This window comes from Daphnia magna, linkage group LG7, assembly GCF_020631705.1.
Source record: "Daphnia magna isolate NIES linkage group LG7, ASM2063170v1.1, whole genome shotgun sequence".
NCBI classification, from domain to species: Eukaryota; Metazoa; Arthropoda; class Branchiopoda; order Diplostraca; family Daphniidae; genus Daphnia; species Daphnia magna.
In genome coordinates this window covers 3,060,329-3,348,050 of record NC_059188.1, presented here as the reverse complement: position 1 = coordinate 3,348,050, position 287,722 = coordinate 3,060,329, and the positions used below count along the sequence as shown (strand labels likewise).

At 40.2% G+C, this 287,722-nt stretch overlaps 16 protein-coding genes, 8 long non-coding RNA genes and 14 pseudogenes across 41 annotated transcripts; 14 read left to right on the top strand and 24 right to left on the bottom strand.

Moving 5' to 3' along the window:
• Nucleotides 1–79: 79 nt before the first annotated feature.
• On the bottom strand, nucleotides 80–5,796 carry LOC116927000 (annotated as a pseudogene).
• Nucleotides 5,797–10,364: 4,568 nt separating this feature from the next.
• Nucleotides 10,365–10,774, top strand: LOC116935262 (annotated as a pseudogene).
• Nucleotides 10,775–18,100: 7,326 nt separating this feature from the next.
• LOC116927327 lies at nucleotides 18,101–18,810 on the bottom strand (annotated as a pseudogene).
• Nucleotides 18,811–21,817: 3,007 nt separating this feature from the next.
• LOC123474212 (zinc finger protein ZIC 2-like) lies at nucleotides 21,818–22,283 on the bottom strand. Its single transcript, XM_045176136.1, has one exon. It carries the CDS (start codon nucleotides 22,247–22,249, stop codon nucleotides 21,818–21,820), a length of 432 nt encoding a protein of 143 aa, XP_045032071.1. The 5' UTR covers nucleotides 22,250–22,283.
• A 4,026-nt stretch (nucleotides 22,284–26,309) lies between these two features.
• Nucleotides 26,310–28,251, top strand: LOC116919357 (annotated as a pseudogene).
• Nucleotides 28,252–30,459: 2,208 nt separating this feature from the next.
• Nucleotides 30,460–33,007, bottom strand: LOC123474260. The gene is made up of 2 exons (XR_006648864.1): nucleotides 32,812–33,007; nucleotides 30,460–30,778 (listed from the first exon to the last, which is right to left on the bottom strand). It is a non-coding gene; the product is annotated as an uncharacterized LOC123474260 (long non-coding RNA).
• Nucleotides 33,008–33,580: 573 nt separating this feature from the next.
• LOC116926690 lies at nucleotides 33,581–35,443 on the top strand. 4 transcript variants are annotated; one of them, XR_004396219.2, is made up of 8 exons: nucleotides 33,581–33,772; nucleotides 33,842–34,032; nucleotides 34,098–34,194; nucleotides 34,255–34,611; nucleotides 34,668–34,785; nucleotides 34,856–34,900; nucleotides 34,979–35,148; nucleotides 35,224–35,443. XR_004396219.2 is itself a non-coding variant. In XM_045177406.1 (6 exons), the coding sequence occupies exons 1-4, from the start codon at nucleotides 33,728–33,730 to the stop codon at nucleotides 34,600–34,602; spliced, it is 681 nt and encodes a 226-aa protein (XP_045033341.1). In that variant the 5' UTR covers nucleotides 33,581–33,727; the 3' UTR covers nucleotides 34,603–34,611; nucleotides 34,668–34,785; nucleotides 34,856–35,148. The 4 variants fall into 4 exon arrangements, 1 of the variants encoding a protein (XP_045033341.1); XR_004396220.2 differs by having other exon boundaries at nucleotides 34,856–34,924; nucleotides 35,007–35,148; XR_004396218.2 differs by having other exon boundaries at nucleotides 34,856–34,947; nucleotides 35,041–35,148.
• Nucleotides 35,444–45,264: 9,821 nt separating this feature from the next.
• LOC123474210 lies at nucleotides 45,265–47,271 on the bottom strand (annotated as a pseudogene).
• A 3,961-nt stretch (nucleotides 47,272–51,232) lies between these two features.
• Nucleotides 51,233–53,071, bottom strand: LOC123474267 (annotated as a pseudogene).
• An 8,055-nt stretch (nucleotides 53,072–61,126) lies between these two features.
• LOC123474209 (glutamic acid-rich protein-like) lies at nucleotides 61,127–62,264 on the top strand. The gene is made up of 4 exons (XM_045176135.1): nucleotides 61,127–61,136; nucleotides 61,231–61,338; nucleotides 61,439–61,564; nucleotides 61,666–62,264. Exons 1-4 carry the CDS (start codon nucleotides 61,127–61,129, stop codon nucleotides 62,262–62,264), a joined length of 843 nt encoding a protein of 280 aa, XP_045032070.1.
• A 138-nt stretch (nucleotides 62,265–62,402) lies between these two features.
• LOC123474410 lies at nucleotides 62,403–63,068 on the bottom strand. The gene is made up of 2 exons (XR_006649220.1): nucleotides 62,916–63,068; nucleotides 62,403–62,725 (listed from the first exon to the last, which is right to left on the bottom strand). It is a non-coding gene; the product is annotated as an uncharacterized LOC123474410 (long non-coding RNA).
• A 15,338-nt stretch (nucleotides 63,069–78,406) lies between these two features.
• On the top strand, nucleotides 78,407–79,242 carry LOC123474134 (lysoplasmalogenase-like protein TMEM86A). The gene is made up of 3 exons (XM_045175986.1): nucleotides 78,407–78,607; nucleotides 78,723–78,838; nucleotides 78,941–79,242. The coding sequence occupies exons 1-3, from the start codon at nucleotides 78,505–78,507 to the stop codon at nucleotides 79,064–79,066; spliced, it is 345 nt and encodes a 114-aa protein (XP_045031921.1). The 5' UTR covers nucleotides 78,407–78,504; the 3' UTR covers nucleotides 79,067–79,242.
• A 17-nt stretch (nucleotides 79,243–79,259) lies between these two features.
• On the top strand, nucleotides 79,260–80,138 carry LOC123474135. Its single transcript, XR_006648772.1, has 2 exons — nucleotides 79,260–79,442; nucleotides 79,511–80,138. It is a non-coding gene; the product is annotated as an uncharacterized LOC123474135 (long non-coding RNA).
• A 360-nt stretch (nucleotides 80,139–80,498) lies between these two features.
• LOC123474208 lies at nucleotides 80,499–82,644 on the top strand (annotated as a pseudogene).
• Nucleotides 82,645–82,810: 166 nt separating this feature from the next.
• Nucleotides 82,811–84,143, top strand: LOC123474676 (annotated as a pseudogene).
• Nucleotides 84,144–84,380: 237 nt separating this feature from the next.
• LOC116927800 lies at nucleotides 84,381–84,882 on the bottom strand. 3 transcript variants are annotated; one of them, XR_006648837.1, is made up of 4 exons: nucleotides 84,843–84,882; nucleotides 84,635–84,737; nucleotides 84,460–84,568; nucleotides 84,381–84,412 (listed from the first exon to the last, which is right to left on the bottom strand). It is a non-coding gene; the product is annotated as an uncharacterized LOC116927800 (long non-coding RNA). The 3 variants fall into 3 exon arrangements; XR_006648838.1 differs by having other exon boundaries at nucleotides 84,381–84,399; XR_006648836.1 differs by having other exon boundaries at nucleotides 84,383–84,568.
• Nucleotides 84,883–103,998: 19,116 nt separating this feature from the next.
• On the top strand, nucleotides 103,999–104,440 carry LOC123474411. The gene is made up of 3 exons (XR_006649222.1): nucleotides 103,999–104,045; nucleotides 104,110–104,199; nucleotides 104,267–104,440. It is a non-coding gene; the product is annotated as an uncharacterized LOC123474411 (long non-coding RNA).
• Nucleotides 104,441–128,221: 23,781 nt separating this feature from the next.
• Nucleotides 128,222–129,608, bottom strand: LOC123474349 (annotated as a pseudogene).
• A 1,971-nt stretch (nucleotides 129,609–131,579) lies between these two features.
• LOC123474243 lies at nucleotides 131,580–133,390 on the bottom strand. The gene is made up of 3 exons (XM_045176176.1): nucleotides 132,282–133,390; nucleotides 132,033–132,203; nucleotides 131,580–131,957 (listed from the first exon to the last, which is right to left on the bottom strand). Exons 1-3 carry the CDS (start codon nucleotides 133,084–133,086, stop codon nucleotides 131,605–131,607), a joined length of 1,329 nt encoding a protein of 442 aa, XP_045032111.1. The 5' UTR covers nucleotides 133,087–133,390; the 3' UTR covers nucleotides 131,580–131,604.
• A 125-nt stretch (nucleotides 133,391–133,515) lies between these two features.
• LOC123474244 lies at nucleotides 133,516–134,292 on the bottom strand. The gene has a single exon (XM_045176177.1). The coding sequence runs from the start codon at nucleotides 134,290–134,292 to the stop codon at nucleotides 133,591–133,593; it is 702 nt and encodes a 233-aa protein (XP_045032112.1). The 3' UTR covers nucleotides 133,516–133,590.
• Nucleotides 134,293–135,032: 740 nt separating this feature from the next.
• Nucleotides 135,033–137,091, bottom strand: LOC123474245. Of its 7 annotated transcripts, none has more exons than XR_006648852.1 (7): nucleotides 136,959–137,071; nucleotides 136,743–136,896; nucleotides 136,593–136,684; nucleotides 136,321–136,523; nucleotides 135,751–136,258; nucleotides 135,324–135,685; nucleotides 135,033–135,211 (listed from the first exon to the last, which is right to left on the bottom strand). It is a non-coding gene; the product is annotated as an uncharacterized LOC123474245 (long non-coding RNA). The 7 variants fall into 7 exon arrangements; XR_006648851.1 differs by having other exon boundaries at nucleotides 135,324–135,881; nucleotides 136,106–136,258; XR_006648849.1 differs by having other exon boundaries at nucleotides 135,324–135,770; nucleotides 136,106–136,258.
• Nucleotides 137,092–138,404: 1,313 nt separating this feature from the next.
• On the top strand, nucleotides 138,405–194,307 carry LOC123474206 (annotated as a pseudogene).
• On the bottom strand, nucleotides 138,571–140,303 carry LOC123474132. Its single transcript, XM_045175984.1, has 4 exons — nucleotides 140,046–140,303; nucleotides 139,546–139,936; nucleotides 139,205–139,453; nucleotides 138,571–139,136 (listed from the first exon to the last, which is right to left on the bottom strand). The coding sequence occupies exons 2-4, from the start codon at nucleotides 139,835–139,837 to the stop codon at nucleotides 138,988–138,990; spliced, it is 690 nt and encodes a 229-aa protein (XP_045031919.1). The 5' UTR covers nucleotides 139,838–139,936; nucleotides 140,046–140,303; the 3' UTR covers nucleotides 138,571–138,987.
• Nucleotides 140,546–143,898, top strand: LOC116917666. Of its 3 annotated transcripts, XR_006648771.1 has the most exons (6): nucleotides 140,546–140,969; nucleotides 141,061–141,154; nucleotides 141,226–141,608; nucleotides 141,681–141,896; nucleotides 142,040–142,250; nucleotides 142,325–143,898. XR_006648771.1 is itself a non-coding variant. In XM_045175982.1 (5 exons), the coding sequence occupies exons 4-5, from the start codon at nucleotides 141,765–141,767 to the stop codon at nucleotides 143,114–143,116; spliced, it is 1,209 nt and encodes a 402-aa protein (XP_045031917.1). In that variant the 5' UTR covers nucleotides 140,546–140,969; nucleotides 141,061–141,154; nucleotides 141,226–141,608; nucleotides 141,689–141,764; the 3' UTR covers nucleotides 143,117–143,898. The 3 variants fall into 3 exon arrangements, 2 of the variants coding, with proteins under 2 accessions (XP_045031917.1, XP_045031916.1); XM_045175982.1 differs by having other exon boundaries at nucleotides 141,689–141,896; nucleotides 142,040–143,898; XM_045175981.1 differs by having other exon boundaries at nucleotides 142,040–143,898.
• Nucleotides 149,556–150,772, top strand: LOC123474131 (leucine-rich repeat and immunoglobulin-like domain containing-NOGO receptor-interacting protein 4). Its single transcript, XM_045175983.1, is given in 2 exon segments — nucleotides 149,556–150,409; nucleotides 150,412–150,772. Coding segments are annotated over 2 exon segments (981 nt in total). The 5' UTR covers nucleotides 149,556–149,779; the 3' UTR covers nucleotides 150,763–150,772.
• LOC123474133 lies at nucleotides 190,048–191,000 on the bottom strand. The gene is made up of 3 exons (XM_045175985.1): nucleotides 190,796–191,000; nucleotides 190,556–190,736; nucleotides 190,048–190,498 (listed from the first exon to the last, which is right to left on the bottom strand). Exons 1-3 carry the CDS (start codon nucleotides 190,958–190,960, stop codon nucleotides 190,230–190,232), a joined length of 615 nt encoding a protein of 204 aa, XP_045031920.1. The 5' UTR covers nucleotides 190,961–191,000; the 3' UTR covers nucleotides 190,048–190,229.
• Nucleotides 194,308–195,635: 1,328 nt separating the features above from the next.
• LOC123474205 lies at nucleotides 195,636–197,007 on the bottom strand (annotated as a pseudogene).
• A 1,640-nt stretch (nucleotides 197,008–198,647) lies between these two features.
• On the bottom strand, nucleotides 198,648–200,321 carry LOC123474203 (annotated as a pseudogene).
• A 1,763-nt stretch (nucleotides 200,322–202,084) lies between these two features.
• On the bottom strand, nucleotides 202,085–203,190 carry LOC123474196 (annotated as a pseudogene).
• A 9,674-nt stretch (nucleotides 203,191–212,864) lies between these two features.
• Nucleotides 212,865–214,752, bottom strand: LOC123474382 (annotated as a pseudogene).
• A 2,402-nt stretch (nucleotides 214,753–217,154) lies between these two features.
• LOC123474202 lies at nucleotides 217,155–218,339 on the bottom strand. Its single transcript, XM_045176133.1, has one exon. It carries the CDS (start codon nucleotides 218,337–218,339, stop codon nucleotides 217,155–217,157), a length of 1,185 nt encoding a protein of 394 aa, XP_045032068.1.
• Nucleotides 218,340–236,584: 18,245 nt separating this feature from the next.
• Nucleotides 236,585–237,172, bottom strand: LOC116936091. The gene has a single exon (XM_045176132.1). The coding sequence runs from the start codon at nucleotides 237,170–237,172 to the stop codon at nucleotides 236,585–236,587; it is 588 nt and encodes a 195-aa protein (XP_045032067.1).
• A 2,106-nt stretch (nucleotides 237,173–239,278) lies between these two features.
• LOC116926694 lies at nucleotides 239,279–239,604 on the bottom strand. The gene is made up of 2 exons (XR_004396221.2): nucleotides 239,559–239,604; nucleotides 239,279–239,491 (listed from the first exon to the last, which is right to left on the bottom strand). It is a non-coding gene; the product is annotated as an uncharacterized LOC116926694 (long non-coding RNA).
• A 3,815-nt stretch (nucleotides 239,605–243,419) lies between these two features.
• LOC123474379 lies at nucleotides 243,420–245,019 on the bottom strand. Its single transcript, XM_045176461.1, has 3 exons — nucleotides 244,702–245,019; nucleotides 244,173–244,617; nucleotides 243,420–244,083 (listed from the first exon to the last, which is right to left on the bottom strand). Exons 2-3 carry the CDS (start codon nucleotides 244,528–244,530, stop codon nucleotides 243,686–243,688), a joined length of 756 nt encoding a protein of 251 aa, XP_045032396.1. The 5' UTR covers nucleotides 244,531–244,617; nucleotides 244,702–245,019; the 3' UTR covers nucleotides 243,420–243,685.
• A 2,184-nt stretch (nucleotides 245,020–247,203) lies between these two features.
• LOC116926779 (LIM/homeobox protein Lhx3) lies at nucleotides 247,204–258,779 on the top strand. 2 transcript variants are annotated; one of them, XM_045176245.1, is made up of 7 exons: nucleotides 247,204–247,874; nucleotides 252,366–252,540; nucleotides 253,142–253,341; nucleotides 253,407–253,474; nucleotides 253,550–253,650; nucleotides 254,456–254,634; nucleotides 258,054–258,779. In XM_045176245.1, exons 1-7 carry the CDS (start codon nucleotides 247,769–247,771, stop codon nucleotides 258,311–258,313), a joined length of 1,089 nt encoding a protein of 362 aa, XP_045032180.1. In that variant the 5' UTR covers nucleotides 247,204–247,768; the 3' UTR covers nucleotides 258,314–258,779. The 2 variants fall into 2 exon arrangements, with proteins under 2 accessions (XP_045032180.1, XP_032789601.1); XM_032933710.2 differs by having other exon boundaries at nucleotides 247,208–247,874; nucleotides 253,139–253,341.
• A 2,525-nt stretch (nucleotides 258,780–261,304) lies between these two features.
• Nucleotides 261,305–264,647, bottom strand: LOC123474201. Its single transcript, XM_045176131.1, has 11 exons — nucleotides 264,539–264,647; nucleotides 264,269–264,472; nucleotides 264,067–264,201; nucleotides 263,796–263,991; nucleotides 263,513–263,728; nucleotides 263,327–263,455; nucleotides 263,035–263,263; nucleotides 262,764–262,963; nucleotides 262,611–262,677; nucleotides 261,437–261,472; nucleotides 261,305–261,372 (listed from the first exon to the last, which is right to left on the bottom strand). Exons 2-11 carry the CDS (start codon nucleotides 264,418–264,420, stop codon nucleotides 261,305–261,307), a joined length of 1,428 nt encoding a protein of 475 aa, XP_045032066.1. The 5' UTR covers nucleotides 264,421–264,472; nucleotides 264,539–264,647.
• Nucleotides 264,648–266,944: 2,297 nt separating this feature from the next.
• Nucleotides 266,945–269,197, bottom strand: LOC123474688. Of its 4 annotated transcripts, none has more exons than XM_045177128.1 (7): nucleotides 269,050–269,197; nucleotides 268,736–268,976; nucleotides 268,339–268,674; nucleotides 267,910–268,272; nucleotides 267,753–267,838; nucleotides 267,436–267,684; nucleotides 266,945–267,168 (listed from the first exon to the last, which is right to left on the bottom strand). In XM_045177128.1, the coding sequence occupies exons 3-7, from the start codon at nucleotides 268,409–268,411 to the stop codon at nucleotides 267,067–267,069; spliced, it is 873 nt and encodes a 290-aa protein (XP_045033063.1). In that variant the 5' UTR covers nucleotides 268,412–268,674; nucleotides 268,736–268,976; nucleotides 269,050–269,197; the 3' UTR covers nucleotides 266,945–267,066. The 4 variants fall into 4 exon arrangements, with proteins under 4 accessions (XP_045033063.1, XP_045033061.1, XP_045033064.1 ...); XM_045177126.1 differs by having other exon boundaries at nucleotides 267,910–268,275; nucleotides 269,050–269,196; XM_045177129.1 differs by having other exon boundaries at nucleotides 267,499–267,684; nucleotides 267,910–268,275; nucleotides 269,050–269,196.
• A 55-nt stretch (nucleotides 269,198–269,252) lies between these two features.
• LOC123474689 lies at nucleotides 269,253–271,247 on the top strand. Its single transcript, XR_006649615.1, has 3 exons — nucleotides 269,253–269,474; nucleotides 269,547–270,968; nucleotides 271,028–271,247. It is a non-coding gene; the product is annotated as an uncharacterized LOC123474689 (long non-coding RNA).
• The last annotated feature ends 16,475 nt before the right edge of the window (nucleotides 271,248–287,722 follow it).

Here is a 287,722-nt window from a genome sequence, read left to right as displayed (position 1 = left end):
TGTCCGGATGGCCGGTAGTTCACAGGTGGAAACGGGACCCGACCGCGCGGGAAGTGTTGCACGCCGTCATCAAATTTTTTTAAAACTCAGCGTCACAATGCGGTTTCGATCCGACAACGGGCCCCAATTTGACGCTGGCGTTTTCCGGGCCGCGATGGAACAATGAGGAGTCGCTGTCAGCAATTCCACACCAAACTGCAGCCAAAGTAACGGCCATGCTGAAGCGGCGGTCAAGGCCGTCAAAGAGCTGGTTGAAAAAATGTCCCCTTCCGGAGACTTGGACACCGAGGAGTTCCAGCAGGGACTCCTGGAATACAGAAATACCACCCGTGAGAATGGCCTTTCGCCCACAAAAATGGTATTTGGACACCAGTTCCGTTCAATTGTCCCGGCGCATCGTTTGGCGTATGCGACGTGTTGGAAGTCTATCATGGATGCGAGGGATCGCCAGGCAGCCACAACCACCGATTCCAAGATGCGGTACGATCTTCACTCGCACAGCCTTGCCCCTTTACCAATCGGCACAAATGTACGCGTGCAGGACCCTATTTCGAAGCTGTGGAGCCACGTAGGAGTCGTCGTGGCAATCAGGCGTTATCACGCATATCGCGTCAAATTCGCGAGTGGTAGCGTGCTGTGGCAAAACCGGTGATTCCTGCGTCGCCTAGTTGAAGCCGACAGAGGCAACAGCTGTGACGGTGGAGCCCTGGATCGGGCGGTCGACAACGGAATCGACGGGCAAGGTGACGCGTCTCAGGCCACGGAAGAGTTGGACACGGATGGAACCAACGCTCGCGTTGACAACGGCAATACCGTGCTTCGCGCCCATCACCCAGCCCCGTGACGTAGCAGGCGTAGTCGGAAGCCGAGGATAATTGTCTCCATGGAAGCCGCGAACATATCTCTGTATGCGTGTAAACTCTCGTATTCATTACAGCTTGCTTGTGTTTCTTGTTTCTTCGTGTAAAAGCTGTCACGACCTAGTGTGGTTGCGGTTTTTTGTGTTATTGCGTGACAGCTTGGGAGGAGTTACCGTGTTATTGTGTGTTTACGTTTATGACCGCGATATGTCGCGTGGCTCAGACTGTACGAAGCAGCGGGCCGAAATGAGGGAGTCTCCCTTCGGTTCAGCAAGAGTTTGGAAGCTAAGTGCTCGTCTCGCTGAATGCAATTAGTTAATCTCGTGATTAGCTACCCAGACTCAACAATCTAACAGTAATCAATTACAATTCCTACGGAACCAAACGAAAAAATTTACTTTCTTTTTGATGTCCCACACATAATGAAATGTATTCGGAATCACATATTCAAACACAAATATGTAGAGGTAAATAGTTTTACATAACGTTTGAAAGAAACACTATATAACGATTTCAACGTTTTCTTAAGCATTACAGTATCAAGGAGAACATGTTCAGTTGGAGCATTTCAAGAAACTGTATAATACTGAAGAGATGAGAATGAAACTGTATAATACTGAAGAGATGAGAACCATTCCCTCAGGAATGGTTCCAAAATTGTCATGTACACATTTTTCCAAATACATGGCAAAAAATTATATTTAGATTTCAATTCAACTTGAATCATTTAAAGACACTAAGCCAACGGTTATAATGGTCAGACTGTTGAATAATGCATTTGATGTCATGAATGGACGAAGTAGAAATGAATAAGTTGACAAACCAAACTTGCCCGAGAAAAGAAAGGTAGCCGTATGATTGTTTTCTCTTCAGGAAACCTTTGTAATTGAATTTTTTTTTCAAAAGAGCTTTGCAGCAACTTAAGATGCAATAGATATGACGTTTACCTTTTCCACTGAAATAGATATTACATCATTTGGTTGCCACCTATTTCGGCACTTTTTTTCGGCACTTTGATTTCTTCGTATTTGGCACCCCATGCAAACCACACGTACTCTTACATTAAAAAAACGGTCGGTTTCGGCACCAATTTTGTGCCAATCCTCAACATCGTTGGTGGTTCGAACCTGAAAAAGATTAAAAGTGCTATTTTTATATTTATAATTTATCGTTTAAAGTTATATTGATTGTTATTATTATTATTATTATATTATATTGATTGTCAGAATAGTTATTTTTATATTTATAATTAAGCGTTTAAAGTTATATTGATTGTTTAATACCTCTTGCATGAAGATTGACCAAAGTTTAGGAGGCCAAAGCAAGCTGTCGATCCAAGTGTTTTCCATGTAATCACACAGCTTTCGTATCATTTTCCGCTGCTCCCGGTTTTCAATTCCACAGCAACACGATCTTCAATTTGCAAAGACAGTTGAAATTTTTCCATGCGGTAGGAGGTGCAGAGACATCAATTTCTTGCAAAAAATTCTAGTTTTTAGTTTATAGCTATACTTGTAGTTATATATATATTTAAAAACTCACTTGCAAATCCCCCGAATTAGCGTGTCTCTACGGTTACGGTTTGCTCTTGTCAAACCTATCACATAATTAAAATATATTTTATTTACACTTGTTATTTATTAATTGTTTTTTGATTATTCAGTAATTTAACCTAATGATTTAACGTGTCGAAAAATACACTGGGTCCAATGGAACCCACTTACAAATATTCGGACACCAATACCAAACTCTTTTTCGATGGCCAACCATACTGCCTTCTCAAAATCAACCACAGATTCTTTCAGGTCGAACCTGTAACAATAAAGTAAGGAGTAACACAAGGAAGTGTTAGTTTAACAACTGTAAATAATTTCACGTGGTCAATGACCACGTTATGTGATCCCGCTGGTATTCAGTACAACCGGACGTATGACGTCAGAGTTTCCCCCATATATAGTCATCGTGTAATCTTGTATCGCTTGTATCGTCTTACTCTTGTTGCCCCCGAATACAACGTAGTGTTACAATAATTTTCACCTGTTTTCGATAGTAACAGTTTTAATGTGTTCCAGAAAACGTATGTAATCCTTTTGTGTTCTGCTGGACATGAGACAAAGATTAATGGCACCATTTTCAATCGTCCACATCTGCATGAATGGTTTCTTGACGATGCTAAACGTATCATCCATGTACCATCTTTTTTAAGTTTTCAACAGCCGTGCCTGTTTGATTGTATAACAAACTTTGTGTCGGCACATGATGCTACCTGTAATTTTATTGTTTGATAGATTATTTAAATTGTTAAAATAGCTGCAGTTATTGTTTATAGTTATTTATTATTATATTATATGTTTCTTATTTCAATATATTATGTTCTTACTTCTTCCGGTCACCATGTCATGAAAGGTAAGTCCATCCGGAATTCCATCGTCTTCAAATGAAAAATCGAGCGTTTTGGGGTTGACCGGACGTGTCTTAGCTCTAGCGAAATTTTAGTCTGTAACAAAGGTATAATAGCTAATCTTTGAAAACAGTACAAAATACCTGGCCATGTTGACTGATTTGTAAACTTGTTTTCTATTCACAAGTTTCATGCGTCTGTTTGAGGCAAAATGCGCTGCGCTGATTGGGTCAGTAATGGCCTTTGCTGATTTCCCCTTACATTTCAAGACCTCACGCTTATCGTCCCTGTAAATAACTTGGGATTCATAAACATTTGCTTGTTTGGGATAGGAGGCAATTTGATGTCCTCGCTGGATGATTTTAATGCCTGCAAAGTAAATATAAAGGTAAATATCAAGGCAAATAAACAAAATTTATTAGTAGGTAGTTACCTGATTGCAAAATTGAGCATTTACAAGGATTGAGCTTTTGCCGATGGTTACACCGGTAAAGAATACCATCGCTCAATACCTTCCTGACCAAAAGTTGTATCCATGTTTTCGGTCAACAAGGATACTACTTAACCTAGATTAGTACAATACCATGTTAGAACCATTATTAAAGTAAAACATCGGAGCTTTACTTACTTCTTTCCGCCTTGTAAACAAGTTTCCACCACTTACGTGTAAGACGGTGGCGTTAACGTTGACGAGATGAGCACCCAGTGATCAAAATAGATCAACTGTCTCTTCACCCAACGAAAGATCACTCTTCGTTACATCTTCTTCTGATACATCATCTCAAGGACTTCTACATAGAGATTGGCTCTCGGCGGAACGGTGGTGTGCCCGACGACGTCCTGGAGAAAGCGTGTCTGACGGTGAACGGCAACGCCGACGGCTTCGTCTATCGAGAGTCACGTCGCCTTCACTTTGTTCACTTTCCCCTTCACTCTCCCTATTTACTCCACTTTCTTCTTCACTTTCATGTTCACTTTCTTCCCTAATTTCTGCACTTCCTTCTTCACACTTCTCCCTATTGTGTTTACTCTCCTCCCTATTTTCTTCATTTTCTTCTTCATTTTCTTCTTCACTCTTAGCTCTATTTTCTTCACTATCCGCCGTATCTTCACTCTCTTCTTCATTTTCTTCTTCACTCTTATCCCTATTTTCTTCACTCTCCTACCCATTTTTTTACTCTTTGCCATATTTTCTTCACGTCTTGTCTGTCTTGTCATTCTTGTCATCCTCAGTGGATCGCCGCACCACCGAGGATAGGGAAGTCGATGAGCGGAGGCAAACAACTTAAGACGGCCTACGGCTCGCAAGAGCCGTAGTTGAGAGGCTGAAGTGCGAGACAGTTATATTGGAACTGCCTGAGTACTTTTCCATATATATGGAGACACCTGTTGAGGGTGAAAGAAACGACGTTAGGGTTGAGCTCATTGGGGCGCAGCCTGCAGAGCTCATCCCGCCAGAGTAAAGGTTCAGTTCCCGTAGGGTTTTCAGGAAGGTTACCGATCGATAACCGGTAGGGAACATCATCAGCAACTGTTGCCCTCTATTCCAGGATTGGACGCTCGAAGAAATCAGACAACGGTGTAGTAGTTATCGGCCGCAGCCCGATAAAGGTGACAGCTGTGGTTCCTGAATCGTGCTACGGCACTAGTCAAAAGGTTAACCGAGCGAAGGTCATAATTCATAACAGTCTGGCAGGCTCACCCCCGTAAGTCCCGACTGATCATCTGCGCCAGCAGTTAACTGGCCCTACGGGAAATAAATCCTAAAATTGGTCCTTCGAACCGGAGAAACCAGTGTTAAAAAATTCGTCAAAATCCGAAAAAAGTTAGGACTCCGAAACGCCGAAACGACGCCGAAAAATAATATTTTTCAGCTGGGACTTCGAAATTTTGCAATTTCTCCGTTGAGGACTTAGAAAAAAGTCACCACAATTAACATTTTTTCTTTTCTTGGTATTTCTGCTTGCAGTGTAAGACAATAACCGTTCCCCCAAGCGGTATACCGCTCGTTTGAACGGGCGCTTGAAGGGAACAACCTCCACTCTCTTTGGGTCGGGCTTGATCGCGTTGTCCCGAGAGAGGTCTTTCTGCCCCTCGGGCTTAGGGAACCATTCCCATGCGCAACCTCAGCACCATCCAAACCCAGGATCTCGCCTCCAGCCCGGTTCGCCCCATATGCTAGACCGGCAGAGCAGGATCTAAAGTTTCTCAACGACAAGGAGAGGGTGGAACTTGAGGCCGTTCAGCGGGTGAAAGAGAAGCACGCCCTTGCGATTGTTATTGCCCAGCGCAAGGAGAAGAACGTGGCGTTGACTGCCCTGTACTTGCAGCAAACCTGCCTGCTTCGGCGGGAAAAAGAAGCGTTAGAGCAGAGAGAGGAGGAGCTCGCCAAGTTGTCAGCCGCCAGGAGACTTGCGGCCAAGGCACCGGAGCCTTACGTCCCCTCGCAAATTGTCACACCGGCGGTACTACAAATTCAGCCGCTTCCGGAGGTTGTGCCTCAACCGGACCGTTCACTCCGGCTCCCGAAGCCATCTTGGTGACCCCGGTACGCTCGTCAAAATCATCCAAATCCAGAAGCAGCAGAAAACACTCACGGAAAGAGACGCCCGGGGAAACACCCCGTTCAAGCAAAGGTAGCCGAAACAAGACTATCCCGTCAGGGAAACGAACATCCGAGAGGCTAGCCAAACAATTCCGCAAGCACGGGATATCCACGTCGGACGACGAATACGTGGTGTTAAAATCCCCGCAGAGCCCTTATTTCACCTGAAAAGACCCTGAAATGTTGTTACGTTTAAGAAACTATCGTGTCATAAGTGATTAAATTTTTCGGTAAAAAAAAAATAATAATAATGAGCATGGAACCTAGAGCTAGAATTACGCGAGACGGCCGAGAGGCAGGACGCTGTGATATCAGCGCTCGAAGGAAAGGCAAAGACTCTAGAAGTGGAGGTGCTCAGAATCAGTTTGCTTTTCCCGCAGGTAGAGGCCCAGATAAATCAAAGACATTCGGTGGTAGAAAACAACTTCAAGGAATGGACAAAGAGAATACGAGACGAGATGGATGCCCGAGAAAGAGTCATTATTGGGTCACTCCAGCAAGACGACTCGCTGACAAAGCAAGTCATACTCGAGTCCACCAAAGCGATGAAAAAAATCAAGGAAGATCTCCTTATTGAGCTGAGGCAGACTCGACAGACAGAGCAAAGGGAGACCACCGGAACCATGGGAAACTCCATGGAGGAAGGAGCAACGGCGAGAAGCCGAACCTCCAGCAGCACGTCGGCGGCAACCACCTCTTGTGAGACAAGAGATGAGTTGACGGCCGAACGATATACCCTGTTGACTAAATTAATGGGTGCTGCTCTTGTGGTGAAGTCGTCACGAGACAAAGGGGAGCGACGAGTGAATACACTCAAAGCTCAGACCAGACACGAAAGAATAGAGGAGATCACTCGGAAGCTAGCGGAGATCTCGACGGCAGAAGAGAGAGTGAGCGACCACGAGCAGCTAGATATAGCGCTGGGAGAAATGGTGGTGTTGGATCAGTTGGCGGAATCTCAAAAACGAGATTCTGCGCCGACGACTACGACGCTCGTCAATTGCCTAGCGTTGCCTCTTCCGGTGTTTAATGGAGAAATAGCAGCGTGGGGAAGTTGGAAGGCGGCTTGGTCAACTAAGAACACTCGGTTGAGCAATACTTCAGTTCTACCGCAGTGGTAGAAACTTCACGATGGGCTCACAAATACCGTTGCGGCGTTAGTCAGCCTCGGAGTGTACACTAAGACGAATGAAGGTGGGACGATGAGGAACGTACGTTCTCAAAGATATTGAAGGCCCTGAAAAGGGAGATAAGACACAAAGAAGAGGATGAAGTGTTGTCGACGAGTTGTAGCGGGAAGCCCGTGCCAGAGTCGGCAGCTACGACATCGAACAACGGAAACAGAAGCATGTTGTGCTTCTTTTTCCAAAAACCCCACTTGCACCACATCTGCAATCAAAGGTCGTCGGCTCGAAGAAGGGCGACATGCGAGAAAGACGGCCGTTGCCTAGCCCGGTCGAACCGAACGGAACACTGCATCTCGCGGATTCCGTGCCGACACAGCGGGAATACAGAACATTGTCCCTCCGTATGCGTGGCGAAACCACGGGCGGGGGAATATACGACCACTTTCGCAAGAAACAGAGGATTCTCCCCTCAAAGACCTTCAAAGGTGGTGACGATAGACACCAGCACGTTGACGATTTCCACTAGATCGAAAACGGGAGTGTTGCCAACGTTCATGGCGTACCTCAAGGGGAACACCGGTGACAAAATAACCATAGTCGGTCTGATTGACTCTGGAAGCGAGAGAACGTTTGTCCATCAGGACACGGTGACCAGAGTAGGAGCAGAGAAAGTAAGGGCGGAATACCTGGCGGTCAACGGGTTTGGCGACCAGAATAAAGCGGGCAAAAACCACGCGATATTCAGTCTCAAACTAACGGGACTAAACAAGGACGCCCGAGAGATAAAGATCAAAGCAATTGCGAGGAAGTTCTTAGCAAATGCGAAAAAGGTCACCCCGACAGATTTCTCAAAGATCTTACTAAGCGAGGGGAAAGATCTAGCCGGTTACCGCTACATAACCGGACAGCAAGGCAACCAGTTTGACATTATCGTTGGCTGTGATTTCATCTGGTCGATAATGCAGCACAAGACTGTCCCAGGCGCCAATGGGTTGGTCGCATGTGCGAGCAAAGTCGGCTGGCTGATATTCTGTACGATAAGTGAAAACGGCAAGACGGAAGAGCAAGTGCTGTCAGCGACAGTGGACACTCAGAGACCGATGGCGGACTTCAAAGAATTTTGGAGTCTGGATCATATGGGGATAACCCCACAAGAAAGATCAGAGCCCGCATTCTTGGAAGCGTATCAGGAGACGATTCAGTGAACCGAGGACGGGAGATCCCTGGTGTTGTTCCCCATCAAAATCGGCCATCGTAAAATCGAATCCAACCAGAATATAGCGATGATACAGCTGCAGGGACTACTGGGCTAGACACTGCTGGAAGATAAGTTGAAATATAACGAGATATTTCAACAATATATCAGAGACGGGTTCATCGAAGAAGCAGACCGAGGATTCGACGGTACCTGCACTTACCTGCCTCACCATCCGGTGATCAAAGTGGGTGCAGAGACGACGAAAATACGGTCGGTGTTCGATGGATCAGCCCACTTGAAAGAAAGAACGAGCATCAATGATGCGCTGGAGACAGGGGCGAATCTGAACCCAGAAGTCTTGGCGGTCTCGTTGCGATTCGGACAAAATCGGATAGCCTGGACAGCCGACATTACTCAGGCGTTTCTCCAAGTGGAGATCCACCAGAAGCACGGGAAACCGATCCGGTTCATCTGGATAGATGACCCTAGAAAAACAGAGCCCAGGTGGATTGAATACCGATGGAAGAGATTACCGTTCGGGCTGTCATGCAGCCCGTTCGTTCTCAAAGCCATCATACCCAAGCACCTGAAAGGGTTCAAAAGAAATACCCCGAGACCGTGAGACAATTACAACAGCAGTTGTACGTCGACGACTGGTTTAAGGGAGGGACCACTGTTGAGGAAGCGGAGAAACGCATTCGCGAAGCGTTTCGTTTTTCCGCGTATGTTTTCCCTTTGCCTCGCATATTAACGGTGGTGCAATGGTTAGCCGGTTAGCCGGTGATGCGAAAGGTCTGTGCTTCGAATCTCGATAAAGTCTAGATGAATATTTCAGAAAAATTGATTGAAAATTGAAAAATACAAAAGCATCAAATACTGCAATATCATGCTGCTCTACATGTTTCACTACATAAGTCAATGTCTTGGCTAATGGATAGCGAATCGCAATACGTAGTAAATATTTTTGTCGACATGTTAGCAAGTCTTAAAAAGTGTCTGGTCTCGATGGAAGTTGAGGATCATTGGTGGGGTAGATACTAATGGTTCACGAACGCGAGCAGGAACGTGATGAGTCATGACGGGAAAAGGGAAGAAGACACAGATGAACCTAAGCTACAAAATGAGTATATTGTCACATTCTTAAAGTGTACCTCAACTTCTTTGTTGATGACTCACAGTTAAGGGGACGGGGGACTGCGCGTGCCAAAAGCTCCCGGGGGAGATGGGGAGTGGGAAAGGGGTGTTATGTTAAATACATTAAGATTATAACTTGATGACATCATGGATTACGCGGATTATGACTGGACTTACAGAGTCTAAGTTCAACTATAATCCTTCTTCTGTTTTTCGCCGAGCAAATCATAAGCTGAAAAGATCGAATGATGATCTCCTTTTGGGATGCCGAGCGAATCCGAAAGCTTTCTTTCTCTTAGGTCTAAGGCTATGAGTTCATATATAAGGCAACAATTTAGGTTTGAGCATTAATATTTCGCAATGGCTACATTTCACCGAGGGGTCGGCAGCTCTAAAAAGTAAGGTTTTTGGCGGTAAAAAAGCTAAAGAAAACGAGAAAATGTTACTGGGTGTTTTGAGGAAACAAAGAGAAAATAAAAGGTAGAAAAAGCAGAAATGGGTGTTGCAATAGGAAAATAAGCGGGAATTTAGGAAAAAGAAGAAAGAAAAGGGAATAAAAGAGGCAGAAAAGGGGAAAAAACCTGAATCTACAGGATACTTTCTGCCCAATTCACCCAGATTGGTGGGGTTGGAAAGACCGTCGAGATTGACGAATCCTTGTTCGGAAAATAACGTAAGCATAATCAAATTTTAATTAACGTTTTTTTTACACATTAACTAACTCGTGCATTTTAATTTTTACATGCAGGCAAATATCGACGCTGGAACTACAAAAAAGGCGAGTGGGTGTTTGACGGTGTGGAACGCGGGACGAATCGCTGCTTCCTGGTGATAGTGCCCGACCGGAAACGAAAAACGTTGCTTGCCATCATCAAGCAATACATCGCGCCTGGCACAACTATTATTTCGGACGAATGGAGGGCATAAAAGTGTCTTGGGTAATTAAACCTTTCTTTCAATTATTTGTCGTATCGTATAGTTTATACCTATATTAACGCTATCGCGGAATCATCTCTTCACGTGTTTTGCCCTCTCCATGATGAAGCGAATGTTATCGGCCCAAGAGGACTCTGATACGTGCGTTGCCTTCATGAAAATAGCTAACGCGTGCGTCGCCGACGGGAACGTCCTTCCCGGAAACTACAGCAACTGGATTCCTCAACCCGAACAGGACTCGGCCATTTCCACCACCTTCGAGGAAGACCCAGAAGACAGCGACGGGAATGACGAACCGATCGAGGATGAGACCGGCGCTGACATCACCGACCTTGATTCCGACGACAACGATGATGACCAGCCGTCATCAGGTCCTACCTCTTCACTGACGATCAACCCACCGTCACCTTTACCGAACTCTACGTCCCAGAGGCCAACCACCCTCCTGTTGAACCCTCCCACCCCAAACGCCAAAGAAGAATTCCCAGTCATCTCCAAGATTATCAGCTTTAATTGACTTATTGATGTTATTGTTCTTATTTCATTTCATTTGGTTTTTATTGTTCTTGTTCGATTTCGTCTGTATTGTTCTTTTTACTTTTTTTGTTTCATTATTACCTTTTTTGGTTTACTGTTTTTTGTATTGTTTTTAATAAATTTGTTGACCTCCTTTTTTAACAGTTAGCCATCACGAAGAAGTCGAGGAACTTTTTAAAAATGTTACATTATACTCATTTGGAAGCTCTGGGTCGTTTCTATCTTCTCCCCTTGTCCTCTCCGCAGTCATCACGATCTTGTCGCGGTCGTGAAGATTTACCACCGATCTTCAACTTCCCTCAACTACGGAATATTTTTAACAATTTAAATTTTTCAAAAACTTAGATTTCCTAAACGACTTGATCGAGATTCGAGCCTCGGATTTTCTCCATCACCGGCTAACCGGCTAACCATTACACCACCGTTAACCTGCGAGGCAAAGGGAAAACATGGGGCCGTATGGTGTGGCTCAGGTAAACCCCCCTTTACTGTCCCCTCTCCCATGGGTACGCGCAATCCCCCCCGCCCGACCCCTCTTCTAGCCAGCTTGGGCAGCGCGTCAGTTCCGTAAAACTCGAAACTTTGTACGCGTTTTACGGGCACTCCCGCTCATTTGCACACCCTAAACCCTATATTAAAAATGATCAGCGTAAAAATATCTTCAACCCTGTATTAATCGTTTTTGTGAAAACTTGTCTTGCTAGGTAAGTGCCGGAAATTTAATCAGGACTGCGTAGAGCTGAGACAACACTTAAGATCACAGATAAATAGCGTTGTAATCTAACATTTTCACAATTTATATATTTTTTTGCATCATTCGAAATGCCGGTGGCTCAAATGATCATCAAACCATATACTTTTTCATGCAACTTTACCGTCTCTTTTGCATCTATTTTCCTACAAAGGATGCTGTTACCAGCGGCCACGTCGATCAAAGAGAGCAACTTCAATCGCTGGTATCTTACAAAGAATATCTCTTGGAAAAGTGTAAGACTGAAAGGAAAATCGCCTCGTTTCTCCGTAGCACTATGTCAAGTAGAATTTTTGAAAAGTTTATTGATCAAGACCCTAAAAATGAGATGGAGCTAACAGCAGATCAACAAATTTTTAATTTGGAAAATCCATGTTTCCTCACTGAAGAAGAACTGTTATTAAAGGAAAAAGAACTTTCATCTGAAGAGGAATAGATCTTAGGAAGGGATTGTTGATGGTCAAAACTTAGAAACACATGGTGTACAATCTGTGTCGTTATGTCCTTTACTCTCGGAAGAATCTGCTAAAATGTCGAGATTGCAAAAATATCCTTGAGACATCATTTTAACTGTTACCGAATGGTTTTTACGAAGCTGTTGCCACAAATCGTAAAGATCTTGGTTGTTAAAAATATTGCACCAAAGAAATGTTCAATTTGCCTGTAATTGTTGAACATGTCTACGAAGAGAGTATATTTTGGAAAAGGATTACTTAGATTTAAGTATTTTACAAATAATTAGCACTTTTGTAAATATTTCATTATCGCGAGGTTAAATATCCTTGACTGGTTTGAATGGAGAAACTGGGTTGTTTAGTGAAAGAAAAACAATTCAACATTCAAGTTTGCTACACAATAAATTGCAGTAAACTTGTTTGAAAATTAGTTTGGAGTACCTCATCGTAAGGAAACATTTGGAAACAAAAAAAAATGGGCGAGAACATACAATCAGCAATGTAAATCTAAGTCGTTACGAAAACAAGCCAAAGTAGTGTTTCAGTTGTTTTGTAATGTAATGCAAAAATGGCATTTACTAAAATAATTCAGCTCGTACAAAGAAATGTACGCATCAACATCTAAATAAACAGCAATTTTCCTTTAACTAGTTTATTCATTACCTTAAGACAACACAGTTGATTTGTTTCATTTTTAGGCGCCCAGTTGCACAACAGTTCACTTGTCTTAATCTAATTGTAAAAATTGTTCTTTTTCGTTACATGGTTACCAAAAATTTTTTAAATTTGTTGCCCCACATCGGTTTATATATTCGCAAGAACTGTCACAAAACTGTATCCGTCCACAAAAGTGCGTAAACGAAAGACATAATTTTTTAAAAATAACTGTACGGAAGCGTGGCAAATACAAAAGCAACTTAACTGTTTTAACGATAGTCAAACATACAAAAAAAAACACCAAAGTAATAAAATTTCAAGTTTTAAGAGTAATTAATGAAAAATAAACCTTTCTACAACCTCCTCCTACAATTAACACCACTTATAAACCTGAAATCGAAGAAACATGGGGGAAGCCCAGTGGAACTACCTTCAGCTTATTATACCATGGCAATTTCAATATATCCCTTCATGGTGAACCTTATGAAAAAGTAAAGCTGCGAGAACTTTCACAATGCCTTGCTATTTTATCACCTTTTTAGCGTAATTATGAAACCGAATAAAATAATAAAAAATCTGTTTCGTGTTGGAAAGTGCTATCTTTTAGTTTAGAAGAGTAATCTATTTTTAAAAAATAGATTACTCTTCTAAATTGCTAAACAGCAAGACAGGATAACAAGTTTGGTATTACGTAAAATTAAAAACTATTTCGTATGTGAAAACTAATGGATTGAAGCTAAAAACTACAAATGGTCTTCCTCCGTGAGTACTAAGTAATTTGCCATTTTTTTGTTTGCTTTGTTATATAATCTTTTTAAACTTTGAAACTAAGCTAGCAAAAAAAATATATAAACTATTTAATGTCTGTACAATATTAATAAATGTGTGTATACTTAAGATGATACTGCGTCTTTGGGATCTATCTATGTTGACAAGTCTCTTGAAAACATTTGTTGCACTACCAATCTTTGGGAATTCCAGCATGAGAAATTCCCAGCATGATGGATTCAGTTTTTCTTCATTCTTAAATATATTGTTGACAACCACTCCGTAATTGCTTAGCAATTTCCACTTTTCAAATTTCAGTCTCCGTGATGGGTGAAGATGAACCGACGAAGAACCACAGACTACGAAGTAAAGACCGTGATGGGCTACATAAGGCTGACAGGCAGTAGAGGTGGACATGCTTGGTCCTACCGATGGAAGCGCGCGGAACGTTCTAGCACGATATAATAGGAAAGGTACACTCTCGCGCTATCCCAGTCTCTTGGAAGAAACGGCGGGTGTTCAGTAAAGGGTCCCAACATTCCCCGCCAGGTTCGCTAGTATAGGAGGCCCCTCGCCTCTCGGGGGTATAGTAAAAATTGGGGTTTTTCGTTCGTTATCTATAAAATTACCGATCAATGTGTCCAGAAATTGATTTCATTTAAGCTTAATTTAATTCCCTATCCTGAAATACCTAATTCATCTAGATTAGGCAATTATTTATATGTTAAATTTGTGATTGAAATTCAAAATTCTTTGAAATTTGCGCCTTTCGCAACATTGCCTATTTCATTATATTAAACACGTTTGCCTTCTCTCTAGTGCAGCAACTTTTACACCTTTGTTAAAAATGGATATATTTAATAAATATTGACGAATTCTATTTATAATGAATTCTGCACTAGAATTTTTTATAATAAAGTTGCGCCGAGTGTTTCCCAGCCATCGGCCACTAGCCGTCGGCGTCTCAGAGACGGTAATAACACCGATGTTGTTCCCTATCCAACTGAGGGAGTTTTCATGGAAGGGTTTCATAAAAAACTCGTTGGATTTATCGTTAAAGATATGCAACCCATTCAAATAGTTGAGAATGGAGGTATGTGGTGACATCTATGTTGATGCTATTCAAAGTTTTTGACTATCTCTTTCTCACTCTTTGCAGGCTTTAAAGATATGATGTATTACCTTGATCCTCGGGTTACACTGCCGTCAAGAACAACCAAAGCGAACACTTTGATTCCCCGGGAATTCAAAAGTGCTAAAGCTGCTTTGTTTTTGGAACTCCAATCTGTCACTTATGTGTCTTTGACAACAGATTGTTGGCCATCTCGGCGAATGGAACCGTTGATGACAGTTACTGTCCATTCAATCGTGAATGGACAGTTAGAATCACGCGTTTTGGTAACCTGCCCCACGATCGGTTCGCATACAGCGAATAACCTGAGTAGTAAGCTGGAAACGATTGCATCTGAATGGGGTATCACCGAAAAAGTAGTTTGTGTCATTACTGACAATGCGTCGAACATTGTAGCGGCTATTAACTTGCTGACACTACAAACAACTGTTAACGACAGAAGTCGTCAGGGTTTAATGTAATTTTAATTTGCGTTTTGTCTTTATGTGTCTGTGTCTGTGAGTGTGTGTGTGTGTGTGCGATCGTGCCATTGCCGAGGGGCAGACAAGTCTGAGCTTGTCTGACCTTGGCTGAACTAATATCCCTTGGTTTTGCTAATAGGTTACCTTCCCTTACATGTCCGCCACCTCATTCACCCCCTTTCACACCGAAAGCTAATTTTCGCATTAGCACCCTTCTTTTGTTTTTTTCTGCCGTAGTCGAAGACGGAGGGAGAAGCAGCAATGAGGTCAGTCTTATTCGTTTTCGTCGTGGTGGAGAGTCACAACCTGTCGCTCCCTATTTCGTGTTGTAACCTCGTGTTCGTGCCTAATACATCACAGCGTGGCCTTTTGCAACTCAGTTAACCACATTCCGACTTCGTTTATTTCGGTAGTTAACAATAACACCCTTGTACATGCCACTATAAAACAGTGCAGGGATCTTGTGACTTACTTTCATTCTAGCCATACGGCAGTTGAAGTCCTCAATTAGCATTGCATGTACAATGGTGGACTTAGTGGAATGCAACTGCAGCAAGAGGTGGTGATAAGATGGAATAGCCAATATCTAATGCTCAAGAGCATAATGGATCTTAAATTACAAATTTGTGCAACTATTGGCGAGCTGGATAGATGTCTCTTTCAAAGCTGAGCAGTGGGATCTAATGGAGGGAATTGTCAAAGTGCTTAGCCTATGTGAGCAAGTAAGCACAGAACTTTCTTCACAAAGATACCCTTCCTTATCAAAGGTAAAATCTGTATCAAGAGTGATTGTAACTTCGTCGTAAATATTTATACAAATTTTCTTTGACTTAAGCTATTTCCGCTTATTAGCCTCATGCTTGAGGGTTTCACGAATGTCTTTGACGACAACCCAGTCAGGTATGAGGGGCTATTGATTTTCAGAAATCGGCTTATGAGGAACATCTAGCACCGGTTTCATCATTTGGAGCATACCAATCCGGACTTCAGAGCCCCTAAAAGGCCCTTTTTTTCATTGGCAGCTTTTACCGACCCGAGGTATTATTCCGTTTAAAAACTCGATTATCCTTCTTACCTTTTTATATTGACAGATTTAAAAGCATGTACCATATGGACGTTTCCCGTGTAGAAAAACAATTGAAAAATCTTTTGTATGGTAGTTCTCATGGGGAGGGAGATAACCCGTCCACTTCATCTACCATTAACCCAAGATCTTTATGGGCTGCCCATGGCCATCGAGTTGAGCGCATAAACGAAACAAGCAGTCGGCCAAGCAGCAACTCAAGAGCCAATGCAATTAATCTCATTCGAGAATACACGTTGTATCCTAGGATTGCCAAACATGAGAATTCTCTTCAGTGGTAGAAGTCAAAATCTGACCATTGCCTACTAAAGCACTTCTTACCATTAATCGAAAAAATCCGTTGTATACCAGCTACATCAGTTCCTTCAGAGCAAGATTTTCTCATGCGTCAGACCTTATTTCTGCCAAGCGAAGTCGTCTTAGTGGGAGTACGGTAGAAATGCTCCTCTTCCTCAACAGATACAATTCTCTGAACCATTAACTCTATGGTCTTTCATTACTATTTCGTTTAACACAGTTGAACGAATTGTACCCATTAGGTTTTTTCACTCATGAGGAATTTTCCACTCATGAGGAATGCATTCCTCTTCTTGGCAAAGAGGTTGAGGAATGTGGTAAATAAAAAATAAAAAATCTCCTACTTGATTCAACCCCACCCATTCGTCACACCCAGCACACCCTACCATTCACCCCTCTTGGTTTACCCTCAATCCTCGATGTCTTGTTTTGCCATCTCCTGGTAATTCCTCTTCTTTAACACTGTTTTTAAAGCAATCCAAAATTGCGAAGCATTTAAGACCTGGATTCGAGCCTGTGACTTGTGACCGGTGCAAGTGTCGGACGCCTTAACCACATTGCCATGGGACGTTGCATTTTTAGATTTGACGAACTTGATTATATTGATTACTACTGACGACAAAAGTCTTAGTTTTCGAATCCCGACAACTAGCAAATGATAATTTAACGGGTTAACATTTAATCAGTTTTCTCAACATTGAAACTTTCTTCGAAACTCAATGCCATTTTTAGTTTGCGTTCTTTCAAAAACAGTGTAGGCAAACAACATATAAATGTCAAATTGTCTATCAATTAGCGCGCTAGGATGGTGGTTTCAAGTTTTATGGTTCAAATCCAACACCTCATCCAAGATTTTTGTTTTTCAAAAACCTAAAATATCGTATCGGTTACGCCAATGCGTTGAACTGTTTTCTACATAAAATCAATGTTTCTTTTTTAGTTTCCATTTTATTAGTACTGAACCGTGCCAATGCTATATTTTTCGTAAAAAGTGGTCCAGCTAACAGCGCGCAAGGTTGACAACACTTAATGTCAGTGTTCAAATCTGGATTCAGTAAATACATACCAAAAGCAATTTATTTAATATTAAAAAAATATCGTAGAGGTTCCAGAAAAAACATCGATAAGTAACGATATATCGGTATCATGATGTAAAATGAAAATATCGATAATCGACATCACTATTAATGAACCAATGTTTCACTACCGGCTTTTTCAGGTGTAATTTTAATTTTATTACTTATATTTATGTATATTATTATTTTGGTCCCTTTTCTAGTTCCTGTGAATTATTTAAATTTTTTATTCTAACCTAGCCCTAATAAAATGTTTCAGTTGGTACTTTCCACTTGAGTCGCTGCATTCGATACGCTATTTTTCTCTGACAGCTAAAAGTTTGATGCAAAAGGAGACATTTTTTACTTTTTTAACACACATTTTCGTTCACAGGAAGTTAGAAAAAGCAAAAGTAGGTAAAACAAAAAGGGATTTTTTTTTCGTTTTGAAAAACATGGAAATGAATGTCCCTAAAAAAAAAAGATCCAGCGCCTCAAGTAGAAACTGTTAGGTTCTGTTTCGGTGGGATATGCCACCGTAATTGTATTGATTAGCCGACAGGTCAGGAAAACAACCTCGTCAAGAGGGACCGTAAATCAGACTGCCTCGCCGGCCACTCTCCTCGGTCAGGGTTCGAACCGACACGCCATCTATCGTTAAGGCTGGAGCACTCAAAGATGGCTGCGTACACAACAACCCTTCCCAAGCTGTTATTTCACCTTAAGGTAGGAATAATAGCTTACCCAAATCAAAAGAATCCAGCCCCGACGGAACACAAAGACAGAACATAAGAACATGAATGAATACATAAGCCCCGCGACAAGAAGAAACACCACCGCTCCTACAGAAGCTGGTTGTGCATCTAGGACAAGGATATATGCGAATACACAGAAAATATTATGTTGAGATCCGCTTCAGACATCGAACATGACTGTACGTGGACGCGCTCCCCCCTACGCAAAGGCGGCGGGGCGGTGTTGATTGCTCTTCCGGGAGGAGGATGTGATGAGGCCGGGCTTCCATCGGCCGGTACGTTGTCGTCGCTCCAGATGTCCTCGATGTCGCTGCCCGCTTCCTGGCCGATGACATCTTCGATGGGTCTAGTTGCAGCCACCATTGGTCGTAGCAGCCGACGATTGCGCCACAAGACACTGCCATTGGCGAATTTGACGCGATAGCTCCGGTAGCGCCCGATGCCGACGACAACACCAACTCTGTCCCATAATTTCGATTTCGGGTCGCGGATGCGGACATCAGTACCGATGAAAAGAGGAGCGAGTGGGCGAGCGTTCTCGTCGTACCGGAACTTTACGGATGCGTCGATGGCCGCCCACAGCTCCTGCGCCTCCATCACAGTCTGCCAACGCGTTGCGTAAGACGTGCGGTGAGCTGGGATGATCGACCGTAAAGAATGACGAAAAACCATTTCAGCTGGTGACGAGCCGTTCTCCCTGGTTGTGTTTCGGAATTCCAGTATGCCCTTGGCAAAGTCGTCAGATGTCACTCCGGATGGTAAGATTTTGGCCAGGACATCCTTCATTGCGGCCACGGCCGCCTCCGCGTGGCCGTTACTTTGCGGGTAGTGGGGCGTGGAATTCCCCCACGCGACGCCCCATTGACGTAACTTGGCCTGGAGTCTGTGCGCCTCAAATTGAGGGCCGTTATCTGAACGCATCCGGACCGGAACTCCGAAGTCGACGAAATTTTTGATGACCGCCTGGGTGACTTCGCGAGCGGACGGATCGTGGGGCCACTGATGGACCACTGGCCATCCGGAGAGGCGGTCTACGTTCACCAAGACATGTAAAGGGCCTAATGGAAAAAGGTAAGCCGACACATCTTCAAATACTCTTGTTGGCAGAGGGTCGCGCATTAGGGGCTCTTTCTGCTGACGCGGGAGTCGCTCCTGACAGTTCTAGCAGCTCTCCACCAGGAGATTAATGTCATTGGAAATGCCCGGCCAGAACACCGTCTGACGCGCTCGTCGTTTCATCCGCACAATGCCCGGTGTAGTTTATGTAGGCGTAGTATGCGGCGTGCAGTTTCAGCAAAAATTCGCGACGGGCCGATTTTGGGACGACGATACGCCGGCCAAATAACACCAGTCCGTCGTCCACCGATAAATCTTCGCGTATCTTCCAAAACTGGCGAACGCCCGAGGCCGTCTGGTGACGCGGAACTGTGAATCCATCTATAATGGCCGCGATGAGCTCGGCATAGTTGGCGTCGGATGCAGCTGCCACTCTCAGATCGTCCAGCATTGGGTCCGGAAAATGGGGAAGCTCCTCCGCCGCATCAGAATCCGCCACATCATCGTCTGTTCGATGCATCGCACTGACATGGTGAGTGACGAGGCGCCGCGCAAATGATTGAATTTCAGTACTCGCGACTTACGTCGGATCGTTCACGGGAGCTCGGGAAAGAGCGTCTGGAATCGCGTGATGGCGCCCTTTACGCCATGTCGTTGTGAAGATGAAGGGTGAGAGGCGCTCTTTCAGGCGCTGAAGCTTCGGATTCTCCACTGCATCCAGCGTGTATTTATCCAATATCGTGACGAGAGCCTGGTGATCGACGACGAGCTGGAATATGGGTAGCCCCAGGAGGTACAGACGGAACTTCCGCATCGCCCATTCCACCGCTGTCAGCTCAAGCTCCACTATAGCATAACGGGATTCGGTATCCGTACACCATCGGGAATTAGCGTTTACAAGCTTCCATGTAGAGCCCTGAAGCTGAAGGAGGACGTAGCCCATTCCATCCTTACGAGACGCGTTCACCTGTAGCGACGCTTCCAACAAGGGATCGAAATGTGCGAGGACCGGCGGCGCAACAAGAGCTTTTTTGACGGCTGAAAACGCGCTGTCGTGATCAGTCGTCCACACGAAAGTCGTTCTAGTACTGAGGAGAGGCGGCAAGGGGGCCTTCGCCGCCGCGACGTCCGTGGAGAACCCGGTGATCTGCTCCACTAACCCCATAAAGGAGCGGAGCTCTGTGATATTAGTCGGTTGTGGAAAGTCGGAGATGGCTTTGAGCTTGTCCGGGTCGGCCGAGATGCCACCTTGTTGAATTTGGAATCCAACCCATTGGATCTGGCTGCGGGCAAACTTAAATTTCTTGAGCCTAAAGGTGATCCCAGCGCTCCTGGCCGCTGACAGCACAGCACAAACTTCGGCCACGTGCTCCGGAAAGGAGCTGTCGAAACGAAGTAGGTCATCGACCACATGGACGGTATCGTTGACGTCTTGAAACGCCCGGTCGGCACGACGGTTGTATTCGTCACTGGAACTACAAAGGCCCATCGACGCCCGCAGGAACTTGTATATGCCCCACGGCGTCATGATTATGGTTAGGTGTTGCGATGACGGGTGGAGGGGAATCTGAAAATATCCATTTGCTGCATAAAAAGTTGTAAAAAACTGGGCGTCCCCGGAGATCTCGGCGACCGCATCGCGCGGCGTGCGAGTGGGATGCGTCGGTCTACGCACGTGTCTGTTCAACCTGGTATGGTCTACACAAAGTCGCAATGAGTTGTCTGCTTTGCGGGTGACGACTAGTGGCGCGGCCCAATCGGACGCTTCCGTCACAGGAATTATGATGCCTTTAGTTTCATATTCGTCGAGCAAGCGCTTAACCTCCAGACGATCGGCAAAGGGGATGGGTCGATCTCCGTTGACATAAAACGGCTCGGCGTCGTTCTTCAGCTCGATGATCATCTCGGGCCTCTCCATACAATTTAGCGATCCCGATTGAACGAAGACCGCCGTGAACTCCTTGACGATGTCACCTTCGATGCGCTGGATGTCTTCTGCCGTGGGCACCAGTGGAACTGGACGACGAACGACACCGTTGGCGGATTACTTAATGATTTCTCGTTCGCTTTTGCCGACTCCTCACTTCGACATATGTTGATGGCCTGTTGGGATGTCGGGAACGGACTCAGGGCCAGAAATTTCCTTTTGGTGTCAGTGTCCCAAATTCTCGCCATGACACGGGTTGTCATACGCGTGTCCAAGCATGTTGCACACAAATCATCCGCCTCAGCCAAGTTCCGAAGACGGATGTAGAAATCGTCAAACGTTTCCGTCGCACTCTGCTCACACTCTTCGAACGCGACTCTGTCTAGCGCGATGTTTCGCTTCGAACGTATGTATGTGCTGATGCGATCGAGTACATCCATTGGAGATAATGCAGACGTCGGTAGAATACCCAGAGCCACTTCCACGATCTGCTGCATCGCCGGATCGAGAACCATCCTGAAACCGGCCGTCTGCTCGGCCACCGGATATGCGGCCAATTGGTTTAGCTGGCAAAAATCGCCCCAGCGATTTCTCCACGTGCGTAGCTGTGGAAGAGAGATGTCAACATGTAGTTTCTCCAAGCCTGATGGGTTCGATCCGGCGCCGCTGCGTGACACCACCGCCAGCGCCACCACCACTGCCACCGCCTCCAGCGCTACCGCTACCTCCACCACCACCAGCGCCACCACCACTGCCCCCACCTCCAGTGCCACTGCTACTGCCGCTGCCACTAGCGCCACCGCCGAGTAATGTCTGAAGCTGCTGGGCAATGCCGGCCAACTGAGACGTCATCTGGATTTGACCTTGCTCGATTGCGTCAAGACGGCCCGCTGCCGCTGTAGCTGCCGCTGTGACGGCCACTGCCGCGTCCAATGCGTCCGACACCGTTGACATGGCGATGTGCCTTGGAAGCTGAACTGCCCCCGGCAGTGTAGATTTCGACCCCGAGCGAGACGATGACCGTAAGTTATAGTGATGACCGGAGCGTGACATAAACTAACAACACTGTACGTTGAATCTACGGTCGCGTGAAACTAGACAACACCGCCACTATAAACACACAATAAACACGGCCCGTGTTGGGACAACCGGCCGCCGATGATATAGAGAAACTCACAAGCCGGCCAACGCCATCCACGCAAAAAATGCCGTGGATGAAAGCAATCAGTCACACGCACAAAAGTACCGTCGATAAATAAGCCACACACACGAACGAAAAGTACGTGGTAGACCAGAAGCAGACACACTTCCCACAATATAAACTCGGAACAGTACGAACGAAGGAAGCCAAGATGGCTACCGACGAGGGCCTTGCCGTGGTACGAGAACCAAGGACGCAAGATGGCCGCCACCACACCGCGTGTGGGAGACAAAGGGCCCGTCCGAAACTGAACTTGAACTTCCCCTCGCAGCGTTCACAATTCCGAATAGTTTTACGCAAATACCTCTAAACGATGAGGACGATAGGCAAGTCCAACTGCGCCATGTTAGGTTCTGTTTCGGCGGGATATGCACCGTAATTGTATTGATGAGCCGACAGGTCAGAAAAACAACCTCGTCAAGTAAATCAGACTGCCTCGCCGGCCACTCTCCTCGGTCAGGGTTCGAACCGACACGCCATCTATCGTTAAGGACGGAGCACTCAAAGATGGCTGCGTACACAACAGAAACAAGGTCGGATCAATCCGCCCCGTGGAATAAATCCGCCGTTTGAATGTAATCAAGGGGTTGGATTTCATCCAATGATTCGTTTCGATCAACGATTCAATCCGCAGGTTGGGCTCAATGAACAGGTTGGATTCCATCCACGGGTTGGATGAAACCCACCGGTTAGTTTTGTCCTGCGGTACCATCCATATAGTTTCTGGTCGGAACAGGTAACTGTCCGCTGTCCCACAGCATCTGTCGGTCAACGGTGGCACCGTTTTCCCAACTACAGGCAGTTTTCAACACGTCAACATTCGGATCAGAAAGTACCTTTTTATTTCAAGTTTTAACCTATTATTGTTACTGCTAACTTTCTCTATCGCAATAAATAGGGAGATTGTGCTACGTCTGTAGTAAGCCGGGCCACACTAAAAAAGATTGTACAATACGGGTTCTTCCAGTCTGCTATTTTTGCAATGAAAAAGGGCACATTTACACCAATTGCCTTCAACGGAAAACCTAGGTGGATTCATCTGCTGGACTCGATGAATTCAAGCGTCTGTGCTCCATCCGTAAGTTGAAATATTTTAGAATGCTTTCTTATCTTACAATACAAATTTTGTGAACAATTTGTTTTGTCCGCAGGAATCCTAGAAAACAATGGAGTCAATCTCACTCCTTCCAGCAAGGAGTTTAGGGACTTCAAAACTTTTGTAGCCACGGCATTCAGAAGTATGTGTAACAGTGTGGTGCTGTTTGAATCACACCGCCTTCCATCCCGGATCATTCCCTCGACATTCAAGTACTGTTGAAGGAGATGGCCCACCCGCATTCACAAAAGTACGTGCAACATTGCGAGGGTAGGTTGCTTTTATAATTCTTCATAAATATGAAGGTAATCATTTTAATATGTTTTCAAACACTTTTGGCCAGGTTTCTTCCTGATTAGGGACAAAAAAGGTTCAGCATGTTCCTACAAAAACTTCGTCAACAAATGCTTTGATTAAAAAAACTGGCCATTTGGACTTTCATGGGCCAACAGTTTTTTGGGACCAAATGTTTCATATGTTCAGGGAAGTTCTCCTGGAAAAAGGAAAAAAAGGGTTTTCCTTCGTACGTCTTCGACAAAGACTTTTCGCTTTTTCGAAAGAAAACCACTTTATACTGGTAAGTAATATTGCTGTAATTCATTTTAATCACTTAATGTTTCCATTGCGTCCTTTTAATGTCTAGGCATCTAACACCGCTGAACAAAACTTTTCTACCGTTTCTCAAAGAAGAATTCCGTGATGTGCACAACCCGGACAACATGATGCCTGTCATCAGTACATGCCAATTACTATTGGGCCACGCTATGAGCTTCACCAGCTGGCACACCGAAAATTTTAATTTGCCGTACATCAATTATCATCACAGCGGGTAACCGAAGTACTGAGTGGTGTAAGTTTTCTTTTTCTATCTCGTTTTAAACCCGAGATATCAGATCCCCGGACCGGCGTTTTAACCATTCAGTCGTATTCACTCAAATCAGACAAAACGGCATTAATTTGTTGTTTGGATCAATTGTCGGGGTATAGGTAATCTCGTTTAAAACGTTTTGAATCAAAAGATAGAAGCCGTATTATCGTTTTAAAAAGTGTTGGATGAAATGCTTTGGTCCATTTTCCCAATTAAAAAGATTTATGATTTGGATAACCTAACGTATATCCATGTTATTTGATTTGGATCAAACGTCGGGGTGTTTAAATGCTCTTGGATCAAGTGTCGGGTGTTTAAATTTAATTTGGATCAAGCGTCTATTCATGTCATTTGATTTTGATCAAATGTTGATTTCTGTAAATGAATTTGGATCAAGTGTAGCGCTACAGCAATGAATTATGAATTTTGAAAAGCATGATTCATTTATTTATAATAACAACTCACCCTAAATTATTTTTGAAAATGAAAAATGAAGGGATCTAGCATTGGCTGAATGGGGCCGGCCGAGGGGTGGAGACGTTTTGGATCATGTGTCGTGTTCTTTGGATCAAATAGAAAAAACAGTTTGCATCATTTGCCTATTGAATCATTTCTCGCCATCTCGGTTCCAGCCGGGTTCTGATTGGCTGCGAATTGCGCAGAATATTTGAGTGTAGAAAGGTCGATTTTCCCATTTCTAGTTATTTTTTATCTGATTCGCCGTATCGAATTACGTGCAATAGGCTTGTTTCCAAAACTGTAGGTATCTTTGTTAATTTTATATATATTTTTGTTTGATCAAAATTCAAATTTCGGTCTTATAAATCGGGCTGTAATTGGTTGGTGAATTTAGGGACCCTCCTGTGTCACGAGTTTTCGTTTTTTGGTTAAAATTTTCCTACAGTTCGATTCTCCATGTAAAACTATATTGTTTAAGGTGTTTTTTGTTATGAAAGGTTGGTTAGTTAACTTTTATTTTGTGTTTGTTTAGAAATAGCTCGTTTGTCATTTGGTTTATTAGCATTTTAAGGATTGCCGGAGGAATAGGACCCAGACAAATAGGACCCGGAGAAAAAGGAACCTTCCCATGTCGCCAAGAGACGGAAGGATGACCATATCATTGAGAATGAACTACCATCACTCTCTTCTCCTCGCACTACACCGCTTTGTTTACTTTCTCCTATCAATATTGCTTGCCAATATTTGCTTTCAATATTGCTTATCAATATTTGCGGCCAACCCCGCATTGCTGATCCACCAATCCTGATTTCTCCCACAGATCTTCCAACTATATCTTCCAACTATCTGCAGGCGAGAAAACGAGAGTGATGGAATCTGGCATGAACCTCCCGTGGAACCCTGTGAATCAATACTGGAGGTATGGATGAATTCTAATTGTTAACTTTGTAATTTGTCTCTTCATAAAAAAACATTTTCTTTTTTTAGGAATCTTCTTTCGAGGAGCCAACTATGCCAAACTACAAGATTCACTAGGAAGGTTCCAACAAGGGCAAAGTGAAATTGACCAATGATTTAGGTACATAATTTTTATTTTACTTTTTTTTTTATTTTTTAATTAATTTAAATTGTTATTTAATAGGTTATTGCTTTACCAAGAAAAAAGTAAGCGGAAAACTTTTTACTTGGCGCTGTAGTTCGCGCTCAGCTAAAGACCCATGCAAAGCTACAGTGACAGAAAATTTTCAGCACCCAAGATTAATTTGAACATTACAACCAGCAAGACTTCAAGGAAAAACCACACACCACATTGGGAGTAACCCACATACATGATCCCGATCACGGAAACCAACGGAGGGTAAGTTAAAATGATTCAATGTTCAAATTATTGAAAAATGTCATTAAAAATTCATTGTATTAGGTTTCTATCTACAAAAAAGCCAGATCAGCATGTTTTGTGGAAAAATTTTAAGCACCTGGCCGAATCGTAATGAAAGAAATAAAGAAAGAAACTGATATTGCAGGGAAGGTTATGCCTGATATCGATAACGCCACTAGGCGCCTGAGGTATTACACTTATGATTTACATTACTTTTTAACAAGTTAACTAAACTTTTTAAATAAAAGATACCAAAGATCAAAACTCTTACCACATAATCCAAGGAAGGATGAGCCATTTTTTTATATTCAAGAGGAGTTTTTCACACCAGGTTTCTTCCAAGGAGCAGTCTATGCTGGACTAGCCAACCAGCGAACACGCCACCTACTATATTTTACACCAGTCATGAAGAGACAGCTAGAGGATTGTAAGACGTGGTTCATTGACGCTACCTTTCACCTCATGGAGGATCCTATGAAACAGGTACTATATAAATTATATTATCTTGCATTCCACAATGATTCTAATATAGATTTTTACCTAGCTTTTCTTCATCAATGGGTTCATCAAGAACGATAAAAGCGATTCGAAGCAGGTGCCACTACTAATCTGCTGCATGACAAGAAGACGTGCGGTAGACTACATTGCTGTATTCGAGAAGCTAAAGGTATTAAAAATCACAAAATTTCGATTTAACATGAACTATATTTTACATCGTAAAATTCCGGGAAATTATTCCATTTCCGAGAGTACAAAAGATCGTCACCGACTTCGAACGGGCCATTTTTGTTGCTGTAAGAAAACTTTTTGGCCATTGGATCCACCAGGGATGCAATTTCCATTGGTGTCAAGCTATCTTGAAGAAGATTCGCGACCTAAAGCTTTCTTCTGCGTACAACAAAAAAGAGCCCAATCCAATTCGGGATTTTGTATTTCGTCTTCTTTGCCTTGCGTATCTTCCTGGTAATATTTATTAATTTCGTTAATTATTTGTTAGAAAATGTACAGTGCCGGTCTAGTTATAGAACCGGCCTCTGCGCGGTTCTATAACTGAATGGTTCTATAACCAAGCACCCGATCTTAGTGCCACCTATCGTCGGTTCTTTCATCCCTCAAACTTCGACAGTCTTAGAATAACTTTACCGCCTATTATTATTAGTTGGGTCATTGAACTTATGTACAGCATTGCATAAAAAGATTAAACCAATTACAGTAATATTTTTTTGCATGTTTTAAAAGGCAAAATCCATTCATTCCCACCATAGAAAATCCATATAGTTCATAATACGGGCAACGGTGGCGCTGAAAAACGGCAAAGACGTTCGGAAAACAAGGCGTTCGGACGTTCGGAAAACACGGCCGGTACCATAGCTATGCGGTTCTATAACTGGACCGGCACTGTATTTAACTTTTAAATTTTTTTTTAGCTGAGAAAATACCTTCCGTATTTGACGGTTTGCGGGACTCAGCACCCCAGGAACTGGCAAGGTTGCTGGAATAAATGGACAATAATTGGATTCGTGGTCGGTTTTGGACTCCGGAAAACTGGTCTAGTTTCAACCTGCTTCTGCGAACAAACAATGATTGTGAAGGGTTACACAATGAGTGGAATAAGGTAAAAATATTAATAATATTACACTCAATTGTAGTATTAATTAATATCTACTTTGTACTTCAATGTTGTAGTTGGCAGGTGGCCCTAATCTACCCTTTTACAAGATGACCATGGTACTGGAGCAACTCTGCGATGACGTCACATTGACACAAAAGTTACTTTCCCACAAGAAGATTAAGGTGCATCGGAAGAAGGAAACCAGCACGAAGAACTCAATCTTATTTACGCTCTGGTCTCGCTATCAAGCTACTGAGGTATTTATAGCTATTTATATTATGAAACTTAAATATAATTAAACATTGCTGTCTTTTTCAGTTATCCAGAAACCAGCTTATAGAAGAAATTGTCCTGGAGTTACGAAGTTCTTTCCCCTCTGTAGTTTCTAACCCCCCAATGAACATCAACGGTGGTAATATTGATGCATACGACATGTCTTAAGATGATAGTGATGATATTAATTGGTTTTTGTATAGAGTGTGTATTTATTTGACAATGTTTTTTTACAGACAATTTTTAAATTAATATTACGTTATTCATTTGACAATGTTTTTTTACAGACTCATTTTTGTTATGTTACTAAATTTTGCTATTTTAATGTTGTGTAATGTTGCGTAATGTTTTGTTATGTTATTTTATTGTTTCAATTGACAATGTTTTTTTACAGACGATTTTTTTTAATATTTCGTTTTTCATTTGACAATGACAAACATTCAATTTACAATTTTTTTTATCCAATTATCTAATTAATTTTTTAATTTTTCTTTTTAAATGGTGTGTAATGTAATTACCCTTTTTTGCTAATAATATTAATTTACTCTTAACTTTACTTTGTACTTGTTTAATCATATTAACAAACTCATAAAAAAATCACATTTAAAATAAACACGTAAAAACTTATACTATGAAATATATGATATGTTAGGCCAGATGCTCGCCTCTCGAATATGGGTTAAACTGACGGGATTAGGTAAAAAGGTGGACTTAAGGAAGGATTTTGTGAGGGGTGTTGGGGCCTTCGGCCACCCGTCGGGCCTTTGACCACGCACGGGAAGACGAACATCTGGCGTTACCATTAAATACTCACCCCAAGTGCCGAGGAAGATGAAGTATGTGTTGATAGATGTTTCGTGTTAACCGCATCCGTCTATCGTTATATTCATCTTCAAGCATGGTAGGTATCATTGCACACAACGGCTTGGATCACAAATTCTGATATTGGCCATTAATAAACCACAAGCTGAGGAAAATAAATTAGACAGTGTATTTGGCAATCGCTTTATAAAATCAATAAGCCATTACCTGTGGATGATTCTTCAGTTCGAATTGCGTAGCACCTCGTTACGCAACCGATATGTTTTAAGGCGATATTTCCGGGATCCAGTCGATCAAAGAACTTTGAAATGCAATCATCGGTCGTAATTACCGTTGGCCGAATGCTGTTATTCCTTACGTCATTTCTGCACCCTTCAGTAAGCTTTCATTCCCATCAAGTTCATAAAACCCTGTTCGTAAAACCAAATATTTAGCTTTGGAGGAACGCAGTGTCATAGCCAGGGCTCTTATGGAATACCACAACAAAACATGCATCCGGTTTCTTCCTACATCCATCCAGCCAGATTACATTGTCTTGATTGTATTGTCAAAAGGCAACAATAATGGAACCTATAAGGCTTAAAACTCTTAAAAGTTTGCACAGAATTCAAGCAACTTGTTCGATTACTTGGCGTGGCTGCTGCTCAATTGGGATTTGTCTGTTTAACAATTGGGCAAAATAAAAATAACTGGTCTCCTGAGTTGGGAGAAAAATAAATCAAGCTGCCATGGATCCAAGATTGTTCACAACATCATAGATAAATGCCTATAAAATTAAAATACTAAATTTGGTTTGATTTTCATGCCTGACTTGTCGATAACTTGACTTAAATTTTATATATACCTGTCCTTGGATTCTTTTAGGGAAAAAATAACGACATGACACACATGATTATAGAACGTCACTGATAAAAATGGGCGTCTACCGGGCGTTATCATTAATGACTGCCTATGTTTTCACTCCAGCGTTAGCAACCTTATTTTTTTTCTTATAATTAACTGAATTACTTTAATACCCGCGAAACCTTTATATAACGAAACCCTTCCTATTCAATATGATAAATTAATTTCTAAATGTATTATTCCATATATAGATCAATATTAAGATGTCTAAGACTAATGAACAACAACCACCAGAGCAAATTAAAAGGCTGACAACTTTTTTACAGGTAGGTATTGGAATTAAAATTTATTTTATATAAAAGTACATTTTTATTGTGTATTCAGGGTGACTTCATTTTACCGTGTATCCCAATAGAGACTTCTACGCCTATGGATACAAGACCCAATGAAATAAAGGATGAAAAAGCGATGGAACAAAATGATTCCAGTCAATCATCAGACATTAGTCAATTCAGCTAGTCTGATGTTAGCCCCCCAACCGGGTGGGATAACACAGATCAGCAAATGAAAACCATTGAAATCAGCTCGACAGTTGATGTTAGTTCAACTATAGACCTGAATTAGTTGGATATTCTTTGATACACATGATTAAACCGAGATCACAAATGTTACAGAACATTAATCAATTTTTCATGAAATGAGCCATATAAACCACTTCAAATACAATGTATTAATGCAACAAAATAAGAAATTGGAGTTAAAACAAAAAATTTTTGACTGTTTCAATGCTAACTTGGCATCAGCTTACTCAAAGGAGTAGTACAAAAAGTGAGGTCAAATTTGCCGCTCACTATCGTCTGTGTGATGCAGCACAAAGGAAATACATTTTTTAAAAAATAATCGAGAAGATCGATTTCCCCGATCGATTGATCAAATTAAAAAAACCGATCGATTTGGATTCTTCGATCCCAAATTGGGGTAGGATCGAGATCGAGATCATCGATCGCAATTTCGTGATGGAACGGCAGTTCTGAATACAAGCCAATAAATAAAAATAAATTCAATTAAACTATATAAGATATTTACTCTAAACCAATTACAATATCCAAATAGAAGAATTAAGAATGAATTTTTGAATTTTTTTAAGGGTAAGTTCCCTACACTATAATGACAACTGCGCAGATATGAAGCAGCAACATAAATGAATATGAAATACAGTCTACTAAATGAAATACCACAGTATTGTACGGTCAAAAATAATATTTAATATTTAATGATTTATTAATTACTTTACTTGCGACATGATGTTTAATAAAAAATTTTATAAATCTTATAAAATATATAAATACATTTCATAGCTATTAATATTATTTACATCAATGAACATTACTTTATTATAAAGTATGTTAGTTGATAGTAGAGTAAATTGATTGTAAAGTAAATTCAAAACACAAGGAGAACTAAACTAAAATAAAATGAGTAGGGGGGGGGGGGCTAGTTGGTACAATTTTTTAAATTTCTTCTCTGGTTTCTTTAATTTTTCATATTTTGACACCCCCAAAATTGTAAAAGAAAGCTCAGATAACCAGCTTTCTCGTGCTATTTTTTAATTTGATCTACGTTGAAGAATTTATATCGAAATCAACGTTCAAAAAGCTAAAAAAATTGCCTACATGCCCCACTAACGGGGTAAGTTGGCAGTGGTAGTGGGGTAAGTTGGCCCCATGTATTTCAAATACGGATTTCAGTGAAATGTTGATGTTGTAAACAAACTAGAATAAAATTAAAATAAACAAAAATCCCATAGTTATTTTAGAGTGGGAAACTCAGAAATAAGTTGTGATAACTTACATAAAGATTAAATAGCCTTAAATGCAAAAAATAAAAAATAATGTACATAATTCAGGCAAACATTTCACAGGTGAACATCGTATAAAGTGAAACACCTAAAATGTGCCAAATTTTGGCCTCTAATGCATACCACTGTTCACCATAAGTCATATCTAGCAAAAATTCGACTTACAATTCCCTGACATTTGGACAGGCCATGTACTATACATATGCATGTATAATGCCTATGCCGACATGCCCCATCTTGCAATGTATCAACTTGCCCCCCAACCCGGGGTTTATTCAAATACAAATTTTTATTAATCCTTTATAATTGATTAAAACAAATCCATTGTTACAGTTCAATAGAGGACACAATTTTCTATAAAACTAATATTTTTTAAAAATTATATGCATACCAAGAAAAGATAAAATTGATGAATACCAAGCACGCAACTATTGTGGATTTGGACGAAAAAATTTCGTTATTTTCTATTTCCTAAACTATTTGGGATAAATTTATAAAAGTTTGCACAAATGTGCGTACAATAAACATCTTTGACTATGAATTATTTCAATAAAACCTCTTTCACACAATTCTTCTAAATTAGGAATTGCAAACTTGCCCTCCTGCCAACTAGCCCCACTCTCCCCTACAATCGAAAAGCAAAAATTGATGTCAGAATTAAAGAAAACTCTATTGGAAAAAGTAATCGACTTACAAAAAAACAGTTTCAGATAACTGTACAAAAAAAATTATACAAGGTATTATTAATTCAATGTTTACGTAAACCAATTTTTGAAAAAATTTTACTCGCTTTCAGGAAGATAGCATAAAATAAAAAAATAATTTAAGGAATCAGAAATAAATAGGGTAGATAGGTTTAGTATACAGTTTAAATATTTAAAATTAACTTAATCAATAATATGCAATAATAAAAACAAGTAGAACTCTTAAAACTTGAACAAAAAGAATCAGGTAATAAATATTTATAACTATTACATATTTCTAATAATATATTATTTACATTTATATTTAATTTATATTTACAGAAATAAAATACATGAAATCCGAACAATTAAAAACACATCTTGATGAAAACCAAAACATTGACAATCAAGAAGTGAACCATACATCAAGTATGGATATTGAGATGAATGATAATTCATCTGAGATAACTATTAAAAACTATGAATTACCGGTAATAAAACTTTGGATAAAATCTATCTTACCCGACCAAAGTTACTTTATTTTTACTTTACTTGTACTGAATTCAGAGACACAAATACAAATAGAACGGTAATATAAATAGAACGGTTCATCTGCATCTACTGGTTGACAGAATAACAATGTTGCGAAACATAGTAAGGCAATGTTGCCGTCTTCAAATGGCAATATGTATTAAATGGTGTTTATAATCAGCAAAAAATTTCTGTAAAATAGTGTTGGGTAGCTCGGGTGGTATAGCCCTGTATTGCTGAGTATGATATATGGTTCAAATCTAGGAAAAATACCATAATTTTATTTAATTATATATGTGGAGTTTATGTGTAATATGACTGTTTATGTGAAGTAAAGTTACTTTACACCTTACTAATCATCAATTATTATGCTTAAAAACTAAAGTTTAGGAAAAAGTTTAGTATAAGTTTAGTAAAGATTAGTAGTAGTATTTCTATATCTTGTCTGACAAACATGTAGAACATGTAGTAAAGTAATACTTCACTAATTTTATTTAGGGAAAGCCAACCAGACCAACAATAAAAACTTTGAAAAATATACTTCGATCAGGTTTGAACCCAATACCTCAGTATTACTGATATACGATTATCGATAAGGTATCTAATTATTCCCATCTACTGGCGAAAAATAATACTGCGTATGTTCAGAACTGATACTGGGTGGTTTAAGCGGACAAGTTTTATTTTGAGACTACAGATACCAAACAGGGAGCTGGAAAAAGCGAATATTAATATTTGTTTTTGTAACAATATCAGGGAGGCCCTCGATGAAGAGTACGTTTATTCAGAATGGCTACCAGGTAAACCAGGAAAGGATAAGTAAGAACCTGCTAATCTCTTTTTTGATGAACATCTTTTGGATACCTGGTACGAAATTCAAAGCAATACTCCTGGAACATCACAAGAAATGTTTCTGAGAAGTCTTTCTCAAATGTCTACTCAAAATGGCCGGGTAATCTTAAATTTAACTGAACTGATTTAGCAAACAATAACCTTAATATATGATGTTTTTTTTTGTAAGCCTTGTAAGCCAAGTTACATCAATCCAATTCTGTTTTCTAAAGCCTATGACGAGAATAATCTAATGCGATATCGCATTCAAAATGAAGTACTTCTCTATAAACCTGATATTTGTTGGGCGTGTGGAGAACACCCAATTGCTCTTCACGTCGATGGAAATTTAAAGTGCTATCGTTGTATTACAGCTAAAGGGTACTTTTTGATGATAATATTTCTGTTAAGGTTTTCGCAAATAAATCTATTCGTTAACAAACCAGATTTGAAACCGATCCTCTCTTTCAAGATATCATGATAGCATCTGATAAAGACGTTAAGGAATTTTTAGATCTCATTAAAAATGTCATTCCGCCGCAGGTATATATTATTCGTTTGGATATACTGTTGAAACATTCCTTTAAGTTCTCTGAATCCTAGTCAAAAAATAAAGAAAACTGCGGCGCAGCAGTTTACCAGGCTGCTAAAACAACATCTTCATCAATGAAAGGTCTGGATGAAACTGGTTTGCTCATTATGAGCTGCCGTCACGGGTGGGTATGGAGGGAGCTAAATTTGTTCATGGGTGAAACATACCGCTATGTACTGTACTTACATGAGTACGCTAAGGACAAGAATGTCCGTTTCTTTTGTTCCGATGTCGTATGTCAGTACTGGATTTTCCTTTTGAAAGTCACTCAGACTGAAGAACTAAGAGAAAGATTTGAAGGTCTTATTACTTTGACCATAGACTTTCTCTCGCGATGGCACGGGAAAACACACGCGTGATTTTACCAAGTAATAAACTTGATATATTTATTACTACCATACTTTATTAAGCAGCTTTGTTTTAGCTACTACACCTTGGATCTTACAAAAAAGGAGCTGGTGCTACTAGTGGTGAAAGTCAAGAACAAAACAATGCACACACCAGTCGCTTTGTAACAACAACCAAACACATGAGTGCATCTCGTGAGTTTTCTGCTGTTTCGAAAACAATATGGACGTCACGTTATTTATTTATTTTTTTATTTATTTAAAGGAAGAATAGATACTTTTAGCGCTAGTTTTATCAAAGAAAACTGGGGTAAGATCCCTCGTATGGTCAAAGGTATCCTTAAAACGTATCACACGGTAAATTTCTTTCTGATTTCTTTTCATGTAGAAATTTGTGTATTACACTGCCATTATAGGTGACACTTAAAGAGAGTGTTAATCAAATTATAGGCTAGGGTAAGTGTAAAATGGTACCGCAAACAAACATCCAAGCTGATGGATGCGCGACTTGAAAAGGTTAATCTTCTGTGTGAAAAAGGCGCTTCTCTAATTGAAGAGGTGATTGTAGAACTACTTGTTACTGATTGCACTTTGTTACACTTGATTATTTTTTTGTTTCATGAATTATTATAGCAAAAAGTCACGCTGGTTGACTATAACCAGAAATTAGAGCACCTTAGAGTAGAAGGAAACAAGAATGGAAAAGCGGAAGAAGAATGGAAGAAATGGAAAAGCTTATTACTCTTGTATGGTTACAGCACTGATATACTGTAACAATATTGTCACGTGGTCAATGACCACGTTATGTGATCCGGTTAGTATGCAATGCTACCGGACGTGTGACGTCAGTGTTTCCCCCATATATAGTCCCCCGTGGTCGTGTACCGCGAGAGCAGTCTTAGTCTTGTGAACCGTCAATACAATATACTGTTACATGGTGGAGATGCAGAACCTCTGGTAAGTCTCTTTTGTGGTTGTGTTTCTGTTCGATTCTGTGCTGTGGAGGCGGTGGCTGTCAGGGACCCCTGAGAGTCGACGACCCAACTGGTCTTAGCACCTTAAATTGTAGGGGTACGGGGTCACGGCTCCGACCGTAGGGCAATCGGGGGAAGCATAACGAAGGAGAGACGCCGGGGGGAAAACGGTGAAAAGGGCTAAGGCGGGGCAGATGGGTACATTGAGGGAACGTGGATAGCGGAAACCGTGAGCCGAAGTGGTCGGCAAGAATCGGGGCAGTGAACCGTGAGCCGAAGAGTTCGGCAAGAAGCGGAGAAGTGACCGTAAGACCGAAGGATTCGGCAAGAATCGGGGCAGTGAAAGAAAGAGTAAGCCGAAGGGTAAAGCAGTGAACCGTGAGCCGAAGTTTTCGGCAAGAAGCGGAGAAGTGAACCGTGAGCTGAAATTGTTGACAAAAAGCGGAGAAGTGAACCGGGAGCCGAAGAGTTCAGCAAGAAGCAAGCGGTGCGAGGATTGCGGGAAGTAGATGATAGGAGAAGAGGACGTAAGGAGCGGGGAGAGAGTCCGAGATTCTCGGGGACGGTTTGTGGCACGGGGTAGTTGGGGGATACCCTGAGATCGGGAGTGCATCCCAGGGGCGGGCGAGGACACGCAGTCGACCGTTGAGGGAAAGCGGAACGGAAGAGCGAGGAGAAATAGAGGACGGGGCTAACGAACCCCAACAGGAGCAGCGACCGGCATCCGTTCGGCAGGAGTATCATCTCACATTCAGTGAGGAGGAAACTGAGCGGTGGGAGGACGCCGAAGAGGAAGAAGGATTTGGAGAACACGGAGAAGAGCAGCCAGAGTGGGATTTCACGGATTTGAGAAGAAGATCATCGAATATCAGTAGCTACATCCCGGGATTCAGAGCAGCTCAACAGCAAGTGGGCGCAAGGCACGCGATGGCCGCACAGATAAAATTCCAATCCCCACCCACCTTCGGGGGAAGGACGGGGAAGACGTCGTGCAGTGGATGCATCGATGCGAAAGAATCGGGAGATATAATCGATGGGGAGATGAAGAACTTCGTGACCACGTGGAGCTGTCGCTGTCCGGGGCAGCGCAGAAGTAGTACTCATACAAAGAGGCCGCGGGACAACTAGCAGCCGAATGGGAGGATGTTGCAGGACCGCCAATTGTACCAGGAGTTAAAACACAGCTGTTGGAGCAATTCAAGCCAGTCAATCAGAATCGATTCAATGAAGCGAAACTAAGAGAACGCCAACAAGGAATCGAGGAATCCACGATCGAGTATTTTTACGACATCCTGGATTTATGCCGCAGAGTAGACCCGAATATGACCGAAGCTACGAAATTGGCGCACCTATGGAGAGGACTCAAGCCAAGTTTACTAGAGAATCTCTGGAGTTTGAAACCCAACTCGTGTGACGAATTCCTTCAAGAAATTAAGCGGTATCAGGAAATGACGTCCCGAGCAAGACACGAGGAATGGGCGATGGGCGTGGTAGGAAAACAAACACCAACGACGGGAAGTGAGAGAATGGATCGAATAGAAAAATTGTTAGAGGGACTAATGGGAGCCGTTGCATCAAGGAACGCATCAGGGGCAGCTGCACAGCAAGGAGAAAGAGCGGAGAGTCAACAGTATCGGTCGGATAACCGATCGATACTGAAATGAACTTCGGATGGGAAACCTATCTGCAGCAGATGTAAGACGGAGGGGCACATCGGGAGAGAGTGTCCAACAAGAGCAAACGGTCAGGGAGGCCTGAGGGGTCGGACGCAGGACGGAAAGGTCGTGTGCTACGGGTGTGAAGGGATAGGACACATACGTCGCGACTGCCCGAGCTCCCAGCGAGAAGGGGGGGCACCAGAACAAAAACAGCATCAGCAGGTGCGATTCGCTGGAGAGGGTAAGCAAGTAGTAGTAAGCTTGGTCTAGTAGAACAGAGCATGGAGACCCGGAGGTGCTAGCATGGCCAATTCTGAAGATCGACATCCAGAGGATGGTAGTACTGGATGTGTTGTGCTGGAGAAAACGGGTGGCTGCCGTGACAGACACAGGGGCGGTAGTGTCCGTGTGTTCGCCCAAATTAGTGAGAGAACTAGGGATAACAGTGACACCATGGCGCGCAAATCGTCTAGTATCAGTTGACGGCAAGGAGATTCAACCGGGAAGAGCCTCAAGGCTGTCAGTATCGGATGGGAGGATGACCGTCGAGGGGCAGGCTTTGGATCTGGACGGCGACATCGACTTACTTCTGGGGAAGGACATGTTGGAAAAACTTGGAACGCGGATGAGGAATGGGGCGCTACCGGAGATTCTTCATTGGAGACATTGCCCTCCGAGCACTGGTGGAGGAGATGATGGAGGAAGCACCGAAACTAGTAGTCCAGAAAGGATGCTGGGTCACACCCCGATCGATGAAAGTGGTCGCAAATCAACCACTAGATTTGAAAGGGTTTGGTGAAAGTGCACTGGTGGAACCTACCCAAGCATTGCAGAGGACGAAAAGGGTGTCGACGGGAAAGGTACTGGTTAGCGGCATGGGAACAATCGGACAGATGGAGATAACCAACATGCCCTTCGAAATCCATCCCGACGCTTGCGAATACGGGATCGAAGCGGCCTTAGTACAGAAGGGGGAGACAGGGGAGAGGCCAGTTGCCTTTGCCAGCAGGCTATTATCCCGAACAGAGCGGAATTATTCCATTACGGAGAAGGAGTGCTTAGCCCTGGTTTGGGCGGTGAAGAAATTCCACAGCTACATCTGGGTGACAAAGGTGATAGTGGTGACGGACCACCACGCCCTTTGTCGGTTAACAACAAAGAAGGATTTGGTGGGCAGATTGGCACGGTGGGCATTGTCCATACAGAACTATCAGCCCGACAGTGTGTATAAAAGTGGGCGGTTCCATGAGTACGCTGATGCACTATCTCGGTATCCGATGGATGGGATAGAAGACAATGACGACGAAGAGGACCTGCTACCGGTATACACGACAGAATGGGAGGAGGAGCGTCGTTGGACGAGGGAGATGCAAGGGGCAGTCCCGGGATGGGTGGAGGTACGCAGGCAACTGGAAAGGAGCACAGCCGTGGCCTACAAAAATTTCGTGCTGATTAATGGACTACTGCATCGCCGAACCTTGGGTAAACAAGGAATGAGGTTGCGTCTATGCGTACCCCCGGATCAATGGTTGGAGATTTTAGACGCGTACCATGGCGATCGTTGGGCTGCGCACTTAGGAGTGAAGAGGACGCTAGGGCGGATAGAGGAAAGATACTACTGGCCACGCTTACGACAGCAGGTACTAAACTACGTGCGGGCATGTCCTCCGTGTCAGGCAAGAAAAAACCCGCCAGTAGAACCTCAGGGACACATGGAAATCATCCGCGTGGAGAGACCTTTTCGAAAAAGTTGGGATGGACATATTGGGGCCTTTTCCCGTGTCGGTGGGGGCAAGAAGAATATCATCGTTGCGGTGGATTATCTCACCAAGTGGGCAGAGACGAGGGCCGTTCAAACTGCGACGGCCCGAGACGCGGCTGAGTTCTTCGTCGAGGAGATTGTCTTACGGCATGGGACGCCGGAGGGTGTGGTTACCGACTGTGGAAAGTGTTTCGTCGCGGAGTTCACGAAGGAAGTCATGCGTCTAATGGAGGTGGACCATAGAACGACAACTCCTTATCATCCCCAGGCAAAGGGCCTGGTAGAAAGACTAAACCACACGCTTGGGGACATGCTATCGATGTATATAAACAGCACACACACTAACTGGGACGACATTCTGCCCTATATTAAATTCGCGTACAACTCTAGTGTTCAGGAATCGACCGGAAAGACACCTATTTACCTTCTCTAAGGCAGAGAAGCGCGGTTGCCGGCGGATGTAGTGATGGGAGTACGCGCGACGCCTCTTGCAGAGGATCCTGATGCACTGGCCCGGAATTTGGAAGCCGCGAGAAAGATTGTGAAAGAACGATTGGTACAGGTACAAGAACGACAGAAGCGGTACTATGACGCGACTCGAAGAGCTACACCGGAATTCAGCCCAGGGGAAAAACTACTGGTGTTCGGAAGGTGGGGAGAGCCGAAAAGTTACTTCACCGGTGGCTGGGACCTTTCGTGGTGGAACACAGGGCGTCGGCATTAAATTACGAAGTAAAGAGACCAAGTGGTCGACAGATAGAACTGGTGCACGTGGTGAAAATGAAAAAATTCTTCAGAGGGGCCGAATGGACAGTGGTAGCAAAGAAAGTACGGAAGCAGAACCGAGAAGAATAAAGCCGCAATGCAGCAACCTAATTGCCGGGGGAAAGGACATCCGTGACCGAGATGCCGAAACTAGAGAGACTATACCCCGGGACGAGGAGGTGCAAGAAGCTCGAAATGAAAGGATTGACGATCAGGTGCGTCGATCGACACGAGCCCGGATGCCACCGGTACGATACGGACAAATGCCGCAGGTGGCAGTGGGGGCTCTTCTCCTTCTGCTAGGACTACTGGGACCGCTGATGGGGGTACAACCCAGTCAAGGACATTCCCAAGAGGCTTTTGTGAGGGATGGAGTAATATTCCAATTACAAGGGGAGGTCTTCTTTAGTGACTCGGAGTGGGTAGTAGTGACCGATGTCTCGTTCGGACCCATAGAAAACGCCCTGAACAAACTGCACCTTTGGTTCACCGACTCGGCCAAGAAGAAAGAATTGCAGGCGGAGGAAACAAAATGGAGTGCACGGTTACGGGCGCACAGGGTGGAAAGGGCGACGGATGGGTTGGAGCTATTGGGACTTGTTCGTGAACGGTACGACACGCTGCGGGAGGCGGTGGCAGGAGGGCCCAGGAGGGCCAAGAGAGGTATTATCGACGTCGGCGGTACCGCACTGCACTGGCTGTTCGGGGTGGTGACAAGTCAAGATCTAGAAGGACTTAATGGACAGCTGCAGGCCTTGGGAGGAGAAACGTCAGGGATAGTGAGTGCGGTGGCTCATCAAGCAACGTTAGTGAATGAAACATTACGAGAACTCGGGGAACATGTACTGGCCATGCAGCAGCTGGAAAGAGCGCACCAATCACTGGAGAAGGAATTCAACAAATGGAGACAGAATGTGGTGAGTGCCGTGAACGCCCTAGAAAGTCAAGTGATTATGACGGCGAGGATGGACGAAGCCTTTCGAGCTGCTCAGAGAGTTCTAGACTGGGCCAGCATGACATTGTAGGACATCGGCATTGGTCTCGCCCTGTTGGCAACTGGCAACTTACCCCCGGAACTTTTCCCACCTACTCAACTGTGATCGGTTCTTAAAGAAATTCGAGCTTCTTTGGTGATGAGTTGGGCACTAACACCTGCTTTGCAGAATGGTGATCTGTGGAGGGCATACCAGGAAGCCCGGGTCGTCGTAGCGGCCACAACAAACGGGCTTCGGCTATTCATTCATCTGCCAATAATTGAGATTACTAAGACATTTGACTTATATCGAACATTTGTGTTGCCAGTGTTTAGTGCTGCAGGTAACGTTGGTCTTCATTACGCACCCATTCCCGCATTTCTGGCGGTAGGGCGGGATCGGCAAACATTTATTGAACTGACGGAAGCTTAGGTTCGCAAGCTTAGGTTCGAGGGATTCTTCGAGAGCAGAGCTGCCGTTGGTCGGCATTGTCGAAATCCAGCACGGTTGCTCCATTCAAACTGATGAGTGGATTTTGCAGGCCAGTAGGCAACACTCGTTATCATCCACTAGGAAGGGGAACGACTTTGTGCCACGTCTAAAAGGGGTAAACTGGGCTGTAGCTACAGACGCCCAACAACAAGGAAGCATGACGAGCGGGAAATCTACGAACTCATCGCTGTAGGCTTCATTAGAAGCGTCCTTGAAACGGATCGGCGGCAGTCTGACGAACGCAGCTAGTTTTGGTAAAACTATCCGTGCTTTGGAAGTAGACGACTCGGAGAGGGAAAAACGAGCGGCGGAACATCATACATATCCATTCAAGCTATGGGGTGTGGGAGCAGCGTTGCTTATGGCCAGTGTGGCTGTGTGCAGCATCCAGTGGTGCCGAGTGAGAAAAGGAGACGTTAATATGGCCGACCTTCGGGAACGCCTACGGGTGGTGGAGGAGTTCGTCGAGGAAGAAGCTAAGAAGCGACGTGCGCGGCGGTAGAGTACCATGCATTGCCTTACGGAAATAGACAACCGTATGGCAGCGCATGAAGAGGCTTGCTTGACGACACTGCGCGAGCTGGAGTCGTCCATTGAGCATCTGGCATGAGGATGATGTTTTTTTTTTGGGGGTGTCATGTGGCCTGTATTGTTACTAACGCTCACGTGCAGTGGAGACGTTGTAACAGAAAAGATGTGGAATGGAGGATGAAAAATAATGAAGATGAAAAATATGACTTGAGGGAAAACGCACGGCTTTATTCTTTGTTGAAAAAAGGGAGAACAAAGAGAGAGAGAGAAAATTGGGAACTTAAAATTTAGACTGGATTACGGGGGAGGTAAACGAGAGATCCTCGTTCACGACCGCTACGGTACAATAACTGAAAAACACACACTGAACAAAGGGGGCAAGGGCCACTTCCAACATAAACACAAACCGAAGGCCCTTGCCACCTACAATCCTGCCCGTGAGGGCACGACTTAAGTGACAGCGGGCCCACCTGTCCACAGGTACTAAAATAAACACAAAAAAGAAACAACAAAACAAAAAAAAAAACAACAAAGCTCGCCACGTTTAGAATCCACGGCTACGTTTATGCAGGGATGATTCCCTGATACACCCGCCTTGGTGCGCAGAGAATTTGGTGGTGGTCGTTGGTCCCGCACATGGCATAGAAGCGCGGGTGGGGACAATCGGCCAACTTCAAATGACCAGCGACGGACAGCGGGAGAAAACAGTCAAAACATCGGTGATGTGCGAACAGTAGCTCCATCCGCTCCCGGTTAGTCAGCAGCATGAAGCCATCACACTCCCTGATCTTGCGGCCGCAGGACACCATGCCCGGCTGATTGAGGTGGGTCCTCAGGAAGCACACGATCGTCGGGGTGTGACGGGGCGCGACTAACTGTGGGGCATTCGGCTGGACTTCGGCTGCTTTCTTCTTTTCCTTTAACAGGGATCCAACAAAACTGTTAAGGCTGGTTTCCCGTTCGGACATGAAGTGGACGTGCACGTTCTTTATGTCCTTGGAGTTTTCTTCGAGTTTCTGGTCGAGTTGAACGATGGCCTTTTGGTGGGCCAAAACCACGTCGATAGCCACCGTTCGGGTCCTCAATAGGTCTTGTCGACAAAGATTAAGATTGGCCGCACACTCCTCTTCACGTTCACGAGAAATTTTTAACTTTTCTTTGACGGATGAGACGGATGGGCACAGATTTTCAGCCATAGTGAACGTCGACGGCGAGATATAATTCCCGTGTAGCACACACCAAAGTCAAAGGGTAAACTGTCGCCTGCTGTTCGTAAGGGACTAAACAGTTTCCCTAAGCGGTCAAGGGTTAAACAGTAGGCGACCTAATTTTGCCTTTGCCCTTTGAACTAAGTATAGGTGGCGTTGCCATCGGAAATTTTACAATGCGGTTTTGGGGTTCACACTTTTTACATTGTTACATATGACTATATAAACCAGTTTTACATTTTACATTTTGACATTAGGCATTTTACAATTTTACAATTTATACCCCTTTTTTTTTACTTTCATACAAGGATTGACTATTTACATTACATTTTGCTCTAACGATCTTGATTTTAACTCAGATGACCCAATTTTTTCACTTTCTACGTAAACGTCCTGCTCTTTGGCCGTAGCCATAACACAGAGCTTAGTCACTGGACGAATACAGGGGTTTTTGTGGTTGCTGATTTGCACTTTTACCACTCGTACAACGTTATCAGAGTCACTGGGGAGAACCTCTATCACTTTTCCCAACGGCCACTGTCCACGTAGAGTATTCGGCTCAATGACGAGTACTAGGTCTCCGACGGTAACGTTTGGCCGATTTTCCGACCATTTTCTCCTTTCCGTCAGGTGTGGAACGTATTCACGAAGCCATCTGTTCCAAAAATGTTGTATGATGACCTGGCTTTGAAGGAATTGTTTTGCTGTGACGTCCATGTTCTCAGCATCTCCAAACTTAAGCGGCACGTAGGGACGGGCTCCTCCATGAAGAAAGTGATTCGGCGTTAACGGGTCGGGATCTTCTGGATCCATGCTGAGGTGGGTTAGTGGCCGAGCGTTCAAAAGGGCTGCTACTTCTGCGATCACCGTTCTTAGGACCCGATCGGTGACTAAACGATTCCCGACGCTGACCTTCATGGCTCGCTTATACGATTGCACGAGCCTTTCCCAAACTCCACCGAAATTGGGTCCGTGAGGAGGAGAGAAATGCCACTCTATTTGTTAGCATGCCATCTTCGACTGCAACTCCTGGTGTTGTTTGACTAACTCCGTTAGAGCTTGTCGGAGTTCTTGTTCCCCAGCTACGAGATTAGTTCCGTTGTCACTGTAAACAACATTCGGCTTTCCACGTAAACTCACGAACCGAGTGAAACATAGCATGAATTCTTCGAGACTGAGGCCGTCGGAGACTTCTAGGTGAATGGCTCTAGTTGTTAGGCACGTAAACAGGCATACCCAACGTTTCTCGTGTGTACATCCTCTTCCACCGACTCGTACCGTTAGAGGGCCGAAGTAATCGATTCCCGTATATGCGAAAGGGGGAAGATAGGGAGTAAGCCTGTGAACTGGTAACGATGCTGTAATAGTTTACACGCGCGTGGAGCGTGCAAACTATCACATGAATTTAAAAGTAAATAAAATCTTTTGCTTTACCGCATTGTATTTAGGCTGGCACAGGTCGGGACAGATCGGTACAACTGGCGAGAGAGAGAAGAGAAGACTGAAGGGGCAAGCTAAATCTAGTCCTATTTATTAGGTCTTGAGGAAGCATTTTTTCCTTGGTTGGCGTGGGTCGTGGTAGCGTCCTTTTTAACGGTCAACTTGACCTTCCTCTTTGTTCGAGAACAAGGGGGCTTTTTCCCGCAACGGTCAACTCCCCGTATTGCTTGGGGCGCCAGAGGGGTGACTTTTTAGAAAGTCGAAGACATCGTTTCTCTGTTGTCAGAGATCTCGATTCTTTACATCACCCCCCTCCTCTTTTGTTGCGTCCCGCAACAATCAGTCCCAGCTTCTGTATTTTAATTTCATCGAATGATGTGTGAATCCTACGCTGATGACACGGGTACGACGTTTCAGTTTCCTGGATTAGACTTCGTCTATTTGTCGTGCTCCCGAGTTGAACCATTCAGCCGGCATATCCTTCGTGAGTATTATTACAGTCATTTTTTGTTTTTGTTTTTGGGGGATGCGTATACTTTTGATCTCTTTTACATTCTCCCTTGTAACTTCCTTTGCTGACCCGTTTCTACTTAGGAGACGAAAAAATGAAACATGGTTTGAAAAGTGGACAATCCGACACCAGAAAATTATGCTATTGAGTCTAGAAGAGGGTTTTAAGGAAAGTACACAAATTGGAGCATATTGATTATAGGTACACAGCGGCGAAATTACACAAATTGGAGCATATTGATTATAGGTACACAGCGGCGAAATTACTCAAATTGGAGCATATTGATTATAGGTACACAGCGGCGAAATTATAAGGGAAAAGGAAAGGTACTAGTGATAAAAAACGACACTATGGCAATTTTATTCTACTCTTCGTGGCTGTCTACGTGGTAAGAAGGCCTCGCCTTCCTGAGTCGTGTGTGGCGGTCGTGGTTGGCGCGGTCGCGTACGGCGTGGTGGAACTGCTGCCGATGCGGATGCGGTGGATTGGGATGGGTTGGTCACTGCTGTTGGTTGTACGTCGATGGACATGGGTAGATCTGCAGCGGTGATGGCCAATGGAGGCTTTTTGAAACAAGTCATTTGGAGGATTTTGGAAAGGGGGGGGGAAAGCCTTGAGTAGTAGCGAACCGATTCCGCAAAATCTCACGGCCAATACTGACAACGCGCCAAATCCCGAGACTGCTCCGAAATTCTTTACCCATCCACCGATCTTAGCGACGAAATCAATGTTCGGTGCGTCGCCGTGATGAATGAGTACGTTTGATGTCAGTAATTGACGTGAGTTATCTTCTGCGTAATGTTCATGAATAGAAGCCAAGATGTCGGCCATCACCGACGCGTGACTCAACGGCCCGTTTTGCATCGCGGGATTCATTTGCAAAAATTTTGTAGAGAATTATAAGCTTCATACGTCGCCAATCCGACCAGGCGTCTGCCGTTTGTTGGAACTGTTGAGATTACCGGAACCCACCCACCATCCGCGTAGATGTGAGTTTTCCCATTAAAGTTGACGTAGTTAGGTTCGGGCCAATAACATGGGTGATATGGAACAAGTTGCCATCCGTTATGGGCTATTGTGAAGTTCATAAAACGGGGCTGATTTCCACATTTCGTCCGCTCGGCCCCGAGGGATACATTAAAAGGTGCGCAACGTGCAACCTCAACCTGCGCTCCATACACCGTTAATCTTGAACAACTAGGCAGTTAGAGTTGGGTAGCCGCGTACCACCCATCGTTCTTAGCACTCAAGAGGATACTATTGCGTGTTGCTTTTCGGTTCTCGCATTGGAGGCGTCTAATTTCATTCGCCAGCCGATTTACTTGGTCTAGTGCCAGATCCCTGGTATATTGATGATGAGCAGCCTGCTTGATCTCTGCTGCTAATGACGCAGGAATCTTACGCTCTGTGGTATTTTGGGAATCGATGCTGTCGTAAGACCCGTTTGAGTGTACTTCGACTAACAATGGAGTGGCTAGTGGTTCTGTAGCGTTTGTAAAACCCGAGGCATATGAGGTATACAGTTCCGGCGTTGGTATGTTAATGACAATCAGAATTTTTTCCATTCCATTTATGCTGAACAAGGCGGATTTGCCACACCGTTCTAATTCCTTTGTAACATTAACGAGGTAGTCTGTTTGGCTGATCCGATCCTGTAAGCGCCGCATTTTTGGATCGTGAGTCTTGTACAACAGGCCGTCGTTTACCGATTCGCCTGCTAGTTTGAGATCACATGGGTTTTTTCTTTGTACGCGTCTTCCCAAATAAGCGTTTGAAGGTTTCTGGTCACGGATCCGTTATAGGGGAATTCGATTGTACCGACGGGGGAGTTGATAGTGCAATTGTCGCACTCACTTTCCAGTGCGACCTCCGCGATTTTACAATGGAATGTGACGGCCCAACGTTTTGTCATCCAAACCGGCTGTAACGAGGGTATCACGTCATAGGTGTACTTGTGACTGCCTTTCGCGTACATTGTCTCGTTTTTGCATTTCCTTAGATCCCGCATTTCTTCACAGTCGGAAGTGGATACTGGGACGGCCCATTTACTTTCAGTAATGTAATGCCAACCGAAGAAGTCGGTAAAGATAGATCGAGTGACCGCCCACATGCGACAAACGTGTCCTGGGAATCGTTTAACTTCTGGTAAATGGGAGTACAGGGTGTACGTAACATTTTTTGGGGGGCAGGATCTTCCGATCCAAGGAGGCAGTCTTCATCGTCGAAGGCGATGAACCCATCCTTTCGCTCGTTACTACAGTCACATACAGTGGTCATGATGGCCCCTGTCGTGTGTAGGCTGGCGAGGAGAACTAACACGAAATAACTAGAGAAGAAGACAAATTGAGTCTGATATACCGAACTAACATGTTGAATGGGCAAACAACCACAAAAAAAAATTTTTACGGAACAAGACGAGTATACAACGGTAGAGGAAGATGGGAGTGGGGCTGGGTGTTTATCGCTAATCTAATAGGAAGTCTCGGAACCTGTCCGGAGGACGAGTAGCTCTTTTTGGGCGTACAATTGTGTTACTTCCTTCCAGGGGTGCTGGAGGTACTCTAAGGGGGGTTAGCGGAGGGGGAGGTTTGACCAGTCAACTCGACTTGGCTCATGACCCAGATTTGGTTCGATCTGGTATCCGTTGGGTTCTTTTGTAGCCGCCTGGTTCAAGTGGATGAGAGGGTTGAAATCAATTAAGTGGGCGTCTCTGACGTCATTCTGCGCGACAGCGTCCAATTCAATCAGTTTCCTGTCACCTTCGTGATCCGGGGTATTGACTTCATCTCTTGCTTCTACGTCGGCAAGATCCTCTTCGTTGTCGGAGTCCTCTTCTCTTAGCCTGGTGGCTCTTAGCTTAGACTCTCGTAAATCGTCGAAATTGACGCATTCCTCATCTCTCCAAATCATGCACTCTGTCAACGCCTTCAGGCGGTTGACGTGCGTAAGCTGGATACCATTTCCATTGTACGTACGGATTTCCACCGTATGGTTAGGGAAGACTTTTGAAACTCGAAAGGGGCCTTGATATCGAGGGTTTAATTTTTTGCTCGTTCCTAATTGAGTGACCCTTACGTCCAGGAGGACGCGATCACCTACTTGAAAGTTCTCTTCCTTGGCTCTCTTATCATACTGGATCTTTTGCTGCCTTCTAGCTTCCAATAGGTTTTCTCTGGCTAGCGCAAAACCTTCTCTTAGCCGTTGCATCGTTTGGCTTTTGTAATCACGAGGGGTGATTAACTCCGGTTCCGGTCTTAAAAACCTGTCGACAACCATGTTTGGGTCCCTCGCTGTAATTAAAAAATACGGACTCTCCATCGTGGAAGAGTGTACTGAGTTTCTATATGCCGAGGCCATTGGGCCGAGGACTTCTTCCCATTGCTCGAAGTCGTTAGCAATATATTTTCGCACCATGTCCACCACTGTTTTATTAAAGCGTTCTGTCATCCCATTCGATTGAGGATGATACGCCGTCGTTGTCTTATGTTTAGTCCTGAGCTCTTGACATAAACTGTTGAATAATTGAGATGTGAAATTCGTCCCCCTATCTGTTATGATAATTTTTGGGGGCCCATGATATAAAACGATTTTGTCCATCAGCGCCCGGCAGGTCGTTTCTGCTGTTTGATCGGGCAAGGCTACGACCTCGGTCCATTTAGAGAAAGCATCAGTCATGACGAGTACATATTTATTTCCTTTAGAGGATTCGGGTTTAATCGGCCCTAGAAAATCCATGCCGATAACTTCGAATGGAGCCGTCGCGATCTCTAACGGGTGTAAGAACGCTCTCGTTACTACCCGTCTTTGTAACGCACAAGCTTCGCATGACTTACAATAATCCTTAATATCACGCAACATGTGGGGCCAATAGTATTTATCCCGTATCCGGAGATACGTTCGTAAAAAGGCGAGGTGCCCTGCTAATAGCGAAGCGTGATATTCTTTAATAATACTTTTCCTCAATGAATACGGCACGACCGTTTGCTCTTGAATGAATTGCCTCCTTTTTTCGATGGTGGGAGAAAATCCCTCCTCAAAACCCCTTGTTTAATGTGGAACAGTTCGATCTCCTTTATCCAGTCTGGGTTTTCCAATTCGTCTTGTTCGGACAATGTACCTTCGTTGAGATAACGAATGATTTTTGAACAAGTTTCATCTTTTCGTTGCTCCTCGATAATATTGTCAGTGAAATCCGTTCGTTCCTCGGCAGTTACAACACGAATACGAGAGAAGAAGTCTGCGTTTGCGTGCTCCTTTCCTGGTTTGTGAGTAATTTTATACTTGACTGCCGACAATTCAATCGCCCATCTACCTAGTCTGCTTTTCTCATCCTTATGGGTTTCCAACCACTGGAGTGGTCTATGATCGCTAATGATTTCAAATTTGTCGTCCTGTAAATAGTGACGGTATCTTTTGATTCCATAAACGATGGCTAAAGCTTCGCGCTCTATAGCTGAGTAGTTCCGTTCCGCCGAATTCAAGTGTCTACTCGAATACGCAATCACGACTTCCTTCCCATCCTGAATTTGACTGAGCACCGCGCCGATTCCATAGTTACTAGCGTCGGTGAAAATAAGGAACTCTTTATCGAAATCAGGGAAGGCGACGACAGGTGGCGTAATGAGACATTCGCGCAACGTTTCGAAAGCCTTTTGTTCGGCCTCTCCCCATGTGAAGGTGGCATCCCCAGCATTCTGTTCTCTTACAATTTTCTTAACTTTCTTGTTGTTATTATCCCTGTCCTTTTTCTTTTTAGTCAATTCTATTAACGGATGCGCGATATCCGCGAAATTTTTGATAAAACGCCGATAGTAGGATGCGAGCCCTAAGAACGATTGAATTTCTACAATGGTTGTCGGCCTTTTATAATTTTTCAACAGTGTAATTTTCTCTGGGTCCGGGGCGATTCCATTGGCTGAAATCACATGCCCTAGATATTGCACTGATTCACACATGAATTTGCATTTTGAGAGGCCGAGTTTTAAATCGGCTTCTTTTAAAAGGTTGAAGATGCGTCCTAAATTTACTAAATGTTCTTCTTTCGATTTTGAGAAGACTATAATGTCATCGAGATAAACTAAACATATTTTCCCGATAACGGAACGTAAAACATAATTCATTAACCGTTGAAATGTGCCAGGTGCATTAGTCAACCCGAACGACAACCTATTCCATTCGTACAGATTGTTATCCACTATGAACGCTGTCTTTTCTTTGGAGCTGTCGTCCATTTCTATCTGCCAATAGCCTGAAGCTAAATCTAAGGTAGTGAAATACTTTTGCCCGTGGAGTAAGTCTAGAACATCGTCTATTCTAGGTAAAGGAAAGGAATCTTTTTTTGTTATACCATTGAGTTTCCTATAATCCATACAGAGTCGGATTCCTCCGTTTTTCTTTTTACTAATACTACGGGGGCCGCCCATGGAGATACGGACGGCCTTATTATCTTGTTAACTAATAATTCCTGCAAAATACTGTCAAGCTCTGGTTTTACGTTTTGGTGTATCCGATAGGGGCGTAATCTAATGGGTCCTTGTCCTTCCGTATTAATGTGATGCTTTACTAGCCCCGTTTTCCCTAATTCTCCTGTAGTGGAGGCAAATATTGATTTTCTATCGATTAAAAAATTTGTAATGCTGGTTCTGTCTACTCCTGACATATCAGGTGGCAAATTGTTGGCAAAATCTACAGCACTGGACGACAGCTCGCGCTCAGCACAATAATTGATATTATCTTTTTCTATCCGGCAAAATCCTAACGTTCCAATTATTTCATACCTTGGCAGGGAGATGGGTTTATTCGTTTCATTAATTAACGCTATTGTAAAAACGGCCTCCTCACTACTCTTACTGATGAAAGGATCAACTCGTAATCCGCTGTTCTGTCCCGGTCCTCTGTGAAAAAAAAACGCAAGATTGGGAGGTAGCTTAGCCCCATTCCCTTCCGATTCAACGACAGTGGCACTAAAGGGCTTGATCGTGATCTTCTCTCTTGCTACGATGGTGGGCGAGGAGTCCGGTTTCAAGGTTTGTTTGACTCGGTAAATTCTCCTTTCGCTACCATCAATGATGAACTTGTGCTCGTACAGTGCATCTAAACCTAAGATACACTCCTCGCTGATGCTATCAACGACGATAAAATCCTGCAGAAGATTATCGCCTAAAACTTGAACTTGTAGGGTCACTAGCCCTCTTGTAACTAGTCTGGTGTTCTCTACACCGTATAAATCGACCGGAACGTCAGCAGTAAACTTCATTACACCTTCCTTCAATCTGTTAAAAACTTCTGTCTTAATTAAACTTCTACCCGCCCCAGTATCTAAAAGGCCCTTGAATTTCTCATTTCCAACTTGGATGGGAAGCCGTGGGATTTTATTTTTTCTGGTTTCTATTACTTGATTAATAATCTGTCGGGGTTTAGGACAAGGCCCACCGTTTTGCCCCACGTTACAATTGGTGGCTTCTAGTTTTCCTGATTCCAGGGGTTGAGCTGACCAGGATTCTGAGCTGGCGACGCATATCGGGCGTCGGAACGAATTGGTGCGGATGGGCAATCACGCGCGATGTGCCCACCTTGATGGCATTTGAAGCAGGTTGGCCCGTTTGGTCCCCATCCACACTTGTCAGTGTTGTGAGTTGTTGGGTTCCTGCCGTTATTTGCGCAATAAGCACAATACCGCTCTCCTCTGTGAGGGGGTCCATTAACCGGATTATTGTGATTATCCTTGTAAAATGGTGGTGGATTACGATGTACTGGCGGTTGATGCGGAGCCCGAGTACTATTGTCTGTAACCAGGCCACTGTGATTTTGTTGATACTGTCTCATTGGTTGAGCCTGGGGGATCGCTTGGCTCATACCGGCGACCTGGAGCTGCAGATTTCTCATCATTTTCTCTGAGTCTCTGGACTGTTTCATCATATCACTATAACTCTTATTACTAGCCTTCAAAAGGTTTTTTCAATTCCTCTATTTCCTGTTTGCTTTCTGCTAATTGTGCGTTATGGCCCGTGGCGACGGCATTGATTGACTCGTGACTCTTATCTGTAAGTTGGGTGGCTCTCATTTTCTGCGAAAGCTGCTCAATGACTGATTTTAGTTCCGAGATCTCGTTTTTTGTTTCCCTCAATTCCTGGGCATTAGCATTTGCCGAAACGGCGTTGACAAATTCGACGCTCCGTTTCTCTAGTTTGGCTTCGTTTAAGATAGCTGCACATTTCTCTGTTGCTTTTACCAGGTCATTTAAGTTCCTATAGTCTTTAAAACTCATTCTTTCGCGTAGGTTGGACTTTAACCCTCCCAGAAAGCCATCCATTAACATAGTCTCTCTTAATTTGAGGACATCTGCATCAATTGTCTTTCCTACTTCCGTTGGGTAGGCAAACGAGTAAAGCTTCTGTAACCGGCAAGCATAGTCCCTGATAGATTCCCCAGAATTACGGATGAAATTTTTAAACTCTGTAAAGTACATTTTTCTGTTATCCCCTCCGTGGAAGCGTTCATGGAGATTCTGTTTAACCTTAACGAATGATTTTGCTTCCCTTGGATAGTTTAGCTGGAAGGTTGTAATACAGTCCCCTGCAGACCCAAAAAGCTTTGAGCCTAAAAGTTTTATTTTTCTCCCTTCTTCAAAATCAGCAGTGTCGACTACCCTTTCAAAATGTTGTATCCAGTCCTCAAATTTGGTTGACCCCATTCCATTGAAAGCGGGTACCTGAGCTAATAACGCTATCGTTTGTTGTTGCTGGTTCTGCAATAACTTTTGACTATTGTAATAGCTCTGGTTCGTAGCAGTGGAGCAGTTGGCCTCTTTTCCGCGCGGAACTCGCTCGCGCCACAAGCTGTTTTTGTCAATGCCAAGGCGGCTTTCGCTCCTGCTGCGGCTTCTTCTCTTGACGCCCCTGTCTCCCGCAGACATTTGTACAAAGTCTCATATGGGTTTGGATGCGCCATCGTTGGTCTAGGTGGGTTCGTGTCGATCGTTTGCTGAGAAGGGGTCAATTTGAAATTTACGCTTTTGTACGGTGTGAACTTTGTTTCTATTTGTTTTGACGAGGATGGTTGGGGTTTTTCGAAGGGGGAAAGGGTCGTCTGCGTTCCCACCAATCGGGTTGAAGGGGAGATCGTCTGTGTTCCTACTTGATTAGTAGGAGCTAGTTTCTCTGTCGTTTGTTGTGATTGGTCTGTATAAAAATTCTGATGTCTGCTAATAGGCGTCGAAGAATATTTAAGGGGTGGGAGTGACTGGTCGTCGGCCGGCGTTTCTACTTTCTCTTTCCCTCTTAAATCTTCCTCGACACGTTCTCTGGTGCGTTCTAGGTCTTGCTCGACTTCTAAATCGTTATGAGACTTCACGCTGCTGAAATCGTCGTTCTCATCTGCTGACTCGGGATCGCTTTCGAGTTTGAGATAGATGTCGTTAATCAGAGTGGACTCGACAGGTTTAATCGTTTCTGGTACAAGGGGCTGGAAAGCTTTGTTTCGATTACGTTCACTGACTCGGGTCGGCGGCTGGCCCTTTACTCGGATGTTGTGATTTTTCCGCACCGTTAGACCCGGACCCGACTGCTCAGGTGCCTCTTCGGTGCGAAGTTCGACGTCTTCCACGTCAGCGTTTAATTCGGGATAAAGGCGAGTATGGGTTTTTGGTGTCCTAGGTAGGGATTTGCTGACGGCGTGGGCCCTATCGTCTTGACGCTGACTGAACGTTTCCCCGATCAAGTTTCGGATTGGATTGGACGGGCTATGTGAACCTTTTCCTTTACTAAAAAATGCTGCACGGGCTTCTTCGAACGAGAAATTTCCGGGCAGAGGTTTAGGCTCGACAAGGTAGTCGTTCTCGTCTTCGTAATAGTCGTCGTCTGAGTAACAGTCGTCGTCAACGGCGGGCTGGCGTCGTTCCGCTGATTTCGGAGAGAAAGTGGTCAAGATAGACTTCCCGAGTGTGTTGAAAAAGCTAGGCTTGCCTAATTTTGCTTTAGGGGCTACTGGCGTTGCGTGGGCCATTCGTTGGCGAGTGGTTTTCTGCGGTCGGGACGGTGCACGCATTCGATCCAGATGGTGCCAATTGTATCACCCCAAAAAATATCGTAAAGGGGGAAAAAATAATTACCGTGATACTGAACAAGGTTGTAAAACTGTGAGGGTGACGATAGGTAAGAAGGTAATGAAACTGTGCACTAACAATTGGCGGGGCCCGCTGATTTGGGGAGAAAATTCAATTGGGCTTTCCCAGTGGTTTCAAAAATAGAAACCGGCTTGTCTGACTTCGGTTTAAAGTTACTGACGCTGCATTGGCATTTTTTCTGAGGGGTTTCCTGAGGTCGTAAATCGCATCCCGTAAAAATAGAATGGTGGTGATGATGCTTGCAAGAAGAAGAAAAACATATGGGTGGAGGAAAAATCAGTTAACGTAAGGCGGAATCAAACTCGACTTAACAATTGGCAGAGCCAGCTGTTTTGGGAGAGCAATTAAAATTGACCATCTCAGTGAGTTGAAAAAAGGAATTCCCGGCTTGTCTAATTTCACCTTAGAATTACTGGCTTTGCATTGGTTATTCGTTGACGAGGGGTTTCCGGTGGTCGTAAAGCGCATCACCGAAAAAAAGGAAATGGCGGCGATGCCTTGCAGGGAGAGAAAAAATGGATGGAGAGAAAAAACAGTTAACGTAAGGAGGAAATCAAATTCGACCTAACAATTGGCAGAGCCAGCTGTTTTGGGAGAACAAATTAAAATAGACCTTCTCGGTGAGTTGAAAAAAAAATAATTCCCGGCTTGTCTGATTTCGCCTTAGAATTACTGGCTTTGCATTGGTCATTCGTTGACGAGGGGTTTTCGTTGGTCGTAAAGCGCATCACCGAAAAAAAAGGAAATGGCGGCGATGCCTTGCAGAGAGAGAAAAAATGGATGGGGAGAAAAAACAGTTAACGTAAGGAGGAAATCAAATTCGACCTAACAATTGGCAGAGCCAGCTGTTTTGGGAGAACAAAAAAATAGACCTTCTCGGTGAGTTGAAAAAAAAAGAATTCCCGGCTTATCTGATTTCGCCTTAGAATTACTGGCTTTGCATTGGTCATTCGTTGACGAGGGGTTTTTGTTGGTCGTAAAGCGCATCACCGAGGAAAAAAAATGGCGGCGATGCTTTGCAGAGGGAGAAAAGAAAAAATGGATGGGGAGAAAAAATGGCAGAGTTGGCTGAAGACCAACAAAACTGCTATCTGAGTTATACAAAAAATGGCAGAGTTAGCTGAAGACCAACAGAACTGCTATACAGGTTATACAAAAAATAGCAGAGTTAGCTGAAGACCAACAGAACTGCTATACAGGTTATACAAAAAATGGCAGAGTTAGCTGAAGACCAACAGAACTGCTATACAGGTTATATAAAAAATGGCAGAGTTAGCTGAAGACCAACAGAACTGCTATACAGGTTATACAAAAAATGGCATGCAAGTTCGATAATCACTGCCACCAATGTAATAGTTTACACGCGCGTGGAGCGTGCAAACTATCACATGAATTTAAAAGTAAATAAAATCTTTTGCTTTACCGCATTGTATTTAGGCTGGCACAGGTCGGGACAGATCGGTACAACTGGCGAGAGAGAGAAGAGAAGACTGAAGGGGCAAGCTAAATCTAGTCCTATTTATTAGGTCTTGAGGAAGCATTTTTTCCTTGGTTGGCGTGGGTCGTGGTAGCGTCCTTTTTAACGGTCAACTTGACCTTCCTCTTTGTTCGAGAACAAGGGGGCTTTTTCCCGCAACGGTCAACTCCCCGTATTGCTTGGGGCGCCAGAGGGGTGACTTTTTAGAAAGTCGAAGACATCGTTTCTCTGTTGTCAGAGATCTCGATTTTTTACAATGCCATGAGTGGCGGAATGGGTTTCGATGATCTCCGCTTGCAAGGCTAGCAGGTGTTGACAACCGATTCGATGACGTTACGTCCAGAGATTATCCAGTAACGTGAACGTAAATCCGCCAATAATCTTTCAGATTTAATGTGGAGATTCCGTGTGTGATGATCCCATACAATCCGCTGCGTCTGGAGTTGATCGGCTGGAAGCAGGATGGGATGCTTTGTGGAATAATGAACTGGAGCCTGAAGTATACGTCAACCTACACGTAGCTGACCTGTTTCATCCAGGAAAGGGCTAAACGTGCATAGTTTTGACTTCAGAGGCAACTCCAGGCTCTTTTTCAAGGCGTAGATTTCTTCTGCAAATGCCAGTCCTTGGGTACGTTTGACACAAAGCGTGAGGGCCGTCACCATTTCTTCGGCCGTCAACTCCCCCATGGTTGGATTGTAAATTCCCATCTTAGCTCTGGCGTTGGTCGCGAACCTTCTGCACCAAGCGATAACTCTTTGGATCTTGAGTAAGCTGGAATACCTCTTTACACAGTCATCAATCGGGTGATTTTCGTCTTCCGTTTTGACTGTGAAGTCTCGAATTACGTTAACGTCTCTTTCTTCCGGCTCTGCGATCTCTTCCCAAATATCCCACTCCGACGGATCGAGTTTCAGGAACGATGGACCCTCGTGGAATTTCACCAACTCGTCGACGTTCTTCGGGTCAATGCCACGACTACACAGGTCCGCTGGATTGTTAATTCCGGAAACTTGACGCAATTGTCTTCGATTTGTGTTCCGGAGGATTCTGCCAATCCGATTGTTCACGAAGGTTTCAAATCGGCAAGTGCGAGAATGGATCCAACGTAAGACGGTTTGAGAGTCGGTATGGAAGGTAACTTCACGTAAATCGATTTCGAGCTACCGACAGATTACTAGGGCGATATTTAGGCCTTCTACAGCAGTCTGCAACTCTAATCTTGGGATCGTGAGTCCTTTTACTGGTGTTACGTGGGTTTTAGCCATGACGAAGGATACGTTGATCGACTGGTCTTCGAAGATGAAACGGAAGTACGCCACAGCTCCAAATCCTTTTGTGCTTGCATCCGTAAATACATGCAGGTGCTGCTGCGTCCAACGTCCACGTTGATGCCGGAAACATCTTGGTACTGTTAACAACTCCAGGTTATCCAGATGCTCGTACCAGTAGTAAAAGCGTTGGCCTAATTCCTCGGGGATAGGGTCATCCCAGCCGATCCTTTTCTCGTACGTCCATATATCTTGCAGAAGTGACTTCATTAAGAAAACAACAGGAGCGACGAGTCCCAACGGGTCGTAGACACTGGAGACTATACTGAGGAAATTCCTTTTGGTGAGAACGTCATGGCTTGGCTGCTTCCGTATCTTGAACGTCAGCATATCCGTTTCTCCGTTCCACATCACTCCAAGTGTTCGCTCGATGGGCAACTTCTCCAAATCAAGGTCCAGTGTTGGTGAAGCCAAACCGAACTCACGTAGAGCCGATATAACCTTCCTTGATGAGGACGTCCACTTCGTTAGATTGAAACCGCCTAGTTGTAAGAGTTTCTTCATCTGGCGGGCCCGTTTTACTGCCCCGTCTTCGGAATCAAAGGAATCGAGGTAGTTGTCAACGTAAAAGTTTCTTGGAACGCTCTCTGCTGCCTCCGGATACTGGTCGCGATGATCGTCTGCAGTCCGATTTAGGGCGAAAATACAGGTCGTTGGGGATGACGTTAACGGTGCTTGATTACTGCCAGGCGTTCGATAGGCAAACCGATAGGCCACCTGGTCTTCTACTGCGACCTTCACTTGGTGAAACATCCTCTCGATATCTGCGCCAACTGGTACCAGGTTCCTTCGGAAGCGTAGTAGGACACCGAGTAGGCTAACGAGAAGATTGGGTCCACGTAACAGGTTCTGGTTGATCGACGTTCCCCCATACTCGGCGGCTCCGTCGAATACAACTCGAACTTTGGTCGTAGAGCTGGATGGGCTTATGACGCCGTGGTGCGGTAAATACCATGTTCTACTTGACTCCTTCCGCAACTCTTCGGTCGTGAGGAGTCTGGCGTGATCAAGGCCGATGTACTCCTTAACAACTGCATCATACTTCTGGGCGAAGTCTACATCTCGTTGAAATCGCCTCTCCAGAGAATAAAGTCTCTTCAATGCAGTTGCCCGATTGTCCGGAAGGTTTACATTGTCGGTTTTCCACATAAGGCCGACTTGATACCGGTTACCAACATTCTTTACTGTTGACTCGAGGATACGTTGCCCACGTAGATCGTCTTCGGAGAGAACAGGCTGCTCCATGTCTACGTCTTTCGTCTCCAGCTGCCAGAATTTCTTGACTAACTCGTTGAGGTCTTCGGGACGTTCCTCGTCTACTATATGGGCGATGAACGGACGCCCATCTTGTGGCGGGCCCGTTTGACCACCCAGGCACCAACCAAACGGTGTTTTGAAGGCGATAGTCCCAATTGTTCCAGCCGGCGGCTTGACGGAATCTACGTGATCGTGGGCTTCTGCTACGTCAATTCCAATTAATACTCCAACGTCTTCGGGTTGTATGTTCGGGACATCAAGACCGCGTAGGTGTGTCCAGGACTCCATTTGACGAGGGTTTATTGGAGGATTTGGCGTCACCTTCAAATTGTCGACGGAGTAGGCGTGTTTAACTTCAAACCGGCTTGTTCCGTCAACGGACGAGAGGGAGAAATCCACAACGGCAGCTTGGACGTTTGATGTGGCTCCATCATAAGAGACAACGTTGATGCGTTTATGCTGACCAACGAGTCCCAACCTTCTTACTATATCTCTCCTGATCAGAGTGGTGTCACTTCCAGTATCCAGGAATCCGAAAGTGTCGACCCACCTTGTACCGACGCTAATACGAACGGGTACAATCTTGAAACGTACACGTCGCTTTACCGGTTCCTTCTGGGTTAGTGTCCCGAGGAATGCAGTCGATGTAGACGCTGATGGAGACGTTGGATCCGATAGTTTCCTCAGTGGGATGAACTCAGACCCGTGAAGCAAGGGATGGTGTCTTGATCCAGTGCATCGACCCATGGTACATTTGATGTCCCTGGGACACTCCTTGCGTTCATGTTTGCCGGTTAGGCATAGTAGACACCTCCCGGACTTAAATACGACTTCAGCCCTTTTCGTGGGCGTGGAAGACATAAACAGGCTACAGCTGGCCAAGTTGTGAGCCCTGCCGTTACAAGCTAGGCACCTCCATTGGTCAGTCTTTTCGATCGCTTTCTCCTCCGTCTTCAGTTGTTTTCCCTTGGGAGCAGCCTCTGGAGGTGACGACGCCGTTGATTTAGAGCCCTCTTCTGTCGAAACGTGTCCAATGGTCGACGTGTAAGCAGCGTTCTGTTTCTTGACAGGCTTCTTCTCATCAAACCGTACTTTGAACGTCGACGTAGGCAAGGACTCAAAGACGTTTTATCCATGTTGCTTGCTCATGGATTTTACGGTTACCCAGTCGTCCAGGTCCAGAACGTTAAGCTCTGCACCGGTTCTCTTTCGTTTTTCATTCCACTTCTCTTTAAGGTACGTCGTCAGCTTTGCTTCCATGGCCATCAGAGTAGTACGGCTATGTAGCTCATGGGCATATCTTGATTGTGAGAGCGCCACCACTGCTCCATGCAACCGGTTTGCAAAAGTCTTGAGGCTCGCCGCATCTTGGCTCCTCAAAGGTGGAATCTGCAGCAGGTCGTCGAGGTACGTTTGATCCATGACTTCGGTGCGGCCGTAAACTGCATCGAGTCGTTCCCACACCACGGAGTACATAGCCTCATCGGCGAGGCACTCGCCGATCTCATTCCGGACCTCCTTCGACAGCAGCTCTTCAACATGAACAGTAGGGCAGGAGAACCGTTGTATTCTTGTTCGTATAAGGCTCGAAATTTAGCCTTAAACCGGGCGTAGTTCTTCGGATTTCCATCAAACGGCTGGATCGTGAAGGTCGGAGTACGTGGACGACTACAGCAGCCGCCATGAGGATGGTTGGAAGGGCCAGCGGCAGGTGGAGGTTCAGGGGTCGTGTCCGAAGACGTATCGTCCCCAGGGGGTGGGCATGGATTGCAGGTTGAAGGCATGATGGGCAAGGGTCTTTGGGTAGGATCCTGTGCAGAGGTACCGGCTGGAACGTAACGATTGGACAAGTCTCTACGGTGCATTACTGTGGCCTCAATTGACTTTAAGGACGCCCGAGCAGGGATGTCTTGTGTAGCAGCGAATGGCTGTGATCGTTTTGGAAGGCGTTTCTCTTGGTCCAGAACTTGCTCTTGTATCGTTCTCAGATGGATCTTGTTGACTACCATCGTCGTTTTTAGACCTTCAATCTGAGCATTTAGGTCCAAGTTAACCTCTTTGATCTTCTGATCCATTTCACGTAGACTCTGACGTGAATCTTTCACCAAGTTGGTGTTAGCGGCGATTTCTGATGACGTTTTTTCCGCGCTGTCAATGAGTTTGCTCAAGTGCTCACCCATGCCTTTCAGCGCCTTGCTTAACGTTTCCGTAGCCGACGTGGTGCTCGCTTCCATCTGGATTCTTGCACGCTCCATCTTGACTTCCAGTTCCAATATCTGTTTCTGGATGCACAGATCACGCTGGCTGGGTTGACCAAGGGAAACATTTGAAGCTGAACGGGTAGACCTCTTCTGTGATAGCGTGGTGCTAACTGTGACGTCAGAAGTTGTCGTACCAATAGAGCTGTCTGACTGACGTGACGACGTGGCATACCTAATGGCGAAGTTGAGGATTTCCACGTGGTCGGTGTCAAATTGTACCTCCCATTTTTCACATGCTTGACGTTGTGGATCCGTAATATCGGGCAAGCTCTCCATATACGTGTGGTGAAGATCTTTGACGTCTTCGTAGATACGAATCAATTCGTCTCGCCATGCTGCAACTTGCAACTTCTTGAGTCTGATGGCTCCCAACTTGTGATCTGCCACTGCTTTTCTGAGCTGATTTGTTAACTTCGTGTGGGTCGCCTTTCTTCTCTCACGTTTCTGCTTGAGATCGTTGTCTGGGAGGAGGGGGCCTTCATTCTTCATTGCTTCTGGCTTCATTTCATCTTCTATAGAGATATTGCCGCCCGACTCAATACTCTCGGCTTTTGCTACGGCTTCACTCATGACGTAGAAACGTTCAAAGACAAGGAAGTAGTCACACGTAAACGGATGTCGATGATTCACGTAGATACAGCGACGATAAAGTCAGATACGTAAAGGCGTGGTAGACATCAAAAAGCGTGGTAAAAACATCAAGCAATATTCAGCCGACGTCAATCGTCTCAAACAAGAAAAGCTGTATAAAAATCACGAACAAGACTTAAGATGTATTTATGTAAAATTGGTTCGATTTACCGAGCGCTGTAAAAGTAATCAAAATTTTTCGCTTACTTAAGTCATTTTATTAATTATTTCGTTCCTACTCATAGGTAACAACTCAGTTCCAGTTAACACTCCGTTTCAGGAAGCTATAAACAATCTTGAAGGATTATTCTTAGAAATACAAGTCCTTAAACGTAAAGTCTCAAAAGATGCTGGTAAGATTCCATTTTTTAAAATTTATGTTAAATAAGTCAAAAAATAAGTTTCTTGAATTGATAACGCATATTTGATTCGTTTCTGTGTTTTTTTTTCTAGAGAGGTCAAAACAGCGTAAACGACTTCAAAAAAGAATACGAACTGTCAAAGATAAGGCTCGCAAGTTGATGAGCAAAATCAAGGAACAGTACAAACTGGACATCTCCGAAGAACAATTCGATAGCGGTAAAATAAGAAAAATCCATCCTTTAAAAAGTAATCACTAGCTAAAAGGTTATCCGAAATTCAATTATTATAGTTTGGTTTCATTCACCTTTTATTTATAGTTCCATATCACGAAGATCAACAGCTTTGTGAAGCATGGATGCTAACCTGCCGTTGTGAAGAGGAGGTTATTATATCCCCTAATGAGTTGAAGCAATTTTTCGCAACTCTAAATCAACTTCTTCTCGATTTACAAGACAAACTGAAGAATCAAACTGGACGCATTATAGAAATTACTTCAAAAATCGAAGAAGGGTGTGCTGCTAGCTCCCTACTAGATGAGAAAGAAATACTGTCTGGGTCAAACTTTCTTATTGAAAGCGAAATCTATAACCTTAGTTGTATCGAATCGACGGGTTTGGATTTGCTTAGAAATGATTTGTTGAAGGCAAAGGAGGGGGTGGATGATGAGGAACTACTTGAACATTTGATCCTGTCAGAGGATTTTTCCGGAACCATCCCAAACGCGGATAAGGATTTAGACGAAGAAGATGCAGATGAAGATGAAGACGATGATTATGACTATGAAGATTTCGAAACCGATGAATCTGGCAGTGAAGACGTTGGAATAAATTCCAAATCAAAATCCCCGGATAATGAAGATCACAGAGCAGAGGAATTGTTTTTGGGGAATTTAGATGATGAAGACTGTGGTATTTAGGGCAAGAAAATAAAGTGCATTCATCTCGTTCAGTTCTTACAATAATAAATCAGTGAACAACTGTTATGGTTTCAATTTTGTCTATTTTTTAACAAGTAATCCAACCTTGGTTGTTTCTTAAAATGAAAACTGCTTTTATTAAGTGAAAAAGTTATATATTTTGATTTATCGAGTCAACAATATTTTCTTGAGGAATGGGTAAAAATATGTAAGACTATCGTACTACTTCAGAACTGTACCTTTGAGGAAGGAAATCTGCTTTTATAAGATACATATCTTGTAACTTACAAGAGTTGTTTAGAAAGATAAGAACCATTCTTCAAGACCGTATAATCTAGCTTGAACTGCCATGCAGGAGAAAAGTGTCTGTCGAATGACCATGAGGTGTGCTGACTTGAGCGAAGATGGATGAGAATGGAATAGTCTGGTCTCTTAGCTGTAGGATTATAACTTTCCAATGCCTAATGATTATAAGAAAATACATATATATAACATCTGCTTCTGTTATGTTAATATTTTCAATGATGACTGGATTTATTGACCTGACTATAAAAGCAGGTTTCAATCAGTCTCAGCAGATTTAAAATTAGCAAAATTTAAAAGTTATCTAATACATTAGAGAATTAAATATTCCTGACCTTGTATAATTACCTGTTACTTTGTATTCTTCATAATAGTTAACGTTGAACTTACGGTATGCTACAAATCATTCTCAAAATGAAAATGAAAACAGCAGCAAATCACATACACTCCAAAAAATATGTCTTTATTGTTATGGTACGTCAAGTAGGATTTCCCATCTAGCCATAAACACAGTACGAAAATAAATTAGAATGAAAGTATCCCTAAACACACCCAAAAATTCTCGGAGAGGAGGGAAAATCATCGGCTTAACACGAGCCGAAGTCCGGCTGAGTGTCGACTACCATCCGTATGGGAGTACGAGTGTTTTACTTCACAGGAAGGCGAAAAAACTTTATCGCAGTTTTCTACCCCAGGCACATTTTTACGCGCATAATTTCATTTTTATATTTTTTGAGAGATAATTACACGCCAATTCATTTTCTGAACACAGAATTTCTCTATCTTTAATCGATCACATGCAATTAATTTCGCAAGATTTTACCACCCGGTACGAACTCATGCGCTAAACAGCCCCGACTGTGGGCCCAATGCCACCGCCATCGTTGAATGAAAGCTGTTGGGGACGGAATTTTTTTTTCAGTTTTTTCTTGATAATTATAACTTTAAACATGTTAAGATACAAAAATACGAAGACCAAAACTCGCTAAGAAGAACGGTTTTCAATATATGACGTATTTGTGGGATTTTTTTTTTGTACGGCACTTGCCATTAAAGACCGGCGGGGGGAATGGGGCTTCGTCCCGACTACATGAGTCTCGACGACCGTACTAGCTTATGCACTAATTTACCAGTGTTTATGATATCTTAATGGAAAATTATGTAGATTTATATAAAAATAGACGAGTCAGGATATAGCGTTCAAAAACAATGCAATCAAAGAGAAATATTGGACAAATCTTTTTTATTGTATTCAAATAAACACGTACGTGACCAGCGAGAATTTCAATTTCAAAACAATACAATTGTGACGCTACAGAAAAGTGTGAGGCATGGCCAAGATCGTCTTGACTTAATTGAGCACCAAAATATTTGAAACGCAAGAGTACAGTTTAGTGAAACCCATCAACGAGTGCCATTTTACCCTCCAAACAAATGTGTTTTATTATAAATTATACATGGGAAGTTTAATCAATTCAGAACCGACAGAACATGAGCTTTCTTTTGATGACATGAGACTTGGTCTTCTGGCTTCTGTGTGGGCAGGACACATCTACTCTTATGGCAACTGAAGGAATAATTATGCTCATTGGAGTACATCACGATACCATCTGATGTAAATAGAAATGATACAAATACATTAGTACTTTGAAGTCTGAATGATGAGTCACAATTAAAAACCTATTTAGTTGCACCATTCACAGAGATTCCAGTTATTTTCCTGACTAGGACGTTGTAAAAATGAAATGCTATTCGCAACACGCGCTTCAGCTGCAGGATCAGTATACCGAAAGAATTTTACCTGAGAAGTAAAAAGAAACAAAGAGAAATTAAATTATTAAGTTGATCACAAAATAAAACTGCTTTTATATTGTTCCCAAATAAGTGAGGGCAGTAAAGGGTCACACCATCAAATTTCTTTGCAATTTCCAATGCCTACTTTGTCTCGTGTTCTGGTTTAGCAGCTGGAAGCGAATAGACTTTGAGTCTACAGCTTGGTCAAAGCAAACTTTATATTCATTGATCCCTTTGCCACAAAAATGTATACTCTGACTTAATTTGCAGTCATGTCAATTCTAAACAGAAGAAAGAGATCAGCAAAATCAGCACGAAAGGATTTCTGAAAAGTTTACTTGCCTGCTGCCTGCTTCTCCCATGTTCACAACTGGTGGTATTCTCCTTGTGCATCAATACAAGAGCAATCAATAATGTTTAACTATTTGAGCCTTCCCTTGTTGAATTGAATGGGGCTGAGCCATATGTCTTGGCATGCACCTTTCTCTTTGCTGGGACAATCTGTTAAATATATTAAAAACAAAATTTACTATGGTTAACATGACTATGAACTTAGAATGAAAATGCATTGATATACCTGGTTGTTTCTTCTATGAACAGCCTAGCTAGCCAGCCTCTTAGTCTCATAGGGAAAAATGAAATCTCGTCGAACACAGCAGTCACAATCACAGTTCAACTCGAACAGTTCCGATAAAGTAGTAAAAAATTCTGGGTTGACTTAAAGAGATTTTGGAACACAACATTAGTAAACACGGAAAACATACATTCACATTTCGCCCATTGTCACCAGCGAAACATACACTTAAGTCAGTATCCGTACGTCAGTACGATTACCTTTACAAGTTCTTGTTCTTGATTTAATTGTCAGTAGATGGCAATGACAGGAATCTGAGTTGCAGACATTTTTCCCCTTTATGGGTAGATGGCAAGAATTTTTTTAATTTTTAGCACAATTTTTTTGCACAATTGGGTAACAGCAAGCGGGTCTTCCTGCAAAGGGAAGACTTTATTAATTATAAAATTATAATTAATAAAGTAACTTAATTATTGGCATTATTAACTTCTTCGGTCACTGTGGGTGGGAGATCAGATAGGTATACATATTTTTGGGACCATTCAGCAACAAGAAGAAACACCATTCAAAGACAAAATATTTTCCCGCCCAAGTGTAAGCCTTAGTTAAAGGTTGGTAGGATCTTTTCGAAACACCCGAATTTCCATTTTTTTTGCGCCGTTCGTTCTGTTCCCTCTCCCCGTCCTCTTGCCACTTTCGCCGACGTTCCGGACGTGCTTGATGGTGAATGATGAGACGACGGCTGAACAACTGTTGAATGTGGAGACGAAGAGCCTGATGGTATTGTAATCATCGGCGGTTGCACAACTGTTGAATGCGGAGACGGAGAGCTGGATGGCATCGTCGTCATCGACGTCTGTACAACTGTTGAATGTGGAGAGGGAGGGCTTGATGACGTCGCACGTGTGGTTGCATTATGAGTCTCGCTGAACAGTTGTTTGAAGCTCTGCAATATGTCACGAAGTCATCTGCGAACTCTAGGTTACCACATAATCTGGACGATTCAGGGAAATCAGAAATCATAATCAGGCATAGTAACGGACTCAGGACTGAGCCTTGTGGAACGCTGACTTTTTGGGAGGTAGTCTCTGAGATTTCAACGTCGATTCTCACTTTCATTATTCTGTTCTTTAAAAAGTTTTTTATCCATTTTAAGGTTTTCCCCTTCACTTCCAGTTTAGCCATCTTGAATAAAATCGCCTCGTGCCATGTCGAGTCATACACATTGCAGAGATCTAGGAAGATGGCGTACGTATTTAATTTTTTGTTGAAGCCTTCTTTGATTTTAGCTTCCAATGTCATAATTTGGTCTATAGTAGATCTTCCCTCTCTGAATCCTGCTTGGCTGTTTGGGAGCAGGTAGTTTGTCTCTAGGAACCAAGCTATTCTTTTGGCTAGTATTTTTCCATAAGTTTGCTTCCGCATGAAGTAAGGGCTAAAGGTCGATATGAGTATGGATTACCCGGCTCTTTATTTCGTTTTCAAGATAGGACATATGATGGATGTTTTCCATTCGGGAGGGATAAAAGAATTGTTAAGTGATAGGTTAAATAGACGCAGTAGTTGATTTATGTTTTCCCCATTAAGATGTTGGAGCATGCTGTTGTGCACGAGGTCTTCACCCATCGTTGATTGTCTCAATTGGCTTATGGCTGTCACTAGTTCTTCGCGTGTAATAGTTTCATCCAGAGTGCTGCCTGCGTTTACTGCAATTCTTATTTTTTATTTCATTTCTTTTTCCATTTTTTTTTTTGGTCTTGGCTGAGGGCTGGTTTGGTGTTTACTAAATACTTCAAGAAGAATTTGGGTCTTTTTCTTAGGTTCTGTGATTCGTGTACCACATGGAAGAGTGATCTGGTTGGATTCCAGGGATTAATTTGTTAAACTTCTCATTGCGTTGATGAAATTCCATGCATCTTTAGGGTTTATTATGTCTACATTTTTATGCTTTGTGTCCCATGCGTTTTTTTCCGCTTCCCTTATAGTTTTTTTCTTTAATGCCATCGCTCTATTGTAAGCTGTTCTGTTTTCTGGTGTTGGTCATTCAGTATATTCCTTCCAGGCTCTTCAATATTCAGCTATTTTCTTCGAGCAATCTTCATTTCCCCATGGTTTGTTTATGTTTTTTGTACATCTTTTTTCATTATTAAGATTAAAAATGTCTTTCTATGATTCAAGGACGGACTTGTGGAAGATGCTGAATGCTAATTTTGGTTTTCCGGATTCAATGTACTTCTTTTCCGCAAGTTTCCTGGTTATGGACTCATTCCATTTTGGCCATTCTTTTTCTTTAAATTTCCATTTTAGTTGTATTTTTTGTTTTATTATCTTCTCCTTCGTTAGAAGTCTAAAGACTATCGGCAGATGGTCACTCCCCAGATATGGGCCGAGTTTGATTGATGAACAAAGAGCTAGCTGTGTTGACATTATGGTGAGGTCCAAGGTTGATTTTTTCATAGTTACTGAATAAATTCTTGTTGGGAGGTTTTTAGGGGTGAGTAGCGTAAAATTGTCCGAATTTGTAAGAAAATTACTTATTTCTCTTCCGATTTTATTAGATAGATGCGTGAACCACCGAGGGCTATGGCCATTAAAATCACCTCCTATTATGCAAGGATTTGTTCTTCCAGGGAGATGATACAGAAGGTTCAGGATTGATTCATTACCATCAGGACAGTATATTGAGTAGATATGAATTTTAGTTTTTGTTGAGATTGTTACAGAAACGTCCACTATCTTACTCTTTAGGAATTGTTTTACAGGTATCCTTGCCATTTGAAGATCCTTTTTGACAAGAAGAGCAACACCACCTTTTCCTATTTCACGATTCAAGAAGCCATTTTTGTAGTTGGAGAATGTTGGTACATAGTTGTCGGTCCACCAAGTTTCGGATAGAAGGACTACATCAGGTTGGGTCTGGTTAAGGTATGTTTTGAATTCATTTTTAAAATCTTTATTCAGTCCTCTGGCATTGAATTGTATACATTTTAGTGTGTTATTCATTGGGTTCGGCTTCATGTTGGCTGATCCAGGCTCCTGCTAGCACTTCATGATCCTCAACATCCATGCTGTACCCCGAAAGTGAAGAAAGGGGAGAGGCAGATGGTCGGTATCCATTTTACCCCTTGCTCTTTGGCCATAGCTAAAACACAGAGCTTTGTCACAGGGCGTATAAACGGGCTTTTGTGGTTCACAAGCTTCACTTTAACCAATCTAACGACATTGTCAACGGCACTGGGCATTATTTCTATCACTTTGCCTAATGGCCACTGCACACGTAAGGTATTTGATTCAATAAAAAGCACTATATCCCCCACAGTAGCATTTGGCCGATTTTCGGCCCACTTTCTTCTTTCACTCAGATGAGGAACGTATTCACGTTGCCATCGATTCCAAAAATGTTGAATGATGGCCTGGCTTTGCAGAAATTGCTTTGCGGTTACGTCTACGTTTTCTTCATCTGATAACTTTAGCGGTGTATAAGGACGTGCCCCACCGTGTAGAAAGTGATTCGGTGTTAGGGGATCAGGATCGTCAGGATACATGCTGAGATGAGTCAGTTGTCTTGAATTGAGCAAGGCGGCTACCTCGGCAACGACGGTTCTTAGGACACGATCAGTGACGAGGCGAGTCCCAACACTGATTTTCATCGCACGTTTGCACGATTGAACCAATCTTTCCCATACTCCCCCGAAATGGGGCCCATACATAGGAGGAAAATGCCATTCAATCTGCTGACAGGACATTATCGTCTGGAGTTCTTCCAGAGCCTGGCGAAGTTCTTGCTCGGCTGTAACAAGGTTTGTTCCGTTGTAGCTGTAAATTACATCTGGTTTTCCACGTATACTGACGAACCGGGTGAAGCAACGCAAGAATTCTTCCAGACTGAGTCCATCTGAAGTTTTTAGATGAACAGCCCTGGTTGTTAGACACATGAAAAGACAGATCCATCGCTTTTCATGCCTTACACCTCTTCCACCAACACGTACAGTAAGAGGACCGAAGTAATCGATCCCCGTGAAGGCAAAAGCAGGGCGATACGGGGTAAGCCGATGTACTGGAAGCAATGCCATAAAGGGCGGCATTGGCTTCGACGATCGGCGTTTACAAGGCCAGCAATTATTAACGACTGATTTGATGACTTTCCGACCAGAAAGTATCCAGTAACGTGAACGTATACTTGCTAACAACGTCTCAGCTTTCACATGCAAATTTTTCACGTGATGATCCCACACTATCCGTTGAGTCAACCACTGATCTCCTGGTAGCAGAATGGGATGTTTTGCTTAGTAGTCTACCGGGGCGTGGTGGATACGTCCACCTACCCGTAACTGTCCGACGTCATCTAAAAATGGCTTGAAAGGACGAAGTTTAGACGTCAGCGGTAGTTCCAGGTTTTTTCTTAAGGCATAGATTTCTTCATTGAAAGCTAACACTTGAGCACGTTTGACGCTAATCACTAACGACGTTGACATTTATAACGCCGTTAACTCCCCAACTGTCAGTTGGTCCCCACGTTTTCTGGATTGTGTATTTCTCACGAATCTCAAACACCAGGCTAGATTTCTCTGAATTCTAAGCAAACTCGAACAGTTTTTTACGCACTGGTCTACGGGATGGATCTCATCTTCTGTTTTTACTGCCAAGATGCGAATCACATTCACGTCACTCTCTTTCGGCTCAGCAATGTCAACCCAATTGTTCCGTTCAGATGGATCGAGTTGCAAGAACTGCGGTCCTTGATGAAACTGGAACAACTCGTTTACGTTCTGTGGGTCAATACCACGACTGCACAGGTCAGCTGGATTTTCGACTCCAGCTACATGACGCCACTGCCGAAGATTGGTGTTTCTGACGATTTTGCCAACACGATTGTTCACGAAAACTTCAAATTTGCACGTTCGTGAGTATATCCAACGTAACACTGTTGTGTTACTGTTGTGCGCACTTAAGTGTTTGCCTTGAGATTTCAGACGCTTCATCGAGGTTCCTGGCTTTTTTATTGATAGTTTGTCGAGCAGCATCGAAAACTTTTCATCTAATTGGTTTGAGAGTTTATTAGCGTTAAACTGTCTGACTTTTTCTAATGAGGAAACTTTCTGTTCTATTTGAGGAAGTTTGGCGACATTGTATTCAATTTTCTGGATTGCTTCTTCTGTTGCTCTTTGTTTTTGTTCCAAAGCAGATATTCTTTTTTTTTTTCAGTGCTTAAATTTCGGCATTGAATTCACCAGTTTTGGTTTCAGGGGCTGCGTCATTGTGTGCTGCTTGGTGCTGCGGCTTGGTGGCTCTCTGCGTCGTTTCTCCATTGTTGGTGAGTATTTTGACTCAGTTTGGTTTCTGCCTCTGTGAATGAGATTTTCTGGTTCATTGCAATCTCGATAATTGCTTCTTTTCTTTTCCACAGTGGGCAAACTGAATCTGTCGAGCAGTGCTCATAGCTGGTACAGTTGATACAGAATTTAGGATGTTTGCAGGCCTCAGTTTGCTCATGTTCCTTATGGCATCTTGGATAAACTGCCTTAAGCATGTATACTCGTTAGGAGTGGTTGAGCCTCCAACATTTCTTACATTGAAGAGGACGGGGGATGTATTGTTTGATTGGGTAGCTCCAAACAGAGATCAAGAGGCTTCGGGGGATGGAGGTTGATGGAAAGGTAATTATGATTTTCGTTCTGTTGCTTGCCTTTGATGGGATACTTGTGTAGTTTACAGCTCCTGCGTCTTTCATTAAAGCATCCAGTTCAAAGGATTCATGGAGTTCAATCGGGATGCCATGAACCAATCCTTTGTTGAGCCATTCGGCTTCCACGCTGTTTACAGATACCTCGTGTTCCAGGATGAAGGTTGTTGACAGGATTTTTTGCATTGTCCCACATAACACAATGCAGTCCGTCGGATGTCCGACAGATGTCGGGATCGGATGTTAAGTCCATCTTTTTTATATCCTCCGGACAGCCCGATATCCGATTTGGATGTCCTATTGATGTAATTTTTTTTGGTTTTTACCGCCATCAACAGTGCCGTCGGATATTCTAAGGATGTCCGAACGGCTTTCATTTGGCTATAAATATGACATGTATGGGACCTCTAATGTTGAAAAAACATTATGCTACATCAGAGTTTGAACTCGGGTCTCCCGCACCACAGTCGAATATTATTCCTCCTCGCCAATCTTTAGATTTAATACATATAATTTTCGAACAATCCTATCGAATTGTTGTAAAACACTTCAGTTTTTTTCGATAACAAATCACATACAGTATTTTTAAGAAGTCAAGATGATGTCGAACTTAGGTTAAATCAGAAGTGTATAACTTGCAATTAAACAATTTATGCTAAGTATTTTTTGAATTTTAAACTTCAGCATGATTTATTAAGTTTAAAGTAGTTTTTTATTATTTGAAATTAAAATCCTATCTACTTTATTTTTATTTTATTTTTGTTTGTAAGTTGCTCGTCTCTTTTAGCCGAAGAATTTCGTTTGCTGCCAGAAATTCGTCTGCTACAAGGGGATGAACAACAAACCATTCACAAACAATAGCTAAATAAAAATAAACCAGATAGAACTAGGGCTAGAAAAAAAATTGGGAGATGAAAAAATGAATAGGGTACCCTCTGCTAGGAAGAAAAGGGGGAAAATCTTAATTATATTTATGAAAACGTATTTTTTTACATGAAGAAGTTGGTTTCTCCATAAGACGCTGCAGCCGCAGCAGACCAACTTGGACACAAATGAGATTTTCGCATTTGTGGAGAACGTGCAACGTAGGATGTTTTACTGCTCTATTAGTTCCAATCGAGTTAACCGCCCCGCACCGATAAAGTGCATTCGGGGTTGAATTGAGGTGCCACTTTTTCAACCGGGCCGGTGCGGAGAAAAATTTGAGGTTAACCCATTGCCCCGACGCAATATTAAAAAATGCCGTTCTTTCGGTTTCAGAGTAAAAATCGGGGCAAGCGGGTAGAACGAGATATTATCGTGGTTGTTATCGGATCGATCGGGTGAAACAGTCAATCGATAATATTTTTGCGTTGATGAATCGATTGATTGCAATCCAAATGATTGCAAACCCCAATTGAATTCGGGAGAAGAATTTTCCACCCTGAGCCACGCCTCGATGGCCCGAAATGAGAAACACGATTTGCAAAAAAGCGCCCCGATTGGCTCGAGGCCGATCCTTAAATGAAACAATTGAAAATCTTCTTGGCTGTTGGTAGGAGGTCCATAGAATATAATTTTCGCACATCCATTGCACTTCCAAGGTGACTAGCCGACGGACATCCCTGGAACTACCCATTGAGTACATGGATATCTAAGGGATGTTCGGCCATGATTCGGACATCCGACGGCAGAAATGTGCTAGATGGGGTATGATGGGGATTGAGCAATGATATCTAAGTGTGTGTTTGTTGGTGGTTGCAGTGCTATCAGCAATTATGGGAATGAAATATACGAGGATGAAGTAGTTTGACAGTTTTATTGAATTATTAAGCTGATGGTAGGGGAGACTGGAGTAAGCCGGGACGGTTTTCGTTTTCCCCCTATATCTCCCAAACTAATCATTAAATTAATTTATTTTTTGGTTTTTATGTATTCCATAAGGTAATGTACCCCCCATATTTTTTATATAATTTAATAATAGACCATTTTCCCATATAAGACCTTTAAAGTTTTCTTAGATTCGTAGGAGGAGCCTATTTTGAGGGGTAAGTGAGGACACTAGGGTGGGTGGTGAGGGACGTCCTCCGTTTTCGCCTTAAAATTCATTAAAGATATTTGTAAAAATTGAAATAGCGTCCCACTGCATAGACTCTATAAGTTAATAAATGTTTCAATTTGATTATTGTGTTAATAAAATTTTTTTCTTATATGATAAAAAACCCTTATTACAAGATAGGTGGGGGTTGGGCTTATTGTAATCGATTAATATGCTGAATAATCGATTGCTTGAGATCATTGTAAGGAACAGTAATGGCGTCATGAGCTCGGTGATTATTGATGGGCTTGAAGGCCAAACCCGCCCATTAATGTCCCATTTTAGTCAAAAACAGCTGTCCCGATTTCCCGATAAAGACTATTTTTTTAAAACGTTAATATTATCTACAGTAATTGATCGAAAATTTTAATTTTTGTTTTTAACAATCAAGAAATGATTAAGCTTCATTTCCATATTAAATTTACATGCCATTTGCGATTATTTTTTTCTAGAAACATTAAATGGCGGAGAAAAAATTAACTAAAAAACAACCGTTTTTTATGCCAACTAGACCAAATTTCATGCCAAAGTAGATTGATTGTATCTAAATAACATACTAAAAAAATTTATAATTTTATTAAAATCTTCTATTTTTCCCCCTACTGTCCCTCTTGACCCGGTGTCCCGGCATACTCCAGTCTCCCCTACAACAGTGAACAATGGGTGAGTTTGAATACACTTACTTCCACGTGATCAGGATTCTCTGAGAGGTGCTGCTGTAAGTCCACTGATAATCGTTTCTACACCAATTATTTATTTATTTAGTTAGTTAGTTAGTTAGTTTTTTTGTTTATTTTCAACTGGTTAGTTCTTGAGCGGATTTGAATGTGCGGATTTAACATGAGATTAACTTGTAACTTCCAAAAAAGCGTTTGAATACGTGTGTATCACTAGGTGTTTCAATCGGAAAAATTTGCTATCCAGTAAAATATAGTGTTGCAGACGACGATAATTTTAGATTTTTGTCTGCAATTGTATCAATACTTCCAAATAACAATAAATCTTTGTTATGCTGCTTGTAATTTAAAGATTATTGGCGCAGTGGTATAATACAAGTCTAGTAATTCTCAGTTACTAGGTTCAAACCTAAGGGCAGTTTATATCTCAAAGTTTTTTTTGGGAAAACCTTGCTTAAATGTTTGTTGACGGGATTTTAGAAATCGGTTGCACAACAGACCTTTATTTTTTGAATTATAATGTTTCTTCTTGTAATTTTAATTGGTAATTATTTTAATTTAAAAAGAATTTGTAATTGCGGAGGCAACCCTGATATCAATAGTAAACAAATTTGCTATCCAGCCAGATATAGTATTGCAGACAATGATAATTTTAGATTTTTTGTCTGCAATTTGTATCGATACTAACCAACAATAGTGAATTATTCTCAACTTACGTAATAGTTACTAACTTGAATGGCATAGTGGTATAAGACGATGCTCATGATGATAAGTATCCATGTTCGATCCAGATAACCAACTTAATTTTTTTTAAAGCAAATTAGTATATGAAAATGATGATTTGGCAGTCGTAATCGTTTATAATTTCATGGTTTTACATTTACTATTTTCTATTTCCTATCGAAGTTTAAAACACAGATGGTAGAACTTGAATGCAACAGTTGTATTTTCTTCAATACACAGCATAAAAACAAAGGAACAATAACAATGAACACATAATTTAATGATGCACCATATATTTCTGATAACAAAATAAAACTATAAACGTAAATATAAATATAAAATGATATACATAAAACTAACTTTGCAACATACTGTTTAGCCTTAAGTAAAGCCGAAGATGATCAGTTCAGATTTGTATTGTGCTATTTATATCGATATTCGGTAACAAAAGATTTGTTCTTTGCATAGCAATTTAAAATACCGATTAAAAACCGCTGTGGATGAAGACGGCATTCGCATGTAAAAGGTTCGGAGTTCAAATCCACCTATACGTAAAAACTTTATTTTTAATTTTGTTTTGCACGATTTTTTTACAATACGTCATCTGTTGGATATCGGTAAAACTACTTGGAAAGTATCTATACAACGATATATCTAAAAATATCGACTATCTAACATTTATCAAAAAATATCGATAAATCGTTAAAAAGTTTAGATAGTCGCCAACACTATCGCCAACACTACTTCGAGCAATGCCGAGCGGTTGGTTTAGAGTAGTGGCTCTTCTACGACATAGAAGATTTTTTCTGTCACGAGCCGATAATCTCGTACCGCTTTCTTGGGGGCTCCAATCTCGTACCGATGATCTCGTACCGGTACGAGATAGATGGTACGAGATAAAAATGGTACGAGATAGGGGTAGACCGTGATAAGCTTGAAAAATTTTATTTCAAATGCAAAAAAAGGTAATCTAGTGCAAAATCTTAAATTCCATTTGATTAACTGTGTTGGAAATCGTTTACAATGACGACGTAAATTCATTCATGAATTTATAAATAGTGTAGTGGGAATTTTTTATAGTTTCTATATTTCAATCTTCTGAGACGATTTCATTTACCTTTTTTACAAGGTGTTTTTCACACGCATAGGGATAGTAAATGGCTGAGTGAGTGGATAGTTCTGTTAAAATTAAATTTTAGTCACGTCATTAGTTTTAAATTTTATGTAGTAATTATTACTGTCAATTCGATGTTTTCAATTGTTAAATCTGATTCATCATCAGATAATTCGTTATTTATAGTTAAATCTTCTTCGTTGTTTATGAATTCCTCATTGTTGTTGATTTCCTGTCGAAACACATTTTCCTTTGGAAATTTTTTCATCTCTTCTATGTCTGTTAATTATGTATGTATAATCATTTATTGTTAATGTTTCAAAATGTTTGTCGTAGAAATGTTGATTGCCTATTTCTGGGTTATTTATTGTTAACTTCAGCTCTCCGTTCTCATTTTCCAATTTTTCTATTTGTTGGTTCTTGATGTGAATTTAGTGTTAATTATATATATATATTTTAAATTTTAAGTCGAATTACTTTATTTACCTTATTTAATTCTAAATCCTCAAATAGTTTTTTTGTATTTTTCACTAGCAATCTGATATCGAGTAAAAATTTGTTACATTTTTTAATACGCAGATTTTTAATATATATTGAACTTGTTATTTTTGTTTTCTTCTGTTAATCTTGCTAAATTTGTTTGAAGTTTTAAAATTATGGAAACTAAACATGATTTCGATTCACTTAGAAGTTTTTTTTTCTTGAGCTTTAATGAATAAATTTGTAAGCGTACTTACAACATCTATATTCACTGAAGAATATTTGAAAAGTAAGTATTTATTATAACTTAATCTTTATGTATAATTATTAATAACAATAGTTCTATAGCTCATAAAAAGTCATCAAAAGGAGGAAAGCCAGGATTCATTCCACGAGCTGTGATGGAACAAAAACATCTAGAAAAAATCTAAAGAGTAAATAAAGTACAATACACGATATTTTTAATTAATTAAATAACAAAACCCTTTACCTTAAAATTCACAGAATCCATTGTTAAAGCTTGGAAAAACTGAAATTGAGCCACACCTGAACTCATATGTAAGCTAGCAATGAAATGTATCTGCCAATTTTTGAACAACAAGCGTAGACTACTACTTAATATGTAAATAAAACACCAAATTGTTAAAAAATACAATATATTCAAGAACTAGTACTGCATTTCTTTATCATAAAAAAACCGTAGAATAAAAAATTTAATTGACAATAAAATAAATGCATATTAACACAATATTATTCAATAATAAAATAAAATATGTGACAACATCGACTATTTACAATTTCAATATACATATATTGTATATTAATTCACCTGTAAAGATGTCAAAAAAAGTTCACTGGTCTACAAAATTAAAACTTCATCTTTGTGATATATCAACATAAATTTAAAAATTTAAAAGTGAACTTACCGTAGCGAATAAAATGCCAACAGTTGTACAAGAAAAAACCAATGAACTAGAAAAGGTAAAAAAGATTTATATAAACAAATTCACCTACCTATAATTTTTCTATTCTTTTCCCCAAAAATCACAATAGCGTTAGATAAACCAATGTAAAAAACCGCTGCCTTTGACATAAGAGAATCTTTTGATAAATTATCAATTCTCACTGATGTATCGATATATAATTTCAAATTTTATTTCAATAAATAAATTAATAAGATACACTTAGGAATTAATTGAAAGAACAATAATTTCATCAGCAAACTATGAATTAGCAAAAGAACCATCAACACCACAATATTTTTCAACACCGACAAATGAAGTAACCAATTATATGTATACAAATATTAAAACATAACCTACAAATGTTTAATTAGGAAAAAGAATCTACGTTTTTGCAGAAACACCAAAACTATTTATTTCAACATTTGAAAAATTGAATACTCCAATTTCAAATCCAAATGTTCTCCCACTACATGGCAGTAATTCATTACAATAAAGTTAAATACATTAATTTATTTTCATATATTTTTGAACGTTTTACTTGTGAAATTTCTATAGTTGTTCCCCCAGAATGTAATTTTGCAGCATAATTCATAAATAATTTAAATCCATCCTTTCCTTTCCATTTACTTCTTAACATAATTCCACAGCTGAAACTAGCTCACCGAAACGTGAGCTTAGCTCAAGCTCACGTACGCTCAAGCTCATTTCAAAGTTTTTTAAAGTAATCGTCTAACGGAGAAAGCATAATACATCTGACAACAAGGGACGACGCCACACCACAAGGTTGCGGTGTGGCTATGTCACTTGTCCACAACGGTGTCCGTGTCCGTGTACTGGAACAACAGGTCGAACGGTTGCTGGCATCGCTGTTGTTTTCACGACAGGTGGATTAGAAGTAATCGGTTTTGGACGACCGCTTGAATAATCGCAATCAACCCACACCAAAGCTGGTTGATTTCCCTTTTTCGTCTTCTCAGTTTCACTCTTTACTAAACATTTGCCTGGCCCTCTCTTCTCGAATTACCCTTCAATCTTTAAAGGTTTCTGTGTAGTCGTAGGTCGTTTAGTTGTACTGATCATAATTAGATCACCGTTACTATAAACGCAATCAACCCATTCGCATTTTTTGTTTGCTAATTACTTGGATGAGTTAATAATGCTTTTATTGGCTTCAGTTTTAAATATAGTATGAGAATGCTTCGTGAAAAAAAAGAACAGACAAATGGCATGTCGGTTGACGTTCACACAAAGTCGTTTTCGTTTAAAGTTGTACTCGATCACCCCGAGGATGGCCTTTGTAACCAACCTTGCAATTATCTCAGGGTTTTTCTATCGTATCGATTACAGCATGACTATTGTTTGTTTTTGGCCAAACTTGATTCGATTGCTTCATAACAATGTCAAAGTGACAAATTCCTCAATTTTTTATTTTGGTGACGTTATCTATAGTTAAAGAGCGTCGGACCAAAATTAGTCCCGTTCTTCAAGACGCTGGCCATCTATTTCGTCGTTTTCATTCCGGAGGACAATCCATCCCTCTTCGCCATGTTCCTTAAATGTTTACCGATTCTAAGTCTCTTACTCTTCGTGCCAATGCACGGCATGAGTTTCGGCTATGAGGGAGTTATTTTCGCCAACAATTGTTTTTTTTTCCTCATCTCGGTGCAGATGTACCCGACCACTGTCCTCAAGGCTGTTTGTTCACCTTGGATAGAAAAACTAGATTAGCACTACTTTTTTTTTTTAAATAAAAAATCAGGTACACATTTTCCCGACGCATTTTGATCGGCCTGATTTTCTCCTGCATCGGTGACTGTTTACTCGTTTGGCGTGAATTTTTCCTTCACGGAATGGTAGCGTTCGGTATCGGTCACATGTTTTTCATCTCAGCTTTCGGATTCAAACCGCTCAACATCCCGCTAAGCATTCCGATGTACATCGCATCAATGCTCAGTACTTTTAAATTTCTTAAAAAAAGGGAGAAAAAATGATTAGATATTCATGAAGAAGTCATTTCACGGAAATAACAAATAGCGTGAGTGATAACAGCTGTATCGTTTTCAATCAGGTCTGTCTATGTGGCTGCCGCAACAAGCACTGATTTACAAAATGACTGTCCCTATTTACACGGCACTGCTCGTGACAATGGCTTGGAGGGCCACAGCCCGTGTCCACTTCTTTGAGGTAATGACAACGGATGCTCCGGGATCGATAAAGCGGACGGAATAGGAAGGGCGTCGGCTTTCAAATTTTGTTAATAATCGATTTTTTTTGTTTACCTGTTAGGAGCTGTGGACTTGGACGAAACTTTGCTCTTGCGTCGGTGGTTTATTCTTCGTCATTTCGGACGCAATCATCGGTTTACATATGTATTATTCGCCCATTCCATGTCCTTGTCGGACGTGTTCATAATCAGATCACGGTGAGATGATTATAACGTTCAAAGTAGACTTGAAATATGCCGAGGTGTTGAAATGAAAATTCTGCAGACAAAAGAAAGAATGAGAAATTGCTTCCCAATGACTTGTGGCACCACACCTCAAGAGGAAACCGACAGACGAGCTGATTTCTAACAAAGCCAAAAGTGAAATTAGCACAATTTTTATTTTTGGATGACTTGGGTTTGATAGAAATTGAAGTTAGAACCGCCAGTACTAGCGGTTACACAGTATGTGCCCACTTATGAAAAGGAATGGAATGAGTTCCACGTCGGACTATATAACACCGTCACTGTGAATTCATCACTATCAGTCAGTTGTCCAGCAACATCATCTACAACAACATGCAGGTACTATTCCACTTTTGCGTTAAAATTTCCTTAACCCGGACTAAAATGAATTACATTATCTGTTACAGGTCTTTATCATTGTTGCTTTCATGGCCGTGGTTTCATGCCAAACTCCCTATTACCAGCAAACCTACAATCCCTACCCGGAATACAAGCCGGAATACAAGCCGGAATACAAATGTTGGCAACTCCGAACGTCACACAAGCTACACAACTCTCGGAATGAAACAGAAACGGCCCTCTAACTTCTTAAAGGCTTTGAGAAGCGACTCTTTCAAACTCGAGTTCGTGAAACTCCTTTCTATTGGATTCGGCGATGCGTCTTTGTCAACGATTCTTGGATCAAAACATCTATATGTAACAGAAGGCAATTCGTGCTTTTCCTTTAAATCCTGTGAAGGTGCAATAGTGCGAGCAGAAGAATTTGATATGGGTCGCGCCTATTGCACCGTTGAGTCCACGGCGCTCTAGTGTCAAATAGTGCTATTGCACCGTGGAGTCCACGGCGCTCTAGTGTCAAATAGTGCTATTGCGCCGTGGATCCACGCGTCTCTACTCTCTGTGTCAAAACATGCTATTACCCCGTTGAATCCGGGGAGGCCCTCCATCCATAGGGCTGTATGACAACTGAACATCTAAATGTCCCAATAATGGTTACATTTTGCAGAAATAAAAAAGCACGAGTAATTTAACAGTCGAGATAGTTTTATTGAAATACAAATGTCCAGGGAATGGAGCAAGGAATGGGAGCGGTCTATGTTCATGATTTGGAAAACAAATATAATAAAAAACAATGAACGGAAAAAAGGTCCATTGCGCGACGGTTACTCATTTTGCCCCTTTGACGGCGGCTTCCATCCAAGAAGTGAGGAAGTCGGATGACTCTCTTATGCTCGTTTGCGGTTACGCTGTTACCGTGTCTCCAGAGGATTGGAAAGGAAGATCTGTCGCATGCCCTATTGAAGTGAGGAGAACCAATGAAATGAGGAGCAAAAAATGGAAAAAAAACAAAAAAACTGGCAAGATCTTCAGTAGAGTTTTCTTTCTTGCCCAAGAATGTCGATCCTTGATTCTCTTACCGAAGCCACGACTTTTGATAGCCATGCTGATATCGTTATATTTATCGAGCGGCTTTTTCAGGAAGGAATTGTGTATTTGCGGCGCGGGGATACGAAGTCGGTTAAATCTTACAACAACGATCCTAGGAATAAAGTGATAATAGACGAAGAAGTAGAGTTTAAAAGCGTGCAGTAAATATGTCCTCATTTTGGAACACACAACTCTCGTGCCAAAAAGGGCCGAAGACTCAATCAACATGTGATGCCCAATTATTGTCCTGTGCAAATTCGATTTTCGTACAATCCGGATGAGTCAGTGAAGAAGTTTAAGATCACAAAGCTGGAGCTCTTCACCATACTCACCCTGTTTCTGAGGCACACCTGCACACATACGCCAGAAAGAAGTAAGTTAAATGTGATCGCATATTCACTTCTTAAACTAACCCAACACGTTCATGCAGGCACATGACTACAGAGGCTTTCGATTTCGCAAAAAGTGCGCTGGTCGCTGGTGGTCAACCGACCAAAGTTCGAAAACTGCTGCTCGATAGATTTGGATCACATCTTATTAGCAAAGACATCATCAACCTTAAGCAGACATTGACTGGTAAGCCTATTGTTTAAAAAATGTTATTTGATGGATCAATTAACGTAGTTGTCGAATCTTACAGGGAAGTCGGATGACGACTGGAAAGATGTCGTAGAGATTCTTTCAAATCTGAAAAATGACGAGAATAACGTCATTAAAGTTCTTCATGATTCCGACGAAGAAGTGGCAGCTATATTTGTCCAGCTAGGCAAGCAGCGCAGACTATACAACAAATATGGAGCAGTGCTGGAGTTAGATGGAACTTACAACACTAACAAAAGTGGGTTTGCGCTGTACCATCTAATGATCGAAGACAACAACGGCGTTAGTCAGCCGGTGGCCATGTTCTTTAGCCGGGATGAGACTACTGAGGCGATTACGGAATGCCTTAAAATATTTTCAGATGTAAGTTTTGTTACAATAAAATATAAAATAATACTAAATCTTTCATTACCACAGAACAACGAAGTGGCCATCACTAAAGTAACATTTACTGACAAAGATTGCGCAGAGATCGCCGCCCTGGGAAAAACATTCACGAAAGCTGTCCATCTTCTTTGCCAGTTCCATGCGTTGAAGGCCGTGGACTTCCATCTTACAAGAACGAAGAACGGAGAAATTGAAAGAGAAAAGCACCATGAGATACGCCAAAATTTCCGTGCTGCAATGTACGCAGAAACTCCGGATGCATACGATAAAGCTAAAGCGTACCTAATTGGACCTGGTAAAGAGATAGTTTACTTTCACATATTTGTTTACACGTTAAAAATATTTTTCTTACTTACTTGATGAAGGATTGGGAAGCCTTGGTGAATATTTTGCCGATAATTGGTTTAATATCGAGGATAAGTGGACCAATTTGGGACGAAGAAATTTACCAACCTTTGGAAATAACACGACGAATCGTATTGAACGGTAAAAATATCAGTTACTTGCATCAATAAGGTTAAAATAATATTATTTTAAAATTCCTAGATTTCATCATACCATCAAGGACGTGCTGCAGAAGACAGAGAGATTATCTGAAGTTATCTAGACCCTGGTTAACGTGACTTTACTTCGTTTAAGTGACAGGGAGCTGAAACAAAAGATACGTGAGGTTCGATTTTCAACACAGTCGAAGCCTGAACTCATCCGAAAATTGGCTGAATCCATTTCTCCTTTCGCGTGGAATCTGTTGGAAAACGAAATCAAGATAATGAGGAAAAACTATCATTTCATCCTAGACAATGTAAGTCAGATTACATTTAATTAATCATGAAGGTACTATAAAATGAAACACGTTTTACTTCTCTAGGATTATTTGACGTACACCATAACGTCAAGGAATACTAATTACAAGTTGAAAAAAGACTTGTCCAGTTGCAGCTGTCACTTTTATTCAGCATTTGGACTCCCGTGTCGCCACATCATATATTTCCATTTCAAGGACAATCTCGAAATTCCGTCCGGATCTTATGCAGAACACTGGAGGAATGAGTGCTTGGAGGTAACTATAGAAGTCAATGAACCAAATATTGTTTATATTAATAATAACGTTCTGATGGTATTATAATGAGGCAGTAGTTTCCGCCAATGTGTCGTCACCTACCGGAATCCACAAGAAGAAAAAAGCCAGATTACCACGAACTGAGAGGGACCAGTACAACCTCACTACCAATCTCTTCCGCAAATTGGCCGAAACAATTAGTTCCATGACCATACCCGATTTTCAGGAGAAGATGAGACTGTTTCACGACATACATGCCCTGATCAAGGCCGATAAACCAATCCAGTTGGTCCAATCCAGTCAAGAGGATACAAAGGAAGAAGGTAGTGCTGATCTTCATGATTAACCTCCCACTACTGATGCGAGTACTGATTTATCTGAAACAAATGCAAAGGTAACACTTTACTGTTAAATGTGATTTATTTACATGATTTTGTATTAAAATACTTGTAGATCTCGTCTTGGGCAGCCCTTCACCTGCCGGTTGCGCCAAGAAAACGGGGCAGGCCAAAGGAAAACAAGGGCTACTTCAACTCCTACCACAAGCAGGCCAAAAAAAAGAGGCTGGAAAGCAACGACTTGGACAATCGATTGGAAGAAGAAGCTTCAATCCTTAACGAGGAAGCCGAGGCCATTGCAAGAGAGCAAGACAAATGCAATATGGGGGTTCTCATCCCTTCTTCACCCGCTGATAATCCGCCTGCCGACGAAAGTTGCGAAGTAGTATCTTCCGCTTCTGGTTCACCCAACAATGATTTGTCTGACGACGAAATGTGCATAGTGGATGCAGCTACAATTGATGATCTGTCTGTCGAGGTAACAAATTTAAATAGGAAAGTTTTTAAAATTCATGTTACTAATTTTCTCGTTACCTATTGATAGCTTCTACCAGCTGATAGTACTGGCAAAACACGTAGAAACCGTATCAAAGAGCCACATCTCTTCTTGGATAAAGCCCAGGTAATAACAAAGAACAACTACCTAAATACGGGCGACATCAACATTGCCCAAGTAATCCTGAAAAAACTTCATCCAACGATCGGAGGGTTGTATTGCTCCACAATGGGAGCGGCACTAGAGTTTCCTCCCGCGCAGGGCGACCGATGGCTGCAGATAATCCACAACGGGTCAAACCATTGGGTGTGTGTCGCAAAAGGTTTTACACAACCTAACCATGTCCTGGTGTACGACAGTATGCCGAGCAAGCCATGGAAAAATGACCACATCCTGAGCTGCATGTCGAGTCTCCTTTGCACGCCTGATGAGAAAATGACATACATTATTAAATCTTGTCAGCGCCAAAGTAACGGATTTGATTGCGGAGTCTTCTCCATTGCTTTTGCCACCAGTTTGGTAAATGGAGAAGACCCCGCAACCAGACTTTACGACCCAAAGAAGTTACGTGCACACCTGATAAACTGTATGGCTTCGGGAACACTAACGCCGTTCCCATCAGATCCAATCCGGCCCAAGAGGTCGAAGGAGATTGTAGAAGAAGAACAAGTATTTTGCACTTGTCGCCGAACAGGGTGGGAGGGAAAGGGGTTGGTTCTCATCGGATGTGACACAGAGGATTGTGAAGGATAGTACCACACAACATGCATCAAGGATTGCCCCAAAAATTTTGATGATCATTGGTTTTGTGATAACTGTAAAAAAGAAAAAATCGATTAATACATTTCTATACCCAATTAGAAACCTAGTCGTGCACTTACACTGAAGCATGGTTCACTGTGGATGGAATGCTTTCATTTTGGTATGTGTATGTTGCCTGGCTTTCTGTCGTTACCATCCACGTTGGAGAAAAATAACTAGCAGCATCTGTTTAGCATAACTATGTTGAATTAGATATTTACTATTATTTATTAGATAAATACTTACTTGTTTTTGGGGACAGTAGACGGCTTGTCGCAACATTATCATAAGGAGTACTGACTTGACAGCGTGCTGGAGTGACTAAAAGCTACCACCTCTTCAGTCTTCACAAGATCTGTGAAATTGAAGTAAGAGTGTTGCATTACAGGGATAGACCCATGTTTATCAATGGTATATTTACTTGAATTTGTGCTGCAGTGGTTCATTGGAACCACATTTTCGTTATCCTGTCATCCTGTGTAGTATGTGGAACCTTCATGAAGCCATGGCCTCCACCACGAGACCTCAATCAAACAATAACTTTTCTATTTAAAATTGTAATTAAATCTTTACATAGAATCATTTTTCAGAGAATAAAACGTTTATCAGAAATGAAAATTTCAACTCACCATAACGACTCGGGACTACACTAGCGCTAACTGGTATCCACGGCGCAATAGCACTATTTGACAGTAGAGCGCCGTGGATCCACGGCGCAATAGCCCTTTTTGACACTAGAGCGCCGTGGACTCCACGGTGCAATAGATTTTACCTTTGATATGCGATGTGCGCACGAAGAGGCGGATACAAGGGTACCATTTTTTAAATATTACCTTAGTGAACTCAGGATTGATTTTGAATTTTTTAGATGATTGCGCATGTAGCATCAATTCCATCACCAGCTACTGTTGTCATCCGATCCGCCGACACAGATGTTTTTATAATTGGACAGTCCAACATCTCAAAAATAAACCCAAGTACAAAGCTTTACTTGGAGGTCGGACATGCTAGCAAAAATTCTATTAAATTCATCGACCTATCATTTATTTCCCAAAAAATTGGCCGGGAATAGGCAAGATCACTAGCTGGATTCCACAGTTTTACAGGATGTGACCAAATACCATGTTTTGCCGGCAAGGGTAAAATAGCCCCTCTCAAGATTCTTAAAAGCAACACTGCTTATCAAAAGGCATTTGCCTCGCTTGGTTCCATGGAAACCGTTTCGGAAGAAATTATTGGGGAAATCGAAAAGTTCACCTGCCAACTGTATGGCATAAAAAAATACAGACAAAATGATAGCCGCAGAAGTCAACAATGCGCGGTATCAAATATTTTGCGCAAAATATGATTCGCCCAACGAAAGAAAAGTTAACATACAAGTGAAGTGTGCCGCCATCTAAATCCGCATTTGTTCAACAAGTGAAAGGGGCAAATTGTCTGTGTTCGATTTGGAACAACGCTTATTCTTTCCAGACAACAATGTTTCCCCCAGAACGAAATGGGTGGAACCTTAATCAAGATGAGTCCGGTGATAACTATCTCACCCTAAACTGGTTTGATGGGGAAATGCTTCCAAAGAAACTTGAAGATGTCCAGCAAAATGAATCACCAAACGAAGGGGAAGGAGAGTACGAGGAAATAGAAGAAATGGATAACGAAAGCGAAGAAGAAGAAACCGTCGCCGAAGAAGCTGCGGAAGATGAAGACTCAGCTGCCGATGATTAGTTTTATGTTTATTGTTTTAATAATGCAACCTTTTAAGGCTTTAATAATGCGAATTTTTCTTAAATTTGATCAAGAAAATCAATACAGAATTGAATGTTCCTCTCTTCCATTTGAAATTTTTTAAAATTAGCGCCATATTTACGGCGTTGCCGCATTACAAAAAATAAACCTGGGAGTGTAAATGTCAGTTTTTCATCACGTCTGATGAATAGAAAACGGCCGATGTCACCGTCTGGTCTTTCGTCTAAATTATAAGCTCACTTAGAGCTATTTTTTGAAAAAAAATTACATTTCTTAAATGAAATGTGAAATTTCACAATAAAGTGAAACTTTGAGTGCGTCTGATTTGTTGAAAACGGCCGATTCGAACGTCTGGCGACCTGACGTTAAAATCAGCGTATTTTTGTTTAATTTACCCTGTAAAAATTTTCCCTCTTAAATATTTTGTGGTTTTGGCCAAATCACGCCGACTTCGGGAGTGAATAACTACCAAATCCGGCCGGTCTGAGTCGACAGACGCGCCATCTCGTGGTTCTCCCACCCTCCTAACCCAAACCTGATAGTCAAACCTTTTCTTAAAAGGTTTGTGTTAATTGTGACACGGGCTCCCTGACTATTAATTTTAATCCGTATCGCTCACGCTACTACGATTAGACCAAATTACGTTGTCTCTATTTCCATTTTTGTTTCCCTTATTGTCCTCATATTCTTGTCCCCTTGTAATTAAGTGAAGTCCCCTTATATTTTATGGCCTAGCCTATTAATACACAGTCGTCATTGTGGGTAAACGCCTTTGAGTTCCATGTTAATATAAATTTGTTTTAATCCGTAAAGTCGTCCATCAGATAGGGAGGATGCATTAGACAAGTAAAATGAAAAATATGGCAAATACTATCCAGTTTTATTTTTTCTATTGGCTCGGCTACATCTCTCCATTAAAAATGCCTAAGATGTGCAAAGAAAATCTACCAGAAAATTTTAGTCCCTCCGGGGTCTTATGCCGAAGGGGTCTAAAGTCTACGGTACCTTTCTAGAAATCTTTATGATCTTCTTTTCAACTCAAAAGACGAACTCTAATGTATTCAAATCCGAGTCATTGTATGAAATGTGAAAGCGAAATACAATGTTTCAAAATGAATTTTGATGTGATGCAATCTATTTTAGCAAATCCTTGACGATGAATAAAAGCTTCGTTTTGATTTCCACCACCGTGTTGCGTGATAAGAGGGTTTATTACGTCGCGATCGTTTGATCCCAATATCATCGTCATTCAATGGCTGATTCCGACAAAAACCTATGTTATATTAAAGATTGCCAGCTATTATTATGCTGTAAAACAAAATCATTGCTTTGCTAAAAGGTTAATCTAAAACACTATTTTAACAAATATACCTAGAAGCTCTACTTGGAGTTAGCCGGAGTTCAACATGTAGACAATAAAATCTTTTTTTTCCAAACCCCTGAAGTAAGTTTTATCGTACTTCGGGTTGCCTTGTATGCTCGACTGAAGCGCAACTGAAATAGGAAAACATACTGATATCGCTTCTCCTCAACAATTAGCGTGTATAGTCAAACCTCTTTTGGTGTTTCCTGTTCCAAACACTAGCATCTCAATCTGAATAAACACAAAACATGTTTATTACAATGTTGCTGATGAAAAATTCACTGGGTTTGAGAAAGCTTTTTACCAGGTTGTTCCTGACATTCTTCAAAATGTTTAAAGTCGTCTACTGTTTTCAAGGGAAGGGAGACGTGGTTTTTAAAAGCAGGAAGACGGCTCTCCTCAGTGTTGTTGTTAAAGTGGCTTGCCATATGTTTTCGGATAAAGAAAAGCTTTCGTAGGTCACGCATATATGCCTTTACGTCTGCCACTTCTCTGGCCATTGCTCGCAAGTAGCGATTTTGATCTATAGTAATGAACAGATTTTAAAAGTTTAGATTTAAACTATTTAAGTTTCATACTTGATAGCATTCTGATGACATATTTTTCAAAATATGCGCGTTAATGACGTAAACTAAACAAAATAAAATAATTCAAATTGAAAAAAATTTGAATATTGTTGTGACCGAATATTTTCAGTTACCAGTTGGTGCTTTCGGGATTGTGAGCTGATGAATCTCTTGAAATGTTGATTGTAAGGCCGTACCCTCGTTTGAGAAGGAGTTAGGCGAGCATGAATTTGAATATATTGTCATGACTAGATTGAAACTAAATTAGATAAATAATTTGTTACACGGATGTAGCATTTTAAAATATCACAGGCACACTTACTGGGAAACCTTGTTAAGGGTCCAACCCTAATAGATTCAGTCGCTTCACTATCCTCCAGCACGCTGTCTCTGTCCGAATCACTAGAAAGCAAGTGCCAATCACAATTTTAAGTCTGCTGTGATGACTGAGTGCTGGGTTGTTCAACACTTGTACTTTTTTGTTGTTGAATCCTTTTTTAACCTTCAGATCTTCGATTCCTACCACATCTGCTCAAAAAAGCCTCGACAGACCCAATAAAGGAAGCTTCATCATTGCTTTCAAAAGTTTTTTTCGAATAAATCTAAAAAAAATTATAAATTAGTTGAGCAGTAAAATGTTTGTCTACACAGATGACTTACTGTGATTTGACAGAATAGTACAGACATGGCGCTGCCACGACATTTTGAGAAACGAAAATTTTTTAGCTTCTTAACGCACATTTTTAAATTGCAAAGCACATTTTTCTTTATGAAACTTAGTACTTGGGATAACTTTATATTCCATGGTTTCACCTTCAAATGAAACAACTAAGAAGGTGGTCATTAAAAACACCCTTTTTCACTGAATTCAGTTGCGAATTCTGCTCTACTCAAAAACCGCTGACAGGGTGAGAGAAGGGGAGTTTCGGTTTAACCATATTGTTTAAGGCAACTGAATTCCTGATGTGGGTAACCCGTTGCTTAAACTGATTGTTAAAATATGTAAGCTCATGCAGTTTTACAACGACAATTTGTTGTATAGCCCCTATTGCTAAATTGATTTACTGGAATACTGTTAGTCTCAATACATCCATATTTGGCAATATGATATAAGGTACAATAAATCATGGTCTTAGATTTAAGTTTTTTCATTAAAATTGTAGGATTTTTGTTTGTTATGTTTTTCAGATCACCAAGTTTTGATTCATTTAGCTTGCTGCTACTGTTTACACCCACCTGATCAGTTGATGCTTGTCCGGCTATCATTGATACATCAAACAATTTGTTTGTTTTTTCGTGGATATCCTTTTTTATATTTCGATTTTTTTGATTTAGAAACATAAGAGTGTAACAGAAATTACAGATAGACGAAATAGAAGGAAAAATCAGGAAAAGATTTCATACTTGAATTTCATGTATGGTAATGAAACAACGGACGAATCGTCAGTAACATATATTCAAATAGACAGACTTCTCAACCAAACGGTTATTAAAGCCGGTATTTTATCTGAACCTCGAACTCATAAATCTCCAACGTTAGAGGTAATTACACAAAATTACACATCAGAGAACTTGTAGATTGTGAAGGTAAGACTAAACCAATTTTAATTACCATTTAATTCTTAAATGGGGAAACAGTACCTTGTTCTGTTTTACATTTTTTTGGTGATGAGTATTCTAATGAAACACAACGAGCCAGGTATTGAAACCCCTACAACACAGGAATCTAACGGCAAGAACCAGTTCTGAATAATGATTTAGCTAGGGAACAATCACTTACAAAGCTGGCTACGTGGAAAATCGAAGAGCTCGTAAGGTGTCTTTATGATGTCTTTAAGACATTTAAACCGAACGAATTTGGAAAAACTTTACAAATAATTTTCCTGACTGAAATTATATGGCTTCAAGATGTCCGATCAATATTAGAAGGACATTCAGAAGACGCCTTAAGAATATCTCTAAAACATCCAAACGACACCTTAGGTTATTCTCAAAATTCCCTGAAAAACCTGCCCCTTATTTGGCTTGTATATGCATCTTATAGACACCTTAAAAATTTCCTTAGGACGTTAAAAGATAATCCTGAAGACACCCATAGAATATCTTTAGAATCAGCTTTTACCAGCTTTTACCGTTCAGAGAACTATAAAGGGAAATATGTGACTTATATTGCAAACAGGCCACTCATCAGTGAGTTGGCTGATTTTTAATTTTTTTACATGTCTTTTACCGTTTGGCAGGGAATAAAAAAACAGCTGTACGTAGCGCCGTAAGAGGTCGTATAAATATAGGAGAAAAACTTCAGGGTGTATATACGTTTGGCTGGGTACTGTAATGCATAGTCAAACTTGTCGATTAAATAATTCAGATTGTTCGAGTTATTATATATGGCAGTTCAAATATGCTTGCTCTGGTTTTGATATTTAGCTGCCTTCTTGGCAACCTTTTCTACTAAGTGGAATTCCCAATACTTCATGTTAGTGATCCTAATTCGAGTTTTTGATATTGCACCTGAACTAAATGGAAAACGGAACTCAACAAAAAACATGGAAAACTGAAGCCATTTGAAATAAAAATCATCAGATAGTTGATTACAGAGATATTATTTTCTCGAGATTTTATGCGTGTCTGTCAAAACTTTAAACATATAGGCTTAAAAAATTTGAAGAAATCCCATCCAGCTACAATACTAACTTTATCAAACTTTTATTGCAAAAACCAGAAAGATGTTATAAATACGTTCTTGCCAAATTTTATTTGAAGAAATGGAACAACGTTATTCAAGTTGTTCTTTAATTTATCATTAATATTTTTTTACACAGACCGCGTGGCGTTCTTTAAAGATTTTATAGATAGATATTTAGAGATAGAGAAAAAAAGATATATCCGCCGGAAAAATCCATCACGACATAAGAAATCCGCACAAAAAACAAATTTTCTAATACTTATGGAAAGTCGTGTACAGCCTCAGTGAAGGCTTTTACAGTTCTGATTTCTTTTAACGAATACATCTTCAACGAGTGTATTTGTAAAAAAAAAAAATTAAATCTAGCCCCAGTATTTACCTTGCAAATCAGCGAGGTATTTACACGGAGGCTTACGAGTATTCGCGCACTTTCGAACACTTGTGGTGGGTACTGTATATATACATAAATTAGGAAATAAATTTTCAATTACCTTTTTTCTAACAACTTCAGGTGGCTCCCAATCTGTGTCTACCATCTGTTTCCAGCAAAATTGTATACGTGATGGTATACGACTTGAACCACTAGTGGATCTAATTGAATCTGTGTTGGAAGTAAGGAATAATAAATTTGTAACGGAATTTTTTGTAAACATTTTTTTTCCCTTTTTACAGCAAACCTTTTTTGAAACACTGACACAGGCAGAAGATAAAATAGTGAGTGAAGGATCTAACAAAGGCAAAGTAAAATTAATCATTAGGTTAGATAATCCAATAAAATACTATTCATACCAACTGATAACTAACATCTTATATCTTACAAGGTTATTACTAGACTAGGCAACGCGCTAGCAGAAAATGCTTTACTTGGCGTTGATTATCTCGGCGGCTTCAAGACCCCTGCAAAACAAGAATCACTCAACAAACTCTATCTGGTCGAGATTACTTGTTCGACTACAATCAAGAAGACTTTGAGAAAAACCAACACAATGCAGCAAGTGAAATTCATTACAATCATCCACTAGACTACGGGCTACGGGAATCACGAAGGGCCAATAAAACATTAAACTCTTCATATTTCTTCTTAAGATTCCAATTTTCAAGAATGCAAAAAGGAAGCACTAAAAGGAAAATTCAAGCCAACTAAAGGAATTATCTTCTTTGAAATCAACAAGAACAAGGAGATTACAGTGAGATATATGACGGATATTGAATTAGCTACTAGGTGGTTAATAAAATCCATTCTTTCTATATTTAAAAAAACTATTCAATTAATCAAAATTTCATTTTCTTACTGTAGATCAAAATCCTTACCGCCTACCCCTAGGATACATGAGCCATTTGTCGATATCCACGCGGCATTCTTCCCTGTGGATTTCTACTAAGGAGCTGTATTTGCTGGCTATGGAACAAGTGAGGCCCGCCATTCGCTGATCTGTTGTTCTTTGCTCCCGTTGTAAAGAGGCAGTAGAGGGCTTCAAGACCTGGTTCCCGGACGCCACATTTCACTTCGTCAGAGATCCTTTCAAACAGGTTGAATAGTAATACGTCTTTTAACATGCAAGAGCTAATAATTTTTTTACCTAGTTACTTTCCATAAATTGTATTATCAAGAACGACAAAGGAGATTTTAAGTAGTTGCCTGCTTATGTTCTGCTGCATGACCCAAAGAAGGGCCATAGACTACATTGTTGTGTTCCAGAAACTAAAGGTATCATAAAAGCATTACAATACATTTATGAATATCTGCAACATAATTATCTTTATAATTATTTAGGAAACCATGTCTCTTCCCCGAGTTCAAAGAATAGTTGCAGACTTTTGCAATTTTTGTTGCAGTCCGGAAAGATTTTGCTAATTTGTATCCATTTGGGAAAACATTTTCATTGGTGCTCTGTAGTAAAGAAAAAGTTCCACGACTTGAACCTGTTTGCTGAGTACAATAAAAAGGTTCCAAATACTGTTCGTGACTTGATTTCGACTGCTATGTCTCCCCTCTCTTCTGTTACGAAAGGTCAACTAAATATTGTATTACTTGTTGAATTGACCGCTATTATGCGCGGACATGTGTTAAGCGCAAATTTTATTCCCTACCTTAACCTGTTTAGCTCCTTCCTGGACCTCCCCTGTCCTCTCTGCACTCGTATAAAAATCGCATCCCTGCAGTTTTGGCGCCAGTTGCCATTGGAGAGTTTTCAGAGTCAGGGCTACGACCAGAGTAACCTTTACTTTTGGAAGTTGGATCTGACGAAGAAAAGCTGTTTAACACGTGCCATCGAGACGATTCAACTTTAATTTGAGCACGGAAAAGAGGTAAATTCTTACCATTTATGTGGTAAGAATATACTACATGGTACACATACCACTTGTGTAGATGTGTTTGATTATTGACACGCTCGTATCATAGGTTAGTTTACTTTCTACTAATTGACACGTTAGTGTCATTAGTCTATCTTGTGAGTTGTTTATTGACACAATAGTGTCATAAGCGATGTTGTTTTTGGTAAATTGACACGTTTGGTGCCATTAACCAAATTTTTGTGTTTTAGTTTATTGACACGTTAGTGTCATAAGCTAATTTCCGTTTAATTAATTGACTCGTTGAATCATTTGTCTGTTTTTGTGCTTTGTTTATTGACACGTAGGTGTCATAAACTAATTTGTTTTTGATTAATTGACTCGTTTAGAATCATTAATCTATTTTTGTGCTTTAGTTAATAGATACGTTAGCGTCATAAGGTAATTTGTGTTTGACTAGTTAACTCGTTAGTGTCATTAATCAATTTTCATTGATCCTGCGTACGATTAATTCACATCTAAGTGTCATTTATTAATTTTGATTGGTTTTGTGTATGATTAATTGACACATTTGTTGCCATCATCTAACCTGTTTTTCTTTTTGATCTCTGCAAATAATGGTAAGCCATCCCGAAGTAGGAGGGAAGGACAAAAATAAAATTAACTGACAGACACACAGAAGACAAAAGAGACGTCGCAATTGTTATAATTACGAAGAGGAAAGAAAAATGCATGAAGCAGCAGCAGTCGCCGCATTGATTTCATCAATGCAAGATATTCGTGAAAAGGCTCCAGTTTTCATGTTTGCTGATCTCCCGCTTTGTCCCGTCGTAGCTGTTGGCCCGTTCATCACCCACAATCCACCAGTATCTGCTAAACCACACGGAATTCCAGATAGTCAGAGAAGAGGTTGCGAAAACTTCCAGCAGTATACTAGTATACCTATATTTTAGATAGAAACTTATAATTAGCATAGAAAGATTCGTCTTAATTAGACGAATTTAACCATACCTAGTTTATGGGGGTGCAATAGGGTGTTTCATTTTTCACTTTTTTAAATATTTAATGCCACCTTTTAGTGTGGGTCGATAAATGCAATTTTCAAAAGTATATCAAGAGCTGAGGTCACTAGGACAATATTTGACCCTCCCACCTTCCAAAAAACCTTTAAAAAATCATTTTTTTATTTAAAATTTTTTATCAGCAATCTCAAAAATTATTTTTCTTTTACCCCATGGTATTATTATTAACCACACTGTTCTTTATCCGTCTACAAAGTTTCATAAATTTCTTTTCAAAATTAACCCTCCCATCATAAGAAAATTTGTCAGTGAACTAGACCTTTTAAATTTTATTGTTGTATTTCATCGTTCCTTTAGCCATAAGGTTAGCACCTATATCTGTTATTTGTTCAATACTGTTTTTTTAAGGTTTGGACACGGTTTCTATAGTATTCGATGACCTGGAATAAATATTGCTGCTATTTTTCATCTTTTGACATGTCCTTAAAATTAGTCACTAACTTAACACCTCTTTCTGCACAATCGTTGATGATTTCCATTGAGAGTATCTGTTTTTCAACGTTTTGATACCCAATCATTTTATCCCGATAAATGACTGGAGAACGCATGCAATCAAGTTTTTCATCGCGAACTTGAAGCAAATCAAATAAGAGCCAACTTCTTGAGCCAATACATGATAGCAACTGTTCCGAGAAGTCAACTTCATTTGATGGATCTATTCGCGGGAAAATTGGTTTTTGTGGAAGGAACCGCTGTGGTTAGGGCATCGAAAACAGTTTCTTAACCATTTCTTGTCTTAATGTCACCGGAAGTTCCTTGTCAAATATAGCAAAAACCACGGCCTCTTCGGTAAGGTACCATAGATGGTTTGAAACTGACTTGATCGCAACCACAGAAGCTTCCGCATCTTCTTTTGCATAAATGTTCATATCTGTTAAATACTTGAGATCCCTTGACGGAGCGATTGAAGAAATTCTAGATCTCAAAAACGCTCGACTGTGAAAAACTGCTATGAACGTCGACATTCTTTTCACCTTATTGGCTTCATCGTCGGTCATATTAAAACGTTGAGACATGAGCTGCATTTTAAAGAAGTAAATAGAGTATGCCATAAACCTTGCATGTTGGTGTGCAACTAATTTTAAAAGATTTTTTTTTATTTACCTAAATTTCTCATTATTCTGCTAGTATTTACCTGATTTTCTGAATTTAAATGGGTAAACAGTGCCACCAAGGAATAAAACGGTCAACTCAAGAAGCTCTCTATAGTCTTCGCGGGAAAATGTTTCATTTTATAAGTGGTTTTCACCCCATATGACAACCTCATTAGCGATTTCTTGCAGTTCAGGACAGACATTACAGTCAAATAGTTCTAAATCCTAAAATTATTTATTTTAAATTACATTAAGCGATTAATAAAAATGTTGATAGCTTCTGACCTCTGGGCATTGATTTAAGTCAGGCCAATCAGTTTGAAACCTAACAAATAATGACTCGGAAGGACAGTGGACAGTGCAGCGACGTGTTTTACATGAAGTTCATACATGTAGTGCCGACAAGCTAACCACAGTACCGCACGATCCAATGTAAACTCTATTGATGTTGCGCACCCTTTCCATCGGCCAGTATTGCTGGCAGTTGTGTCAAAGACCATACCGACTACGTTATCGGTAACTTCCCACTCATCCAATAGTTTTATAACGGCATTATGCTGGGACATTCCAGTGGAATCTTTAATGACAGGAATACCAAGAAGCTTAGGATGTTCTAGAGTTAGTTTGCCACTGATTAAAATTGCTACTCGTTCGTCTTTTTTGCCAGTTAGATACCTTAAAATCATAGACACTTACATTTAAACCATTAAAATTGGATTTGTGATCATTATACCTTATTAACTTCGAATCCCAATGAATGAGAAGGAAAGATGGTTTCACAAATTTTTCTCTTATCTGGTTTAAAATCTCTTCGCGATTTTGTCTTCTGTGTCGACTAACGGTTGCAACGGATAGTAAAACGTCGTTCAAATTTCCTCCACCTTTTTTTGTAAATGCTGCTTGAACAGCCAAATCATCACGTATACTGAGATTCCTGCTATCAGCCACTTATCTGGTAGCTTTTGTAAGATTTTTTCTGTATATTTCAATAGTTATAGAGTCAGGCCGAGGAGTAGAACGTGTCGTATAAATGTAGTATATGTCACTATTATCATAATCTGGAACATCGATTTCTTCTTCTGACAAATCACTTAATGTCGTTGATGATCTTGTCGTGTAAGATTTCCATCTCTGATTTCTTTTACGGTCTCGTGTTCTTTTCTTTCCATCGATGGCACCCATGGCTCCAATTTGTGGGAATTTTCGTTGGCCACAAAAGAAGTTGTAATCTTCTTCCCAAAAGCTTTCACGAGAAGCAATCATGAGTTCTTTAACATTTGGTGGCGATAAATCACACAAAGTATTCATATTTGTAACAAATTCCGACTTCTTCTTTTGGGAATTAGGGTTGTTTCGCTTAGACACACAAATGGCTTTCACTTTGGACCATTCTTTGTGAATACGCATCAACTGTTCAATACACTTATGATCGGGTTTGATGGGAATTGACGCTCTTTCCCATATTTGTTTAAGTTCAGAGAGAACCACCTTGAACATATCCTTTGTCGATGTGTTGACCTCAGTACGGACAAAATACAAATATCGCCTCATGACAGCTTTTTTAAATGGAAGTTTAACCCCTATAGCCAGGCTAGAGTTATTAATCGAAGCAAGCAACCAATCATTTGATTGCCTCATTTCCCTACTTTCCATTTGTGATTATAATAACTGTAGGAACCAAGAGTAGTTATACAATATATGAAATTGAAACCAAACACCGCAAATATGATGAAGCGTGCGGCGTGTGCCACGCCGTGTGCCACGCCGTGTGCCAACTGACGCTGTCGCGAATAAAACGCGGGATTACACAGCAGAATATAAAAAGTGGATAGATGCCAAATTTATTTAATGTGGTGGGATTATTGGTGGGTTAATTTTAAAAAGAAATTAATGAAACTTGGTAGACGGATAAAGAACAGTGTGGTTAAGAATGATGATGATGATGTGTGGAAGAAAAATAATCTTTGAGATTACTGATAAAAATTTTTAAATAAAAAATTAATAATTTTTTATAGGTTTTTTGGAGGGTGGGAGGGTCAAATATTGTCCTAGTGACCTCAGCTCTTGGGATACTTTTTAAATTGCATTTATCAACCCACACTAAAAGGTGGCATTAAATATTTAAAAAAGTGAAAAATGAAACACCCTAGGGTGCAAATCATGTCTTGAGATAGTAAATCCACTTTGAAAATATTTATTTACCGTAGCTTCCCCACGCGTCAGGCGGGGAAATACCCTCGTACACCACGCCAATTTCCCCCTTTCTCCCCTGGGGCGTAGGGGAAATTTTACCTAAAAATTTAAAATATTCCGAGTTCTAGATGTGGATCTCTGGATTTGAACACGGATCGTCCGCGTCACACACTGCACGCTCGAAAAGAGAGACAAGGAAGAGAAAGAGTTAGAAGAAAGAAATGGGTTCAACACGATAAAATAAAATACCTGTTGCCCATTCGCAAAGAGATAGAAGAAAGCATTGCAAAGAAGGAAGAAAGACGAGAAAACTAGAGGTGCGAATGACTGAAAATCTCAGAGGCGTCGAAAAAAAGGCAGGAAGAGTAGTAGGAAATAGAAAGGTTGCGTATGGAAATCAATTTCGTTTAATTACATTATTTTATCAAGGACACCAGTTTTAATGCCTGCCAATAAGTTAATACAAAGAAAGTTTGTTTTCATAATCGACACGTCTTGTGTCTCAATAGATCAGTTTTCAGTGTATAAATGGACTAATTTGGTGTCTTACAATCCATTTCTAGGACACAAACGACACACCTTGTGCACTAACAGATCAGTTTCAGTGTATTATCAAGGCGTTTAGGGTCTCTATGTACAGCTGAGTTCCATAATCGACACATCTTGTGTCTTGAAAGACCAGTACCAGGGCGTATTCGACACATCTGGTGTCTGAATACCAACATCGGTTCATAATCGACACGTTTTGTGTCTTGCAGTAAGGCATTGTGACCTAACCCACATAACAATTTAATGCAGTAACTCATCCTTAATCTGTTTTACTAGGACGTGCAGTACTGGACCGCCAAAGGACGTTAAAAGGACGCGCTTAAGCCACGGTCCTTTTAAAAAATAAGTCACGCCCCTTAGCAGACGTCTTATTTTGATCTTTTTCTTTAAAAGCCACGTTGCCACAGTTAACAGTGAAGCGTTGGGTTTCAACTTTGTAAGAATTACGTACACCACATCAAATAATAACTTAGAATTTTTTTTTTTCAATACGTAGTTATTGGTTAAGAAGAAGAAGCTCAGTCTATGATGCGGGAGTCCAATGATCAAAAATTATAACAATTATGTTTCCCTTCTGGTATTTTGGTCAAAGAGCGCAAAGTATCGATTTATTAAATGCCAAATTTTTATTAAAAAAATTCATTTCTTAATTATGGAAGCTTGAATAATGCTTGAAGCTTGAAAATTATTTCACTGTATAATTTTTCAGTCTAAAAATACCTATAACATGAAGGAATGTTGCGCATATGGTAGACTACTTGACTATTATGTGGGGTACCCGTGTTCGAATTCGATGGCAGAATAATGGTTTTAGCATTTTTTTATAGAGCAAAAAGTCGTCCAAGTGAACGCCAAAATGAGAGCTTTGGTGACCATAAAAATCCGTGTATTAGAGCAGTTTTTGCCGGTCATCAATTAAAATCATCTTTAAGTCGTCATTGTATGATTTCAGGACAAAATAAGGAAATCCTAATATTGCCGTTAAAATGAATAAATATCCTTTAAAAGACGTTAGTGTGCTGTGTGGGAATCGACTTGTTTAGTGTCTTGAGGCCAAGTTTCGGTCAAAACCAACATAAATCGAAAGTCTGGCAACTGATTTTCCATGCAATCCATGGCCTACTTAAGATACGGCCACCAAGCACAGATTCCTCCCTTAGTTCAAAGGAAATTGGTTCTCCCAGCCTGTATCTAGAAGGCATCGTATACCGATCATCTATCTTTTTCAAGGAAAATTCATTTTCTGTTTTCCGTAATTCCATCCCCCTTTTTCCGCACTTTGTTTTTGACGTTGGGACCGTTTAATTGCGGTCATTGTGGAACAGAGCATGGCATGGGTTGATTTAGTTATTCTGTAATAGCGATTTACGTTTACGTAATCTAAAGAAATTTTTTATGAGGCGGAAGTGTTTTGTAAAATATTGTGGAAGCAAAAGTTATGGGGATATTCAAAGCAATGTTACTTTCCATTTGTTCCCAAAAGATGAAAATATTATTTAAAAATTCAAACTGCTTAGCAATAGAATTGAAACAGCGTTCTCTAACGTGGAAGACATAAAAATCACGAAGAGTAGTTATATATGTAATGAACATTTCGAACCGGGTTATTTTTGTCCTAGGAAAGATAATGGTTATCAAGATTATAGACGTTTAAAGAGAGATGAAGTACCAACTATATTCATAAATAAGGTATGCTATATCAACTAATTTTACGAGATGCTGTCATTCAATATTCTGACTTCTTTAATTTACAATTCATAGGTACCAACGCTTTCACAACAACATGGATGTCAACGTGTTTTACATATTCCCCAAAGAAAATTATAAACCAATAAGAAACCAATTAATTTCCGAATAGCAATTCCACACACTGTTTTAAATACCAATTCACTAATTAGTAGAAAAATTAAAAATACGTCTGTAAGAGAAGAAAGTAAAGTTTCCACTCACTCATCTGTGGTATATTTTGATGAGCAATGTTACTTAATTTCATTATTACTAATGGTTCTTAGTTCTTATGTTAGCTAAATATTAAATTTGATAAAATTAGTAATATTATTATGGCTTATTGGATACGTTTCCGTCGGCGACGCGGGAGATCCGCGTTCTAGACTTGGATGATATAACTATTTGCAAAATTATCTCGCTCATGAAAATGGTGTAATTGTTTATGAATTAAATAATCATTTAACATATTTAAATACTTTTTTAAAAATTTAAAATGTAATAAATCTCATCAAAGATTTATTTAATTATATTCATAAGCTAGATTTGCTCTGAAACGAAGGTAAGCAAATAAGCTTTGTACGCGGATCTCCTGCGTCGCCGATGGAAACGTATCCAATAAGCCACTAACAATTTATTAATGGACAGCTAGCATACTGATAAAAATAATTTTGGGTTTCCATATGCTACCCGATTACCCGACCCGATAATGACAATAACGAGTAATTGAAAGACTCTATTTTGTATTGCAAAAATTATTCTACTTAGCCGGGGGGTAGGGGTGTCTACCGATAATACAGTCTACACCTTTTTCCAGACATTTAATACCTAGTGCAAAAAAAAGTGTCTGGGCTGACATTACCCAAACCCCCTTATGATGATTTGGCGCCAAAACCGCCCTACCCCTCCTTAAAAAGGTAAACTATTAATATTTTCTACCCACAGATGGCTTTTTCAAAATAAAATAAATCGTTGTTCACCTTTTTGTACAGGATACTGTACATCCATTTTGCGCACATACGAGAGCGGAAGGAGAATGCCCAGTGTGAAAAAAGATACAGTAGCGGTCCAAATAGTGAGAGATTCGCTTAATAAAAAATCTTTCGAAGTAGGAAACTACCCAATACAGCAACTTTTGCTTTAATTGACATTTTTTACAACACGTGGTAACAAATATTCCAATCTAACTGATAAAGAAATTACGTAATAAAATTTCATTGCGTAATATTGGGATTTTAGATTTAAGGTAATTTTTAAATAGTATCAGTATATATTTAACTGCTGTATAATGTTATTGTTAATTTTTCCAAATATATATCAAATAATTTTCACACATCAATTGATATCTTAGTTTCCCCGACGGATATCAATTAGCAGAAACGGTGGATCCTCTCCCAGAATGCCCCCCACCAGGGTGCCAGACTAGGAGAAAATCTCCACTTGATGTTTAGCCCTGCTAACGTGTTGTAGACCTTCTCAATTTTATAGGCTGATCTTAAGTATTTCGCCGCTTTTGTGAATGTCCCCGCTTTGTCGGAATACATTGTTTTAGGAAAGTCTCTTCTCGAAAAGAACCTTCGCAAGGCGTATATGAACGTTGTAAGTCCCTGATATGTGGTGACTTCTAAGTGCACAGCTCTAGTGACTGCGCATGGGAACAGGCAAACGTATTCTTTCGCATTTACGTTTGTCCCGATCTCTACAGGAAACAGACAGGCAAAATCTACTCCTGTCACCGTGAACGGGTCTGAGATTTGTAGTCTGTTGATTGGTATAGGTGCGGGAAACTCGTTAAATGCGTGACATTTTATGCACCACGTAAGTTGTTTTTTTATTGTCTGTCTTAATCTGGGAATCCAAAACGACCTACTTAGGTGTACCATGACGGTATTGGCTCCGGTGTGATTAAGTCTTTCATGCGTCTGCTCTATCAGTAGCTGGGTAACGTGGTGATCGGACGGCAGCAAGATTACTGCGTCTCTACCGTTGTGGTTTAACCAATTCTTATGTCACCCTACACATCTTAACAGCTGTGATAGCTTGGTTTATCTTGATTTTTATTATTTATTCGAAAGTATCATTTTTTATAATTTATTATTATTATTTATTTCATCGTGATTATAAACAATAATCCTGAAATGGTGTTATATTGCGGCAATTTTTTATTTGACGGCTTAATTCCAGAAGCCGTCATTATTTGACGGCTTATTACATCGTAACAATGGTTGATCAACCATTGGGCAGAACAGCGCCGCTGGTCCCTACAAGCTAAAAAAAAGGGGAGCAAAATGGATGGCAGCCCACGGGTTAACTTGTACCATACACTATACAACAATACAAAAAAATATGCCATCCTGTTTACTAACAGGATGGCCCTAATTGTCTAGGACTTACTGTCTTCTGGAAAGAACATTTTCCCCCGTTTGAAAAATGAATACAGGGAAGACGTCCTCATGTTGCGAATGAGGATGTTTCAATTTGCAAAGCAGGTTTTTTGCTGTGTGAGGAGCCGTTTGCATGTAATCCGGTGTCAGAAAACCGCCAACAAAGACGCCATTCACCTCATCAATGGCGGCTTTATACTGATCCAAAAACGTATTCCAACGAAACTGTAAAAAATTTGAATGCAAACAAAAAATTTACGAAAGTGTCGATATCATCATACAGGGCATCTCTGTCACAACTATACCGTTTGCAGACATGGCAGTTGCACGAGTGGGAGACCCTGTTTACCACGAAGAAAACGTAACGAGTGGCAAATCGTTCAGTCATTGGTATTCATGATCTGCAATTTCACGGGACGTAGCGACTGTAGTAGAGATTTCAGTGTCTTTTTGGCGCTCATCAAATGTCGTAGTTCTATCCTATTAAAATAGTAAAGAAGAAGTAACTTAAAAAGCAATGAAGGACAATACAGTTCTAAATTTTAACGACATTTCCCGGCGCTCGAAGAAAATCCGATTCCATCGGACAAGCATTGTCCAGGAAATTAAAGGTAAGGAGCCCAGAGCCCACTCCTTAGAAACACTGGAAAAAGCATTCGTGTCACCAATCGTAGCCCAAGGCAAAGCGAGAAGCAAAAAGAACTACATTAGGATGTAGATTAAGCGAAACGTTCACTTAAACAGAAAGGCTGGCCCTTTAACCACAGAAGATATTCTAACAATATTTTCTTATTACAGGAAAATAATAGCTCCATTTCCAACTGAACTTTGAATGCCTCAAAAAGTAGGATGCATTTCTTCTGCCAATTACCAAACCATTTTGTTTAAACGAAAGGTTTTCGAGGACTGTATACGAAATCTTACTATAGGAAGTTGAACTAGACAATGTCATAATGGATTCGGACCTCATTTCGTTTTGCATCGTGAATTTCGTTTTCTTTGGTCTTTTTTCTTCGAGTAGCCTAGGCTATTTGAGCTTTTTGTTTCTTCCTTCTTTTCTTCATTCTTCAACAGCAACACTTTCATCCATCAGGGATCATCCATTGGTGCCAGTCAAAGGAAGAATTTCTTTTGATCAGAAAAGTATGTTGCAATTCAAAAATACCTGTTGAGCCAAGGATTTAAGTATAGTTGTGAAACCAGGTTGGCCATAGTAACGATCGTCGGGAGGATAGTACGTGCCACCGTACACTGGTTTCAACTCAGGGGTCATCCACACACATTCGAAAGCATGCTATTGTCTTTGTTTAAGAGGGAAGGCTCACCGTATCACATGTGAAGGAGAAAAAGGGCAAAAGATTAATCATTTTACAAATAATTATTTACGTACTAGGAAAAAGCTACAGTGCCCCATGTATCACCCTGATTACAGAGATGCAAACACAGGATTGATCCCATGCTCGCCAAATGTATCACCTTTGGTGACACAAATGCAAACACAGAATCAACCCCATGCTCGCCCCCCCCCCCCAGAATACAAAGATGCAAACACAGGATTGATCCCATGCTCGCCAAATGTATCACCTTTGGTGACACAAATGCAAACACAGAATCAACCCCATACTCGTTCCCCCCCCCACCAGAATACAAATATGCAAACACGGGTTAAAAAACGAAAACACGAGTAGAAATTACAATAAACAGAAAGTGACTCTTACCTATCGAAATGGCTACGGACGCTTCTGCAAACTGAAAACGCTAAAACGGCCGAAGAAAGAGTCACAGGAGTTAGGACGCGTAAGTGGTGCGTTGCCAGAATGTTTATTATACTATTAATGGTTTTTATCGGTTTATTTTAAAAATAATAAATTATTATGAATATTAGGGCTTTTTAAAAATTAGGAAACATGTTTATTTTGTGAGATAAATATTATTTATATTCTTTTCGTATTTTTAAAATTATTACTTAAAAAATATTTTACATATGGCAACGTTCGTTTAAAACACAGGCTACACAAAACACAAGCGACACAAGCTGGGCCAAGATAAAATGCAAGAAATGATCAAGTGTTGAGGTGGTTCACCCCTGAACACCCTAACGATGATCAAGGGTGTTGTCTTGTGCTACAAACCTCGACAGCCAGAACAGGTTCCAGTGTTTCCTGAGTACCTTAAAGCAACGAATGTGGCTGACGATTGAACATTTTCAATAGGAAATCATCGCGTTCGTTGTGACAAACACGAATCCTTTGTCGATCCATCAATGTTTGAAGAAAATACTGGTCTCCTACGCCATGCCGAGGGTACACTAAATTATCTTCTGACAACAATCACGTCTATTGATAACTGATCGAAAGTGTTGACGTTAAGGTTGTCGTCGTTGGTGAGACTCCTCTACTAGTCAACGGCAAGATCGATCGACAACTCTTACTCAGAGACTACGCCAAGAATTTCAAAAGTAATCTGAAATTACTGAGAACTGAGTCAATCTGACTGAGAACGGGCAATCGGATCTTCTATTGACTCAGCGATTGTCCTTTTTTTTTAAGCTCTTAAAAAACAAAAATGTGTTTCATTTCAGATTTTTTCATTGTCTTGAACTAGATCAAATAGGAAATTAACGTAGTTTGTGTGTGGCCCAGTTTTAAAGGGGGAAAAAATGGACAACGTGTCTAGTTTATCTGGACGATATTGTAGTGTGCTCTCGGTCGTTGGACGAACACGTGCAAGGGCTGCGCGGGGTACTGGGACGTCTGAGAGGGGCAAATCTAAAAGTGAAGGTGGAAAAATGTACGTTCGCCCAGCCACAACTACGGGCATTGGGACATATTGTGGATAAAAATTGGGTTTCACCGGATCCGAAGCAAGTGCAAGCAGTGAGAGACTTCCCGCACCCTCCGGTGGATGGTTCCAGAGCGTCGAAAGTGAAGAACATAAGGGCGTTTCTAGGCATGTGTTCGTACTATAGAAGATTCATCGACGGATTCGCGAAAATCGCCAGACCGCTACACGATCTTGTGGGCGAAAAAAAACATTTACCTGGGGAGCGGAGGCCATGGAAAGCTTCGAGGCTCTAAAGAACGCGCTAATGGGAGCTGCGCAGTTGGCGTACCCGGATAACACAAAACCCTTCGAAATCCATCCCGACGCTTGCGAATACGGGATCGAAGCGGCCTTAGTACAGAAGGGGGAGACAGGGGAGAGGCCAGTTGCCTTTGCCAGCAGGCTATTATCCCGAACAAAGCGGAATTATTCCATTACGGAGAAGGAGTGCTTAGCCCTGGTTTGGGCGGTGAAGAAATTCCACAGCTACATCTGGGGGACAAAGGTGAAAGTGGTGACGGACCACCACGCCCTTTGTTGGTTAACAACAAAGAAGGATTTGGCGGGCAGATTGGCACGGTGGGCATTGTCCATACAGAACTATCAGCCCGAAATTGTGTATAAAAGTGGGTGGCTCCATGAGGACGCTGATGCACTATCTCGGTATCCGATGGATGGGATAGAAGACAACGACGACGAAGAGGAACTGCTACCGGTATACACGACAGCATGGGAGGAGGAGCGTCATTGGACGAGGGAGATGCAAGGGGCAGTCCCGGGATGGGTGGAAGTACGCAGGCAACTGGAAAGGAGCACAGCTGTAGCCTACAAAAATTTCGTGCTGATTAATGGACTACTGCATTGCCGAACCTTGGGTAAACAAGGAATGAGGTTGCGTCTATGGGTACCCCCGGATCAACGGTTGGAGATTTTAGACGCGTACCATGGCGATCGTTGGGCTGCGCACTTAGGAGTGAAGAGGACGCTAGGGTGGATAGAGGAAAGATACTACTGGCCACGCTTACGACAGCAGGTACTAAACTACGTGCGGGCATGTCCACAGTGTCAGGCAAGAAAAAACCCGCCAGTAGAACCTCAGGGACACATGGAAATCATCCGCGTGGAGAGACCTTTTCGAAAAAGTAGGGATGGACATATTGGGGCCTTTTTCCGTGTCGGTGGGGGGCAAGAAGAATATCATCGTTGCGGTGGATTATCTCACCAAGTGGGCAGAGACGAGGGCCGTTCCAAACTTATTTCGGCCCGAGACGCGGCTGAGTTCTTCTTTCGAGGAAATTGTCTTACGGCATGGGGCGCCGGGGGGTGTGGTTACCGACTGTGGAAAGTGTTTCGTCGCGGAGTTCACGAAGGAAGTCATGCGTCTAATGGAGGTGGACCATAGAACAACAACTGCTTATCATCCCCAGGCAAAGGGCCTGGTAGAAAGACTAAACCACACGCTGGGGGACATGCTATCGATGTATATAAACAACACACCTACTAACTGGGACGACATTCTGCCCTATATTACATTCGCGTACAACTCTAGTGTTCAGGAATCGACCGGAAAGACCCCTTTTTACCTTCTCTACGGCAGAGAAGCGCGGTTGCCGGCGGATGTAGTGATGGGAGTACGCGCGACGCCTCTTGCAGAGGATCCTGATGCAATGGCCCGGAATTTGGAAGCCGCGAGAAAGATTGTGAAAAAACGATTGGTACAGGTACAAGAACGACATAAGCGGTACTATGATGCGACTCGAAGAGCTACACCGGAATTCAGCCCAGGGGAAGAACTACTGGTGTACAAGCCGTTCCGGAAGGTGGGGAGAGCCGAAAAGTTACTTCACCGGTGGCTGGGACCTTTCGTGGTGGTACACCGGGCGTCGGCATTAAATTACGAAGTAAAGAGACCAAGTGGTCGACAGACAGAACTGGTGCACGCGGTGAAAATAAAAAAGTTCATCAGAGGTGCCGAATGGACAGTGGTAGACAGAGAAAGTACGGAAGCAGAATCGAGAAGAATAAAGCCGCAATGCAGCAACCTAATTGCCGGGGGAAAGGACATCCGTGACCGAGATGCCGAAACTAGAGAGACTATACCCCGGGACGAGGAGGTGCAAGAAGCTTGAAATGAAAGGATTGACGATCAGGTGCGTCGATCGACACGAGCCCGGATGCCACCGGTACGATACGGACAAATGCCGCAGGCGGCAGTGGGGGCTCTTCTCCTTCTGCTAGGACTACTGGGACCGCTGATGGGGGTACAACCCAGTCAAGGACATTCCCAAGAGACTTTTGTGAGGGATGGAGTAATATTCCAATTACAAGGGGAGGTCTTCTTTAGTGACTCGGAGTGGGTAGTAGTGACCGATGTCTAGTTCGGACCAATAGAAAACGCCCTGAACAAACTGCACCTTTGGTTCACTGACTCGGCCAAGAAGAAAGAATCGCAGGCGGAGGAAACAAAATGGAGTGCACGGTTACGGGCGCAGATGGTGGAAAGGGCGACGGACGGGTTGGAGCTATTGGGACTTGTACGTGAACGGTACGACACGCTGCGGGAGGCGGTGGCAGGAGGGCCCAGGAGGGCCAAGAGAGGTATTATCGACGTCGGCGGTACCACACTGCACTGGCTGTTTGGGGTGCCGACAAGTCAAGATCTAGAAGGACTTAATGGACAGCTGCAGGCCTTGGGAGGAGAAACGTCGGGGATAGTGAGTGTGGTGGCTCATCAAGCAACGTTAGTGAATGAGACATTACGAGAACTCGGGGAACATGTACTGGCCATGCAGCAGCTGGACAGAGCGCACCAATCACTGGAGAAGGAATTCAACAAATGGAGACAGAATGTGGTGAGTGCCCTGAACGCCCTAGAAAGTCAAGTGATTATGACGGCGAGGATGGACGAAGCCTTTCGAGCTGCTCAGAGAGTTCTAGACTGGGCCAGCATGACATTGGAGGACATCGGCATTGGTCTTGCCCTGTTGGCAACCGGCAACTTACCCCCGGAACTTTTCCCACCTACTCAACTGCGATCGGTTCTTAAAGAAATTTGAGCTTCTTTGGCGATGGGTTGGGCACTAACACCTGCTTTGCAGAATGGTGACTTGTGGAGGGCATACCAGGAAGCCCGGGTCGTCGTAGCGGCCACAACAAACGGGCTTCGGCTATTCATTCATCTGCCAATAACTGAGATTACTAAGACATTTGAGTTAGATCGAACATTTGTGTTGCCAGTGTTTAGTGCTGCAGGTAACGTGGGTCTTCATTACGTACCCATTCCCGCATTTCTGGCGGTAGGGCGGGATCGGCAAACATTTATTGAACTGACGGAAGCCGAGGTTCGCTCTTGCCAGGGAAGGGCGAGCTCGGTATGCCCGCCCAGTAAAGCTATCTACCGGAAAAATTTTAAGCAGACTTGTGTGATGGCGCTGTTCCTGCAGGACACTGACAAAAAGAAAACGGAGTGCGATCATGTTGTAGTAGAATGGAGAGGACCTGAAGCCATTTACCTGGGCCACCGGAGATGGGCAGTATAAATGAATAATCCACGCTCTCTGGTAATGGAGTGTCCCCAACAGACAATTTCGAGAGATTCTTCGAGAGCAGAGCTGCCGTTGGTCGGCATTGTCGAAATCCAGCACGGTTGCTCCATTCAAACTGATGAGTGGATTTTGCAGTGGAAAAATAACAGCTTTTTTGGATATAAAATTTTTTGTATTATATCAGCACAGAGGTATAGTACACGATTCCAAAAGAATTTTGTAATAAAACTAACTACAACTTAATTAAATATATTATTTTTCAATTCCCTCCTATAGGGCCCGAGAGGACAAATACCGCAGGTCGGAATTCAGCCTTGGCAACTCAGCATCCGATCTTGGTCTATGGATGTAATTTTTGGTTTTGACCGCCCTCAACAGCGCCGTCGGACATTTAAAGGATATCCGAACGGGCTTTCATTTGGCTATAAATATGACATGTATTAGACCTATAATCTTGAAAAAATATTAGGCTATATCAGGATTCGAACTCGGGTCTCCCGCACCACAGTCGAATATTATTCGATAATAATTATTCGATAAGAAAAAAAAAATGCTTAAAGCGACCTTTATTTTTTAAAGAGCCGTTTGTATTTGAGGCATCGCGGACACTTAAGTCGCGCGGCACCCAGATTGCCCACGACAAGATTGCCGCCTCCCACCTCGCACCATGGCAAAAACTTGAAATCTTCCGTAGCCACCTTCTTCCCTCCCTTTCCCATCACCTCGCTTCGGGTCGGGTCCTGAAAGACTGTCTTACCCAACTGGACACTGAGTGTAGGAAGTTTCTAGGCCTTATTTGCAACCTTCCCAATCACGCAACGGTCCCGTTTTTCTACGCGGACCGGCGGGTTGGGGGCCTAGGAACATGCCGCCTCACTGATGATGCCGATATCTGGACCATCGCCAGGGCGGCTCAGCTCCTCACTTGTAGAGACCCTACAGTGAGGAACATATGTCGAGAGCAGCTCCATGATAAGTGTATAAATTGAACGAGTGAGAGACGATTTTGTCAGTCTCTGGGTTCCTGCCTTCTTGAGCTGTGAGACTCTACATGACCTAGACGACGTCCTCGAACGTTCCACAGCTGACTGGCTCCCTAAAGCACAAATTTTACAAGACCCTAGCCCAGAACAACCCCGAGGAAACCCTGACAAAAGAAAAAGAAACCAAAACCGGCAGATGCAGAAGGCCCGGTGACATATAAAGCAAAAGGCCTACGAGGCGAGAAAGATTCAGCGGCTCTTCAACATTTACCCAAGAAGAGCCGTTCGAGAGGTGCTCGAAGACCGTTCACCCTCCTACGATGGTACTGTACAAGCTGCGGAGGAATATCTCAAGAGGACTTACAACCGATTGAGACCATCTCCGCAGCAGTGCCAAAGTGCGGGGAACTCTACGACACCTGCGACTGGTCCCAACCTTCAGAGAACCAGATGAACTTCTTTAATCGTGCGCCAACCCAACAAGAGCTTGAAGCTAAGCTTCGCCGGGCTACCAACATATCACCAGGGGTTGATGGCCTAGAATACCGTCATCTTAGAGCCATCGACCCCAACTGCATTCTGCTGAAAACAGTTTGTAATATGGTTTGGAAGCTAGGGATTCCTATTTGTTGGAAAATATCGCGAACAGTCAACCGAGCAAAAGGGTTTCCTCCCGGGGGTCCATGGTATTCAGGAACATACACAGCTCTTACAGACGGTTGTCGAGGAACAAAGACCAAACGTAAGCACATGTCTATAGCATGGCTGGACATGTGCAACGCGTTTGGATCTGTGCCTCACGCCGTTCTGAATGAGCTGTTCACATCACTTCCAATACCAGAGGACCTCCGGCGCATCCTGGTGGATATATATTCGGGAAATCGGATGGATTTTGCCGTTGGGAAAGAATCAATCCGCATTTTCCCGACAGCAGGTGTTCGCCAGGGTGATGCTCTTAGCTACCCTATTTTTAACCTGGCTTCCGAGCCCCTCGTCAGGGCCGGAAAGTCCAATATTAACCCCGGATTTTTATTATTTGGCTCGCTCGTGAAAACCACGGCATATGCTGACGACATTGCCGTGGTTACAAATTCTCCCTTCGAGCTCCAAAACATTTTAAACGTTTTTACCCTCACCGCAAACACCTTGGGGCTGCAATTGAATGCCGGGATGTGTGCTTGCCTGGTCTTCGACAAAGGCAAGCCGTCTGACGCCCAGTGCCGAATTGGTGATCAATTAATTCGGTGCTTGGGTCCAGACGACCAAGAAACATATCTTGGTACACCGATCGGAGGAAAATTGCGGTTCCGACCACCAACTGACCTTATCCCTAACCTCGACAAGATTGCCGCCTCCCACCTCGCACCATGGCAAAAACTTGAAATCTTCCGTAGCCACCTTCTTCCCTCCCTTTCACATCACCTCGCTTCGGGTCGGGTCCTGAAAGACTGCCTTACCCAACTGGACACTGAGTACAGGAAGTTTCTAGGCCTTATTAGCAACCTTCCCAATCACGCAAAAGTCCCGTTTTTCTACGTGGACCAGCGGGTTGGGGGCCTAGGAACATGCCGCCTCACTGATGATGCCGATATCTTGACCATCGCTAGGGCTGCTCAGCTCCTCACTTGTAGAGACCCTACAGTGAGGAACATATGCCGAGAGCAGCTCCATGACACCATCCGGCGAGGGTTCAGAAACGAGCATCCAGGAGTGTTGCCAGTTGGGGAATATCTTTCGGGATCCGTGGATGGGGGTCTCTACAGACTGAGGTACGCGGAGGCAGGGTCCAATCTTTGGACTCTTGCCCACCAAGCTGCCAAACGACTAGGAGTGCGGATTGATGTATCCGGCGACGAAAATCCAAGAATTGTCGCCGATGAAGTCTCCGTAAACCAAGTCAAGGCAGTCCGCGGACTTCGGAAAGTAGCTCGGCAGCGCTATACCAGGGACCTAATTTCTGACAAGAGCCACCAGGGAGTAGTTGCCACTGGCCTCTTCCTGGAAGACAAGTTGAAAGACATGGCTCGCCTGTTATCCTGCCGTACGCCCCTCTCCTTCCGAGACTGGAGATATCTTCACAGGGCCCGGCTCGACATCCTTCCTCTTCGGGGGCACTCGTGGTTCTTCTCACAGGAGCAAGATACAAGTTGCCGCCGATGCGGAAAGGAAAACGAGACCGGGTTTCCTTTCCGATTGGCAGCGATCCAGGGATCAATGGATATGGTGTGTGCCCATTTCCATCATGGTGCACCAAACCCCGAAGCTGAGGATATCCCGCCTCGTCCCGTAGAAACTCCCTATCCAGTAGAATAGTAGACTCTTTCCCATTTATTTTATTTATGTAATTTTATTAATATTTTAAAATGCACCTACCCCATACATGTTTATTCCCCTTCCGGAAACCCCTCAATAAACTAAACCACTGTGCCAATCTATAGATGTATTATGTATCATTTTCGAACAATACAATCGAATTGTTGTAAAACACCTGAGCTTTTTCGATATCAAATCACATACAGGATTTTTAAGAAGTCAAGATGATGTCGAACTTAGGTTAAACCAGAAGTGCATAAATTGAAATTAAACAATTTATGCTTAATATTTTCTGAATTTTAAACTTCAGCATGATTTATTAAGTTTAAAGTAGTTTTTTATTATTTGAAATTAAAATCCTATCATAAGTATACTTGCTTTGAATATTATTAGATGCCGAATAATATTTATTTTCTGTGAGTTAATTTCCAATGGCTTGGTTCCCGTAAGCTAAACGGAAAGCCTGTGCAAACAAACTCACGACTTACATATATTTTATTCATTTTTTGTAATAAATTTAAAAATAAACCATCTGGCAAATAGATAATTACTCCTTTATTTTTTCAATTTTTCGTATTAAATGCTGGACTTAAAATAAAAATACGTTCAAGGGAAAAATTTGAACACGGTTAAGTTTTCCCCTTTTGGAATTAATAATGAAACTTAGTGATCGGCCCCAATTAGTTCTAATCGAGTTAACCGCCCCGCACCGATAAAGTGCATTCGGGGTTGAATTTAGGGGACACTTTTTCAACCAGGGCGGTGCGGGGAAAAATTTTAGGTTAACTCGTTGCCCCGAAGCAATAAAAAAAAATGCCGTTCTTTTGGTTTCAGAGTAAAAATCGGGGCAAGCGGGTAGAACGAGCTATTATCGGGGTTGTTATCGGATAGATCGGGTGAAACAGTCAATCGATAATGTTTTTTGCATTGATGAATCGATTGATTGCAATCCAATTGATTGCAAACCCTAATTGAGTTCGGGGAGAAGAATTTTCCACTCTGAGCCACGCCTCGATGGCCCGAAATGAGAAACCCGATTCGCAAAAAAGCGCCCCGATTGGCTCGAGGCCGATCCTTAAATGAAACAATTGAAAATCTTCTTGGCTGTTGGTAGGAGGTCCGTAGAATATAATTTTCGCACATCCATTGCATTTCCAAGGACATCCCTGGAACTACACATTGAGTACATAGATATATAACGGATGTTCGGCCATGATTCGGACATCCGACGGCAGAAATGTGCTATATGGGACTAGATGAGAAATAAATACTGTCTGGGTCAAACTTTCTTATTCAAAGCGAAATCTATAACCTTAGTTGTATCGCATCGACGGGTTTGGATTTGCTTAGAAATGATTTGTTGAAGGCAAAGGAGGGGATGGATGATGAGGAACTACTTGAACATTCGATCCTGTCAGAGGATTTTTCCGGAACCATCCCAAACGCGGATGAAGATTTCGACGAAGAAGATGCAGATGAAGATGAGGACGATGATTATGACTATGAAGATTTCGAAACCGATGAGTCTGGCAGTGAAGACGTTGGAATAAATCCCAAATCAAATGCCCCGGATAATGAAAATCACAGAGCAGAGGAATTGTTTTGGGAGATGATTTAGATGATGAAGACTGTGTTATTTAGGGCAAGAAAATAAAGTGCATTCATCTCGTTCAGTTCTTACAATAATAAATCAGTGAACAATTCTTATGGTTTCAATTTTGTCTATTTTTTAACAAGTAATCCAACCTTGGTTGTCTCTTAACTGAAAACTGCTTTTATTAAGTGAAAAAATTATATATTTTGATTTATCGAGTCAACAATATTTTCTTGAGGAATGGATAAAAATATGTAAGACTATCGTACTACCTCAGAACTGTACCTTTGAGGAAGGAAATCTGCTTGTATAAGATGCATATCTTGTAACTTACAAGAGTTGTTTAGAAAGATAAGAACCATTCTTCAAGACCGTATAATCTAGCTTGAACTGCCATGCAGGAGAAAAGTGTCTGTCGAATGACCATGAAGTGTGCTGACTTGAGCGAAGATGGATGAGCATGGAATAGTCTGGTCTCTTAGCTGTAGGATTATATATTTCCAATGCCTAATGATTATAAGAAAATACATATATATTACATCTGCTTCTGTTATGTTAATATTTTCAATGTTGACTGGCTTTATTGACCTGACTATAAAAGCAGGTTTCAATCAGTCTCAGCAGATTTAAAATTAGCAAAATTTAAAAGTTATCTAATACATTAGAGAATTAAATATTCCTGACCTTGTATAATTACCTGTTACTTTGTATTCTTCATAATAGTTAACGTTGAACTTACGGTATGCTACAAATCATTCTCAAAATGAAAATGAAAACAGCAACAAATCACATACACTCCAAAAAATATGTCTTTTTTGTTATGGTACGTCAAGTAGGATTTCCTATCTAGCCATAAACACAGTACGAAAAAAAATTAGAATGAAAGTATCCCTAAACACACCCAAAAGTTCTGGGAGAGGTGGGAAAATCATCGGCCTAACACGAGCCGAAGTCCGGCTGAGTGTCGACTACCATCCGTATGGGAGTACGAGTGTTTTACTTCACAGGAAGGCGAACAAACTTTATCGCAGTTTTCTGCCCCAGGCACATTTTTTACGCGCATAATTAAATTTTTATATTTTTTGAGAGATAATTACACGCCAATTCATTTTCTGAACACAGAATTTCTCTATCTTTAATCGATCACATGCAATTAATTTCGCAAGATTTTACCACCCGGTACGAACTCATGCGCTAAACAGCCCCGACTGTGGGCCCACGACCGCCGCCATCGTTGAATGAAAGCCGTTTGGGATGGAATTTTTTTTCAGTTTTTTCTTGATAATTATAACTTTAAACATGTTTAGATACAAAAATACGAAGACCAAAACTCGCTAAGAAGAACGATTTTCAAGATATGACGTAATTTTGGGATTTTTTTTTGTACGGCACTTGCCATTAAAGACCGGCGGGGGGAATGGGGCTTCGTCCCGACTTCATGAGTCTCGACGACCGTACTAGCTTATGCACTAATTTACCAGTGTTTATGATATCTTAATGGATAATTATGTAGATTTATATAAAAATAGACGAGTCAGGATATAGCGTTCAAAAGCAATGCAATCAAAGAGAAATATTAGATAAATCTTTTTTATTGTATTCAAATAAACACGTACGTGACCAGCGAGAATTTCAATTCAAAACAATACAATTGTGACGCTACACAAAAGTGTGAGGCATGGCCAAGATCGTCTTGACTTAATTGAGCACCAAAATATTTGAAACGCTAGAGTACAGCTTAGTGAAACCCATCAACGAGTGCCATTTTATCCTCCAAACAAATGTGTTTTATTATAAATTATACATGGGAAGTTTAATCAATTCAGAACCGACAGAACATGAGCTTTCTTTTGATGACATGAGACTTGGTCTTCTGGCTTCTGTGTGGGCAGGACACATCTACTCTTATGGCAACTGAAGGAATAATTATGCTCATTGGAGTACATCACGATACCATCTGATGTAAATAGAAATGATACAAATACATTAGTACTTTGAAGTCTGAATGATTAGTCACAATTAAAAACCTATTTAGTGTCACCATTCCCAAGATTCCAGTTATTTTCCTGACTAGGACGTTGTAAAAATGAAATGCTATTCGCAACACGCGCTTCAGCTGCAGGATCAGTATACTGAAACAATTTTACCTGAGAAGTAAAAAGAAACAAAGAGAAATTAAATTCTTAAGTTGATCAAAAAATAAAACTGATGTTATATTGTTCCCAAATTAGTGAGGGCAGTAAAGGGGCACACCATCAAATGTCTTTGCAATGCCTACTTTGTCTCGTGTTCTGGTTTAGCATCTGGAAGCGAATAGACTTTGAGTCTACAGCTTGGTCAAAGTAAACTTCATATTCATTGATCCCTTTGCCACAAAAAATGTATACTCTGACTTAATTTGCAGTCATGTCAATTCTAAACATAAGAAAGAGATCAGCAAAATCAGCACGAAAGGATTTCTGAAAAGTTTACTTGCCTACTGCCTGCTTCTCCCATGTTCACAACTGGTGGTATTCTCCTTGTGCATCATTACAAGAGCAATCAATAATGTTTAACTATTTGAGCCTTCCCTTGTTGAATTGAATGGGGCTGAGCCATATGTCTTGGCATGCACCTTTCTCTTTGCTGGGACAATCTGTTAAATTTATTAAAAACAAAATTTACTATGGTTAACATGACTATGAACTTAGAATGAAAATGCATTGATATACCTGGTTGTTTTTTCTATGAACAGCCTAGTTAGCCAGCCTCTTAGTCTCATAGGGAAAAATGAAATTTCGTCGAACACAGCAGTCACAATCACAGTTCAACTCGAACAGTTCCGATAAAGTAGTAAAAAATTCTGGGTTGACTTAAAGAGATTTTGGAACACAACATTAGTAAACACGGAAAACATACATTCACATTTCGCCCATTGTCACCAGCGAAACATACACTTAAGTCAGTATCCGTACGTCAGTACGATTACCTTTACAAGTTCTTGTTCTTGATTTAACTGTCAGTAGATGGCAATGACAGGAATCTGAGTTGCAGACATTTTTTCCCTTTATGGGTAGATGGCAAGAATTTTTTTAATTTTTAGCACAATTTTTTAGCACAATTGGGTAACAGCAAGCGGGTCTTCCTGCAAAGGGATGACTTCGGTTACTGTGGGTGGGAGATCAGATAGGTATACATATTTTTGGGACCATTCAGCAAAGACAAAATATTTCCTCGCCCAAGTGTAAGCCATAGTTAAAGGTTGGAGGGATCTTTTCGAAACACCCGAATTTCCATTTTTTTGCGCCGTTCGTTTTGTTCCCCCTCCCGTCCTCTTGCCACTTTCGCCGACGTTCCGGACGTGCTTGATGGTGAATGATGAGACGACGGCTGAACAACTGTTGAATGTGGAGACGAAGAGCCTGATGGTATTGTAGTCATCGGTGGTTGCACAACTGTTGAATGCGGAGACGGAGAGCTGGATGGCATCGTCGTCATCGACGTCTGTACAACTGTTGAATGTGGAGAGGGAGGGCTTGATGACGTCGCACGTGTGGTTGCATTATGAGTCTCGCTGAACAGTTGTTTGAAGCTCTGCAATATGTAACGAATTCATCTGCGAACTCTAGATTACCACATAATCTGGATGATTTAGGGAAATCAGACATCATAATCAGGCATAGTAACGGACTCCCTCAGGACTGAGCCTTGTGGAACGCTGACTTTTTGGGAGGTAGTCTCTGAGATTTCAACGTCGATTCTCACTTTCATTGTTCTGTTCTTTAAAAAGTTTTTTATCCATTTTAAGGTTTTCCCCTTCACTTCCAGTCTAGCCATCTTGAATAAAATCGCCTCGTGCCATGTCGAGTCATACACATTGCAGAGATCTAGGAAGATGGCGTACGTATTTAATTTTTTGTTGAAGCCTTCTTTGATTTTAGCTTCCAATGTCATAATTTAGTCTATAGTAGATCTTGCCTCTCTGAATCCTGCTTGGCTGTTTGGGAGCAGGTAGTTTGTCTCTAGGAACCAAGCTATTCTTTTGGCTAGTATTTTTCCATAAGTTTGCTTCCGCATGAAGTAAGGGCTAAAGGTCGATATGAGTCTGGATTACCCGGCTCTTTATTTCGTTTTCAAGATAGGACATATGATGGATGTTTTCCATTCGGGAGGGATAAAAGAATGGTTAAGTGATAGGTTAAATAGACGCAGTAGTTGATTTATGTTTTCCCCATTAAGATGTTGGAGCATGTTGTTGTGCACGAGGTCTTCACCCATCCTTGATTGTCTCAATTGGCTTATGGCTGTCACTAGTTCTTCGCGTGTAATAGTTTCATCCAGAATGCTGCCTGCATTTACTGCAATTCTTATTTCTTATTTCATTTCATTTTCCATTTTTTTTTTGTCTTAACTGTGGGTTGGTTTGGTGTTTACTAAATACTTCAAGAAGAATTTGGGTCTTTTTCTTAGGTTCTGTGATTCGTGTACCACATGGAAAAGTGAACTGGTTGGATTCCAGTGATTTATTGGGTAAACTTCTCATTGCGTTGATGAAATTACATGCAACTTTAGGGTTTATTATGTCTACATTTTTATGTTTTGTGTCCCATTCTTTTTTTTTCCCTTCCCCTGTAGTTTTTTTCTTTAATGCCATCGCTCTATTGTAAGCTGTTCTGTTTTCTGGTGTTGGCCATTTAGTATATTCCTTCCAGGCTCTTCAATATTCAGCTATTTTCTTCGAGCAATCTTCATTTCCCCATGGTTTGTTTATGTTTTTTGTACATCTTATTTCATTATTAAGATTAAAAATTTCTTTCTATGATTCAAGGACGAACTTGTGGAAGATGCTGAATGCTAATTTTGGTTTTCCGGATTCCATGCACTTCTTTTCCGCAAGTTTCCTGGTTATGGACTCATTCCATTTTGGCCATTCTTTTTCTTTAAATTTCCATTTTAGTTGTATTTTTTGTTTTATTATCTTCTCCTTCGTTAGAAGTCTAAAGACTATCGGCAGATGGTCACTCCCTAGATATGGGCCGAGTTTGATTGATGAACAAAGAGCTAGCTGTGTTGACATTATGGTGAGGTCCAAGGTTGATTTTTTCATAGTGACTGAATAAATTCTTGTTGGGAGGTTTTTAGGGGTGAGTAGCGTAAAATTGTCCGAATTTGTAAGAAAATTACTTATTTCTCTTCCGATTTTATTAGATAGATGCGAGTTGAACCACCGAGGGCTATGGCCATTAAAATCACCTCCTATTATGCAATGATTTGTTCTTCCAGGGAGATAATACAGAAGGTTCAGGATTGATTCATTACCATCAGGACAGTATATTGAGTAGATATGAATTTTAGTTTTTGTTGAGATTGTTACAGAAACGTCCACTGTCCTACTCTTTAGGAATTGTTTTACAGGTATCCTTGCCATTTGAAGATCCTTTTTGACAAGAAAAGAAACACCACCTTTTCCTATTTCACGATTCAAGAAGCAATTTTTGTAGTTGGAGAATGTTGGTACATAGTTGTTGGTCCACCTAGTTTCGGATAGAAGGACTACATCAGGTTGGGTCTGGTTAAGGTATGTTTTGAATTCATTTTTAAAATCTTTATTCAGTCCTCTGGCATTGAATTGTATACATTTTAGTGTGTTATTCATTGGGTTCGGCTTCATGTTGGCTGATCCAGGCTCCTGCTAGCACTTCATGTTCCTCAACATCCATGCTGTACCCCGAAAGTGAAGAAAGGGGAGAGGCAGGTGGTCGGTATCCATTTTACCCCTTGCTCTTTGGCCATAGCTAAAACACAGAGCTTTGTCACAGGGCGTATAAACGGGCTTTTGTGGTCCACAAGCTTCACTTTAACCACTCTAACGACATTGTCAGCGACAATGGGCATTATTTCTATCATTTTGCCTAATGGCCACTGCACACGTAAGGTATTTGATTCAATAACAAGCACTATATCCCCCACAGTAACATTTGGCCGATTTTCGGCCCACTTTCAGTCAGATGAGGAACGTATTCACGTAGCCATCGATTCCAAAAATGTTGAATGCTGGCCTGGCTTTGCAGAAATTGCTTTGCGGATACGTCTACGTTTTCTTCATCTGATAACTTTAGCGGTGTATAAGGACGTGCCCCACCGTGTAGAAAGTGATTCGGTGTTAGGGGATCAGGGTCGTCAGGATACATGCTGAGATGAGTCAGTGGTCTTGAATTGAGCAAGGCGGCTACCTCGGCAACGACGGTTCTTAGGGCACGATCAGTGACGAGGCGAGTCCCAACATTGATTTTCATCGCACGTTTGCACGATTGAACCAATCTTTCCCATACTCCCCCGAAATGGAGCCCATACATAGGAGAAAAATGCCAATCTATCTGCTGACAGGACATTATGGTCTGGAGTTCTTCCAGAGCCTGGCGAAGTTCTTGCTCGGCTGTAACAAGGTTGGTTCCGTTGTAGCTGTAAATTACATCTGGTTTTCCACGTACACTGACGAACCGGGTGGAGCAACGCAAGAATTCTTCCAGACTGAGTCCATCTGAAGTTTTTAGATGAACAGCCCTGGTTGTTAGACACATGAAAAGACTGATCCATCGCTTTTCGTGCCTTACACCTCTTCCACCAACACGTACAGTAAGAGGACCGAAGTAATCGATCTCCGTGAAGGAAAAAGCAAGGCGATACGGGGTAAGCCGATGTACTGGAAGCAATGCCATAAAGGGCTGCATTGGCTTCGACGATCGGCGTTTACAAGGCCAGCAATTATTCACGACTGATTTGATGACTTTCCGACCAGAAAGTATCCAGTAACGTGAACGTATACTTGCTAACAACGTCTCAGCTTTCACATGCAAATTTTTCACGTGATGATCCCACACTATCCGTTGAGTCAACAACTGATCTCCTGGTAGCAGAATAGGATGTTTTGCTTAGTAGTCTACCGGGGCGTGGTGGATACGTCAACCTACCCGTAACTGTCCGACGTCATCTAAAAATGGCTTGAAAGGACGAAGTTTAGACGTCAGCGGTAGTTCCAGGTTTTTTCTTAAGGCATAGATTTCTTCATTGAAAGCTAACACTTGAGCACGTTTGACGCTAATCACTAACGACGTTGACATTTCTAACGCCGTTAACTCCCCAACTGTCAGTTGGTCCCCACGTTTTCTGGATTGTGTATTTCTCACGAATCTCAAACACCAGGCTAGAGTTCTCTGAATTCTAAGCAAACTCGAACAGTATTTTTACGCACTGGTCTACGGGATGGTTCTCATCTTCTGTTTTTACTGCCAAGATGCGAATCACATTCACGTCACTCTCTTTCGGTTCAGCAATGTCAACCCAATTGTTCCATTCAGATGGATCGAGTTGCAAGAACTGCGGTCCTTGATGAAACTGGAACAACTCGTTTACGTTCTGTGGGTCAATACCACGACTGCACAGGTCACCTGGATTTTTGACTCCAGCTACATGACGCCACTGCCGAAGATTGGTGTTTCTGACGATTTTTCCAACACGATTGTTCACGAAAACTTCAAATTTGCACGTTCGTGAGTATATCCAACGTAACACTGTTGTGTTACTGTTGTGCGCACTTAAGTGTTTGCCTTTAGATTTCAGAAGCTTCATTGAGGTTCCTGGCTTTTTTATTGATAGGTTGTCGAGCAGCATCGAAAATTTTTCATCTAATTGGTTTGAGAGTTTATTAGCGTTAAACTGTCTGACTTTTTCTAATGAGGAAACTTTCTGTTCTATTTGAGGAAGTTTGGCGACATTGTATTCAATTTTTTGGATTGCTTCTTCTGTTGCTCTTTGTTTTTGTTCCAAAGCAGATATTCTTTTTTTTTCAGTGCTTAAATTTCGGCATTGAATTCCGCAGTTTTGGTTTCAGGGGCTGCGTCATTGTGTGCTGCTTCGGCTTGGTGGCTCTCTGTGTCGTTTCTCCATTGTTGGTGAGTATTTTGACTCAGTTTTGTTTCTGCCTCTGTGAATGAGATTTTCTGGTTCATTGCGATCTTGATAATTGCTTCTTTTCTTTTTCACAGTGGGCAAACTGAATCTGTCGAGCAAAGCTCATAGCTGGTACAGTTGATACAGAATTTAGGATGTTTGCAGGCCTCAGTTTGCTCATGTTCCTTATGGCATCTTGGACAAACTGCCTTTAGCATGTATACTCGTTAGGAGTGGTTGAGCCTCCAACATTTCTTACATTGAAGAGGACGGGGGATGTATTGTTTGATTGGGTAGCTCCAACCAGAGATCAAGAGGCTTCAGGGGATGGAGGTTGATGGAAAGGTAATTATGATTTTCGTTCTGTTGCTTGCCTTTGATGGGATATTTGTGTAGTTTACAGCTCCTGCGTCTTTCATTAAAGCATCCAGTTCAAAGGATTCATGGAGCTCAATCGGGATGCCATGAACCACTCCTTTGTTGAGCCATTCGGCTTCCACGCTGTTTACAGATACTTCGTGTTCCAGGATGAAGGTTGTTGACAGGATTTTCTGTTTTTGTTCTACACTTTTGGGGTAGAGAAGTAGGGCTGTGCCAGCTTGGTTTGGTTGAATTTTTAGGAGGTGACCAAAGATTCGGGTAATTTCTAGTGTTAGTTTAGTCTTTTGGGTATTGGATAGCTCACCAAGTGCTACATCAGGATTTCTTAATTTGAGGGTGACAGGTGCTATATTGTTTGGCTCAGGTAAGTTTTGCATTGTTCCACATAACACAATGCAGTCCGTCGGATGTCCGACAGATGTCGGGATCGGATGTTAAGTACATCTTTTTGATATCCTCGAGACAGTCCGATATCCGATTTGGATGTCCTATTGATGTAATTTTTTTTTGTTTTGACCACCCTCAACAGTGCCGTCGGATATTCTAAGGATGTCCGAACGGGCTTTCATTTGGCTATAAATATGACATGTATGGGACCTCTAATCTTGAAAAAACATTACGCTATATCAGAGTTTGAACTCGGGTCTCCCGCACCACAGTCGAATATTATTCCTCCTCGCCAATCTTTAGATTTAATACATATAATTTTCAAACAATCCTATCGAATTGTTGTAAAACACTTGAGTTTTTTCGATAACAAATCACATACAGGATTTTTAAGAAGTCAAGATAATGTCGAACTTAGGTTAAATCAGAAGTGTATAACTTGCAATTAAACAATTTATGCTAAATATTTTTTTAATTTTAATCTTCAGCATGATTTATTAAATTTAAAGTAGTTTTTTATTATTTCGTTTCATATATTATCATCACCCCGTCTACCCTCCCTCTTAAAGAAAAACAAACAAAAAACCCTTTACCCCGCCAATAGGTGGCTTTAAAAAATTAAATCGGTGTTCGGATTTTTGTGCAGGATACTGTACCGACAGTTGCATTATTATAATCCCTTTTCGAGGTCTATTTTTTAAAATGACTATTGATTTTCATTAAGGTGAGAGGGCTGGACTTTTTGGAACAAAAGTGCGTTACGTCAGCCAGTGTTCTGTTGTAAGTGGATCAGAACGCATCGCTATTGTACTTGTGAAGAATGGGAAACGTAAAAGAAAATGTATATCCGCGTAACAAGACTCTTAATGCTAGGCGTATTTTTTCTATTCTTGTTTCTATTTGATTTGAGCCTACATTTTTAATATTTCATACACTTTTGTACTGAGACAAGCCAAACGATATCGCATCATATCAAATTAAAATCAGTCGTCCCCTGCTAATCACTACTATAGCGTCCGACCAGTCATGCGACCATCCGGTTATACGACCGCTGCACCAAGTGGTCGTATAAGTGGACCGGCACTGTACCGCTTTCTTGGGGGCTCCAATCTCGTACCGATGATCTCGTACCGGTACGAGATAGATGGTACGAGATAAAAATGGTACGAGATAGGGGTAGACAATTATTACTGTCAATTCGATGTTTTCAATTGATAAATCTGATTCATCATCAGATAATTCATTATTTATAGTTAAATCTTCTTCGTTGTTTATGAATTCCTCATTGTTGTTGATTTCCTGTCGAAACACATTTTCCTTTAGAAATTTTTTCATCTCTTCTATCTCTGTTAATTATCTATGTATAATAATTTATCCCTTAGGGTATATATGTATATATACCGCAGGACTATAACAATTTTAGAGTGTGGGGTATAGAGGGTAGGGTAGTAGTAGTAGATCTCAGAAGGTTTAATGTCCATTATGTATTTCCATATACGTTTCTTCCCTGAATGACCAATCGTCCCCAAATTTTGTACAAAATTCTGTCAAAATTTGATACGTGGTATAGTGGCTTTTTCATTTGATTCTATTACAGTTTAAAAAAATTAATTTGCGTAATTGTTACCTAGCTGGTTGCCGAATCCTAGGCAGTGAATTTGATTTTGTTTGCGTAACCTTACAACTGTCAATGCATTGCAGTCAGTGCAGAAGGCTGTATAACAGTCACTAAACAGCAGGTGTTTTCTTTAACAAAATGTTTTAAGCAGTAGATTTTTATATATATTTTTATATTGCAGTAGTAAACATGCTGCCAGAACGGAGACTATGGAGAAGAAAGTTACACAGCGCTGACAAGATAACTAATTTTTGATGCTATATCTACATGTATGTGTGTGATAGCTCAGCGGTAAGGTGTTGGGCTCATAACACCAAGATCAATGGATCTATATTCTCTGAAACACAAAATTTATTTAGTTTTTTCCTTTTTATGCGTATATTTTGTTAAATTTTTAAGTCGCTTAGTATGTCTTAAACTTAAACTATCCTAAGTAATATTTATATGGTTACATTCCCTGAAATTGCTTTTACAAGACAATTCAATTTGTTGTCTATTTTAGAGGAAAAATCTTCATCTAATTCACGATTGCATTCTCATTTTTTTTACATAAGTCCCCGTGTTGCTAATTCCGGACAGTATACTGCTGCAGATGATGTAAAATTAAACTGCTATTCATACTAGTCGCATTATGTCAATAACAGCGTAGTGGTAAGGTGTTGCGCTGGCATCATTAAGTTTAATTGTTCAATACTCATGAGGAAATAAAACATTTTTTCTTCAAATGTCATTGTTTTTCTAATTTTTGGAAATTTTTTTTAAGTCGCTTAATAGGTCTTAAACTTACTAGACTTAGGACTTAAACTCCTAGCCAATATTGATATGGTTAGATTCCCAGAAGTGTATTTTAAAAAACTATTGCATTCGGTAGTACATTTGTTGTATAAAATTCTTCAAATTCGTTATTGCAATTTCATTTTTTTACATAAGCTCCCGTGTTGCTAATTCCGGACAGTAGACTACAGCAGATGAACACTATAAATTGATTGAAATTTAGAAATCTTGGATCCAAATCTGTTTATCTTTGGCCCACGTTACATGTCTATAGACAATTTTTTTCAAAAAAATTGCCCGAAGGACATTACCGAAGGAATCTTGTTGTTAATATTTCAAAATATTGTCGTAGAAATGTTGATTGCCTATTTCTGGGTTATTTATTGTTAACTTAAGCTCTCCGTTCTCATTTTCCAATTTTTCTATTTGTTGGTTCTTGATGTGAATTTAGTGTTAATTATACATATATTTTTTTTAGTTTTAAGTCGAATTACTTTATTTACCTTATTTCATTCTTAATCCTCTCATGGTTTTTTTGTATTTTTCACTAGCAATCTGATATCAGTGTATCGTATTTGAAAAAAAAACAAGTATTTAAAAAATACAAATACTATATTTTAAAATATTCGTCCTTCAAAATACATTTTTTCTCCCAAAACCTCAAATACCAAATAAAATAAAATACAAATACAAATACAAATACAAAATACTTTTTTCCTTTATGGAGCAGTTGGACATCCTACGTTGCGCATTTCCGAAAATGCGAAAATCAAATTTGTGTCCAATCTGTGGTACGCCTAACAGTGGATTCGCTATTCATTTGGTGATAATTCACCAATTTAAGTTAAATTTTTAAGTTTTCCTAAAAACCTCCCACGCTTTCCTTCGCAAATTCTGGAGTTGTTGTACTTCGTTTGAACAGTGAATTTTCTTTTTAAGAAAAATTAAAAATTTAACTCCATCCTTGTGATTCTTTTCACAGTTTTGTACGCAACACTTCATCTTGTTAAACTTACAAGTTTGACGTTTATGGAGTGAACAACAATACACCAGCTAGCTAAAGAATTTGGGTTCTACTGCTAGCCATGTCGATCACATAAAAGGACTCTTAAACAAAAATTAACTACAAATAAATTAGACTTAAAAGGAGATGGAGGGAAAAATTTGGTTATCAGCAAATGAATAGCAAATCCACTGTTAGGTACAACAGTGAGGTAAAACATAGTTATAGAGAAGAAAACAATATTTTTAAAGTGAAATGGTTGGTTTTCTTATAAGACGCTGTAGACAGCGTACCACAGATTGGACACAAATTTGATTTTAGCATTTGCGGAGAATGCGCAACGTAGGATGTCAAACTGCACCATTCTTATTTGCCTCTTACTCCTTTATTTTTAACTGTCTGTCCAAGGTTCTGTCTTGCCGACATTCTTGTCACTGAATCAGAGGATATGCCAAGTAATTAGTTTATGCCATTACGTATTTTAAGAATGTTCAATAACTTAAACATTTACCGTGGGTATTATACAAGTTCTTCAGAACGAACAGTAATAAGAAACCATCCGATTTGTAGAGAACTAGAGATATACGTTAAAGAAACTTGTGGTTTAATGAAAACACACACGAGAAAAACAGACGACGATAAATGCAATTGAAAGTTTTAAAACTAGAAAAAGCTATTGCAAAACGTTTTGCAGGTGCAATAACGCTGTCAAAATGAAGTTACTTTCGATTCATACACTGTTGCCAATTTACAAACTTCAAATCTTTGAAAAAAAAGTATTTTGTATTTGTATTTGTATTTTATTCACTTTCAGCGTAAACGACCAATACAAATACAAATACGAAACAGCCCTAATACAAATACCGAATAAAATACGTATTTTAAGTATTTTATTTTAAAATAATTTTATTTTAATACCCAAATACGATACACTGTCTGATATCGAGTAAAAATTTGTTACATTTTTTAATACGCAGATTTTAAATATATATTGAACTTGTTATTTTTGTTTTCTTCTGTTATTCTTGCTAAATTTGTTTGAAGTTTTAAAATTATGGAAACTAAAGATGATTTCGATTCACTTAGAAGTTTTTTTTCTTCAGCTTTAATGAATAAATTTGTAAACGAACTTACAACATCTATATTCACTGAAGAATATTTGAAAAGTAAGTATTTATTATAACATAATCTTTATGTATAAATTATTAATAACAATAGTTCTATAGCTCATAAAAAGTCATCAAAAGGAGGAAAGCCAGGATTCATTCCACGAGCTGTGATGAACCAAAAACATCTAGAAAAAATCTAGAGTAAGTAAAGTACAATACATGATATTTTTAATTAATTAAATAACAAAACCCTTTACCTTAAAATTCACAGAATCCATTGTTGAAGCTTGAAAAAACTGAAATGGAGCCACACCTGAACTCATACGTAAGCTAGCAAGGAAATGTATTGGCCAATTTTTGAACAACAAGCGTAGACTACTACTAAATATGTAAATAAAACACCAAATTGATAAAAAATACAATAAATTCAAGAACTAGTACTGCATTTCTTTATCATAAAAAACACGTAGACTAAAAAATTTCATTGACAATAAAATAAATGCATATTAACACAATATTATTCAATAATAAAATAAAATATGTGACAACATCGACTATTTACAATTTCAATATACATATATTGTATATTAATTCACCTGTAAAGATGTCAAAAAAAGTTCACTGGTCTACAAAATTAAAACTTCATCTATGTGATATATCAAAGGAAATTTAAAAATTTAAAAGTGAACTTACCGTAGCGAATTAAATGCCAACATTTGTACAAGAAAAAACCAATGAACTAGAAAAGGTAAAATAGATTTATATAAACAAATTCACCTACCTGTAATTTTTCTATTCTTTTCACAGAAAATAACAATAGCGTTAGATAAACCAATGTAAAAAACAGCTGCCTTTGACATAAGAGAATCTTTTGATAAATTATCAATTCTCACTGATGTATCGATATATAATTTCAAATTTTATTTCAATAAATAAATTAATAAGATACACTTAGGAATTAATTGAAAGAACAATAATTTCATCAGCAAACTACGAATTAGCAAAAGAACCATCAACACCACAATATTTTTCAACACCGACAAATGAAGTAACCAATTATATGTATACAGATATTAAAACATAACCTACAAATGTTTAATTAGGAAAAACAATCTGCGTTTTTTGCAGAAACACCAAAACTATTTATTTCAACATTTGAAAAATTGAATACTCCAATTTCAAATCCAAATGTTCTCCCACTAGATTGCAGTAATTCATTACAATAAAGTTAAATACATTAATTTATTTTCAAATATTTTTTGAACGTTTTACTTGTGAAATTTCTATAGTTGTTCCCCCAGAATATAATTTTGCAGCATTATTCATAAATAATTTAAATCCATCCTTTCCCTTCCATTTACTTCTTAACATAATTCCACAGCTGAAACTAGCTCACCGAAACGTGAGCTTAGCTCAAGCTCACGTACGCTCAAGCTCATTTCAAAGTTTTTTAAAGTAATCGTCTAACGGAGAAAGCATAATACATCTGACAACAAGGGACGACGCCACACCACAAGGTTGTGGTGTGGCTATGTCACTTGTCCACAACGGTGTATTTTTTCAAATTCTCTTTCTACTGTCTAGTAAGAGTGTAATATTGAATTCCTGTAAGCAAAAACTCAAATGTAGAGTGAATAAAATATATCAAATACTACACCGAGTTGTTTATTTTTGGCCAGGGAATGGTATGTCAATCAAAAAAAATTGACGTTTAAAAAAAACGTCAAAGTCATACGTCATAGAAGTTTCCTCCGTAAAAAGTCAACGTCAAAACGTCAAACGTCATCAAACAATTTCCCTACGTCAAAAGTCATGACTTAAGTCATAAAAACGTCAAATTTCCATTTTGCATTTATTTAATTAGATCAGAAGTTGTCCGATACTATTTGAAAGACATTTTAATCAATATTAACATCTCAAGTAATACATCCGAAAACCTATTCCGTCGCACTGTAAGAACTAAGGCTGCCTGACTAAACAAACGCTCAACAGGAGCACTATACGGAATGGCCGTATTATACGTATTGAAAAGGTTCTTAATAGCTGGATATCTGTCCAGCATTTTTATGCTAAATTCTGGATCTCTTAAAATAAATCAACTTCGTCCGGCTTGGCTAGATCAGTAGAGCAGAAGTTGATAAAGTCGTCTGTAAGAGAAACCGAACTCTTGTCACTCACTGGTGACACCGTATGGCTCAGCAATTGCTTGAACTGGATTATGCAAACTCTCTTTTTTTCCTTATCTTCAATCCAGTTACATTTGAAAAAGGGATGGGTGAGTGCAGCGAAAACAGCTAAAGGGTCGTCATACAACCTGGAAAATTAAAAAAAAAGAAGCAGTCAGTCAGTGCAGCAAACAAATAATCTATGATCGCCTTTACCTTAGGTCGATCGACGAAATGATCCGGTCACGAATAGCTCCTAGATTAGGGAAAACTCTCTGTTTCAATTTTTTTTTCAGCCTAGACAGTAGCGGTAGAACTATTCCCAACCCAAGAAAGCACTCTTTTTCACCTTGAAATATATCAAGCACCGCTGCAAGAGACTTCATCACTTGCATGTACTCAATCAAGAGATCAATGTCTTCCTTGGTCAGAAGTGGCAATCCAAGCAGACTGAATAAAGAGTTAGCTTTTTCTAAACTTGTATAATGAGTAAAGAAAGATGAAAGGCTGTCACAAGTGGTGTTCCACCGTGTAGCACATGGAGTCACAAGGGCTACGCCTAAATTCAATTATTAGTTACATTTAATTATTGCTATTCAATTAATAATTAATAAAAGAAGAATGATTATACAGACCAAAAGCTTCTTTTGACTGCTCAGTTGCTACTATTGAACGACCGATCTTGTTCCACAAGGCTGTCTTTTTGCTCATAGCTTTCCTGAGTGCATTTCTTTTGGGGAATGACCTGATATCAAAATTGGTGAGACTTACGTATCGGCGCTGGCGATCAGATTGAGCGTATGAGAAGCACATCTAAATGAGAAAGCACATCTAAATGAGAAAAAAATCGGTTTGATTGAAAACTGTAATAATTATAACCTTATATGATCTGGAAGTATGATGGGTGGATCACAATCTTCTGTTTGAATAATATCAAAAGTGTCAATTGTACGGGAAGCAGCCTCGTTTATATCGTCTAGATCCTCATCTTCGTCGTCGTTAATTTGTCCCACTAGAGCAATTACATCAGCATCATCATCGTTATCATCTTCGAATAAAATGAGGTTTTCGGTGGAATTTTCTGACATTTCAGCCTAATAAAAAATAGTGATAAATTCGTTTACACAGTGTGCGGAAAATGAGAACATTCTTACTGAAGATTCCTTGAATGCTTTAACGAAATTAGAACCATTGTCGGTTACTATCTGATGCACTTTGGTGTGCAAAGCAAATTCATTTAAAATGCCATCAATGATTTTGGCAATTTTGTCGTATGAGTGGGACCCTAATTCAATAAAAGCATTGATGAGTTAAGAGAAAGTACGAAGAAAAATTCAAATAGAAAGAACATTTTACCTTCAAATCTCTTGCAGGCTACACCTGCTGATTTTCTCTCAATTTTTCCGGTTTCACAAGTAACTAGCCAATGGGCATGTTACATCCATACAACTGCGCTTGTTTGAACCCCAGATATCGGCAGTCAAACAAACTTCAGTTACCCAATTAAATTGACACCTCAGGCTATCTTTGAATTTAATGTAAGCTTTAGCAACCATTTTTTTCAAAGTACGAACACACATCACTTCAATTTTTGGGTCTATTTGATTTAAGAGGTCTCGGAAATAAGTAGACCCAACGGTGGAAAGAGGCCGACCTTCCGCAACAATATAGTCAAGAATACGGAGTTTGATCTTTTCTTGAATATCCGATGGCAATTTCTTTTCTTTGCTTTTAAGTTCTTTCTTTCTTGAAATTGTCACAGGATCCAGCAACGTCGAAATTTTTTCTTGATGGAATTTTTTTGAGGACTGCAAGAAAAACTAATCTGGTGAACGAGCTCTTTTATTTCCCTCAGTCTTATTCTTCATGCTCTCCTTATATTGAGAATGTAAACTAACATGTTTCTGAACGATACAAAAAATTTTCAAAAAACGTTCTTTAGATGTCTGACCCAATTGGAAGGATTACCATAATGAACACGTGACTTCCACCCACAAGTCTTACACTCCCCATTTACATACTGTTGAGCTAAATAGCTTTTTCTTTCTTGCCGAACCACTTGACTATCATTGGAGTCGATAGTAAAATCCTTAATTACTTTAAGGCTAATTTTAGAAAATTGAAATACCCCAACTTCATACCACTCTGCACTCGCGTTAACCATTTTAAGAAAAAAAAACTAACTGCTAATAGCTGACAGACAGACACACACACAAATTGACAGTTCCTAATTAGCTGTTATAGAAAAAGCAGACGAAAAAATTTTTGAGGCGCCCTCTGGTGGATAGTTACATTCAAATTTTTTTTAAAGTGGCGTCGTCGCAACATCAGATCGAGTCGTGCGCTAGACTCGATGGAACAGGAAAGAACAATCTCCATCGACCAGTAGGTAATTCCGATGTGGTCAACTCTTGTCCCCCAACAAGAGTTACATGGCTTCGGTTTTATACTGGGAAGAGTACACGGACTTTATACAAGATATATATATATCTTGTCTTACGTAGGTCATACATGGTCCTTCGAACTTTTTAATTACAGTGTCTTACAACTCGTTACATCAAAAAGCAGTATTCAACTATTTCCAAACGTTACTAGACTAACGTTACTGTCAGAAGTTACACGCTGTGGAAGGAATCAGAGAACACGATTCCGAAAGGCGTTTTTAGGCGGATCCGCCTGCCAGAACCTTTTCCAGACCAAAAAAACCGAAAACCGGATACCCTCAGAACTACTCCGTATTCGAGGCATGGACCACTACATCTAGAGGACGGGACTTTTTTCCTATCTCGCCGTGTTAAAGCCCGTTGGGTGGGTCAATTTCACGGGGAAATATATAAAACACATCAATCGATAGAGCTTTAAAAGGCGGTTACAATTATGCAAATGGATTTTAGAAAATCTTTGAAATGAAATAGATATTTAAGTTTTAGTATTAGGAGAACGGGAAGAAAGTCGTTTCACCGGTGCCCCCTAGCGACTAATGTAAGTTCTAGTTACCAAGTCCTTGTCAAAACATACAAAACAATACAAAGGTTCGACTGCTATTCTAGAAACGTTTTCTGTGTGACAGATTTGGAAGCTTTTTCATTTGGAATGTGTATTAAATTTTCTATTGACAACTTTATTATTGCCAACCACATGTGCCTTTGTCTGCAAATCAGTTAGTGTTGCTGCGTAGCCATTAAGCATTGGATTAATGAACTTCCAAAGTATGAGAATCGCAAGCTGTTCATTGTGCTTGTTTCCAGCAGGCATTTCCTTTCCTCGACTACAGCAAAAGGTGGAACAACCAGCAATGTGTGGGGTAAGAAAACTGATGAGATCTTCACGAGTCTTCCTGGTGTTGTGTAGCTTCTTTAAGGCAAATTCAACAAATCTGTAGATGGTCCACATTCTTTGAACAAATTCTTTTGAAGGAATGTTTAATCCTCCACGATCTATCCACAAGAAAAACAATGTAATTAATAAAGACTTCCTTAATTTCAATGCAAAATAATTTTTTTTTCTTATACTTAGGCAATCATTCAAAGCATTAATGGCGTTAGCTTGCGGATCTTGAATGTGTGTGTGCCTTAGGCCTTCTCTACATGCCACACAAATCTCTCGTTCCTCAATAACCAAAAGAAGAAATACGGCAGTCACCGCAGTCGCAAGTTTGTCGTCACAATCACTACCACCGTAATCTTTACACAAATAACAATTAACATTTAAAAAACAAGTAATTATTGGTATTACTGTGTAGGTTTGGATTGACGTAATACCTGGGGGCCTTCTAAATTCTTCCAATACTGCACGATCTTCTATTCCGAGAGCTGAAAGGACATCAAGAGCTCTCTTTTTCGGATTCCTCAGTGTAGTTTTACGTATGAATTTTCCATTTCCTCTGTTTTGCTGCTCTCGTTCCAATGGTACATTGCAGTTCATTGCACTGTAGGTTATCCCCGTGCGCAATAATTTTTCTAAACCATAAATAGCTGCTTTTGCATCCATATTGTAATTACCGCCGTTCGCTTGTCGCAGAGCGCTAAATTTTCTTTCGAGGTTATCGCTGTTGAACCGTCGTGTTAGTACGAATGTAAATCCAGCGTCACGCAGCAAATCCGAAATTTTTGCGATCGTTGATTTTGTAGTTATCGTTATTGCTTCAAACGTTTCCGACGTCAGGAAGTGATTCTTTTCGACGCTGGAGATACGCCACTCCTTAAGCCACTTTAAGAAATCTTCCAGCCATTTCAGTCTGGCGTCATCAGTAGAGGTGAATAGGGCTTTATTTGGAAGCCGCTTATAAATGGCTTGGGTGTAGTTACATACGTCATGGATTTCAAACCATTTAATTATTTTTAACATGAATGATATGGTTTCTTCTGAACCCATAAAACCCGATACTTTCCTTCGTCGTAGTGCTTCTAGCGCAGCCGCCAAAGGCCTACTGAAAATGTCAAGTGCTTTTTGAACATTCTGTCGCTCTATTTTCGTAGGCTCAAGATGCCTATTTGTCAATTTCTTCACAAATTTCAGGAAAAGTTTCTTTTGTTTCTCGTACAGCCTCTTGATGAATTGAAACATGATAGATTTTCATTTTTTTTGCAGCGGGCGATCTATAAATTGATTTCGCACATTTTTTATGATATGCGAAGAATCAAAGCTAAAAAAAAATTTCTTGAGGGATCATTTGGGTGGGTTATTTCATGCGACAACATCCCTTCTGGGTTTAGCAGTTTAAACATTTTAGTGTTCGTTGAGGCATTATCAGCAACTAATCCTACAGCAGTGTATCCAATGTGCTCGATCTCTTCAATGATGTGTAAGGTTAATTTATGTAGCTCTTCTGCAGTCATTTTGTATACGAGAAAATATCCCACGATCACGCAGTAAGAATTACACAGTCCGTTAATGGCAAAAGTAAGCAGTTTGTTTGCTCATTTTTGATTATTTTTAGGTTCTACAATGCCAGCCATGTCGACATGTCCAACATATTTATCGAAATTTTTCATGTAACTTTCACAGGGTTTTATTGCGACTCGTCAACGGCGACGTTAACCTTAACGCCACATCCATTTCCAAGTTCTATCAATTTTGCACGAAATGCCTCCTTGATAAGATCTGTGATGCCAAAGTCCATGGATGATGATCCGAGGTAGCTCCGGAGTGTTTTTCACACGGTAAGTTCAACATTCCTGATTTTCTGATTAATTTATAGGATCCCGGACTTCTTGCTTGCCAAATTATGCAGCGTCGGATCACTTCTTGATTCCACCTGTTTCCATTCTTATGCTTCTTCATTTTGTTGTTAATCTGGTTCAACAAGAAAGCGCTCCATGTATCTTCTGTGGAATCCACTTTTATTTGTTTTAACATATATATCTCGGCGATATTCACCCCTGTAATGGTACTTTTCAATTCCCTGACTTCATTTTCCAACTTGTGATTTTTTCTCTTCAGTCTAAGAAGACGCTGCTGTAAACGTAAAATATGTTTATGCTTTTCAATTTCATTTTCTGTAGGATATACTGGTCGTAGCAGTCCAACGTCCGTGTCTGAGTTGCCCGGTTCATTAACTGCCGAATCGTAATCCACATCACTCACGTCATAATCGGGATCGGAATCACTCACGTCACATTCGGAATGGGATTCAAACACGTCATTTTCGGAATCACTCACGTCATATTCGGAATCAGAATCAAAGCTCTCCGACCTGCTGGACTCGCAGTCAACATCCGATGGTGGCCCAGACGTAGCTGCACTGTGTATCATCTCGTCACAGACACCCATACTACTTGGAGCCACAACCGGAACGTCGAGCTTCCCATCACTGTTACTATTAGCAGATTCTGATAGTAAGTGATGTAAATCATCTAAATCAACGCAATGTGTAAATTGTAGATATAATGCGATAATATTTCATAAATTTGAAATTAGAAACCTTCATTTGTTGCACCGCTAACTAGCTGGTTTGTTATCACATAGTTTATCCGTTGTTTTTTTCGTGGAGGCTGATCGGATAAATCAGCTTCATCTGAAGGAATAGTAGGTTCTTTGGCTGCTACTTCCATAGAGCCAAAAAATATTGATGGAACCGCATTCGGTAGTAGTTTTTTTGCTCCAGCTAGTACAGTTGGGTGGAAGCTGTCCTCACTGAAATGTTTTTCGCACACAGTAGCGTTTTTTAAATTGCATGGTTTTCTAACAGGTCGTAATCCATTACAGTTTTCAATCACACTCAACCACACTTTCCTTCGTTCGTCGTCGAAAGGCATTGCATAAAAATGAGCATGGTTAGTTGCTTTGGCATCGCTTTTCCCACGCACGGAATTACATCCGTTCACTATACATCTGGACGGAGCCATGAATACAAAGAGACTAAATGACCTATTCCATGTCTGTACTGTACTTCTGATTTTTCTTTGTCTTTACTTATTAACTGACCTTTAGTTATAAAGGGGGGGTGAGCAAGTTGACCATAGCGCAAGGAAACATTTCCGTCAGAAAAAGGAAAAAAAAATGAAAAGAAAAACTGTTTTTTATATGTATGTTTCCCAACGTTAGAAAATTATGTAAATAGGTTGAAAACAGAGACGAAAGATTTTCAAAAAATGTTTCAAATTTTGCCGGTCGCAGACGTTTAGTTGTAAGAGCTTCTGGAACTTGGCCGCTAGGTAGCACCGGTGAAACAGACTTTCTTCCCTTTCTCCTGTAAGGAAATTACAAATATCTAAAAAACGTAAACGTAAAGTATAGGAACATTTATTAAGTCAACTAATAATTTTTTGTGCTTTTTTCACTGCTGATGTAAAAAAAATTACATGGCCGACATAGGAAACCTCGAAGAGTCTCGTCCTCTAGATGTAGTAGTCCATGTTCGAGGCCGGTGCCGGAATCCATGAACACCGCGCCGTTGCTGAGCAACAAGGAGAAAACGCAGCTGGACGCACTATAGAGGGTTCGAGCCTCACACGCGGCAGTAATTGCCGCAGTCCAAAAAGCAACTCAAGAGGCTGAGTTAAAAGCAAAGTTAATACTGGAGGCCTCCCAAATCCGGAGAGAAAAGGAAAAAATCCGGATCCGAGAGCAAGCACGGGCAAAAGCAACACAAAAGCCAGCAGTTAGAAATCCACCAGAACCTCAACCCGGGCCGTCAAAAGCAATACCCCCAAGACCACAGACCCTATTGGAGAGAATCAATAAAGAAATCAAGGCTCAGACAATCCCGAAGCCATCACCAATAGAAACCTGCTCAACAGCGTCCACTCCTAAAAAGAGATACACAAGAATCATTCCGACGGAGAAAATCAACAAGAGATTGGCTAGAACTCCACTTCCCAAATTACCCCGCCATTGTTCATTTTCCTTTTTTGAAGAATCTAATGTAATAATGTTTTAAATGGTGTGTAATGTAACTACCCTTTTTTCTAATAATATTAATTTACTCTTAACTTTACTTTGTACTTGGTTAAACTCACGGGATTGGGTAAAAAGGTGGACTTAAGGAAGGATTTTGTGAGGGATGTTGGGGCCTTCGGTCACCCGTCGGGCCTTTGACCACGCACGGGAAGACGAACATCTGGCGTTAACATTAAATACTCACCCCAAGTGCCGAGGAAGATGTAGTATGTATTGATAGATGTTTCATGTTAACCGCATCCGTCTATCGTCATATTCATCTTCAAGCATGGTAGGTATCATTCCACACAACGGCTTTGATCACAAATTCTAATATTGGTCATTAATAAACCACAAGCTGAGGAAAATAAATTAGACAGTGTATTTGGCAATCACTTTATAAAATCAATAAGCCATTACCTGTGGATGATTCTTCAGTTCGAATTAAGTAGCACCTCGTTACGCAACCGATATGTTTAAAGGCGATATTTCCGGGATCCAGTCGATCAAAGAACTTCGAAATGAAATCATCGGTCGTAATTACCGTTGGCAGAATGCTCTTATTCCTTACGTCATTTCTGCACCCTTTAGTAAGCTTTCATTTCCATCAAGTTCATAAAACCCTGTTCGTAAAACCAAAATATTTAGCATTGGAGGAACGCAGTGTCATAGCCAGGGCTCTTATGGAATACCATAACAAAACATGCATCCGGTTTCTTCCTACATCCATCCAGTCAGATTACATTGTCTTGATTGTATTGTCAAAAGGCAACAATAATGGAACCTATAAGGCTAAGAGCTCTTAAAAGTCTGCACAGAATTCAAGCAACTTGTTCGATTACTTGGCGTGGCTGCTGCTCAATTGGGATGTGTCTGTTTAACAATTGGGCAAAATAAAAATAGCTGCTCTCCTGAGTTGGGAGAAAAATAAATCGAGCTGCCATGGATCCAAGATTGTTCACAACATCATAGATAAATGCCTATAAAATTAAAATACTAAATTTGGTTTGATTTTCATGCCTGACTTGTCGATAACTTGACTTAAATTTTATATATACCTGTCCTTGGATTCTTTTAGGGAAAAAATAACGACATGACACACTTGATTCTAGAACGTCACTGATAAAAATGGGCGTCTACCGGTGGTTATCATTAATGGCTGCCTATGTTTCCACTCCAGCGTTGCCAACCTAATTTTTTCTTATAATTTACTGAATTACTTTAATACCCGCGAAACCTTTATATAACGAAATCCTTCCTATTCAATATGATAAATTAATTTCTAAATGTATTATTCCATTTATAGATCAATAAGGAAGATGTCTAAGACTAATGAACAACAACCACCAGAGCAAATTAAAAGGCCGACAACCCATTTACAGGTAGGTATTGAAATTAAAATTTATTTTATATAATAGTATATTTTTATAGTGTATTCAGGGTGACTTCATTGTACCGTGTATCCTAATAGAGACTTCTACTCCTATGGATGCAAGACCCAATGAAATAAAGGATGAAGAAGCGATGGAACAAAATGATTCCAGTCAATCATCAGACATTAGTCAATTCAGCTAGTCTGATGTTAGCCCTCCAACCGGGTGGGATAACACAGACCAGCAAATGAAAACCATTGAAATCAGCTCGACAGTTGATGTTAGTTCAACTATAGACCTGAATTAGTTGGATATTCTTTGATATACATGATTAAACCGAGATCACAAATCTTACAGAACATTAATCAATTTTTCATAAAACGAGCTACATAAACCACTTCAAATGCAATGTATTAATGCAAGAAAATAAGAAATCGGAGTTAAAACAAAATTTTTTTGACTGTTTCAATGCTTACTTGGCATCAGCTTACTCAAAGGAGTAGTACAAAAAATGAGGTAAAATTTGCCGCTCACTATCGTCTGTGTGATGCAGCACACAGGAAATACAATCTTAAAAAAATGATCGAGAAGATCGATTTCCCCGATCGATTGATCAAATAAAAAATAACCGATCGATTTGGATTCTTCGATCCCAAATTGGGGTAGGATCGAGATCGAGATCATCGATCGCAATTTCGTGATGGAACGGCAGTTCTGAATACAAGCCAATAAATAAAAATAAATTAAATTAAACTATGCAAGATATTTACTCTAAACCAATTACAATATCAAAATAGAAGAATTAAGAATGAATTTTTCAATTTTTTTTAAGGGTAAGTTCCCTACACTATAATGACAACTGCGCAGATATGAAGCAGCAACATAAATGAATATGAAATACAGTCAACTTGGCCTCCGATGAACGTTCAATACATCTTGAACAGCCTTAGGGCATTTACCATTCTCTGATTGGCTAGAATCATCACGTGACTAGAGGTAATATTAATAGATGATTAGGACTGCTGTTTAGTTTATGCTTTAGTGATTAATCTGTGGTTGTTCCTTTGACGTGTTTCAAAATAAAATTTTTGCTAAACGTATTGCGATCTTAAACTAAATTCCTTTGTTAAAATGAAACGCATCAAAGAACTAGTTGACTCAATTGAAAATGAAAATCACCAGGAACTACTGAAAAGAAGACGAGACAAATACAGGAACAAAGGCAGAACAACAACATCATTAGGGCGTTCTTTTGATAACTTTACTGTAAAAACTAAAAGAATCAGATCACGTTCAATTACAAGTGCGAATACTTCATGTATTTCTAGTGCTGTGTCAACTTCAAACGCTTTTTTCAGATACGGAAGATCATCATGTGCATCACATCGCACAGACACAGTCAACAAGTAATGATGGAATTGTCACAGCTAATATTGAAGGTAATTAACTTGAACAAATTACATTTATTTGAAGGAAATAATGAAACTATTGTTTTTAATCAGAATACGAGAGAATACAATCAGTCATTGCTCAAATGAGAGAGGATGCAATCATGCGAGTCACAGTCAATATCGAAAACATTCCTGGTGATCAGCCTTCCAGAAGATGGCAGGAAAGACAACAATCCATCAAAGAAACATGGTTAAAAATGAGAGCTACTGTTGTCAAAAACTATGTAAGAAATCAGGGTAGGTCTTCTGAAATGCTTAAGTGATCACATATCATCTGCGTTGTCGTTAGTTTGTTCCAAATTCAAGCCTCGTTGAATTATGGCCGGATTGGCCAGAGAATTGGTATATTCTTGGATTGCCATTGGTACTTCATTGGTTGTATTTGATCCTTGACCAAGTTCGGTATGTTGTGCTGAAATACAGTGGGAATATTTATGCACTGAAATCTAGCGCAGACTGACTTATAACATTGTTACATACCATCAGCAGCTGTTCCATTTGTTGCTTCCAGCAGTTTTCTAGTGTTCTTGCTGACACGTTGTTCGTCATCTTCCATTAAATTCTTTTCTTGTCCATTGGTTGGCTGACTGGGATCAAATACTTTTGTCGGCTTAGGAGCGCGTTTATTTCGTCCAAATGACTTTTCGGAATCAGATTGTAAAATATTTGCTACTTGTGACGATCCATTTGCAGCTGCCTTTGCTGCTTTAAAAGCGATTGCATGTCTGACTGTATAATTAATTGGAAAGTTAGAAAAATTAGCTTAATGTATCTTACCAATAATAATACAATATTGGCTATAATTTGTAGCACATAATTACCAGGCTTGTCCAAATTGAGAATTGCAACTATGTCATATTCGAGCCATGATGTTTGAGGATGAGCATGTCGTTTGTAAATCTTGGGTTTCCAATCACATGGAAGCTTTCCTCCAGCTTTGTACGTGGGGTTTGGATAAACCAGAAATTCTTTTTTGGAAGAAAGCCATGTAACAGGGACGACAGACCATACATTTCTCATGGCTTTGAGTAACCAATCGTACTCAAGTGTGGCAACACAATAATACTTCAAGTCTAGCATGTTCGAAGAATCCTGCTCGCAAATTTTACCCATATTATTGTTGGTTTCTGTAGCTGAAACATTGCTGCTCTCTTAATCCAGTAGCAATGACGGAAAGATTCCCTTCCAAGTATCATAAGGCCTGCCATCGGTCTGTAATGGAACAAAAAAAAATCATTTTAGCACGTTTGGAACATAAAGTAACTTTACATGTATTATAATTAATAAGGAAAAATCCTGGTAATTTTGAAAACAGACTTACTTGAACATCCTTTTCCAGATCAATAGTATGTTGGATTGCTACCAACGATGATGCTTGTTGGTTCTTCATCTCATACTTTTCATGAGAAGACGAATTCAATATATATTTGTATAAGTGAACCACCCAAAATACTTAATAGAAGGAAATAACGTCACTGAAATTTTGTAAATCTTGAATTTTGGTATCTTAACTGGTGTGAAACCTCATGAAGATAACGTCATGGGCACAAGCGTGCAAAGCGTGGCAATCAGACGAATTTTAAAGATGCTTGGCCGGTAGCCCAGACTCGATGCATCAGCTAAGCGTTGCCATATAGTTGGTGTTTAAAAAAAAACTTTTTTTTATAATAAAAAATAGTCTAATAATATTGATCAATAAAAAAGTTCATTACATATTCCAAAGATTGTTTCTTAGAAATACTTGAAAAATTAAATCCCAAGTTAATTTTCGACAACTAAGGATAACGCTGATCCCTATCTCTTCAGTTTTCCGTCTGCTAATTAGGATCAGTTTCGTCTCGTCTCCCACGCACGTTGCTCGTCTTTGTAGATTTCAATTAAGAATTTTTACGGTGAAATCATGAAGCATAAGTTAACGAACCAACAAGTGAGTCAGATCCTTCACGTGGGTGTTTATTTTAAAACATGTCGAAGAAAAAAAGCAAGCATGACAGAAGAGTATAAAAATAAACTACGTAGTGCAGCTGACACTTTCCTGAGTGACTGGATTGTAAATGGGGTTCCATTTGAAATGTTGGAGAAGATAAAGAGCTCATCACCAAGTTTAATAACGCTTTTCCGTCTTAAGCAGCGACCGTTACCAAATATTGGCAACAATATTGGTATTGAAAATTCCCAATCATCATTGCTAAATTGCTCAGCAGCTGCAAGACTATTGTCAAGTAACGAAGAGGCACAATATAGGGTACTATATTGAAATCATATTTATTAAAAGTGATTGCAGATATTTATGAATTGTTCTTGAACTAATTCGTTATTTTATGCACATCCTATAGTCATCCAACTGTAACATTGATTCCATGCCTAATAACCAGCCCAAAGCTTTTGGAAATAATGCATCATCCATTATGGAAGAGCCTCAACAGTGTGGTATGCAATACTGACTGTACTACCAACACAAATATGCATTAACAACAATTCTCATCCTGACATGGATACAGATCAAGAACAACCGGACACAAATCAGATAAAGATGCCACAAGCAATCATCCTTCCTTAATAGTTGATTCTGAAGAAGATGTGGAAGACGAAGGAGGAGTACCTGTTGCTTTCTTGGGTCCAGATAACAATAGCTGGACCGACCAAAATCTCAGCCTTAAGACAATACTTCAACATTATGCTGTATACACAGACACGAAACTGAGTCACATGACCTATTTACTCGGGCTGTTAATCTTTCACAAACCTTTACCGGACTATTACTGTTTGCCGAGTACTGGAGAACAACTGCTGCATATAGACGGGAGGGATTTTGTCGGTTTATCATCGGACATGGAAGCTACTTTGGATGAAGAAAACAATGTCCAGGAAGAAACCTCGACGGGTAGCTCAAACTTTAATTTTCAATACATAGCTCTACGTAACATTCAATATTAAACTGTTCCACCCGTAAAAGATAATCAGCCCTTAAGACGAAAAAAAAAACCCACTGCCGGCCACAGTTGATTTGCATGACGGCTACGGAAATGTCGTGAAGTACATGCATTTTGGGCTTGAATCAGCTCTTAAAGGAGATTCACCCGGTCTATATTTCAAGCACTCCAACCTTCTTCAATATGCATCGATTTATGCGACTAAACCGGAACTTTTACCAGATAGTATCAGGAAGAAGGTGCAAAATATGTTTTGTGTCTTGAAATTGCCGTATTAAAACGCTTTTTCATGTCAGTCTTTAACTATTTCTAATTATTGGATTTGTCAGTTAAATCCACTATTAATTTACGAACTTATCATTTTTTCACATTTTTTTTCTAGATTGAGACTTTTGACAGTGACCTTCAAATTAGAAAGGCAAAAGAGTCACTACTACGGTCAGCCGAAAATATCGTTCCAGAAGTGCTGAATGAAGCAAACATACGCGCAATCCCTCACTTTACAATCGATTTCAGCTTGGATGGTGTACAGATTTTCCACAATTCAGAACAGTCTGAATGTATACCAATAATGGTTGCAGTTCACGCAATAAGTGAGTCACCTTCTGCCTATTCTACTACTTTGAAAACTCGGTATCCTATAATTGTTGGTATTGCTCATGGCAAGACAAAGCCAACTGCGAAATCACTCGTACGTCATCTGTTTAATGAGCTCAGCCGACTATGCCCTGACAACCGCAATCCTAAGGAAACAGCTGGTCGTGAATTTACAGTATCGCTAAGATGTGCCGTAGCTGACTGGATTTTTCGAGCGTTTTTAAAAACTATAAAAGGCCCTACTGGATTTTGGTGTTGCGAGCGATGCATCCAGCGCGGGGTATGTTGCGCTTTACCCCGACCCAAAAATTCCCAAAAAAAAGAGTCAAAAACCGTGCAACTGAGAGATCTGAATGCTCCACGACGTCTGAATGAAGATTTCTTAAAGTATGTAAAAAGTGACGATTGTTCAGATGAACATCTTCTAGGTCTGAACGATCTGTCTCCTTTTATTGACATAAATTTTCCTGTGGTTTCCGGATTCAGCATAGATGCCATGCACACAATGTATGCCGGGTGCCTTAGGCGAAGGTTAATTGGAATTGTTTCACTAACAACAGAAGGAAAATTGAATAGTACTAGTTTAGCTGCTGTTAATACCAGATTGAAGCTTTTCGAAAAATGCAAACCATCCGAATTCGAGAGACATGTTCGCTCTCTGTCTAATTGTATTGAGAAATATAAAATGCATGAGCTTCGGGATTTTCTAATGTACAACCTTTTCCCTGTTTTTTCTGGAATCCTTCAAGGTAACCAGTTAGAAAACATAATGCTATTGCAGTATGGCATGTTGTTGTTGGGTGGGTTTGATCCAAAGCCAGTTCCAACCGCAGATATTTTGGAAGCTACGCGCGTTTTTTAATTATACGTTCAACAAATAATCGATTTTGGTTATCCTGTTCGACCCACCATTCACGCTATTATACATCTGCCAGAGGATGCGAACAATTTTGAATGTGGAGTTGAATGCCAGAGCGCAATTTTGTATGAAAATTTTTATCGTTTTTTCCGCAGAAGTCTAAGATCCGGTAGTAAGCCATTGGAACAGTATAGAAACCAGCTTGTTCGGCGTAGTAAATATTTATTACAAACCGCGTCTGACGGGACAATATTAGAGACGGGACAGCAATTCAAAATGGAAGTAAAAAAACGAGAGCTAGAACGGTCCGATAGAAAAATAGTTCTAAACTTTTCCATTCGTAACGCCAAAAGTGACAACCACCATAAAGTTATGAAATTCCCAGAATTTTCCTTGTCCAACATGTTCCCAATTAATGTTTGCATGTTAAAAAATGGAAAAATTGTGGTGTGTACTGATATAGTTGAATATCCGAAAGGAAGCAAGATATTTAGTATCGTGGGTTTCAGATTTCTAACTGTCGAAAACGCATTTGCAACACCATACCCATCTTATAAATTCAAAACACATGTTGTATCTAAATTGGATCATGCAGTTGATGAATGGAATGTGAATAGCATTATGTGTAAAATGTATGCTATGCCGCTTAAATTGTCTGATTATGGTAGTTTACCGGACATTACAGTGTCTCTCTCATCTGTTAAATGGGTTGTCACACCAGTTAGACATACGTTATAAATTTTTCCGTGGTAACTAGTATTTAATAAACAAATTTTCAAAATGACCATGCTGGTGTTTTACAAAAAATTTATAATATAAAAGTGTATCAAAAGAAATAATATATGTGAAAAACTGCAACTCAATAGTTCAGTAGAATTTAAGGTTAAACGACTTGGTATAAATCGGGCTAAATCAAAGAAAATGCAAGAGTAATATTTGAAAAGAAATTGCCGTTAAAGAACTGGGTATAAAAGGGGTTGAATCTTAGAAAATTGTACTGTAATACTTGAATAGAAATTGCCGTTATTACGCTGGGTATAAACAGAGTTAAATCTGAGGAACTACAAATATAATAGTTGAACAAAAATAGCCGTAAATAGACTTGGTATAAAAGGGGTTTAACCTGGGAAACTGAAACTGTAATAGTTGAACAGAAATTGTCGTTAAAGAACTGGGTAAATAAAAGGTTAAATCTGAGAAACTGTTACTCTAATATTTGAACATGTATTGCCGTAGAAAACACCGTGTCAAAATTAGTAGTATACGAGAAAACCAAACCGTTACACCATGTGAAAGGCAAAGTTATAATCACTCTATTTTTACCCTTTTTTTCCGAGTAGTTTTTGGGTTGAAAAAACCAAACCGCTTTATTTCTCCAAACGCGTACTAGGGTTGATTGCCCTGGTACGAATCCATTGCTTGAATATCTTATGACAACTGTTCAAAATGATCCAATAATTAAATTCAAAAAATGGGAGTCAACAGACCGTACTATGTTGCACAACCTGGAACTACCTAGTATTGAGTTTGTCAAATTATTGGTGTACAAAATCGACAAATTGACAAGTCATCATTTTATCGCCAAATCTCAATCAAGATGTAGTCGTGAATTGAAAGCTAACTTGTTTTGAATCAATGCCTTTTGCAAGGGGATTTTTCCCAAAACTATTCTATGTTGAGTCAGGATTCAACGCAGTCATCTTTTTTTTCCCTGCCACCTCAATGTACATTGCCTACTTTCATTGCCTACATCAATTTAGACGGTAAAATCATTTCACATAGTATGTGTGTTTTCTCAAACGACATGAATCATAACACAGCTGCTGTACAGTATCCTGCACAAAAATCCGAACACCGATTTAATTTTTTAGAGCCACCTATTGGCGGGATAGTGGGTTTTTTGTTTGTTTTTCTTTAAGGGGGAGGTTTAGACGGGGTGATGGACACGACAGGGTAGGGTTGGGTAAGTCTAGACATTTTAAAAAGGTGCCTTAAGGTATTACGCTTTAAGGCAAGTTACAGGTCGGGACATTTTTGCAACCCCCAGGGTGGTGTGTTTTTTAAAACGACAGTTGGAAATTTAGGGCTTGGGCTTGGTAATGTTGCTTACCGAATCAATTTAGCTTATCTTCCAGCTGCCTGTGAATGTTTACGTCGCTGTCAATGGCGTAGGTGTAGCGTTTCTGAATGTGATGCTTTAGATCAGTGATCGATTCCAGATGAGGTGATGAGTTAATATGGGTAACTTATGAGAAACTCTCGTTTATATATAAAACAAATTTTCATCGAGCAATATGTTCTTTTTTTGTTTATTAAATAATTTTAAAAATAATAATCTACTTCGTTCTAGAGAAATTAATATTTCCAGCAAATTCGAATGAAGAATATTATAACGATACTAAATATTTTTCAATTCCTTATTGGGATTCGTACTCTGATCTACGGCGTCGCAATCAGAGGCTCTACACATATGCCATCAATATAGAAATAATTGTGCACAGGCAGCTATCTAATTTATTTGGGTAAGGAGTATTACACAGCCTAAGTCCAACATTTCCAACTGTCGTTTACAAAAAACACACCACCCTGGGGGTTGCAAAAATGTCCCGACCTGTTACTTGCCTTAAAGCGTAATACCTTAAGGCATAAAAAAAATGTCTAGACTTACCCAACCCTTCCCTATGTGCCCATCACCCCGTCTACCCTCCCTCTTAAAGAAAAACAAACAAAAAACCCTTTACCCCGCCAATAGGTGGCTTTAAAAAATTAAATCGGTGTTTGGATTTTTGTGCAGGAAACCCGCGTACAGCGTAGCGGGTTTTTTGTTTTTTTCTAAAGGGGGAGGGTAGATGGGGTGATGGACTCGACAGGGCAGGGTTGGGTATGTCTAGACCTAAAAAAATGCCTTAAGGTATTACGCTTTAAGGCAAGTTACAGGTCAGGACATTTTTTCAACCCCCAAGGTGGTGTGTTTTTTTTAACGACAGTTGGAAATTTAGGGCTTGGGCTTGGTAATGTTGCTTACCGAAACAATTTAGCTTATGTTCCAGCTGCCTGTGAATATTTACGTCGTTGTCTATGGCATAGGTGTAGCGTTTCTGAATGTGATGCTGGAGATCGATGTTCGATTCTAGATGAGGTGATGAATTAGTGTGGTTTGCTAACGAGAAATTCATATCTAAAACAAATTTACATCGAGCAATATGTGGTTTTTTTTTGTTTATTAAATTACTTAAAAAATAATAATTCACTTCGTTCTAAAAAAATTAATATTCCCAGCATATTCGAATGAAAATATTATAAAGATACGAAATGTTACGCAATTCCTTATCGGGAATCGAACACTGCTTTGCGGCGTCGCAATCAGATGCTCTACGCATATGCCATCGGTAGCGATATAATTGTGCACAGGCAGCTCTCTGACTTATTTTGGGTAAGGAATATTACACAGCCAAAATCCAACATTTCCAACTGTCGTTTAAAAAAAACACATCACCCTGGGGGTTGCAAAAATGTCCCGACCTGTTACTTGCCTTAAAGCGTAATACCTTAAGGCATAAAAACAAAATTTCTAGACTTACCCAACCCTGCCCTATGTGTCCATCACCCCGTCTACCCTCTCTCTTAAAGAAAAACAAACAAAAACCCTTTACCCCGCCAATAGGTGGCTTTAAAAAATTAAATCGGTGTTCGGATTTTTGTGCAGGATACTGTACATACTTTTTAAAAACATGTCATCAAACAAATTTTGCTTATTTGTCCCTCCCTTCAAAAGATAATCCATTTTACAGACGGGGCTGTTTCTCAATACAAAAATTTCAAAAACTTCAGCAACCTAGTATGCCACTTGGAAGATTTCAAAGTTGCAGGGGAGTGGCACTTTTTTGCCACCAGCCACGGAAAAGGCCTCTGCGATGGAATAGGAGGAACGTTGAAGAGGCTTGCAAGAAGAGCTAGTCTCCAAGGAACGGCAAACATTCAAACTCCTGAATCGTTGTACAATTGGTGCCATGCAAATGTAACAAACATTCAATCGTTCTACGTTCCATCATCTGAGATAGAAGAAACTGAAAAACTATTGGAAAAAAGATTTAAATCTGCTAAGCCAATTCGTGGCACGCAATCATTCCATTCGTTTATTCCTGTCGACGCCTATTCATTGGAAGCTCGCGTAGTATCATGTTCCGAAACTTTTAAATCTTTTGTTGTTATTCCACCCCCAACATTTTTGTCTGTTAATTATCAAGATGTTCGAGTCAACTCTGTAATCCCCGTTGCATATGAAGATGGAAAATGGTACTTAGCGAATGTTGTTGAGAAAAATAATGCTGCTTTCGAGTTCAAGGTACATTTTTACAAGCCGTCAGGAAGAAGACTCAAGAACGACTGGTTTCAAGCAATCAAAGGAAGACGACACGGCTGTTGTTCCAATAAAAAATGTTATACAAATAACGAAATCTTTTATGAGAACTTCACGGCGAGCTCGCTCCTTTAAAATTGAATCAACAGAACGCGAGGAAATTGAAATAAAATTTAGTAACATGATGGCAAATGGCGTGGATTTATAAGAAAAATAAATGCTAGAAAACTACAACATCTATCTATGTGAGTTTTTCTATTTACTTAATAATAAGTTGAATAGTGAGGTTCATTTTATATAAATTAATTTACGCATGTTTTTAAATGTGTCTTTCTCTAAGACACTACAGCTCATTATTCATATAAACCAATATAAACGAAGGTATTCATAGGGACGATCCAATTGTAGCAACAGTTTAAAAAGTTTTTGTTAACCCGCGCAAAATTTATAAACAAACACTGTGTTCACTCAACTACTCAAGGTCGTTTCTACTATGAGTTAAAAAAATTCCCCCTTCCAAAGTTGCCGACCGAAAGAAAGCGAAATAGCTTGGGGGGATGAAAAAACGCGCACAAAACACAAAAATTTAGGATTACACTCCCAATACAATACTCACTTTAACGGTGTGGAACACTGTATTTAGCTCCTCCCAAGAAGCGATAGCCGCGCCATTGCCCGCATACGGGAGAATACCCGTCACTACCTCAGAACTCTTTTAGCTCCTTCTGAGTGACGACATTAAAATGTCTGCTGCTTCGATTGAATCTAGCGCTTCAGTTCTACGCCAACGTGCTCTTTTTTCTTCGGCGAATCCTCCACGTGGGAATTCACCTATCGATTCGCGAGTATCTGTTCCTGATCAAGATATTTTATCTATTTTGCCTAATAGTGTTCGTAGCGACTCACGCGATCGAGATAGTCGTCCACGTGATGGCCATGCTCGTAACAACTCAACTCAGCGCGATCGGGATAATCGTCCTCGTGATAGCCATGCTCGTAGCAACTCAACTCAGCGCGATCAAGTTAATCGTCTACGTGGTAGCCCATCCCGATCACGATCTCGTTCCATCCCGCGTTCGCGTACACGCTCAGCTTCCAGGATTCGGTCTCGCAGCCGTTCGCCAAACGTGGTTGCTGCCGCTGAAAAATCGTTTAACATTTCTGCCTCTAAATCCCGTTAGGTTGGTAAGTGGCTAGTTCAAGGATTACCTAACAGCGAGGCCAAGGCATTGCGTCTTAACTTCAAGCCAGTCTTCGACAGTTCGTTTGATTTATTTTGCCCTAAGCTGGATGAGTCCATGGAAAGAAAGTGGCTGAGAGCCACGAACCTGCCTAAATTGAAAGACTTTCAAGAGACTATGTTGAAGTCAATTCAATATCAGATGATAGACTCAATGCGGCCAATGCTGCATGCCTGGAACCAGATAAGAGTGGACGATCCGTTATTGAACAGTGTAGAATCATCTCTCCGTTTAATGGGCTCTGCATTTGCAAATGTTTCCAAATTGCGACGTGAAAATGTGATTCGCCTTGTGGCCCCGTCCATGAAACCATTGCTGAAGGACCCACGGGCATTCTCTTCTCGTGAGTGTGAGCGTTTGTTTGGCTCAAAATTCATTGACGTCATGGTAAAGAAGTTGATGACGACGCCAAGCTGGCGAAAATCGGATGCGATGGCGGTCCCTCGCACAGCCAGAATGGTGGCAATTCCAATCGGCGCAATGGCGGCCGCAATCAAAGCTCCTACGTCAGCCGTAATAACCAGAGTAGTGGTTTCAACAAAGGCGGGAAGAGCAACAAGGGGAACCCCTACTTCAGGCAGACGGCCCAGGGCGCCAACAACAGGTATGTCTGTTCTCATCGTCTCACACCCCCTATTTTTCTGAAAATGTCTCCCGTTCAGTCACATGTTGGGGGTCGTTTGAGCAAATTCGCAGACGCATGGCTCTCTCTCTTTCTGATGATCAATGGATCTTGTCTACAGTCAATCACGGTTATGCCATTGACTTTTGTTCTTCTTTTTTGTTTCTTGTTCGGTGGCCAAACCTTTTCTTGGTCATTTTTGCGTGTGTGTGTGTCTTTGGCGCCGCCCCTCAACCTGTCTTGTTCGCTTTGAAGGTTTTTTGGTCGTTGTGGACAAATGAAAGCCATAAGACATTGGCCGTGATGAAAGACGACTGGAATCTGGTGAAGACAGCTGGATCGTTTTATTATTGACTCGGAGAAAAGACAGACAAACAGCGGAAACTGTTGTGTTTTGTAAAAAAGAAAGGAAAAAAAAAAAAAAAAAAAAAGAAAAAAAGAAAATGGGCTTAGATCACAATTGGTTGTTTACCCGTTGGCTTGTTGTGGTGGTCATGGTAGCGACTCCTACGGCAGTTGAAACTTTTTGCCCGTCCATTTGCCAATGCGATGACAGTCTACTAGAGACCAGCTGTTCTGGCTCGAAACTCGATTCTGTGCCCATCTTGTTGAATCCTTCGTTGCGCTCGTTACACTTGGCCCACAACCACATCGCTTCTCTTAGACAATCTGTCAGTTTTTACGGCGAATTGCGCCGTTTGGATCTCAGCCACAATGGTCTCCATTCGTTGGGTTTGCTCCATTTCCAGCCGCTTGGCCAGCTCGAATGGCTCAACGTTTCCAACAATTTGGTCTCTTCCTTGGAAATGGAATCGTTTTCCGGACTCGCATCGCTCACCGCCCTCGATCTCAGCGCTAATCGGCTCACTCGACTGACGGATGACCTGTTCTCCGATCTACCTTCGCTTGTCACGCTCATCCTCAGTGGCAATAAAATTCAAACGGGGGCCAGCGGAGCGTTCAGATCGCTCCGCAAACTGCACACGCTGCGTCTCGAAGACAATAATTTGGGTAACGTCCCTACGGCCGCTCTAGTCCCCCTGGCCGCTGGTTTGCGATCGTTGCATCTCGGCCAAAAAATCTGATCGAGACGTTGGAAGACGGAGCGTTCCGTCATCTTGCCCGTTTACGGCTGTTGGCCCTTAACGACAACGCCATTGACCGCGTCGATCCTCTGGCCTTCGACTCGCTCGTTTCGCTCGATGCGCTGGATCTCAGTTTCAATCGATTTGATGGACCCATTGAGGCTTTTAAGACCGTTTCGCCGTTGACCCATCTGGATTTGTCTGGTAATATTTGGCGCCAATTGCCGGCCAACTTCTTGTCCGGCCTGCCGCGTCTCCAGCCGCTCAACGTTTCTTATATGGATCTGTCGTTACCATCTCCACCTCACCTAAAGTCTTGCCCATCGTCAATCTGGTCATGACCAATAACGCTCTGTGGAATCATCTGCCTACTGGCCTTTTCCACGGGCTGGACGCCCATCTCGTCCGTTTGGATTTGAGCGGCAACGCGTTGAAACGCTGGAAATGGGTGGCCATCATTCCGATTAGCCGCATTTGAATTATCTTAACGTGGCGTACAATCCGCTGGAATGTAACTGTTCCCTCCTCTGGCTGTGGAACATGTTCCAGCAACGCAATCTTTCGCCTACTATCGTGGTAGTTAACGTGACGTGTAGTGGTCCACCACCTTTCAGCGGACTGCCATTGTCCAGCCTGGAACAATCGGACTTGATGTGTTCTCTAGCGCTGGCCGTCTCCATCATAATCCTGTTGGTGATGTCGTGGATTGCCTTAACAGCCGGCCTGATTGTCCTCGTCATCTTCTGGCGGAAACGACAAAATCTGAGAAGAGAAAGTCGATTGATGATCATTAAATCGAGTCATCATCATTATCATCATCGCGATCATGCGTTCCAGCACCATAATGGCACCAGTCCCATTTTAGGAGGTGTGGGGGCTGTTAAACAGCAACAATATGGGATGCATAGCAATAATAGTCCAGCATTGTCGGGCCATCATCACGTCGGGGCTACTATACCGCATTATTATCACCAACGGAAGCAGTGTTAACTCAAATAAGTTCCGAGTGATTGATCTTTGAAGTCACCGTTAAAGTGAGTATTGTATTGGGAGTGTAATTGTTAATTCCACGAGGTCGCGAAGCGACCGATGTGGAATTTTAATAAGAGGACTAATTAAAATACGAGACTTTAACGGTCTCTATTTCCCACCCGCCAACCATTTAATTAATCATTGAAAAAAAAAAAAAAAAAAATTATTTTTTGTGTTCCTTTCAGAGGTGGCAACAAAAACTTCAACAACCAACGCAGCTAATCACCGGGTTGTCTTGTTCCAGAGGTCAAGAACTCTTCAGAAGTCATTCATTGGTTTTGTTTATTTATGTTCTAACCTCTTACACCCCTCGAACTTATTTGTGTTTCATATGTAAAGAGTTCTGAGGTAGTGACGGGTATTCTCCCGTATGCGGGCGATGGCGCGGCTATCACTTCTTGGGAGGAGCTAAATACAGTGTTCCACACCGTTAAAGTCTCGTATTTTAATTAGTCCTCTAATTAAAATTCCACATCGGTCGCTTCGCGACCTCGTGGAATTAACAATTATAAACTGCAATATATCTCACGATTAACAAAAAACACCCTCCCAATTTTTTTATATGTTATGTAGACATATCTCTTGTTTCTCGGAAAATTCTATGCTGTTTGTTAAATTGTCGCACTGATTTAATATTAATTTTTAAAGTGTAACCATTTTTGATTTTTTTTTCAAATTCCGATAATAAATAATTCTTAAAAATAAAAATAAATGTGTAAAATCGACGTAAAATTTAATTTTACGTCGATTGGTTTAGGTTTCATAACATTATAATAATAAATAAAGACGCAATTAAAGAAAAACCAAAAATTTTTTTTTCCTTTTTACGGCAAAATAACAAAAACATAAATTAAAATATTTATATCTCCCAAACTAATAAAGCGATAATTCTGAAAATTTCAGAATCACTTTACCCAACCCCCAAAAATGAACGAAACCCCGATTTTGACCGCGCCATCGATCGGCAGATTTCGCGTGGAATGACCCTAGACTAGATATCGTATATCAATTTATACAAACTTTTAGAGACGATATCTATTTAAACCCTAAAGCTAACACAGAAATTTAATTACACAAGTATTTACTAATAGGTCCCAACGAGACTCGAACTCGTGATCTCCTGCGTACTTGGCCGGTGCTTTGCCATCAAAGCCATGCGACCATTAATGTAATTTAGCTGTTAACAATTAAAAATCTTTGAATGTGATGAAAACAGATCATGAAAACCAACAGTCTTTACAATCTGAAAGTATCATAAACATGTGATAATATCATAATTTTGTAAAAAAATTTTTGTCATTTGACTAGATATCGTATATCAATTTATACAAACTTTTAGAGACGATATCTATTTAAACCCTAAAGGTTAACACAGAAATTTAATTACACAAGAATTTACTAATAGGTCCCAACGAGACTCGAACTCCTTTTTTTTTTTGTAAAATCCTCTTTTATTATCTATTAATTTTCATAGCACTCTAACATTTTACAAAACAAAACAAAACAAAATATACAATTAATAATTTTCCTTGGATGCAGACGATGTAAGGGAGAAAAAAATATAAATTTGGCAATGTCGGTCCCGTCAATTCGTTGATGGAAGAAAACAAACAAATGCGAAATATACTACGGTGGATTACTACAAAAAAAACAAAAGTAAACAAAGGTGATTGACATATAATAGTACACGAAATAAACAAAAATAAACAAAGGATTTACAAATACAGGCAAGGAAAAAGAGGGAACTAAAAGTGAAGGCTAAATGAGAAAGAGTGGGTTAATTGGAGAAAGTGCTTTCCATAAGCTCTCTACTTCTTCTTGACGAGGGGGGCGTTGGGAATTTCTTGATTTCCAGGTTATGAAGATGTATGCAGCCAGAAGAGAAAATGTGTGCCGGAGATAACCTATTGGCCCAAAATGGCCACGAATGAGATCTTCTTTGGAAGACTTGCAGCCCATTCGACGTATGGTTCCATCCAACCAGCTCCAAACGATGTGGCGTTCAGGACATTGGAATGTCAGATGCTCATCGGTTTCTGGGTGCTGATGGCAGATTGGACATGTCGCATCTTTGGAAGGATCTAACCGATGGCATCTGGTCCTGGTAGGGAGAAGTCGCTGGTTGAAAAGGAACATGGTTTCTCTGATGTTGCTTGGCAGGGCTGCAGTCTCCTTCCAGATACATGGCAAATCCAGGTTAGGCCTTAGGATCTCCAGCTTCCCCAAAGTGGTCACCTCCAGGATCCAATGGTTGTATGTTTTCCTGTGCACCATTGGACTCCCCTGCACCAGGATCGAAGAGGCAAATAGTTGTTTTATTTGGTGCAGGGGTTCCTGAAGGTAAGTGGGCCTTTTCATGACTGCAACGGGTACGGTGTTGTTCTTGTAGAGAGGTAGTACGGTTCGAAGAGGAAAGGACATCCAATAACGAAGTAGAGAGCTTTCTGGACTATTGGGGCCTGTCAGGACTTTATACATAGGACACAAGAAAAGGGAACGGTAAAAAGATGTGTGTTGACCATTTCCAGTCCCCCTTGACTAACAGGACGATAAACTACAGTTTTGTTCGGCCTTTCAACTTTTCCAATCCATAGAAATTTCATGATAGCCTTTAAAATCTGGTCAGCCATATTTTGTTTACATGGTAATACTTGTGCAATAAACACAGTTCCGGAGAGAGCCTTCGATTTGAGGGAAATAACCCTCTGGTATAGATTGAAACGTCGACTTGCATTCTCTTGCAGAATACCATTTAGAGAGCCGAATGCATCATTCCAAACCCTATCAGCTGTCTCAACTATGGAGTGAGAGAATTTAATTCCTAATAGGGACAATGTTGGTGCCGACACAAGCCACTCAAGAGGCCAAGTCATCATAGAGCTCCAAGTCCCGAGTCCCAGGGCTTTTGTTTTCTCCTTATTCATCCTTGCCTTTGTCCACTGGCAGAACAAGTCAAGGACCTGTCCTGCCCTGGTAAAATCTTCGTCACAAGAAATGAAAATGGTGACGTCATCAACGAAGGCTCTGACAGTGAGTTTTTCATTAAATAATGATATGCCCTGGAGAACTCGAGATAAACGCAACAGTAACGGCTCAATGTATAGAATAAAGAGATGGACAGATAGGGGGATCCCTGGCGAATCAATTGAATATCAGAAAGCACCCCAGCCACCTCCGATCCGTTGAGAATTGACATTCCTGTTACAGAATACATAGTCTGTAGCCAACGGATGAAGGTGGTGGGATAGCCCATGACATCCAGAATCCTCCAGAGGACTTCCCTGTTAACCAGGTCGTAGGCCTTTTCAAAGTCAACTCCAACAATGGCAGCGCCCATACCCCGAATCGCAAAGTTGGAAGAGTCATGGCATCCCCGGTCATCAACGAATTGAATGACATCTCTATAAAGCATTAAATTGTCAAAAATCAATCTACCAGGTACCCCACCTTTTTGATGAGGCCCTATGGTAGATGACAGTGTCTGCCTCAATCGTCTCGCTAAAACAGATGCCATGACTTTGTAGTCACAATTCAGAAGAGAAATTGGCCGAAAATTAGAAATTCCACAGAGCCCTGAAGACTTGGAAATTAGCCTGATCGCCGCTTGGCCCTGCGATGACGTAAGAGTTTCCCTTTCAAGGATATGATTGAACATATCCAAGAAATGGGGTGCGATCACGTCCCAAAATTCTACGTAAAACTCGTAAGGAATGCCATCGGTGCCAGGAGACTTGTTTGATTTCATCGCCATCAGAGCAGCTTTAATCTCAAGGAGGGAAATTGGTGCAGTCAGGTTTGGGGTTGGCTTAAAGCAATCTCTTACTCCCTCAAGAAAATCAGTACCTGCCAGTATGTCAGGAGAAGGTTGATTTTTGAAAATTTTACTGAAATGTGAAATAATCTCTCCTGAAATGTCCTCTTTGGTCGATAAGCATGTGCCATTAGAGGCAATGATTTTATCAATACGACATTTTCGGTAGTTAACTCTAGCTCTATTTACATGAAAAATATTGGCTTCCTCCAACTCTTGGCCTTCAAAGCAGCGGGAACGAATCCCATACCCTTTAAGTGTGCTCTCCTCCCAAGACTTTGAGAATTTCCTCAACTGGTGAAAGGCAACCCAATCAAAGGTATCTGCTTCAGCCATCTCCTGAATGCAGGACTGGTAGAAAAACTTCGTTTCCCTAATCATTCTAGCTCTTTGCTTAGAATAATCTACCGAAATGCGTTTGATACCTGGTTTCAGGACACTCTCCCACCAATTTGCTACATTACTTTCCCTAAGAGGATGATTGGCAGATTCATGAATAAAATTTTTACATAGTTTTGATAGCCTTCTTCTGACAATATGGAAGTATTTAATTTCCACAAACCAGCAGGGGATCTAGTACGATGTGGAAGATCCAGATTGCAGGTAAACGTGGATTGTACCGATTGATGATCACTAACCGACAAAGATTGCAAATAAATATTGAAAAATTCTCTGCAAAAGATCGGCTAGCATATATCCTATCAAGCCAAGAAGAACCGGAGGGATGGTAAAAGGTGTGCCCCGGTTCACTTTTATTTAGCTTTTTCCAGATATCTACCAGATCAAGACCAGTAACCATCTCTTTCAAAGCATAGTTGACGATATTACTTTGGGAAGGGAAGGAGTCGGAGGATGCCTTATCTTGGATGTCGTCTACGCAGTTAAAATCGCCCATCAACACGAAGGGCAGTCGAGTAGTTATTGTATAGGCAGGGACGGTTTGACGAAGAAAGTTGTTTCTCTCAGTTTTTACGTGACTACCTGACGGGGCATAGATATTAATGAACGTGAAACATTCCAAGTCAATAGATATGAGCCTTCCGTCGGGTTCTAGAAGTAATCGAGAATAGTCCAGACCATGTCTAATGAGAATGGCTGTTCCATTTTTGTTGGGACCGACATTTGCCAACAAACGGTAGCGACTTTCAATAATTGGACAAGAATGAAATGCTACCTCTTGAAGTCCCACGATATCTAGGTTACCGTCCCTGCAGAAGTTAAAAAGAATTTGACGTCGCTCGACTGACCTAATCCCTCCAATGTTGATAGATGCGATTTTTAGCTTTGCAGTCATTTAAATGGTTTCTTGGGTTGAGAAGTGGATAAGGTAGGTCTAGAATTCTGGGGCGTCAATGTTGGTTTGAAACGTTTGTTTTGTGGTACAGTGGGAACTTTCAGGTGGTCACTTGTTTTGTCAGTTTCCATGGGCTCAACTTCCCCCAAATTGGGTTCCACTGGTTCCATGGAAATTGTCATTGGTTCTGAGTCATCAGGTTGCGTTTCAGGGATTATCATTTGGGCTGGTGGAGTCTGTCGTGGTGGGTCGTCTGTGGATTTAACGGGTTGTTCGGTGGGAGAAATTTCTAAGTTGGGAGTCCCCCCTGAGAGTGAACTTTGTAATCCACACTCAAGAAAGGCCTTAGAAACCATGGGGTCTACATCTAAGGGTAGAGGGACGGGTTTTTCCGGAACTGTCTCTGTCTTTTTTGTCATTTTATTACTGGGCTTTTGGACATTGGTAGGTTCCTTATTACGTCTCAAAGTTGGGCAGTTGTAGCTAAAATGGGTTTCGTCGTCACACAGTCTGCAAGTAGGTTTTTGTCCCTCATACTTTACCATGGCACGATAGCTGCCAATAGCAATGTATGAGGGAATATTCTTAGTCAACGTCATTCGTACTATCATCCAAGTGGCAAGAACAGGGTATAAAACGTCATCCTCTGCCACCCGATAGCGTTCCCAACGAGCATCAATTATGGTTCCAAATTCCTTCAGACGTGTCTTTACTACTCCCAAGTCTAGATTCTGTGGAATCCCTGCAATTCTGACAAATTTCTCCTGAATATTACTGTCCCTGATGACTACATTAACTTCTTTCCCCTCCAATTCGGTCCTGACGATACCACTGTGTTGGGACAAAAAACTTGAGGTGTATGCCTCTGTCGTAAACGTAATTCTAGCGACCTGATTTCTCGTATCTAGTACAGCAACTAGGCCTAAGAGATCCTGTGGCTCAACCTTCAAACTACGCACGAACCCATGTACCGCACGCATACTCAATCTCGGGAATTGAACCCCAAAATCGACATCTACACTATTGAGCCACTTGGCAGTGATTGTCCCCTAGACAATGTAAACAAACTGCCAAGGGGGAGGGGGGTCCCCACACAAGTAAACAAAACACGAAAAAGGAAAAATTTGGGGAAAACACGAGAAAAACAGGAAAACTATACAAAAATAAACACTCTAAAACATGAAAATAACAACAAAAAGTAATGAAAATAAACAATAAACTCACAAATTGATGTTTACAATCTCAAAGTATCATAAACATGTGATAAAATCATAATTTTGAAACACAGTTATTGTCATTAGAATAGATATCGTATATAAATTTATACAAACTTTTAGAGACGATATCTATTTCTTCCCTAAAGATTCACACGAAAATTAATATTCACAAGCATTTTCTAATTGGTCCCAACGAGACTCGAACGCGTGATCTCCTGCTTACTAGGCAGGCGCTTTGCCATCTAAGCCATGCGACCGTAAATGTAATTAAGCTGTTGACAATTAAAAATCTTTGAATGTGATGAAAACCGATCATGAAATCCAACAGTCTTTACAATCTCAAAGTATCATAAACATGTGATAATATCATAATTTTGTAACAAATTTTTTTTATTAGACTAGATTTCGTATATCAATTTATTCAAGCTTTTAGAGACGATATCTATTTAAACCCTAAAGATTAACACAGAAATTTAATTACACAAGAATTTACTAATAGGTCCCAACGAGACTTGAACTTGTGATCTCCTGTTTACTAGGCAGGCGCTGTGCCATCTAAGCCATGCGACCATTGATGTGATTAAGCTGTGAACAATTAAAAATCTTTGAATGTCATGAAAACAGATCATGAAAACCAACAGTCTTTACAATCTCAAAGTATCATAAACATGTGATAATATCATAATTTTGTAACAAAATTATTGTCATTAGACTAGATATCGTATATCAATTTAAAAAAACTTTAAGAGACGATATCTTTTTAAACCCTAAAGATTAACAAAGAAGTTTAGTTACACAAGAATTTACTAATAGGTCCCAACAAGACTCGAACTCGTGATCTCCTGCTTACTGGGGAGGCGCTTTGCCATCTAAGCCATGCGAGCATTGATGGAATTAAGCTGTTGACAATTAAAAATCTTTGAATGTGATGAAAACAGATCATGAAAACCAACAGTCTTTACAATCTCAAAGTATCATAAACATGTGATAATATCATAATTTTGTAACTAATTTTTTTTATTAGACTAGATTTCGTATATCAATTTATTCAAGCTTTTAGAAACGATATCTATTTAAACCTTAAAGATTAACACAGAAATTTAATTACACAAGAATTTACTAATAGGTCCCAACGAGACTCGAACTTGTGATCTCCTGTTTACTAGGCAGGCGCTGTGCCATCTAAGCCATGCGAACATTGATGTGATTAAGCTGTTAACAATTAAAAATCTTTGAATGTCATGAAAACAGATCATGAAAACCAACAGTCTTTACAATCTCAAAGTATCATAAACATGTGATAATATCATAATTTTGTAACAAAATTATTGTCATTAGACTAGATATCGTATATCAATTTAAAAAAACTTTAAGAGACGATATCTTTTTAAACCCTAAAGATTAACAAAGAAGTTTAATTACACAAGAATTTACTAATAGGTCCCAACAAGACTCGAACTCGTGATCTCCTGCTTACTGGGCAGGCGCTTTGCCATCTAAGCCATGCGACCATTGATGGAATTAAGCTGTTGACAATTAAAAATCTTTGAATGTGATGAAAACAGATCATGAAAACCAACATTCTTTACAATCTCAAAGTATCATAAACATGTGATAATATCATAATTTTGTAACAAAATTATTGTCATTAGATTAGATATCGTATATCAATTTATACAAACTTTTAGAGACGATATCTATTTAAACCCTAAAGATTAACACAGAAATTAAATTACACAAGAATTTACTAATAGGTCCCAACGATACTCGAACTCGTGATCTCCTGCTTACTAGGCAGGCGCTTTGCCGTCTAAGCTATGCGACCATTGATGTAATTAAGCTGTTAACAATTAAAAATCTTTGAATGTGATGAAAAAAGATCATGAAAACCAACAGTCTTTACAATCTCAAAGTATTGTAACGAGCCAACTGCATTATTTACGCTTTACAGAAGATGGCAAATCTGCACGGACATTGAGTGTACGCAAGGTGTACACCAAGGCAACGCCCACATGACCAAGTGACCACACGCCACCGCCATCTAAGCCACACCCAATGTGCCACTTGCAATTCTGTATAAAAGCAGTGTTATTCGCAACAATATTCAGAGTAGTGCCATGCTTCTTGGTTTGATTGTATTGCTATTGTAGAAGTCTAATAAATACACGCCTGGCAAATCTTACAATTGGAGGTCCCAACGAGACTTGAAATTGAAATAAAAGATTTTGTCACCGGTATAAGAGACTTCGAAACAGTAGACAATAAAATTGAATCAGGAGGATAAAGTACTAATAATTTTTTTTCTCTCTCTTTCTACTTGCGTCGGTCAACAAAATCCATCACGGTAAGCGAATGCAGAAATCTTTTTTACCACAGACTACTCTCAGGACCGACTCCGTTTACCCTGACTTAACTAACGAAACTTCACCACCACTAAACCCAAATTTGAAAACCCATGATATAACAAATCCTGAATCTGAAATCAAAACACCAAGAGCCGCATTTATTCTCAGTATACTAAGGAAAAATCAAAAAGTTATCAAACAACTTCAACAACAACCACGATAAAAGAATTGGAAGATAGAAAAAATAATAGAAAGTAACGAATTCTTAAAGAATTCACTAGAAAAATCTTATCAGCGAATCAGTGAATTAGAATAAATAATTCGAAAAAACACAGAAAACGAAGAATATCTTAAAAAACTATTGAAAAAGAAGGAAGAAACCACAGCACACGTGGAAACCGAAGGTCAAGAAAATATAAACAAGCTCCAAAACGAAAACAAGTTACTCCTAGAAAGTTATAATACCGTTAAGAAACACGAAAAGACACAGAAAGAAAGAAGCGACGAATAAGAAAAGGAGGTAAGAGAATTGAAAAACTCTCTCGAAACAACAAAGGGAGAAAGAAGCTGTCTACACAAAGGGCAACTAGAATTAGCCGCAAGGAATAGAAACATCGAAAGACAAATAAGAGATAAAGAAATACTCATTTCAACACAGGAGAGCAAGATACAACGCCTTGAGGAACGTCTAGTGGAGTATAAGCAAAAAGAAGCTTTTTACATCGAAGCAGAGAGCGCAGACAATTCTAGAACAGAAGAACATACAGGAGAAGTTTCAAAACTAATAGAACAAATCAACGATCTAACATCACTAAGTGAGATAAACGACAAATCATTACATTTCGAATTAGATACCGAACACGTTTTAAAACAGCAGCAAACTATTGAAACTCTAAAAAAACAAATAGAGTCCCAGAATAAAACAATAGAATTATTGCAGAAACAGAACGAACTTTTTAAAGAGAAACCAAATTTTAAAATCATGGGATTTGACCACGAAACTCCTGAGGAAGCTGAGACTTCGAGACACAACCCAATAGGAAAATAAACAGAAAAAACCCCTACCGCAGAAGAAATAGACACGATCAAAACCTTTACTCAGCCAATAGTAAAAGTATTGGGGGAACTGTTCTCTCGAGAGGATAAAAAATCCATCCCTTCATACAAAGGAAAAAGCACAGACAAAATGATAACGGAGTGGCTTAAAACAGCTGAGCACGTAGCAAGAAACAACAATTGGGACGACACCCAGAAATTACGTTTCTTTTCAGACAGACTTAAAGGTGAAGCTCTGGATTGGCACGAAGAATACGTATCGGAGCAAGGAGATGAACTTGAATACGATGACTGGCGATCAGCAATCATAGCAAGATTCCAAGACGCTTATGATCTAGCAGCCTTAAAGAAAAAATTATTGCAGCTAAAACAGAAACCGGAAGAAAACTGCAGAGCATTCGTGTCAAGACTAAACAACCTATACGACGGAATCGAAGGAAAAGAAGAAAAACTTGACCACAACAAGACAGTTGTGGAAGATCAGCTCTTGAGTAAAGTAAAAAAGATGCGGGATACCACAAAAATTAAAATTTTAATCCAAGGGATCTTACCAAAAATAAAAACGGAACTTTACCTACGAATGCCAGAAGATGCCAACGACTTCGATGCACTATGCAAACAACTGTTTATTTCAGAACAGAAGAAAACAATGACGACAAAGAACTAACAGCAGTCATTGCCGGCATTGCACACCATGGAAAACAACAGGATTTCGAAATAGAGAAATTAAGACAGAAAATTTTAGAGATGGAATGTGCTAATAAAAATGAAATATCACAGGAAAAAACTGCAGTCATAGCAGCAACTGACCAATACGAGCCCCGCAGATCACAATCACGGGAACACAATTCAAGACCACAGTATCCGAGAGTACGATTTAACAATAATCAGCAAAACAGCCGCGAATCAAGCTACTCACGCAGCCGATAACCAAGCTTTTCCAGAAGCAGAGAAGCCAGCCCATATAGAAAAACTATAACGCCCAGAGGGGAAGGGAAAGTTTTCAAGAATCAGCAACGCAACGCCAAACACCTTATTCATACGGGCCACATCAAAATGGCCAACGGCAACTAAACCAAAGACAATTTCAACGGCCTCAGAATAATTTGTATCAACCGCGAAGGAATATTTACCAACCCTCAAATTTTGGAAACCCTCAAAATCAGCCATGGCGTGAATCGACTGGTGATCAGTATCAACCACGAGGTCAACCTTTTCACAACACACAACCAGCGAAAAACAGTGACATTACGTGCTACAAGTGCAATAAAAAAGGACACATTGCAAGAGAATGTTGGACAGATATGGCACGTATCAACCGTCAACCACGACGTCAAATGTAGGAAACCACTCACTCTATAATTCTAATAGCATTAATCACTATCATGTAAAACCTAACTTTACGGCGGAAATACCTAAACTTATACGTATCCCAATTAGAATTTGTGAAAAAGAAACAAAAGCTTTAGTAGACACTGGTGCAGCAGCAAGTTTAATTTCATCTAGCTTTTATTTTAACATAAGTGATAAAAATTTAAAACAAATAAGAAACAGCGATGATCCGATATTTAGGACAGTATCAGGACAAGAGCTAAAATCATTAGGCCAATATGAATTTAAAATAACAATAAATAAGAATCATTTCATTAACCACAACTTTTATGTAATGGAAAATCTTAATGAAAATTGTATCTTAGGATTAGATTTTTTGGCTAGCAATAACGTAAAAATTAACACTAAAAATAAGCAGATCAGTTATGATCACTATGGAGTAGAACATAGTTTTTGCGAGAGTATATTGCCATTGTATAGCATAACTTTTTCCGAAGTGCGAATAAATATCCCACTAAGACCTTTATCCAATGTAGAAGAAGAGGAACTTCCATTAACTACAAAAGACTACATTAATTTAGAAGCTTTTAGTCAATTAGATTTATCAAGCCAGGAAAATAGAAAATTAGAAAAGAAGGACTTTAAAATACCCAATTTTCCTAATGAAGTAAAAACAAAAATTGAATGGTTGCTTGTAAAAAACGAAAGATTGTTTGCAGATAAAGAATCAGACCTTGGGATGGCTATTAATGTCAAACATTTCATTAATACGGGAGCTAGCGCACCAATTAATCAGCGTCTGCGTAGAACGCCTGAAGCACTAAAAAATACGGTAAAATCGAAGATTGATAGTATGCTACAAAATAAAATAATAAGAGAAAGTCATAGTCCATTCTCAGCAGCAATTGTAATGGTTAACAAAAAAGATGGTGAAATGAGAATGTGTATTGACTATAGACAATTAAACAAAATAACGATAAAAGATAGATATCCCTTACCTAGAATAGATGATACCGTAGATGCATTGTGCGGTTCAAAGTATTTTTCAACATTGGATTTATTAAGCGAATACTGGCAAATAGAAATAGAAGAAAGCGATAAATATAAAAAAACCTTTATATGTGAATTTGGACAATATGAATTCAATCGTATGCCATTTGGATTAACAAATGCACCAAGCACTTTTCAAAGAGCAATGAATAACATCCTGAAAGATGTACTTTTTAAGTTTGCATTGGTTTATCTAGATGACATTATTGTTTTCAGTAGTTCGATTGACGAACATATAAAACATTTAGAAGAAGTTTTTAAATTGTTGACAAAAGCGGGTTTAAAACTAAAACGAAAAAAATGCGAATTCTTTCAAGAGAAGTTGGACTATTTAGGTTACATAGTATCAGAACAAGGCATAACACCAAATCTTAAAAAATTGGAATCAATTATTAATTACCCTGCACCTAAAAACACAAAAGAATTGAGTTCATTTTTGGGACTAGCAAGCTACTATCGAAAATTTATCAGAGCTTTCGCTGATAAAGCTCATCCATTGACAGCACTGACAAGGAAGTCAGTCGAATGGAAATGGGGGGAGGAACAAAGGGACGCCATTAATTGTATAAAGAACTGCCTCATATCTAGACCTATTCTGAGCTATCCCAATTTCACGCGCGAATTTATCATCTATACGGATGCATCAGGATACGGAACAGGAGCAGTCTTGGCACAAATACAATCTCCACCTCAATCAGCGGATTCAGCTGCGACCGACGAACAGGATCACAGTGAATCAGACGACCTAAAAGTCGTCATCGCGTATACTTCTAAACATCTGAACAACCGTGAAGCCAAATGGTCAACAACAGAGAAAGAAGCATATGCAATCATTCATGCTGTAGATGTATTCAGAACGTACTTATACGGCCGGAAGTTTACGGTATTCACTGATCATCGACCTTTAGAATGGTTGATGAGCAAATCCGAACCGGCAGGACGACTAGCAAGATGGGTATTGAAATTACAAGAATTTGACATCGTAATCGGATATCGACCTGGGAAGTCACACCAAAACGCCGACACTCTTAGTCGTATTCCAATATTACCCATTGCTAAAGTAGAATCGAAAACAGAACCCCAGGTTAATAATTTGGAGAAGGAATGGACTGAATTACAGCATGAAGATAACTATTGCCGAAGAATAATAAAGAATCTTAAAAAGATACAGAACGGCAATAAAAAAGGAAATATAAATGGATATAAGTTAAATGAGAAACAAGAACTAATTGATAAACATGGAAGGATAGTAGTTCCCATTGTGAAAATAAGAGAAATCATGGAGGAAAATCATGATCACATATTAGCAGGACATTTAGGTATAACAAAAACTCTAGCAAGACTACAAAGGCAATACTCTTGGCCTAATATGCGATCTGATGTCACGGCATACGTTAACAGTTGTTTAAAGTGTGCAAGACGAAAAGCATTTGGCACGAGTAAAGCACCATTGCAACCTTTGCCACCAGTAGATAGGGTATGGGAAAGAATTGCAATGGATGTAGTTGGACCAATTCAAGAAAGTGTCAAGGGATATAAATATATTTTAGTATTGTCAGACTATGCCAGTAGATTTGTCTTTACATTTCCAATGAAAACCAAACCAGCACAAACAATAGCCAATATTCTAGTAAATAAGTTAATAACAAAATATGGAGCCCCAGAAATCGTGTTGACAGATCAAGGAACAAATTTTTTGTCAAATATTGTTCAAGAAATATGTAAACTATTTAAGATAAAACAGATGCGTACAACTGCATATCATCCACAAACCGATGGATTAGTAGAAAGGTTTAACAGAACGCTATGTGATATGCTTGCTTGTTATGTGGTAGACGAACCCGAGGAATGGGACAGATATCTGCCATTCGTCACATTCGCATACAACACGTCTAAACAAGCAACTCTTAAAGATAGCCCATTTTACCTTTTCTACGGAAGAGAACCCATTTTACCAAACGACATTAAGATCAACCGTCATTACGAAATAGAAGGAAATCAACATGAAGAATATTCACGCCAGTGGAAAAAGGCACAAGAATTAGCGAACCAACATTTGTTCAAAGCACAAACGAAGCAGAAAAAGTATTATGATGATGGGACAAAAAGTGTCAAGTACAATCCAGGTGATCTGGTACTATTAAAAGCACCACCCCAAGCCGGAAAATTTATAAATAGATGGAATGGTCCATTTAAAATCATACGTGGTTTCTCAGAAATTACGTACGAAATCCAAAACATTACAAATGAAAAACAAAAATCGATTGTTCACTGCAACCGACTTAAACCTTATATGGCACGAGATGCTCCAGCCAAACAAGAACAAGAGATCGAAGCGAGAAAAGCAGAAACGACAGCCATTAGACGAAGACCAGGGAGGCCTAAAAAGCAACTGGGACTGAAAGAACCCATAATATCATTCTTAGATCCAAGAATGCTATTCCCCAATCCAATAGACCAGACTAATTCTGACTTTAGGACAACCTCACGATATAATGTAAGATCGAGAAATCAGGCATCCAATTTCTAAAATGCAATTAATTTTTTTTTGTACTTGGCGGTAAGGATTTCCCAGTAGCGCTCCCCCTTCACGTTTTAAACCATACCGTCCTTACCGCCAAGTACAGCCATGATTCCGGAGCTGGCCGAAAGGAGCAGCGCGGTCGAATTCGTCTGCTAGACAGGGGGAGGAGGGAAAATGTCGACTGCTGGGCTTTACGTGGAGTGAGCCATCTCCTTATCTCTGTATAGAATTAACAAACTCAATGGTTAATGTAAACACTAGCCGTCTTCTAGATAATAACAAACAGATAGAAATAACTTTCTCTAACAAACCAGATATAAATAATAAAGAATTTACCCAACCTGGATTTAAAGTAGTAGGGATACCTTTGACATTTCTTATTTTTCCAGGAGAGACGACCACAAAGTTATACAACAATTTTAAAATTTCATTGCCATCCTGTGAGAACCAAGTAAATGTAGATACATGGTCTTGCAATGAATACGCAGATCCAATAGCGAGCAAAGTAAAACGGTCGACTAATAACGAAATTGAATTTTTTGACAACCGTGCTGAAAAAGAAGCAAGGGGTAAAAGACTTTACAGCATATCGTATGCATGGGGTTCGATACGATTGGGACATCCTATAATAACAAACGTAGAAGAAAATGGAATAATGATTAAAAAAGATACAATTGCGTATCTCATGGTTAATGGCTCATCAATAAGCACGCAAGTATCAGTCCACAACCAATATGATATCCAAGACCCTTTGCCAACAGGAACAAAATTCGAATACATCGTAGATCATACCATAAGGCTTATAAACACTAACATCTGCATCGTGGCAAATGCAAACAATCAAATTATGGCAGAAAATTGCACCGAAAACACATCAAGGTGGATCCTGGATTTAACTAACTACCAATGGATTTCTCTGGAAACAGGCCTATGCATCACCTTACATGATGAAGAAGAGGGACGAGTTAGATTAGCAACACTAAAAACATGCAGTAGACAGGGGACAATTAGTGAAAGTCAACAATGGGTTATCGAAATCCTAACAACAAACCCGGATGTGTTGGATAATTTCCCAGATGCATCCATTGACGAATTCGAAGAAATCCAGTTGGAACAGAGGACATCAGTGACAACAACCGTCAGTTCGCCAATTTTCGGAGGATTATTAAAACGGAACCATGGGAGAGGAAATATCATATGGGACATGATAGGATGGGGACTAATGAAACATGGTAAGTCACCCGATGAAAAATGTTTAACACACAATGGCGTTGACAAACCAATAACCCTCGAAGCATGCGATCCTAATTGGATCAAATGTCAAACAAGCCTACAAAAATTATTAACAAGTAATGACCCCTTGGTGCAATCACAAACAACCGTGGCCAACTGTAGCGAAGCCTCCAGCAAGGGCCAAGCCTTCGAATATTCCTCCGACTTCACGATAAGACCATTTAACACAAACAACTGCATTAAAGCAAACACAACGATGCTCATCCTGCACGAATGCTCAGATAAAAGTTCCATCTGGGGAACATTCGATCACACAGGACAATTAATGGCCAGTGATAGAACAGGACTTCATTCAGGCGCTTCGGACCGGAAATGCCTAACAAGACGGATCGACAAATTATCGTTGGGACACTGTCATGGAACAAGCCAGAAACAACATTTTAGCTTCGAGTACCGGAATCCACATCAACCTAGAACATTGTCGGCAGCAGCAATAATATCTCTACATACTCAACACGCTTTATTTGGAAAAAATCTACCAATCTTGCCACCATTGAACCATCGTAATCCAAAGGAGATTAACTATAAAACAAACGCAACGGAAGGAATAACTAAAAATTCGACCATAACGACAAAGTCAGCAACATCCATGACTGCTACAACAGATAAATCAGTCATACCTTCCATTGCAGCCAAGGTAACAACAAGTGCGAAGACAGAAACAACAACAACAACGATTAGGCCGACTACAACCACAAAAAAACCGACAACAACCTTCAGAACAACAACAACAAAATCAACTACTACCACAAAAAAGCCGACAACAACCACAAAAAATCCGACCACAACCACACAAAAACCGACCACAACCACACAAAAACCGACCACTACCACACAAAAACCGACCACCATCATTCAAAAGCCAAATACTACCACACTAAAAACAACCTCTATCACACAAATACCAGCCTCTACACCCAAATCAACTACAACATCAAAATCTACTACAAAATCAACAGAAGCAGAGAAATTACCAACAATAACATCAACAACCGCATCAACAACATTAACTAGTACATCACTCAAAACGACTATCACGACACAGTCATCTACAACTACAGAAAAAGTTAACACAGAAACCACAACGACAGACACAATAAAACCAAAATCTAACCAAGCTGAAATTATTTCGTCCACCGAGTCAACTATAAGCCTAAAATATTTTACACCTAGTCAAGTAAGAGAACAGCCAAACGAAACAACAACCACTGAAATAACAAAATCAAAGGATAATGAAGAAAAAGATATAGACAAAATTGAGAGACAACACAATACAACCCGAGATAAGTCAGAATTTCAAGACAAAAATTCAAATGATCAATTTAAGGCTTCAAGACAACAAAAAGAAAATACAGCACACGAAATTGTAGTAGATGACTTTCGACCGCTAAATGACGCTAATACAAGTAACGGTCTACCAAAATCCACTGAGGAGCTAAGTGACTTGATAAAATACGAGCTTGGAAAGATGCACGAGCAATACAAAATCAGTATTGAAACTGAACACGACAATAAATTGGCAAAAGAAATTCGGGATGTATACTGTCAGTTATCAAAGATAAAACGAACGCAAGCCATAATCTTAGCCCAAACAAATGGATTGCTTGCAGCCGCCGCACTCGGACTTCCAATGTGTACAAGGATATATGGTTTTGGTCAAGCCATGACATTGCAACAATGCGACCCAAAAAGGATATCACTATCAGCAAAAGAGACCAAGTGTGGGTTCCAGCCATTTTTCGTTTATGGAAAAAACAACTGTACGATCGGACTCGGCGGATGGTCTATTCACCCGTATTCGGAGTGTTTTTGGAAATCACAATTGATAAACATCAACGGATACCCTCATACGTGGCAACATAACGCAACAGCAGGAGACTGGATTAAACAAGAGGCGACCATACACACCTCAAATCTGGATTTAATTGCAGAATTCGAAGAACTGCACTTAAACAGTTTCGACTATGGATTAAGGAACCATCCAGCTCATGGAACAATGGAAATGGAACAGCTAAACATCCTAAATGACCTGGTGGGACGAATTAATGAAGGCGAAGGCAAAGAGTTACCTGACATCCTAGTAACAGAAGAACAGGACAATCAAATCGGAAACATGTTTTCCTGGTTTGACACCTTAAAAATCATGGCTCTCTCAGCGATAGGATTCATCCTATTTCTCATCTGTCTAAGAATTTTTATTGCCTGTAATCCTATTCCACGGATTAATGAAAGCTTCAGACGACGCAAGCAATCACGTAACGTAAGCGAAAGTGATGGTCAAGAAATGGATTCAATGATACCAGAACCCATCTACAGCGCTGGAGGAGCAAATGAAAAACCATTCATTAGGGAATTTGCACCTTTAATGACGTTAGCAACAGAAACACCAAAAGAAACCCTTACGTCGATAAACACACCGAGTGCACCAAAGAAAGGAAAATTGTATCCTATCGAAGAATTAAAATGGGAAAACGAGCAAAACAAGGAGTGTACGGGAAGTCATACGACCTGCAGCTATGTCGTTGGCTACGGAATGGTGTGGGAGGATCTATGCAGATGTACTCCAGAAGGCCATTTAAAATGCACAATTAACAAATAACGATTAAAAAAAAAAAAAAAAAAAAATCATAGATGTAGTAAAGGATTTTATTTCCAATCAGTACTTAAAAAAAAAAAAAAAAACAAAAAATCATAGATGTAGTAAAGGATTTTATTTCCAATCAGTACTTTAAAAAAAAAAAAAAAAAAAAATCGTAAATGTAGAAAAGGATTTTATTTCCAATCAGTAGTTAAAACAAAAACAAAACCAAAAACAAAAACAAAAACAAAAACAAAATACAAAAACAAAACCATAGTGAAAAATAGAGTACACCGACGGAAAACAAATCAATCTTCCTCAGCAGAATCAGCCAAATGATTCAAAACAGCCAATCGGACTTGACGGTGCTCAAGTCGTATCTGGATATCGGAATACGTCAGCTCCGGATATATATTGGAAACTGAAACCGAAGGATGATAAATATCATCCCCGGATTCTGCCCACCACAAGAACCGTGCGTGCAGCAGTGGAAGAATATCGCGAAGTCGGGCATAGCCAGGATATTCACTAAAAAAAAATAATAATAAAAATAACTAAAAAGAAAATAGAACAAAAATAACAAAACAAGAAAAGAATTCCGAAAAACAAGAAAAGGATAACACAAATGAACAAAAAGACGGGCTTACTTGTAATAAAAGTCGTTACACCAGACAGGCTGTACCACGAATACGGGAGCCACGGGAAAGGATACACCACTCCGAACCTTGTTGAACAACTCTTCGAACAACTGCACATCGGCAGTCGTGAAGCGACGAAATTCACAACACGGATTTTGAAAGATCAACGGGTGGAAAAGCGAAAAAGCCATTCTAATTTCACCAAGATGCTGAGAAACGAAATCTAACGTGTACATAATGACGGAAAATGGGGATTCAAAAAACAACAGCAAAGATAGTCAAGCGACAACTGGAGAACAAAGACCACGCTACACCAGACTACTTCGATCGCCTTGACGCAATCTTAAAAAAAAATAATAATAATAATAATAAAATAATAAAAAAAAATAAAAAAACAAAAAAGGGAGGGGGAGAAGAAATAACCTTCCATAAATTTTTGCAGAAGAGAGAAATTGTGTACGAGACGAAACTCTATATAAGGTGAAGTCGTAAAAATCTAGCATTTACATATAAGGTAAGAAGTTTTGGGGGATCAATTAAACAAAAGATTCACATATATTGTAGAAATGCTTCTCAGACTAGAAGACAAAGGACATCTAAAAAAACAAAAAAAAAACATTGACATTCAAAGTAGATTTCTTTAGTAGATAATCGTAAGCAACCTTGAGCATGTTAGGGGTAGGTACTCCAACTATATAACAGACAAACAAGCAAGAAAAAACTTTTTTGTTGTATTACCAACCTTCCACGGAAAGATACATTAAAAAAAAAAAAAAAAAATGGACCCAACCAAGAAAAACGTAGAACTAACAAATGTTGACTGGAGTGACGAAATCTTGATGACTTGGATTGAAGAAGATACCCCGCAATTGGAAATAAGTGAAACGCTACCAACAGGAAACGACTGGGAAGACGAACTCTTAGCTAATCTAATGGGTAATGAAGTTAAAAGTGATATACAAATTAGTGCGAACGCAAGTGAAAGTATGCAGATATCACGGAATATAAGTATGGAAGAAGACGTAACAAGATACAGCAAAAGTGACAGTGATTGTGAATTTATGCAAAAGAAAAGATACAGCAATAGTGAAAGCGATTGTGAATTTATACAAGAGAAAAGTTCTATATCACCATCAGAAACGGAAGAAGAAGAAACATCATCGAGTAAAGTGGGTTACTACTACAGTAAAATAGAAAGTGACTTAGACCCATCGTCGTCAGACAGTGAAACGGTTGTCAACTGTAAGGCAGTAAGTCTAATCAACAACGAAGAAGAACAGGAAACTTGGTCCTTGCCAGTTCCCTTAATAACACAAACGGCCTACTGTAAAAACTGTATGATGAAAACATTCCCAGCTATGGACACGGAGATGACACGAAGAAGAATCGTAGCCATAACGATGTTGATGAAAGGAGAATTCAACTACAATTTGCTGGAAGTATCAAGAGAAATGATCAGAAACCATCTACTAGAAGCAAGAGAAAATGGGAAAAACATAAAACAAATTCTGGACACTGTTTTCCCCAATGGAACGACATTATTACACGGGAGTGTGATAAAAGAAAGATTCGATGTGACGGATATGTTCCTTCAATACGGAGCTGATAGCAATATTTACGAGGAGGGGATAACAATAGCACACCGAGCAGCAGCGGATAATAATGTCCATTTACTCCGTATTTTATCCCATCACGGTAATACATTCAACATCCAAAACAGCATGGGAGAGCCACCATTACTAGTGGCTATAGCTCTCAATAATATGGAATGTATTAAATATTTGTGGAAGGATCGCATTATTGTGCACCAAACGCTGGATGAAGAAACAGTGCTACATTATGCTGCTAAATATAACAACAAATTCGTCGCGGAAGTATGTCCAGCGGAATTCATCAATAAAAGATCACGCACATCAAAGGACACTGCATTACAAATAGCTGTAAGGCACAGGCATACAGATATTATAGATATTGTTACGTCGAGGAGGTCGAGATGATAACCTCAATATGGACGGAAAATATGCACAGGACTATATAGATGACGAAACTAGCATTCGGAATCTATTCCGAAAATTCCGAGTGATAAAAAGAAAAAACAAGTGTACCAACAGCCAGACATCATCTAAAAGAAAATAACACCCCATTATTTTAATCATCACCAATGCTACAATATTTTAGACGCTTCTTATAACTATATATTTTGGCGCAATTCACGTTGCCTTCCTAAGACCTGTAGTCTGCACACAAAGGTAAAATTGGAGGACCAATTTATCCTGCCGCACAGGGGGGAAGGAATGTAACGAGACAACTGCATTATTTACGCTTTACAGAAGATGGCAAATCTGCACGGACATTGAGTGTACGCAAGGTGTACACCAAGGCAACGCTTACATGACCAAGTGACCACACGCCACCGCCATCTAAGCCACACCCAATGTGCCACTTGCAATTCTGTATAAAAGCAGTGTTATTCGCAACAATATTCAGAGTAGTGCCATGCTTCTTGGTTTGATTGTATTGCTATTGTAGAAGTCTAATAAATACACGCCTGGCAAATCTTACAGTATCATAAACATGTGATAATATCATAATTTTGTAACACAGTTATTGTTATTAGACTAGATGTCGTATATCAATTTATACAAATTTTTAGAGATGATATCTATTTTTAACCCTAAAGCTTAACACAGAAATTTAATTACACAAGAATTAACGAATAGGTCCCAACGAGACTCGACAGTAATTAAGCTGTTAACAATTAAAAATCTTTGAATGTGATGAAAACAGATCATGAAAACCAACAGTCTTTACAATATCAAAGTATCATAAACATGTGATAATATCATAATTTTGTAACACAGTTATTGTCATTAGACTAGATATCGTATATCAATTGATACAAAATTTTAGAGACAATATCTATTTCTTTCTAGAGATTCACACAGAAATTAACATTCATGTCCCAACGAGACTCGAACTAGTGATCTCCTGCTTACTAGGTAGGCGCTTTGCCATCTAAGCCATGCGACCATTGATGTAATTAAGCTGTTAACAATTAAAATCTTTGAATGTGATGAAAACAGATCATAAAAACCAACAGTCTTTACAATCTCAAAGTATCATAAACATGTGATAATATCATAATTTTGTAACCCAGTTATTGTTATTAGACTAGATGTCGTATATCAATTTATACAAATTTTTAGAGATGATATCTATTTTTAACCCTAAAGCTTAACACAGAAATTAAATTACACAAGAATTTACTAATAGGTCCCAACCAGTGTATCGTATTTGGGTATTAAAATAAAATACTTAAAATACGTATTTTATTCGGTATTTGTATTTGGGCTGTTTCTTATTTAAAGTATTTGTATTTGTATTGGTCGTTTACGCTGAAAGTGAATAAAATACAAATACAAATACAAAATACTTTTTTTTCAAAGATTTGAAGTTTGTAAATTGGCAACAGTGTATGAATCGAAAGTAACTTCATTTTGACAGCGTTATTGCACCTGCAAAACGTTTTGCAATAGCCTTTTCTAGTTTCAAAACTTTCAATTGCATTTTTCGTCGTCTGTTTGTCTCGTGTGTGTTTTCATTAAACCACAAGTTTCTTTAATGTATATCTTTAGTTCTCTACAAATCGGATGGTTTCTTATTACTGTGCGTTCTGAAGAACTTGTATAATACCCGCGGTAAGTGTTTAAGTTATTGAACATTCTTAAAATACGTAATGGCATAAGCTAATAACTTGCCATATCCTCTGATTCAGTGACAAGAATGTCGGCAAGACAAAACCTTGGACAGACAGTTAAGTTTGCGTACGAAACTGTGAAAAGGATCACAAGGATGGAGTTAAATTTTTAAGTTTTCCCTAAAAAAAATTCACTGTTCAAACGAAGTACAACAACTCCAGAATTTGCGAAGGAAAGCGTGGGAGGTTTTTAGGAAAACTTAAAAATTTAACTCCATCCTTGTGATTCAAATCACAGTTTCGTACGCAACACTTTATCTTGTTAAACTTACAAGTTTGACGTTTATAGAGTGAACAACAATACACAAGCTAGCTAAAGAATTCGGGTTCTTCTGCTAGCCGGGTCGATCACAAAAAAGGACTCTTAAGCAAAAATTAACTACAAATAAATTAGACTTAAAAGGAGATGGAGGGAAAAATTTGGTTATCACCAATGAATAGCAAATCCACTGTTAGGTACAACAGTGAGGTAAAACATAGTTATAGAGAAGAAAACAATATTTTAAAATTGAAATGGTTGGTTTTCCCATAAGACGCTGTAGACAGCGTACCACAGATTACACACATATTTGATTTTCGCATTTGCGGAGAATGCGCAACGTAGGATGTCCAACTGCTCCATAAAGGAAAAAAGTATTTTGTTTTTGTATTTGTATTTGTATTTTATTTTATTTGGTATTTGAGGTTTTGGGAGAAAAAATGTATTTTGAAGGACGAGTATTTTAAAATATAGTATTTGTATTTTTAAAATACTCGTTTTTTTTCAAATACGATACACTGGTCCCAACGAGACTCGAGCTCGTGATCTCCTGCTTACTAGGCAGGCACTTTGCCATCTAAGCCATGCGACCATTAATGTAATTACGCTGTTGACAATTAAAAATTTTTGAATGTGATGAAAACAGATCATGAAAACCAACAGTCTTTACAATCTCAAAGTATCATAAACATGTGATAATATCATAATTTTGTAACAAAATTATTGTCATTATACTAGATATCGTATATCAATTTATACAAACTTTTAGAGACGATATCTATTTCTTCCCTAAAGATTGACACAGAAATTAATATTCACCAGAATTTTCTAATAGGTCCCACCGAGACTCGTACTCGTGATCTCCTGCTTACTAGGCAGGCGCTTTGCCATCTAAGCCATGCGACCATTCATGAAATTAAGCTGTTGACAATTAAAAATCTTTGAATGTGATGAAATCAGATCATGAAAACCAACAGTCTTTACAATCTCAAAGTATCATAAACATGTGATAATATCATAATTTTGTAACACAGTTATTGTTATTAGACTAGATGTCGTATATCAATTTATACAAATTTTTAGAGATGATCTCTATTTTTAACCCTAAAGCTTAACACAGAAATTTAATTACACAAGAATTTACAAATCGGTCCCAACGAGACTCGAACTCGTGATCTTCTGCTTACTAGGCAGATGCTTTGCCATGTAAGCCATGCAACCATTGATGTAATTAAGCTGTTAACAATTTAAAATCTTTGAATGTGATGAAAACAGATCAGGAAAACCAGCAGTCTTTACAATCTCAAAGTATCATAAACATGTGATAATATGATAATTTTGTAACACAGTTATTGTCATTAGACTAGATATCGTATATCAACTGATACAAACTTTTAGAGACGATATCTATTTCTTTCCAAGAGATTCACACAGAAATTAACATTCATGTCCCAACGAGACTCGAACTCTTGATCTCATACTTACTAGGTAGGCGCTTTGCCATCTAAGCCATGCGACCATTGATGTAATTAAGCTGTTAACAATTAAAAATATTTGAATGTGATGAAAACAGATCATGAAAACCAACAGTCTTTACAATCTCAAAGTATCATAAACATGTGATAATATCATAATTTTGTAACACAGTTATTGTCATTAGACTAGATATCGTATATCAATTTATACAAACTTTTAGAGACGATATCTATTTCTTTCCTAGAGATTCACACAGAAAATAACAATCATGTCGCAACAAGACTCGAACTCGTGATCTCCTGTTTACTAGGCTGGCGCTTTGCCATCTAAGCCATGCGACCATTGATTTAATTAAGCTGTTGACAATTTAAAATCTTTGAATGTGATGAAAACAGATCATGAAAACCAACAGTCTTTACAATCTCAAAGTATCATAAACATGTGATAATATCATAATTTTGTAACACAGTTATTGTCATTAGACTAGATGTCGTATATCAATTTATACAAACTTTTAGAGACGATATCTATTTCTTCCCTAAAGATTCACACAGATATTAATATTCACAAGAATTTTCTAATAGGTCCCAACGAGACTCGAACTCGTGATGTAATAAACTACGAGCACTTAAATAAATATTCGGGACAGACAACTATGAAATTCCGCGAACGATTCAGCTTTATTGGTTACAAAAAGGGTTTTTTTTACACACAATCTTGCAACTTGACTTCTCCACTCGTTCACCTTCACTGTCGTCTCCTTTTTTTTGCGTCGTCTGCTCTGCCGTTGCCAGATCCTTCTCCGTCTTTTGGCGCTGGTGCGCCACAGTCCAAGCCAGCGCAGAGCTGATAACGTGATTACTCCGGGCGCTGACCTTAAATATAACAGAGTTTAACAGTGGGTCGGATTAACACAGAATTAGCCGTTTTGACTGTTGCTTTCCGCATGACTCCGTCGTGGCTCGGGTGAACGGCCACGATCGAGCCCATTAACCATTCTCCTCGCTTGTTGTTCTCGTCCATTATTAGGACCTTGTCGCCGACTAAAAGAGGACGAACTGATTTTTCCCATTTCTTGCGCTCGATGAGACTGGGAAGATATTCTCTCATCCATCGTCGCCAGAACTGGTCGACGATAAACTGGGCCTGCTTCCAGCGACGCCTCGTTAGTCCGTCAAATGCTTCTTCTCGATCGGGTGCACGATGAGGGTGCGGTCCACCAAGCATAAAATGATTCGGGGTCAGCGGCTCCGGGCTCATTCGGGTCCGTTTGAACATGGGTGAGGGGTCGGCTGTTTAAGAGCGACGCAACTTCGGCAAACACGGTGCGCAGCACTTCGTCGTTAACTGAGCGGGTCTCGAGAATGGCACGCAATGCTGCCTTGCTGGAGCCAATTAGCCGCTCCCAAATTCCGCCGTAGTGTGAGCCGGTTGGTGGCGAGTACCGCCAGTCAATTCCACGGTCCGCCATTTCTCCTGATACGCGAATAGAGTTTAAGTTTTTGATTCCTTCGGCGAGCTCCTTGCCGCCTGCCTTCAGATTCGTGCCGTTGTCCGAATATACGACGGCTGGACTGCCGCGGAGGGAAATGAACCGGCGAAGGGCCATAATGAAGGAATCAGCATCCATTGAGTCGAGGACCTCCAGGTGCACCGCACGAGAGGAAAGGCAGGTGATAAGAAGGCCATATCTTTTAACTGATCGCCTTCCGATTACGACCTGGAATGGCCCAAAACAATCGAGGCCGACATTTGTAAAAACGCGAAGGAAAGCCTGAAGACGTTCTTTTGGTAGGCTTGCCATTTTTGGTGCTTGGGGCAGGGAACGTAAGAGCTTGCACTTGACACATTTTCTCAATGCCCGACGGATGGCCCTGCGACCCTGGGGGAGATAATATTGCTCGCGCAAGATGCTTAAGGTGTGCTCAACGCCGGAGTGCCGCACTTTTTGGTGACAATCCTCTATGATTAACCTGGTCATCGGGTGGTTCGATGCAATAATAGTTGGGTGACGAGTGCGCGCCGGGAGTTCGGCGTGCTCCAACCTTCCGTCCACTTTCATTAAGCCACAATCCGGATCGATGTATGGGCCAACACGCCGCAGCACTGAATTTCGAGGAATTTCGGTTCCGTTAAGAAGGGCCTTGCAATCGCGCACGAAAACTTCACTTTGGGAGACCAGCAAGCACACGCGAAGGGCTTCTGCAAGCTCTCCAACGGTCGGCTCCGCTTGCGTGGCCGGATCGTGTCGCACCAGCTGGGCAACTTCGCGTTTCAGAATGCTTAGTTCCGTGGCGTGGGATATGAGCTTAGATACGGCGGCTGCCTTCGGGTGGCAGCAATATGGCGCGACATCCAGATGCCCAATGCTGATGGTCAGTGTTTCATCGTCTTTCTTTTCAGAAGGTTTAGTGGCGCGATGGTCAAATGGCTCTGCAACATAGGACGGATCCATGAGAAAAGAGGGGCCAGTAATCCAACGGCAACCAGGACCAAAGTCTTTCGGTGTGACACCGCGAGTACATTCGTCGGCCGGGTTATCGCTACTACGAACGAAATGCCAGTCGTTGAGTGCCGAGTGGGCGAGGATCTCCTCTCTTCTTGCGCGCACGAATGACGGACGTCCATGGTCATCGGATCGCAGCTGCCATAAAACGATCTGAGAGTCGGTGTGATATTCAACAGAAGCAATTGGGATGCGGAGTTCCTTTTTTATTAGTGCTGACAAGCGCACGGCCAGTACAGCCGCCTGTAACTCCATCCGTGGAATTGTCGTTGGCCTCAATGATGCTGAACGACCCTTTGCCATCACGAAACTTACATGGACCTTGTTATTCAATTGTGTGCGGAGGTAGGCGACCGCTCCAAACGCGACTGATGACGCGTCAGCAAACACGATCAGCCGAGATACAGAGCCCAAAAATGGTAAATCGGCGGGGCGGAAACATCTGCTCACATTAGGGAACGATAGCTTGGCCAACCCATCTGCCCAAACATTCCACTTTTCCAGCAGGTCTGCTGGCAAAGGCTGGTCCCACCCGCGAGCGTTTCTCTCCAATCTGTCTGTAAGCTGAAACAGTAATTTAGCCCCAGCGATAACCGGGAGACAGATTCCAAGCGGGTCGAACGTCAGCGACATGGCAGCTAGCATTTCTCTTCTAGTGGACACTTGGGGTATCGTTTTGACCCTGACACTGTACGAATCTGTTGTTAGATCTAGCTCGATTCCTAGATGGTATTCTACCGGCAAGGCGTCCACGTTGAGGTCTAAAACGCTAGCTGACCTTTGATGCAAGGGAATGCTTTCGAGCACTCGCGGAGCAGACGACGCAAATGCCGTCAAACTGAATCCACCAGCTTCGAGGGATTGCCTTACCGCCATGCTGAATTTAATCGCCTCATCCTCTGTTTCGAAGGAGTCGATAAGATTGTCTGAGTAGAAGTTGTCTGGCATCTTGGCCGCAACTCGAGGAAAGGCAGCACATTCGCTGGCTGCATGTTGTAGAGTGTAAACGGCCGCGGATGATGAGAATACAGCTCCAAAAATTAGGGTAGTGAATTGATACGTCAGTATTGGCTCTTTGCTGCCGAATCTTCAATAAACGAAACGCTGCAGGGGCTGGTGTTGACTGGCTACGCCGATGCGATGATAAAACGCTGTGATATCGGCGGAAAGCGCAACACGAAACTGACGAGCGCGCAGAAGCACACCGACTAAGCTGGGAATAGATGGCGGTCCGCGCAACATGATGGAATTATACGAGGTCGAACAAAAACGTGCTTTAGCATCAAACACTACACGAATTTTTTGTGGTTTGTTGGGGTTTACTACAAAAAAATGCGGGAGATACCAGATTTTACCCTGTGGTTCACATAAGTCGGACTGGCACACAGCAATCACGGTGCCGGACGAAATGAGATTCTGCATAATCTTTTCATAATTTGATGCCACGTCACGCATCGCCGGCTCCGCGAGGCGGCGCTCGACGCCAAAAAATCGAGAAAGCGCTTGACTTCGGTTGTTTGGAACGACGGACACTTCTGGTCGAATGGGTAACTCAATTTCGTAGCCACATCCAACGAATTTTATTGACCGCTTGATCACGTTTAACATCTGCTGATCTTCTTCTTCCTGGGATTTTTTCGATTTTGATTTTACAACGACGCCGAATGACTGGTTTGACTGGAAGCGTTCAACGGTGGTTGCTAGCGACGGTTCCACTTCTGTAGACCCGAGGTTGACGTCTATTTTAAGGCTTGGACCAGAAACAAGGGATCGGGGAATTTTTCCAACAACTGCGTAGCCAAAGCACGTTTCGTGTGCCGAAGGCCCGTCTTCATTGGCAAGAGGTGTAATTACACGAAGTGTTTGGTGGGCTGATGGTAGATCCATTCCTATCAAGACTTCGACCTTAGTTGAGTCGATTGCTGGTAATTGTAAACAAGCGAGGTGCGGCCATCCATACTTCATTTTCGGCCAATTAATTTTTCGATGCGAGAGATTGATATTTGGGACCACGAACGCCTCATCCAGTGCGAAGGAGTGCTTGCTTTCCGCTGAGCGCAACCGAAATGACACTACGGATGTGTCGAGCAGCGTCGAACTGGCAAAGGAACCGAAATGAATTTTGGTGGGATAGCCCTTTAAGTTTAAACGGTCCGCCAATGAACGCGTTACAAGGGTTGCTTCACTTCCGGGGTCGAGAACGGCAAATACTGTGCGAGAACGATTACCAGCTTCGACTATTACTCGGACTATTGCCAGCAGGACTGGCCCGATGCTGTTACGTGGCGCGTGAACTAATAGGACACTTAAATTGTTACCTTGCTTTGATGAAGCAGCTGGGAATTGGCGGTCGGCACCGTGAAGCAGGAGATGGTGGGGGCCACCGCATTCGCTACAACCATTGTAGGGCTTTCTGCACTTGGTTGCATAGTGTCCGCGAATGAGGCACTTGAAACAACGGTTATTCGTGGCGCACAGTGTTGCTCACGTTCACGAGCATGCGGGTGAACGTGTTGCAGCTTTCGAGGCGATGGCCAGCTTTTTCGTGACAAGCGGGACATTCTGTCGCGGTGTTAGGCAATAATGACCCAGCGAGAATTGTTGGACCGCGATTGTTGTAGTTGCTACTGCCGGCCGATTGGATGTTGTTGCGAGTGTAATTAGCGGCTGGAGTCTTGACGGCCTGGTTGCTGTTTAACGTTAACTTGGCACCACGTAGTTCTTCGGCTCCGACAACTGTATCTATCCATCTGTCGAAATCAATAATCGTAGGCATTCGCTTAAGGCTGTAGGCGAGCTTGCCCCAGTCAGTCTGCAGATGCATTGGCATTTTCGCGGGGAGCGAACCGATAACCGAGGTGAACATAATGCAGTTTTCGGGACTAACACTTGAAACTGCGTCGCGAACGGCTGTCGCCATGTCGAAGAGCCCGCTGAAATCGCCGGTTTTGAAAGGTGCGAGCTGCTGCAGATGCTGGTTATGAGCCTGAATTATTAAGCCAGGGTTGCCGTATTTGGATTCAATTTCTGCCCATGCGGCTTGAAACGCTCGAGAACCGGTTAAGACATGGGCCATCCGCCTTTGAATGACTTCCATTAAGCTTTCTTGTAGCGCTAGTAGTTTAAGCGAGTCTGGCATGCTAGTTTCTCCAAGAGTTGCATTGATATTACGTGCGTATTTGGTCCAGCCGCGAGGGTCACCGTCGAACTTTGCTACAACCAGCTTGGGCCAACGGTGTGAAGGAGCGTATGTTGACGATGGGGCGAAAATGGGCTGCGTTCGCGATGAAAGTGGAATGCATTCTTCTGTTACATTAGGTGCAAGGGGTGTCAAAACGGGAAACGGGGCATTGACAGACGAAACTCCGGCGAAAAAATTGTTTTGACGCGTTTCGATTGGGGTGGAACACAAATTGCTACTTGCTGTCGCTACTGGTTGCAGAAAGGCAAGCAGCTGTTCTTCCTTTCGAATTTGGAATAAGATGTCTTCTTGTTCTCTCCGGCTTTTAGTTTCGAGATCCATATGCTCACGCTCAATTTGAACCTTCTTCTGTTGTAACAAAAATTCGAGATCGAGTTTTCGTCGCTTAGCCAACGCGACTTGGTCGATTTTCGGATTAGACTCGAAGTTTGTTTCCAGGTTATGGCGACCGGTGGCATCGTTATTTACTTGACTGTCGTTTTCAATGGCGAATGCAACGTTTCGATTGGGCGCGACTGGCGCGTTTTGTTGCTCATCGTCGTTGACAGGTATATCATCGTCGTTGTCAGGTATCTCATCTCGGGCGCTGTGACTTGTCGCGTTAACGTTTACGGATACATTCCATCCTCCTGCTGCACCTGCCCTTTGTGCACGCTCAACATGCCCGAGGCAAGCGGTGTGTAATATTTGGACGCTTTCCAAATAAACTTGCGCCGCGTGGAGATCTTCACCGTCAAGCCGTGAGACCGTCACGAAGCGTTCGTGTACGTCTACTAGGCTTGCGTACGCTTGGTTTAGCGATGCCAGGAGATCGTTTAGTTCTGCACGAGACGTGCCATTTTGAATTATCGTATTAATTCTTCTAGCGAGGTTAGTGTGCCTGCGTTTGGCGGTAGTACTAGCCGTGAAAAGGGCTTGCAGCTCGGCCTGTCGCGTCTCTTCCTCGTCATCCGCCTTTTTTTTTTTTTTTTTTTTTTTGTGTTCGAGTGAGGGAATAGTTGAAATATGAGAGGGAAAGTCTTTCGAGAGGGAAAACGTAGGACCTGTGCGAGAGAGAAAAATAATGAATACAAAATTTGTTCGTTAGTTCATCGATTCAATTTAACGTACGATAATGAGAGATCGGTTTAATAAAGTTCAACCACAGGAGGGTAATTAGTCAGCAGTCTAAACTCCGTTGAGGTATTCTTGTTTTGAGTTGGAAAATAGCCGAATCTGAAAAATTAATAGTTGTTATCTTGTAGTCTTTGAAATGCGCGTGCACATATATAATTATTTTGGCATAAAGTTCGCTAGTCATTTGTGGACCAACTGGCCATATGTTCGACAACTGACGTGCGGATGGGTCAGTTGCTGTTCGAGTTCGAAATGATGTTCGAGTTCAAAATCTGTCGAGTTCGGAATTTGTTCGAGTTCGAAATTTGTTCGAGTTCGAAATGCTGTTCGAGTTTGAAATTTGCCGAGTTCAACATGCCGTTCAAGTTCAAAATCTGTTCAGGTTTAACGACAATACGAAACGCTTACCGACAAAGGAAGATGGCTGCGGCCACACGCGGTGGGAGTAGACCAATTCGACTTAGCTACCTGAAGTATTCGTCGTATGGGTTTCGGCACCATGTAATAAACTACGAGCACTTAAATAAATATTCGGGACAGACAACTATGAAATTCCGCGAACGATTCAGCTTTATTGGTTACAAAAAGGGGTTTTTTTTACACACAATCTTGCAACTTGACTTCTCCACTCGTTCGCCTTCACTGTCGTCTCCTTTTTTTTGCGTCGTCTGCTCTGCCATTGCCAGATCCTTCTCCGTCTTTTGGCGCTGGTGCGCCACACGTGATCTCCTGCATTCTAGCCAGGCGCTTTGCCATCAAAGCCATGCGACCATTAGTGTAATTAAGCTGTTGACAATTAAAAATCTTTGAATGTGATGAAAACAGATCATGAAAACCAACATTCTTTACAATCTCAAAGTATCATAAACATGTGATAATATCATAATTTTGTAACAAAATTATTGTCATTAGACTAGATATCGTATATCAATTTATATAAACTTTTAGAGACGATATCTATTTAAACCCTAAAGATTAACACAGAAATTAAATTACACAAGAATTTACTAATAGGTCCCAACGAGACTCGAACTCGTTATCTCCTGCTAACTAGGCAGGCGCTCAGCCATCTAAGCCATGCGACCATTAATGTAATTAAGCTGTTAACAATTAAAAATCTTCTAATGTGATGAAAACAGATCATGAAAACCAACAGTCTTTACAATCTCAAAGTATCATAAACATGTGATAATATCATAATTTTGTAACACAGTTATTGTCATTAGACTAGATATAGTATATCAATTGATACAACTTTTTAGAGACGATATCTATTTATTTCCAACGAGACTCAAGCTCGTGATCTCCTGCTTACTAGGTGGGCGCTTTGCCATCTAAGCCATGCGACCATTTATGTAATTAAGCTGTTAACAATTAAAAATCTTTGAATGTGATGAAAACAGATCATGAAAACCAACAGTCTTTACAATCTCAAAGTATCATAAACATGTGATAATATCATAGTTTTGTAACACAGTTATTGTCATTAGACTAGATATCGTATATCAATTGATACAAACTTTTAGAGACGATATCTATTTCTTTCCTAACGATTCACACAGAAATTAACATTCATGTCCCAACGAGACTCGAGCTCGTGATCTCCTGCATACTAGGTGCGCGCTTTGCCATCTAAGCTATGCGACCATTGATGTAATTAAGCTGTTAACAATTAAAAATCTTTGAATATGATGAAAACAGATCATGAAAACCAACAGTCTTTACAATCTCAAAGTATCATAAACATGTGATAATATCATAATTTTGTAACAAAATTATTGTCATTATAATAGATATCGTATATCAATTTATACAAACTATTAGAAACGATATCTATAGCTTCCCTAAAGATTGACACAGAAATTAAAATTCACCAGAATTTTCTACTAGGTCCCAACGAGACTCGAACTCGTGCTCTCCTGCTTACTAGGCAAGCGCTTTGCCATCTAAGCCATGCGACCATTGATGTAATTAAGCTGTTGACAATTAAAGATCTTTGAATGTGATGAAAACAGATCATGAAAACCAACAGTCTTTACAATCTCAAAGTATCATAAACATGTGATAATATCATATTTTTGTAACAAAATTATTGACATTAGACTAGATATCGTTTATCAATTTATACAAACTTTTAGAGACGATATCTATTTAAACTCTAAAGATTAACACAAAAATTTAATTACACTAGAAAATACTAAAAGGTCCCAATGAGACTCGAACTCGTGATCTCCTGCTTACTAGGCAGGGGCTCAGCTATCTAAGCCATGCGATCATTAATGTAATTAAGCTGTTAACAATTTAAAATCTTTGAATGTGATGAAAACAGAACATGTGATAATATCATAATTTTGTAACAAAATTATTGTCATTATACTAGATATCGAATATCAATTTATACAAAGTATTAGAGACGATATCTATTGCTTCCCTAAAGATTGACACAGAAATTAATATTCACCAGAATTTTCTAATAGGTCCCAACGAGACTCGAACTCGTGCTCTCCTGCTTACTAGGCAGGCGCTTTGCCATCTAAGCCATGCGACCATTAATGTAATTTAGCTGTTGACAATTAAAAATCTTTGAATGTGATGAAAACAGATCATGAAAACCAACAGTCTTTACAATCTCAAAGTATCATAAACATGTGATAATATCATAATTTTGTAACAAAATTATTGACATTAGACTAGATATCGTATATCAATTTAAACAAATTTTTAGAGACGATATCTATTTAAACTCTAAAGATTAACACAGAAATTTAATTACACTAGAATTTACTAATAGGTCACAACGAGACTCAAACTCGTGATCTCCTGCATACTAAGCACGCGCTTTGCCATCTAAGCCATGCGACCATTAATGTAACTAAGCTGTTGACAATTAAAAATCTTTGAATGTGATGAAAACAGATCATGAAAACCAACAGTCTTTACAATCTCAAAGTATCATAAACATGTGATAATATCATAATTTTGTAACAAAATTATTGTCATTATACTAGATATCGTATATCCATTTATACAAACAATTAGAGACGATATCTATTGCTTCCCTAAAGATTGACACAGAAATTAATATTCACCAGAATTTTCTAATAGGTCCCAACGAGACTCGAACTCGTGCTCTCCTGCTTACTAGGCAGGCGCTTTGCCATCTAAGACATGCGACCATTGATGTAATTAAGCTGTTGACAATTAAAAATCTTTGAATGTGATGAAAAGAGATCATGAAAACCAACAGTCTTTACAATCTCAAAGTATCATAAACATGTGATAATATCATATTTTTGTAACAAAATTATTGACATTAGACAAGATATCGTTTATCAATTTATACAAACTTTTAGAGACGATATCTATTAAACTCTAAAGATTAACACAGAAATTTAATTACACTAGAATTTACTAAAAGGTCCCAACAAGACTCGAACTCGTGATCTCCTGCTTACTAGGCAGGCGCTCAGCCCTCTAAGCCATGCGACCATTAATGTAATTAAGCTGTTAACAATTTAAAATCTTTGAATGTGATGAAAACAGATCAGGAAAACCAATAGTCTTTACAATCTCAAAGTATCATAAACATGTGATAATATCATAATTTTGTAACACAGTTATTGTCATTATACTAGATATCGTATATCAATTTATACAAACTTTTAGAGACGATATCTATTTCTTTCCTAACGATTCACACAGAAATTAACATTCATGTCCCAACGAGACTCGAGCTCGTGATCTCCTGCTTGCTAGGTGGGCGCTTTGCCATCTAAGCCATGCGACCATTTATGTAATTAAGCTGTTAACAATTAAAAATCTTTGAATGTGATGAAAACAGATCATGAAAACCAACAGTCTTTACAATTTCAAAGTATCATAAACATGTGATAATATCATAATTTTGTAACAAAATTATTGTCATTAGACTAGATATCGTATATCAATTTATACAGACTTTTAGAGACGATATCGATTTTTAACCCTAAAGATTAATACAGAAAATTTAATTACACAAGAATTTACAAATAGGTCCCAACGAGACTCGAACTCGCGATCTCCTGCATTCTAGCCAGGCGCTTTGCCATCAAAGCCATGCGACCATTAATGTAACTAAGCTGTTGACAATTAAAAATCTTTGAATGTGATGAAAACAGATCATGAAAACCAACATTCTTTACAATCTCAAAGTATCATAAACATGTGATAATATCATAATTTTGTAACAAAATTATTGTCATTAGACTAGATATCACATATCAATTTATACAAACTTTTAGAGACGATATCTATTTCTACCCTAAAGATTAACACAGAAATTACATTACAGAAGAATTTACTGATAGGTCCCAACGAGACTCGAACTCGTGATCTCCTGGTTACTAGGCAGGCGCTTTGCCATCTAAGCCATGCGACCATTGATGAAATTTAGCTGTTGACAATTAAAAATCTTTGAATTTGATGAAAACAGATCATGAAAACCAACAGTCTTTACAATCTCAAAGTATCATAAACATGTGATAATATCATAATTTTGTAACAAAATTATTGTCATTAGAGGGTCATTCCACGCGAAATCTGGCGATCGATGGCGCGGTTAAAATTAGGATTTCGTTCATTTTTAGGGGTTGGGTAAAGATGGGCCAAAAAAAGTGATTCTGAAATTTTCAGAATTATCGCTTTATTAGTTTGGGAGATATAAATATTTTAATTTATGTTTTTGTTATTTTGCCGTAAACTGGAAACAAATAAATTTTTTTGTTTTTCTTTAATTGCGTCTTTATTAATTATTATAATTTTATGAAACCTAAACCAATCGACGTAAAATTTAATTTTACGTCGATCTTACACATTTTTTTTTATTTTTAAGAATTATCGGAATTTGAAAAAAAATAAAAAATGGTTACACTTTAAAAATTAATATTAAATCAGTGCGACAATTTAACAAACAGCGTAGAATTTTCCGAGAAACAAGAGATATGTCTACATCACATATAAAAAAATTGGGAGGGTGTTTTTTGTTAATCGTGAGATATATTGCAGTTTATAATCTTAAATTTTTGTGTTTTGTGCGCGTTTTTTCATCCCCCAAGCTATTTCACTTCCTTTCGGTCGGCAATTTTGGAAGGGGGAATTTTTTTAACTCATAGTAGAAACGACCTTGAGTGACTAGCAGAACAAATTTTCTCTCTGTAGTGTAGTGTTCGAAGTGTTTCATTTTTCACACTGTGTTTTTAGACGTATTTCACTAGAATTTTATGAAATGGCTGGCAAAAATTCGGTAAATCAGTGTTCAGTTGGTCAGCATGTGAAATCACCATGTTATTCTTCCAGATTTGTGCCAGAAGACTTTAGTTTATCTACGTTGGACGATCTTGACGAAGAAACGCGTAAAACAGTTCTCTTTAGATCCAACATGAAAAGTATAACTTCTATTTGTCTTCACCATAAAATAATGTACACAACTCGTTTTGTTGCATATTTGTTAGCCAAACAAAGATCGAAAAAATGTAGCAATCCACTAGGCATTCATTTGCCGAAGAAGCAACCCAATGTGTCGTGTTCCAAATCAATAACATTGAATTTATGCGAAAAAATTGCTTCGAAGAACGGTGCTATTCATGTCTATCCTGGACAACAGTTATGCGTTACTTGTTACAAACAGTTATTGCATATTAGTAACGAACTCGAAGTGAAATCGACAAGTGAATCCAGTTCAAAACTAGGTGATTTGGAGACTGCTTTGGAAGACATTGTTAGCGATGATGCTTTTTCCAGTCCATTAACTTCTCCTGAAAAATACCCTCGTAGATCAACATTAATAACAAATACTCTAAATGTTACTCCAATAACGATTGCAGCAAAACGATCTAAGGAACGTCGAAATCCCGATATTGCCAGGAAAGCGGAGCAAGTAAAAAACGCGTTCATATTACTCCACAAAAATCACATAGATGATAGTTTGGTTACTACAGCAACTAGTACTGCAACGTCCAGTAAAAAAAATACTTTCAGTGTGTTAGACTATACTTCTCAAATGTGCGAAATAAGACAGAAATGCATGCAGCTCAAAATGGAAGGGAAAGTAAAAGAAGTAATTAGTTTGTTAACTTTAGCACCTGTGTCATGGAGTAAAGAAGTTACTGCTGATTATTTTTCTGTGACAGTCTCTGAAGTGAAACGTGCCCGTCTATTGAAACAAGAAAAGGGTATACTTGCCGTACCAGACCCAAAAAAAGGTAGAAAGATTACTCCAGAAGAAATTGAGATTGTTGAGGAGTTTTATCTATCAGACGAATTCTCCAGACTTATGCCTGGCATGAACGATTACATATCTGTCAGATTGCAAGATGGAGAGAAGAAAACAAAGATTCAAAAGCGGCTATTATTACTTAACATTGACGAATTGTTCTTCAAGTTTAAAGAGTATAGCTTGAATAAACTTTGTATGAAGTGCTGCAGCAAATCCAAATTCTATGAACTAAGACCGAAGCATGTTATTGAAGTTGGTTCTGCTGGCACCCACAACGTGTGTGTGTGCGAAACACACCAAAATATTAAACTTATGCTCGACGCTATTCATGCTAAAACAGAAAAGTGTTATCTAAGGAATCAAATTGTGTGTGATGTTCATAACTATGAATGTATGTTGAGTCGATGTGATCCCTAGTACGAGTTTTGCGTATGGAAACCGGTAATTATCCAGTTTTCCATACTGTTTGGGGGTGAAATCCTGGTATGCAATACCGGTGTATACCCTACTCACTTCGTATTTGAGGAGGTTATACACCGGTATTTGATACTTCGCTGATGTCATTGCGTTCGATGATCATTTTTATCAAGCTAAACATATCCTTCCTGTACTGGTATCGCATACCCTTTATGTACTCGTATGCAATACTCGTTTTTCCAAAGTTTCCAATAACGTTCTTTTTTCCTTTCCGTTATACCTAATTATACCAATATCTTTTCCCCATATTTTTATAGTTTGTATTTACCTTCTAAAACTATTTCATATTTCTTAAATCCATCCCGATTCGAATTTAAACCGTTCGTTACTGTATATATAAAAGCGCTTAAAACATGTTACAAAACAACTTCGAATTGTATTAACAAAATGGCAGTTACGTAACGAAAAGTGAAACAAAGGAAGGATTGAGAATCTTGTAAACTGGAATTTTAAAAACAAAAATTTGGTTCCCTGCGACTTCTGCGAACACAGAGTTTCTTTGGAATGTTTGCATGTATTGATACATGAACGTTGAAGGTTACTTTCTTGGTCGTCAGTGTAAGTTTTCCGACGCAACGAGACAGTAAAAAGTTTACTGTCGGGGAATTTTAAACTCTCCTACAGCCTTTTCAAGCTTTGTAATCAATTTGTCCAACGCTGCTACCACACCGGTATCGTCTTTGGTGGCATCTACTGCAGTTTCAGCCACTAGATTGGCGGCGGCAGCGGTTACGGCGTCAATGTTGTTGAGTTTTCGATATTCATTAGCGCGAGCTTTTCGACAATTCTTTACTTGTTGCACGAGATTTGTAATAGAAAACTTGTCTAGGCTTCGCTTATCGGTGAACATGTTACAAGATGCTAATAAAATAAATTTCATTAATAAAAGAAAATTATCATTTATCAAAAACTCATTACTTCCAAAAACAGCCAAAATATTCAGCATATTTGCAATCCCTGATCTCTTATCATTGGTTTTAAAGGCACTTCTCCATTGCAACTTTTGACTGGCCGAATCTCCAAAAATGGTTATGTACATCCTGTTAACGAATTTTTTTACATCTGCTTCACTCTTGTACGTGTTGTATAAGAAACCGACCTACAGATGATACAAAATGTTAGTGGAAATAGCAAAGACTGTTTAATAATACAACCTACAAGGCTAACAGCTAGATTTTTATCTGCCAAGCTAGTATTCACAGTTGTCAGCGTCTGAACACTATTGTATGGCAGTTCGGGAAATTGAGCCTTAACAACATCGTCGTGATTTTCAGCTTGGTCTTGAATGCGAGCAGCTACATCGTGGGCACTTAGGTTATCCATTTTATCAATGATGTAGTTCAACTTGTTCTCGAGTAAACTCTGAAAACTTTAGGAGTTCTGGTGCATCTCAAACATCATATTCATAATGGTCGAAACTAAAAAAATATAACGATTTAATGAAAACTACGGCCAAACGCTAAATTAACAATTATTTTAAGTTTAAAAATAAAAAAAAAATACTTTTTTTTGTTGAATTGGTGTCTACATAGAAATCTCCATGACCGGATAGACTGCTGCCTGTTCCTGAATCCATGTCTTGCCAAACATCTTCGGAAAAATGCATGACGTCTGTATGTTTTTGCATCCAGTTATTGTTGCGTTGATGGCGCTGATATTGGTGTGGATAAAACGTTTGCAAATGATGAGGTTGCGCTGTGCCACTAACAGCATTTTGCAATGCTTCTCCTTCAAAACTTTCATTTCGAATATTTGTGATAAAATGATCGTCTGGTTCACCAGATGTACTGTTTTCTACTGCTCTCCAATTTGCCGTATCAAGAATCCCGTTTGCTGGTGGAACAACTGGCAGCAATGTACTATCTGTAAAATTAACTATTAAAAAACGCTTTAAATCAATAAGCATTGTTGATACATGTATAAACAAACACTCCAGAATACTGTAATCCGGTGTTTAAGTTGCAAAAACCATTTTTGCAGCAAATGTGATTACAAAATTCACATTACAGAAGCTTTTCACCGTCGATATGTTATAAGGAACGAGACAATGAAAAGTCTTTTACCATCCGAATTCTTTGATAGTAACTGGAGGTCAGAACTAAAAGGTAAAACACAAATCTGAGTCTCATAAATATTTCAGATTAATTGTCTGTTACATTTTCAGAGATTGCAGTTCCTTGTTTCGTACCGTCACTTTGCATAAATTGCGGGTCATCTGAAATGACTTTAAAGCGTGGACCCAATCATATTGCTGTTGTCAACCAGCACGGGCGTTTTGACTTGCAATCAGCATCGTTTTACTGTGGTGGTTGTAACTCATCATTTGAAGCAGGCCTAGATGATTACATATATTCCGGGTTATGGCCTGGACTTCCATCTATAGGACTTTACCTCTTTGACGAGGAACTACTGTTCCTATATTATCACACTCAACACTTGTCTCCAGGAACTTCAGAAAAAAAAATTGTGAAAAGTTTGGAGGAGATTTCTACTTGAACTGGACGGACTGGTACCATCAATAGACCTTTATTTTCTTTGGCGTACAAAGAATGGGAGTTCTGTAACCACAGAATCGAAGTTGACATACAACAAATGAAAAAAAAAACTTTATGTCCTGCTTGTGGTTCCAATCCTCTAACTGGTTCCTGTGACGGATGCATGAAACTTCGTCCATCTGCTGGTTAAGCTAAAAAGGGAAAGAACGCAAAGGAAAGGTAACTCGTGCGAACAATCTATGAGTCTCCATAATAACAATATTTTGTATTCAGTATACAGTCACATTCGCGATACAAGGATGAAGTCATTAGAAGTGATAAGGACGTTAGGAATCACAAAGAGAAGATTGAGGAGAAGGTTGCCAGGGTAAAAAAATTAATGATTGCAAAATTTTGGTTTTGAAGTTAATAAATTGTTTAAATTTTTATATCAGAGTAAATCCAAAGAAATGTGTGGTGGATCCGTCTTTAAAGCGGCAAGAAGTGATTCTTCAAAGTTTGCGAAATCTGACGAAACAGGCATGGTGATGGCACCTTGTAGACACGATGTAATTTTTGCTGCTATAAACTTGCACCAAGGAGAAACATTCATCCACACACATTTTATGCACAATTTTCTGAAAGAAATGAATTGCAAATATTTTTGCAATGACGTGATTTGTAGATATATCAAATTTGCAAAGAAGGTAGGAGAAGCTTTCCCTGAATACCAAAGCATGGCTCAGATGAAAGTCTTTCTTCCAAGAATGCATGCCAAGGCGCACAATTGGCCATGTCAGGTATGGCTAGAGCTTACGCACTTAATTGCAGATGTATTAATAAACTTTTCTTACAGGTTTTATATAGTCCCCATTGGGTGTTTAAGATGGGAGCAACAATGGGAGAAGAGCACGAGCAGGTTTTCTCCAAGATGGCACGCTATGGAAATTCTACTAAGCATATGAGTGCAACAAGTACGAACCAAATTTCAATTTCATTCAACTATATCTGTTCATTCTTACATTTTTTTGGACCGAAATGATCATCTCAGCGCTGCGATCTTTTATTGGAACAACGAGAAATTTGAAAGTTTGCCATTTTTCCGGTAATTTTCTTAAATTAGACAAAAATAATCTTTGACTTGATCTATATCTCTGTAAAGGCAACGAGTAGGGTTCCACAATATAGAAAACAGCTAAAGGAATTGCTGGACAAATTCAGCATTAACAAATCTGACTTACCAATAATACTCATGGAATTAAGAAAGCTTGCAAGATATTGCTTAAGTATTAGGATAAACGCCAAAACTCCACTGGAATCGTTAAGAAAGGATTTAGAAGGGACCCTGTACACGAAACAGATAGTATCAAGTTGATATGGTAGTTTGTCATTATTTTCTTTCACAATTTATAGCACACTGCAAAGACAGAACTCGTTTAAGGCGAACGCAAACTAAGCTTAAAGCGAAGTCCTTGAAGATAATGAAGCTTTTAAATGAAAAAACTAAAGAGCAAGCTGTTTCCGTCGAGGATTTTGAAAATGGACTTTCCCTTGGAATCTAAGTAAAGCAGATCATTCTTCCAATTAGGGTAATAAGGAAATAACGTTGTCGTCTTTAGTATTATATATTAATAACATGTTTGTGTTGTAGTGACGACATATGACAAATATAAAATTGTCGATACCTGGATGCTTTGGTGGCGATACCAAGAGGAAATCATTCAGGCAAAGTTAGAGATATTGAATTATCTGAATTCATTGAAAGCCTCTCGTTTGTCTTTAGAGGAACAAAGTCTCCTCGATTTAGAAGCAGCTGAGAACACTCAATTCGCTGACAACAAGCGAATGAGAGACTTTTACAGGGGAAAGGGTCTAATCGCTAACACGGAAAGAGAGCGTCTGTCAGCATAATTTTCTGACGCCTTTCAAATTTTCAAATTGGATTCAAATTTTGGCCCACATGAAACTAACTTTACGGAGGATCTTGACTTTGACGATGGTTTATTGGAACCCGAAGAAGAAGATTCAAATTCCGAGAGTGATTACGATAGCACTGACCAACTTACTGACGAAGAAGAAGGCGAGCTTACTGCTGACGAAGAAGAAGGCGAGCTTACTGCTAACGATGACGAACGTGAAAGCTGTGAAGAAAATGATAGTTTTGATGATCCGTATTGAATTCACGAGATTTACTGATTGTATGGATGAAAGTGTTTTTCATTCTTTTACAAATACAATGCATTGTTTCAATAAATATTCTTTTCACTTAATTAGTACAGGTCTTATGTATCATTTATATCTTCATAAGAATGATGATAAATGAAATTTAACGTTTTAATAAAGCTGCCGTGTCCAGCTAAATAAATCTAAATTACAAATAAACAAAGAGTCAAAAGAAACTACATTTACAGAAAATAAAAAGCCCTTGTCAAGAGCTTTTGATTTTTGTGAAATTTAATGCAAAATGTTAAAACCGAAAAAATTTCCGTAAGAGTTAATGATTAAATAGTTATTTCGTCGTCTTTCGCGAGACTCGACTGGATCGAGAAAAAGGAAAAAGCTACATCCATTATGGAATTTTTTGGATTTTAACATTTTGATAACATTTTTACATTTATCGGAAGCTCTTGGCAAGGGCTTTTCATTCTTGTATCATTCTCCCGTTTTGGACGTTTAGTAAAATCGTAATTATTTAATGAAAATTTTCGGTATCTGGAGGGGGAGTGGGAGCAAAGACCAGAAACTTTGGCACGGCTGTTCGGGCAAAAATTTTCTTATTTCAGACCTCAGAAGGTGTTTTTTCTAATCGTTGTAACACCAGGAATCTGAGGAACAAAAGATCGTTGAATAATTTTGAGTTTTTTTATCGCAAACGAGTCAAAATGTGATAACCAATCAGCATTCGGGCCGGGGCCATTTTGTGGGAAATATTGGTGAGGGTGCTTGAGGCTATGAAAAAAAACAATGTCTACAAAAAAAATCATTTGATTTTGGACAGTGCTGGTGTGTTGTCTCTTTCTTCATTGGATATTTGCATTATAACAATCTAAAGGTAAAAAATTTAATATTTTCTAGTTGTTCTATTTCTTTTTTCTTCATTAAATCTGTAACCAAAGAGGTGGGAGTCTCAATCTTGCTCGTTATCTGCAATACAGCTTTTCATTTTTGTTCTTTTCTTCTTTTGATTTACATTTCTCTCTTATTTGACTGGCTTATTGCGGTCAAACTCATGAATTACCTTATGGTGTGTTTAATTTCCATGGAATGATACTGTACTCAATATATTACATTCCTTGTTTATTCATATTGTAAGGTCTGGCCATTTCTTTAATACACGTGTTCAAAATCATAATCAAATAATTGTATCTGGGTTTTCCTTTCTGTGTCGTTTTGTCGATTATGAGGCTTCCTAATCATGAGCAGTAGCTTCGTAGCCTGTCATAATTCGAACTAGAAAGAGACAACCAAAAATCATAATTATTTAAAACCAATTAGAAAAATTATAAGTGATGCTTACTTTTACGTTATTTAGCTTGACAAGCTGGTCCTGTGCCCTTGTAGCCTGTCATTATTCGAATTAACTAAAGGGACAGCAAAAAAACCAAATTATTTTAAATTAAATAAATAATTGTTAGCAACGCTTACTTTTCCGTTACTAAGCTTCACAAAATTTCCTTCAGGGGTACTGACGATTTTGTATTTTTCGAATTTAAATGGTATGCCAACTTGTTCGATGGCAGTGGTCGAACGAGCAGTGGTCGAACTGGCAGTGGTCGAACGGTCAGTGGTCGAGCTGGCAGTGGTCGAACTGGCAGTGGTCGAACTGGCAGTGGTCGAACGGGCAATGGTCGAACGGGCAGTGGTCAAACTGGCAGTGGTTGAACTGGCAGTGGTCGAACTGGCAGTGGTCTAACGTGCAGTAGTCGAACGGGCAGTAGTCGAACGTGCAGTGGTCGAACGGGCAGGGGTCTAACGGACAGTGGTTGAACGGGCAGTGCTCGATCGGGCAGTGGTGGAACGGGCAGTTGTCGAACAGGCAGTGGTCGAACGGGCAGTGGTGGAGCGGGCAGTTGGTATAGCTGGGGCAGGTAGAGCTTTGGAACCACCATTTGCCGCGGGATTTGCTGTTAATGAGATTGAGTGAAATGGAACAATAATCCTGCCCGAAGTGTTCGAGTGGACAGTTTGGTCAGTGGCTTTATTTAAGGCACTTGCAGGATTGGATGGCCCCCAACAAGTATTACCAGTTGAACCAGATTTCGCTCGATTATTGACTAAAACTTTAAATACAAAAAGTAATAATTAATAACGAAGAGGGAATAATAAAAATAATAATGAATGGTTTGTAGAAGAAACCACATTAGCCATACCCAGTGAAGAATTATTTGTGCTTGAGTCTCTCTCACCATTTAGCACATCAAAAGAGGTAGCGAGTGTTCTCTGGCTGTCACAGCACCCTTCAGTTTCTCTTTATTCTCCCTTGAATTTTTTTCGGAATGATTGCCCTTGCTCAGTGGCAAGGAGGCTAGCTGCTTCCGCCCCTGACACAAAGGTGTGAAAGGTTGGTTCGCTTGAGTTTGATATTTTAATAAAAGTAATGACTTGGGCATTACTATCTTCAGTCAGCCACCTGCCCTATTAAAGAAAAAATTGTTACGATTTCAATTGAAGCTTACATAATTTAAAAAATACCCTTTCCTTTATTCCCCTAATCCTTATGGATCTTGTTGAGCGTTTGTCTGAATGAATTCGACTTTTCTTTGAATGGTTGTCCTGTTGAAAGAAGAGTATTTCACGTTACAAATTGTTGTAGTAAAAATGGGTAGTTGAAATAAACCTTACGTTAAGTTGCTGATAAACACCGCATTCTCTTTGTCGTTGAACAGCAGTCGGCGCGCGCAGGCGGGCGCGTCAAGTGGCAAATCAGACGAATCAGGATTTTCCATAAGGCCCTATGTAAAGTGTAGTTCGACCTGATTGCCGCTACGAGGCTTCAAGAAATCAGGTAAATCTAGGGGTGCATTGTTATTGCGGTCCCTACTAGCAGAAAGATAGCGCGTGGTGTGTAGTGCTTGTGCCTTTGAAAAAACACGTCGTTTACAATGAATATGGAAAATAGAATAGAATGTGGAGTTACGGAACATTTTATTATATTTAATTTTTCGGAAGGGGATATCGGGCTGTATCTCACACCCACCATGATGGACAATCTTAACACGTGTAAGTTAAAATTTTTCTATGTTTTACGTCATTTAGGACCACGAAAATGTGACTGATTTTTTTCTTTCTCATAGATCAGCTATATATTGATGAATTGGTTGAAGGCGTCCAGGAAAAACTGCGTGTCATGCTTCGTGAAGGCATAGATCCCACAAAAAAATGGCCAGCATCTGAGCAGAAGTGTCCCACCAGTAATGTCCCTCGAGGTATTATACATACTCATGTTAAGTCAGTTTTAGGTATATTGATTCTTCTTCGTTTCAACTAGCAGAAACTGAGGCTAATGAGGTAGGGGATGGGGTCCATCATGTCACCCAAGGACGAAAAAAGAAGACGTGTGGCTCCACCTACACACATGGCTCGGCAGTCTTCTGCCCCACCTGATTACTCAGGATTTTATGGGGACGATGTGGATCCCGATCCTGACCAAATCAACGAGCTTGACGAGGTGTCGAAAATGCCAACAAAAGTCTTGCCTCCTTCGAAGAAAGCTACACCCAAACCATCGATTTCTGGTCCTGTAGAAAGGGAGTCAGAAGACGAGATCGTTGACGGACGGAAATGGAGCCGAGAGGAGACTTTTACGCTGCTAGACATCATGAAGATTATGTTACCTCAGTTTTCCCTGCCAAATGTGAAAAAAGCAACCCTTTGGAAAAAGGTAAGATATTGTTTTGACGTCCATAGTGTATTCAACCATTATTTTCACTATCACACCGTTTTGTAATACATTTCTTATTTTACAGATGGCTGAAAAAATGAAAAAGCAGGGCATATTCAACCGCTCTGACGCAGATTGCAGTGCAAAGTGGCGCAACCTTAAGCAGCGCTACCACAAGCTGACTTCCCCGTTGCAAAATAAGTCCTCCCAACGCCAAGCTGAATGGCCATTCATGGCAAAAATGGATGTGTTATTAAAAAATAATCCTGTCGTCACCCTTGAACACGTAGCAGAGGTTGTTGATGGCGAAGTACGAGAAGCCAAGGTATGTACTGTTTTGGTATGAAACTCTTTTGGTTATTCAACCGTTATTCATACGTTCTTTTTTAGGGTATAACACCAGCCGTCCAGAAAAGAAACTTTGAGGATTCCTGCCCTAAGTCGGACTGGAAGAAGCTGCTTTTAGATGCCGAAAGAAATAGAGGTGAATCTCTAAAGGCTCTAGTTGCAACCCAAAAAGAAAAACTTGTCGTGTATGGCCGCCTGGCAACGGCCGTAGAAGGGCTGTTAAAGAACGCAGAAGAAAAGTAATGCGCTCTTTTTCCTATCCTTTTGATTTAAAGAAACTCAGAAGTGATCTCAGTTGAAGATGATCTCAGTTGTAATGTTTCAGTTGCTCACTGTAAGAAAAATTTCTGTATTTTCGTTTAAGAAAAATAAATGCATTTTTTTCAATGATTCCTCGTGTCGAGCTGCAAAAAAAAACCATGAAAAGAGATTATTGAGTCATTGATGTATTTTCTTCGGAATTCCAGCATAGACGCTATTCGGTCACGTTTTGCTTTGCCATTCAACCTATTGTTGTTGTCTTCATAGAAGTGATCTTCGTTTTCATCAACTTCCGCGCCTTGCAAAAGCCCCTGGTCGATTCCATCTATTTCGACGACGAAGTTGTGGAGACAGCAAGCAGTTATGATAACGCTGGGAATGAGGTCCAGCCGTAGCATGTATAAAAATTTTAGTCTCCGCCATTTATTTTTTAATAACGCAAATGCGCGTTCTATGCATGCCCGGTCACTATTCAAAGTGCGGTTGAACCTGCGACGCGTCTAATCAAAGTACATAACAAAATTAAACGGTAGTGCAGGTACCAAACAATGGTAGAAGAACAGATATGAATACTTACTTCGGTTAACCTCGTTCTTGGGTATGATTTCATGAGGTAATCAGAAAGCGGATAAGCCTGATCTCCCAATATATGATAACCAGTTCCTGTAATTGAATGTAACGCTTAGTAATAAAATCATGTAGTGCGATAATACTATAATACCCCCAAGTATTTGCGGTAGCTGTCGTCCTAATGCGCTATTCTCAAACACACGGGCATCGTGCATGGAACCCGGCCAGCCCGTACTAACACTGGTGAATTTAAGACTTTTCGTGCTAGTTGCTTGCAAAATAACTGCACAAAATTTCTTTCGGCATGTGTAAGCAGCGAAATGCTGCATTGGCTGATAGATTTTGATTAAAGTGCTGTCCACGACGGCTATGAATGACAGGCACAACAGATTTGAAACTTGGAGGCCCAATGAATGAAAACAAAACAGCAAATTAACTAACCAATTGTGTAGGGAAGCGAAAATTGCTCAACGACATCCACCAGTTGGTTACGTTGCGGCCATGTAATAAAATTAGTTGAATTAGCTTTAATAATCAGGCAAGTGGTGAGAAATGTAAAATGGGCATCACCTGTAGGACGTCAAATTTATTACATGCAGTTTCTTGCACAACTAAATTTGCCTTTTCTTACCTTTCATCATGCCAAATCTATCCCCAATTGCACGGAATGAATCTTGGTTTCCCAGTGTCCATATTGTTAAGTATAGTTTCACATCAGGTGGGACGTAAGCTACTTTTGTAGTCACCTCTGGAAATGTTTAAAATCGCCGTTTAAGTTCCTGAATGTGCATATCAGCAATTCTTAAATGCATCTAAAGATGTACATTAATTAATATTCGTAATACCTGAAATGCCGTTCGTGACATCCTAAAATGCTGTTTAAACAATTCGTCTGTGTACCGTTCGACGGTATATTGGATATAATTGGTAATCCCAACAAAACTTGTAGGTCCCAGACGATGGTTCTGTATTGCCAAAAACAACGCTAAACTAGGCGACAATTCATTCACGATCACTTCGATTTCATCGTCTTCTTCGTTCATCATTTCTAAAAACACACTAAGAATCGCTATTAGTTCCCTCATTGTTTTCCTAAATTTTCCCGTCTGCCCATACAAAAATAGGCAACGCTGTGTACCTAGAAACAGCAAGCAGACCGTCTAGTGGAAAATCAGTGTAATCAGAGCAATCAGACGAATCCTGATTCGTCTGATTCGCCACTTGACGCGCCCCAGGATACTGTACATACAAATTTAAAACTATTGTTTATTTTCGTTGATATATAATGCACAACCAAGTACAGCTGACCTAACGTTTAGTTTAAAATAAAAACAGCGACGCAAAAATTACGAGGGGAGGGAAGGGTTTATCACGTGATGATTCTAGCCAATCAGGGAATGGTACATGCCCTAAGGCTGACGAAGGCCAGTTCAAGATGTATTGAACGTTCATCGGAGGCCAAGTTGAATACAGTCTACTAAATGAAATACCACAGTGTTGTATGGTCAAAAATAATATTTAATATTTAATGATTTATTAATTACTTTACTTGCGACATGATGTTTAATAAAAATTTTTATAAATCTTATAAAATATATAAATACATTTCATAGCTATTAACATTATTTACATCAATTAACATTACTTTATTATAAAGTATGTTAGTTGATAGTAGAGTAAATTGATTGTAAAGTAAATTCAAAACACAAGGAGAACTAAACTAAAATAAAATGAGTACAATCGAAAAGCAAAAATTGATGTCAGAATTAAATAAAACTCTATTGGAAAAAGTAATCGACTTACAAAAAAACAGTTTCAGATAACTGTACAAAAAAATTATACAAGGTATTATTAACTCAATGTTTACGTAAACCAATTTTTGAAAAAATTTTACTCGCTTTCAGGAAGATAGCTTAAAATAAAAAAATAATTTGAGGAATCAGAACTAAATAGGGTAGATAGGTTTAGTATACAGTAAAAATATTTAAAATTAACTTAATCAATAATATGCAATAATAGAAACAAGTAGAACTCATAGAAAAGAAAACGAGAAACTGAAATTAAAACTTGAACAAAAGGAATCAGGTAATAAATATTTATAACTATTACATATTTCTAATAATATATTATTTACATTTATATTTAATTTATATTTACAGAAATAAAATACATGAAATCCGAACAATTAAAAACACATCTTGATGAAAACCAAAACATTGACAATCAAGAAGTGAACCATACATCAAGTATGAATATTGAGATGAATGATAATTCATCTGAGATAACTATTAAAAACTATGAATTACCGGTAATAAAACTTTGGATAAAATCTATCTTACCCGATCAAAGTTATTTTGTTTTTACTTTACTTGTACTGAATTCAGAGACACAAATACAAATAGAACGGTAATATAAATAGAACGGTTCATCTGCATCTACTGGTTGACAGACTCACAATGTTGCGAAACATAGTAAGGCAATGTTTCCAATAGCAATATGTATTAAATGGTGCAATAATCAGCAAAAAATGTATGTAACATAGTGTTGGGTAGCTCAGTGGTATAGCCCTGTATTGCTGAGTATGATATATGGTTCAAATCTAGGAAAAGTAACATAATTTTATTTAATTATATATATGGAGTTTATGTGTAATATGACTGTTTATGTGAAGTAAAGTTACTTTATACCTTACTAATCATCAATTATTATACTTAAAAACTAAAGTTTAGGAAAAAGTTTAGTATAAGTTTAGTAAAGATTAGTAGTAGTATTTCTATATCTTGTCTGACAAACATGTAGTTAAGTAATACTTCACTAATTTTATTTAGGGAAAGCCAACCAGACCAACAATAAAAACGTTAAAAAATATACTTCGATCAGGTTTGAACCCAATACTTCAGTATTACTCAGTGTGCCCACTTGCTTGGTAGTCGAAATCCCCAAACAGTTGCCAGATTTTCGGAAAAATCACCATTCGCCAAAGTCAAAAACACCAAAAAATCACCACCAAATTTTTTTTAGTTTTTAATACAAAAAAACGTTTTAAAAGGTTGAAAAGCGTTAATTCTTGTTTATGTATCAATTAAAACACACTCAAATTAAAGTTACAGGTTAAACATTGCTTGTAAGTGTTAAAAACAATTTCTAAATTTGGTATTCTGTGTTAACGAATGAGGGAAAACGGCGCACTATTCATGGATAATTGGTGCGTTCGATTTAACATTTTTGGCTAAAATGACAAGTTCTTTTGGAAATTGGATTTTTGAAGCTGACTTTTCTTCATTCAACATCCAAAATTTTGCTTTGAGAATTGCATCAGTAGTAGGAGTCTCCTGCCGATTTTGCTTATCATCCTTGACTTCCTTCAAATGACTAAATACCCTCTCGGCTGATGCGTTACTAAATGGCAAACATAACAAGAGGTACATGCACTCAGTTAGATTAGGGAAAACGGGTTCACCGCAAGGATTTAGAGTAGAGAGAACTGCTTTCCAATAATCGTCAACTTTCATATTATACAACGCATAGCGATCTGTGACGCCAAAGTGAGATAAGGGCAGACTTGCGTGTTTCCTCCATTCGCTGTCAGCCAAATTAGGATCACAAGATTCCTTCAATTGTGGGAAACGTTTGAAAACTTCAGCAAGTGAGGCAGGATTCAACTTTCGGGCATTCTTCGGTTGTACTAGACTAGAAAATTCGTAGACTTCGTCCTTCAGGTCAAAACGCTAAGTGACTTCTGAATAACCAGTTTGGTAAAACTTTCTGAATGATTTCAGAAGTAGATTGAATGGCTGAAAATTCTGCTCAAAGGAAACGTTGCATGTCATCTTATAATTTAGCTTGTACGCTGCCTCGTTAGCAGGAGTTCGTGACTCTTTAGGAAAAGCCTTGTCTGCAGATTTCAAGCCGTCTTCTTGTGCCTTAATTTCAGCTTCTTTTCTTTCTTGGGAAAAATAAACAGTGTTCTTAAACGCCGATTTCGGCTTTGATTTCAACTCAAACATGGTTTCAGTAGCCTGTAACCCTAAAAAAATCAAAAGATTTTAGGAAACACTAATAGCACAGACAACGAAGTGGAAGACTGCGATCGCCTATACTGGCCAAAGGGCGATGCTCGTGACTGCCACCAGGTTCGCGTCGTATGTTCTAGGCCCGTTTCTTAAAGAATTTTATTATGTCCCTACTGATCAGATGCTTTACACACCCGGGGTTTGTGAGGAAACTATTGCATCCAATTTTTTTATTTTTATTTCTTAATCACCTGTAGCCCTTTGTAAAATCCCTTGAATTATTGAATGGGTTTGGCGAAGGTGCACTGGTGGAACCATCCCAAGCATTGCAGAGGACGAAAAGGGTGTCGACGGGAAAGGTCCTAGTTAGCGGAGTGGGAACAATCGGACAGATGGCGATAACCCACTTATCGGACCACAAACAATGGATCGAAGAGGGGACGGTGTTAGGAATAATCGAGCCAGTGACCGAAAAAAGGAGGGAGACACGCCAGTAGCCGTCGCGACAGCAGAGGCAGAGAAGAAAGCGCGCCGAGAGCACAAATTTGACAGCAGGATTGGAGAAGGATTAATGCCGACAGACAGAGAAAAGATCCGAGAAGTGTTAGTGGAATATGGCGACTATTTTTCGTGGCCCGGAGACCAACTAGGACTGTGTACGGCAGTAGGGCAGACAATAGAGGCCAGGGGAAAGGACATCCGTGACCGAGAGGCTGAAACTAGAGAGACTATACCCCTGGACGAGGAGGTGCAAGAAGCTCGAAATGAAAGGGTGGACGATCAGGTGCGTCGATCGACACGAGTCCGGATGCCACCAGTACGATACGGACAAATGCCGCAGGTGGCAGTGGGGGCTTTTCTCCTTCTGCTAGGACTACTAGGACCGCGGATGGGGGAACTTTTCCCACCTACTCAACTGCGGTCGGTAGACGACTCAGTAGACGACTCGGAGAGGGAAAAACGAGCGGCGGAACATCATACATACCCATTCGAGCTATGGGGTGTGGGAGCAGCGTTGTTCATGGCCAGTGTGGCTGTGTTCAGCATCCAGTGGTGCCACGGGAGAAAAGGAGACGTTAATAGGGCCGACCTTCGGGAACGCCTACGGATAGTGGAGGAGTTCGAAGAAGAAGAAGCTAAGAAGCGACGTGCGCGGCGGTGGAGTACCGCCGAAAAAAAAGGATGATGTTTTTTTGGGGGGTGTCATGTGGCCTATATCATGTACCAATGTTCCCGGTTTTCTTTCGGTATATTTTTTTGTAATGTTTGTTTTTTTTTGTAATGCATTCGGGGACGAATGCAGCTAGAGGGGGGGATGTCACGTGGTCAATGACCACGTTATGTGATCCGGTATGGAATGCTACCGGACGTGTGACGTCAGTGTTTCCCCCCCATATATAGTCCCCCGTGGTCGTGTATCAGGGGGCAGTCTTAGTCTTGTGAACCGTCAATACAACATACTGTTACAATATTGCTAGGGGATTCGTTATCTGGGGCGATTTGTGGCTGTATCTGAGAATAGACTATTTCGTTTGTAGGGCCCTGATTTTTTCTGGCTACTTTATTTTTGGTTGTGAATCCTGTAACTATTTTCCCAGCGCTTCGAAATACTTTTGTAAAATTATCCATTTACTTTTTTTAGGCAATAAGTTCTAATTTCCTTTAGTAGTGGCGCTTATTGGTAAAAAATCAATAGATATTTGGCAATGTGGGAAAAATTAAAGGTGGCGCTATCTGAGGTACCGGAAAGATATAGGAAAATTTAAGTCTCTAACGGGGTTCGGGGTTCGAATTTCACTGTCACCAATGTGAAGCTTGACTCTCCGAGTGAGAGTAGGCTTCCCAAATAAGACGAGATAGAGAGGGGAATTTTAGGTAGACTTACAGTGTGCGCATCGTGATAACTAGCGGCGGTAGAGTAGAACGCGGCGGGTCGGGGCACAAAACAGTTTATTTAGCACAACACTTACACTTACAAAATTAAAAGAACTTGTCGAGTCGAGCACTAGAAAAAGACTGAATTCGTTAGGGTTTTGGGGGGACATTTTATACGGGAGAACAAGGTCAGTTTAATTCAACATACGGGGAAAGGTTGAGAATATTTTAGTGTAAATTTAACACTGAAGTGTAAAAAGGTGCCGGGTGAGGGTTTTCGGGTTAGGGTTCTCCGTGGGAACCAAGGTCGCACATCGGAGGTGTGAAATCGGCGGTGGTAAAAAGGTTCGCGGCTGGCCGTTCCTTACAGTAGTTCAATCGGAAAAATTTGCTATCCAGTAAAATATAGTGTTGCAGACGACGATAATTTTTGATTTTTGTCTGCAATTTGTATTAATACTACCCAATAACAATAAATGTTTGTTATACTGCTTGCAATCTATAGATTATTGGCGCAGTGGTATAATACAAGTCTAGTCATTCTCATTCACTAGGTTCAAACCTAAGCGCAGTTTATATCTCAACGTTTTTATTTTGTTGGGAAAACCTTGCTTAAATGTTTTTTGACGGGATTTTAGAAATCGGTTGCACAACAGACCTATATTTTTTGAATTATAATGTTTCTTCTTGTAATTTGAATAAGTATTTTAATGAAAAAAGAATTAGTAATTGCGGAGGCAACCCTGTTATCAATAGTGAACAAATTTGCTATCCAGCTAAATATAGTATTGCAGACAATGATAATTTTAGATTTTTTGTCTGCAATTTGTATCGATATTAACCAACAATAGTGAATTATCCTCAACTTACATAATATTTACTAACTTGAATAACATAGTGGTATAAGACGATGCTCATGATGATAAGAATTCATGTTCGATCCAGATAACCAACTTAATTTTTTTTTAAAGCAAATTAGTATGGGAAAATGATGATTTGGCAGTCGTAATCGTTTATAATTTCAAGGTTTTACATTTACTATTTTCTATTTCCTATCGAAGTTTAAAACACAGATGGTAGAACTTGAAGGCAACAGTTGTATTTTCTTAAATACACAGCATTAAAAAAAAGGAACAATAACAATGAACACATAAATTTAATGATGCACCATATATTTCTGATAACAAAATAAAACTATAAACGTAAATATAAATATAAAATGATATACATAAAACTAACTTTGCAACATACTGTTTAGCCTTAAGAAAAGCAGACGATGATCAGTTCAGATTTGTATTGTGCAATTTATATCGATATTCGGTAACAAAAGATTTGTTCTTTGCAAAGCAACTTTAAATACCGATTCAAAAGCGCTGTGGATGAAGACGGCATGCGCATGTAAAAGGTTCGGAGTTCAAATCCACCTATAGGTAAAAACTTTATTTTTAATTTTGTTTTGCACAATTTTTTTACAATACGTCATCTGTTGGATATCGGTAAAACTACTTGAAAAGTATCGCTACAACGATTTATCTAAAAATATCGACTATCTAACATTTATCAAAAAATATCGATAAATCGTTAAAAAGTTTAGATAGTCGCCAACACTATCGCCAACACTACTTCGAGCAATGCCGAGCGGTTGGTTTAGAGTAGTGGCTCTTCTACGACATAGAAGATTTTTTCTGTCACGAGCCGATAATCTCGTACCGCTTTCTTGGGGGCTCCAATCTCGTACCGGTACGAGATAGATGGTACGAGATAAAAATGGTACGAGATAGGGGTAGACCGTGATAAGCTTGAAAAGTTTTATTTCAAATGCAAAAAAAGGTAATCTAGTGCAAAATCTTAAATTCCATTTGATTAACTGTGTTGGAGATCGTTTACAATGACGACGTAAATTCACTCATGAATTTAAAAATAGTGTAGTGGGAATTTTTTATAGTTTCTATATTCCAATCTTCTAAGACGATTTCGTTTACCTTTTTTTCAATGGTTTTTTCATACGCATAGGGATAGTAAATGGCTGAGTGAGTGGATAGTTCTGTTAAAATTAAATTTTAGTCACGTCATTAGTTTTAATCTTAAAATTTTAGGTAGTAATTATTACTGTCAATTCCATGTTTTCAATTGTTAAATCTGATTCATCATCAGATAATTAATTATTTATAGTTAAATCTTCTTCGTTGTTTATGAATTCCTCGTTGTTGTTGATTTCCTGTCGAATCCCGTTTTCATTTGGAAATTTTTTCATCTCTTCTATCTCTGTTAATTATGTATGTATAATCATTTATTGTTAATGTTTCAAAATGTTTGTCGTAGAAATGTTGATTACCTATTTCTGGGTTATTTATTGTTAACTTCAGCTCTCCGTTCTCATTTTCCAATTTTTCTATTTGTTGGTTCTTGATGTGAATTTAGTGTTAATGATATATATATATTTTAATTTTAAGTCGAATTACTTTATTTACCTTATTTAATTCTAAATCCTCTAATTGTTTTTTTGTATTTTTCACTAGCAATCTGATATCGAGTAAAAATTTGTTACATTTTTTAATACGCAGATTTTTCATATATATTGAACTTGTTATTTTTGTTTTCTTCTGTTATTCTTGCTAAATTTGCTTGAAGTTTTAAAATTATGGAAACTAAAGATGATTTCGATTCACATAGAAGTTTTTTTTTCTTCAGCTTTAATGAATAAATTTGTAAGCGAACTTACAACATCTATATTCACTGAAAAATATTTGAAAAGTAAGTATTTATTATAATTAAATCTTTATGTATAAATTATTAATAACAATAGTTCTATAACTCATAAAAAGTCATCAAAAGGAGGAAAGCCAGAATTCATTCCACGAGCTGTGATGGAACAAAAGCATCTAGAAAAAATCTAGAGTAAGTAAATTACAATACACGATATTTTTAATTAATTAAATAACAAAACCCTTTACCTTAAAATTCACAGAATCCATTGTTGAAGCTTGGAAAAACTGAAATGGAGCCACACCTGAACTCATACGTAAGCTAGCAATGAAATGTATTGGCCAATTTTTGAACAACAAGCGTAGACTACTACTAAATATGTAAATAAAACACAAAATTGTTAAAAAATACAATATATTCAAGAACTAGTACTGCATTTCTTTATCATAAAAAACACGTAGAATAAAAAATTTAATTGACAATAAAATAAATGCATATTAACACAATATTATTCAATAATAAAATAAAATATGTGACAACATAGACTATTTACAATTTCAATATACATATATTGCATATTAATTCACCTGTAAAGATGTCAAAAAAATTCACTGGTCTACAAAATTAAAACTTCATCTATGTGATTTATCAACGGAAATTGAAAAATTTAAAAGTGAACTTACCGTAGCAAATTAAATGCCAAAATTTGTACAAGAAAAAACCAATGAACTAGAAAAGGTAAAATAAATTTATATAAACAAATTCACCTACCTGTAATTTTTCTATTCTTTTCACAGAAAATAACAATAGCTTAGATAAACCAATGTAAAAAGAGAGCTGCCTTTGACATAAGAGAATCTTTTGATAAATTATCAATTCTCACTGATGTATCGATATATAATTTCAAATTTTATTTCAATAAATAAATTAATAAGATACACTTAGGAATTAATTGAAAGAACAATAATTTCATCAACAAACTACGAATTAGCAAAAGAACCATCAACACCACAATATTTTTCAACACCGAAAAATAAAGTAACCAATTATATGCATACAAATATTAAAACATAACCTACAAATGTTTAATTAGGAAAAAGAATCTACGTTTTTTGCAGAAACACCAAAACTATTTATTTCAACATTTGAAATATTGAATACTCCAATTTCAAATCCAAATATTCTCCCACTAGATGGCAGTAATTCATTACAATAAAGTTAAATACATTAATTTATTTTCATATATTTTTTGAACGTTTTACTTGTGAAATTTCTATAGTTGTTTCCCCAGAATATAATTTGGCAGCATAATTCATATATAATTTAAATCCATCCTTTCCCTTCCATTTACTTCTTAACATAATTCCAGAGCTGAGCCTAGCTCACCGAAACCTGAGCTTAGCTCAAGCTCACGTACGCTCAAGCTCAAAGTTTTTAAAGTAATCGTCTAACGGAGAAAGCATAATACATCTGACAACAAGTGACGACGCCACACCACAAGGATGTGGTGTGGCTATGTCACTTGTCCACAACAGTGTAATTTTTCAAATTTTCTTCCTACTGTCTAGTAAGAGCGTAATATTGAATTCCTGTAAGCAAAAACTCAAATGTAGAGTGAATGAAATATCAAATACTACACCGAGTTGTTTATTTTTGGCGAGTCTTCGATGGAGAACTCTTCCATTTTCTACATGACATACCGTTTTGTTTCATGACGACGATTTATCGGAGTTGGAGTCCGACAAACAAGTTTGTTTTGGTACAAAGACTAGTCCGGATGTAGTGGTGGCAACCTAGTTTTTTTTGTTACTAGGTATTACTAGGTAAAATACCTAGTTTTTTTACAAAACTAGGTATTACCTAGTTTTTTTACAAAACTAGGTATTACTAGGTTATTTACCTAGTTTTCGCAAAAACTAGGTACGGTAATTGCAAAAAAAACTAGGTACTAGTTACTAGTAAAAGTACTTTAAAAAACTAGGTAAAATTTTTTAATAGGTAATTACCTAGTTATTTAGGTACCTAGTTTCAAAATTCAAACTACGTACAACTTTTAAACTAGGTTCTTCAAAAATGTTTAATTTCCCAAAAAATCAAATGTAAACTGCAGTACCCATACCAAATAAAAAATTACCATAGACTTCGATTTTGAATATCTTTGTATTCCTTTATTTGAATTACTGAAAAAAAGAAAACAGATTAAGGGTTTATGTCAAATTTCTTATTGATTCTGAAAAGCGTTTGCGATTCTAGTAAAACTGATGCACGTTTGTTTTTTTGTCTTTGCAAGAAAGTCCACTGCAAGAAAAAAGTCGCTCTGCGGATGCAGACGTTGCAGGCATGGCCAGATATTGCAATGCTATTCCAGACAGATTGGAAAACCTCCCTGACTTTTCGGTCCAGAAAGAAAAGGGGTCAATTTCCGCATCGAACTCTCCCTTGTCCAATATATCCAAGTAATCCTTAATCTCCATTTTTAATTCTACGACACTTGTTTTGCAACGCATGGCTGGACATGGAGTGTCAACAAGTCTCCTTCGTTTGAAGAGCTGCGTATGCTCTGAATCAGAACCAGACAGCAAGATCTCTGTGTGAACTGTGATTGGCAAAGTAATAGTTAGTTAGTCTAAAATTTGTTGTGAAAAATCTTGAAGAAAACGTGGTGAGACTGTGAGGGATGAGACGTGGTGAGGGACTGGGGGCGCGAAAAAACGTTGAGCAGCCTGCATAAAGAAATATCAAGTGTGTCACATAAAAATGAATAAAAAACATCGTTGCCATTATTTTGACAACGCTGCATAAAAATCAAAATTACCTAGGTAATTATCTAGGTAATCATTTTAAAAAACTAGGTATTACTATTACTAGGTAGAAAAATGGACGAAAAACTAGGTAAAAGTAGAGAAAAAAAAACTAGGTAATACTAGGTAACTAGGTAAAACTAGGTAATACTACCTAGTATTGCCATCACTATCCGGATGTACTAAAAAGCCGTTCACATACAGCGGAGTAGGGTAACGCGCTGTTGAATTCCCTGTATATTCAAATTTTTTTAAATTTATTGTTACTTAAAGGGTAAATGACATACTAAACTAAGAACTTGTTAATAAAAATCATACACAAAAAAAAATGTTATGGTCGGAAAACGATCCAAGTCCTTTGGGGAGGTTTTAAGACAACTTTCGTTTAAAAAACGATCTGCCTCGTTTACTTCGGTAGAAGATCTTCTTTTTAAAGCACTGAGAAAGCTTTTACTTGATCTTTTTCTGTTTGGTGAGCTATCAGCTTCACTGTCAATCCTGGTAGAAAAAAAATAATATATAGAATGAATGAGAAGTGAAATTTTACTGACTGTAACTCGACTGCGGCAGCAGTACGTCTTTGAACTTCGTTCTTCAGAAACTCTGTGTCACTGTATTTGGTTTCCTTATCTCGTACCCAAAGATGTGGATCAGAAAGAGAGGCCAATCGTAAATGTTTTTCAAGGAAAAGATGATCAAATCTAGCACTTATGCTATTCAGTAAGCAGCCGACCAGAGACATACAATGACAGATGCTTCTCTGTTGTTCCATATCAATCAGTTTTTCTTTCAGTACCGTTTTAGGGCATTCCACATCCAAGTGACATACTTTCCTCATTCTGGAAAATATCTAATGCTTGTGAGAGGGGTTTCATACCCAAACAAATTCTTTTAAGAACTCTTTTTCAACAGCAGTCAGCTTAGTGATTTTAAAATGTTCGAAGGTTTCTTTCAGGGCATCATCTTTTTCATTTATGAAATGTTCAACTTTCACCAATCCATCGTAGTAACTATTCCATCTTGTAGCATTTCAAATTATGAAAAGTTCACCCAATTTGGACTTGATGAAGACCGATGCTAGAGAGTTTCGTTGTTGTTTGTTCCAAACACTTCACAACTTGAAATCGAGAGATTTTTTAGGCTTCAAGAATTGACGATTAGAAATTTTCTCCATATTCAAAAGTATTAATGTTAACTTGTAACAATAATTACTTTAATACCTACGATAAATACTTTTGAGGGTTAAACTTAGGCAGGTTCTATCACTGATTTATTTGAACTGACTTTGACACAATAATGGCGTCTGCTTCTACAGGGTGAAAAATTTGAACAACGGCTATTGCCGATATCGGCCACCAAGAAGGCTTTGCTTGGCAGCGACCCTGGCTGCCTACACGAAGTTTACAATTACAGCATAGTTTACAAGTCAAAAGTCGACATCGATGATGGAATTGTAAAGAATCGAGATCTCTGACAACAGAGAAACGATGGCCTTCGACTTTCTAAAAAGCCACCCCTCTGGTGCCCCAAGCAAGGGGAGTTGACCGTTGTGGAAAAAGCCACCTTGTTTTCGACAGTATGGTCAAAATCTATTGCAATTTAAATCACAAATGATTTTAATCGCGATTTAAATAATTTTTTCATGATTTTAATTTTGATTTAAATCATTTTCAAATTTTGTGATTTTTTAAAATCAAAATCACCGTTTTTTGAAAAAATCTAAATTTTAATGCAAATTACAGAATCTTCATCATTCTTTCTCAAATATAACGATCATTGTGGGAATCGCGCCTGATACTTTTAGTTTTGTCCTGATTGTTTGGGAGGATGGGGCCAATTGAAACGCGGGGTCAATTAAAACAAAAATCTAGCTCTTGGTGTTCCTAACGCTTACGTGCAATGGAGACGTTGGAGCAGAGATGAAATGAGGAGGATGATGTAATGAGGATGAAAATGACTTAGGGGAAAAACGAACGGCTTTATTCTGGGTTGAAGAAATGAGGGGGGCTACAATTTCCACTAACGTGGGACAAAGAGAGAGAGAGAGACTGGGGGTACAGTGCCGGTCCACTTATACGACCACTTGGTGCAGCGGTCGTATAACCGGATGGTCGCATGAGTGGTCGGACGCTATAGTAGTAATTAGCAGGTGACGACTGATTAAAATTTGATATGATGCGATATCGTTTGGCTTGTCTCAGTACAAAAGTGTATGAAATATTAAAAATGTAGGCTCAAATCAAATAGAAACAAGACTAGAAAAAATACGCCATGACGAAAACAAACAGAATAAAAAAATTAAACATTTAGGATATGGGCGCGCAACTTTTGGGCAAGTTCAAGAAGAACAGGGTCATTAATAGGCATAGTAATGGCTTCAACAGCATATTTCAACAGATTATTACGCAAGTCGGTTTCGGGATCATACATATCTTCCTGACTAATTGGCTGACTATCACACTGGCTTATTGACATGAATGTATCTCCAACGGATGCGTTTAAAAACTCATCGACCTCTGTGACTAGCAGCAAATCATCATTTGCAACAATTTCAGGGTCATCTTCAAGATTGATCCACCTATTGACTAGATGGGCTTAATTGCCGTCAATTAAGTCGGCAAAGCCGGCTGAAACATGGACGTTAGATATAGCGTTGGTCAATTCGCGAACGGCAGACTCAATTTGCTTAGACCTAACCGGGCGAGCTTCAGGTGTTGAAGTCTCGGACAAATGTAGAAGGCATTTCGAATGACGCCAGCAATTAAGAATGACAGATTCAGACAAATTGTCCCATGACTGGCGAATAATCTGGCCTGCGTCTAAAATGGTAGCTGGACAACCAACACTGAGTCCTTTTCTTCCTTTTTTATTGTACTGGCTAACTGCTGGATTCGTTCGATGTCATCATATGCCTCGATGAACTTTGAAAGCATTCGCTTTTTGTAATCGATCTTGACAGCAGATATGATTCCCTGATCGAGTGGCTGGTGAACCGATGTTGAATTGGGTGGGAAAAAGAAGACAGAAACCTAAGAAAAAATTATCATTTAGAATTAGAAAACTGAATTAAAAGGAAAGAAAAATAAATACTTACCTGCCCTGTAGGATCTTCACAACTCACATCATGGCCCGAGAAGTTATCCATAACAAGAACAACGGGCTCATCTGTCCAGTCACGAACGGCAGGCAAAAAAATATTTTCCCACCAATGTCGGTAGACCAACGAATCAACCCAAGCATTTTTTTGGTTGATATAAGGGACTGGGCAAGGTGAATCACGAAAGCAGTGAGGTTTAACGGCTGAGCCGACAATCAGAGGGTCTACTTTGCAGGTCCCTAAAAAATTCAAAGTTAATTTGAATGTAAACGGTTTGCAATCATCAACGCATTTGTCAAATTAACTTACCATCAGCATTGACGCACAACACTAGAGTGACACGGTCTTTTGCCTTCAATGCTTTGGTCCCTCTAACTGTTTTCCGACTATCGTTGTAAGCGAGATAAGTCCGCGAAGGCATGGCGCGGTAGAACAACCCTGTCTCGTCCATATTAAAAATGTTTTTCGGATCATAATTGATCAACTGGACACGCAATTCACGCATAACCGGCTCAATCGCGGCCGTGTCGACATCGCCAGCCTCTCCGTAAAGGCGAATGCTCGCGCCAACTTCATAGCGCCTTCGCCAATTTCGGAACCAACCATCCGATGCTGAAAACCCAGAATCACCACGGATTTCAGCTTCACGTAACGCACGAGCTTGAATGTGTGCACGTGAAATCGACAATGGTTTGCATCGAAATTTTGGATTGCGCATCTCTGTAAACCTTCGCCGCATCTCTTCGTTACCTTAGCCGATAATTTTAAATCACCACTATCTACACCTTTTAAAATTTCATCTTGGTTTTTCCTATCTGCTGCACTTGGGATTTTGAAATGTCGAACTCGATCGCAATTTTACGTTGGGAATTGCCACTCTTTAACATGTCAATAACCTTCAGTTTATCTTTAACAGATAGAGGAGCTCTTACTCTCTTAACTTTAAAACCGTCACGTTGTCTAGCACTAAAAGTCTTGTTACGCGGATCTAAATTTTCTTTTGCTTTTCCCATTCTTCACGAGTACAATAGCGATGCGTTCTGATCCACTTACAACAGAACACTGGATGACGTAATGCTCTTTTGTTCAAAAAAGTCCAGCCCTCTCATCTTAATGAAGGTCAATTGTCATTTAAAAAAATAGACCTCGAAAAGGGATTAAAATAATCCAACTGTCGGTACATTTAGTGGCATAAAAGTTTGAACAGGGGCTGTTCGCGCCAAAAAGTGGTGCAAGCAGAAGGGTGGTCGTATAACCGGGTTGGTCGTATGAGTAGGCGGTCGTATAAGTGGACCGGCACTGTACTTAATTAATTCGCTACTTGATTTACACTGAACAAAAAAAGGGGCAAGGGCTTCTTAAAGTTAACATAAATTTAAAGGGCCCTTGCCACCTACAATCCTGCCCGTGAGGGCAGCACCGTAGGTGACACTTGGCGTCTGACAAAAATTTTGAAAAATTGGTTAAAGAATAGATAATTTCTACACAATTATATTCTTCTTTGCTGAATTAAATCAGTACTTTAGTTGGGGGGACCAAAAATTCACGAAGTGTTTCATTTGAACCCATTCTACCCTACACTAATTTTGCCCTTGCTATCAATCAATTGCAAAAAAATAAAAAAAAAATAATTACGAGTTTGTGGATGAAAATGACGATTTCTCATTGCTTTGCTCACAAACATATGGTTATATTCAAGCAAAAAATTTTGAAGTGGTTTTGATTTTGATTTCGAAATCGATTTAAATCATTTTTTTCATGATTTTGATTTATGATTTAAATTGCGATTTAAATCAATTCTAGAAAATGATTTGATTTGATTTAAGATTTGGATTTTAGCAATTTTGGCGAAAAGATTTGATTTAGATTTAAATCTTTTTTCATTGACAACACTGGTTTTCGAACAAAAAGAAGGTTGTAACGCACCTGACGTGCTTGCAGGCGCGTTGCAGAGAAATATAAGAGAATTTACTTGGGGGGATTTAAGCACACTGTATTTTCTGTGAGAAAAAGTGGGGATAAAACGTAGAGGACAAAAACGTAAGGACGAACTTTCTTTAAATTGAGGCAGGGAAAAATCAAAACATAAAAATTGAATGGATAGACGAGATAACTTGGTTACAAAAAAGACAAGACTGTCAAAACAGAAAACGAGAACACCCGACGACGACTTAGAAGGCCCTTGCCTCCCAAAGCCCTGCCTGATGAGGGCAGCACCTTAGGTGACAGTGGGCCCACCTGTCTACAGATACAGAATACCAAAAAAACCACCACGAAAATTGAAATAAAAAGGAGGGAATCTTCTTCCGGCCGCCACGCCAATGTTCACGTGTCTTATTGGGGCAGCAGCTCTCGGTAAGTCTCACGAGAGCCGCACACAGCTGGTGATGTTTCCATGAGTTGCAAATCACACAATACCGGAGATGCTTGCAGTCTCTTAGCCTGGAATGGCCGGCTACCACCACCGGCAGAAAACAGCCGTAACACCGGCGTTGTTTGAAGAACACCTTCAGTCGCTCTGCATTCGAGAGACCCATGAATTCCCTACATTCCGATGCAAAAAGACCGCAACTGGATGATCCAAATTTCCCTAAATCGTGAGGCAGGAAACACTTCACCGATGGGGTGAACCTGGGTACCACGGGCGGTGGTAAATCCATGTTGGTAAGCTGAGCGACGGGAATTCCATTCTCCTTTTTTCTTTTCACGTAAGAGAGACTCCACAAACTTATGCAATAAGGTCTCTCTTTCTTTCAAATAGTGTACGTGTAGGTTGACGAGATCTCGACCCACGTTGTCGATTTCTTCGTCAAGACTCACTATCATCCTTTGATGGCGGTACACTTGTTTTACGGCCTCTTCCCTGGCCATCACGAGCAAATGTTGTTTGTCACGAAGGTTTTTCGTACACTCACTTTCCATGTCACTGGATTCTTTAAGAGAAGCCTTTACTGATGGCCCAGATAATGGGGGACACTCGGCCATTTTAGAAAAACGTTTGCGTAAGCACTATTCAGATAAGGTGAAGGTTCACGTGTGAGTCGCGTGGGTCGTTGGAAACTGTGATGCCGATCGTCTGCTAGCCTTGTGAGCGCTTAACGGTATCTGTGCAATTTAGCAGTAATAAACGGAAATTGCACAACCTGGCGGACGATTTACGCAATATTGTATGAAGTTCAATATAGGGGGCGACGAAAGTTTCCACACTACCATCTCGAACAGCTGTTTTACCTACACAATTGTTTGTAACGTGTATAAAGCTAATATTTCTCTACAAGTAACTGAGTTTTACACTATTTAATGATCAGTACAATCCATTTTACCCCTTGCTCTTTGGCCGTAGCTAAAACACAGAGCTTTGTCACAGGGCGAAAAAATGGGTTTTTGTGGTTAACAAGCTTCACTTTAACCACTCTAACGACATTGTCAGCGGCACTGGGCATTATTTCTATCACTTTGCCTAATGACCACTGCCCACGTAAGGCATTTGATTAAATAACAAGCACTATATCCCCCACAGTAACATTAGGCCGATTTTCGGCCCACTTTCTTCTTTCAGTCAGATGAGGAACGTATTCACGTAGCCATCGATTCCAAAAATGTTGAATGATGGTCTGGCTTTGCAGAAATTTCTTTGCGGTTACGTGTACGTTTTCTTCATCTGATAACTTTAGCGGTGTATAAGGACGTTCCCCACCGTGTAGAAAGTGATTCGGTGTTAGGGGATCAGGATCGTCAGGATCCATGCTGAGATGAGTCAGTGGTCTTGAATTGAGCAAGGCGGCTACCTCGGCAACGACGGTTCTTAGCACACGATCAGTGACGAGGCGAGTCCTAACACTGATTTTCATCGCACGTTTGCACGATTGAACCAATCTTTCCCATACTCCCCCGAAATGGGGCCCATACTGAGGAGAAAAATGCCATTCTATCTGCTGACAGGACATTATGGTCTGGAGTTCTTCCAGAGCCTGGCGAAGTTCTTGTTCGGCTGTAACAAGGTTTGTTCCGTTGTAGCTGTAAATTACCTCCGGATTTCCACGTACACTGACGAACCGGGTGAAGCACAGTAAGAATTCTTCCAGACTGAGTCCATCTGAAGTTTCTAGATGAACAGCCCTGGTTGTTAAACACATGAAAAGACTGATCCATCGCTTTTCGTGCCTTACACCTCTTCCACCAACACGTACAGTTAGAGGACCGAAGTAATCGATCCCCGTGAAGGCAAAAGCAGGGCGATACGGGGTAAGCTGATGTACTGGAAGCGATGCCATAAGGGGCGGCATTGGCTTCGACGATCGGCGTTTACAAGGCCAGCAATTATTCACGACTGATTTGATGGCTTTCCGACCAGAAAGTATCCAGTAACGTGAACGTATACTTGCTAACAACGTCTCAGCTTTCACACGCAAATTTTTGACGTGATGATCCCACACTATCCGTTGAGTCAACAACTGATCTCCTGGTAGCAGAATGGGATGTTTTGCTGAGTAGTCTACCGGGGCGTGGTGGATACGTCCACCTACCCGTAACTGTCCGACATCGTGTAAATATGGCTTGAAAGGACGAAGTTTAGACGTCAGCGGTAGTTCCAGGTTTTTTCTTAAGGCGTAGATTTCTTCATTGAAAGCTAACACTTGAGTACGTTTGACGCAAATCACTAACGACATTGACATTTCTAACGCCATTAACTCCCCAACTGTCAGTTTCTCCCCACGTTTTCTGGATTGTGTATTTCTCACGAATCTCAAACAACAGGCTAGAGTTCTCTGAATTCTAAGCAAACTCAAACAGTTTTTTACGCACTGGTCTACGGGATGGTTCTCATCTTCTGTTTTTAATGCCAAGATGCGAATCACATTCACGTCACTCTCTTTTGGCTCAGCAATTTCAACCCAATTGTTCCACTCAGATGGATAGAGTTGCAAGAACTGCGGTCCTTGATGAAACTGAAACAACTCGTTTACGTTCTGTGGGTCAATACCACGACTGCACAGATCAGCAGGATTTTCGACTCCAGCTACATGACATCACTGCCGACGATTGGTGTTTCTGAGGACTTTTCAACAACACGATTGTTCACGAAAACTTCGAATTTGCACGTTCGTGAGTAAATCCAACGTAACACTGTTTGCGAGTCGGTGTGAAAGATAATGTCTTGTAGGTCCATTCCTAGCTCTCGACAAACGGTGAGGGCTATGTTCAGACCTTTAGCTGCTGCTTGAAGCTCCAGCCTAGGAATTGTAAGGCCTTTGACTGGGGTGACTTGGGTTTTCGACATGACGAATGACACGTCTATCGAATGTTCGTCATAGACCGAACGGAAGTAAGCCACAGTTCCAAAGCATTTCGAACTTGTATCCGTAAATAGATGCAGCTGCTGCTACTTACAGCTCCCCCAATTGAATCTGTAACACCATGGCACTGAAAGCGTCTCAAAATTTTCAAGATGCTCGTACCAGTGTAGAAAACGTTCACGTAATTCTTCGGTTAGAAGATCATTCCAGCCAATCCTGGTTTCATACGTCCAGATTTCTTGAAGGAGACTCTACATCAAGAAGGTTACAGGCGCTACGAGACCCAATGGATCGTAAACACTGGAAATTATGCTTAGGAACGTTCGCTTAATAAGAGTGTAAGGGTTTGATGACTTGGGAATTTTGAACGTTAACATGTCTCTCTCCCCATCCCACATCACGCCAAGGGTTCTTTTAACGGGCAATTTATCCAGGTCGAGATTCAGAGTTGGTGTTGCGACCCCGAACTCACGTAAAGCTGCCATCACGTTTCTTGATGACGACGTCCACTTTGTGAGGGTAAAACCACCCAACTGAAGAAGGTTCTTCATTTGGCGGGCCCGTTTAACTACATCATCTTCGGAATCAAAGGAGTCAAGGTAGTTGTCGACGTAGAACGTACGTCGAACACTGTCTGCAGCTTCTGGAAACTGGTCACAATGATCGTCTGTAGTTCAGTTCAGGGCGTAGATACTGGTAGTTGGGGATGAAATTGAAAACGGTCATCTGGTATGTCATTGGAGCTGTACTGCTTTCTGGCGTCCGGTAAACAAAACGGTAGGCTGACTGATCTTCTTCGGGAACTTGAACCTGATCAAACATTTTCTTGATGTCTGCAGCAACCGGGATGAGATTTTGCCGGAACCGGATAAGAACACCCAACAAGCTAACCAGCAAGTTGGGACCCGCAGAAGATTTTGGTTGATCGATGTTCCGCCATACTCGGCAGCTCCATCGAAGACAACACGAACTTTTGTCGATGAGCTAAACGGACTCATGACTCCGTGTTGAGGTAGATACCACGTTTTGTTGCTTTCCTTCAATGCCTCTTGAGTCGTGAGAAGCCTAGCATGTTTTAATGCGATGAACTCCTGGTCTACGGCATCCTATTTTCGGGTAAGGTCAATCGCTCGATGGAAAGGCCTCTCGAGTGCATAAAGCCTTTTCAAGGCAGACGTCCGATTTTTCGGAAGGTTTACGTCATCAGCCTTCCACATCAAGCCGATTTGCGTAGCAATTACATACTTTTCTTACAGTACGGTCGGGGATATCGTTTTCCTCGCAGGTCGTCTTCGTAAAGAACTGGCGGTTCTTCTTCGACGTCCTTTGCCTCGAGTTGCCAGAATCTCTTCACTAACTCTTTCAGGTCTTCGCTTCGTTCTTCTGACACAATGTGTGCGATGAACGGGATATCGGTGTTCTGTGGGCCCGCTGGACCACCCAGACACCAACCAAACGAAGGCGATGGGCCCTGTTGTTCTAGCCGGCGGCCTGATGGAAGCGACATGATCGTTGGCCGATGCTACGTCGATTCCGATGAGTACGGTTACATCCTCCAGTTGAACGTTCGGGACATCAATACCACGTAGGTGTGTCCAAGATTCAAGCTGACAAGGGTCGATCGAAGAGTTCGGCGTCACCTTCAATTTGTCGATGGCGTAAGCATGCTTGACTTCAAACTTGCTCGTTCCGTCACGAGATGAAATTGGGAAGTGTACTACGGAAGCACAAACGTTAGACGTGGCCCCATCGTACGATACAACGCTGATGCGTTTAGACGGCCCAATGATTCCAAAATTCTTTACTACATCACTCCTAATCAGTGTGGTGTCCCTTCCGGTATCCAAGAAACCGTAGGTGTCGAACCACCTTCCACCAACATCAATGCGCATTGGTACGATCTTAAAACGTACACGTCGCTTCGAAGGCTCCAAATGGGTAGCTGTCCCAAGGAATGCCATCGATGTTGGCATCGATGGAGTGTGTTGATCTACTGACTTCCACTGTGGGATGAATTCAGCTCCATGAAGCAAGGTATGATGTCTCGAGCCAGTGCAACCACTAATGGTGCATTTGACGTCTTTCGGACACTCCTAACGTTCGTGGTTTCCGGTGAGGCATAGCAAACACCTTCCGGACTTGAAGATTTTCTCCGCCTTTTTTTCTGGGGGGAGAGAGGTGAAAGCGGTGCATTCGATAAGGTTGTTGGCCTTGCCGTGGCATACCAAGCATTTCCAATGCTCCTTCTTCTCGGCTCTTCTCTTCTCCGTGTGCGGTCGGCTCCTTGGAGGCACGGTTGCTGGGAAAGATACTGCCATTACTTTCGAGCCTTCCGTTGTCGATACGTGGCCAATGGTGGATACATGAGGAACGCTGAGTCTCTTGACTGGCTCCTTTTCATGGAATCTTACGTTTTTGGACGTCGACGTGGGCAAAGACTCGAATACGTTTTTACCATGTTGTTTACTCATGGATTTTAAAGTTACCCAATCATCCAGGTCAAGGATGTTCAATTCTGCTCCCGCCACCTTACGTTTCTCGCTCCACTTGTCCCTCAGGAATGCCGGCAGCTTCGCTTCAATAGCCATCAGGTTAGTGCGGCTGTGAAGTACCTGCGCATACTTGGATTGGGATAGGGTCGCCACTGCACCATGTAGACGGTTCGCGAAGGATTTTAGGTTGCCAGCTTCTTGATTCTTCACTGGCGGAATCTGGAGCAGGTCATATAGGTTTCGTCTGGTCCATAATCTCGGTTCGGCCATAAACTGAATCGAGACGTTCCCACCACAACGGAATACATGGAACCATCAGTAAGGCATTCACCGACTTCGTTACGAACGTCTTCTGTTAGGAACTCTTCAACAATAAACAGGAGGATTGGAGAATTTGCAGAACCCCTTTCATACAAGGCCTCTTAAAATTAGCCTTGAACCGAGCGTAGTTCTTAGGATTTCCATCGAACGGAACGATCTTGAAGTTAGGGTGATGCCGTGGCCATAATCAACACCAGGAGGATGATCGACGTGATCCCTGGTGCTATTACGTCCAGGTGATATGGTCTCTTCTGGGCCCGTAGGGTCGCAACTTGGATACGTGAACGTACGTTGTCGTTGCGGCTGCTCCGGGGAAGAGACGTCTGCATCAATCAATCCTCTGCGATGATGTATAATGGCCTCAAGTGACGTCCCCTGGTGACTGTGGTGGGACATTCTGACGTCTAAGCGATGTTTCAGCTGATGGCTGCGGGGGCAAATTCTGGCTACCAACCGGCCTGTCAGAAATTGTCTGACTGGCAAGGCGCTTATCCTCGTCGTATTGACGCTGTAATGTCTTCAGATGTTCTGCATTAGCATCCGTATCCATTTTAAGACCCTCAATTTGAGAGCTTAACTCGGTCTTGTTACGGTCGATCTTGCCATCCAAGGCATCCAACGTCTGACGTGAGTCTCGAACTAGCTGAGTGGTGACTGCAATCTCGTTGGTTGTTACGTTGGATCTTTCCAGAAGCTTGGCCAACTTCTCGCCCATGCCCTCTAATGCATTGGTCAACATTTGGGCGGACGACGCTGCGCTGCTGCTCCATCTGTTTAGTAGCCTTCTCCTAGCTTGATCTCTAGTATCATCAAGCTGTTTGTGGGTCTCAAATTCCGTGTAACTGACTTGGGGTGAAGAACCAGTCAGCATAAATGGGGTTGGACCTCTTCTCGACGTCACTTCACTCCAGTGTTTCGGATTTTCTAAATTTGCCGGATTTGACTCAAATCCAAATCATTGCGTGTGTTTTGAAATCCGTTCCAAATCTTAAGCTCGAAAAAATCAGCAAAATCCAATCCAAATCAAATCAAATCAAATCCAAATCCAAATCCAAATCATTTTAAATTTGAGAAAATCCGTTCCAAATCCGATCCAAATCCGATCCAAATCCAATCCAATTCACAATCTATTGTTAATTTTATGATTGCAACATGTAACACATAGTTACATACAAATTCTTCTACATATTTCTGTGTCAAGGTAAAAATGTTTAAAATTTCCTTTTAATTTTTTTGACTTTAATCCCTAATTTAACATCAAATAAAAACCCAAGACTTAATTGGATTAGTTTACTTTTTAATAGAAGTTTTGCTAAAAAGTCTGTTCGACTTTTGATTTCTTACAAAATCCATATTAAAAAAAACTATAATAACAGGTTCCTTTAGATTTCTTAAGTTGGATTAAATCTTTTTATTTCTGAGTATTCTGACTGACAATGGTGAAAACAGCAAAAAACAAAAGAGTTAGCCACAATTCATCATTTTTGTTTGACAGGAGTCACAGGACTCATAAGTTTCATATTTCGCTTTATGAAAAGCATTTTCGCGAAGAGAGGAGGCTTAATGCGATTTCTTTTAGCCGTTGCAATGTCCGTGGCGGTGCTAAAGACCCGTTCGATCTCTCCTCCCGAAGCGGGCACCCCGAAGGGCTCCCTTGCTATCAAAGCCAACAACGGGAATCGATGGGCGTTTACTTTCCAATAACCCAAGGGACTAAAGCGCAAGTCAGAAGGACGATCATTGTCAGGAGAATCTGGACCACTTGACTGGTACACTGGTTCTGAGAGGTAGAGTTCAAATTCATCAAGGACCTTTGATGCGCAAGCAGATTGAGCCCTTTTCTGGATGACCGTTGAAAATAGAGCCCGAGTCAAGGTTTGGCGCTTAGACGGAGGTGAATTCATTGCCCTACCTGCCGTGCCCTCTTGAATTTCTTGGGAGTCTCCTAAATTATAAAAACCAAATGTTTAATATTGTGAATTCGTTTTTCGGTTAAAAATGGTCCGTACGCAAATGTTTGTATCGGTATTCCAGTTCGGATCTAATGGACTGCAAGACATCGTTCTCAACAAGACCAGATGACTGAATCCTTCTTCTTTATAAAGGATTTGGATTTGGATTTGAAAAAATCCGGGTTTTTGTTGGGGGATCAAATCCGATCCAAATCCAAGCCATTGAAAAATAAGGCAAAACCAAATCCCTTAAAAATCCGGGAGGATTTGGATTTGATTTGAAAAAAATCCGAAAACACTGCTTCACTCGTCGTGATTTGGCTGTGTGACGTTCCAATGGAGCTGGCAGATCGGCTAGATGACAGGGCATATCTAATGGCAAACTGGATAGTACCTTCATGATCCGTGTCGAACTGTACTTCCAAATTTTCACATGCCTATCGCTGCTTTTCTGAAACGTCGGGTATACATTCGGTATATTCTCGATGTAGGGTCTTGACTTCGGAGTAGATACGAATTAATTCGTCTCGCCATGCTGCTACTTGCACTCTTGGCAACCTGATGACCCACTTTTTGTGATCCACCACTGCCTTTCTGAGCTGGTTTGTTAACTTTGTATGAGCCGACTTTCTTCTGCGTCGTTTCCTTTTTATGTCGTATTCCGGGAGGAGAGGCATTTCACTCTTCGGTGCTTCGATTTTGGTTTCGTCGACCTTTACGACAATGCGAGCTGATTCCATTTCTTCGGTGGAAGGTACAGAGTCACTCATGACGTAGGAAATGCTAGCACACAATCAAAGAGTCACACGTTAACGGATGTCGAAGATTCACTTAGATACGTCGACACACAAGTTAGATTCGCAACACGTGTTGGACAGGGCTTTGCCTTCAAGCAGACGTGAACGTAGCGTAAAAGTTTTTACAAGGTAAAAATACCCGACAGTTTTGAAAGATGAACAACGTTTTCACAAGCGAATACGGTAGAAAATGCACGTGTTCGTTAAATCCCGGGTTTCTGCACAATTTTGTAACGCACCTGACGTGCTTGCAGGCGCGTTGCAGAGAAAGATAAGAGAATTTACTTGGGGTGGGTGGAATTTAAGCACACTGTATTTTCTGTGAGAAAACGGGGGACAAAACGTAGAGGACAAAAACGTAAGGACGAACTTTCTTTTAAACGAGGCAGGAAAAAATCAAAACATAAAAATTGAATGGACGGACGAGGTAACTTGGTTACAAAAAAGAGAAGACTGCCAAAACAAAAAACGAGAACACCCGACGACGACTTAGAAGGCCCTTGCCTCCCACAGCCCTGCCCGATGAGGGCAGCACCGTAGGTGACCAAGGTCGAGTTGACCGTTGGAAAAGACGCTACCGCGATTCCCACGCCAGCCAGAAGAAAAAGATGCTTCCTTAAAAAACCATAAATAGAACAGCGCGTCAGTCTTCGAAGTTTTTTGGTCTGTCCAGTCTTCACGACAATTTTCTGCTGCAGTAGTTTTATCGATTGGGCTGTGTCTTCACGGATCGTTTTTATTCTCCATCGTCGCTTATAGTTCAATACAACATGCGGTAAATCCCAACCCCAATTTATCTTATTATTTTTTTAGTTTCGTTTTTGTGGTAGTTAACGCGTTCCAAGCGCGTATAAACCATTACAGTCTCCCGTTTACGGGAGACTGTAATGGCTATGCTGTAATTGTAAACTTCGTGTAGGCCGACAGGGGCGCTGCCAAGCAGGGCCATCTTGGTGGACGATATCGGTAATAGCCGTTGTTCGAATTTCCCCCCTGTAGAAGCAGACGCCATTATTGTGTCAAAAGTCAGTTCACATAAATCAGTGATAGAACCTGCCTAAGTTTAACCCTCAAAAGTTTTTAATCGCAGGTAATAACGTGATTATTGTTACAGGTTAAGATTACTACTTTTCAGTGATGACAATTATAGTCTGTACACTTCCCTCGAGCTTTTGAAAATTTCCTCTCAGTCTGGGGCAACGTATCCGCAAGTGAAAAAACCATGCAGCTACTTACGTCACGACTACTGAGATAAGAGAGCGTAAAGAAGCGATGGTCGAATGAAGATAATGCAACTACCGAAAATGCTTTTGTTGGGTAGAACAATCATCCATCATCCTCTACACAGAGCAGTTCAAGAAGAGGAAGAGGAAGAAGAGGTGGATACAACAGATTCGCTGATAAAGAATGCACATACTGCAGTGGACCATCACGATTCTCTCCACACCTACGAGGTTTGCAGAGTACGCTTGAGGGACCAAAAGAAAAAGAAAGAACAGGCAGCAGAAAGTTCTACCGAGTCATCTTTCGCGTCCGTTTTCCAACAAGACAATTGCTACCTCTCATCATCGCGGATCATATCGCTCATGTGGTCACGCTGGATTGCTGATTCAGGAGCAACAGCCCATATGACGGACCAACGAGAAGTATTTTCCAACTTTTTACCGTTCTCCCATTCTCAATCTAATTTAGTTAAAGGCATCGGAGGAGCTAAGTTATTCACCAAAGAACGTGGAAATGTAAAAATGTCAAAAATCGTCAACGGTATCCGAGGCAAGGCCACTACCAAGAACGTTTTATACGTCCCTAACCCTAGTGCCAGCTTAATCTCAATCACTGCAGCTACAAGAACCGGGATGACTGTCATATTTTCGGGAGAGCAAGTCCATTTCACTCGCCACAACGAAGTCGAAATGACAGGAGACCGCATTGACAGAAAACTGTACTTCCTAAACATCGAGATTCGCCAAGAAGATCAACAGTACAAAGAAGAGACTGCCAACCTGGTAGATCTCAAGACATCCACCATTGAAATTTGGCACCAGCGTCTCGCTCATTTGAATTATAAAACCATTCTTGAAATGTCAAATTCAGACCTAGTCGACGGTCTTTCTCTCCCAAAAACCTGCCATATCCCAGAAGATATCTGCCACGGCTGCGCATTTGGAAAAATACAAAGAAAATCTTTCACCGTCGGTAGGACAAGTGCTACATACGTTGGCTAGCTCGTCCACTCAGACTTTTGTGGACCAATGCAAACCCCATCACTAACTGGTGCAAGGTATTTCCTTCTATTTTAAGATGACTGTAGTGGCTGGAGACAAGTGTATTTTCTCCAACAGAAATCAGAAACTCCCGAAAAGTTCAAACAGTATGTCACCCTACTTCGAAGCGAGACCGTTTATTTTGTCTCTACATCTTTCGCGACTGGCTATTAAGAAAAGAAATAAGACACGAGACCAGCGCTCCCCATTGTCCAGAACCGAATGGCGTGTCCGAACGTGCAAACCGCACAATTGTTGAAGCCGCACGCAGCCTCATCCACGTAGAAGGTCTCCCGTTGAAGTTCTGGGCAGGGGCAGTCACCTGTGCAGTGTACATGCTGAATCGAGTGCCATCAAAGGCAAGTAAACTCACACCGTTTCAGATTTGGCACAAACAAAAACCATACCTCACAAATCTACACGTATTTGGATCTACTGTGTTCGTACTTATCCCAGCAGCTGAAAGAAGAAAACTCGACCCAAAAAGCACCAGATGTATCTTCATTGGATACTGTCAACCCAAAAAGCTCATCGTTTCTGGGACCCAGTAGCGTGCAAGGTAAAAATAGGCCGAGATACAATTTTTGACGAGAACAGCTACTTCGATCCTTTCAGTACCATGATACCACCAGCTGAGGGAGAGCATGTTCTACTGAACCCTTTCCCCCCATCCGCAATGCAATGGACACCATTCAAAATAATCAACTGGATGTATCAACAACAACTCCAAGCATCGACCAACAAGCTGATGAACTACTACAGGATTCCGAGTCTCCCACCTCTGGATACAGTAGTAAGATTACAGAATACGGTGCCCTCACCTCCAGAGACAAATCCAAACACCATTACCCATTCACAGCCAATACAACGTTAAGATGAACCCAGCTTGTGAGTCCAACACCAACCACCGGGCAAGGTGAACGCCGGTCGAGACATCTTCAAGGTATTGCAACACTTCATTCAGTAATTCATCCTCACGACGATTATTACGAGCCATGCAACTACAAAGATGCCATTTCGTCACCCGACGCCCTCCTTTGGTTAACAGCGATACTTGAAGAGTACCAATCTTTGATTTAAAAAATACCTGGACACTAAAAATCTTCCACCAAACCGCAGTACCATTAATACTAGGTGGGTATTCAAAGTAAAGCCAGGTACTATCGGAACCACACAAAGGTACAAAGCGAGGATGGTGGCCAAAGGATTTACACAACGACCAGGAATCGATTACAATGAGACTTTTTCCCCTGTAGTCAAGTTGGACTCTCTACGCGTCATCTTGTCTCTTTCGGCGGCACACAACCTAAGGATGGTGCAGCTCGACGTAAAGACGGCCTTCTATATGGTGAAATCAGCGAAGAGATATATCTCAACCAACCTGAAGGATTCATAATCCCAGGAAGGGAAAGTGAAGTATGCCAGTTAAATAAATGCATTGATGGCTTAAAACAAGCGTCCAGAGTTTGGAATCAACACTTTAACCAATTTCTTCGAGACTTCGGCCTAAACTTCAGCATTTCAGATCCATGCGTATCTTTTCATTCGTTTTCTAGAGGAATTAACCATCATGGCGATATGGGTGGATGATGGACTCATCTGTAGCAACAACAAAGAATCAGCATCCAATATCCTGCAGTACCTCAACAGTCATTCCGAAATACGGTCAGTTGCAGTTGACTATTTCGTGGGCTTAAAAATCAGCCACGATGAAAGCAAAAAGAAAGTATATCTGTCACAACCGGAATATATAACAAAAATCCTTCACAGATTCAACATGGAAAATTGCCAGCCCAAGAGTTTACCGGCAGACCCCAACTCCCGACTAACGGCCAAGAAAAAGCCTTCGCTACATGAAAATCACCAAGACGATGAAATATTTCCATATCGGGAGGCCGTCGGCAGCCTTATCTATCTGGTAGTCACCTCTTGTCCAGACATCTCCTTCTCGGTAAACCAAGTGGCACAGCATTGTAAAAATCCGAAAAAGTTACATTGGGCAGCGGTAAAACGCATTATTTCTTTTCTAAAAAAATACCATTCATTTCGGATTACAATTTGACGGGAGAAGCAACAATTATATCACTTGATACACGGATGCGGATTATGCTGGCGACCTAGATACTGGCTGTTGTATGAAATCCAACTCAAGCGTGCCCAACTATGGTTGCCAAACCATAGAGTTGCTGAACCCCTTACTTATCCTCTTTTCCATAATGTCGTCTGCCTCGTTAGATCCATTAGCACTCCTCTTTCTACTTTTTTCTAGTTCTCAAGAGGGTAAGAACTCAAGTCTTTTGTTCAGCTACATATGTGTGTGGAAGTTATCAGGAAATATATTGTGTTATGTTGAAACCAATTGTGTGTGTTCTAATCCGTTAGCATAATTATTACAACAGGTTATGGGCCCAGAAACACGTTGCTGCCTGGTAACTAACAATGGCCGAACACGAGATCCAAGACAACCAACCTTTGCGGGCAGTAGCCCATTTGCCGAAATTCGACGGCTCCAACCACCGAGAGTGGAACTTCGAAATCGACCTAGTCTTTCAACATCATGAATTAAAAGACCTAGTCTCGGGAACCGAACTACGTCCAGAAGAGGTAAAACATTTCAAATTCCTCTCCCGTTGTGCTGGACCTTTTTTTTTTGAACTGTTCTACCAACGTGGCTCATTACTTAAATCACCACTGAGAATAACAAGCCCGATGTAAAGGGGGATTTTTTTTACTAAACATTGTTGCTTAAATCAGATCCTATGATATTCTCAGAATTAGACTCTTGATCTATTTAATTTAAAAAAAAAAAACTCAAAAACTAGTGACGTTCAGGGCATGAATACTGTCATTTTTCGAGAATCTATATAAGGGGCTGGAACATTCATACTATTCACACAGTATGTCGTATGCTCATGTTACTTCAACAAAATGCCACATTCCTTAACAATGTCACTCTACAGTTAAACTGAGAGAAACTTTATCAGCCTTAACGCTGCATACAATTGATTTTTTGCTCTACAGTTGAGACTGAGAGAAACTTTATCAGCCTTAACGCTGTAAACATTCAAATTTTTCTTTTCTGTACAGTTGAGACTGAGAGAAACTATCAGCCTTAACGCTGTGTAAATTTGATTTTTTCTCTACAGCTAAGACTGAGAGAAACTTTATCAGCCTTAACGCTGTGTACATCTGATTTTATTACTGTACAGTTGAGATTTAGAGAAACACATTCTACTATAATGTTGTCCATATCTCCTGCTTATCCTTATCTTTCCTTTCCTTTTATAGGAACGAAACGAAGCTGGTGAACTGCTAAATGATGCAGCCATAAGACTTTGGACAAGGAAGAACATAACGGCCCTTAACTTCATCTTTGCCTCAATAACAAAGAAAATGAAGGAGAATTTGTACACCCCAGGTCTTAATGCAGCACAAATATGGACAAAGTTGAACCTGCAGTACCAACTTCAAACTGAAGAACAGTTGCATCTTCTATGGCAACAATACTATGATTTCAAACATACAGCTGGTATGCTAAATTTTTTAAAACATAATGATGCAAAAGTTTACATCGCCCTGCTTCACTCAACAGGTGATGACATGAGGACCATGATACAAAAACTCTCGAACATCGCTGACCAACTGAGAGAAAGGGAACAGGCTCTCCCTGAAGTCCAACTTATCTCAAAGGCCCTAGCCACACTTCCAGAATCCTTCCGGGTTGTCAGATCCGTTTGGACCAGTGTTCCAGCAGCTGACCGAACCCTTGATCATTTACTTCAACGACTCATCACTGAGGAAAGTGTGCTCAAGTCCTATCAAAAGGCAGAACATCCGGAAGAAACTGCGTTCGCTGCAAGTGGATATCCGAAAAGAAAGTTCAACCATGGTCGCGGCAGCCACTCTGGCTATGGAAAAGAATATCATCATGGACCCACAGAAGGTCATGTAGACAAACGACCACGATGCGGTACCTGCAACAGCCCACACCACGAAGAAAAAACTGTTTCAAGAAACACGGCTACCCCCGAATTGGTCTAACACAAAAAGCAGAGGAAGAGGCAGAGGAAGGGGGAACCCACCCAACTCATCAAATGCCTTGCTATCCCTCTCCAAACTTGATCCCAGAAGCATACTCACTTTCCTCGTTGACTCAGGGGCCTCCAAGCACATGAGTGATCAAAGAAGCTTCTTCTCAACCTTCAGACCTATGAATGCAGGCACTTGGTCCGTAAAGGTAACACCTTTTTTTTCCTATCATGTTAAAAAAAAAAAAAAAAAAAAAATAATTATTTTTTTTGGCCTTCCAGGCATTGGAGATTCTGAGTTGGATGCTCTAGGGATCGGAAACATTGAAGTTTTGGTTGAAGTAGACAAAGTAACGACTTCCAAGACACTGACAGAGGTTCTCTATGTGCCTGGACTTGGCTCAAACCTTTTCTCGGTTGGAGCAGCAACTGCCAACGGCCTAGTAGCAACGTTTGATGACAACAAGGTAATAATCTCTTATGCCGCATTTTTTAATTAAATTACACAAAGCATAAATTTTTTTTCTCTCTCTCTCTTAAGGTACTCTTCAAGAGAAATGGGGAGACTGTCCTCACTGGGGAGAAACAAAATGAAACCCTTTTTCAGCTTCACATGAAACCCGACATCCAGTCAATCCAGAGTGACACAAGCCAAACATGCACTCTCGTCGCACTTGGCGCAAACCTTCGAGCATCAATGACCACTTGGCATCAGCGCCTAGGTCATCTCGGCTACCAGACTCTCTTGAAAATGGTTAAGGAGGACCAAACGATTGGCTTAAATATCAACGGGGAATGTAATGTCCCAGCATCCCTCTGCTCCAACTGCGAGTTGGGAAAATTCTCAAAGCTACCTCTGAAAACAGGCAGACACAGAGCATCCAGAATTGGCGAATTGACACATTCAGACGTCTGGGGACCCATCTCCACCACCAGTCTTGGAGGCGCCCGTTACTTCGTCACCTTCAAGGACGACTTTAGCGGATATATCACCATCCACTTCATGAAAAAGAAAAACGAAGTGCCCGCCCTAATCCGTCTCTACCACGCCATGCTCCTGAATGAAACTGGCTACTACATGCTTACGCTTCGATCGGACAACGGCAAAGGAGAGTACGTCAACAAAGAAAATGCTGAGTGGTTCTCTCAACAAGGAATCCGTCATGAAACCAGCGCACCTCACACGCCAGAGCAAAACGGCTCCGCCGAACGCCTAAACCGGACGCTACTAGAATCTGTTCGTTGCATGATTATTGAGAGTGGTATGCCAGCTTTTCTTTGGGCAGAGGCCACATCCTACACAGCATACATAAAAAACCGAGTCCTCTCAAGGACTGGTCAACTCACTCCTTACGAATATTGGAATGAAAGAAAACCCGACATGACAAACTTTCGAATCTTTGGATCGAAAGCATTCGTTAGAAATCCACTCATCTCATCCAAACTGGAACCTCGCAGCCAAGAAGGATTTTTTGTTGGACTTTGCCCCACTCAAAATGCATCCCGAATTTACATCCCATCAAAAAGGAAGATTGTCATAAGTAAAGACATCAAAGTTGATGAGACAATTCTTTATCGAGATCATGTGGACAAGGACACACTACCCTCAATGGTAACAACAATAATATTAAAAAAAAAAAAAAAAAAAAAAAAAAATTTTCATTCTTTATTCTTTCTCTCCTATCAAGAACCAACTCCAAGTCGTTACGGACAATGAAAATTCAATAGAGGCAAGTGACACTTCTGTTCCGACTTTCGATGAAACTCCTGAAGGAGACAGAGCTCCTCCTGCCACCATGGCAAATCAAGAAGAAGAAGCTCTCGTCAACACCTCAGTACCAACCACCAACATCCTAAACAATGAGGAAACCGCCAAAATTGACGACACCATCCAGGAAGCCGTAATCCAAATCAACAACCAAAACGATGTAGGAGTAAGCCCTACCCACGTCTCTCCTCTAGCTTCAAATGATGTCCCTCAAGAGAACAACTGTAACCTTCGCAGATCAACTCGCATACAAGCAAGAAAAATGCAATCGATCGCTAAACAAGTAACTCTCCATGACATATCAGCCAACCGTGAATATGGAAAAACGATGTCAAAACCAATGGAACCTAGTAGCTATCAAGAAGCCATCTCCTGTCCGGAAGCTAAACTATGGATCCAAGCAATACAAGAAGAATATGAATCACTCATTAGAAACAACACATGGACAATATGCCAACTGCCTTCTGGCCGGAAAGCAATCGAAGGCAAATGGATACTGAAACACAAACCCGGGTTCAAAACAACTGCACCACGATACAAGGCTCGGTTCGTCATTAAAGGTTTTTCTCAAGTACATGGTGTTGACTACAACGAAACCTACGCCCCAGTAGCCAAGACCTACTCCTTCCGGATGGTTATGGCAATCGCAGCTGCAAGAGACCTGGAAATAATCCAACTAGACGTCAAAACAGCCTTCCTCTATGGGACACTAGAAGAAGAAGTCTATATGCACCAACCTGAAGGCTTTATCCTTCCCGGACGAGAAGAAGAAGTGTGTCGTCTCATTAAAAGCATATACGGACTGAAACAAGCTTCTCGTGTATGGAACGTCAAATTCAACGAGTTCATCATATCTTTCGGCCTTAAAAGATCCCAATGTGACTCATGCATCTATTACCGCCATCTCCGCCAGGGGGAGATAGATGAGGAAATAACCTTCTTTATTCTTTACGTAGACGACGGTCTGATCCTGAGCAACGTCAATCAAGTTCTACTGGACATGGTGGAATTCCTCGGCAAGGAATTTGAAATACGTTCACTACCAGCAGACAGATTCATTGGCGTCGACATTGACCGCAACCGCAATCAACGAGCCATTCATCTTTCCCAGCCAGATTACGTCAAAACCATCCTACAAAGATTCGACATGGCCAACTGTCACTGCGTCGCTGTCCCAGCCGATCCATGCGTCAAAATGTCACCAGCCATGTGTCCCCGAACGGAAGAAGAAAAGACAATGATGGCCAAAATTCCCTTCATGGAAGGAATCGGCTCACTGATGCACCTAGCCAATCTGACACGACCTGACCTCGCCTATGCCATCGGCCAAGTATCACGTTTCTCTCAAAATCCTGGACCGGAACACTGGAAAGGGCTAAAAAGGATCCTGGCTTACCTGCGAAAAACTATCAATCATGGCATTCTATATAGCGGTGGAAGCAACGAACTTCACGGGTATGTTGACGCAGACTACGCTGGAGATCTCGAAAACCGACGATCAACATCCGGAGCCGTATTTATACTCAATGGTGGTCCCATTTCATGGCACAGCCGTCGCCAAACCTGTGTAGCCTTGTCTACCACAGAGTCAGAATTCATTGCAGCAGCTGACGGGACAAAAGAAGCTATATGGTTGAAGCGCTTGTACTCAGAGTTGGGTGGCCCGGACGTCGCCATGCCACTGCGATGCGACAATCAAGGCGCCATTGCCTTGATTCACAACCCAATGTTCCATCAGCGCACCAAGCACATGGATGTACGCTTCTTCTTCGTGCGCGACGCTCAACAGGAAGGAAAAATAGACATCAACTACATCGAAACCGAATCCCAACTCGCTGACATCTTTACAAAGGCCCTACCGGTCCCAAGATTCGAAATGCTGCGTCAGAACCTGAACATTCGGGAGTTCATGAACTAAACAATCTAATACAAGGGACGCTCACGTTTGTTTGTTTTTTTTTTTGGACACGCAACGAAATGTCACTCTTGAAATTCAATGTTTATTTTGAGCACGCTCGACTTGAGGGACGTGTTGTATGAAATCCAACTCAAGCGTGCCCAACTATGGTTGCCAAACCATAGAGTTGCTGAACCCCTTACTTATCCTCTTTTCCATAATGTCGTCTGCCTCGTTAGATCCATTAGCACTCCTCTTTCTACTTTTTTCTAGTTCTCAAGAGGGTAAGAACTCAAGTCTTTTGTTCAGCTACATATGTGTGTGGAAGTTATCAGGAAATATATTGTGTTATGTTGAAACCAATTGTGTGTGTTCTAATCCGTTAGCATAATTATTACAACACTGGCCGTTCGACGACGGGTTTTGTTTTCCTTCTAAATAATGGGCCGATATCATGGACCAGCCGACGACAAACATGTATTGACCTGTCAACAACCGAAGCGGAATTTATTGCTGCAAGCGAAACCACGAAAGAAGCCGTCTGGCTGAGACGATTACTTAGAGAGATAAATAAGAACCAAGATGACCCACTACCGAGTCTGTGCGACAATGACAGTACCATCAAGCTAGTGAAGAACAATCAATTCCATCAAAGGACTAAACACATTGAGATTCGACATTATTTTATTCGAGAGAAACCAGAAGCTGGTTAGATTGAGGTCTCGTATGTACCAACAGAAGACTATCTAGTTGACATCTTTACAAAACCTCTCCCCAACCCTCGATTCGACGATCTCAGGAGTAGACTCGGAATTGTAGAAGCTCCACACATCTAATGCTGTGCTTGAGGGAGAGTGTTGAATATATATGTTATACAACCACACACTCAGATGTTGCCCAACCTGTTGTGATGTTTAGCCCGACCCTTGTTCATGACTCAACCTTTGTTCTTTCATGACAGTCTATGTCAGACCAATAATTCCGTCTTCTCTCTCTCATTCTATCGTGTGATCTGCACAAGGAAGCAGTGCCATCATTTCATATCGGTAATTATTTTATGACCATGTACCTCATGTCTGTTGCCTAAAGTTCTCATGTCACAATACAAAAGTCTGTTAGTGGTCAATCACAAATATACAAATATAACAGAAAGATGTACTGGCAGGGACGAAGTCCAATTGTGCGACAGGGCGATTTAAAAGGCTGAGGTTGTGATTGCAGATGAGCGATTCGATTTCTGAGCCCTTTTTATTTGTGATTTTGCTATTCCACAGTTTGCTCATGGCATTTGAGTCAACGGCAACGATTGACGATGTAGTGAGAAGCTCACTAAGATCAGAGCGAAGAAGCGCCGAGGCGTCCGGACAGGAGGGTCTAAGATACACTGAAATGAAGTAAAAAGTACCATGCGTGGTTGACAAATCCACAGCAGTGACGTGGTTTCGGCAGCTACGATCAGCCGCACGGCAAGATTCCGCTAAGGCTAGTTTGACGAGAATTGCTGTCCCGTATGCGTGCTCCTATGTAAGGGCGTGAAAAGCAACAAAGCCAGGAGGGATGTTCATGATAGTTGGGGACTTGGGATTTTTTGTAAACGGTTCCTGAATTAGGATGGCCTCTATATTATTTTCTAAGATCACTTCAGCCAAGGATGCTGAGGCGACCTTAGAATGACGCAGATTGCCCTGGAGGCAAGTGAAGAGGCGGTTGAGGGAAGGCCGGATGGAGCACATCAATCTCTTTCAATTCGGGCTCTGTATCTTGCCACGGATTTCATCTGGATTTGACAAAAACGATCGCCAGACTGATGATTTCCAGAAAAATTGATTCATTTTTACTCCTGACTATTGCATTCTCTGGTGAGATGGGTACCGGAACATTTACCGCAATTAGGTTCTTTGGCCCGACAGGAGGCTTTAACGTGGCCATATCCCAGGCAGAAAAAACAGTGACGGGCCTCTCGATCCAGCATCACTTCAACCACGCGTGAGGAAGTATTGAAAAAATCGATCTCCCCGCCAAGCAGTACCGAATCTCTATTTGCCTTACAATTAAAGAGGATCTTTAAGTAACCCCTAGACGAGTCAGGTTTAGCATACTGTTATTTAAACTTTTCCCTTGAGACCATAATTTCTAACCATTAATTCGTCTTTTAAAGTGGGTAGATAGCTTAGGTCTACGAAGAGTGCAACCGCAGGGTACAATTTGGAAGGACGAGAAACAGAATTAAGGATACTTCTATGGTTTGGTCCCTCTTTGGATTCCTGGATGGATTTCGTGCGTTTCAGGTCCGTCGGGTCATTGAGACAGACATAGATGTTGTTGTCCTTTTGTCTGACCAATGATGGAACAGGACCACCCGCACTGGATTCTAGCAGTTTTTCCATTGTTGCACCAGCTGCAAAGCTGGCCGACAGTACCGGGGCTTGCTGGACCTTAGTTGTTTGAGCGTAGGATGGTTTGCCCGCGTGATGCAGATCCTTATTGAGTGGAAAAACGGGAGGGTATGAGCGCTGACGGACGAACTGGTCAGTCATAGCGTCCGCAAAGGCCAGCTTAACATCTACGAAATTGGCTTCGAGCTGGATGACCCGTTCCTGCTGGAGTTTAATATACTCGATTGCAGCTAGGAGTTTCCCGACTATTTCCTCCTTGTTCAGCGAGTCAAGAAGTGTGAGATCTTTATCCTCCATGATGTTGGAAAGGTCTTCATAACGGATTTTTTTTTTCTTCAATTTCATCTTCTTCGAGACTGCTGTCCGCTGACAGAGGACGTTTGGCATGGTTTCTTCCGGTTGGCGTGCCAAAAGTTTCGGGGTCTCCCCCTGCGGCTATGGCACCTTGACTAAGACTGTTGATGATTTGAGATGTCCATGTAATGTATTACTGGCCATTTTCTGGTGTCCGTGGAAGCAAAGTTTAGAACAAAACTTTGAATCTTTTTTGCCTTTGTATTTCTTGCAGCAATAGCCACGGGTTTATTTGGTTGAGTATCTTATCCAGTAAGAGAGATGGCGCCAGCTTCGCCATGGCTCATCTTAGTTACTAGGACTAAGAGAACTTGTACCCAGATAATTACATTCAGCAGATAATTACATTCAGCAGATAATTACATTCAGCAGATAATTATATTTTTGTTGTCACCAAGATCACGGGTTTTCGCACAGCAGATTGAAGTATGCCACACAATGGTAGATGATGAATTACACAAACACTGAATATGTGAAACAAGAGCTAAAATTTTGACGTACGTATTGGGAGAAGACACCGATACTAAGGGAGGGAAGGGCTATATAATGTTAAGGTAGAATCTATTATAACAAACACATCCGGCTAATTAAAATATTAGCAATCCCTGTGTTGTGTGAAGCACAGAGTCAATAGAAACATAGAAAAATTGCTTAAAATTTTTTCCATCAACCCCTAGCGGCAAGCTCAAGCATAGTTTACACTGGGGTACAGAGCACCGCACGGTCTTTACTTCGTAGTCTGTGCGTTCACTTACACTGCCGTTTGCGCAGGCGCAGGCGGGGAATCTACTACAATCTAGGCGTTGCCGTCATTAGTGATGCTGATTATTTTAATAATAATTAGCTATTGGTTTTTTCTGCTTAAGTGAATAATAAAATATCTATTACTTTTCTTATTTTTATTTTTATTTTTTGTGTTATCATTTAAATAACAAAAGTGTGTTGTTTCCGATCCCTAACCTATAACCTTTAGGTTTTGTTTCAGGCAATGCTGCAACTTTAGGAGGATTTTACCCATTTTTTAAGTTAAAAGAAAGTCATTGTGGGATGGGATTGAAATTATAGAAAAAGGGTTATGGGTTTTGAAATCTTTTGATTAGGGCTCGGCCCCGGTTAAAAAAAACCCGGGTTACGCCAAAAATTAACGGATCGCCGCCAAAAAAAATCGGCCATGGGCGATCCAGATAGCAAATTTGCCAAAAAGGTAAACTGGGCGTACCAACCACCATTTTGAAAAATGGCGGCTTGAATGGCGCCAAGTTTAAAAAAGGGAGTTAAGCAAAAAAAAATCGTGGCTGATGTGCGCCATCTTGTTGCGTAAATTGAAAGCACGTGGCTAAATTTTGGGGAAAAACCAGGGTAATTGGGGGTGGGGGGATCATGACCAACCAGATTTTGAAACCAGCTAATGGAACCGGTTTGTAAATTGCTCACCTATCTACCCACGTGAAACCCGGGTAGGTAGTGGGTACAAAGTCTCAAGAACCATTATCCACAGGATCCTTTTTTTGCGGGGAAGACCTACCCATTTGCCTAATACCTACCCATTTGACGTGGGGCCGAACCTTACTTTTGATTTCCTTCAAAAATGCGGTACAAAAATAAATTGACAACTTTGTAAATGAAAATTTTGATATCTTAAATATAGTATCAAATGGCAGACGATACTCGACAGAACAGTTGCATGTCGGTGCTTAAAACAAAAAATCTTGAGATATTTAAATGGCGGGTATCAGAAATTTTAGAACACAAACAATGTTTCATCGAGTTGGCCGTATAGAGTTGGCTAACGTCCGAAGTTGCCAGTTCGATGAAATTGTGAAAAAAAAAATTGGACACGAACTAGTAACAGTATTTCTGACGTGTAGTGAAGGTGCCCGTCCGGGTGAGAGTTATCGAAAGAATTCTTACATGGCCTGCTTGTTATGAAAATGATATTTAAAACACTGTGATTGATGCAAATGATTATAAACTACATTGATTTACAAACCAGATGCAAAATGACGAGAGCAAACACGAGTGTTGTTGTTTAAGTCACATTCCTTCACGTTAAGCTTTTGAAGCCAAACAATTCTTCGTTCCTTTTTTTTTTCTTGCAAAGCAGTTTTTAAACTTTCATTAAATTTTAGAATACGAAATAAAGGTACTCCTTCGGAACCACAACCAGAAACACAACACCTCCAAGACATGTCGAAGGAGAACAAAAACACTTTGTCAGATGCGGACGACAGATGAAAGAGATCACTCAAACAAAATGTAGGACTACAAAAACATTAATAATAAATAAAGTACAGTCTATTTCGAGGTCAAATAAAAATTAGAAGATTACCTGATAACGAAGGAATTTCGTAATCCAATTATCAATGGAACGGAAGAAAATTTCAATGGAAAAAATTAAAACTAAAACTACAACGGGCGAAACTCCGTAAGCCGCCATGCAAGAACTGTTACTTGTTCGTGTCCAATTTTTTTTTCACAATTTCATCGAACTGGCAACTTCGGACGTTAGCCAACTCTATACGAAAACATAAGAATACAAATTGTTTTTTGTCATTTTCACAATTACAGTAAAAGATTATATTTCTGCGTTCTGAATTTTTCGAAAACTATAGCAAACTAAAAATTCTAAACAAAAACACCTGTATTTAAATTTTTTTTTTATTTTTGTGTATTTGTTACGTATGTTAAAACAAAATATACAGGCTTTTGTGAAATTAAATATTTTGTTTATTTTAAAACAGAAAACACTGATGACACCAGACATATACTCTTTACCGTTTTATTAGATTGAAAAATTTCGTGATTTCGTCATCGTATATTAAAACTATTAGAAGGTAAGGAATGCTACCAGTTAGCCGTTTTTTCCACTAGGCACTAGGCAGCCATATCTTTATTTTATGGTCACTAAAAAATAGTTATTGTGACTCTTGTACTTACATTTCTAATCTTTTTGGTATTTTTTGTTAGTTTCATGACTTGCATCTAAATGCAACGACGATCTCGTGCCCATAAAGGGGCCAGCCTTACCAACAGGGTTAGCTCGAGTTCGATGCCAGAACCTAGAGCTGATAATGAAGAAGATGATTGTGAAACACTCGATGAAGCTTTATTAGGTATTTACAACCATCTTAATTATGACACGTTTAATATTAACTACAATTATTCTTATTATAAGATGAACCTGAGTCTGAAACTGTATCTGAAGCTGCACCTCAGACTCCAAAGACTCGGTGGCCATGCCAGATAGCCAATGTGTGAAGTGGCCAGCTTATCGCTGCCACTTCTATTCAAACTGAAAAAGACTAAGGAGCGAGTCTATGCAAAATGCAACCTCTGCCTTGACAACAAGTACCACATGGGCATCAAGAGCTCATTTTCCAACTTTATTCGACACCTCCAAAGATTCTACAAAGAAGAATGGGATTCTTTTGAGTCCTCTAAGGAGTCGAAGCAACAATCAGGTCATTTGTCTCCCCTCGAGTTCCCAGCCGTGGAAGGAAGGTTCAGCTGGATAGGCTTCTGTGCCAGACGGTGATTACGGACAATCTTCCGCTCAATATTGTCAGGAGGCAAGGCTTCGAACGGGTCTTTAGCACCGCCACGGACATTGCATCGGCTAAAAGAAATCGCATTAAGCCTCCTCTCTTCGCGAAAATCCTTTTCATAAAGCGAAATATGAAACTTATGAGTCCTGTGACTCCTGTCAAACACAAATGATGAATTGTGGCTAACTCTTTTTTTTGCTCTTTTCACCATTGTCAGTCAGAATACTCAGAAATAAAAAGATTTAATCCAACTTAAGAAATCTAAAGGAACCTGTTATTATAGTATTACAGCGTCTTGTTGTTTTGTAGTCTTGAGTCTTCGAATAATAATACTCGTAATGAAGTCGAAATGTCCCGGTCATAACATTTGGTTTAAAAAAAATATGGATTTTGTAAGAAATCAAAAGTCGAACAGACTTTTTAGCAAAACTTCTATTAAAAAGTAAACTAATCCAATTAAGTCTTGGGTTTTTATTTGATATTAAATTATGCATTAAAGTCAAAAAAATTTAAAGGAAATTTAAAAAATTTTTACCTTGACACAGAAATATGTAGAAGAACTTGTATGTAACTATGTGTTACATGTTGCAATCATAAAATTAACAATTGATTGTGAATTGGATTTGATTTGGATCGGATTTGGATCGGATTTGGATCGGATTTTCTCAAATTTAAAATGATTTGGATTTGGATTTGGATTTGATTTGGATTGGATTTTGCTGATTTTTTCGAGCTTAGGATTTGGAAAGGATTTCAAAACACACGCAATGATTTGGATTTGAGTCAAATCCGGCAAATTTAGAAAATCCGAAACACTGGTAGATACCCTATTTCTTTTTTCATTTCCCAATTTTTTTTCTAGCCCCAGTTCTATCTGGTTTATTTTTATTTAACTATTGTTTGTGAATGGTTTGTTGCTAATCCCCTTGTAGCAGACGAATTTCTGGCAGCAAACGAAATTCTTCGGCTAACAGAGGACGAGCCACTTACAAACAATAATAAAATAAAAATAAATTAGATAGAACTGGGGCTAGAAAAAAAAGGGAAATGAAATAATGAATAGGGTACCCACTGCTAGGAAGAAAAGAGAGAAATCTAAATTATCAGTGTGCCCACTTGCTTGGTAGTCGAAATCCCCAAACAGTTGCCAGATTTTCGGAAAAATCACCATTCGCCAAAGTCAAAAACACCAAAAAATCACCACCAAATTTTTTTTAGTTTTTAATACAAAAAAACGTTTTAAAAGGTTGAAAAGCGTTAATTCTTGTTTATGTATCAATTAAAACACACTCAAATTAAAGTTACAGGTTAAACATTGCTTGTAAGTGTTAAAAACTATTTCTAAATTTGGTATTCTGTGTTAACGAATGAGGGAAAACGGCGCACTATTCATGGATAATTGGTGCGTTCGATTTAACATTTTTGGCTAAAATGACAAGTTCTTTTGGAAATTGGATTTTTGAAGCTGACTTTTCTTCATTCAACATCCAAAATTTTGCTTTGAGAATTGCATCAGTAGTAGGAGTCTCCTGCCGATTTTGCTTATCATCCTTGACTTCCTTCAAATGACTAAATACCCTCTCGGCTGATGCGTTACTAAATGGCAAACATAACAAGAGGTACATGCACTCAGTTAGATTAGGGAAAACGGGTTCACCGCAAGGATTTAGAGTAGAGAGAACTGCTTTCCAATAATCGTCAACTTTCATATTATACAACGCATAGCGATCTGTGACGCCAAAGTGAGATAAGGGCAGACTTGCGTGTTTCCTCCATTCGCTGTCAGCCAAATTAGGATCACAAGATTCCTTCAATTGTGGGAAACGTTTGAAAACTTCAGCAAGTGAGGCAGGATTCAACTTTCGGGCATTCTTCGGTTGTACTAGACTAGAAAATTCGTAGACTTCATCCTTCAGGTCAAAACGCTAAGTGACTTCTGAATAACCAGTTTGGTAAAACTTTCTGAATGATTTCAGAAGTAGATTGAATGGCTGAAAATTCTGCTCAAAGGAAACGTTGCATGTCATCTTATAATTTAGCTTGTACGCTGCCTCGTTAGCAGGAGTTCGTGACTCTTTAGGAAAAGCCTTGTCTGCAGATTTCAAGCCGTCTTCTTGTGCCTTAATTTCAGCTTCTTTTCTTTCTTGGGAAAAATAAACAGTGTTCTTAAACGCCGATTTCGGCTTCGATTTCAACTCAAACATGGTTTCAGTAGCCTGTAACCCTAAAAAAATCAAAAGATTTTAGGAAACACTAATAGGATCAAGTATTACCAAAACAATTTAAGGCACTGCTTTGCCGTAATCAGCTCTACTAACCTAGGTAGATTTGTTCCAAAGGGACATACTCATGGCAGTCTAAATGATCAAGACTGGACAGACAAGACATGTGTTCTTCAACGTATTCCGTGTTCATATAGCTCTTAGCCAATGAAACGAGTAGAGACTCAATCGCAGGTTTTATCACATGAATGAGAGGCTTGTTGGACTGGAATAATTCATTCAGTTCAGTAAAAAGAGAAAGTCCTGCCGATTTGAAAAAAGAATTAAATATGCTGATTAGTAATGTTCAAATAACTGAGGAAATTTGTTTTTGTTTTACCTTGTATGAAAAACTCAAGAAGAATTTTAGTAAAAGGATCTTGCAAAAGAAACAAAATTCTGTTGTATTTTTCTGTGGGGTTTTCAGCAACCTCAGAAATGAAATGTAAAATTAAAGCGTCATATTGTTGGAGAATGCGGACAGCGCAGTTTTTAAAAGTGAGCCAACGCGTTTCTCCGGGCTTGAGAATTTCCAACTCATCAAGTTTGAGAAATCTAAGACACTCCTTTAATTTATCTCGCCTGTCACGACTATTGCTGAAGTGGGCAGGAATAGCATGGAGAAGTTCAATAAGTTCTGGAGGCAAGGCCTAATAGGAGTGCTTTGCACATAAATGAAAGTTGTGACAAGTACATTTGACTGTTGCGAGCTTGGGGAAACGGTCTCTCAGCAATGTTGAGACTGATTTGATTCTTCCAAAATTCACATTGCATGTATCAGCTGAAAACCCAACAAATCGTGCGGAAGAAATTCCGTGTTTTTCCAGCCTTGAAAGAATACAGTTAGTCAATCCATCTGCAGTCCCATCAGAAACATCCACTAGATCGAGAACATCGAATTGCAGCTTTCCTTTTTCAAGGCACCACTGGCAAACTACAATAACCATTTTAGTTTTGATAGACACGTCCGTGGTTTCATCGAATAAAATGGAAAAATATTTGTTCTTCAGTTTACTTGCTGTTTGTTGTGTACAAAATTTTCCAAATCCTAAATAGTTTAATAGTATAGAAAGAAATTATCAATTAGTTTTCATAGTAAATTAGTAATACAAATTACGTATAACGTATTCTACCAACCTTCTCTTATCAAGTTGCCTGCTTTTGTATATCCTAATGTGGCTTTCTTGAATATGGGATCATTTCCTTCTGTCTGCATCACTTCAAGCATTCCTTGAGCAGAACACACTGATTGACTATTTTCACATATATGAGCCAAAATTCGTAGTTCAAGATTAGTGATACGATCCCTAAGTGGAGATGCAAAATTGGCTAAACGATCCTGTTGCTTAAGCAACTCTGGGAACTTTTCCATATTCTGTTTGTGTTGGGTACGGTCAACATGTTTTTCTAAATCTCCCTTATGATTTTGATAAAACAACGCACAAGCTCTACAAAATGCTTGATTCTCTCCAGTCTGTGGATTGAGTTTCAGCATTAGCCACTTAGCAAATTTTGGATGCTTATTCTCATTTAGCCAATCTGGATTAAACTGTCTTGGTTTTTTTTAGGATGACTTACTGTCCTAGAGATATAACATAACAAATTACAATGTTTTAACAATTACACACCGATTCAAATTAATTAGTCTAACTATATTCTCCATTACTTGAGTTTTCTTTCGCTTAGCCTGGCCCTGGCTTGACGAAACTTCCTCGACTTCGTCAGAGGACTCAGAGCTCATTTTGAATTAGTTGTAAACATTAAACAACCATATATACTTATATAGACTAGCACTAGCACAGTAGCACCACTAGCAATGTTGACATTGGTTAGTTGTGTGGTCTTGCACTTGCAGACAGTGTCGCCAGTGTGCTACAACTCCCTACAAGGTACAAGCTACAACTACCCCATCGGTTGCCAAGTTTGGTTAATTAAAATTTTAAAAATTAAAATCTCAACCTTAAATTTGAGCAACTTAAATAAATTTTTTTATGATATCCAAAAATTCCAAAAAAATACAAAAATCACCATTATTTTCTGACACCATTTGAACACCATTAGACAGCCCGAAATCACCAAAATGGTGACAAATCACCAAAAGTGGGCACACTGTAAATTATAGTTATGAAAACTTAATTTTTAACGCGAAGAAGAGGGTTTCTCCATAAGACGCTGCAGCCGCAGCAGACCAACTTGGACACAAAGGAGATTTTGCGCATTTGTGGAAAACGCGTAACGCAGGATGTTTTACTGCTCTATTGACAAACAAAAAATGCAAACCAAAAAAATCCACTGCCAGTCGAATGCGGTTGCGGTTCCCGGGTTCTTACCTGACCGGGATCGCGATTGCAATCATGGCAATTTTGTTTTACCCATTCATTCTGTTTGAGAGGATTTGTTTTTGTCTTCCACTCCCTACTTAATAATCACTAATTGGTGATCTGTCATATATCCACCATTCCTCTGCCAACTCAGAGTAAATGAAAATAATCATTGCCATGTTTTTTCTATCATCTATGGTAGTCGAAAGATGGGTAAAAGGTTGCAATAATAATATGAAATGAAGAAAATGGTTGAAATGTCAATCCCTTTACTTAATCTATAAAAAGTGATTAACAGGCAGGCATTTAGGCGACTCCTGTGTTTCAATAGAACAAGTCTCTGATCATTGCTGCACATCATAAATAGCAATACCGTGTAGTTTTTCACGAGTCAAAACCGAGTAATATATGGGTTACTCAGGTTTGCCAAACTGGGACTATGTTATCCCTGCTTACTCGTCGTGATCGAATTAAAAGCACTCCTACGAGACGAAATGAGAATTCACAGTGAAAGAGAGCGTGTTGAGCTGAAGGTCCTGTCTCTTTCGGGCGTAAAACACGGTAAATCATATGGCGTGGATTAACCTTTCCGTAAAAGTGTAGCCATCTTGAGCCGCACGGCGAATTACGCAATATGGTATGAAATTTTCGTTGTACACGTATGATTAATCTAAAGGTATAATAAACGGAAATGATTGGCTTGTGGTTCCTCAACCGGGATTACACGCGAATCAAGGGGGGGAATCTAACTTCGAAGGGGGAAAAAAATCTAATTTCGAAGAAAATTGATTTCATAAAATGATACGCGAACTCAGTGGAAACAAGTATTTCGACATTTTTATATCATCGACTTATGTCTCTATTATTATGAGTGTAAGCAAATCGAAACAACAAATCGAAACAATTAAGGCTGCTTGCCCATGGAGTCAGCGCATACGTACATTCTAAAATATCCAGAATCAACAAAAGAGGCAGCAACTATCGTCAATATTCATCTATATCCGGCACTTCTTTGTTAACACATGTGTGCGTGCGCGGGTTCATAACAGACAGAATGCGAGATGGTTTCAATGAAGAGTTGGGCAGATGGGACGCCAGTGGGGAGACAGTGAGAGAAAGAGAGGGGTGGAACTGATCTGTATCCGCCTCTCAGTGGGGGTTGACTCCGGACCTATTATCAGCCGGTTGCGACCAAAGTCTCTCGACAATCAAGATACATGAAGTACGATATAATAAAAAAAAACGCATAAAAGCTGTACATCCGAATCAAGCTAAGACCCCCCGTTGACGTTCCTATACAGATCATCCATTAGCTGCTGCCAGTAGAGCAACCTGTTTGTGTGTCTCTGTTTGTTATCGAGTCAGTGCTGTGTTGTTGTGCATCTACCTTAATAATCTAGTCATGGGGAGGGGAGGGTGGCTAATTCAATTGGCGTCATGTCATAACTTCTGACTGATCTGAATGAACTTCGTTTACACCAGCTTAATTCACAAGGCCAAAAGGAGGAGCATTTTACCTTGTGAATAAGTTTACGTACAGTCAAAGGGTGGATGTTCAATTCAGTTACTTTGCTTTTCCACTGTGCGCGCGCATCTTTCTTCTTTAAAAAAACTCATTTGGGTAAAAATGCAACAAATAAGATTACAGTTATCTAAGAAGTCACAAAAATCCATAAAAAGATAAGTGCAATATGGGATAAAGTAAAACGAAACTTAAGCTTTTAGAACTTTTAATAAAATGTTATAAGAATACGGTGGTCGTCACGATATCGTATTGAACTTCTTGATTCTGCGTTGAAAAGAAGTTTGGTGGGTTGGCATTGAAGCTTAGACGGACCAATGGCTAACAAGCAAAGGGGCTGGGCTTGAGGGAAAAGCACGTCGCCTCGTCTGGTATGTGTTGGGGAAAATGCAACCGGACGTGTAATACCGCCGTTCAACCCTCTTCGTGTGGAAAATTCTGGCTGCTCTGTCTCCATGGGCATACTGCCACCAGTCAGAACCGGTGCTAGTATAGGAAAGGGAATTGCACTCAACGAAATTAGTATTCCTCGTTTCTACCAGCGAAGAACTCGTTTCACTTTCGTTCGTTTTCTGTTCCGTGATATCATCATCATTTCTCAGTTTAAATCGCATATAGTCGTTTTTACTCATCGTTCGTTTAGCTTACGTGACTTTGTAATAGACCTACTGCAGCACGCGCTTCAGATTTAACGAGGCATAGTATATCAGTTTTGTCTGGTGGAATTTCAGACAATAGCTGATTTTTTGTTTTTGTTTTTTGTTTTGTTTTTTTTTTTGTTTGTTTGTTTGTTTTTTGTTTGTTTTTTGTTTTTTATTTTGCTTTTTGTTTGTTGTTGTATTATTATTATTTTTGTTTTACTACAATTTAATTCGTCTTTGGTGAAAACAATGGCGTTCACCCCAGTCATTGAAGAGTCAGTTGGAATGGATTCACCTCACCATCAGCACGGTGAAGTTCTTCTTTCGCTCCTTGCTCGTCACAAAAGTTTAGAAGGTAAAAAATAGTGGATACAGCGAGTTGAAAATATATTAGTGGATTTATCTGGGATTTTCAACCTCCATCACATTATTTTATTAGCGTAAAATCTTCCATTCAAAAATATTTGGCACTTCGGGGCGTATTACCCGTCACCACAGAATCCTTGGATTAGAAAACGCATTGAAAAGCTTATCGAATAGTTTACTATAAGCCGTCTTGTATTAACATTGCAAATCCTCGTAAAGAACAAGCTTTAACTAATCTCTTTCAACCCCAACAGCGTAAGAACAATATTGAAAACAATGGACGAACGACAATATTATTGTAGGCTGCATTTTGTTCTAATAGTTCAAAAATACTACGGTCATTTGGCAGTAAATTGTGTGAACTCATACCAAATATCTGTAAAAGCAAAATCACAACAAAAACAAGCTGATAAAAAGAAAGGTGTGAAGCTGGCGAAGAACTAAAGATCATTTGCAAACCTATGACTACACAGCAAAATAGTTTACATTTTAGTTGGGTAGAATTTCAAATGGTTTAAATACCTTCAGAATCACATAGGTAGGAAAAGCCGTTCCCAGAACGAATAAATGGGTATTCAACCCAAACAGAGCCAGGCCTATTATGGTAGAGTTTTCCTATTTGTCCAATTCTATGCGCTTTTCTGATCGCTATGAAAAAAAGTTGATGGCTCTCTTGCGCTCATTGATCTGGAGAGCTGACGAGTGAAAAGATCAAAACACACCATTCTTTTGTGCTACCCCTTGGCTCACTGAGTTTCCTCGATGAAAGCCGAAGCCTGCTTCAACCTCCTCTCGTCTTTCTACAAGTGGCTAAGCAAAGCTGTATTTATTTTGCAAAATAAAAAGACTCTAGTCTATTCAGTTTCTTTGTAGTGCTTTTGTTTTCGTCTATAAACTTACCAGCTAGCGGTAAGGGCCGAAGAGGAGAATTCCATTTTAAAATGTATAGGAATATAGACATGTATAGGATATGGCATCAACCCGAATTATTTCAAATTTTACCTTGATAAACGAAATATGGTATCCAGCTTAGTTACGTATGTTTTTTTGTCGAATAATGATGTAGTCCCACCAGGATTCTAATTTCTCCGTCGGTAATCCTTTTGGTGTAAGCTTCATCATGCAAAATATGGGAGTGACGAAAAATCTAGTGTGGCCTAATCTTTCCGCTAATACCAAAAAAGGTTGTCTTATACAACATTGTACCGCATGTGCTAAACAGAACTGTACATGCTATTGTTAACAAAATTTTGCCACACGGGGTAAAAATGCTTGTTGCTACAATAGTTTGATGAAGAAAAACGGAGTAGGGAGATAGTAGAAGGATAGTGGGAAGGTTGAAAGCGAGGGGGAAATGTCGGCTTTTTATTCTAGGCCACTGCACGTGACTAGCCCGTTGTCCTGGACGCCGCTCGACACTAGATAATCACGTCAATAGGCACACTTTGATGATGCAGCATTGTACTCTTAGTTCCCTAACTGTCGCCAAGATAGATGAAGGTTTCTTTTTCTCTACAAATACTATTTGTATTGCATGTATTATCCCTCTCAACGTGACACAGTGATACCTCGGATGCACTGCTTTGGCCTAAGTTACTCCAAGTGATAATTGTGCATTTTCTACTCAATTTCTAAGCTGCGACACTTAAGCTGGAGCCAACACTACCAGTGCACAAAATTAAAAAAGTTTTAAATTGCATCTTTTACCTTGCACATGTTTCACTGAACATGTTTTCCCGTTACACTCAAAAGAAATATCACTGTGTAAGTATTTATCCGAAAATTGTTTCATAATATCAGATCATGGCATTATCCCAATTAATCACGCGCAGAAAGAACTGGAACTCTGAAATCAAGGCAACAAACATGGGAGGTTTTTTTCCTGCAAGGAATGAAACGTTGGCCACTGTTATAGTTCATCGATGCAATAAATCAGCTGCATCTCGTGACGGTTGATTTAATGCAGTAGACTTTTGTGTCGTGTTTTAAAGTAATTTCGTGTACCGTTCTAACTGATGACTAAAATACGGTGCTGTTCTTCCTGTTCGTTTTTTTATGTTAATGTTTCGTGCCTTGTTTTTAACGCCACGAACATGATAAGACCGTTTCATTTTACAATATAATTTTGACATGATTACGCTCCCTTATTAAGAAAGCTTAATTTTTGACTTAGCACGAATGACATTTTGTAGCATGAAAGCCAGGTTACACAGCGTTTCAGGTTTACTTTCGCCAAATAATATTCAAAATAATCATTTGATTTCATGTTATCAACCTATGTTCTGTATGTCCATAGGCGGAGGTTAGTTTTTTGTCGCTCTCTCATGGGGACTTGAAAGAAGGGGGTATTCCAACAGAGTAAAGCCAGAAGAGTACAGATGGAGAAGGATTGTTGGCACGAGCCACTACACAAAGACGCGTGCTACTGTTGGCATAATCAGAGGTTCTCTTTTTTGGTCTCCGTCCCTTTTGTGTAGCTTGGGTGTGTGTCAATCCGCGAGGGATTTTACCTCGACAGGTTGGTGGGCTCTTTTTTGGCATGCTGCCAGGGCTTTGTTAGTCGCGTGACCACCGGCTTGTGTTTGACACGCGCAGCCAGCGCGCAGCAGACTAGGCTGTGATCTGCAGCCTACGGCTCTTTTCTCATTTTTCTCTCTCTCTGCTGTATTCAATTTTTACTTGCATATTTTTGTATGAGCCCCATAACATCGATGACTCAATTCTTTTTCGGCTTTCCTTTAGACTACAGGCTGACAATTACGAATGCATTAGCCTACATCAGGTGCGGTTATACTAGTTACACAAGCCGCTTTGTAAAATATTTCCTGAATTATTGCCGTTATTGGACAAATATCAAGAAGACTTTTAAACGTTGTGTGTACGTACATACCAGGGAAATGGTGGCGAATAAGGAAGACTATAGCCTATTCGTTTTAGAATGACAATTTTCATTCCTTAGGCTAATTGTTATCTTTGTTACGGAGTTTTAAGACTACGAAGTTACAAATTCAATGTGGTTTGTTTTGTTTTTTTAACGAAAAATGAAACGATTTAAAACTCTTGGGAAAATACTTTTTGGCTACTCTATTATAGGAGTAATCAATCGGCTTTCGTGTGTATGTTGACAATCTCTACCCCAATAGCTGTAACGTAAACACATAAAACAATAATGTAATTTGCCTCAAAAAGATCATAGATGAGGATTACCATCGGAAGCACTCGAATCTTTCCAGATGAAACCGTCGTCGGCCAACGATTAACAAACAAATTGTTCGTGTTAATTCACTTTGGTGAAAGAAATCAGTGAGGCAAAAGTGAAGCCTAAGTGAAGCCTCGCTCAAGTTACTGAGTATTATGTGACTCAGTCGTAGTATAGGGAGTCTGCCTCTTACAGCTGCTCATCCAACGAGCATATCTGGAGTGTATACCAACTGCATTGCGCTCTCTGATGTCCGAAGGTCGCGTGTTGGTCACGTGCTCTTCTGGTTTGTTTCTACTTCCATTATTTTGTTGTCTTCCTTTATTTTTCACGTGAGACACTCAACTGAACGGATCTTGTCTCTTGGCTAGCATCTAAATTAGGTTAACATTGTGCCAAACATGCTTGTATAGCGATACGAGCGGCACCCTACCCTAAATAGTCTATAGTCTACAAGGCACAGAAAGCCTATGGGACTAAGTTAATTTCACTTTCATGATTTTTTTTTTTTATTCTCTCCTAAAATTTTGTTGTTGAGAACCTGATCATTGTTGCTTTAACTCGAAATAATGACAACCTCAGCCCAAAGTCACGAGGCATCGTCTGCTTCAATATTTCTGTTGAATATTTCATTTTCTCTCACGTATAGCGTAAGCATAAGCAAGGTCAATGCGGGGAAACTTAATAGACCCTATGCAACTTTGATGAACGTGTAATTCAATTTAAACCATGGAAAAGTAATGCCTAATGAGTAATGACAGATCTGTAAAGTACCCAGTCAAATCAAAAATTTTGACTTATAAGATTGACTTTTGATTTTGGCCCAATAAGATTTAAACGTTTGGTACACATTTTGGCTTGAAATTTACGAATTTGGAGTAAGATCCGTAAACCTGATGCGAAATTCAAAAATCGGCATCTTTTGGCTTAACACTCAAAGTGAATTTCGTCCCAGTGTACGCAGTTTGAGTTAGCTGCTCCTCCCTGCCTCTTGAAATGCAATGGCAACTTTAATGGAAAATAATGCTCCAAATTGGAAACAAGACAAACGGCGCAAATGGAGTTCTTATGGTATTTTTTTAAGAAATTGCCGTCAGAGCACAGTAGGCCTATGGCAACTACCGGCAAACAGATAGTGGCGGCTTTTGTACAAACAAGAAAGGAACCAGCACTAAGAATTTTACTAACTTTAAGAAATTGATGAATACACACAGCATCTGTTGATAATTGATTTTATTTAAGAAATTTATTGATGATTTCTAATTCACCTTTCTTTAACAGCTACAATCCCGCGATGTGCCGGATGCAGTGGTTTTATTCTCGACCGCTTCATCCTCAAGGTTCTTGATCGTCCCTGGCACACCGAGTGCCTCAAATGCATGGATTGCGGTACTCATCTAGTTGACAAATGCTTCGTCAGAGGTGGTAGCACATATTGCAAAGAAGATTTCTTCAGGTAAGCACCATCCGAGTTCATAAGACATTACAGACGTAGATAATATTTGTTTATTTCCAGTAAAACGTGTTTATCTAGCTACCGAACTATGCCGTTATGAAATAAAGCGTAACACGTTTGCACCCATTTTATGTGATGCAATCCTATAAAATCCATTAAAATCCGTGCAATTGCAAAATCTTTTGTTTCACTACCTATTTGATATATTCTGTCTCTTTAGTGTGATGGAGTTTGATGAAACGGTTCAGTTGAGGGTTCTACACATAATAATATGGACGCAGGACGAAGGGCATTTCAACGTGCCCAATCATAGAGGGGCAATCATATGCATGATGACACGTTTTCATATCGCGAGACTTTAGTCTTTAGTGTATTCATTCAAATTTGAATGGTATGACGAAAAATTGAAGCCAAAGTATTGGTATTAGACTGATCTGAATCCCAACGAGAACATATACTACTAAGATATGATTCTGTAACTGTAATTGTCTCCATTATGCTTATTTTACATGTAGACCTACAATGAAGAATTTAAAGGCTGTACGTCGTACATCATACGCAATGTAAAACTAACTAGTATCCTTTGTTTCTCCTTAAGGAGATTTGGTACCAAATGTGCGTGTTGTGACCAAGGTATTGCCCCGTCGCAAATCGTGCGACGAGCCCAACATCACGTCTACCATCTGGAATGTTTTCAGTGCGTCCTATGCGGCCGTCAATTGGACACCGGTGATGAGTTTTACCTTATGGAGGATCGAAAACTTGTCTGTAAACCTGATTACGAGTCTGCTAAAACCAAAGGTTCGTATTCAAAAATACAATAACCCATTCATCTCCTCGTTACATCGCAGCCTTCGAAATTCTAGAAGGAGAAAACCCGCCGAAGCGACCAAGGACAACAATCACAGCAAAGCAACTGGAGACGCTAAAATCGGTTCAATTAAAACTATACAGAAATTAATGATAATGTGAGGGAAATTTCTAATAGGTTTGCTTTTCGTTTTAACAGGCTTACAATGCCAGTCCTAAACCAGCCCGTCACGTACGTGAACAACTCAGCCAGGATACAGGCCTCGATATGAGGGTGGTGCAAGTCTGGTTCCAAAACAGGCATGTATAATGTTGATATCTCTTCATTTGGCTTTACTCGTATCAAGCCGAATTGTTTAAATTGAGCACAATGTGCGTAGCTGTTTACGGAAAGGGGACATGGATTACGAAAAAAAGGGCCATCCATTTCAATGTACAGTCTTACTTAAAGTGTGTGCTCCGTACCGTATAGGGTTTTCGTTATCGTTTAGCTGCGTAAATATTAAGAATACCACAATTTTCTCGTGAAATAAAAAACAAGTATTTCCTCGTCGGAAGGTTATACTTTTAAACGTGTTTCTCTTCCTCTCTCCGCCCATCTCAAGCAACCCATCACCACAGGCTCACTGAGCTAGGACCGTCCCACTTTAATTTTCTCGAAGCCCAATGAATGCTCCCCGCTCGGGAGCGAAGCCATCTTCTCTCGCAGTAACCATGGCAACTTTCTCTCCAACATTCTAGCTATATCCCTTCCAGACTGCGCAGTTCAGCTATGGCTTCTTTACAAAAGATGTACACTTCGCTTTCAAGTTCTTTTTTTTTTCCTTTTTTTTTTTATGTTTTGTTGCAGCTTCCCCTATCGCTCTTGTATAGCCCTTGCTTTTTCTCTTTTTTATTTATTTTTTTTTCTTTCTTTTCTTGTATGTAAAATATTTTCATTTCGTATAAAAACTGAATCTAAGCAATGAAAGCAGTAACTTTGTAAGCAAACTTCTAGAACCGAAGCTGAAAGTACCAGCTACAATAACCAAAAATGTTTTAAATTACTTGAATTGCAAAAATGTGACGAAAATACTAATTGCTGCTTTCTTACATTTTTCGATAGACGCGCTAAAGAGAAGCGATTGAAAAAAGATGCTGGCAGAGCCCGATGGGGTCAATACTTCCGCAATGGCAATGGTACTGGAGGCTCTAACGGTGGTTCAATTGGAGTCAGTAAAGATGGTATCAGAGCGTCTAAAATTGAAGATCTAAAAGAAGATCTTATCCTTGGTTTTTCCTCAGGTAAACTATTATCTTTATTGATATTATACTCTTTTACACCTATATACGCTAACTTCCCAGTATCCCACTTGAAATGGTCTAAAACATAAACTCATTGAAAAGAAGGCAGGTAAAGGTACGAAATAAGAAGAAAAAAAACACTGAAAATAAGGTGAAATTTTAAAAACTGCATCCAAGACAGTTTGAAACGGTGGGCAGCTTTTAATTCGATTACGCCGCAACATACTGCACATCAGCTGAGCGAATGGAATTGTATAGTAGTTCTAGGGCACACTAAAAGCTGAAACCTGCAAAAGGCGTGTCTGGTTGATTGACGCCCATATGGTACAGGGGTGCAAATGATAGGACGAAGGAAAAGTTCAAAGGTCAATCTCGGTAGACATGAATATTTGATTTACAAGTCATCGTTCTTACAGCCCACACGATCCACAATTTTTTTTTGTGTCCTTTTTGAATTCAAACATAGCCAAGTATTTATTATTTTTTTTTTTTCCTGTAGCTTTTAACATGGCGTGCACGAGGCGTTGTTGACTTTCTATTGATTTGTCTAGCCTGTTGTTTCCTTTCGAGGTCTAGATCGGAACAGATGGGCGTTGTTTGACTATACGGCACTTTACTCGTGATAACCCGTGAAGTTGTTGGCTAATATTTCCTCCCTCCCCTGCCCCGTTCCATTTTGTCTCCCTTTGGCTGCTATCGCTGCTGTGCGCCTCGTAAACTCCCCTTTGGCACATTAGACTGTTTTGTCATGTGTGGCGTATAGATGGGGGATACAATGCTGAATAAATTACGGAAACACATGACGGATCATTCGGATCGGTAGCCGCCATTAGACCAGTTAGGGGCTAAAGGGAATAGCCATCATTGATACAAAAGCTTGTAGAAAAGGGTACCAACTGCGCACATCGGCTCTGACTTTATGTCGCCAATAGATTTTTCGGAAGCCTAGCTTTGGAATTCCTACTGTAACCTAATCCCATCTAATGCTGTATCACTTCTTAAAATATAATTTTTCATTTCCTCCTGCTTACTATAGGCCGCCTTTTCGGATTGAATTAAAATGTATACTATTTTTTCCTAAATTGAGTTGTGTGCGTTTTTTGCTGGCAAGGGTTTAGTGAAGGACCAGCGACATTTCAGAATAGGCCGAGCCACCTAGGGCCTATAGCTTTTCGATATACTCTTCCTACGCAAATTTCGTACGTTCCTAAAACTTGTATAGACTACGTATATCTATTGGAGAGTCGAGGGTCCACTCTTTGTCCGCATTTGATGAGGCGTAGACATATCGAGAGCCAGAAATGGTTTAGCATTCTGTTATGAGTACTACTCTGTACTCATAATATGTGTACATACACGGCACCATTCACGAGTATGATTTTAATCAGCCAGAAAGGAGGATAAGTCTTTTTTATCTCAATATATGGTCGCTTTTAGAAGCTCCGTAGACATCCCCATAACCCCCTTTCCTCTGCTGGTCCCTGACTCTCCCTCTTGCTCCCCTCTCTCTCTGTCTTCCTCCCTATTTCTCTCTCCCTTTATTTTTTTTTGTATGAACGTTAAAATAAGTAGGGAGGGCGTCCCCCTTTTTTCTTTTTCTTTTTTTTTTCATCTTCCTCACTGTGTTTGCTCCGTCATGTTCCTCACGATGAATACATCGGTGTGGCTTCGTTTAGAGCCAATGAGCTAAGTAGTCGCCGTTTTCTGGAGGATATCAGAAAGTATTCTGATAATAATGCACGTAAGGCGTCTAAAATAATATCAAGTCTACAAAGATGACTGTATGGGAAAAAATCCGGCAATTTTAAATAACTCAAATTTGAAAAATTAAGTTCTTCTTAAAATGAATGCCACCATTTACATCAAGCGAATAAAGCTGGCATGGGGACGGTCAACGATTGCAAATTGAAACTTATTCTACCTTCCACCGAGTCTCTGGTCATCTAACTTGATTATGCCGTCGAGTTTATCGAATCGCTGTGCGTTAAACTGCAATGAAAGAGACCAGTTACAACTGAAAAGCGGAAAAAGGAAAAGGGAATAATGTCGAGTTTTCTAAATATTACGCTTATTCACCGAAATATTGTCATGCTATGAAACGATGACTTGTTTTCGCCATCGAATTCATCCCTGACATTTTCCTTTAAAGACCTTTACCGTGTTTTTGAACTGTTTTATTTTCCCAGAATCACAATCTTTTCCTTTAAAGGTAACTTAGATTGAAAAAAAATTTAGGGTGGGTTTAACGTGCTCATCCTCCCTCGTTTGTTATCATAAACGCTATGGTGTTATCTGATCTTTTTCGCTTTGCACGTTAAATCCACAAATTTGATTATATTTTACCAATAAGTTGGTGATTCGTATTGGTTGACTTTTCGCTAACAGCCAGTGCCAAAATGTTTAGTATTGGGTGATGTCTCACCTGAGTTAACTGCCTTAATGCCACTTACCCCTGCTTTGGCAGTCGCAAAACTACTTTCTACTGGAAAATTTTGTAATTTGCCGATCGAACAGCAAAAAAAAAAAAACACTTCACTAGCGCATGTGTTGAAAAAAAAAATGGTATGAGAAGTCTGCTAAGATTGGATATCTCTCTCCCTTTCTTTTCAACTAGAAGTGCGCGTGCAAAAGCACACGTAAGCAAGGTGTCCTATAAGCGTCGTATTGATAATTCTGAAGCATTTTTTTTTGTGGGGCACCCATCATGGCCTTGACGTACAGAATCGTAAAAAGACTTACTTTCCCTATTTTGGCATCGATTACCTTGAGAATACCGTAAGGCGCTCAAAAGCTTTTTCGGTCGATGTTTCACCCTTCGAAATATGAGCAAATGTATAACCATAAGCCTCTAATTGAAGTTAGTCGTTCAATCTGCTGCTTCACGCATGCCTACGAAAATCGTTGTAACTATATTTCCAGAGGGAGAAGGTATAAGTCGAGCTTCATTATAGCCATGCATGTTGGTCTAGGGAATCAACCGCCGATGTCTAAATCCGCTTTGCATCCGTCTCATTATTTTTCTAGCTTCTGAGGAATTCGAATGATTGAGAATGAGACAGTCACACATATGTAATGTGTGCATCTTTTTTTTTTCTTTTTTTTATTAAATCATGGTAAAAAAAAATTTACGGAGGATGGAGTTGGAAGAAAATTGATTCTCAGTGATAGGGAGATATACTGTACGGTATCTTTTGGTTTTTTGAAACGGGAAAAGTACACTTGGCAAAAAACTGATTTTTCTATAGTTTGCAGCGTCTTGTAGCAAAGAAAAAAAACGAACAGCAATAAAGGGATTGTAACACATTTCGTGTTCATCATCGAATCCACCGAAAAGACGATCATTTCTGCTGTTTTTATTTTATGCTCACTGTCTTGTGTATGCTTTAAATTAAATAGTTCGAACACTTTATCCTTTGCAGGTCGTCATGGAGGATTGGGTTCGCACAATGGCAGCAATGGCAATCCTTTGACGCCTATGACAGGTGCGTCGATGTCCGATATGGGTGGTATGGCCCCATTGGCACCAGCCAGTGCATCCAGTGACATAAGTAATATGAGTAGCAACAGCAGCGAACGAAGTAGCAGCAGTAGCAATGGACACTACCCCTACTTTCCTCCTTCTCCTGACTCTTGGCTTGGTGATGTTACCGACGCTGCCAGCTCCGGACAACCTTTTTGAAAGTCTAAAATGCAAATTACAAAATTAATTTAGACGCACATGTCTTTTCGCTCGATCGACAAGAAACCTCCCAAAAGATCAACCGAAATACTTGTTGAGGAGAAATCGAGCAGTTTTGACCTAAAACTAGTTATATACAGTGTTTTATTTCTCATCCAACCGTCAATCATTTGGTGTTTGTTGTGATCAGTCTACATTTAAGTTAATTATATGTGCACTTTAAAAAATTGATCGTGAAATCTACTGTGAAATGATAAGATGCTTCATACTATTTATTGTCCATCAGGCAAATCATTGAACTGGCTCCGGGCACAATTACTGCAACAAACCAAAAATTGTAGCGTGTTTTAGTTAAAAAGGCTTTTCGGAAAAAAAGTCGCATTCTGTGTAACCCTATACCTGTATCATTCATGATGGTTCAACGGTGTTTTCGAATTGTTTGAATGAAATAAATCTTTTGTAAGAAGTAGAATGAAAAAAACAAAAAAAAACAAAAACAAAAACCAAAAAAAAAAACAAAAAACAAAAAATACGAAAAAAGATGTTCCTCGCTTCACTTTTAATTATCAAGACGAAATTTTTAGGTTTTTTTTGTTATTGGTTCGTACAAATTTGATTTTAGTTTCCCGAATTAGAGATGCGATTATACTTTTACCGTGGATCAAATCGAATTAGCAAATGCCAATAAAAAAATGAGGCACGTCTGATTGAAAATGAGGCCTTGATTGCAGTGCTAAGGTGCATTAGGAAAAAAGTGTAGGCCTGTATACTTATGTAGAATAATTAATGACTAGCATGTTTTAGCCTGGTGATAAAATTCGATCGATCGTTGTATCATTATTCATTAATCATGACCGGCCATTTTCTGCGTGTAGTGCAAGTGTGTCACATCCTGAAAGGAAGGGGAACGACAATCACTGGCAGACAAATGGTTTGTCAGACCTCTATACCCACCCATTTAGCTAATGGCCCGCTCTATAGAATGAAAAAAACCTTAAACTCAAGATTTGGACCAAGTTTGTTACGCCACAGCCTAAAAATGGCTTTGACTTTTGTAAAATGAAGCTCACAGCAGATGCGTTCATTAAGTCCTGAAAATGATAAGTCGGTCGGACCTACTTAGCTAGCCCACTGAGAAACGTCGTATTCCTATAATGATGGCTCATCTATAACGCTTGTACACGTACAGGAAATCACAAGTTATGTGAAGGCGTGTAAAACTCTTTGGCGAGGTGTAGGTGTACCTATATGTATAGGTTTTACAAGATTTAAATAACGCGTTAACACTGTTAAAAATCATCGCACTTTTTTCTTACGAAAAACCCCAAAATTTTCGTTCCACCAGGAACGGGGTTTTAAGTTTTAACCAGTGTATCGTATTTGGGTATTAAAATAAAAGTATTTTAAAATAAAATACTTAAAATACGTATTTTATACGGTATTTGTATTTGGGTTGTTTCTTATTTAAAGTATTTGTATTTGTATTGGTCGTTTACGCTGAAAGTGAATAAAATACAAATAAAAATACAAAATACTTTTTTTTCAAAGATTTGAAGTTTGTAAATTGGCAACAGTGTATGAATCGAAAGTAACTTCATTTTGACAGCGTTATTGCACCTGCAAAACGTTTTGCAATAGCTTTTTCTAGTTTCAAAACTTTCAATTGCATTTTTCGTCGTCTGTTTGTCTCGTGTGTGTTTTCATTAAACCAAAAGTTTCTTTAACGTATATCTCTAGTTCTCTACAAATCGGATTGTTTCTTATTACTGTGCGTTCTGAAGAACTTGTATAATACCCACGATAAGTGTTTAAGTTATTGAACATTCTTAAAATATGTAATGGCATAAACTAATAACTTGGCATATCCTCTGATTCAGTGACAAGAATGTCGGCAAGACAGAACCTTGGACAGACAGTTAAAAATAAAGGAGTAAGAGGCAAATAAGAATGGAGCAGTTGGACATCCTACGTTGCGCATTCTCTGCAAATACGAAAATCAAATTTGTGTCCAATCTGTGGTACGCTGTCTACAGCGTCTTATGGGAAAACCAACCATTTCACTTTAAAAATATTGTTTTCTTCTCTATAACTATTTTTTACCTCACTGTTGTACCTAACAGTGGATTCGCTATTCATTTGGTGATAACCTAATTTTTACCTAAGTATGGAGTTAAATTTTTAAGTTTTCCTAAAAAGAAAATTCACTGTTCAAACGAAGTACAACAACTCCAGAATTTGCGAAGGAAAGCGTGGGTGGTTTATAGGAAAACTTAAAAATTTAACTCCATCCTTGTGATTCTTTTCACAGTTTCGTACGCAACACTTCGTCTTGTTAAACTTACAAGTTTGACGTTTATAGAGTGAACAACAATACACAAGCTAGCTAAAGAATTCGGGTTCTTCTGCTAGCCGGGTCGATCAAAAAAAGGAAACTTAAACAACAATTAACTACAAATAAATTAGACTTAAAAGGAGATGGAGGGAAAAATTTGGTTATCACCAAATGAATAGCGAATCCACTGTTAGGTACAACAGTGAGGTAAAACATAGTAATAGAAGAGAAAACAATATTTTAAAAGTGAAATGGTTGGTTTTCCCATAAGACGCTGTAGACAGCGTACCACAGATTGGACACAAATTTGATTTTCGCATTTGCGGAGAATGCGCAATGTAGGATGTCCAACTGCTCCATAAAGGAAAAAGTATTTTGTATTTGTATTTGTATTTGTATTTTATTTTATTTGGTATTTGAGGTTTTGGGGGAAAAAATGTATTTTGAAGGACGAGTATTTTAAAATATAGTATTTGTATTTTTAAAATACTCGTTTTTTTCAAATACGATACACTGGTTTTAACCCCGAAAAATTGGGGGGCGATTTGCACAACAATAAACACGGGGTTTAATCTAACAAATATTAGGGGTTGAATCTATCAAATAAAGAGGAATTAACCTATTATAATTTTAATAAGTATTTGTCAGCGACAGTATACTCAAACCACTGAACCTTTGATTGGTAGTACAGAGTCTTGTTGCTGAGCTATAACATCAGTTAGAATAACTGTTACAAATATCTATTGAAGTACGATTTAAGTGCGTTGGGTGATTTTTGAAACCTTTTTTACGCGTTAAGATTTTGTTCTTGAACATCACCGATGAATCTTGATTTTATAAAATTTATAATTATAAATTTACGAGTAATTCAATGGGTTAAAAAAATTTTGAGGTGAAAACATTTTTAACAGTGCTAGAATTATTTGAAAGTGAGTCAGCACAATAAAATTATTAACAGAAATTGTATTTTACGATATTTTGATTTACTATTTGTTTCATTGGTAATGAATTGTAAAAAATAAAAATTTTGGGGTTAAAACTCCCAAAATTACATCACGATGATTACATGTTGCCTAAAAATCGTATTTTCAACCCCAATTATTTCGTATCCATCCCGAATTTTTCGTAGCGTTTATGAAAAATTTGACGGGTTACAATTTTTGGGGGTTCAAATACCCGAAAAATTGGAAACCGTTTTAACAGTGAATAAATCAACAACAGTTACCTTAAATAAATAACGCTTTCAGATTAAACCAACTTTTAAATTCGGAGTGTGATCACTGCTGCATTTAACTTCTTTTATGGAATCATATAATAAAGTAGCTAATTCACAATGGTTATTATTATTAAACCGGTTAAGGTGTACCTAAGGTGCAAAGGCTAGGCTACTTCGATGCCAAGGGGTTGCTGACTCTTTTCCAGGGTAAACCCTGAGAAATGTATCCGTATTTCACTTTTTTTCTATTTCCGGGATTTCCGTAAATAGAGCAGTAAAACATCCTACGTTGCACGTTCTCCACAAGTGCGAAAATCTCATTTGTTTCGAAGTTTGTCTGCTGCGGCTGCAGCGTCTTATGGAGAAACCAACTTTTTCACGTTAAAAAATAAGTGTTCATAAAGATTTTCCCACTTTTCTTCCTAGCAGTAGGTACCCTATTACTATTTTCATTCCAATTTTTTTTTTTAGCCCCAGTTCTATCTGGTTTATTTTTATTTAACTATGGTTTGTGCATGGTTTTTGCTCATCCCCTTGTAGCAGACGAATTTCTGGCAGCAAACGAAATTCTTCGGCTAAAAGAGACGAGCCACTTACAAACAATAATAAAATAAAAATAAACTAGATAGAACTGGGTCTAGAAAAAAAAATGGGAAATGAAAAAATGAATAGGGTACCCACTGCTAGGAAGAAAAGGGGGAAATCTAAAATATAGTTATGAACTGGAGCTGGCTCTTCAGCAACTATACCAGCCTGGCCCTCTAGATCGTAATTTTCTGGCGCTGGACGGGCCAGCTCATCGGCCGTTCTATCAAGCTAGAAAAAAAACAAACAAGGCTGTTATAACAGAATAGAACAAAGTAGTCTAGTTGAATTTAACCATTGCCAGAGAATAGAGTTACCTGATCGGGTTCGAAGAATTCATCCAACACATCGAGACATTCATATATCTGAATTGCGCCGGATGTTAGCTGTTCCGTTAAGGTCTTGATGTTTCGGTTGCGTCGTTTGTTTACCAAACGTTGTGGTCGACGAATCTGCTGCACTGCCCAAATGGCAATGAAGTCCCTCTCTGTATTTTCATTACATTCTTGAAGATGTTCTAGTGAATGAGGAAAAGAACGCATTAATAATAATAAGAAAACAAATTGCAAACATGTGTAAAAAATTTACGTATGAAAGACCAGAAATTTTTATGATGCGGACCGCAACGTGCGTTGAACCAGCGATTAAAGGATTCAACTTCATTGTTGGTTCGATGATCGTCGCTAGAGACGCAAAAACGTTCAGGGCCTTGGTTTGTGAACCAATATCCTCCCATATATTGGAAAAGCCGTGCTACTCCAGCTCTTGATTGCGGATTCTCGGCAAGAAGAGCATTTTCGGTACGGTGTCTTATAGTCTGCAATGAGAAAAATGTTAAATTTTTCCATGGATTAAACACAGTTTTATCACTATGTTTTACCTGGAATCCTTCGTAGGCTCGATTCGACGGTAGCAATGTGAGGGCAATTAGCTTCTTCACGATACTCCTTATGACCCCAACTGATCTATAGGCCCTTTGAAGTTCTTTGCAGGCTCTACGATAAATAGCCTAAATAAACAATTAATGATAAGAAAAATTTTATTTTATGTAGAAAATTCTTGGTACCTGTGCATAGTGAAACCAACAGCCACGGCTTCTTGCGTTTGGAAAAGCTTGCTGCTTCGTACCCATGATTGCTAATTTGAAGTCGGAAATTAATACTTCTACTTCAAAGTGATTCCCAGGGTTGACCTCTTGAAGAATCTGCAGTATGCGATCGATAGCAATACGATAGAGTTCAGCTGTTTTGTTGGACATCAACACGTAGGCAACAGGAAAAGACTATAAGACCAAATTTTAAAATTGCTAGAGTACTGAAATCAAGTTTCAATTATAAATATTATATTACCTTCCCATACGCCAAAACGTGAAGCGTGAAAAGTTCATAAAACAGGTTGGGAACCGTTTTAAAAGTTCCATCTGATCGGATTTCTCTCGTTGTTCGAATTTCAGGCAGAAGGGCCAGCGAGATGAAAATAAAAGCATTCCCAGTGTCGGTGGACACTCTTCCATGAAAGAAATCTGCTGATTGGTTGAGTGTTTTTCTATGGAAGACACAATTAATAACATTAGTTAAAGGCTTTGAAAATGAATAAAAAAAAAAGGTTATTAAGTTGTACCTGTACATATCAGAGCCTGTTATAGTTCGCTCTGCTTCATCGAACGAATGCGGAATCACCGGCTGCAGACGACGCCTTGCTCGTTGTATAGCTCTTTCTAAATTGGAACCAAACCCAATTACTGCATTTGGATGTCTATGAATGTAAGGAAAAAAAACAGTTTGAAATACTATAGCGTACCAAGGTAAGAAGGGAAACCTACTCTTGTCTGGTTTGTTCAGAAATCATTCTGGGGCGTACAGGCTGCTCAGCAGCTCGCCGTTTGCAGTCGTTTTCAACAGCAATACGTGCTATCTCGTTCTCCTCGTTAGCATGACTATGATGACCTTTCATAAAAAATCGTTCACCGGACATGGTCAGGCGAGCCAGGCACGCATAATGTTTGTTTTTGCGACATCGCAAAGCTCTGGATAACAAATAAAACAACATTGTTACCTAAAAATTGACGTTGAGGGAGAAAGTAGCTTGTGACCTTTCTTTCTACAGATGGAAAATATAGTTGTCCTCCGTCACGTAGACGAAGCTGCCAGCGCGTTTGCCAGGTACTCTCTGAACTGCAATATCCATATTGCACGAAAGATAGGGATCGAAATAGTAATAGAACTTTTACTGATCAAAACTAGAAGATTCAACGAAACAGAGGATCGCTAGATGATCTGTATCTTTCGAATCGAACTTATGATCTGAGCTGGGCTCTGCAAAAAACTCTTATTAAGTATGACGTGCGGACTTTCGTCCAGGATGAGTTATCCAATTGTTAGAAAAGAGAAGTCGACCCCTTTGATACCAGCACCATTGGGGACTAGCTCTCCCCCTCAGAAACAACCCAAGCTTGTTATAAGATCATCGGGGAAAACGTTTAAAATTTCCGCTAGGAGACCCTTTAAAACAATCTGCCGCTCCCCACTGATCGTGTTAACAACACGGATTAAAATTTTAAATGTTACCATTGTTTCTGCTATTTGATGTTTGTTTTAGGTGGTTGCGGGCTTTATTGAGATCTATGTCATCTTAGGGTTTGTACTGTATGTATCTCGGGCGGGACGCCTTCCGTCAGTGTAGTCGATTCAGACAAACTGGAACTTCGACCTACGGAAAAAAACTAATAAATTTTTCCTCTACACGCCAAACATTGGCAAGAAAATATGTACCGGTGTAGGTATAAATATCGATGAGAAAAACCTGTGGAATGGCCGCACCTTCGGCTATATGGAGTGTTAAACTTTCAAGCCAGACCTCAATGACTTCGCAGGGTGGCCGCTTGTCTTGATTGAGATCGCAAAATACGAATGCGATTCGATACAATGGTTGAAGCAAAATGGTTGAAGCAAAATTTTTCACGAAATGCAGTCTGATTGAGAACAAAGTCACCTGATCGCGAAAAATAATCCGTATCTACCACAACTCAACGAAATTACTTTAACTTTTCTACTTTAAAAAGCTCTGCCACGTACCTTGCAAAGAACAATGCCAAAACTAAAAACGTCCACTTTTTTCATCGTATTTCTTGCCCGTTAACATTTTAGGCGCCATCCAATAAGGACTGCTTACTACAGTATATCTTTTTTTCCTTTCGTGTTTCTTCTGTCGTCGTTCGAACGATGAAGGCGTTGTGTTATTACGACATCTTATCAACCCACGGCCGTTGGGTTAATTTGCGTTATAAACGTTGCGCTATGGTCCGTGACGGACTATCGGCTCGCATAATCCTGGTCAAGCCGAAGTCAGCCACCATTACCGAACAATCTTCTTTCACAAGACCATTATTGGAATTTAGATCACGATGCATGATGCTTTTCGAATGGAGGTAAGCCATTCCAGCAGCTATATCTTTGGAGAATGAGACTCGTTGTTCCCATGGCAATGGCACATTTGAATCATGCAATAATCCCTTTAGCGTTCCACCAGCAATAAATTCAGTCAATAGATTAAGACGTTTATATTTTTAAAGGATGCCGATAAACGCAGAACATTATTGTGAGTGAGCGTCCACATCACCGCCACCTTTTTGAATAAGTGTAAAAATCAGATATAAAAGATAAATTTTTTTTTTAGTTTCTAAATCCACCCGATAGAGTTATGTGCATAGTGGTACCTGTTTCACGATATCTTCTGCGCCGGTTAATTCTTCTGTCCAGTTGAATTACCGCTGTGGTACTCTTAGACGAGGTGGTGGTACTCTAAGATTCATCAGTTGAATCAGGCTCTTCTTAATTCAATGTGAGAAGGTTGTATGCCTTTCAAAAGTTTTAGTTTTTTTAATCGGTGCTGCACCGCAAGCACCGACAAGAAATGCGTCTTAAGTAATGGGAAAAAAGGTGACGCCATGTTTGACTAGTCAATATTTCTCATTGGTTAATCGCCACGTGACTAGTGTGCGATTTGTTATTGTTTTCGTTCGATGGTGACTTACATTTCTGAGTTGTTTACGAATTTTGGGATTAATAGTTTGACTCCTTCCCTACTGGCACACGTACGTCCGTGGGACGTAATATACATGTCCGAAGCGGGATTTGGGATATACGGATCCGTTATCCGTGGGATCCCCTCTTGATATGCATACTTCCCCTCCGAGCGATATAGAACCAGTATGCCCTGGTAATGTCCTGTTTTTAATAACTATAGGATATAAAATAAGCAACTAACAAGGATGAAACTGGATTTGTCTAGTGGTTCTAGAGACGTCCGTTAAACGTTCAACGGTAGCATTTCCGGATGTACTGGGGATGTCGTTGGATGAATATACGATACCCTGCTGTGGCCCATAGTATATACATGGTATGTCCTTAGTACGTACACTCTCTATCCAATACCCCTTCCAGTATGTCCCGTTATTTTATTTATTTTTAACCAAAAAATTAATAAAAGAATAATTCGATTAGATTATACCGGTTTATTTTTTAAATCAAATCAATGGATGTAAACATTTATCATTTTATCAGATGTTCTTGCCAGTGTTGCTTATAGACTGGACGGCCAGGTATAACAGCACAACAACCGTTAGTAGTACTCCATCCGGCCAACTGCATTTCCGGTGATAATTGATAGAATATTGGACGAGTGTTGATCAGGACAGGAAAGCCGACGGTAATTCTTAAAGACCTGTAAAATTCATAATAAGGTTAGGTTCACAGAATATTCAGGGGAAAGACAACGAAACCGCAAATCAAGCATGGCTGGTATCGCATGAGTGCACTCATGCGACATCTTCATCTTTAACGTACTGAAAAAATTGTAGACCTCAACTAAACAAGCTATGAAAAATAATTCGCCCAGCGTGACGGAATTGGCCATTGTTAAGGGTAAAACTGAACCACAACACAAACGGTAGCTGCATTGGCTTCCCTTTGAGAAAAACTTTGAGTTTACCACAGCATCAAACGTCTGGGGGTCCGACAATAACTTTTTCTCAAATGCTTGAAATTCAGTTACGTCTTTAAGTGGAAGTCCCTCCCAATTATTTCCTTCAATTTCAGGAGTAATTTTCCGATCAATTTTGTCTTCAATATTTCTTATTCTCAAATCAATCTTTTTTGACAGCTCTATTACTTGCTGAAGAGCCTTCATGACCATCAAATGCTCATAGGATGGACCATTATTTATGCTGACATTTGCTTTCTGAAATAATAAACAAATTTCAAAAGAAAGTTATTTGTTGTTCCAATTCACGCATTTTACATATATACCTTAGTGTTCGTCCAATTCATTGAGCCACCATTAGATGCATTCGCCGAACTTACACCACTTGACAATAGGCCCGTTACATCGGCATCTAGTCAACAATTTGGGTTGATTAACATGATTCATAGTAGTAAAGGATTGCACAACGAATGTTGAACTTGCCTGTAGTATTGCATGAAATGAATTGTGGTGTCTCGTCGACAAAATCTTCCGTATCTTGAGATTTACTTTTCGCCTTTTTCAAGTTGTTTTGGACTCCAACTGATGTACTATTCAACTTCGCCGTGTCTGATGAGCAATAAGTCTCTTGTCTTTCGGCGTTCCGACTCCCAGTTGAGCTTGCCAGCAAGTCTTGGCTATGTAAGTTCTGAGACCCACTTGGACTTGTCAGCAAGTCTAGGCTTTCTAAGTTCGAAGACCCACTTGGGCTTGCTGGCAGAAGTTCTTGACTTGCTTGAATTTGGCTTACTGGCGATTGGTTTTCTAAACTTACGTAGGTCTCACGAAACATGTCAGGTGATGATTCTTCTAAATTGAATCAATATTTGGAATAAATTATTACAAACATATTTCACACAAACAATGAATTACCTAAAGCTGATGCTGTTGAAGTTGAAGCTGGCAAAAAGTGCTTTGGTACTGATGGTAATGCGTCAGCCAGCATGGTGGCAGCACGTCTTGGACCTTCATCATCGGATGAAGACTGTACATTACCCTTTTGACTCTTATTCTTCTGACTCTTATTCTTCTGACTCTTATTCTTCTGATTTGTATTCTTTTGAATCTTTTCCTGATGATTTTCAGGACTATATGGCTCAGTTGGCTTCTTCGTTCTTCCTCCTTTACCACCTTCCTGCACTGGGCGTGTGTCTAAATCTGAATTATTTGTAGCCTGGTCTAAGTTTTGCCTCGCTAAATTGTAAGATTCTGAAAGAGAAAAATGGAAAAGTTAGACTAACACAACTACAAACATGGAATTTCAGAATACCAAATGGGAATCGAATATCTGCAAAATAATTTTCTCAATGAGGTCCACCATCTGGGTCAGCTCTACGAGTGCATCTTAACAAAGAATTGTCTGTTGGCCAATAACAACATGAAGCCATTTTTACTCCAACGACACCACGAGTAGGATCAGGAACTTCAATTTCATAAATCCAATTTGACGGTACCACGCAAGTTTCTAAGCCCCAGTTACGTACATAATCGATAATCCAAAATAGTCCATCCTACATAAAAAATTGTTTAGAATCAAAAAGTCCACAGTGAAAAGCAGTAGATTGCAGAATGTTACTACCATACATCTTTTTTTTGCGATTGCTGAGACATTCTAACTCCAGAGTGTAATGGTTAATTAATTTCTTTTTACCCACGCTTCCGATGCTTCTTAAACCGATGAAGTGTGGTCTTCAGCCAGCGTCACTTTGATGCTTGAGTGAAAACAAATGACTGTATTAGTCCGCAGTACGTTGCCAGATTGAAATCAAGTAAAAGAAAATGAATGCTGAATTTCTTAAAAACTGTAATTACATTCTTATTACATTCTTATTATTAAATTAGAAATTATATTATTTGTTTCATTGTTAAAATGAAGTACAATATCTTGAATTTGTAATCAGCCAAAAATCCAAAATGGCAGCCTCTTAGTGTGTTTGTTGTATGATAGAATTAGTCTGCTACGCCTACAACTTTACGCCGTTCACGTTTCTTCACACATATTCGTACAGGTATATTTAATTTTACATATTTGTTACCTTCCTTGAAGTTTCATATGAGATCAATTTTTTGGAATATTGTAGTGAAAATGGCTGATCCTGGAGATCGAAAGACGAAAAAGTCTTTTGTTTCACAGGGCAGTTGAAGACTTACCTCGTTGGAAAGCAACTGAGCTTAAGTTGGATCAAAATTATTTAGGACCCGTAGTATACAAAAAATACTTGAGCTCCACCAGTTACGACCACTTCATGCTACTTCACGTGGCAATAAGGCTGTTGACTAACAGAGATTCGTGCAGGCGCGATGCAAATTATGCAAATGATTTGTTGAGATTGTTTGTTAGCAATAGTGCAAATATTTATGGAGAAAAATTCATTTCACACAATGTTCATTCGCTAATCCACTTATCTCAGGACGTGATGATACATGGATGTTTAGACGACTTTGCAGCATTTTGCTTTGAAAACAAATTGCAAACAATGAAAAACATGTTTAAAAAAAGTGGTCGGCCTCTTCAACAAATTGTTAGGAGATTAGACGAGGAAGCACGCCATACTTTTATGAACCAGAACAGTCGACGATTTGTAGAAGGCTTTAAGCTGGAAAAATCACATACATCTGGTCCCATAATCCCTGCGCTCATTTCCGGGAAACAATTCAAATTACTGCTATTCAAATATTCTAAGTTATCCGTCGCTATCCCTGATAATTGTGTCCTTATTAATGGCCCACCAAAAATGATCGTTTTGATTGATAATTTTGTAAAAATGACTGATGGAAAGATTTATGTTGTGGGAAAAAATTTGAACAACAAGGGGATTTCTTTACATACCCGTTATCATCCAGTTGTTTAGATGAATTTCTTGTCTCTGGTTTGTCCCTCACAAGTGAATCATTTTTATTGTCATCCGTTCTGTCTAAATGTATTCTTCTTCCAACTAGTCTTCCAGAAACAGGGTCGTTTTTCGCATCTGCCATAATTAATATGAATGTGAATTGATTTCGTGTAATTATTATCAAAATCAATACATGGATAGTCCCTTGTTTGTACGGCAATCAGAAATTAATTTATTCAAATCAGTACCCATAAATGAATCGACTATTGTTGTCCATCCATCTCGGATACACAAAATTTGTGATTTATATCCTAGTTAGTACATAGTACGGACATACTTCGTCGATAATCTGCGATATCATTATCTCATTCCAATTGCATTCGAAAAAATACATAAATTAGACATCCGTTTTCTATTCGACTCGGACAAGGCCATTTTAAAATCAGATCCCATTTTATATATTGTCTGGATATTCCTCTCCCATGACTATTGGATGTATACGCTTTATTCAAATAGCAGCCGAATTTTTACCAAAAAGGGACATACCTAGTTCATCCGTGTAGGAATAGTTCATTTATTCAAATCTTATCCCAATCTTTATATGGAAGGGACGTACCATCTCGGTTGGTAATGATTAACCCAACTTGGTACATCTAACGAATGTTAAAAGTATGTTCGACTCGGATTACTTTATTCATTCAAGTCTAATCCCACTTTTTGCATAAAAGGCATATACAAATCATGTACCATCTGGGATGGCAATCTTTAACCCGACTTGGTACATATAACGAATGTTATAAGGATATTCGACTCGGATAACTTCACCTTTTCCAAAAACCATCCCAATATTGACGTATTATTAACGTACTCTGATCATCCCATCGCCGACGTACTGGATCGGGATGTGTTTATGTTGTTGGGACGTCCCAAGGATGAGGCGTGCCAGTAGGGTTTCGTTGTGTAATTGTTATTTGATTAACCTAAAGGCGATTTTTCTACGAAAATGCCACCGAAGAATTCACGTGTACATAAAAGATCAGTGTCGGCTTTGTCCAATGCGTCTAACGTCAGTACACAAAGCACAATTAGCATTGAATTTTACGACAGTGCAGATGAAAGTGCTGCAATCAACAAATGAAGCAAGTAGTCTTGCAGGTCAGTTCTCTTCTCAATTTCAATTCTGTGAGGAAAAATTTAGTAATTTAACAAAAACTTGTCCACATGCACATCTACTGTACGTCAATATCATGTTCTCAGTCTACAGAATATAATCACATTTTAATTTTTGGAGTGAACTGATATATTTATAGTTTCCCGTTTTGACTTATTACATGCTTTTAAGACAGGTTGATATAAGAAGAATAGTAACATTTTAGTAAAAAAGTATTCTGAATGAATATTTTTTATTGCTAATTAAAGTTTAATTACGTACTGATGGTGTATTCTTCTAATTTTTATTCGAAGTTATGCCACACATCTAAAATCGTTGTCTTAAGTTTCCTAATCGGGGATTGTAATCGGGGAATACTTCTTATTTATAATCGGGGAAGGCACCGAAATCAGCGCACCGAGCACCGATATGACTTCCCCGAATAAGATTATCCCCGCAGAGGATCGACTAAAAAGCTCCCCGATTCACGCGGGGCCAAGCGCTACATTTCGTCGATCTAACTTGGAATGCAAATCTTACGAATTTGGTGTTTTTGAAATTTTTCACTTTGCTAAAAGAAAACTGATTTTGTTTCTAACTTTGAGCCAACCTTGTAAAGACTTTTAACTGCCTGTTTACTGGTTTCCATTCACATCTTTCTGAGTATCTGTTTAGACTGAGGCTACGAATGAGTAAACAGTGTATTACCTACCACGTACCAGCACCGAGCTGACGAGAACATTACGTGAGACAAAGCCATAGACTAATCTTACTTAAGGATGAAATTCTTCGACAATTTCTGTATCGAACACGTAATTTTTTTGTTTGTTATTAGATTAACCTAAAAAATAGGTTAATTAATATAAAACAAAAAAATGTTGACTTATCAATTATCCCTATATACTGATAATTAACCGTTATTATTTGGATTTCCTGATTAACTGCCCCGTAAAGGTAGTTGAAGACAGCCATGAAGGTGAAGGTTTCCTGTACACTTTGCCATCACAGCGAGACAATCAATTCTCGTAGATGTAAACTAAAATTTAGAATTAGTAACTAGCTCTCACGAATTGGTGTGTGGCTTCCTTGCTGTGAGAACACGAAGGGAAAACCATTAATGATGCAAGAATCCTCCAGAACGCCTTGCAATCAATGTTGACACTAATGTGTTAAGGCATTGGTGTTATTTCAGGTGTGCGATAAAAATACAAGCTGTCGGTTTGATTTCCTTTTAAAGTTTTAAAGATTGAAATTTTGCCCTATTACTTCGTTGCTTCTGTTATGTTGTAGTAGGCAACTGTAGCGATGATATTGTCGCGGGTGAAAAGGGAGATTGATTACATCTTTGCAGAGATGAGTCATCCTCTCCTTGGACAACGCTGCGATCGTGTTGAAGAAGTTATCGGGAGAGTACGCTCTAAGAAAGATACGCAGATACGCAGTCCGGAAGGGGAGTAATTCGCGCGATGGTATAAAACACTGCCCCGAATCTGTTGAAAATACAAGGATAATCAGTACCGTGAGCAAGGCTTCTCATTGAGAACAGGCAGACAAACTTCATTCCAACATGTGGAGATATGTAAAAAATGACAGGTATAACACTGATTCAAATAGTCACACAATACACGTGGCACATTATTCAGATGTGGTGGCCTGTACACGTGACTCTAGAATTTGTTCGTGACGGCTATGCTCTCACACACATGACAGCGACACACATATAATGACTTCAGAAAGACACACATAATATATATATATATAAGAATAGTTACCAGATTATGTGTGTAGAATAGTGCACAAAATAACGCCACTGGGTGTGGGCCTTCGAGATTTATGTGGGGCTGCGTGGGCTGAACCGTCGAAAAACCTGACGTTTTCCACTTCTCTCCATGACAGCATAAACAACAAATGACAAACGACAGCCGCCCTCATCGTTTCTAAACTAACACAAATTAAAAATTAACAAACCAACCTTTCATCACAAAAAATACCCTATTCCATACAGTTTTACATGGAGAATCCAACTGTAATAAAATTTCACTCAAAAAACAAAAACCCGCGGCACAGGAGGTTCCCTAAATCCACCAACCTGCCACCAACCAATCAGAACCCGACTTTCATGACCGAAATTTGAATTTCGATTTAAAAAAAATATATAAAATTAACAAACAAACCTACATATTTAGAAACAACCCATTGGCACGGAGTTGAATACGGCGAATCAGATAAAAAATAAATGAAAACGAACAACTCCCCTGTTTACGCACAATAATTTTCAGCCAATCAAAACCCGGCTGGAACCCCTGGGGAAACAATAAACATTTTGGGGCCCAATAACTCCGGCATAGCCTTCCATCTTTACCAAGGTAAATCTCTCAGGGATAAAGAATCAGACTGTGACTATAAACTTCTTTTAGAGAACAGTTTAGACAGCAAAATTAGAACAAAAAGGCTGTCGATCAGCGTGACAGCGAGAGAGTAAAAAAAAGAATTCACCAGAGTACAAGGCCTTGTCGTCTCCATAAGAGAAAGGTGTGTGGCGAAGTCTGTCCCAGCCATCTAGCGGCCACTCTGAGAGATACTTGTGTTTTTCGAATCTCAACACTCCCTCTCAAACACAAGAATAAACGGGCAAAGATGGGAAAAAACAAAAAAAAAACAAAAAGAAAAATTTCCTGTTGCCAAAGACCCAAAAAGAAGTTAGATCAGATCAGTGGGGACAGCTACAATTCCGGCCAATTCCCTCAATATTGAAAAACGAGGATTCGGTAAAGGTTTTGTGAATGGGTCAGCTAATTGGTTTTCTGTTGGAACAAAATTGATGTTTATATCCCATTATCCCCATTCTCCTGAAGCTCACGTATGAAGTGGTAACGGACGTCAATATGTTTCGTTCTCTGGTGGAACACGGGATTCTTTATCAGGTGGATAGCTGACTGATTGTCGCACATGATGAAAAGTGGTTTTTCCGATCCAAGATTCATGTCCATTAGAAGACGCTGAAGCCAAACTCCTTCTCGTTCGGCTTCACAAGCAGCTACGTACTCCGACTCGGTTGTGGAGAGGGCGACGCATGACTGGCGACGGCTACTCCAGCCGACAGGTCCTCCATGAAGAAGGAAAATAAAACCCGTCGTTGAACGGCGAGAGGCGACATCTCCAGCGTAGTCGGAGTCTGTGAAGCCCTTAAGTCCGTCCGACCCTAGACAAAATCGAATGCCATGGTTTGAAGTTCCACGAAGATAAGACAGAATCCGCTTTACTGCTTCCCAGTGGTTCGACTCTGGGTCCTCACAGAACTGTGAGACTTGCCCTACAGAAAAAGAAATGTCGGGCCTGGTTGCCACCATTAGATACATAAGAGAGCCAACAGCCTCTCTGTAAGGCATCGCCTCTTCTTGTTTCTTTTTATCTGCGCTCCTGTGTAGATGGTGTCCTGTCTCCGCCGGAAGATTTCTTGGACGACAGTTAACCATGTTGAAGCGCTGGAGAATTTTCTTTATGTAGGTCGGTTGTGAAAGAAACAGCGTTTTGGTTTTTCGATCTCGATAGATGGAAAGTCCAACAAAGTGGTTAGCGGCTGTGCATCTCATATCAAAATGCTTGCTTAGATGTTTGATAATGTCCAAGATGAGGCTTCCGTTGTTGCTGCATATCAAGCCGTCATCCACCCAGATGATGACGATGACAAAATCAGTTTGGTTCTGGCGAATGTAAAGGCATTGATCAGCAGAGCTTGGACGAAGACCAAACTTTTAGAGAAAATGGTCAAAATGTCGGTTCCACATGCGCGAGGCCTGTTTCAGACCGTAAATGCATTTATGCAGGCGGCAAACAGATTTTTTTTCCGGCGATGACATATCCTTCCGGTTGTTGTAAATAAATTTCCTCGTCGAGCTTCCCGTATAAAAACGCTGTTTTCACGTCTAATTGGGACATTTCCATATCGTGAGCGGCGACAAACGATAAGACCACTCGGAGTGTGTCATGTTTGATGACTGGCGAGAAAGTTTCTTCAAAGTCGATGCCCGGCCGTTGGGAAAAACCTTTTGCGACCAGTCTTGCTTTGTACCGGGCAGGAGAACCATGAGAGCCTGGTTTTATCTTAAAAATCCAGCGTGATTTGATGTAGGATCTTCCAGGTGGTAGCTCTGAGAGGGGCAAGGTTTTGTTGGTCATCAGAGAGTTAAATTCGTCCTGGATAGCTGCTTTCCAAAGCTCGGCATCTGGTGACTTCATTGCATCTGCATAGCTGGTTGGCTCGTAGATCTCATCTTCCTCTGAAGCGGACGACAGAAGAGATTGCCACTGTTGCCTGGGTTGGCGATTACGTAGGGGATACGACGAGAAACGTGTCGGTGGCAGTGATGAGGCCGAGTCATTTTCTTCGGGTGGAGTAGTTGAGTTGCTAGTATCTTCTGGCGTATCAGTGGTTCCTGATAGGTCTACATTTGGGGCCCGTGATGGCTCCTGTTGGATTTCAAGAGTCTCCCCTGCGACTGGAGGCATCAGGTTGACCGGACTGGCTTGGTTGGTTAGTTGTGACCCCGGAATTGGAGCGGATAGCTTTGGCGAAATTTCGAGAAAGTTTTCGCGTTCTAGATTGTGTGAAAAATCTAGAATAGCGTTAAAAAGTTCATCGAAAATAACATCTCTACTTATTTTGATTTTCCCCAACTACATCCCAGAACCGATATGCCTTTTGCGAGAGAGAGTAACCGACAAAAAAACACTTGAGACTCTTTGAGTCTAGTTTCCGTCTCTCGGCTTTGGGTATGTGGATGAAGGCGATAGATCCAAAAATTCGGAGATGCGAGACATCAGGCTTAGTCCCGTGCCAGGACTGATAGGGCGTGACTTCCGACGTACTGTTGCTGACGCGATTGAGTGTGTATACGGTACACGCGATGGCTTCTGCCCAGAGCTCCAGCGGTAAGTGTTTGGCGTATAGTAGACAGCGTCAACCCTCGACGATGGTGCGATTGGCTCTCTTGGAGACGCCATTTTGTTCAGGTGAATGTGGTGCAGAAGTCTCAAGCCGGATGGCTTTCTTGGAAAGCCATGTTTTCAGAGAGTTGCAAGTAAATTCGCCGCCATTGTCAGCTCTTAGCGTGCGGACTAGATGTCCAGTCTCGCTCCGTAGGTTGTTGACGTACTCTTTAAGGAATTCGGACACAACAGATTTTTGTTTGAGGAAATACACGGCTCGCCATCCGCTATGGTCATCTGTGAAAAGGACAAAAAATTTTGCTCCCCCTGGAGTTTGCACGTGCATGGGGCCGCAGACGTCTGCGTGGATGAGCTGGCCGACTTCGTCTGCTTTAGTTCTTCCAGATGGGAAAGGAAATCGTTGCATCTTTCCTGATGCGCATCCTGCGCAGGGATGAGTAGGGATGTCAACAGCAGACGGGAGCTTTAGGCCTTCCACCAGTTGGCTTGATGCCATCTTCAGAATTCTTTTGTAGGTGATGTGTGCGAGTCGTTCATGCCAAACGGCAATTGATGCTGGTTTTGGTGCAGCAAAGCAGGCTAAATCTTCGGATGGAATATCGGTTGAGGCACTGGGATGGATGTCAAGATGATTAAGATTGCACCCAACTCGTTCACCTACTATGACAACAGTTTGATTTCTTGCAAAAATTACCTTGGTTTCAACGAAATGTACGGAAAGCCCAACATCAGTTACAGCAGCGATCGATAGCAGGTTTGTTCCTAAGCCCGGAACATAAAGTACTTTCTCCAACGTAGTCTTCTGTTGGGAGCCGTTGAGTCTTACGACAAACTCAATGCTTCCATATCCGCGTGCCAATAAGAGGGAAGTGCCTATTCCTTTCACCGTCCAGGTGTTTGAGAGAACTGGTGTAAATGTTGAAAAGATTTGGCTTTGTTCTGTCATGTGTTGGGTGCAGCCTGAGTCTGCAAACCAATCATGGATACTGCGGCTGGCGAAGCACGTGGAAGAGAGGTAGGCATCGTCCGCTTGAGCCTTTTCTTTGGATGCTGTGTCTGGTTTAGCAATAAGACTCTTTTCCTTTTTGGCGTCTTCTTCGTCTCTAAGTTTCTTCCTGCACACCTCTATGGTGTGTCCAGGTATTTTGCATCGATGATAGCTGCAGAATTTGTAGGGACACTGCCTGTTGTTGAGATGGCCGCCTCGCCTTGGCCCTCTATCACGACCTCGTGGTGCTGATGACGGCTTGTTGTTGGTAGTATTGCCGTACGTTGGATAGTGATGGGCAAAATAAGCAGCATCTTGACTGTCGGGTTGACCTGTGCTCCATCGTTTAGCCATGGGCTCTTCTTTCAGAAGACGAAAGGTCAGAATGGCCATTGTTCTTTGTTCGAATGGAACGCTATCCCACGCCGTGATAAAGCTTCTATAGCTAGGAGGAAGCGTGCAGATGATTTTTGTCATGATGGAGATGCTGTCAACGGGGGCTCCTACATCTGCAAGTTCAGTGGCCATTGTCTCGACTTCTGTCACATGAGACATGATGTCATGGTCAGGTTTGTACCGGTACTCGAAGAATCTTGCTTGAAGTACGTGACGATTCTCGACAGCATTTATGAGATATTGGGCTGACAGACGCACCCACATTTGATTGGCTGTGGTGCAGTTGATAAGTGATCTCTGTGGTTGGCTTTCAATTATGGCGATCAGATTACCACGAGCAAGAATATCTTTTGTATGCCAGGCTGCAATACCAGCAGCATTTGTGACCATTCTGTCGACTACTGCCTGTGATATCAAAATGGGTGTGAATATCATCTGTGGGTTCACGTAGTTATAAAGAAACTATTTGGATACCTCAACAGGAAGGGTTTCTTCCCCATTCACAATTTTGACCAGATCGTGCTGCTCAAGAAGGAACAAAAATCCAAATTTCTATAGTGGAAAGTTCTGGCCGTTAAATTTAACAATATGGCTGACATCTCGCGTGGTACTCATCTTGGAAATTAACTGGTCGAAGGTACTGGGCCCATAACCTGTTGAAAATACAAGGATAATCAGTACCGTGAGCAAGGCTTCTGTATTGAGAACAGGCAGACAAACTTCATTCCAACATGTGGAGATATGTAAAGAATGACAGGTATAACACTGATTCAAATAGTCACACAATACATGTGCCACATTATTCAGATGTGGTGGCCTGTACACGTGACTCTAGAATTTGTTCATTACGGCTATGCTCTCACACACATGACAGTGACACACACATATAATGACTTCAGAAAGACACACATAATATGTATATATATATAAGAATAGTTACCAGATTATGTGTGTAGAATAGTGCACAAAATAAAGAATCAGACTGTGACTTGAAACTTCTTTCAGAGAACAGTTTAGACATCAAAATTAGAACAAAAAGGCTGTCGATCAGCGTGACAGCGAGAGAGTTAAAAAAAAGAATTCACCAGAGTACGAGGCCGTGTCGTCTCCATAAGAGAAAGGTGTGGAGCGAAGTCTGTCCCAGCCATCTAGCGGTCACTCTGAGAGATACTTGTGTTTGTCGAATCTCAACAGAATCTGTGTTAGATGAGTCTCCATCGGGTGAGCTCCCGGAGCTGGGCTCCATTAGAGGAGTTCCCTGGTTTCTGGTTTCAGGGAGGTCTTCAGACGCTTCTCCAACTTTTGGTAATTGTTATCCCCTTTTTGTTCGAGTAAAACCATTGTTTAGATTTAAGTCATCCCTTGTTGTATTCATTTCTGCTTGTTCAAATACAACCCGTGTGACCATGTAGGTTGGGGCAGTGTAAATCGTAGTACTTAGGAGCTTCAATATAATAGCTTGGTGTAGCATTGTTTGTTGTATAGTACTCTGGTGCCTTTGTTGTGTATTATTTGAAGGCTTCATTGTAGCAGCTTGGAGTAGAGTAAGTTATGGTTCAAAAACTGATGCATCTGTGTAGAAAATGGAGCTGAGTGTTGCTTCGGGGCTTCAGTAAAGTAGGTCAGGGCAGCATACATAGTAGTGTAGTGGGATGCTGTGGAGTAGTATTTAGGCTTCTTAGTCGCAAAGTTCTAAGGTGGCTTTTTCGACCGTCCTTCTTTAAATCTCTTGGAAGTAATGGCAGATACAACGTTACACTCTTTAACCTTCATCGCATTATGTTAAATAACTTTACTAGGGCGAGAGTTTGTTTGATAACACGCATACGATATTGAACTTTGTCTTTAGATCCAAACAAAAATGCGGTTTGTTTTAACTAAGGGAATAAAACAATAAAAACATTTAAAAAACTTGTTTTTTTTGGGAGGGGGGGGTGTTTGGGGTGCTGCAGCTGTTGGACGCAATGCTGCCTTAAGCTCCGTTGAAGCTCATATACACCACCAGATGTCCTCTTTGGTTTCTATCTTTCCTGGTGAGTAGGGGTTCCTTGATTCTTGATGCAACATTTCTTCTCCATTGTTTCTGTTTAGTGTTTAGTGAGCGTTTAACTGACGTATGTTTTGCATTGTTCAGATTTTACAAGTCAGTTCGGCGTTCTTTTGGTAGGTTGCTACTCTGTTTATTTATAATGTTTCTTCGTAAGCAATTGGAATTCCATAGTTGAGCCCTAGTAGAGTTTTCTTGTTCCATGGTGCATTTTGTTGTGTTAAGAATCTTCTAAGTATTTCTCTTTTGCTATAGAATTGTTGACATTTCATTAGTATGTGTTCTTCGGTTTCCATGGTTTCGCAGTCCTATCTGTTTTTTTTAATACAAGCTGTATTGTAGATTGTTCATCCCAGTTCGCAATCTATGAATTGTGCATGATGCTTCTCTTTTCTTGTAAAAGTGATGGTAGTCTATATATGGGGATTAAATGTTTGATGTAATGAAGGTGTTAACCACCGAAATAAACGAAATCGGAATGTGGTTAACTCAGTGGCAAAAGGCCACGCTTCGATGTATTACACACGAAACCCGAGGTTACAAATACAAAAAAGGAAGCGACATGTTGCGACTGTCCACCACGACGAAAACGAATAAGACTGTCCTCGTTGCTGCTTCTCCCTCCGACTTCGACTACGGCGGAAATACATGAGGGGGAAAAAACAAAAGAAGGGTGCTAATGCGAAAATTAGCTTTAGGTGGGAAAGGGGGTGAATGAGGTGGCGGAAATGTAAGGGAGGGTAACCTATTAGCAAAACCAAGATATATCATCCATTCAGCCAAGGTGAGACAAGTTCAGACCTGTCTATTGACGCAAAAGTAGGGCTTCCGTTGGCGATTCTTGTACACTGTAGCAGAGTTTTTGCACCGCCATCAATGGTTTGTTTGAACGACACTTACAGCCGTCTTTTCCGCTGATAGGTTCATGCCTCGTTTAACACACCATCTTGCTATTTTATCCAGGTAGATTTGAGCCGTCGTTTCCGCCTTTTCTTCAGTTTCGGCTTCTATAAGAATTGTCACGTTATCCACATATACTATTAGTTCTAACGCTTTGGGTGGGGAGGGCAGATCCACCATCATAACGTTAAAGAGGATGGGGCTCAACACCGATCTTTGCGGGACTCCTCTTTTCGTCTGAGTGCCCCCTTTGATTCGATTTTCCATTTTTAGTTTGTATGTTCTGTTTTTCATAAAGTCACTTATCAGCCTTAATATCGATCCTTCTACTCCACTTTCGGCTAATTTCCAAGCGATTGCACTGGGGGATACTGAGTCAAAGGCTTCGGCCGTGTCCAGAAATATACCATATACTTAGTTGTTTTTTCACCCTCCATTTTTTACAAAGCAGTCTAATTCGGTAAGAGCGTCTTTAGTTCCTCGTTTCCTTCTGAAACCGTCTTGCGCCTTTATTAGCTTTTTGTGTTTTTCCATTGACCAGTTTATTCGCTTTGTCAGAACCTTCTTCAAGAGTTTGCAGAGGGTTGCGGTCAGTGCGACTGGCTTAAAAGATTGCGTTGATTCTGTGCTTTTTCCTGCTTTTAGTAGGGGTACTACGTGAGCCCCTTTCCAGGTCAGTGGAAGCCGTCCTGTCCTCAGTATTAGATTATAAAATGTTGTAATTTGTTCTCGGTTTTCTTTCGATAGGTGTTTGATCATCGTATTTGAGATGTTATCTAGACCGGTTGCTGTATGCGTCAGACTTCTCATGGTCTCTTCTATTTCTTGGGTTAGCGGATAGTTGAGTGCCACTCTTTCTTCTTTTTCGTAAGGCCTCACTGTAGTATTAAAGACTTGTTCTTGTTCAGTTCAGGAGAAGGTTTGCATGCTGGCTCAAACATCGAATTCAACAAAATTTACGATATAGTCTCTGGACCGAATTTCAGTTCAAATTGTGCATTTAAAATTTTTTTTGGTACCGTTCAGCCTTTCCTTGTTGTACCAAGCATGGTATATGTTCTCATTAATGACCACATTTTCCGAGAGTCATTTCGTGGTACCAGCTCTTCGAGATATTTTCCCCATGCATTCCGACGTTTATTTAATACAATTTTTTTTTGTCAGTGCTTTCCGGTATACTGCCCGTTTCGAGGCGTTCAAGGGATCTTTCCTCCATGTTCGTTCCATTCTTCTGACTTCTGCGCATTTCTTACTACATTCCTGTGTCCACAGGATTTGGTTAACTTGGTGATGGGCCTCCTCAGTTTGAAATTAAACCACTTCATTCCTGCATCGATCATCGCTGAGTTAAGGATTCTATTTGCTTCGTCGACGTTTTCTGTGTTTTTATCTTGTTTATTTAGTCTGTTGTGTAGGTCTTGGTTCCATTTCAACCATTTTCCGGATCTAAAGTCCCGTGTTGCTGGAGGGAGATTTTCCGAAGGTGCCACATTTTCCATGTCTAAGATAATAGGTATGTGATCACTATCCATTGATTACCCTTGTCTTGCCGTTGCTTTAGATGCTAGTGCTGGCGATGCCATCATTCGTTCTATTATGGACATGCTTCTGGTGATGGTTTTAAAACAAGTCCCAATATTTGGCGGTGTGATTAATTCAAGCGATAGATTAGTTTCTAGTATCTCACTTGGTGCCTTTTCGCATTTATTTGATTTGTTATTGTTTTCCCACATCTCGTGATGGGCGTTGAAGTCTCCGGCTAAAATCAGCTCATTTCGTGTGTTCATTAATTGGTTGATGTTCTTTGAAGACGCATTTCCTCTTGGACAGTAGACTGATATGGCATCCACTGGTCCTACTGGCGTGTAAAAATTTGCTCCCACTCCAGGTTTCTAATTTGGCGTTAGCGCATAGGTGTTGGGTTTAGTGCTAAACTTATAAGGAGTGCTACTCCACCTCTTTTTTTCCTTTGCGGTCTGTGCGGTAGAGTGCATATCCAGGAAAACTAAAATTTGTTTGGCTCTTCTAGTGAGTTTCGCCAAGGAAAATTATACGAGGTTTAATTGAACATAGATATTTCTTGAATTCTTCGTATTTTGCTTTATTTAGGTTGCTTGCATTCCATTGCAGACATCCTAATTTATATTGTTGTTATCTAGTCATTTTCTGGTAGTTGTTGTTACTGTTGCGGTTCGTCGGCCGGCGAGTGGTTTCGGCCGAACGAATGGCTGTGGAAAAGGGCCAATATTAACTACTAGAATAATACACGACTAACAAATGACTAGGGAAACACAAGTATATTCAATACTTACGCGGGGGTAGCCAGCAAATACAGCAAAGCCCTCCCTTAAGGTCCAGTACTCACACACGTGAGACGAGATGACGTTACGTACACACACGTCAGTACACACACATACTGCCGACTCCCTCTCTCTAGGCCACTTGCGCCCTCTAGTAGGTCTACACAAGGGCCTCGGGGTACAGACATCAAAAGGGGAGGAAGGGGTAAGGGGACAGATGGGCCGTCTGGTATATTACCTTGAGCTTTTTCTGTGGAGTACTTAGTGGCCTAGGAGCGTTTGTAGTTTGTTTTAGTCCCCTTATCTTGCCTGGTGAAGTCTCATCCTGCCAGTCAATTTGCTTTCTTTTGTTGAATTCATTTTGGAGTATTTCTTCAGGAGTTTCGTTTTCAGATTCTAGTCCTTAGAAACCTTCACTGAGGGCTACTTCCCATTTCCTCTGCTTCTAGTTCTTCTCCTTCATCCCCTTTTTGAATCATGTCCATCATTTTTTGCATTTGGGATCTTATGAGGGTGAAATTAGCTTTTATTTTTTTTTTACGTCCCGTTCTAATGTTTTTCCTTGGGCCTCCACCGTAGTTATCCTGTTTTCAATCTTTGGTATTCTCTGTATTTTTAAATCGTGGATTTCTTTCGTAAGCTCCGAGACTGTTTTTTTTTACGATTGTATTTCTTCTATCACAGATGGATTCTCTGTTGTCATCCCCCATGCTGCCGGTCCACGCGCGACCATACCTTCCTCTCCTACTTTCCAGCTAAGGGTTATTTTCCCCCAATCCGTGTTCTCATTGATGTGCGGCGTTTTGCGGTCTATTTGTTGGATCTCCTTTTTCAGTTGCTGGTACTTTTGACATTTCGTATCGTCCGCAGTCTTTTTGGCCGCAGTTTACGCAATACATCTTACATTCCACTTCTTCATCATGAATGGATCCACAAATGTTGCATGGTCTTTAAACTTAGAGGTCTACGGACTGTCGTCTGCTAGCAGTTTCGTCTGCTAATTCTTGAAAATAAAATTTGGGCATCCGCTTGGGGCCCTGGCTGTCCGGGTCGGTCATTCATTTCCATGGTGAAGTATGCGGAAAGGAAGATATTTCGCTGGAATTTAACATTGCAAATTAAAATAATTGTTATTTATCAGAATGCATCAATTTTTTTAATTTAATCTTTCATTTTTAATAAAAAACGCAACCATTTTTGACATTTTTCGGTGTTTATGTTGGCTACTTTTAAATTGTTGGAGGGCATCATTTTTGAAGCGCTTGGCTTCGATGTGATAGCGCAATACAACATATTCGTAAATAAGAAATTCCATAAAGTCCATCCCATGCAGTTAAAGGGAAAACCTGCATAATGGAAAATTTACATTTAGAATACCAATGAAATTAAATATCTAGGCTACACAAAGCCAATTTTGTGTGTTTTCAGCTCATTTAATTTCAGTTTTCATACCTGGTACTCGGCCATCAACCGGTTTGTTCTGAGCTGAAAATGTTGATAAAAATAAATTGTGTTGTCGGTGTTTAAAAAATAGTGTGTGTACCTGTTAGTGCCCAGAAATTAAAACCAAATTTCACATACTCCTCGAAAAATCTGGGTAGTAACGACCAAAAAGGAATTACATTTTTTGTTGAGTGAGCATATTGCAAAATCATTCTTAGACATCAGAAGTTGGAAATATAAATAAACTTGCGAAATAGTCTGCCCAAATTTGGTAATATTCTCCGAGGATGTACCCCTGCCCATAAAACTCATTGTTGCTTTTCATCCACGCTGGAGCACTCCACGGGCTGTTAAAAGTAGGACATCGTACGTGTCCAGTAAAACGATAGAAAGATAAAAGACGGTTAACTTTTTTGTCTCATAAGAGGAATGTGATTTATATACGCTATTTTAATACAAATTTCATCAAATTGTCTTGCGCAGCTTGAGTCAGCCATGCTGTGTTAATTCCGGCTGCATCTGTAAAAGCTCCGCCGAAACCGAGCACATTTTGGTTCGTGATCGATGTGTCAATAAATATCTCGTTGGCTTCAACGCGGATTATCCGTTTGAAACAAATAAATCTGTTCATAACAGAAATATGGTGATTGAAACACGAAATCAAACTTCTTCTTACCAGTTTCGTCGACACAAAACGAGAAACTAACCAATTTTAGATAAAAAACCCAATAACTTACACACTTTTTCTGTGAAGCTTAACTTTATGATAGCCTGTAACTAATTTTAAAAGAGAAACACATTGTTTTCTTATTAAAATACGAAATATGTGACGTGTTTACACTCTTCTCAATGGTTTTCCCCTTTGGCTTCTACTGACTTCTAGGCAACATTACGACCGAACCCAGCAGTCAGCGCCCCATGCGCATGTTCCAATTTTATTTTCAAGAATTAGCAGACAAAACGTCGAAATCGGGTCTAGAAGACGACAGTCCGTAGACCTCTAAGTTTATAGACCATGCCTGTGGCATGCCTACTGACTTTTGCAGAAAATCTGTAGATGACCTAGTCTATAACACTTTTTACATTTGTAGATAGATCGGTAGAAGGGTCTAACCGGGTGCGAGACGAAACCTAATTTTACCCTGTCCGTTAATTTCTGTCCGAGTTCACCTTTGAAAGTTAACTGCAACATGTTGGTTCGTATGTCTTCTCCCCTTCCCTCATTTTTGCGTCTAATTCTTCTGGCCTCAACTATCCCTTGTTCCTCCAATGCAGTTTTTATTTCCTCATCTTCATAATCTATGGGCACATTTGAGATGTCGCCCATGTTATATAGTAACCGCTTTGGTAACTGAATGTCGACTTATTATCCTCCTAACCTCTTGATCGCTCTTAATCTGTTGAAGGCTTCCTCTTCACCTACTTGCATGAAGAGGTCTTTACCTCTTCCGGGATAACTGTTCTTGAAACGGATCCAACTTCCTTTTGAATTTCCGCTGCAATCTTATTCTGCTTCGAGAGTGGTAAATTTTCTTAGCTCCTACCATTTTTATTTTTATTTTGAGTGGTGGTCAGTTCCTACTCTTTCCCCGCCAGTAAAATTCCGCAATCTGGGCATAAATTTTCTTCCTCTCTGATTTGTACAAATGCAATGTACGGGCTTTGATTTTAATTTCTCACTGATTTTCTGCTAGACACGCATGTAGCCCTGGATCCCAGGCCCTGCTAGGCCATGAGAATAAGGGGGATGGGTGCGCTTTATTTTATCCTAGTGTCTTATGGCGTTAAGGAACGGTAACAAAACTAGAAAAATGGGTGCGTTTATTTTTTATTCTTTCCACTGTGGTACTTACGCAACACAAAGAAACACAACCTTATCCGTGAAAGCACAAACAGAACTCAAAACTAGATTTCCTCAATAGAAAAATGTAGCAGAATACACTAGCACACAAAAAAACAGCTTTCGTTCGGCTGTGGTAAACGCCAACTGGTGGCAAAAATGATAACTGACAGATCATTATTGTAACTTCAATACGTCATTTCCCTTAATGTAGGAGTTATACTCCTCCTACAGAATAACTGCTGTAAAGCAAAAAAGTAAGCAGGCGAGTGGGGCACAGCTTGAAACGTTGTAATTTGCATTTCTTTTTCCCAATTAAGGTAAGGTAAGATGGCTGACGTAGCATATGCGTTGCTTGGTCCCGAGCTGCCTGTGGTAAGTCCCCAACCGCACGGCAGTACGCATAATATTGTAACGCGGGGAGTTACTTGAAGACCCGGGTAGTGACTAAGACACGTTTGTTCACTGTAAACGTACAGTATCCTCCACAAAAAAGAGGCACCCCCCGGTAGCCCAAAAAATAAAAATTCCTTGTGAGCGCTAGATGGCATTGTTTTTCGTTGCACAATACAAACAAAAAAGCAGGCAATTTTTTTTTTGTTTGTCTTGACTGCAAATGCGAGACGGTTGCCATGATTTCAATATTTTTTGCTGCGAGCAAAATATGAAAAATGGAGAATTTGAGAAAAAAGTCGGGGAAAGGCTAACCTCTGAATTGTTACCTTTCCCCCAACCCGACTTTTTTCTCAAGTTTTCCGTTTTCCATATTTTCTCGCAACATGAAAACTTATTGGGATTATATTTGATTCCCTTATTATTGGGATTATTATTGATTTCCCTTATCCCGAACAGTGATAAGGGAAACGACGGAGCAGACGAAACCAGAAAAATTTAAGCTTGAAAAGAAACACTGACAATGGCCGTTGAATAACTCAGTTTCTCTCAATAGATGACTCTGATTCTAGTTAACACCACTGTACCCTGCCCCAAAACCGTCAAAATTTTAGACATACAGACCAACGAAACGCGGCATAGGGATTCCTCTCAGCGTGAACCAACCAGGGTTCTATGACTAGGGCTCGGCCCCGATCACATTCTAATCGGGGACACCGCTAAGTTTCCCCGATTAAAATGAATCGGGGAAGTTCGGTGCGGGGATTTCTTTTTTCGGTGCTATAATCGGTGTTGCACCGATAGCACTGCTTCAGCCATAAGGGATAAGAAAAATTATAAAATAAGTTTTCATAAATATAATCCCTGAGAGATTTACCTGGGTAAAGATGGAAAGCTATGCCGTGGTTATGGGCCCAAAACTGTTTATTGTTTCCTCAGGGGTTCCAGCCGGGTTTTGATTGGCTGCGAATTGGGTAGAATTATCGTGTGTAAACAGGGGAGTTGTTCGTTTTCAT

Excerpts from the sequence above, each read along its gene's own strand:
- LOC123474379 (XM_045176461.1), bottom strand. The coding sequence starts at position 244,530 with ATGCTGAAACTCAATCCACAGACTGGAGAGAATCAAGCATTTTGTAGA. Across the intron at positions 244,084-244,172 it reads AGGCAACTTGATAAGAGAAG|GATTTGGAAAATTTTGTACA; the intron begins GTTGGTAGAATA and ends TAAACTATTTAG.
- LOC123474202 (XM_045176133.1), bottom strand. The coding sequence starts at position 218,339 with ATGTCAATGTCGTTAGTGATTTGCGTCAAACGTACTCAAGTGTTAGCT.
- LOC123474201 (XM_045176131.1), bottom strand. The coding sequence starts at position 264,420 with ATGTCCGGTGAACGATTTTTTATGAAAGGTCATCATAGTCATGCTAAC. Across the intron at positions 263,456-263,512 it reads GTTGGTTTCACTATGCACAG|GCTATTTATCGTAGAGCCTG; the intron begins GTACCAAGAATT and ends TTGTTTATTTAG. Across the intron at positions 262,964-263,034 it reads AAATTTCTGGTCTTTCATAC|AACATCTTCAAGAATGTAAT; the intron begins GTAAATTTTTTA and ends CTCATTCACTAG.
- LOC116917666 (XM_045175982.1), top strand. The coding sequence starts at position 141,765 with ATGCATTTTGGGCTTGAATCAGCTCTTAAAGGAGATTCACCCGGTCTA. Across the intron at positions 141,897-142,039 it reads CAGATAGTATCAGGAAGAAG|ATTGAGACTTTTGACAGTGA; the intron begins GTGCAAAATATG and ends TTTTTTTTCTAG.
- LOC123474134 (XM_045175986.1), top strand. The coding sequence starts at position 78,505 with ATGGTAGCGTTCGGTATCGGTCACATGTTTTTCATCTCAGCTTTCGGA. Across the intron at positions 78,608-78,722 it reads GTACATCGCATCAATGCTCA|GTCTGTCTATGTGGCTGCCG; the intron begins GTACTTTTAAAT and ends GTTTTCAATCAG. Across the intron at positions 78,839-78,940 it reads CCCGTGTCCACTTCTTTGAG|GAGCTGTGGACTTGGACGAA; the intron begins GTAATGACAACG and ends TTTACCTGTTAG.
- LOC123474212 (XM_045176136.1), bottom strand. The coding sequence starts at position 22,249 with ATGTCACGCTCCGGTCATCACTATAACTTACGGTCATCGTCTCGCTCG.
- LOC123474243 (XM_045176176.1), bottom strand. The coding sequence starts at position 133,086 with ATGTTTCAATTCATCAAGAGGCTGTACGAGAAACAAAAGAAACTTTTC. Across the intron at positions 132,204-132,281 it reads AGAATTTAGAAGGCCCCCAG|ATTACGGTGGTAGTGATTGT; the intron begins GTATTACGTCAA and ends ATTTGTGTAAAG. Across the intron at positions 131,958-132,032 it reads TGCTTTGAATGATTGCCTAA|ATCGTGGAGGATTAAACATT; the intron begins GTATAAGAAAAA and ends TCTTGTGGATAG.
- LOC123474132 (XM_045175984.1), bottom strand. The coding sequence starts at position 139,837 with ATGGGTAAAATTTGCGAGCAGGATTCTTCGAACATGCTAGACTTGAAG. Across the intron at positions 139,454-139,545 it reads TCTCAATTTGGACAAGCCTG|TCAGACATGCAATCGCTTTT; the intron begins GTAATTATGTGC and ends TTAATTATACAG. Across the intron at positions 139,137-139,204 it reads AAATGGAACAGCTGCTGATG|CACAACATACCGAACTTGGT; the intron begins GTATGTAACAAT and ends ACTGTATTTCAG.
- LOC123474133 (XM_045175985.1), bottom strand. The coding sequence starts at position 190,960 with ATGGATAACCTAAGTGCCCACGATGTAGCTGCTCGCATTCAAGACCAA. Across the intron at positions 190,737-190,795 it reads AAAATCTAGCTGTTAGCCTT|GTCGGTTTCTTATACAACAC; the intron begins GTAGGTTGTATT and ends TATCATCTGTAG. Across the intron at positions 190,499-190,555 it reads TATTTTGGCTGTTTTTGGAA|CATCTTGTAACATGTTCACC; the intron begins GTAATGAGTTTT and ends TTATTTTATTAG.
- LOC123474688 (XM_045177126.1), bottom strand. The coding sequence starts at position 268,411 with ATGCTGGCTGACGCATTACCATCAGTACCAAAGCACTTTTTGCCAGCT. Across the intron at positions 268,276-268,338 it reads TTCAACAGCATCAGCTTTAG|AAGAATCATCACCTGACATG; the intron begins GTAATTCATTGT and ends GATTCAATTTAG. Across the intron at positions 267,685-267,752 it reads TGAATTGGACGAACACTAAG|AAAGCAAATGTCAGCATAAA; the intron begins GTATATATGTAA and ends TTATTATTTCAG.
- LOC116926690 (XM_045177406.1), top strand. The coding sequence starts at position 33,728 with ATGTTTCTGAGAAGTCTTTCTCAAATGTCTACTCAAAATGGCCGG. Across the intron at positions 33,773-33,841 it reads TGTCTACTCAAAATGGCCGG|CCTTGTAAGCCAAGTTACAT; the intron begins GTAATCTTAAAT and ends TTTTTTTGTAAG. Across the intron at positions 34,195-34,254 it reads AAAATGTCATTCCGCCGCAG|TCAAAAAATAAAGAAAACTG; the intron begins GTATATATTATT and ends TCTGAATCCTAG.
- LOC116936091 (XM_045176132.1), bottom strand. The coding sequence starts at position 237,172 with ATGGAGGATAAAGATCTCACACTTCTTGACTCGCTGAACAAGGAGGAA.
- LOC123474209 (XM_045176135.1), top strand. Across the intron at positions 61,339-61,438 it reads TAAAGTCTCAAAAGATGCTG|AGAGGTCAAAACAGCGTAAA; the intron begins GTAAGATTCCAT and ends TTTTTTTTCTAG. Across the intron at positions 61,565-61,665 it reads CGAAGAACAATTCGATAGCG|TTCCATATCACGAAGATCAA; the intron begins GTAAAATAAGAA and ends TTTTATTTATAG.
- LOC116926779 (XM_032933710.2), top strand. The coding sequence starts at position 247,769 with ATGGCGTTCACCCCAGTCATTGAAGAGTCAGTTGGAATGGATTCACCT. Across the intron at positions 247,875-252,365 it reads TCGTCACAAAAGTTTAGAAG|CTACAATCCCGCGATGTGCC; the intron begins GTAAAAAATAGT and ends TTTCTTTAACAG. Across the intron at positions 252,541-253,138 it reads TGCAAAGAAGATTTCTTCAG|GAGATTTGGTACCAAATGTG; the intron begins GTAAGCACCATC and ends TTTCTCCTTAAG.
- LOC123474244 (XM_045176177.1), bottom strand. The coding sequence starts at position 134,292 with ATGGGTGTCTGTGACGAGATGATACACAGTGCAGCTACGTCTGGGCCA.